The sequence below is a fragment of the Falco cherrug genome, chromosome 15, assembly GCF_023634085.1.
Source record: "Falco cherrug isolate bFalChe1 chromosome 15, bFalChe1.pri, whole genome shotgun sequence".
Classification (NCBI taxonomy): domain Eukaryota; kingdom Metazoa; phylum Chordata; class Aves; order Falconiformes; family Falconidae; genus Falco; species Falco cherrug.
Genome location: NC_073711.1, coordinates 24,140,387 through 24,361,955, shown reverse-complemented (window position 1 = coordinate 24,361,955; position 221,569 = coordinate 24,140,387). Strand labels below are relative to the sequence as shown.

The 221,569-nt window shown below is 45.7% G+C and overlaps 6 protein-coding genes and 4 long non-coding RNA genes across 23 annotated transcripts; 8 read left to right on the top strand and 2 right to left on the bottom strand.

Moving 5' to 3' along the window:
- Positions 1 to 2,761: 2,761 nt before the first annotated feature.
- On the top strand, positions 2,762 to 4,765 carry LOC129737421 (uncharacterized). 2 transcript variants are annotated; one of them, XR_008735257.1, is made up of 4 exons: positions 2,762 to 3,409; positions 3,514 to 3,689; positions 3,933 to 4,085; positions 4,596 to 4,765. It is a non-coding gene; the product is annotated as an uncharacterized LOC129737421 (long non-coding RNA). The 2 variants fall into 2 exon arrangements; XR_008735256.1 differs by lacking the exon at positions 4,596 to 4,765 and having other exon boundaries at positions 3,933 to 4,530.
- Positions 4,766 to 5,241: 476 nt separating this feature from the next.
- On the top strand, positions 5,242 to 8,278 carry LOC129737420 (uncharacterized). Its single transcript, XR_008735255.1, has 4 exons — positions 5,242 to 5,306; positions 6,220 to 7,201; positions 7,445 to 7,597; positions 8,109 to 8,278. It is a non-coding gene; the product is annotated as an uncharacterized LOC129737420 (long non-coding RNA).
- A 2,609-nt stretch (positions 8,279 to 10,887) lies between these two features.
- LOC129737437 (uncharacterized) lies at positions 10,888 to 18,431 on the top strand. The gene is made up of 9 exons (XR_008735292.1): positions 10,888 to 11,111; positions 11,617 to 11,809; positions 13,204 to 13,905; positions 14,010 to 14,185; positions 14,429 to 14,581; positions 15,087 to 15,279; positions 16,674 to 17,375; positions 17,480 to 17,655; positions 17,899 to 18,431. It is a non-coding gene; the product is annotated as an uncharacterized LOC129737437 (long non-coding RNA).
- Positions 18,432 to 23,179: 4,748 nt separating this feature from the next.
- Positions 23,180 to 41,852, top strand: LOC106631299 (uncharacterized). The gene is made up of 6 exons (XR_008735291.1): positions 23,180 to 24,328; positions 24,442 to 24,610; positions 24,724 to 25,099; positions 28,848 to 28,920; positions 39,424 to 39,535; positions 40,451 to 41,852. It is a non-coding gene; the product is annotated as an uncharacterized LOC106631299 (long non-coding RNA).
- On the bottom strand, positions 33,622 to 48,812 carry ZC4H2 (zinc finger C4H2-type containing). Of its 3 annotated transcripts, none has more exons than XM_005440972.4 (5): positions 47,530 to 48,812; positions 41,846 to 42,017; positions 40,419 to 40,591; positions 39,136 to 39,298; positions 33,622 to 37,988 (listed from the first exon to the last, which is right to left on the bottom strand). In XM_005440972.4, the coding sequence occupies exons 1-5, from the start codon at positions 47,580 to 47,582 to the stop codon at positions 37,875 to 37,877; spliced, it is 675 nt and encodes a 224-aa protein (XP_005441029.1). In that variant the 5' UTR covers positions 47,583 to 48,812; the 3' UTR covers positions 33,622 to 37,874. The 3 variants fall into 3 exon arrangements, with proteins under 3 accessions (XP_005441029.1, XP_027663611.1, XP_055583704.1); XM_027807810.2 differs by lacking the exon at positions 47,530 to 48,812 and adding an exon at positions 47,403 to 47,523; XM_055727729.1 differs by lacking the exon at positions 47,530 to 48,812 and adding an exon at positions 45,083 to 45,746.
- A 5,853-nt stretch (positions 48,813 to 54,665) lies between these two features.
- ZC3H12B (zinc finger CCCH-type containing 12B) lies at positions 54,666 to 89,106 on the top strand. Of its 5 annotated transcripts, none has more exons than XM_055727727.1 (7): positions 54,668 to 55,532; positions 77,222 to 77,993; positions 81,231 to 81,370; positions 82,125 to 82,359; positions 82,452 to 82,558; positions 83,125 to 83,191; positions 83,851 to 84,082. In XM_055727727.1, the coding sequence occupies exons 2-7, from the start codon at positions 77,383 to 77,385 to the stop codon at positions 83,933 to 83,935; spliced, it is 1,245 nt and encodes a 414-aa protein (XP_055583702.1). In that variant the 5' UTR covers positions 54,668 to 55,532; positions 77,222 to 77,382; the 3' UTR covers positions 83,936 to 84,082. The 5 variants fall into 5 exon arrangements, with proteins under 5 accessions (XP_055583699.1, XP_055583702.1, XP_055583703.1 ...); XM_055727728.1 differs by having other exon boundaries at positions 54,669 to 55,532; positions 83,854 to 84,082; XM_055727724.1 differs by having other exon boundaries at positions 54,666 to 55,532; positions 83,125 to 89,106.
- A 3,152-nt stretch (positions 89,107 to 92,258) lies between these two features.
- LAS1L (LAS1 like ribosome biogenesis factor) lies at positions 92,259 to 120,665 on the bottom strand. The gene is made up of 13 exons (XM_055727248.1): positions 120,454 to 120,665; positions 119,720 to 119,845; positions 119,463 to 119,532; positions 118,250 to 118,331; positions 117,095 to 117,286; positions 115,139 to 115,185; positions 111,878 to 111,987; positions 103,142 to 103,227; positions 102,189 to 102,404; positions 100,835 to 100,973; positions 99,862 to 100,244; positions 97,214 to 97,355; positions 92,259 to 92,664 (listed from the first exon to the last, which is right to left on the bottom strand). The coding sequence occupies exons 1-13, from the start codon at positions 120,648 to 120,650 to the stop codon at positions 92,574 to 92,576; spliced, it is 1,881 nt and encodes a 626-aa protein (XP_055583223.1). The 5' UTR covers positions 120,651 to 120,665; the 3' UTR covers positions 92,259 to 92,573.
- Positions 120,666 to 120,746: 81 nt separating this feature from the next.
- LOC102060204 (potassium voltage-gated channel subfamily C member 3-like) lies at positions 120,747 to 128,603 on the top strand. Of its 7 annotated transcripts, none has more exons than XM_027807854.2 (5): positions 120,749 to 120,958; positions 123,712 to 123,758; positions 125,210 to 125,434; positions 125,548 to 126,085; positions 126,690 to 128,603. In XM_027807854.2, exons 4-5 carry the CDS (start codon positions 125,594 to 125,596, stop codon positions 127,491 to 127,493), a joined length of 1,296 nt encoding a protein of 431 aa, XP_027663655.1. In that variant the 5' UTR covers positions 120,749 to 120,958; positions 123,712 to 123,758; positions 125,210 to 125,434; positions 125,548 to 125,593; the 3' UTR covers positions 127,494 to 128,603. The 7 variants fall into 7 exon arrangements, with proteins under 7 accessions (XP_027663661.1, XP_027663660.1, XP_055583225.1 ...); XM_027807853.2 differs by having other exon boundaries at positions 120,749 to 121,302; XM_027807860.2 differs by lacking the exon at positions 125,210 to 125,434 and having other exon boundaries at positions 120,747 to 120,958; positions 125,594 to 126,085.
- A 26,192-nt stretch (positions 128,604 to 154,795) lies between these two features.
- On the top strand, positions 154,796 to 202,435 carry MSN (moesin). The gene is made up of 13 exons (XM_055727394.1): positions 154,796 to 154,923; positions 182,541 to 182,624; positions 191,722 to 191,817; positions 192,328 to 192,602; positions 193,059 to 193,142; positions 193,496 to 193,642; positions 194,003 to 194,099; positions 195,314 to 195,477; positions 195,929 to 196,059; positions 196,733 to 196,893; positions 197,424 to 197,516; positions 197,923 to 198,156; positions 199,195 to 202,435. Exons 1-13 carry the CDS (start codon positions 154,912 to 154,914, stop codon positions 199,357 to 199,359), a joined length of 1,743 nt encoding a protein of 580 aa, XP_055583369.1. The 5' UTR covers positions 154,796 to 154,911; the 3' UTR covers positions 199,360 to 202,435.
- Positions 202,436 to 210,864: 8,429 nt separating this feature from the next.
- LOC102045755 (adrenodoxin, mitochondrial-like) lies at positions 210,865 to 217,639 on the top strand. Its single transcript, XM_005440995.4, has 4 exons — positions 210,865 to 211,100; positions 215,745 to 215,869; positions 216,315 to 216,444; positions 216,700 to 217,639. Exons 1-4 carry the CDS (start codon positions 210,922 to 210,924, stop codon positions 216,818 to 216,820), a joined length of 555 nt encoding a protein of 184 aa, XP_005441052.1. The 5' UTR covers positions 210,865 to 210,921; the 3' UTR covers positions 216,821 to 217,639.
- Positions 217,640 to 221,569: the final 3,930 nt, after the last annotated feature.

The window sequence follows — 221,569 nt, the reverse complement described above, 5'->3', positions numbered from 1 at the left end:
GGCCTCGGCTGTTGCGTGCAGAGAAGCTGTCAGCCTTGTGAGAGAGCACGCCGCCGGCAAGCGCATCGTGGTGCTTCGGTACCGAGCTGAGGCCGCAGGCGTCCGTCTTTTGTTTGCGGAAAGGGATCGCGAGGAAAGGTGCTGGCCTCGGAGGGGGAGAGGTGGCGGGGGGGAACAGGTAGGAGGCAGCTCTTTCAGCCGGTTTTAGGCTTAACTCCCGGGTGCCTGAGCACGGTTCTGGGCTTCGGGGGGTTGGCTTTCGGCTTTTCGCCTTCAGCGCGTCCTCCGTCACCGCTGTCGGCGCGCGCTGAGCTGCGGCTCAGGGGACTGCGGCGATACAGGCCGTGTGCGTGCCAGCCGTCCTCGAGGCTAGAGCTGTATTCTGCTTGTTACCCTGATGAAAGCGTTTCTTTTTTTCTAGGGGGCGTTCCCACAAGGCAGTGGTGTGGAGCCGAAGGGGACTGCGACGGAACGGTGACGGAGCCGTTTGGACCGAGTCTTGAAGATAGATCGCTCGGGTTTTTGTCCGAGGAAACTTCGTCTCGAGACGGTCCTATCGCTCGCTGGCAACGTGGTAGGAAACTGCTTTGTTGATCTTGACGGCGCAGTGTGTTGGGAGTATTAAGATTCCTCGAGAGATCAGAAGCGAGTAGGTTGTTTCTCTAAGGGAAAGGGGAATAGGCCTGTATCGTTAAAGGAAAGACTCAGAGTGGGTTTTGTTTCTCTCAAGTACAAAGCGCCCCATCTCAAGGGATTGCAAAGTCTGAAACGATGGTTCAAAAGCAGACTTGTGCTGTTTGCAAAGCGTCTGTTGCGCTGCTCAAAGACAAAAGACGCTCACCCGAGAAAGTTTTTGGAAACCGATGTCCGATAGGCACGGGGAAAGAGCTGCAGAGGTTTACGTATCGCCTGTCGAATTCTGTTCTCTTTCGTGCCCTTCCATTTTACGATAAAAACTTTCGTGACCCCTTTTCCCGTTCAGGCACTGTTGCTAGTGTTTTTATAAGGGGGGGAAAAAAAGCGTAAGCCTGGTCTCTCGAGTGATTATTTTTTTTTTTTTTTTTTTTTTTTTTCTTTTTCGCTAGACTAGTGGAATCGAGAATGTTCGCTGCCAGAACTTCATCCACCGAGATGGGAAGCCAGGCAACTTCCTAACGGGCCGTGGGCAGAGTTCCCCTCTTGATGCCGTGCCTATATAATAAACTGCGCAGTCCGTTAGCTAGACGGGCTGCAGTACCCAATTTTTTTCGCCAGGCGGCAGTACCGCGCCCCCCCCCCCCGGCGGAGTAAGGGCAGCGCATGCGCAGACGCGGCTTGACGCCGAAGGGGGCGTGGCTTCCGGGCACGTCGCGGGCCGATGACGCAATCCGGCTTCGGCGCATGCGCAGAAGGGGTTTCTGGCAAACTAAGGGCAGCGCATGCGCAGACGCGGCTTGACGCCGAAGGGGGCGGGGCTTCCGGCTTCGTCGCAGCCCGATGACGCAACACGCCTCGGCGCATGCGCAGAAGGGCTTTCTGGCAAACTAAGGGCAGCGCATGCGCAGACGCGGCTTGACGCCGAAGGGGCGGGGCTTCCGGCCTCGGGCGTACGGGCAGATGACGCAATCCCGCTTTGGCGCATGCGCAGAAGCCTTTCTGGCCGACCGAGGGCGGCGCATGCGCAGAAGCGGCTTTGACCCCCCCCCCCCCCCAGGGGCGGGGCTTCCGGCCTCGTGCGTAGGGGCAGATGGCGCATCCGGCCCGGGAAAGGCGGGTTCACTCCCGGCCCGCGCGGCGCGCTGGAGCGGCCGTGGAGGTACGGAGCCTTCGCCGGGAGCCCGGAAGACTTTCGGGCCGGGACGTGCGGCGGCGCGCTCGGGCTGAAGGGCGGCCGGGGGCCGGCGGGCAGCGGCCCGGTCGGGGGGGGGATGTGGCGGCCCGGCGCTCGGCCGCGGCAGGGAGCGCCTGGTGCCGGCGGCGGGCGGGCTGAGGCAGGCGGGCGGCCCGGCCCGGGACCGGCGGGGCTGCCGCCGGTTCTCGTCTCCCCGGCAGGGACGGTGGTCAGCGGGCTCCTCACGGGGCTGCCCTTTTCTGGGTGGGTGGTTTTTTGTTTGTTTGGGTTTTTTTGTTTGTTTTTTTTTTTTTTTTTTCTCTCGGAGCCGCGCCGCTACCTCGGCGAGGAGCGGCGGCGGGGCGGCCCCGGTGCTCGCTCGTGGCGGCGGCGCCCGGGAGAGGGGTCGGCCCGCGCCGCCCCGCCGCCCACCCGCCGCCGCCTGCGGGCTGCCCGGGCAGCCGCCGCAGCCCTGCGCGGGGCTTTGTCTTTCCCCCAGCCGCTGGCCTGAGCCGTGGCAGCCGGCTGGGGCTGCCGGCCCCCGCGGGCCGCAGAGAGGCTGCCTCGGGGCCTGCGGTAACGCTGTCGCGGGGGGGGGGGGTGGTGGGGGGGGGGGGGGGGTGGTGCGTGTGGCTCAGGAGCCTCTTCCCGCCCCTGCGAGCGGGCCAGAGCAAGAAAAGGCAGCCGGCAGCGGAATCCCCAGCCGTCGCCCCCGACTGCTGCTTTCTCCGCAAGCCTTTTAACTGCCGGGGAGGGCTGGGAGGCAGCGGCAGCTCAGGTGTCTGGCTGATCTTGTGTCGTGACAGTCAGCTCCGGGGCCGGAGCAGCCGAGGGGAAGAGGCCTTTTGGTTTGCTTCCCCGCGAAACCGGGGCCTTTTGTTTTCCCTTTGTCCCTAGGTTCGTCCGGAAGCGTCCGTCGACAAGTCAAGGGGAGCGGAACCGAAGGTCGCTCGAGATGTTACTTCGCCACGCGTGCCTCGTGCTTGCGAGTCGGACTGCTGACTACGGAGGGATCCCTTTTGTAGCCGCCGAGGGCCCGCGAGGCTCCGTGTGCCCGCCGCTTCCGAGTGCTGCGCTGCGGCTCGGGCAACGGCCGGGGAGGAATTGTCGGTCCCTCGTGGTAACGCAGCCGGGCCTGCTAGGCGCTTAGAGCAGCGCGTCCGGCCGGGCAGTATTGTTTTCCGAGGCTGTAAAGGAGCCCGAGGTATAAACCCGCTTGACGTTTCCGTACGGCGGTGCGCTTTGTCGGAGAGCTCGGCCCTACTGACGGAGCTGGCACAGGGTTCCCGCGGGACTCCGGCTTTGCCCGTCTCGTGGAAAGGCTCCAGAGCCTGCTTGGGAAGGCGCTTGACAAGGCACGGCTTTGCCGTGATTTTTACGCCGGAATTCCGACGGTAACGCCAATGCCACGTGTTAGCCTTTCTCCAGCAGCTCCTCAAAGCAGAGTGAGCCTTAAGAATCGGATTGCCTTTTAACGAAATTCGAAACAAAGCGGCGGGGTGAAGCGGCTGGAAGCGTCCTGCCAGTCTGCCGTGGGTATCGCTGCCGTGCGTGTTACCTGCCTGTCTGCCGATCGCTCCTGCCTCTTGTTGTGCCCCGGTAATTCCTCTGGGGAAGGCGTTGGGCTCTGACTGCAGCGCACCCCGTCTCCCTCCTGACCCCGGCGAGACGTGATCGGTGTTTGCCTTCCTCCCCTTTCACAGGGCCTCGGCTGTTGCGTGCAGAGAAGCTGTCAGCCTTGTGAGAGAGCACGCCGCCGGCAAGCGCATCGTGGTGCTTCGGTACCGAGCTGAGGCCGCAGGCGTCCGTCTTTTGTTTGCGGAAAGGGATCGCGAGGAAAGGTGCTGGCCTCGGAGGGGGAGAGGTGGCGGGGGAACAGGTAGGAGGCAGCTCTTTCAGCCGGTTTTAGGCTTAACTCCCGGGTGCCTGAGCACGGTTCTGGGCTTCGGGGGGTTGGCTTTCGGCTTTTCGCCTTCAGCGCGTCCTCCGTCACCGCTGTCGGCGCGCGCTGAGCTGCGGCTCAGGGGACTGCGGCGATACAGGCCGTGTGCGTGCCAGCCGTCCTCGAGGCTAGAGCTGTATTCTGCTTGTTACCCTGATGAAAGCGTTTCTTTTTTTCTAGGGGGCGTTCCCACAAGGCAGTGGTGTGGAGCCGAAGGGGACTGCGACGGAACGGTGACGGAGCCGTTTGGACCGAGTCTTGAAGATAGATCGCTCGGGTTTTTGTCCGAGGAAACTTCGTCTCGAGACGGTCCTATCGCTCGCTGGCAACGTGGTAGGAAACTGCTTTGTTGATCTTGACGGCGCAGTGTGTTGGGAGTATTAAGATTCCTCGAGAGATCAGAAGCGAGTAGGTTGTTTCTCTAAGGGAAAGGGGAATAGGCCTGTATCGTTAAAGGAAAGACTCAGAGTGGGTTTTGTTTCTCTCAAGTACAAAGCGCCCCATCTCAAGGGATTGCAAAGTCTGAAACGATGGTTCAAAAGCAGACTTGTGCTGTTTGCAAAGCGTCTGTTGCGCTGCTCAAAGACAAAAGACGCTCACCCGAGAAAGTTTTTGGAAACCGATGTCCGATAGGCACGGGGAAAGAGCTGCAGAGGTTTACGTATCGCCTGTCGAATTCTGTTCTCTTTCGTGCCCTTCCATTTTACGATAAAAACTTTCGTGACCCCTTTTCCCGTTCAGGCACTGTTGCTAGTGTTTTTATAAGGGGGGGAAAAAAAGCGTAAGCCTGGTCTCTCGAGTGATTATTTTTTTTTTTTTTTTTTTTTTTTTCTTTTTCGCTAGACTAGTGGAATCGAGAATGTTCGCTGCCAGAACTTCATCCACCGAGATGGGAAGCCAGGCAACTTCCTAACGGGCCGTGGGCAGAGTTCCCCTCTTGATGCCGTGCCTATATAATAAACTGCGCAGTCCGTTAGCTAGACGGGCTGCAGTACCCAATTTTTTTCGCCAGGCGGCAGTACCGCGCCCCCCCCCCCCCGGCGGAGTAAGGGCAGCGCATGCGCAGACGCGGCTTGACGCCGAAGGGGGCGTGGCTTCCGGGCACGTCGCGGGCCGATGACGCAATCCGGCTTCGGCGCATGCGCAGAAGGGGTTTCTGGCAAACTAAGGGCAGCGCATGCGCAGACGCGGCTTGACGCCGAAGGGGGCGGGGCTTCCGGCTTCGTCGCAGCCCGATGACGCAACACGCCTCGGCGCATGCGCAGAAGGGCTTTCTGGCAAACTAAGGGCAGCGCATGCGCAGACGCGGCTTGACGCCGAAGGGGCGGGGCTTCCGGCCTCGGGCGTACGGGCAGATGACGCAATCCCGCTTTGGCGCATGCGCAGAAGCCTTTCTGGCCGACCGAGGGCGGCGCATGCGCAGAAGCGGCTTTGACCCCCCCCCCCCCCCAGGGGCGGGGCTTCCGGCCTCGTGCGTAGGGGCAGATGGCGCATCCGGCCCGGGAAAGGCGGGTTCACTCCCGGCCCGCGCGGCGCGCTGGAGCGGCCGTGGAGGTACGGAGCCTTCGCCGGGAGCCCGGAAGACTTTCGGGCCGGGACGTGCGGCGGCGCGCTCGGGCTGAAGGGCGGCCGGGGGCCGGCGGGCAGCGGCCCGGTCGGGGGGGGGATGTGGCGGCCCGGCGCTCGGCCGCGGCAGGGAGCGCCTGGTGCCGGCGGCGGGCGGGCTGAGGCAGGCGGGCGGCCCGGCCCGGGACCGGCGGGGCTGCCGCCGGTTCTCGTCTCCCCGGCAGGGACGGTGGTCAGCGGGCTCCTCACGGGGCTGCCCTTTTCTGGGTGGGTGGTTTTTTGTTTGTTTGGGTTTTTTTGTTTGTTTTTTTTTTTTTTTTTTCTCTCGGAGCCGCGCCGCTACCTCGGCGAGGAGCGGCGGCGGGGCGGCCCCGGTGCTCGCTCGTGGCGGCGGCGCCCGGGAGAGGGGTCGGCCCGCGCCGCCCCGCCGCCCACCCGCCGCCGCCTGCGGGCTGCCCGGGCAGCCGCCGCAGCCCTGCGCGGGGCTTTGTCTTTCCCCCAGCCGCTGGCCTGAGCCGTGGCAGCCGGCTGGGGCTGCCGGCCCCCGCGGGCCGCAGAGAGGCTGCCTCGGGGCCTGCGGTAACGCTGTCGCGGGGGGGGGGGTGGTGGGGGGGGGGGGGGGGGGTGGTGCGTGTGGCTCAGGAGCCTCTTCCCGCCCCTGCGAGCGGGCCAGAGCAAGAAAAGGCAGCCGGCAGCGGAATCCCCAGCCGTCGCCCCCGACTGCTGCTTTCTCCGCAAGCCTTTTAACTGCCGGGGAGGGCTGGGAGGCAGCGGCAGCTCAGGTGTCTGGCTGATCTTGTGTCGTGACAGTCAGCTCCGGGGCCGGAGCAGCCGAGGGGAAGAGGCCTTTTGGTTTGCTTCCCCGCGAAACCGGGGCCTTTTGTTTTCCCTTTGTCCCTAGGTTCGTCCGGAAGCGTCCGTCGACAAGTCAAGGGGAGCGGAACCGAAGGTCGCTCGAGATGTTACTTCGCCACGCGTGCCTCGTGCTTGCGAGTCGGACTGCTGACTACGGAGGGATCCCTTTTGTAGCCGCCGAGGGCCCGCGAGGCTCCGTGTGCCCGCCGCTTCCGAGTGCTGCGCTGCGGCTCGGGCAACGGCCGGGGAGGAATTGTCGGTCCCTCGTGGTAACGCAGCCGGGCCTGCTAGGCGCTTAGAGCAGCGCGTCCGGCCGGGCAGTATTGTTTTCCGAGGCTGTAAAGGAGCCCGAGGTATAAACCCGCTTGACGTTTCCGTACGGCGGTGCGCTTTGTCGGAGAGCTGGGCCCTACTGACGGAGCTGGCACAGGGTTCCCGCGGGACTCCGGCTTTGCCCGTCTCGTGGAAAGGCTCCAGAGCCTGCTTGGGAAGCCGCTTGACAAGGCACGGCTTTGCCGTGATTTTTACGCCGGAATTCCGACGGTAACGCCAATGCCACGTGTTAGCCTTTCTCCAGCAGCTCCTCAAAGCAGAGTGAGCCTTAAGAATCGGATTGCCTTTTAACGAAATTCGAAACAAAGCGGCGGGGTGAAGCGGCTGGAAGCGTCCTGCCAGTCTGCCGTGGGTATCGCTGCCGTGCGTGTTACCTGCCTGTCTGCCGATCGCTCCTGCCTCTTGTTGTGGCCCGGTAATTCCTCTGGGGAAGGCGTTGGGCTCTGACCGCAGCGCACCCCGACTCCCTCCTGACCCCGGCGAGACGTGATCGGTGTTTGCCTTCCTCCCCTTTCACAGGGCCTCGGCTGTTGCGTGCAGAGAAGCTGTCAGCCTTGTGAGAGAGCACGCCGCCGGCAAGCGCATCGTGGTGCTTCGGTACCGAGCTGAGGCCGCAGGCGTCCGTCTTTTGTTTGCGGAAAGGGATCGCGAGGAAAGGTGCTGGCCTCGGAGGGGGAGAGGTGGCGGGGGAACAGGTAGGAGGCAGCTCTTTCAGCCGGTTTTAGGCTTAACTCCCGGGTGCCTGAGCACGGTTCTGGGCTTCGGGGGGTTGGCTTTCGGCTTTTCGCCTTCAGCGCGTCCTCCGTCACCGCTGTCGGCGCGCGCTGAGCTGCGGCTCAGGGGACTGCGGCGATACAGGCCGTGTGCGTGCCAGCCGTCCTCGAGGCTAGAGCTGTATTCTGCTTGTTACCCTGATGAAAGCGTTTCTTTTTTTCTAGGGGGCGTTCCCACAAGGCAGTGGTGTGGAGCCGAAGGGGACTGCGACGGAACGGTGACGGAGCCGTTTGGACCGAGTCTTGAAGATAGATCGCTCGGGTTTTTGTCCGAGGAAACTTCGTCTCGAGACGGTCCTATCGCTCGCTGGCAACGTGGTAGGAAACTGCTTTGTTGATCTTGACGGCGCAGTGTGTTGGGAGTATTAAGATTCCTCGAGAGATCAGAAGCGAGTAGGTTGTTTCTCTAAGGGAAAGGGGAATAGGCCTGTATCGTTAAAGGAAAGACTCAGAGTGGGTTTTGTTTCTCTCAAGTACAAAGCGCCCCATCTCAAGGGATTGCAAAGTCTGAAACGATGGTTCAAAAGCAGACTTGTGCTGTTTGCAAAGCGTCTGTTGCGCTGCTCAAAGACAAAAGACGCTCACCCGAGAAAGTTTTTGGAAACCGATGTCCGATAGGCACGGGGAAAGAGCTGCAGAGGTTTACGTATCGCCTGTCGAATTCTGTTCTCTTTCGTGCCCTTCCATTTTACGATAAAAACTTTCGTGACCCCTTTTCCCGTTCAGGCACTGTTGCTAGTGTTTTTATAAGGGGGGGAAAAAAAGCGTAAGCCTGGTCTCTCGAGTGATTATTTTTTTTTTTTTTTTTTTTTTTTTTCTTTTTCGCTAGACTAGTGGAATCGAGAATGTTCGCTGCCAGAACTTCATCCACCGAGATGGGAAGCCAGGCAACTTCCTAACGGGCCGTGGGCAGAGTTCCCCTCTTGATGCCGTGCCTATATAATAAACTGCGCAGTCCGTTAGCTAGACGGGCTGCAGTACCCAATTTTTTTCGCCAGGCGGCAGTACCGCGCCCCCCCCCCCCGGCGGAGTAAGGGCAGCGCATGCGCAGACGCGGCTTGACGCCGAAGGGGGCGTGGCTTCCGGGCACGTCGCGGGCCGATGACGCAATCCGGCTTCGGCGCATGCGCAGAAGGGGTTTCTGGCAAACTAAGGGCAGCGCATGCGCAGACGCGGCTTGACGCCGAAGGGGGCGGGGCTTCCGGCTTCGTCGCAGCCCGATGACGCAACACGCCTCGGCGCATGCGCAGAAGGGCTTTCTGGCAAACTAAGGGCAGCGCATGCGCAGACGCGGCTTGACGCCGAAGGGGCGGGGCTTCCGGCCTCGGGCGTACGGGCAGATGACGCAATCCCGCTTTGGCGCATGCGCAGAAGCCTTTCTGGCCGACCGAGGGCGGCGCATGCGCAGAAGCGGCTTTGACCCCCCCCCCCCCCCAGGGGCGGGGCTTCCGGCCTCGTGCGTAGGGGCAGATGGCGCATCCGGCCCGGGAAAGGCGGGTTCACTCCCGGCCCGCGCGGCGCGCTGGAGCGGCCGTGGAGGTACGGAGCCTTCGCCGGGAGCCCGGAAGACTTTCGGGCCGGGACGTGCGGCGGCGCGCTCGGGCTGAAGGGCGGCCGGGGGCCGGCGGGCAGCGGCCCGGTCGGGGGGGGGATGTGGCGGCCCGGCGCTCGGCCGCGGCAGGGAGCGCCTGGTGCCGGCGGCGGGCGGGCTGAGGCAGGCGGGCGGCCCGGCCCGGGACCGGCGGGGCTGCCGCCGGTTCTCGTCTCCCCGGCAGGGACGGTGGTCAGCGGGCTCCTCACGGGGCTGCCCTTTTCTGGGTGGGTGGTTTTTTGTTTGTTTGGGTTTTTTTGTTTGTTTTTTTTTTTTTTTTTTTCTCTCGGAGCCGCGCCGCTACCTCGGCGAGGAGCGGCGGCGGGGCGGCCCCGGTGCTCGCTCGTGGCGGCGGCGCCCGGGAGAGGGGTCGGCCCGCGCCGCCCCGCCGCCCACCCGCCGCCGCCTGCGGGCTGCCCGGGCAGCCGCCGCAGCCCTGCGCGGGGCTTTGTCTTTCCCCCAGCCGCTGGCCTGAGCCGTGGCAGCCGGCTGGGGCTGCCGGCCCCCGCGGGCCGCAGAGAGGCTGCCTCGGGGCCTGCGGTAACGCTGTCGCGGGGGGGGGGGGTGGTGGGGGGGGGGGGGGGGGTGGTGCGTGTGGCTCAGGAGCCTCTTCCCGCCCCTGCGAGCGGGCCAGAGCAAGAAAAGGCAGCCGGCAGCGGAATCCCCAGCCGTCGCCCCCGACTGCTGCTTTCTCCGCAAGCCTTTTAACTGCCGGGGAGGGCTGGGAGGCAGCGGCAGCTCAGGTGTCTGGCTGATCTTGTGTCGTGACAGTCAGCTCCGGGGCCGGAGCAGCCGAGGGGAAGAGGCCTTTTGGTTTGCTTCCCCGCGAAACCGGGGCCTTTTGTTTTCCCTTTGTCCCTAGGTTCGTCCGGAAGCGTCCGTCGACAAGTCAAGGGGAGCGGAACCGAAGGTCGCTCGAGATGTTACTTCGCCACGCGTGCCTCGTGCTTGCGAGTCGGACTGCTGACTACGGAGGGATCCCTTTTGTAGCCGCCGAGGGCCCGCGAGGCTCCGTGTGCCCGCCGCTTCCGAGTGCTGCGCTGCGGCTCGGGCAACGGCCGGGGAGGAATTGTCGGTCCCTCGTGGTAACGCAGCCGGGCCTGCTAGGCGCTTAGAGCAGCGCGTCCGGCCGGGCAGTATTGTTTTCCGAGGCTGTAAAGGAGCCCGAGGTATAAACCCGCTTGACGTTTCCGTACGGCGGTGCGCTTTGTCGGAGAGCTCGGCCCTACTGACGGAGCTGGCACAGGGTTCCCGCGGGACTCCGGCTTTGCCCGTCTCGTGGAAAGGCTCCAGAGCCTGCTTGGGAAGGCGCTTGACAAGGCACGGCTTTGCCGTGATTTTTACGCCGGAATTCCGACGGTAACGCCAATGCCACGTGTTAGCCTTTCTCCAGCAGCTCCTCAAAGCAGAGTGAGCCTTAAGAATCGGATTGCCTTTTAACGAAATTCGAAACAAAGCGGCGGGGTGAAGCGGCTGGAAGCGTCCTGCCAGTCTGCCGTGGGTATCGCTGCCGTGCGTGTTACCTGCCTGTCTGCCGATCGCTCCTGCCTCTTGTTGTGCCCCGGTAATTCCTCTGGGGAAGGCGTTGGGCTCTGACTGCAGCGCACCCCGTCTCCCTCCTGACCCCGGCGAGACGTGATCGGTGTTTGCCTTCCTCCCCTTTCACAGGGCCTCGGCTGTTGCGTGCAGAGAAGCTGTCAGCCTTGTGAGAGAGCACGCCGCCGGCAAGCGCATCGTGGTGCTTCGGTACCGAGCTGAGGCCGCAGGCGTCCGTCTTTTGTTTGCGGAAAGGGATCGCGAGGAAAGGTGCTGGCCTCGGAGGGGGAGAGGTGGCGGGGGGAACAGGTAGGAGGCAGCTCTTTCAACCGGTTTTAGGCTTAACTCCCGGGTGCCTGAGCACGGTTCTGGGCTTCGGGGGGTTGGCTTTCGGCTTTTCGCCTTCAGCGCGTCCTCCGTCACCGCTGTCGGCGCGCGCTGAGCTGCGGCTCAGGGGACTGCGGCGATACGGGCCGTGTGCGTGCCAGCCGTCCTCAAGGCTAGAGCTGTATTCTGCTTGTTACCCTGATGAAAGCGTTTCTTTTTTTCTAGGGGGCGTTCCCACAAGGCAGTGGTGTGGAGCCGAAGGGGACTGCGACGGAACGGTGACGGAGCCGTTTGGACCGAGTCTTGAAGATAGATCTCTCTGGTTTTTGTCCGAGGAAACTTCGTCTCGAGACGGTCCTATCGCTCGCTGGCAACGTGGTAGGAAACTGCTTTGTTGATCTTGACGGCGCAGTGTGTTGGGAGTATTAAGATTCCTCGAGAGATCAGAAGCGAGTAGGTTGTTTCTCTAAGGGAAAGGGGAATAGGCCTGTATCGTTAAAGGAAAGACTCAGAGTGGGTTTTGTTTCTCTTAAGTACAAAGCGCCCCATCTCAAGGGATTGCAAAGTCTGAAACGATGGTTCAAAAGCAGACTTGTGCTGTTTGCAAAGCGTCTGTTGCACTGCTCAAAGACAAAAGACGCTCACCCGAGAAAGTTTTTGGAAACCGATGTCCGATAGGCACGGGGAAAGAGCTGGAGAGGTTTACGTATCGTCTGTCGAATTCTGTTCTCTTTCGTGCCCTTCCATTTTACAATAAAAACTTTCGTGACCCCTTTTCCCGTTCAGGCACTGTTGCTAGTGTTTTTATAAGGGGGGGAAAAAATGCGTATGCCTGGTCTCTCGAGTGATTATTATTTTTTATTTTTTTTTTCTTTTTCTCTAGACTAGTCGAATCGAGAATGTTCGCTGTAAGAACTTCATCCACCGGGATGGGAAGCCAGGCAACTTCCGAACGGGCCGTGGGCAGAGTTCCCTTCTTGATGCCATGCCTCTAATAAAGTGTGCAGTCTCGTTAGCTAGACGGGCTGCAGTACCCAATTTTTTTCGCCAGGTGGCAGCACGGCCTCCCAGGCGGAGTAAGGGCAGCGCATGCGCAGACGCGGCTTGACGCCGAAGGGGCGGGGCTTCCGGCCCCGTGCGTCTGGGCCGATGACGCAATCCGGCTTTGGCGCATGCGCAGAAGGGCTTTCTGGCCAAGGAAGGTCGGCGCATGCGCAGAAGCGGCTTTGACCCTTAGGGGCGGGGCTTCCGGCCCCGTGCGTCTGGCCGATGACGCAATCCCGCTTTGGCGCATGCGCAGAAGGGCTTTCTGGCCAAGGAAGGTCGGCGCATGCGCAGAAGCGGCTTTGACCCTTAGGGGCGGGGCTACCGGCCCCCTGCGTCTGGGCCGATGACGCAATCCGGGTTTGGCGCATGCGCAGAAGCCTTTCTGGCCGACCGAGGGCGGCGCATGCGCAGAAGCGGCTTTGACCCCCCCCCCTAGGGGCGGGGCTTCCGGCCTCGTGCGTAGGGGCAGATGGCGCATCCGGCCCGGGAAAGGCGGGTTCACTCCCGGCCCGCGCGGCGCGCTGGAGCGGCCGTGGAGGTGCGGAGCCTTCGCCGGGAGCCCGGAAGACTTTCGGGCCGGGACGTGCGGCGGCGCGCTCGGGCTGAAGGGCGGCCGGGGGCCGGCGGGCAGCGGCCCGGTCGGGGGGGATGTGGCGGCCCGGCGCTCGGCCGCGGCAGGGAGCGCCTGGTGCCGGCGGCGGGCGGGCTGAGGCAGGCGGGCGGCCCGGCCCGGGACCGGCGGGGCTGCCGCCGGTTCTCGTCTCCCCGGCAGGGACGGTGGTCAGCGGGCTCCTCACGGGGCTGCCCTTTTTTGGGTGGGTTTTTTTTTGGGTTTTTTTTTTTTTTTTGTCTCTCGGAGCCGCGCCGCTACCTCGGCGAGGAGCGGCGGCAGGCAGGGCGGCCCCGGTGCTCGCTCGTGGCGGCGGCGCCCGGGAGAGGGGTCGGCCCGCGCCGCCCCGCCGCCCACCCGCCGCCGCCTGCGGGCTGCCCGGGCAGCCGCCGCAGCCCTGCGCGGGGCTTTGTCTTTCCCCCAGCCGCTGGCCTGAGCCGTGGCAGGCGGCTGGGGCTGCCGGCCCCCGCGGGCCGCAGAGAGGCTGCCTCGGGGCCTGCGGTAACGCTGTCGCGGGGGGTGTGTGTGTGTGTGTGTTTGTGTGTGTGGCTCAGGAGCCTCTTCCCGCCCCTGCGAGCGGGCCAGAGCAAGAAAAGGCAGCCGGCAGCGGAATCCCCAGCCGTCGCCCCCGACTGCTGCTTTCTCCGCAAGCCTTTTAACTGCCGGGGAGGGCTGGGAGGCAGCGGCAGCCCAGGTGTCTGGCTGATCTTGTGTCGTGACAGTCAGCTCCGGGGCCGGAGCAGCCGAGGGGAAGAGGCCTTTTGGTTTGCTTCCCAGCGAAACGGGGGTCTTTTGTTTTCCCTTTGTCCCTAGGTTCGTCCGGAAGCGTCCGTCGACAAGTCAAGGGGAGCGGAACCGAAGGTCGCTCGAGATGTTACTTCGCCACGCGTGCCTCGTGCTTGCGAGTCGGACTGCTGACTACGGAGGGATCCCTTTTGTAGCCGCCGAGGGCCCGCGAGGCTCCGTGTGCCCGCCGCTGCCGAGTGCTGCGCTGCGGCTCGGGCAACGGCCGGGGAGGAATTGTCGGTCCCTCGTGGTAACGCAGCCGGGCCTGCTAGGCGCTTAGAGCCGCGCGTCCGGCCGGGCAGTATTGTTTTCCGAGGCTGTAAAGGAGCCCGAGGTATAAACCCGCTTTACGTTTCCGTACGGCGGTGCGCTTTGTCGGAGAGCTGGGCCCTACTGACGGAGCTGGCACAGGGTTCCCGCGGGACTCCGGCTTTGCCCGTCTCGTGGAAAGGCTCCAGAGCCTGCTTGGGAAGGCGCTTGACAAGGCACGGCTTTGCCGTGATTTTTACGCCGGAATTCCGACGGTAACGCCAATGCCACGTGTTAGCCTTTCTCCAGCAGCTCCTCAAAGCAGAGTGAGCCTTAAGAATCGGATTGCCTTTTAACGAAATTCGAAACAAAGCGGCGGGGTGAAGCGGCTGGAAGCGTCCTGCCAGTCTGCCGTGGGTATCGCTGCCGTGCGTGTTACCTGCCTGTCTGCCGATCGCTCCTGCCTCTTGTTGTGCCCCGGTAATTCCTCTGGGGAAGGCGTTGGGCTCTGACTGCAGCGCACCCCGTCTCCCTCCTGACCCCGGCGAGACGTGATCGGTGTTTGCCTTCCTCCCCTTTCACAGGGCCTCGGCTGTTGCGTGCAGAGAAGCTGTCAGCCTTGTGAGAGAGCACGCCGCCGGCAAGCGCATCGTGGTGCTTCGGTACCGAGCTGAGGCCGCAGGCGTCCGTCTTTTGTTTGCGGAAAGGGATCGCGAGGAAAGGTGCTGGCCTCGGAGGGGGAGAGGTGGCGGGGGAACAGGTAGGAGGCAGCTCTTTCAACCGGTTTTAGGCTTAACTCCCGGGTGCCTGAGCACGGTTCTGGGCTTCGGGGGGTTGGCTTTCGGCTTTTCGCCTTCAGCGCGTCCTCCGTCACCGCTGTCGGCGCGCGCTGAGCTGCGGCTCAGGGGACTGCGGCGATACGGGCCGTGTGCGTGCCAGCCGTCCTCAAGGCTAGAGCTGTATTCTGCTTGTTACCCTGATGAAAGCGTTTCTTTTTTTCTAGGGGGCGTTCCCACAAGGCAGTGGTGTGGAGCCGAAGGGGACTGCGACGGAACGGTGACGGAGCCGTTTGGACCGAGTCTTGAAGATAGATCTCTCTGGTTTTTGTCCGAGGAAACTTCGTCTCGAGACGGTCCTATCGCTCGCTGGCAACGTGGTAGGAAACTGCTTTGTTGATCTTGACGGCGCAGTGTGTTGGGAGTATTAAGATTCCTCGAGAGATCAGAAGCGAGTAGGTTGTTTCTCTAAGGGAAAGGGGAATAGGCCTGTATCGTTAAAGGAAAGACTCAGAGTGGGTTTTGTTTCTCTTAAGTACAAAGCGCCCCATCTCAAGGGATTGCAAAGTCTGAAACGATGGTTCAAAAGCAGACTTGTGCTGTTTGCAAAGCGTCTGTTGCACTGCTCAAAGACAAAAGACGCTCACCCGAGAAAGTTTTTGGAAACCGATGTCCGATAGGCACGGGGAAAGAGCTGGAGAGGTTTACGTATCGTCTGTCGAATTCTGTTCTCTTTCGTGCCCTTCCATTTTACAATAAAAACTTTCGTGACCCCTTTTCCCGTTCAGGCACTGTTGCTAGTGTTTTTATAAGGGGGGGAAAAAATGCGTATGCCTGGTCTCTCGAGTGATTATTATTTTTTATTTTTTTTTTCTTTTTCTCTAGACTAGTCGAATCGAGAATGTTCGCTGTAAGAACTTCATCCACCGGGATGGGAAGCCAGGCAACTTCCGAACGGGCCGTGGGCAGAGTTCCCTTCTTGATGCCATGCCTCTAATAAAGTGTGCAGTCTCGTTAGCTAGACGGGCTGCAGTACCCAATTTTTTTCGCCAGGTGGCAGCACGGCCTCCCAGGCGGAGTAAGGGCAGCGCATGCGCAGACGCGGCTTGACGCCGAAGGGGCGGGGCTTCCGGCCCCGTGCGTCTGGGCCGATGACGCAATCCGGCTTTGGCGCATGCGCAGAAGGGCTTTCTGGCCAAGGAAGGTCGGCGCATGCGCAGAAGCGGCTTTGACCCTTAGGGGCGGGGCTTCCGGCCCCGTGCGTCTGGCCGATGACGCAATCCCGCTTTGGCGCATGCGCAGAAGGGCTTTCTGGCCAAGGAAGGTCGGCGCATGCGCAGAAGCGGCTTTGACCCTTAGGGGCGGGGCTACCGGCCCCCTGCGTCTGGGCCGATGACGCAATCCCGCTTTGGCGCATGCGCAGAAGCCTTTCTGGCCGACCGAGGGCGGCGCATGCGCAGAAGCGGCTTTGACCCCCCCCCCTAGGGGCGGGGCTTCCGGCCTCGTGCGTAGGGGCAGATGGCGCATCCGGCCCGGGAAAGGCGGGTTCACTCCCGGCCCGCGCGGCGCGCTGGAGCGGCCGTGGAGGTGCGGAGCCTTCGCCGGGAGCCCGGAAGACTTTCGGGCCGGGACGTGCGGCGGCGCGCTCGGGCTGAAGGGCGGCCGGGGGCCGGCGGGCAGCGGCCCGGTCGGGGGGGATGTGGCGGCCCGGCGCTCGGCCGCGGCAGGGAGCGCCTGGTGCCGGCGGCGGGCGGGCTGAGGCAGGCGGGCGGCCCGGCCCGGGACCGGCGGGGCTGCCGCCGGTTCTCGTCTCCCCGGCAGGGACGGTGGTCAGCGGGCTCCTCACGGGGCTGCCCTTTTTTGGGTGGGTTTTTTTTTGGGTTTTTTTTTTTTTTTTGTCTCTCGGAGCCGCGCCGCTACCTCGGCGAGGAGCGGCGGCAGGCAGGGCGGCCCCGGTGCTCGCTCGTGGCGGCGGCGCCCGGGAGAGGGGTCGGCCCGCGCCGCCCCGCCGCCCACCCGCCGCCGCCTGCGGGCTGCCCGGGCAGCCGCCGCAGCCCTGCGCGGGGCTTTGTCTTTCCCCCAGCCGCTGGCCTGAGCCGTGGCAGCCGGCTGGGGCTGCCGGCCCCCGCGGGCCGCAGAGAGGCTGCCTCGGGGCCTGCGGTAACGCTGTCGCGGGGGGTGTGTGTGTGTGTGTGTTTGTGTGTGTGGCTCAGGAGCCTCTTCCCGCCCCTGCGAGCGGGCCAGAGCAAGAAAAGGCAGCCGGCAGCGGAATCCCCAGCCGTCGCCCCCGACTGCTGCTTTCTCCGCAAGCCTTTTAACTGCCGGGGAGGGCTGGGAGGCAGCGGCAGCCCAGGTGTCTGGCTGATCTTGTGTCGTGACAGTCAGCTCCGGGGCCGGAGCAGCCGAGGGGAAGAGGCCTTTTGGTTTGCTTCCCAGCGAAACGGGGGTCTTTTGTTTTCCCTTTGTCCCTAGGTTCGTCCGGAAGCGTCCGTCGACAAGTCAAGGGGAGCGGAACCGAAGGTCGCTCGAGATGTTACTTCGCCACGCGTGCCTCGTGCTTGCGAGTCGGACTGCTGACTACGGAGGGATCCCTTTTGTAGCCGCCGAGGGCCCGCGAGGCTCCGTGTGCCCGCCGCTGCCGAGTGCTGCGCTGCGGCTCGGGCAACGGCCGGGGAGGAATTGTCGGTCCCTCGTGGTAACGCAGCCGGGCCTGCTAGGCGCTTAGAGCCGCGCGTCCGGCCGGGCAGTATTGTTTTCCGAGGCTGTAAAGGAGCCCGAGGTATAAACCCGCTTTACGTTTCCGTACGGCGGTGCGCTTTGTCGGAGAGCTCGGCCGTACTGACGGAGCTGGCACAGGGTTCCCGCGGGACTCCGGCTTTGCCCGTCTCGTGGAAAGGCTCCAGAGCCTGCTTGGGAAGGCGCTTGACAAGGCACGGCTTTGCCGTGATTTTTACGCCGGAATTCCGACGGTAACGCCAATGCCACGTGTTAGCCTTTCTCCAGCAGCTCCTCAAAGCAGAGTGAGCCTTAAGAATCGGATTGCCTTTTAACGAAATTCGAAACAAAGCGGCGGGGTGAAGCGGCTGGAAGCGTCCTGCCAGTCTGCCGTGGGTATCGCTGCCGTGCGTGTTACCTGCCTGTCTGCCGATCGCTCCTGCCTCTTGTTGTGCCCCGGTAATTCCTCTGGGGAAGGCGTTGGGCTCTGACTGCAGCGCACCCCGTCTCCCTCCTGACCCCGGCGAGACGTGATCGGTGTTTGCCTTCCTCCCCTTTCACAGGGCCTCGGCTGTTGCGTGCAGAGAAGCTGTCAGCCTTGTGAGAGAGCACGCCGCCGGCAAGCGCATCGTGGTGCTTCGGTACCGAGCTGAGGCCGCAGGCGTCCGTCTTTTGTTTGCGGAAAGGGATCGCGAGGAAAGGTGCTGGCCTCGGAGGGGGAGAGGTGGCGGGGGAACAGGTAGGAGGCAGCTCTTTCAACCGGTTTTAGGCTTAACTCCCGGGTGCCTGAGCACGGTTCTGGGCTTCGGGGGGTTGGCTTTCGGCTTTTCGCCTTCAGCGCGTCCTCCGTCACCGCTGTCGGCGCGCGCTGAGCTGCGGCTCAGGGGACTGCGGCGATACGGGCCGTGTGCGTGCCAGCCGTCCTCAAGGCTAGAGCTGTATTCTGCTTGTTACCCTGATGAAAGCGTTTCTTTTTTTCTAGGGGGCGTTCCCACAAGGCAGTGGTGTGGAGCCGAAGGGGACTGCGACGGAACGGTGACGGAGCCGTTTGGACCGAGTCTTGAAGATAGATCTCTCTGGTTTTTGTCCGAGGAAACTTCGTCTCGAGACGGTCCTATCGCTCGCTGGCAACGTGGTAGGAAACTGCTTTGTTGATCTTGACGGCGCAGTGTGTTGGGAGTATTAAGATTCCTCGAGAGATCAGAAGCGAGTAGGTTGTTTCTCTAAGGGAAAGGGGAATAGGCCTGTATCGTTAAAGGAAAGACTCAGAGTGGGTTTTGTTTCTCTTAAGTACAAAGCGCCCCATCTCAAGGGATTGCAAAGTCTGAAACGATGGTTCAAAAGCAGACTTGTGCTGTTTGCAAAGCGTCTGTTGCACTGCTCAAAGACAAAAGACGCTCACCCGAGAAAGTTTTTGGAAACCGATGTCCGATAGGCACGGGGAAAGAGCTGGAGAGGTTTACGTATCGTCTGTCGAATTCTGTTCTCTTTCGTGCCCTTCCATTTTACAATAAAAACTTTCGTGACCCCTTTTCCCGTTCAGGCACTGTTGCTAGTGTTTTTATAAGGGGGGGAAAAAATGCGTATGCCTGGTCTCTCGAGTGATTATTATTTTTTTTTTTTTTTTTCTTTTTCTCTAGACTAGTCGAATCGAGAATGTTCGCTGTAAGAACTTCATCCACCGGGATGGGAAGCCAGGCAACTTCCGAACGGGCCGTGGGCAGAGTTCCCTTCTTGATGCCATGCCTCTAATAAAGTGTGCAGTCTCGTTAGCTAGACGGGCTGCAGTACCCAATTTTTTTCGCCAGGTGGCAGCACGGCCTCCCAGGCGGAGTAAGGGCAGCGCATGCGCAGATGCGGCTTGACGCCGAAGGGGCGGGGCTTCCGGCCCCGTGCGTCTGGGCCGATGACGCAATCCGGCTTTGGCGCATGCGCAGAAGGGCTTTCTGGCCAAGGAAGGTCGGCGCATGCGCAGAAGCGGCTTTGACCCTTAGGGGCGGGGCTTCCGGCCCCGTGCGTCTGGGCCGATGACGCAATCCCGCTTTGGCGCATGCGCAGAAGGGCTTTCTGGCCAAGGAAGGTCGGCGCATGCGCAGAAGCGGCTTTGACCCTTAGGGGCGGGGCTACCGGCCCCCTGCGTCTGGGCCGATGACGCAATCCGGGTTTGGCGCATGCGCAGAAGCCTTTCTGGCCGACCGAGGGCGGCGCATGCGCAGAAGCGGCTTTGACCCCCCCCCTAGGGGCGGGGCTTCCGGCCTCGTGCGTAGGGGCAGATGGCGCATCCGGCCCGGGAAAGGCGGGTTCACTCCCGGCCCGCGCGGCGCGCTGGAGCGGCCGTGGAGGTGCGGAGCCTTCGCCGGGAGCCCGGAAGACTTTCGGGCCGGGACGTGCGGCGGCGCGCTCGGGCTGAAGGGCGGCCGGGGGCCGGCGGGCAGCGGCCCGGTCGGGGGGGATGTGGCGGCCCGGCGCTCGGCCGCGGCAGGGAGCGCCTGGTGCCGGCGGCGGGCGGGCTGAGGCAGGCGGGCGGCCCGGCCCGGGACCGGCGGGGCTGCCGCCGGTTCTCGTCTCCCCGGCAGGGACGGTGGTCAGCGGGCTCCTCACGGGGCTGCCCTTTTTTGGGTGGGTTTTTTTTTGGGTTTTTTTTTTTTTTTTGTCTCTCGGAGCCGCGCCGCTACCTCGGCGAGGAGCGGCGGCAGGCAGGGCGGCCCCGGTGCTCGCTCGTGGCGGCGGCGCCCGGGAGAGGGGTCGGCCCGCGCCGCCCCGCCGCCCACCCGCCGCCGCCTGCGGGCTGCCCGGGCAGCCGCCGCAGCCCTGCGCGGGGCTTTGTCTTTCCCCCAGCCGCTGGCCTGAGCCGTGGCAGGCGGCTGGGGCTGCCGGCCCCCGCGGGCCGCAGAGAGGCTGCCTCGGGGCCTGCGGTAACGCTGTCGCGGGGGGTGTGTGTGTGTGTGTGTTTGTGTGTGTGGCTCAGGAGCCTCTTCCCGCCCCTGCGAGCGGGCCAGAGCAAGAAAAGGCAGCCGGCAGCGGAATCCCCAGCCGTCGCCCCCGACTGCTGCTTTCTCCGCAAGCCTTTTAACTGCCGGGGAGGGCTGGGAGGCAGCGGCAGCCCAGGTGTCTGGCTGATCTTGTGTCGTGACAGTCAGCTCCGGGGCCGGAGCAGCCGAGGGGAAGAGGCCTTTTGGTTTGCTTCCCAGCGAAACGGGGGTCTTTTGTTTTCCCTTTGTCCCTAGGTTCGTCCGGAAGCGTCCGTCGACAAGTCAAGGGGAGCGGAACCGAAGGTCGCTCGAGATGTTACTTCGCCACGCGTGCCTCGTGCTTGCGAGTCGGACTGCTGACTACGGAGGGATCCCTTTTGTAGCCGCCGAGGGCCCGCGAGGCTCCGTGTGCCCGCCGCTGCCGAGTGCTGCGCTGCGGCTCGGGCAACGGCCGGGGAGGAATTGTCGGTCCCTCGTGGTAACGCAGCCGGGCCTGCTAGGCGCTTAGAGCCGCGCGTCCGGCCGGGCAGTATTGTTTTCCGAGGCTGTAAAGGAGCCCGAGGTATAAACCCGCTTTACGTTTCCGTACGGCGGTGCGCTTTGTCGGAGAGCTCGGCCGTACTGACGGAGCTGGCACAGGGTTCCCGCGGGACTCCGGCTTTGCCCGTCTCGTGGAAAGGCTCCAGAGCCTGCTTGGGAAGGCGCTTGACAAGGCACGGCTTTGCCGTGATTTTTACGCCGGAATTCCGACGGTAACGCCAATGCCACGTGTTAGCCTTTCTCCAGCAGCTCCTCAAAGCAGAGTGAGCCTTAAGAATCGGATTGCCTTTTAACGAAATTCGAAACAAAGCGGCGGGGTGAAGCGGCTGGAAGCGTCCTGCCAGTCTGCCGTGGGTATCGCTGCCGTGCGTGTTACCTGCCTGTCTGCCGATCGCTCCTGCCTCTTGTTGTGCCCCGGTAATTCCTCTGGGGAAGGCGTTGGGCTCTGACTGCAGCGCACCCCGTCTCCCTCCTGACCCCGGCGAGACGTGATCGGTGTTTGCCTTCCTCCCCTTTCACAGGGCCTCGGCTGTTGCGTGCAGAGAAGCTGTCAGCCTTGTGAGAGAGCACGCCGCCGGCAAGCGCATCGTGGTGCTTCGGTACCGAGCTGAGGCCGCAGGCGTCCGTCTTTTGTTTGCGGAAAGGGATCGCGAGGAAAGGTGCTGGCCTCGGAGGGGGAGAGGTGGCGGGGGAACAGGTAGGAGGCAGCTCTTTCAACCGGTTTTAGGCTTAACTCCCGGGTGCCTGAGCACGGTTCTGGGCTTCGGGGGGTTGGCTTTCGGCTTTTCGCCTTCAGCGCGTCCTCCGTCACCGCTGTCGGCGCGCGCTGAGCTGCGGCTCAGGGGACTGCGGCGATACGGGCCGTGTGCGTGCCAGCCGTCCTCAAGGCTAGAGCTGTATTCTGCTTGTTACCCTGATGAAAGCGTTTCTTTTTTTCTAGGGGGCGTTCCCACAAGGCAGTGGTGTGGAGCCGAAGGGGACTGCGACGGAACGGTGACGGAGCCGTTTGGACCGAGTCTTGAAGATAGATCTCTCTGGTTTTTGTCCGAGGAAACTTCGTCTCGAGACGGTCCTATCGCTCGCTGGCAACGTGGTAGGAAACTGCTTTGTTGATCTTGACGGCGCAGTGTGTTGGGAGTATTAAGATTCCTCGAGAGATCAGAAGCGAGTAGGTTGTTTCTCTAAGGGAAAGGGGAATAGGCCTGTATCGTTAAAGGAAAGACTCAGAGTGGGTTTTGTTTCTCTTAAGTACAAAGCGCCCCATCTCAAGGGATTGCAAAGTCTGAAACGATGGTTCAAAAGCAGACTTGTGCTGTTTGCAAAGCGTCTGTTGCACTGCTCAAAGACAAAAGACGCTCACCCGAGAAAGTTTTTGGAAACCGATGTCCGATAGGCACGGGGAAAGAGCTGGAGAGGTTTACGTATCGTCTGTCGAATTCTGTTCTCTTTCGTGCCCTTCCATTTTACAATAAAAACTTTCGTGACCCCTTTTCCCGTTCAGGCACTGTTGCTAGTGTTTTTATAAGGGGGGGAAAAAATGCGTATGCCTGGTCTCTCGAGTGATTATTATTTTTTATTTTTTTTTTCTTTTTCTCTAGACTAGTCGAATCGAGAATGTTCGCTGTAAGAACTTCATCCACCGGGATGGGAAGCCAGGCAACTTCCGAACGGGCCGTGGGCAGAGTTCCCTTCTTGATGCCATGCCTCTAATAAAGTGTGCAGTCTCGTTAGCTAGACGGGCTGCAGTACCCAATTTTTTTCGCCAGGTGGCAGCACGGCCTCCCAGGCGGAGTAAGGGCAGCGCATGCGCAGACGCGGCTTGACGCCGAAGGGGCGGGGCTTCCGGCCCCGTGCGTCTGGGCCGATGACGCAATCCGGCTTTGGCGCATGCGCAGAAGGGCTTTCTGGCCAAGGAAGGTCGGCGCATGCGCAGAAGCGGCTTTGACCCTTAGGGGCGGGGCTTCCGGCCCCGTGCGTCTGGCCGATGACGCAATCCCGCTTTGGCGCATGCGCAGAAGGGCTTTCTGGCCAAGGAAGGTCGGCGCATGCGCAGAAGCGGCTTTGACCCTTAGGGGCGGGGCTACCGGCCCCCTGCGTCTGGGCCGATGACGCAATCCCGCTTTGGCGCATGCGCAGAAGCCTTTCTGGCCGACCGAGGGCGGCGCATGCGCAGAAGCGGCTTTGACCCCCTAGGGGCGGGGCTTCCGGCCTCGTGCGTAGGGGCAGATGGCGCATCCGGCCCGGGAAAGGTGGGTTCACTCCCGGCCCGCGCGGCGCGCTGGAGCGGCCGTGGAGGTGCGGAGCCTTCGCCGGGAGCCCGGAAGACTTTCGGGCCGGGACGTGCGGCGGCGCGCTCGGGCTGAAGGGCGGCCGGGGGCCGGCGGGCAGCGGCCCGGTCGGGGGGGATGTGGCGGCCCGGCGCTCGGCCGCGGCAGGGAGCGCCTGGTGCCGGCGGCGGGCGGGCTGAGGCAGGCGGGCGGCCCGGCCCGGGACCGGCGGGGCTGCCGCCGGTTCTCGTCTCCCCGGCAGGGACGGTGGTCAGCGGGCTCCTCACGGGGCTGCCCTTTTTTGGGTGGGTTTTTTTTTGGTTTTTTTTTTTTTTTTTGTCTCTCGGAGCCGCGCCGCTACCTCGGCGAGGAGCGGCGGCAGGCAGGGCGGCCCCGGTGCTCGCTCGTGGCGGCGGCGCCCGGGAGAGGGGTCGGCCCGCGCCGCCCCGCCGCCCACCCGCCGCCGCCTGCGGGCTGCCCGGGCAGCCGCCGCAGCCCTGCGCGGGGCTTTGTCTTTCCCCCAGCCGCTGGCCTGAGCCGTGGCAGGCGGCTGGGGCTGCCGGCCCCCGCGGGCCGCAGAGAGGCTGCCTCGGGGCCTGCGGTAACGCTGTCGCGGGGGGTGTGTGTGTGTGTGTGTTTGTGTGTGTGGCTCAGGAGCCTCTTCCCGCCCCTGCGAGCGGGCCAGAGCAAGAAAAGGCAGCCGGCAGCGGAATCCCCAGCCGTCGCCCCCGACTGCTGCTTTCTCCGCAAGCCTTTTAACTGCCGGGGAGGGCTGGGAGGCAGCGGCAGCCCAGGTGTCTGGCTGATCTTGTGTCGTGACAGTCAGCTCCGGGGCCGGAGCAGCCGAGGGGAAGAGGCCTTTTGGTTTGCTTCCCAGCGAAACGGGGGTCTTTTGTTTTCCCTTTGTCCCTAGGTTCGTCCGGAAGCGTCCGTCGACAAGTCAAGGGGAGCGGAACCGAAGGTCGCTCGAGATGTTACTTCGCCACGCGTGCCTCGTGCTTGCGAGTCGGACTGCTGACTACGGAGGGATCCCTTTTGTAGCCGCCGAGGGCCCGCGAGGCTCCGTGTGCCCGCCGCTGCCGAGTGCTGCGCTGCGGCTCGGGCAACGGCCGGGGAGGAATTGTCGGTCCCTCGTGGTAACGCAGCCGGGCCTGCTAGGCGCTTAGAGCCGCGCGTCCGGCCGGGCAGTATTGTTTTCCGAGGCTGTAAAGGAGCCCGAGGTATAAACCTGCTTTACGTTTCCGTACGGCGGTGCGCTTTGTCGGAGAGCTGGGCCCTACTGACGGAGCTGGCACAGGGTTCCCGCGGGACTCCGGCTTTGCCCGTCTCGTGGAAAGGCTCCAGAGCCTGCTTGGGAAGGCGCTTGACAAGGCACGGCTTTGCCGTGATTTTTACGCCGGAATTCCGACGGTAACGCCAATGCCACGTGTTAGCCTTTCTCCAGCAGCTCCTCAAAGCAGAGTGAGCCTTAAGAATCGGATTGCCTTTTAACGAAATTCGAAACAAAGCGGCGGGGTGAAGCGGCTGGAAGCGTCCTGCCAGTCTGCCGTGGGTATCGCTGCCGTGCGTGTTACCTGCCTGTCTGCCGATCGCTCCTGCCTCTTGTTCTGCTGTGGTAATTCCTTTGGGTAATGTGTTGGGCTCTGAATGTAGTGCATCTTGACTTCCTCCCGACCCCCTGAGATGTTATCGGTCTTTGCCTTCCTCATGTTTCACAGGGCGTGGGAAGGCCAGAGAGACTGGAAGCCTCGGCTGTTGTGTGCGGAGAAGCTGTCAGCCTACTAAGAGAGCATGTAGCCAGCAAGTGCATCATGGTGCTTCGATACCAAGCAGGATCCAGACCTCAATATTTTTGTGAAAACAGATCACAAGGAAATGTGCTGATGTTGAAGGGGGAAAGGTGGCAGGGGAAGAGGTAGAGGGCAGCTTTCAACCAATTTTAGGCTTAACTCCTGTGTTCCTGAAAATGGTTCTGGGCTTTGAGGGGTTTGCTTTTGGATTTTTGCCTTAAGCGTGTCTACCTTTCAGGGTAACGCTTTCTTGGAAGTTGGAAACAGTCCTTCTTGGACACCAAACCAGACCCCATACCTGGGAGGGCCATTTAATATGCTGTACCGTGTGTTTTATTCCCTGTTGGTCACTTGACCCTAGCCACGCACGCTCTCCCGGTTTGGCACGTTCTTACCCTGCTGGCTGAAAAATTCTGTCTTTTCACTTCCTCAGCTTGCCACAGGCCATAACAACTGTGTGTTCATAGACAGCTTTGCTTGCTTGCTGCTTTCAAATTTGAGTGTGGATGCCATGGATGTAGCAGGAGAGCAGCAGCTGGACGTAGAGCACAAGCTGTTTAAACAACGCTTGGATAAAGCTGCCAATCATGTGACTCCAGAAGCCGAGAGATACGGTAAGATGCTATTCTGCCTTTCTTGGATGGATGCTCTCGTAGTCTTTCCAACACTGTATGCCTGCTATGAGGTTCATGGGAACAAGGGATGGCTGAATTCAGAGCATTTTAAACACCACAAATTCTTGAAGAGTTCATAGGACACCAGTCTATTACACTCACAGATGCGACCAGCTCCTGTTTGTTATAGTCGGTACTTTTGTGAGGCAAGTCTTTGCCTAGTCCCTCTGAAATTGCAACAAGGACTTATGGCTGCATTTCAGGAGTAAAGCTTCTGAGTGAACAGGCTTTTCCTACTAGAAATCAAGGAGCTGTTCTCGCCAAACTTGACTTTGGTTGCATCTTTAAATCCTGGTAGGCTGACAAATGGGACAAGCTGGTTAGAGGAATGAGCCTCTCTTCAGGGAAGGCTCCACTGTCTTGACCCTTAAGCCTAAACTTGCATCTTACTACATTTATGTTGTGTGTTTTAATGCATACCTCATAAATATATTTCAGTTGATTTATCAGTTAGTTACAAGTTGGAGTAAGGGATCCTTTGCTATACATAAACCTCTCCTGCATTTTTACGTGTTATGCCTTATGACTTACTGTTGTATTTCAATACAAACCAGGAACAATTCTGGTAGTGTTGCAATCTAAGTGTCCTGACTTTTCCTTTCCGAAACGTGAGCTCCTTATTAGTTGTTCTGGGAGATAGTGTAGTTCTGTGTATTGGCATGAACTAAATTTGTTGATTTGTTGTCACTCAGATTTAACTTTTCTATTCTTGAAGCTGAAAGGCTAAACTAAGCCAAGAGCTGAACAGTGGGTAGGTGCAAGAGCTTCTGCTGTTGTCACGGGTGTGGTGATAGCATACTTACTGTTGTGTCATTTAGCAGCCTTTCTGTATTCAGAGGCTGTGGTGTTACGAATGTAATCTCTGGGCACAAACCCCGCTTTTCTGGATCTAATTTTCTGTTAACGCATGTAGGCCTCCTGCCTTACTTGTGTTGCCAGCCTCCACCGGGATTACTCGGTCTGAACTGGTTGTTCTTGCTCTTTATATTATCAATGGAGAGGAAACTTGTAGGGAGCAAACAGTCTCATCTAGAAGAGGCATTTTGACAGCGATCAAGTTGCATTGCATGCAACAAGGAATTTCTTCTGCCATCTGGAAAAAGTACGTGGCTAGTTAGATGATGGTTTTTGTTTGGATCATCTTTGTAGTACAGGAAACAACTGTCCAAATTTTGGTCCTCTGTTAACATGATGATTTTCTTTTTTCCTTTTTTTTTTATTTCTCCTTCTTGTAACTCTTAAGGAATAATGAGCACAAGCTGACCCATTGTCAGCGAACAGAGCTGAAGTAAGTTTTCTTTGGTGCCTGTGTTTAGCTCTTCTAAGAAATCCTGTAGACAGCAGGATGTTGTTTGAGGTTGCAGAGGCCAAGTTAGGTCTTAAAGTTTTTGTGTGCTCTATGGTTTTTTTTCAGCAACACAACTTCTGTGTCACTGGATTCAGAATTCAACAGTCTTAATCTCCACCTTGAAGGGATTTCTGAATGACTTCTCAGTTGGCTTATGGAGGATTTTTTTTTTAGCAAGATGGCATTGTATTCTTTGATCCATTTCTGAAACAGCCTGCACTTTTACCAAAATGCTACAAAGGTGTCCCAAGGTGTTTCTCATGTGCTGCATGTAAGATAAGGCCTTTGCGATATCTAAACTCGATGTTATTCAGCATGTGTGTCGCTCCCTCAGTACTTGCTAGTGTGAATGATGCTTGCCAAGTGGCTATTCCACTGTGCTGGTCTTGGAAAAATTATAGGTGTATTTGTAAGAAACTGCAGATGAAAACTACTAAATCCTGGTATATCTGACTTGGTTTTGTGTGAGGCTAAGTCTGGTGTTACTGCACGAATCATAAAATCATGGAATCTGTGAATCAGCAGACTGCCTACTATTGAGTGAGAAACATTACCCAATGATTGTCTTCTTGCTGCTCATCTCTGAGCCCTGTATCATATATGCACCTTCACCTTTGCATGTCTATGAGCATTTAAAGGAAAACACTGTGGAAATAAATACAGCATAATGCAGGTGATCCATCCAGGTTTCCTGCATCTTGTTAGTCCATGTCTTGCCCATGCCCATGGGTCTGGTCCTGGCGTTGTGTTCAGATCTTGTTTCACAGCCACTAGAAAGTGCTGAACTGTAAGAACAGTTTCAGTGCAGTATGCTTTGCTTCTTGTCCCCAGTGCCACTACACGCACCTGAAAGAAGTGTGATTTCTTGTCTCGTATCCAGAACCCTGGCATACAGGGCTTAGGCTGGCTGGATCAGGCTGTCAGGGCCTGCGTGGTGCTTCCAGGCCACCATGCTGTAGCCAGTGATGCCTGTCAGTGGTGGTGGGGCCAGAGACATGACACATGTCAGCTGGTTGGGCAGGCCATGCACCGTGATTTAGTCTGACCTCTTTACCTCAGCGGTTGAGCAGAGCCGTGGCAGTCCATGTCCTCTACAGCTGTCTGTGTAGATGTTTGAGGAGCCGTGTTTTGGCTTTTGAGCTTCCATTTGGCTTTCAGCTTTACAGGTCACCTGTGGCCCTGGGTGATGGACCTCTTCCTGCCGATTGCTCACGGACTGAGTTTTGTCAAATACCTTCTGTATTTTTGAAGGACCATGTAAATAAAGATCGGTTATATGGTAATAGTAAGGCTCATAGCACCTTTTTTAGTTAAAGAGAAAAGTATACAACAAAGCCATCATCTTTTGAGACCAGCCAGACTTGCAACTGAGAGATTTGCTGTTGTTTTATGATTGTGAAATGTTGTTTTCTAAGCTCTTTGTGCTGATAAAGGGGAGCTTTAATTGTGACCTAACAGTAATACAAATTGTATTGTTACTTTTATATTCATTTAGTTGACTACACCTTTAAGATGCAGCACTTAAACCAGCTTCTAGCTGATATTTTGAAGTTTTCTGAGAAAAGAATCCTGAGGGAAGAAATGCTGAAAGCATATGTTAGGAAGTTTTGTTTGAGGACTTGAGGCAGTGAGGGCAAATGAGTGGCTGCCATACTGAATGATTTGTCTTCCCTCTTTCTATAGGAAATTGTACTGGTAGAGTTAAAGAAACTGGACCCAAGACTGTATTGCTACAGTTTGTGGCAGTTTCAGACAAGATTGGTGTTCTGTGGCATTTTCATGTTTATGTGGAGCTAATAAAATGTAGAACGTACTGGTATGCTTATGACTTGGAAATCACTGTTATGACTTTTAATGTGTGTTGTTCTTCTGGAGAAACAGTTTGTCAAATCCCTGCTGTCTGTTCTAGAATTAAGTGGGCTGGTTGGTTTGGTGACAAAGCTTCCACAAGCTTCGTTGCTTCCCCTCCCCCACCCCAAAGAGTATATTGCAGAGTATAAATTGTTCTCTTTGTTTTACCTTTACGGTGTTCATTGCTACAGAGTACAGCAGGAAGTTCTCAGGTACTTTCTGAGATGGAGGGTGGTGCCAAGTCATCTGTGGTGGAAGAGCAGTGTTCTCTTAAAGATCAATTCTTCCACAGCTTTCTTGCATAGTCACTGAGTGTTTTCTACTAGAAAACCACATTTATAAAACAGGCGAGGTGAATGTCTGCCAGTGGCAGTATAATGTCTGTTAGTGACAAGTACTAAAGTTTGGACAGAAAGTTTAGCTTTAACTGGTCTTGTTAAAGCAGCAACAGGGTTTGCCCTGAGTTATTTTCTTTGCTTATTTTTCTAGGCACAGAGTCAAGCCAGGGGATAAGGATTCTGTCTTCACTAGTCCAAATTTCACATCAGAATCATCCAAACAGGTATGTGTCTTTGCGTTACTGTGAAATACTACTGTGCCTTATTACTGGAATGATGCATACTTTCCAATTCATCAGAAGATATTGCAGCTTCTTGCATCTCTCTGTTACTGTAATCATGGCCTGTTCTCTTTGATCAGCACGTTTTGTGTAAGGACTTACAGCTGCTTCTCATGTCTATGTATTTTATGTTATTATGTCCTTGCAGAAATATTTAGTTGCTTGCTTGTTCACTCTTATCCTTCTCTCCCTTTGCTTTTCTCATCTTTCCCTCTAGGAATTTGTTTTACTTTAACAAGCTCTAATTGTAAGAACTAGCTGAATAAAGCAGTGATTACAAATAAACTCAGTATCTCCTTAGGTGGTGGTAACACTTTGGAGGAGAAACAAGCATCCTGCTGTGGTTGGTAATATTTCTGGCGTAACTCTGGGATAAGCCTCTGTGCAGAGTATTCATTCTAGTTGCGTGCTCTATGGTCCACTCCCTGAATGGTTTTCTCAATGTGTTGGAAGTGTTTCTGGTAAATACTGTAGTTTCCCAAGTTTTTCACCGTATTCTCGCCAGTATGGGATGCCATTGTAGCGGGGAGAGGCAGCCAACTCATGTACAGGCAACTCTGAGCACAGCACAAGTGTGCCTTTGGGGAGGTCCCTCTGCTCTGCAGTTTCTCTGCTGAGGTTAAAGGCCAGGTGTTCAGGTGTCACATGTTCGTTTTCCCATTCTTTTACCAAGGTTATTGGGTGTCCTTCAGTTATTCTCTTTTGGACTGTCCATTTCTCTTGTGTTAAAATGGCATAAGCTTGTAGCCCCACAGGTAATTAAATTCCCTATTTCCTTTGGCACTAGTTAAGAGTAACTACATACCTTTGTGACAGTGTGAGGAAGCCCGTGGCCTCCGCAGACTGGTGTGAAGGCAGTGCTGTGTTCCCCTGCAGAGCAGCAGCAGGTCAGACCCCTTGCTGTGTGCTTCCCCGGAGCTGTGGGAGGTGGCAAGTCCATGCTGGGAAGGCTGGGGGGCAGCTCAGGACCCACAAACTGAGGGCACTCGGGCTGGGGGGTGCAGCTGGGGAGGGCAGGGGGCACTGCCCCACACCCCTGCCAGCCCTGCCCCCTATCCACTGCTAACTTCAGTCCCCCCACCGGCCCCTGCTCCAACCTGCAATGTGGTTACCTGCTGTTAATTATAACAGCCTGGTTTTATTTTTAACAACATTGATTTCTGAAAGGTTTTCTAATGGATATTTTCACAGGACCTCTGTCCCGCCCCCATCCCCACAAAAACTCCTTGGCTTTTCACTATTGGAGAAAAAGGAATTTTCAGCATCTTTTGGTGAGCGAGATGCTGGGTGGATGCATAGATAATGTTTGCTTGTTTCTTTGTTTGGTTTTTCTCTCTTCTTTTCTTCAAAGCCATCTTTCAGAATGCTCTGTCTATATAACTCTCTAAATGTGCCCATTCTGGTATAGCATCACGCTGCAGAATCCTTAAGGGGAACATGAAGGTAAAATTTTAAGCTAAGGAAAAGCCTAAGAAAATCAAAGGGTCAGGAAGAGCCAAAAAGGACACTGAAGGACTATGGAAAATCTCAGCCATTCTGCAAAACACAGCATGGGTTTTAGGCACGTCCTCTGCAAAGGAGAAATCCCTCCAGCTGATGGGATAATAGGCACTATTAATTACCAACTTTATTACAATACCAGAAGTGTTGTAAAAGCAGAAGAAACTATAGATGTCTGGCACTGTGGCCTGGTGGATTATGGAGTAAATGTAAACCTTTAAAAACAAAGCAAACAAAAAAACCCCCAAAAACGACAGAACATGTTAGTTAACCTAAAGCAAACTGTTTAGGCTTCAGTAACAGAACTGCGTAGCTTTGTGTAATGAGAGGTTATTCCATCAATCGCAGTTAAAGCTTTGGAAAAATGCTCAGAAATACGATAGCCTATTTGGTCTCAATGTTCTTTGTTCTGCAGGTTAATCCTCCGAAGGAGGGCACTTGAAGAGGAGCAGCTGGACATAGTAATACAGTAGTAATACATGTCACTCATTTTCTTTGAAGCAAGCATCCAAGTATAGGAGACGTATGAAAAAGGCAATAGGTTTAAACCAGCAGGAACTAGTTAAGTGCTTTCACTCTTCTAGGTAGTTAAGCATTGAAAGAAATGTGAGTTAAGTGTTTCTATATGAAACTTTAAAAGGGAGTACTGAGCAAAAGAACACCAGAAGCTGCTTGGAGCTGTGGCAGAACCAGGTTTGTTCACTGATTCAAACCTTTTATTTTTTACTATTCTCTTACAAATATGAATGAAAGCAAAACAAAAATTGTGACATTTGTCTGAAAACCCCAGACTATTTGGGGATCTCTTTATATAAATTAGTGGGGGAAGATGAAAATCAGGAGGCAGGAGGCAGTAGTTTTCCAGGAAAATGGGTACAGAAGTGTGCAGTTTTTATCCGCTGCTCAGAGCTTCAACACGGATGACTGTACTTGTGTTTGGCTGTATTAAATGAGGTCTGTATCACTAACGAGACTTTGTATTTAATGATGTTTATGTCAAGTGGATTTTGTTTTGAAGCTTAAACCGCTGGAACTTCAGTCTGACTGCTTGATCAGAACAGCAAACTAAGAGAATTGAGATGCTGCAGACCTCTTAGAGAAAACCTATGTAGCAAATCATCTGTTCTAACTACATGCATGTAATATCTGTACTGTGATAGAAGCTTGTGTGCATTGGGAACAGAAAAAAAGCCCTTCTAAAATTCTGTTTCCATTCAGTCAGAAAATGAGTCTTTTAAATAGTTGTCTGTACTATTGTACTAGTTTGACTGTAGCTGAAAAAAGGCTGTATTTCAAGTATTCTACTTCCCTACTTATAGTGAGAGCTACTGTGGTCTACTGGATTCAGTTACTGTTACAGAGTCAGGACAATTTTGTTTCTGTGATGGACATATAAAATTGTGCTAATTAAAGGAGGACAAAGAACAAAGAAGTAGGCAGTGGGACAGAGTAAGCAGAAAAACTCAGGTGCTGCAAGGCACTGAAGATCTTTAGTGGGTCACAGATAAGTAGATATCACTGATCTATTGGGTCTTTACTGGTTTCTGGGAAGAAAGCCAAGTTAGAGTAAGGTTAGTGAGACTAAAGGCTGAAGAGCACAACAGTAGATATTTTTAAGGAGTGGATTTAAGGCGGGGGGCTTCCCCCCCCTCCTCGCAATATATTAGGTGATTTTTAATGCTACACTTAAATAATTGAGTTAGGAAGCTTGGGGCTCTGGGAGATCATTTTACTGCAGAATCTTGCTAAGCTCAGGAAAATATGATAGAAGCTGATGTCAGTTACAGGAATATTTCAGGATTCTTGGCAAGGTATGAGTCAGTGCATTAGCTTTGTGACTAATGTTATAAGTAATGTTACAGCGTGGGTTAGGATTAAGGAACTGGGAAGAGCAGCTGTGGATGAACAGATTAGTGCGGGATGTTTCAAAGTTTGAACAATTCAGATAGGAGTAACTGCACAGAATTCAAAATTATTACTTTTATCTTGCAATAGCTGTCGTGGTACAAAGGAGGATTAGGGCAGTCATTACGTTTTGTGGTTTGAAGACAGTGCCTATGGAAAAATCATGCTGTTTGTACTTAACCAAGCACAAGTTGTGAGGTCTGCGACAGACATTATTGTCTGAATCTAGGCATGCCAATGTAGTTACCTGCAATAGGTTACCTTCTTTGCTGGCACTGTACGTGATATGTGACTTTCTTGACAGCACTGGGTTAGGGAGTGCTTCTGTAAACTCCTCAGTCACCAGTGTTGAGAGAAGTAACTTCCAGCAACCGCTGGTGGAAGATATAATGTCCTAATGGCAAAGCAGGACTCTGGAAGACAGCTATCCCCTACCTTAAATCAGAGAGAGAACTGTGTGTCTCACTGCTTTCAATTTAACTTTAGGGATCGAAACAAAATAGGGTTCCTCAGTGGTCAGGAACTGTGAAGAATATATCTGAGTTTTGGCCTCTTTGCAATCTAGCACCTGACAGAAGGGGTTGGATATAACTCTTTAAACTGAAACTTGTCTGAGTAACACTTGTTCTCACCTAAGAATCTTTTGGTTTGAATTGGTTTAACTTGACTGGGAACTAGTTCAAGCTGAAGCTCTGTGAATTGGTCAAAAACTGAAATAAATGCCCCAGTCAGAGCTTTCAATGGTTGAACTGCAGCACAGGGACATGATTTTCTTGTTACTCTTCTGGGTCTGAGTTTCATAATTGGACACCTGCAAGTGCAAATCAGGCAATTTTATGCACGCAAACTATCCGGTTCCAGTGTTAGTAGCCAGCGGTAGCAGAGGATAGGTTTGTTTCAGAAGTACCTGGTTTGGAGAGTTAGACATGGTTTCTTTGACTCCTACACAGAAATTGCAGAGCTTAGGCACACAGTAGTCTGCATTCCAGAAATGTGACTGAGAAGTTTGGCTAGGTTAAAATGTGCCTTGCTATCTCCTTTTCTTTTCTGTTTTGTAAAGCTCATTAGAGTGGATAGTTATTTCCCCATATATACCCTTATAGAAACTTTGTGGAGATATAATGGAATTGTGGCTAATAACATCCTGTAAAATTAAGAGAGCTGGGTGTTACCTCTCAGGATTTGGCTGCTGCTTAGTAGCATAAGCAAATAACAGATGTGAAAATACTCTGCAGGAAGAAAGCACGACATGAAACAAACATTTATTAAAAAGGACTGTACAGACAAATGAAATGGGTAGCACACTGTTACTCCTACTGGGCACAGGAGTAAAGTATTTAAAACACAGAAGCCAGTGAAAACGCCAGATATTGCTAGAATACCTAAATGCTAAAATGAAAACCTATGTTGGAGGAATTAGAAAACTGTAAAATAAATGAAAGCACTTTTATTTAAAGTGCTCATCTAAGTCTTAATTTCTTGAACAGTCTCCCATTTAGAGTAACACACAAATGGCTATTGTTTCTAAATTAGATTCTGTAACTTGAAGCCACTGGCAGGTTCACTTGGTCAGTGTGCTGTTTAGAAAGCTAAAGTCGAATTCAGGAGGTGCGAGTATTAAATTCTGTCTTACACTTTCTCTATAGTTAATGGGGTCCTTGGCACTAAAGTTTAAACAACTGATCTACCCCAGGTTGGGTACAAAAATTACTACAGCAAAGCCTTTAGACACAGTAGAGGGTTCACATCCTTCTAGTATGAGCTTAAGGTGGGGTGTGGGGCGAGTGATTTTTTTTTTGTTTGTTCGTTTGTTTTGTTTGACTGTTTGGTTGCAGAACAGTGGTGCTATCCTTTGAGGCAAGAAAAAGGCTGGAAACCTTCTGTAACAAAAGAATCTGGTGATGATGTTGTTGCTTGAATACCCGTTGAAAAGGGAATGACAAAGCCAGGGTTAAACCAGATTTTAGTAATACAAGTCTTGTAAACTTTGAGAAGGGTCTCTGTGGCTATTAAGATAATTTAACCCAAATAAGAATTAATTTAAGACAAGTGAAGAAGTATCCTCAAAGAATCCTGCGTACAAAGGAAGAGGCCGTTCTTGTTCCATGGAGCAAAAATGCGGTAGAGTTGTGATAAGAACTGTACTTCAAACAGCTTCCTCCTCTGACTAAAACCCAATAAGTAAGTATTTCACAATTATCCCTCTAGTCTCTTGGGAAAGATGCCTGGGGGAAAAGGGCGTGGGGCTGCTACAAGAAGAGCTCTTCAATTACACTTCCTTAATTAGCCTGTGAGGGAAAAGGGGAGAATACTGGTTCCCTATGAAAGAAGGTGCTTTGCTTGCTCACCACCACCCCCCACCCACCCCCAGGATTCCTTCAATATGTAACACAGATTTTGTCTCCTTGAAATAATTGGAATCATAGAATATCTCAAGTTGGAAGGGACCCATAAGGGCCATCAAGTCCAACTCGCTGCTCCTCACAGGACTACCTAACACTAAGCCATATGACTAAGAGCATAGTCCTGATGCTCTTTGAACTCTGACAGGCTTGGTGCTGTGACTGCTTCCCTGGGAAGCCTGTTCTAGTAACTGACCACCCTCTCATGTGAAAAACCTTTTCCTCGTGTTCAGGCTGAACTTCCCCTGACACAGCTTCATTCCATTCCCTTGTGCCCTGTTGCTGGTCACCAGAGAGAGGAGACCAGCACCTCCCCCTCCGATGTCCCCTGCCCCCAGGAAGGTACGGGCTGCGATAAGGGCACTCCTCAGCCTTCTCCAGGCTGAACAAGCCAAGTGACCTCAGCTGCTCCTCATAAGTCTGGCCCTTGAGATTATTCACCATCTTGGTCACCCTCCTCTGGACACTGTAATAGTTTGATGTCCTTGTTATGTTGAGGCATCCAAAACTGTGCTCAGTGCTTGGGGCTGTGCCAGCACAGTGTAGCATGGGACAGTGACCTCCCTTAGCTAGCTAGTGATGTGTGCGTGATGCACCATCCCAGGACATGGCTGGCCCTTTTGGCTGCCAGGGCACACTGCTGACTCGTATTCAGTTAGACTCATTCTCAGCAGCACATGCTATTCATATGGCAGAACTCTGAAAAGGATGTGAAAACAGATTTGTAAACGCTAGTGTATGATTGATACAAACACAGTATGTCATATTCACATTTTTTCTTTTTTTTTTTTTTTTAAAAAAAAAAACCTTGTTAAACACAAGGGCACAAGAGACTAGTTTAAAAAAGTAAAAATACAAAAACTGCCACACTAAAGTAGTAAACGGTGCATCCTTAAAAACACTTCAGTTTAGAGCTCTAGACATCTCCCAAGAAAGGATCTGGCAAAGTAACAGTGAAGTGAGAGCAGCTATGACTAACCCCATCTATTTCAGAACTGTAAATCGAAGTTTCTACACATCTATCCTCCTATTTGTGCTACTTCATTGCAGACTGTTCTCCATTGTCACTACTGAAATCTACGTACAGTTGTCATTGAAGTATGCTGCTCTCATGCATGCACTTTGGGGGAGTCCATATACTGTCCTTAAACTCTGTGTGCATTTTTCTTTAAACTCAATAGGAGTTGTTCTGAACAGGGCCCGCAGCATGTGCCAGCTCTGACATTTAAAAGTAGAATCCACTATCTGTGCTGGGAAGCATACATAACGATAGACTTTGCGCACTACTGCCGTTTGGAGCGTGGGGTCAGGCTATCCTTTGTTACTGCTATCTCACAGAATCTGAACCCCAGCCATTCAGCTAGCAAGATCTGCTCTTCACCTATTTTCAGGGGCGTGTGATCCATGATCTGTCTCTGCTGCTGACAGATATTTATTTGGCTATGAGACTCTAAGATGGGAGAATTACCAACTGAACTTGGTATACATTATAGGACTATATTCAATAAAATACTCTTAAACTTTTTGGCATAGTTGGGAAATTAATAGCGACATATGTGATTTAGGCAGCAAAACTGGTTAATGTGGCTTTTTACAGTCCCAAGCATTTGGCAGAGTTCTGGCTGGAGACTTGGGGCTTCCCTGCTCTTCCTGTTGAACGAGCAAAGTTCTCAGTATAACCACTCCAGCATAGTAGTAGAGGAAAACCTGGGCTAAAGAGAGAAGAATGTAAGCAGGCAGTCCATGCCTCCTGGAGTTAGCAAAAAGAATATTTAATGCTTGACATCAATTTAGACAACCAAGGCAGTGACAAAACTGGGATTGGACATGAGTAAATTCTAAGCCCCAGCTCTGCAGTTGGGTTGCTGCCCTCTCCATTGGAGGAACTGTTGTTACGCGAGGTGAAGCAAAGGGGAGACGCTGATACAGGGAGTGGTCTAAAATAGCCTTTAGTCGGGGCTCTATTGCCACACATACAAAGCAAGAAAAAAACCTGCGTTGAAATAGAGCTTGCTTGAAAATGACCTATTAAAAGATAGAAAAACAGGATATTTTGGTTGAGGAGCAATGACTCCAAAGCCAGGTGGTTCTGGTGAAATATGTAATTTTAAGTTGACGCTGTTCCTGGCGCGTGTTACTGACCTTCCCTGTGCTTCAGTGGAGGATATGTCTGCCAAGGGAGATTTTGGCTGTAGAAACCAGGAACAGAAGCTTTGCAGAATGGCTGATGTTGCAGTCTGTGTGCATAGAGACTTGGGATATTTCATGCATGTTTCGTAAAGAAGCACAGTGAGCTGGTTGGCCGTAGGGCCTAGGAGGGCCACTAATACAGTTCATTTGAGCCTTGTACTTAAGTCAATTAGTCATCTGACTGCTGAAAATAATACCATGTTAAGATATTAAAGCATCACAAATTACATTATGTTGAGAAATTCATACACAGCCACCAACTTGATTCCCCTTCCAAATTTTAAGTCAAGTTTGAGGGAGTGATACAATCAAACTCCAGTAAATCAAAACTTGCATGTGTCCTTTAATGCACTGATGTCCTGTATAACCAATTTCTTTTTCGCTCTGAATATTTTCTGTATAAAAAGAGCTCTACTGGATACCCAAACCTAAGCGGTCTTGCTAGCTTGGAAAACAAAATTGTCCTTTAGTGAAACAATCAGACAGTCTGCTATTTCAGCACTTCAAATAGTCTCCTGTTATCAGAAGAAAACAGAATAACCTTTTAGTAACATCTGTTTCTCAAAAGAACATAAAAGCATTTGTGGTAGTCACATTTGGCCAATAGGAATAGCCTGGCATTTAGGATACTTGCATAAGAATTGTACTTTGTTTAGGAGTCCAAAATATGGAATGATTGAAATGTTAAACTGTAGCACCAGTAATACTTACTTTCCTAAAACCAAATCCTAAGGACTGGAAGGAAATTAGGACAGGAACATTGTGCTTACACTGCATTAAATAGAAAAAAATGTGTTGGTCATACTTGAGCCTGCACTTCGGTAAAGTCTGGCCACGTTTGCAGTTCTGCTGGAAGAGTACTGGAATAGGTCACGTGTTTGCTTGTCAGTCATCTGGGTTTCATTCATCCTGTTTCCTCTTGGGCTTTTTGGGATTCCGAGATCGGCTCTTTGCTTTGCAGAGTGGACATATAGGTGCATTCCGATGAATTTGTTGGTGACAGGATAAACATGCCTGAAACACAACATTGCAGCCTCGTTACAAACACTTAAGTGGTGGTGTTATATGGCCTATCAAGTATCATGTTCTAAGTCATAGTACAGAAAAAAATAACTTAAGGCTGCCTGCCTTCAGAGGCAAACCAATGCCACATTGTAATCCATCCAGGTCTCTGGAATGTACAGTAACTTTGGGCCAACCGGAAAACTAGAGTATCTCTCTGAATTGAAACTACAGTTCAGTAGACACGCAGTTAAGGCGCGTATTGATAACTTTAGCATTAAATTCTGTTTTGTGATTAATGTTCTGCTTGCTTTAAAGATGTTTACGTGCATAATAGCTCACTGAGTCAGAGAAATTACAGTGAAGGCCAGCCGCCGCGGTATCACAGAATTCAAGCCAGGAGCAGATGATTAGATGGATTCCATGTATTTAATGCAAGACACAGAACTCTGCCCCTTTTGCTCCATACTAAGCCCTCTAAGTTCCATTTGACTGAAGCGTATTATTTTCAGAAAGGCTTTTCAATGGCCTAACTCCAGATGGTAAGTGCCTGACTATGGAGCGTACCTGTCAGTTTGCCTCCTTAGTGAATCTTTCGACCTTGGGTGGGATGAATACCCCCAATGGAATTACCTAGCTCTTTTTACTGACTACAGAAGGAGCTGAGTAAAACTGTCACTTAAATGCCTGTGGTTAGGTTAAATTAACCCCTATGTTAGTCTTGACTTGAAGAGCCCAAGCAGTGCAGAAACAATCACCTTTCCTGGTAATTTGTACCATCAGTTCCCTCATAAAATATGTGCATTGCTTCTAATACGAATCCATTTGGGATTAACTCCCAGCTATTAGTTTTTCTTTTGGCCGGCATTTTTTTTTTTCTCATGTGCTTTCTCCCACATAAAACACCAGAGTAGGAACTGCCTCCCTCTCTGCTGATGGCGACTCATAAAGGAGTCAGATAATAGCGAGCCTTGTCCTTAACCCTTGATGACTGGCGCTACTACTTTAAGTCTGCTGGGGCTGCTTTTGATTTGAACTACCGCAGGAAAAATCAGAATTGGGACACATAATTTTTCCTTTTTGTAATTCTTGATCAACTTTATAAACATAATACATTCCAATGACAACAGAGAAGACCCAGCACATTCTATCTCCTGACCTTCATTGGAGGTGGCTGTTGTCTGAACGTTGCTGTCTGTCTGGTATCTTGTTTCCTAGCCACTTGCAGCTGTTGGGCAGCCGCTGCAGCTGCAGCCAGAGACTCTGGGATGGGAGGCTCCTGTGGTTCTGTCTGCCATTCCGCTTTCTGCTTTTCAAAGTAGCTAGACAAAATAAGAACAAAGCAAAAAAATATAACCATCTTCTGCAATATTCCATTAGTTTGTAAAGGCTATTTTGTGTTAAAGTATAATGATGGATACATTTTTCTATTGTGTTCCTCCACTAGCATCAAATTGCCTACACTTGGACACCACTTGGACTGGTTCGTAAGTGGAATCGGTGCTATCTTCCTCTGCATTTGTACACTTCAGCCAGATTCCAGATTGTCAGCTTCTGAGGTATCTTGGTGTACAACTAGATATACATCTAATAGGACATAAAATAGACAACATATGTGTTTAACAGCTTTAGATGCACCTCTGTCAAACAATTTTTTTTTGTTTTATTCTGTTAAAATGAGTAACTGTTGTATGCAGTAGGTTAATACATTCTTTGTAGTGTCAAGGTGCCTGGAATAGAAGACAGTATTTCTGAAGAAATGCAAAAGCTGTCTTGAAAATTGTGTGTCTGTGAAAATAATGCCAAATGTGCTGGGCATTTGTAAGTTTCTTAAAACATCACTTGCATTTTAAACCGATCTGTTAAACAAAGGACACTGTTCTTTGAATAGTAGCTAATTCTGTCACCCTCCCCCACCTAGGTTATACGTAAAAATGAAACTGATTTATTATCCAAATCTAGTCCACAGCTAGGGTAGACTTCCTTGATGACAGTCACAGGTGTATGGATAAATGCTGCCACGTGCATGTAGCAAAAAGTAAAATTCTGACTAGCAGCAGCACAAACCAACTGAAGGATACTTGTTTTGTACTGTTTCCTAACTGCTTGCTAACAAGCAAAAAACCCCATTATTTTCAGGAAAAAAAAATGTTGCTAGAAAAAACAGCATACAGTATAAAAATCTAGGGAACCAACAATCCTTGAATTTTTGCATGTCATACATAGAGTTTGCAGCTCGGGATAACCTAAATTTAACTTGCAGCAAATTCAGACTGAATGTTATCAAATAATGTGGTCCCACATCCCTTTTTTGTCAACTTCAGTTTTCATGCTTACCTCCTAAGTTCTTTTTTCCACCTACCAACAAAAGTAAAATGACAAAGTAACTCGTAGCATCAAAAGAAAGTATAAAGCCAGATAATGTTTGCTTTGGAGACTTACTCAAGGGACAGTTTCTCTTCCTCCTCGCATAGATCTGGCAGCCTCTGCAATCCCAGAGTCATCCGCAGAGCATCTACGTGTTCCTTCAGGGGTTTGTACTCCTCGTGCAGGCGACGAGTAGATTCCAAGAGCTTATTGAGGTCATTCTCAGACTGCTTGATAGTATTCTCCATCTGAAACAGGAGGATGGGCATGCTTCTAAAGAACTGTTCCTTGAATAGCTCTCTGATTGAGCAAGAGATCACATCAGAAAGAAGAGATTTTTCTTGCTCAAGTTGGAAGAGATTGGAGATAATGCAATAGTAAAGAGTTAAGATACTGGGAGGATGAAAACAGGGCAAAGAAGAAACACCTCAAAGTGACATACAAGATGCATTTTCATTTTAAAGAGGTGCATTCAACCTATATGATCTTCTGAACAACAGAAAAAGCAGGCAGACAGGCTACAGGTAAGTCAGCAAGTGAGGAGCTATGGAAAACTTTCAAGGGAGATTAAAAAAGAAATCAAAGTTAGAATAATTTGCTGTATTTCTAAGATACCTGAACACTGATGGTTAGAAGTTTTAACAAACAAGCTAAGGAAAGGTTCCTGTGTCTCTTACAAGAAAAAGGAGAGGATAAAACAGAGACTGAGGTTATGCAGCTGGGTAGGGAAAGAGATATTTCAAGTGATCAAGAAATGTAGTCTGCACATCCAGTATGTAGCTTGTACTTGCTTACAGTGTGGGAGATATTTTTCTTCTGGCACAAAGCACAGATACTTTCAGAGCCAGAAAGCACAGTACAGTCAGCACTGGAAGTGCCCTAACATTACATAAAAATTGCAGGTTCAAAAATATATTCCCCATTTAGCCCTTCTAATTTGCTGGTCTTCCTTGTCTATAAACTGGTTTTCTCTTACTTGTATTAATTCCCTTCAGGCTGGTGCTTCTTAATCTTTGGTGGTTCCATGTAGTGATGAAGGTCAGCTCTTACTAAGAACTTAACAAATACCATGTACCAAAATCTCTTTCCTTCCAAAAACCTCCAATCAAAAGTCCCGCCTAGCTGCCAAAGTTTCTCTGTTTCCAGGTGCTAAATGAGAAAAGACTTAACGGGAAGGACAGTTTTCTGTCGGACTGCCAGAGCCATGTTACTGTGCCTACTGCTGAAGCTGCAGCCACAGGGGAGCTTGGTTACCTATCCCCTTGGTGCAAATGATTACCATGCCAACATTACAAAAGACCCTGCCCGACACAGACAGGAAAAAAACAATTATCCTGAGGTAAATTTACTTTTCACTCTTTGTAGGATCCTAGGATGGTGGTGTAAAGTCCAGACCATTGAACTAGTGATAGTTCACTGATACACACAATTCCAAAACCTGTGGAATGATTCATAGAGGGCTGCGTCCTAGTCAGGCTGTCTGCAGCTGAACTGTTGCGTACCACGTTAATGTCAGCATGGATCAGTCGCAGCTCCTCCACGTGGGCCATCTTCTCTTGCAGCAGCAGGTCCATTTCCTGTTTGTATTCTTTCAGGTGCCTCTCCTCTGACTCCAGGGCTTCAAATTCTGCTTTCAGTCGTGCCTTGATTTTTTCCATCTGCAAAGTTTTATTCCTGGATCCCAGTAATAATTAAAAATGTAGAAAGACAACAGTAAGTCACTGTAACATATATTTGCATGGTGTCACTTTATATAGGAAAAGATGGAAGAAGGTAATAACTGTAATAGACAGGGAGACTAATCATGTATCTGAGAAAGGATGAGGTGCAATGGGAGAACTGAATTCCAATCCCAGCTCTTCCGCTGAGCTTTTCAGTGCTATGAGAATTCTTGTACTGAATTATGAAATTAAGAGTCCATTGTCAGACTTCAGCAGTTACTGTAGATTCAGAGAATTTGTACTGATAAGAATTGTACTTCATCAGTTAATTCAGATTAAACCCTAGTTACAAAGTAGAGAAATCCAGAAAATCTGGGAAGTTTAGCACAGGATCCTGAGAAATGTAAAATGAATTGGAAGTGATGATAGCGTCATATACACTGACCACAACTACGTGGACAGTAATCTGAACTGTTAAAATACTAACTTCAATGTCAGGTTAAAGAAAATTCCAGAGCAATGACAAACCAGAATAGTAAAAACTCAAATGACGCTAGCCATCAACGTGCTGCTTGCAAGTACCTCTGCATTCTCTTGGTTCTTTGCTAAGATCTAGTACCTGTCATGTATCTGTAGATGTTTCTGCCCATATCCTGCATTCTGATTTTTTTTTCCTATTTGTGCCAATCTCTGTAGCAAAAATGTTTAGATACTCAGTCCTTATCTCTCTCTTCAAAGCCAAAAATCAAGGAGTGTTTTCATCATCAGTTTTAAGCAGCAGAACAAACTACTGCTGTTGTGATTCAACACTTGTCCAAGATGTAGAGCAGAACAAACAAACTGTTCTTGTTCCTAAGATTTAGTTAATGATGAGGTCTTAAGTTATTTTTCCTGTACTGGAAGTTAAAATATGGTCCTACGTAACCAGTGTAGCAGCAACACTTACACGTTTCTAACAAGAGGCTACAATGTCATGTTTCAGCCGTGTAACCAAAGAGTCTCAGGACTCCTCACTTTACCTCATGTGAAGCAAACAAGCAGGTGGCATTGCTTTTTAGTCACCTAACAGCTAGCACACATAGATCCACATTGGTTTCCAAGTGCACTGCTGAATAATGCAGGGGGCTGCCTACAGGCATGATGTCAGAGGGGGCTGCGGCAGAAGAGGTTTGCATTCATGTATAAATACCCTATTCCTATCCCAGTGCAAAGGGGGCTGAGTGGGATTCAAATTCACTGTCAGACAGCAATGCTGACTGCAGAATGCAGTCTGTAGATTATAGGAAGCTGCCTATCAGATCAGCAATGAGATCCCAGAAGAGGGCTCTCACCTGATCCTAGACCTGGGTGTGTGCCTTCCCTTCCCTCTAGGCTGACTAGCTCCCGCTGACACGTCTGACATTTCTAATGGAAGCAGAAGGCACTGAGCCCCCTGGAAGGGGCTGGTCTGTCACCTGCTTCTAGGAAAGGGGGTTCCTAAACCTCCGTGTGGCTTTTGTTCCCTGTGCAAACTGCTTCCGTACCCAGTCCCCAAGGGCTCCTTCTGAAATGGCTCCCACAGCACTGAGGGATGGATAGTTTATCTCAGTGTTATTCTGTATCATACTTGTAAAAGTAGGAGAATATATATATCCTGAGCTTTAACAGAGTTACTGTTTTCTGTCACTCCAACCAAAATTCCCAAAGAAGTTTTAAAGCTAGACTGAGGACTCTTCTTTAACATGTATAGCAGGTGTCTGTATAGATTTTATTCTTGGTTTCATTTGGCTGAGACCCACCCTCTGTCACTGCCCCTCTTGGGGAGGCTCTGATGTTGTACCTCCTCTCAGTCCCCTCATTCCTGTTTCCAAATTGATCTTTGTGAGTTCAGTATCTGCTTATGCACCTAGCTTTGGTAGCCCTTGCCTCAGAGTGTGAGACATCACGGGCACAATGGACTTCCACCATTTGCCGAAGAGCATAGCAGAAAGCAGTCAGTCCCTGGCACAACTAATTACAGTTATCTGCTCTAAGTATTCTAGCTAGTAATGTGACCAGGGTTCCTCCCTCTCTCACTTCAAGAGTTTGTAAAGCTGGAAGAGATAAAATTGGTATCATAAATGACTTCTTCAATATGTATTCAAAAATGGGCTGCCTGGTAGGGATAATATGAATGAAGGAAGTTTAAAACAGAACGACTGAAAAATTGAAGGTCAGAGGGACTGCTGCTTGTTTCCTTAAAACAAAATAAGACAAAATTCTGCCTTGTGTTAGTACTTCAGAAATAATCTTAACAGTAAAAGCTCTTTCCCCTATATAAATAAGTCGTAGGAGATACAGATTACTATTGGTGATGGCAACCCATGACTGTTAAGAACAGAAATACCAGACCAAAGACAGATACAGAAAAAGCCAATGACAAGTAAGGTTACATCAGAGGTCACTGAGAGACATTTACAGGTATTGTGGAAGACACTTTTAAAACCAAATCTGATAAAAATTCATTTGGTAGGTATGATTATTATGTCTGTACTGTAGCTCACCATAAAGTTCACATTGTTTCATACAGTATGTTTATTATAGAAAATACGAATTGTATACCTGTAAGCATACATTTATTTAAAAAATTATGCAGTTATTCCAGTTCTGAAAAGTCTGTGTCTTACAATTAAAGAACAGCTGATGAAATGATAAGTCAACTAGTAACAGTTTTATGAATGAAGTGCAGAAGCAGCCTTTATGTAGATGGAATTCAGGTACATAGCGACAACATGGTAATCTTTGATGTCATTGGAGGTGTTCTGTTGATTACTGTACAATGGCATATATTAGTCTGAATGTAAGTATTGGACTTATATCAGTAAAAGAGATCCTCTCTGCCTTCCTATTTAAACGTAGCAATATCCCACTGAAAAATACCCATCTAACCATCTACTCCTGTTTTCATCATCTCATTGTTCCTATTTGCTTAAAATATATATTTAGTAATGATAGCTCTGATTACTGAAAGTGGAAGTATTTGTCCCCAGTTTCCTGTTTGCTCTCTTGTATTTATGGCATGCCTTCACCTAGACAATGGAATTAGATGGGGTTACTCACTGTTACTAGTCACTGGCTGACATGCTCTGCCAAACTGCTACAACAAATGAGTTGCAGGGCATCGTTTCAGTCCAAATGATAGGATTTCGGTATTAGGAAAGAGGAAGTGCACGCAAATCAGGACTCTTCCTGTCAGCATCAGGCAACTTGCAGTAACATTTTAAAACAGAAACCGTAAGTGTGATTTTTAGGCTGCCTAATGAATTCTGCCCTCACCTTTTCCCTTGTATTTAAGTTCTCACACTTCATTGATGACAGTAGTCACCAAGTGTCTGCCAATAGGGTATTAAGCAGTGAAACTAGTATCTGCCATCAATAAGTTCACACTCATTCTCTTCCATCTCATCCCAGTCAGAACACTGAGGTCCAGTCTTTAGGTATTTGCTTAGTTTTATGCCTGGGGTTACTTCTGTGGAACTACTTAATGCATCTAAATAAGCATGTGCAGATACGTTTGGATTGTGGGCATATATGCACACATGTACTGACAGCAGTATTCCGTTGACTACAAACTACCGGTAGGTATCAATACATATGGATACAGATACAGGTTTTCAGAATCAGATTCCAGAATTCCGTCGAAAATGCGGCCCAGTGGCCTTTAATAAATGATAGAGATCAACTACAGGAAGAGGCAAGTTCTTGGATTTCGATTGTGAGGGCTTTTTGCCTCTCTGCCTGTAGAATAACACATGGAATGCAGGTTAAAATAAAGCCTTGCCAAATTTATCAAAGGTGGGTCTGTAAACATTAGAATTTCTCACGTTTATTTTGAAGGAATTTCTTCAAGAAGAATTCATGCAAGCTCCTTTTAAAAGATTTGGGGATGAAAAAATAGGTTTGTTTGACCAGATTTTGTTAAAGGAAACTCAAAATTGACATCAGTGTTGCAAGCAGAACTGACTTTTTGACTTATTTAAAATATATTCAAGCAACAGTCTTGATACTTCATTGTACACTAAAGCTAGTAACATCGCCCTTACAGTCCCTTATGCGACAAACTAATAGCAGAATGTCTTAATCACAGTTTATGCATCACCCTTGAATGTATTATCAGAAAACCGAATGTACCATAAATTTCGAAATACAGGGTACCTCTCTCTCTGAAAAGATAATTTAATGAGATATTTGAATTAAGTGGTGTAATAATTGAAGCACACAGCGTCGTGGGCCGTGTTTGGATCTAGATGCTAACGCAGCGCTGGCCCGGCAGCCGAGCAGCGCGGCGCCGCCTCCTCGCGGGCCCGGCGGGGTTTGCTGTCGCTCCGTTCGCCTCGGCGGGCCCGCGGGCGACTGCACGCTACTGCCGAGCTCGCCGGTACCCCCCGGTAAGGCCGGCCCCAGCCGCGCCTCCCCCCTGCCCCCCGCCAGCGCCGCCAGCAATGGCCTGTGTTCCCCGCGGCCCCCAGGATCGCCGCCGGCGGCGGTAACGCGTGTCGCTGCGGGAGGCGGGACCCCCGACAGACGGGCAGCGCGGGCTGAGCCCTGCACGTCCGTGCCCGGAGCCAGGCCGGGCGTGCCCCAACCCGAGGCCGATGGAAGGGCCCACTTCCCCCGCCAGTCCCGGTATGGGCATGCGGACATCCCTTGCGGCGGGTCCGGAGGGCGGCAGAAACGCCTCGTGCCGGCGTGGTGGCCGCTCGCCACCCCCCCACACACACCCCCCGCCCGCCCCATAGTTCCCCGTAACTCCCCGCCAATGGCCCCGCTCCCCGCCGCGGGGTCCCCTCGCCCGCCGCGAGCGGGAAGGCGGGCACAGCCGGCCGGGGGGTGGGCCACGCCCCCCAGCACTGAGCTGAGCCTGAGCCCCCCAGCCCGAGCCCCCCGGCATTGACCGCCGGGGTCCGGTCCCCCCGGCAGCTGAGCAGCCCTGCACCCTTCCGGGGGCTGGACCTACGCTCCCTGCCCTGCCGGCCCTGCCCGGATACCCCGGCCCGGCCCGGCCCGGCCCCTCTCCGTGCCGTCCAGGCGCAGGGCCGCCCCCGGCTTTCCGCGCCACCCGCCTCGCCAGCCCTTTCTCCTCCCCAGCCCGTCGCGGCCGCGAGTGGGCCACGATAACGGATCTGTGACAGGGAACATCGGGAAGAAGAACTACTAATTCAAAGGGCCTAAGGAAAAATCCACCCGCGGCTCGACTCCACTCCCCCGGATGCGTGGGGGGGCGGCGTCCTTCCCAGCCGCGCACTCCCCCCGGGTTACGGCTCGGGGCTCACGCCCGGGCAATGCGCGGCCAGCGCCGCCCTTGGCTGCGCATTCCCGCGGCGACTCCCCGCCGCAGATGCTCCTTCTTTGCTCAGGAAAACGCATTTTCAGCGCTTACCGTGCGGCCCAGCGGTGGTTTCCTTCCCCGCAGTAGCACAATAGCTACTTTCAGACGGATGCAACTCCTCCGCTTCCCCGAGGAAAAAGCTGCTTCATGGAACTGATGCGGCACAAAGCAAACGTACCTGATCTCCTTGATGCTCTCGAGTTTGCACATGATTTCTTGCTCATCTGCCATGCTTTTCGCTCCCGATTTAAACCTCTCGTGAAATGTACAAAAGGCCGGGGAAAAAAAAAGAAAAAAACATACAATAGACACAATGTAGTCACCCCCTCCCAGCGCACGGCCTCGGAGCCTGTGCGGTAGGCTCCAGTGGGAGCTGTGGGACTTGGAGTCCAGCTGCCGATGGCTGCCCAGGCAGCGAGCAGCCCAAAGACTACAACACCCACAAGGCAGAGCAGAGCTTTGCTGCCCTTCTTCCTGCAACTGTATTTTAAATCAATTTGTCACAGCTCATTATGTCAAAGGTTGTTGGGAGTGCACAAAGATCGGAAGGCCTCCTGAGGCCTGTGCAATGTTTAGCATTTCCTTAAAATTATAGAATATGCACTAAGAGACCGCTGAGTGAGTTCACGATTTTGATTTAAAACTTTTTTGACACAGGCCTGCTGTAGTCATCATTGCTACAATGCTGGTTTCTACTAGATGATACTAGATGATAGTGATGTGACTGTGTCTGGAGTCCAGAAAAGACACATTTTGTTCTTTAGGGTTTTCTTTTTTTATTTCTGCTACTCTATGTAGCACTGGTAAGTATAGAAAAGAAAGACAAAATGCAAATAAAACTGTTGGATTGAGGAAAGCAACCATTTGTCGTTCTATGGATATTCTAGCCAAGGATATCAGAGCACTTTACAGAGCCTGATGAATAGGCTCTCAACCTTTCCTCAGCCAGGTCATTATTTTCCTTCAGCTACTGTAATGTACTAAACACTGTATTTTAAGTTAGGAAGGTAACAGTTATATCTCAACACTTTAAAAGGTCTCTTTCAGGATCTGTCCTAAGGGATCCACAGGGTAAATTCATGACCTATATGCCCAAGCATTTACCCTGAAGGTTACCAGCTCTGATGGTTGTGCTGGGCTGAAAGTTCAGTGCATCAGAGTGAACGTTAACCTGAAGGTCTAGACAGTCAGTAGGAAAACCAAATTCTGCAAACATACGCCTCTGTCTGTTGCAAATGTACAATCAGTGGTACTTTAGTCTTAGTGGGTATAGCAGACCCCTCATCAGTCAGTAGTGTGAGGCTGATGACAACAGGGCAGTTATTCTGGAAGATATTAGAGGAGTGTTATATGGAAAGCACTGGAAGTACTTAACCTCTACTCTGCACTGATCAGACTTGCTGGTGTCTGGTCTGGGACTCTGGAAAGGAGGTGAAAAATAAAGATGGACAGAATTTAGAGGAGAGCAATGAAAAAGGTAAGATGGCTGAATGCAAGATAGTATTTACATGGTGTGTGGTAGATCTGCTCAAGTTACGGCTTATAGTCACAGAACTGAATGTCTTGAGCCAGTTGCATTTACAGTTGCGGACTAAAGGGCAAGTGGTCTCCCTCATGTATGAATACCTGTGCCTAGAAAACTAGCAAACTAGAGTATGAGGTAATAAGCAGATAGGGTGAGCCACTGGGGTGTTGTGCTCTGGCTCCAGCACCCTAGCAAACAGGACAGTATAGCAGCAGCGCATAATAATAGTAATAGTCTTTCTGTGTGGAAAAGGTGTTGGGAAGAGCCACCATCATAGCAAATAATCCACTAGGTCAGCTGTGAGAGGACTCTAAAAAGTAATCTATCAAATGAGCAATACGGAGAGTTTAGGACAGATTCCAGTAGAATGTCTGGCTACAGAGCACTTCACCAGGAAAGGCCGTCTGGGAGGTGAGGAACCTCCATGTTGCTTTTAAAAACTACTCAGACAAAGGTGTCTCCATACCAACCCAAGTGCTGCAGATCCTTGCCTTGAGGTAGGGGTTTTGACCTGATCGGAGTTGAGTTACCCTTGCCAATGTGGCGCATAGCCTGCCCCTACACTGACCTGCTCCTGCTTCTTTTGTGACCTCTCAAGATGGCCAGGGGGCTGGAGGAGCTGTCACACATGAGCATGGATTTAAGTGTCTGCATTAGCTTCTCAAGGCAGAGAGCCTTGAAAAATGAAAGGCTGTGTCCTGGCATAGGAGGACCGCTCGGCAGGAGTCACTGAGAGTGGAAAAGGGTAGGCAGCCAGGAGGGCTTGTCTGCAGAAGGGATGGGGCCTGAGACGAGTGGCAGCTGGGAGGAAGGCAGGCAGGCACATCTGAAAATATAGCTAATTTGGAATTTTTGTCTATCTGAGGCGTCAGGGGGGTAACACCTACTTATCTGTAAATGCTTCTACTCCTGCTCATTTATTTTAAAGAAACTGAAGCATGTTCTCACTCTGTTCATGATGAATTTATATCAAATATTGTCTGGAACTTTCCCCTTTATTCAGTGTCATGATGAAGAATCACACAACCTTCTCATGTGCACTCAGCTGAGGTAAACTAAAAGTAAAATAAAAATATCACTTACTACCTTTGGAAATGGCATGCAGAAACATCTGAAACAAATGCAGAAAACCTACTGAGAAGCCAGACACAAAAATGCAAGCAGTAAAGAAAAATGCAACATGTTCTGTGTAACGAAAGAGATTTATGCCAGTAGAAGGGAATGAGACAGGCTAACATTGCCTCTGCCTCCTCTTGAGTTCTTGTCAAGAAGGAAGGAAAAGGTTTAAATTCCTGAATTCTGATACAAGGCCAGTCTCCAAAGAACTTCTGCTAGCATGTGCCTTCTCTGCCCTGCCCTGCCCTGCCCTGCCTGTGTAATGGTGTTTAAGCAAACCTTTTGTAGCTGAGGCAGCAAATGTTGATCAGTGGATTTTTTCTTCTTGCTGCACAGATTACATTTAGTGATCAGTGTAATGTAATGCAGATCATGCCTGTCCCAGGCTGTGTGAGAAGCTGAAACTCCCCAGAGATATGGTTTGGCCCTTTTTTTCTGCTTTCACTGATCAATCGAAATGAATGATCCAGGAAAGCAGGTCAATCATAAAAACTCTTCAGTTCTCAAGGATGACATCAGAACCGGTGCACTACATACAGCTTTCTGCTCATTTTTTTTCCCTGATAATAATAGCTTTAGTCATCTTTTTAAATGCTTTTAATTCCTAGTGAAGTAAATGGGAGTTTGGAATGGATGCAGACTACAGTATCAGACCCCCATTTATTTTAAAAATTGGGTGTTTTAGTAGCAAAAATTATTAGTTTTCATCAAGCACAGGTAAGCAGGTGGGGTTTTCTCCCCCCTTTAGTTTAGCTGTGTTCTCCAGCCTGCTCTTTGCTATTCTTTTGTTCTCTGTGGCAGTCTGTTTTCTCTAAGTGCCTTTACTGGTGCTTCTATTCACTGCTGTTGTTCCTTGTGCTGCTTTGGAGCAGGGACCCCATTTTTTATATACCTGTAAAGTAATACAAATTTACATGATGTTATGAAGCCAACCAACATAAATCTCAGAAACTAATGCCATGAATTACTGAAATACTTGGTAACTGAACTCACATAGTCTGGGTAAAATAGCTGGTTCTGAGCTAAAAATTGATCTTGCAAGCTCCTCACATGCCACAGTTCCTAGCATTTCACAGGGAAGATTTGTGCAGTATAATGAACTCAAGATGCTGAGAATCACCCTTAGCATTTCTCGGCCCACGGTTGTTTGTTTGTTGTTTCTTTTTCCAGAGATTGTGAACTGAAGCTGTGGAGGGGCTTGGGTGAGAGTGCTGGAGTTAGAAGAAATAAAAAGCCAGAAAACAAGCTTCAGAGCTGAGCTGCTGTGACTGAGGTTTGTTCTGAGTCTGAGACAGGGAAGCTCCTAACAGCTGGAGTAAGCGGCCATACTTAGGGAAAGTACTATCTGCACTGATTTTTGTATGTCCTGCCTTTTACTCTCTTATTACCTTAACCATAATAAAGATAAATCCCTTGATGGATTGCTTCTGATCAGCCACTGAAGCACCTGGGCTGACTCAGGATGTGAAGCAAGCCACATTCTCTCAAGGATTAATAGCTGATAGTTTGATTACTTCTTGACACTTCATGAGTAAATTGGTATTTGCTTTTCGAGAAATGGTTTTCATGAGAGTAGAGGTGTCAGTCCTGAGACCATGCGAGTTTTAAGTAGTTGGTATCTCTGAACAGTGAGATCTTCCCTGTCATGAATTTAATCACATTAGTGTCTACAGTCTTGAGCTATGGAGCAGGATCCCTTCATAATTAGCACTATAGAAATCCAAGGACAAAACTGGTGGTTCCTGTTCCAAATAATTTACTTAAATATAAGGCAAGAAATAAGAAGAGAGAATGAAGAAAAAATAGATGAGAGCACTGGACATCATGAGGAGCAGTGGCTGAGGTTCATCTAATACCTGAGCAAGTGGCAGCAATGATCAAACATTCCCCCTCCGATAAAAGATTATTAGTGTTGATAATCTATTTGTCACAAATTATAATTAATATCAATAAAGAAAGTTAAAAACTCAGATGACTTGCACAAAGCATCTACTTTCTTTTTCTATCAATTCCACTAGACAATAAATTAGGAAATAAGCTGAAGGTTTTAAGCATTATAAAAATTACTTCAGAGTCTCTTACAAATCTTCCAAGTAACGATTTTGAGGCTTTATCTGTATCATACAAATCCAAGTTTTGCAAATGCACTCTTGCTGGCATTGCAGAAGACATATTCCTGGAACAGATAATGAATAAGCAGCAGCTGTGAATGGGGAGATGTTTTAGTCATTTTCTGCATTAAGGACTTTTTCCTATGTTGTTGTGTTCTTTAATTAAAGAGAAAAACAAGATGAAGGAAATCAGTGATCAGCATCAGCATCGTCTTCGTCACCCCACAGCTTTTGTAAAGAAATCAGAACATATAGGATCTGATCCTGATACAATTTGAGTCAATTGCGAACTCTTGCTGCCTTAAAAAAAATCACAGACTGTAGGACTGAGCCCTAAGTAAGCTGTGTGCTCAAAGGGGGCAGGCTTCTTTGATGGATGATTTAACTAGATGAACTAATTGATTTGAGGGGGTAGGAGACAAGTTGGCTACAGCGGGCCAGTGAATCTTTTTGCTAAGACACTGAGGGAGTGAGAGCAGGTGGGGTGAGGATATGAGAGAAGAAGGAAAGTCCCCTCTAAGAGGAGTGATGAGACTCAGCCAACATTAGCAAGGGTTATCCTGTTTTTCATTTCCGGTTTTACGCACTAGACTAAAAGATCGAGAACAGAAAATGAAAATGCAGAAGTTCAGATTTTTACTTTCCTCTGCTTTGAACGACATAAGGAAAAGCAGACTTCACAAAGTGTTACAAAAGCTTTGGAAGTTCTTAGACAGGAAGTGAGCCTACCCACAAGCATTAGCTATTTTTCTCTCCCTGTTCAAAAAAAGGACAGAAAATACTACATCCGCATGTTTCAAAGCACTTCAAAAGTGGTCACAAAGTTTGATAGTTACACTGTGTTATATATGGATTTAGGAATACTTTTAATGATGTAACATAGATATAGAGATGCTTTTAATGTTAAACATTAAAATAAACAATAGCTGAGGAACAATCCTTATTACCTTTCTTCCTTACCTGCAGGATGGAATCCTCCAGTCCACTCCTGCATTGCTAAAATTCAGATCACTGATGTCTAATTCTGCTATTTATACAATTTGATACGTGGGGTCCAAACAACGATCAGTTTTTCTAAGCACACAGATTAGATTCTTCAGAGAGCTAAGGAACTTAAGGACAAAACTGCCACTGAAAAAACTCCCTCGGCTGACCCTGAAAATTTCAACCTTGTCTCTAATTGATCTTTTCTAAACCAAAAATTAATACACAGATACATTTCAAAACAAGTTGCAGTATTATGAAGAATTAAATTTATGCTAAAACACTGCCCTACTCCATTGAGCACAGGACTGAATTTTGTTGCATGAAAAAAAAAAGCCACTTCCATTTAACAGCCTAACGTCAGTCCACACAGCCTTGTTTCTTACCACAAATCTGGTACGGAACAATTCCAACTGCAAGAATGATTTATCTTTCCCCACCCCGCCCCGATCCCACGTAACCACTCTGGCTAGAACAATCAATTCTACAAGACTGGATGTAATGATGGAAATTTTTCTTTCTTTTCTCAGTATATTCTAGATACAACACATTCATGAATATTCTTTTCTTTTTTTAATTTCTTTACTATTTTCTTTAAAAATAAAATTATAGTAGATACAGAAAAATGACTCAAAAGTATACTGATGTTTAATTCAGACATTTCTTCACTGTTTTTTACAGAAAACTCGACACGTGTTATAAAGAGTGCCATCTGACACATTAGTTTATATAAAAAAAATTACATAGGTAGTAACGTTGTGTATTTTGTCAACTTTCGCATTTTTGTCATCACAGTACCCAAAACATCCATCAATGGGTTAAAGCAGTCAACCTGCATCATCTCTTTCTTGCAGGTGATAAAACTCATTCAGTATTTCATAAAGTTGTCCAGCTGGCAGGGGAAACCTGGAGACACGAGAGCAGGTGGAAGTCGGTAAGGACTGACACTGGGGTACCTCTGCACCACGCAGTGCTGGGCCCTGCACCCAAGGGTGTGGAGGTGCTGGAGCGCATCCAGAGGGCTGGAAGGTATGTCCCATGGGAAACAGCTGAGCACGCTGGGTTTGTCTCGTTTGGAGAGGAGGTGGCTGAGGGATGACCTTGTTGCTCTCAGCAGCTTCCTGAGGAGGACACATGGAGTGGGAGGTGCTGAGCTCTTCTCCCTGGGATCCAGGGTCTGGACACCTGGGAATGGTTCAAAGCTGCACAGGGGGAGGCTTAGTCTGGACATGAGGAAGCATTTCCTTAGAGAGAGGGTGGTCAGACATTGGAACAGAGAGCTGGTCAATGCCGCAAGCCTGGCAGTGTTTAGGAGGCATTTGGACAATGCCCTTAATACTACACTTTGACTTTTGGTCAGCCTGAGGGGGTCAGGCAGCTGGACAGGATGGTCATTTTAGGTCCCTTCCAACTGAAACATTCAATTATAAAAAATATGCGTGCAACATGCTTTATGAAACAAATGGCATTAAAAGAAACACTAACGACCAACGGAGGAGAGCTCCAAACAAAACGTGTGAGCGGGTCGCGCCGTGGCCCCGCGCCCCGGGGCGCCCCAAGCCGTGGGACGGGCTGTACACCCCCGGGAGCTGGAATGGGAACGGGCTCGTTCTGCGCTCCGCGGGGCTTCTGGGCCTTCGGAACGGGCTCGGGCCGCGCTTGCATGGCTCTTCCCCGGGCTGTGCCGGCCCCTCACCTGCGCGGTCCGGGCGCCGGTGCGGGCTGTGGGGGGAGCTGGGGGCTGCGGCGGGCCGGCGACAGCCGCACGGCAGCCCCGAGCTCCGGGCGCGCCCAGTCTTTAGCGGTCAAGTTTAGACAGAGCTCAAAGCACTTGCAAAGCGGGTTTGTTACCCCGGCGGCGCCCCGGAAGGCGGCGCCCCAGGCTCCGGCCGCTCATCCCGTCCCGTTCCAGCCAGGGGCCCAACCGCGCCCGGACTCGGTCCCGCTCCACCCCCCTATCCGCTCCTGCACCGGCACCGCCTCCCCCCCCGCCGCCTGGCCGGCCCCACGGCGGGCACGAGCAGGCGCGGCCGCGCCGCCGCCGGGCGCAGGCCGCGCGTGCGCTGCCTCCGGGAGCGCGCGGGGCGCCGCGAGGAGCCGGGCGCCTGCAGCAGCGGGGGCCGGGCGCAGTTGCTAGGCGACGGCGCCCGGGCAGCGGTGTTGGCCCGGCTGAGGCGCAGGCAGGGATGAGGCGGCGGCAGCGGCCCCCGGGCTCCCGCCGGCGCTGAGCCCCACTCCCGCGCTCTCCCCTACCCCGTCCCGCCCTGGCTGCGCTCCTCCGCGCCCGCCCCCTCCCCTCGGCCAGGCCTGCCCTTCCCCCTCCATGCGGCGGGAGCGGCCGGCGTGGGGCCCGTGCCGCGGCCGCGCCGAGCCCCGCCGCCCCGCGCCTCTCCGCCGCCAGGCCCCGCAGGCAGCCGCGCGCGGTTTCTGCAGCGACGACAGCGGGTGAGGCTCCGGCAGGAGGAAAGGGCCCAGGGGCTGGGGTGGGTGGAGGGGCCGGGGGGCGCCAGCGCAGCGCCCGGGCGGTGACGGAGCCCCCTCCTCCCCGGCGGGGGGAGTCGGGGGAGGGGGGCTGCGCGCGGGGGGAGGCCGGCAGGGCGCCCCCTGCCGGCCTGCCGGGCGGCCTCCAGGCCTGGCAGCGGTGGAGGCGCGGCCTCCCGCCGCTCCGCGGGCCCGGCCTCTGCCGTGATCCGCCGCCGCCGCCGCCTCTCCCGTCCCCGCCGCGGCACCCGTCGCCTCTCCTGTCCCCGCCGCGGCACCCGCCGCCCTGTGTGCATGGGGGGAGGGGCGGCCGCCGGGCCCGGCGCCTCCTCCCGCCAGCGCGGCCGCTGCCCCTGGCGCGCCGCGGCCCGGCCCGCCGCAGGTGCTGCCCGGCGGTGGCGAGGGGCCTGCGCGGGGGGTTGCGGCGCGGCCCTGGCGGCTTTGGGCAGCAGCGCTTGGGGCCCCGGGGTCGCTGTAGCGGGCGGCGGAATGGGCTTGGGCGGGGGGCGCGGCAGCGGGGAGCTGGCCTGGTTGCCTTTAGTAACTGGAGTGCCGGGAGGGGCTGCGAAGGCTCCGCTGCCGGGCTGCCTGAGAGCGCCGCCGGCGCCTGAGCCCGAGGGTGGCAGGAAACTTGCGCTGGGGACAGCAGGGTGCTGAGAGAAAGAGATCACTTTGTAGGGGGTGCCTGGCGATCGCCGCTCGCATCCTTCCATTGTGCTTTGTAGTGCAAATGGGAATCAGCAGCTGGATGCTTACCCCAGTATGCGTGAGGTTTAAGATTCTTTTTCTAATCAGTTCATTTTAATGCGTTATTTTTCGTAGCAGCCTGCTTTTCTAATTGTCATTTAGTAATTTACAAATTACATTTGGCAAGGGCTGTGTATTTCCTTTGCAAGTTAGCAAGCAGAAAAATTGAATCAGAAGCTATGTTGTGTCTTATGGAGTTGATAAATGTGGATCAACATTCATTTGTGTTTATTAAGATATATGTGATGATGCTTACTTTTTTAAAAATCCTGCCATGTGTTTCAGTGATTATCATGTATTGTCATAAATGGGAAGGCAGAACAGAAAGAAAATTACAATACTGATCGTTTGTGAGCTTCTGTTATGCATGCCAGTAGTTCTGAGTGCCTGGGATCGTGCAGCATTCCCGATCCATCTGATTTCTTATGCTTGGTATGTTTGTTTATTGGAATGGACATGTCTGTCAAGCAGTCATCTTTGTATAGAGGGTATCCTTTGTTGATGATATGTATCTTTTGCTTGCCAGGCGTTATAAATGAGCTATGTGGTATGTAGAACTGGAAGGTGTATTTCACAAGTGTAGCTGATGTCACTTGTAAAATTATCTTTGCTTCTTGCTGGAAAAATTGGGTTAGTGGGAATGTCAAGGTCATCCTCAAATTTAGAGCAATTTATCTGCTGTTGGAATATGTCTTCTCTTCTTCACTGTCATGTTTTCCGTATATATCGATCCTGACATTTTCTGGACCTATGACCTCTTTGTCTCCTAAAATGATCTAATGCTTGGCACCTTGTAATAGAAGCAATCTATAAAGCTTGATGAGTCAATTTCTTTGAATGACCTCTTTAAGATGTGTTAAACAAAACAACAAAAAAAGAAAATGTAACTGCACCTAAACTCACTGGTCGGAAAGAATGGAAACAAAAGGTGTTAAAGAGGGTGAATGGATACCAATGACACTTTATATGCAGATGAACTAGTCAGAAAGTTAATTCTTACTCTCAGCTGCTGTGAATGAGGTGAGTTCTGGCTTTCTGTTCTTTGATCTTTCTGGATGCCTTTTCCAATGTGAATTATTCTATTGTAGACATTTACTGGGTGTGACTTGCCTAGCTACTTTACAATTTGCAATGGAAATGTAATTTTGTTAAATACTTATAATTCTACTATAGATCTGTGAATAATAGAAATAAAACAAATTACTTCTGTCACTTGCCCTGTGCTACTATTTATATCAAGAGTAGGAAGCACTGGAGCTTTTGGGAATAAGGAAGGCAGCATGTAAGTTCAGTTTTGGAAGCAGGGCATGGAAAGTTGAAGAAATGTAATTTATAAGCTCAGAACTAAGTTTCCAAGTGTTGTCACACTGTAAATTAATTTGATGTATTGATTGGCCCATCTCATAATGTAAAAATAATATAAATGGATGTAATGCTGCCTAGACCTTACACACATCCACGAGAACACTGTCTTCTTTTGATCATGGAATCTGCCAGACATAAAGGTCCTTGAAGAATGTGTATATGGCTGGACAAATACATATTTTTATATCTATAAACTTACATTTTTTGTAAGTTTGCTGTAAAAAGGCTGGGTTTTTTTCTTGGCATTGTAAATTAAAAGCCTGTAATAATTCTGGTATTTAAAAAATTCTTTACATCTGTTAATGTGTGGGTTTTTTATTTCCTGTGAATTGTCCCTTTTTGTTGACAAGCTATATTTGATATGATATATTCATGGTAACACAGATAATTCATCTGGAAGTAAGAATACCATGACCACCGTTACAGATCTAGGCTTTCTGATGCCATGATATGTAGTATTGCATTTGAAATATTTCAGATTTAGGAAATGTTTTGGGAAGTGCAGAGCTAAGCAGTACAGCATTTCCTAAGGTGTACTTTTATTGTTCTGAGGTGAACGATTTGTTAATGAGACTGGCCATAATGAGAAAAACTCTTCATTAGCTGGCAGTTTTGCTTCAAATATATACATTCTTTCTACATATATACAAAAAGTACTTAAGCTAAGTGTCTTTGAGTTTAAAGGTAGCTATTGTATTTAATTTTCTTACATGAATTGTTTTTGACTTTGCTTGCTAGCAAAGCGGGTTAAATCACTCTGTCAAAATAAAACCTAGGCTTTACATGGCCTGTTATGGACCTCTTCCAGAATTTCCTTAGAATCTCATGGTACAGTATAACTAAAGCCTTTTACAAATCCTAGCGTAGGCCAAAGCACTTGTTGGTTACGTAGCTGAAATAGTAGAGTTCCTTTTCCACATTCAGTCCATCTGGAAAGAGTCCCCTCATCAAATAATCTATTCTGATTATCTGATTTAACTTCTATTTCAGTTGTCTGGAGAGGAATGCTGCAACAGGGACAGAGTATCAACTGTAGGATAAAGCCAAAAGTTTAGACTAATTATTTTTAGTAGGAAAGAAATTTAACATACATGCTCCTTTAATGAGCCCACAGACACCTCAGCTGAATCGCATAAAGTCAAAACTAAGTCTGAGGATTTAGAACTAAAACCCATGTGCAGTTGTCCCCTCTGACCCACCCTGCCGCCGCCTTTTTTTTTTTTTTTAAGATCAGACACTACTTTCAGACTCTGCCAAGTGTTTTCCCTTTTCCGATTTCTAGGTTGTCCTGATTTAAAAAATTAATAAACCCCCACCCCTAAAACAAAATAACCCAACACACCAAAAAAAATCTCCCTCTCTCAGACCTAGTCCTATATATAGATCTCCCTTTAGAAAGGGAGAGGTGAAGTTGCTGGAGCGTAGGGATTTGCTATTTTCATTTTTGAAAGCAAAGCAGTAGGTCTTTTTTCTCATCTTCTTGAAGATGACTTTCCAGCTTCTTCATCTTGGAGATGAGCAGTGTTGTCATGGTAAGAATGAGGGAATCTTAGAATAAAAGAAAAATTAGTTTGGATCAGACTTCAGGAGGTCATCTAGTCCAACACCTTGCTTAAATCAGACCTAATTAGCGATGGATTGGCTTTGTTTTTGCAAAAGCAAGGTAACAGGTGTGAAATACCAAGGTCACAAGATGCCTTTAAAGCTTTTTTTGCAGCTTTCCATAAAGGTACTGTTTCATGCCTACTGAGTGAGGTGTCTCTCTCTGCTTCTGGCATTTTTTTAGTAACTTCTAATGTGGTGGTTCTGGTTAATCAGAAGGCATATGTGCTAAGAGCTGAGTACATCCTGCCTCTTGTTGGATGGCATAGCATGTAAGGGTCCACCCGGTGCACTGAGACATTTAGAAACAGAATACCCTTTGTTTTTCAGGTTTCTGAAAATTGCTTCTGCATGAGATTTTTGGTTAAAGGAACGTTTGGTTTAGTCTGTCAAAGTAGTGTTCTAAATACTCAATTACAAAATTAGAATTAGTGTAAGTTAAGATGATAAGATGCATCACATCCTTGATGTGTCTTTGACTTAGCTGCAATCACATTTTTTTTCCTTCCCAGAGCATTAATGAGTCATGTAGATCTGCAGAGTAGGTAGTACCAAACAGCCTTCTATCAGAACGTGGATTAGGAGAATGAGTGTATTGCTTTGGGTTTAGATCTGAACACATAATCTCACTTTATAAGGAAGTGCTAATAAGTCATCTTTTAAGGGATTACACTCCTGCTCCAGTTTTATGTAATGCTGTTAGCTGAAGTGTAAATGTTGCCTTGCAGGGACAGCAGACTTTTTTGAGTAGCATTAATGCTACCTGTAGCTGCTTAAGTTATTAGAAAGAGAAAGCTGGTGGAAAGAGATACTATATTATTGTTAGAACAGCTTTTTTCCAATGTGTGTTTACTGTCTACTTTTTTTTTTTTTCTGTCTTAGGAAGTATAGTCGAGTACCTAAGGCAATAGAAATATTCCATTTCCTTCCCTTCAGAAGTCTGGCCTGTACTTTATACTTGTCTGTGCTTGGTACTACCTGCTCTTTCTAGGTCAAGAAATCTGTTAACTCCATACGCAAATCAGGTATCTTAGGAAACTGCTAAAATGCCGGTTCCTCTATTTATAATTCGAATTCTGTCCATCCTGTCCCTTTGAATTCGTACTTACGAGTGTGATAAAATAAATGAAGTTTGAGCTCAGATGTTTAAATTCTATACTACCTTTGTGTTTCTCTTCAGTTCACACTTGATTTGTTGACTCTCACAAGCAAATATAAGTCCTCTATTTATGTGACATGCCTGCAACATGCTAGACAGCTTGCTTTTATGTATAGTCTAATACTGGTATCAGTGATCATTTGAAGTAATTACTGAAATAAATTTGAAGTACGTCAAACACTGAGGTGGTACTGTGTTTTCTTAGTACAATTTATCAGTTTAACAAAGCTCCACAGTATGCTAAGAAGGAGGCAAAAATGGATACCTTCTTACCAGGTTTTCTATTCTATTGTATTGTTTCTGTTGTATATTTGAGTTAAATCCTGTAGACATCACCAAAGCAAATGACTTCCTTGCAAATTCAGACTTGGTAAAGGCTGTAGATTTGGGCCTAGGGGTTCACTGCATAGTTGCTCAGCAAAATGTGTTGTTAAATGTTTAATGTTGCAAATCTACCGTGACCTTAGTGTTCAGTAGGTTTTATTTTGGATTTTCAGAAGTGGCTGTGGTTTCTCAAACTTCTAGCTAATGGAAATGTTTTCTCTTGTTTTCATGTGTTTCTTTTCCTGGCATTGTCTGAAATAGTCTCCAGGTTAATTTCTGAATCCTTTGTGAAAGGTTAGCCGTGGAAAAGTGCCACAGGTGTTTAGTCATACTCTTTAAACTTCTCAGACAATCCTGCAGGGCAGATCACTAGTGTTTGTACGGTGCTACAGTTTGAACAGAGTTAGAAAAATTAAGTTGTGGGCACCTTCTCTGAGGTCTTGTTTCTGACACAGCAAAGTGCTACACTTTTCTGTTTAGTGTCTTGCTTGTTAGGGAGAGGTTGAGCATAATAGCACAGTAACTTGGTACCATTTCTGCTGAGCAAGGAAGTTTTCATCAGGGTCAGCCAAAAAAAGATCTGTAACTTTGTAGCCTGCTGAACTCATGGCAGATATGGGGAGTTTATTGTCTTGGGATTTTTAAAGTCTTGATCACTAGAATTGTTGGAGTATTTAGGATAATTTTGCTCATATAAAAAGACCATAAGAAGGCAGAGTTGTGCTCATGAAGCTTCACAGTCTGGGAAGTAAGTGGTGGCATTTGGATGTATTTCAGCTGAATGTCTTGTCATTGCTGAATGACGTTGTTGTTGCTCTGTGATACCTTGTTCAGTAGTCCAGCCAAACACCAGTTGGTTGCATTCAGCAACATTGAAATGGAAAGTGAGAAACTGAGGTCCTTAGGGAGGTAGTTGCATGTGTAAGATGCTTGTATAGGATGTTTTTGTCTACTATGATGGTTCTTTCTTGACTTCCTGTTGCAGGGTGTTGTTCTCCTTTGCACAGGTGCAATTTTATTTTTTTTTTAGATGCCCTATAAACTTGATCTGTGTTTAAAACCAAACATTTCTCCCCTAACTACCCCCTCAAAAAAAAACCCAACCCACCAAATCACTTTTCCAGCTGGCATGCATGACCCCAGTCAACCTCTTCATACTGTAGGGAGAGTCATGGACAAGTACGTCCCTAGCTTAGACATTTTGGTTAAGAGCCTGTTGCAGGATTGCATGAATCTAGGTTTTCATACCCATGGATACTCTCATCAGATTTGAAAATTAACTGATCTGCTTGCACAGTGGCTTACCTTACATCATTGGCGGTGACCCTGAATTTCCGTGGTTCTCGTATAGCATTAATTATTTGTTTTAAACTGAGCCAACTGTAGTAAAAGCAGGGACAGTGGGCTAGAAGTTGGTAAGGAAGAACAGCTGTGTAATGTAAGTTTTTGCAGCATTTGGGAAGGAAGATCTCTATTCCACTTCTCAAAATTGGTCTGTGAAATGTATCAAGTGATACATTGACAGATTCAGAACTTTTGTGTGTGTGTGTATATATATATATATGCATATCTGTCTATGTTTGTGTGTGTGTGTGTATGGTGGGGTTTTTTCCATCACTGTTCCGTGTAGAGAGGACGTGTAGGCACAAAAAGATACAGAAGGTCAGAAAGGTAAAGCTTAGTCGTATTTCTAAAGTCATTGCTAGTTCTATATAATCTGCATGTGGATTCCTCAAATTCAGTCCTCTCTGCACAGCTGAACCCCTTCTGCTGTTAGAACTCAACATTTGTTTAGAAAGAATATCCCCTTCAGGGCTGGGTGGTGATGATGATTGCATCTTCCTCTGCTCTTTGCCTTTGTAACAGAAGTGTGCTAAGTTACATTCCTTATTGTTCTACTCCGAAGGCCGTTAAGGGAAGGAGAGACACATGCAGAAACACAAATAGCAGATTTGCTTTTCTTTTAAAATACAACATCTGAATTGACTCGGAAAGGAGGCAGCTTTTAAATAAAAATCATTATTAACCATAGCCACCAGGCTACTTTTCAATTACACTTTCAATATTCATTTTAAGGACAAGGTGTTCCCTGCTGGTGTTACCTGCTAGTACTTTACTTTAGACTTAATGTATATCAGTGTTTTATTTCAGAGAAGTCATGAGCAGAAAAAAATTAAATGTTTTTCTTGATGTTGTTCTAAGTTTGGCTTGATATACAATTAGGCCTTTGATTTGTGTAAATGTAAAGTTTCTCTGTTCATCAAAATGACAGCGTTGAAACTTCTCATTAATGTGTTGAGACTGACGTTGCATGGTAAGTAGAAAAAATCCATTAAGCTGAATCAAAATGCTGTCATTTATATGGCTCTAATTATCAAGGGACTAAAAACTCTGATCTGCCATTCTAATGCTTCTGTTAAAAATGCTATTTGACTTAGTGCATACTCTGGGAATACTGGTTATACATGTCTCTAAATGGATAAATTAGCTGCAGATCTGTGCTCAGGCCTTTGTTGTAGACCATCTCTTCTAGTATGGAGAAACAAGTTGGTTTAATTTATTAGAATAAAAAGTACAAAAAATATTTGAACATATGTTCATTTTAAATGTCTTAAATAAGAGTATTCCTTTTAAATAAGGAAGACTCCTCACTCCTCGGTGAGCGAAGTACTGTAAGTGATGTTAATGCCAGGTATCTGCACCAAAAGCCAGCTGCTTTTGTCTTGGTTGAAGCCTGACATACTTGTTTTCCTTCACTGAGCGACTAGTATGTATCTTGGATTTTTTATGGAAGCTACGTCACACTATATATGCTATACATCTGTTAATGATGTTTATATGAGTGTTGTTTGCTAAATATAAAAGCTCTTAGAACAGTCTTAATAAAACTCTGTAAGATACAATTTTAAAAGGAATAAAAGGACAGAATTCTTTGTTCCAGATCCTGCTAGGTAAATTCAGAGTGCTTGTTCACATGATCTTGTTTACATTGCTGAGAGATGCATTTGAAACTGACTACTAATTATGAATATTGTATTTTTGCAAAAGTATCACATTTTGGGGTCACTTTAATTTCAAAATGGTCGACTTAAATAGCAAAAATTTCTACAAAGCCTATTTTATCCTGTTTTCCTACAGTCTTGCAACACTTGACACAGTAATTGAAAATTAAATATGCTAAGCTACCATATATGTTACATGTTGAAAATAATTCATTCTAAGTTTCAAACAATTAATTGGTGAAAGTGATTAATTCCTGTTGAATTACAACATATGTATTATTATGGTATGCATGTGTAAATGGTAATGTATTCCTCTTATCTCTGTTTAAAATAATGATAAATATGGAAATCTACTGGTTCAAGGTACAAAAATACACGGGCAAAACACTACAAATCACCAACCCTTTTTATTTTTATTAAGGACAAAGCGTAATTGCATGTAATGTCATGCAGCGCAACTCTTCCATTTTTTAAATCCATTCTGAAATACCCAAACATTAATTTTAGAGTATTTTCTGCTTTTCTTCAGCTGTGAATGTGTCCCAGCAGATATGTACCACCTAAGTGTATAATTGGGATGAGAAAAAGCTACCGTTTTTATTTGTGACTCATATACTTGGTCAGCTGCTTTCTCAGTAGATAAAATAGTTCAGTATCTCAGAAAATATTCACAGCAACAGGCAGTAATGTGTAATATCTCTCCTGCTCCTGAAATCAGATTCCAACAAGAAGGTTGTGTCCTCAGTGCCACGACACCACCAATGTTGAGTTGTGTCACTTTTTTCATGAGCACTGTAGAAACGTGTTTTTCAAAATTAAGGGCTAATCCAGAGTTCAGTGCCATCTGTACATCTTGAGCTGCTCTTTGTCTATGTTTCCTGACAATAATTACTGCCTAATAAATACTGTTCTGTCACATTCTTGAAGACTTGTGCAATGCATTTCGGGTTGTTTGTTTTGGGGGTTTTTTTGTTCCACAGGCCCAAATTTTAATGTCCTTAAAATGACAATTAGTCATGTCTTGGGGAAGTTTTTAAAGATCACAAAAACATGCTCCGAGAACGTGTCTTTAGAGTAACCACTAGTCTGTGCTGCAGCACACGGCGGCGTTGGGAACCTCTTGGATGCAGTGTCTCTGAACACCGAATTGTTTTTGAAAAGATTTTTCTTTGTCTCTACTCATATTGTTTCCATGGATTTAGGCTCTTTAATTTACCATAATCGGTGTGTGTGTGACCAGGAAGTTGTCAGCTTTTGTGTTAATAGGCTTTTACACTGCACTGTAAACACGAGGCCTAATTGTAGGAGGTGTATAGTACACGAGCCCTACCTGTTTGTTTATTTGTGAAGATGGTAGAATGGGTTTCATTCATTCATGCGTTGTAGAACGAGTAACCTGGGATTGTGCTAGGTTTACGCAGTTTGTGTTTCAAGTCCATGTTGTTATGATTTTGTTGCTCTTTGTGCCTGAGCTAGCTACGTGAAAATTAGTTTGGGTGTATGTCTTTGTGTATTTCAGTCAGCTTCTGATGATGTAGAAATAGCCATAGCAATCAAGGACTTGGCTATTGTTTAGGATAGCCTTCTTCCAGAAAGATGCCTCTTCGGATATGCCTGTCTTACTGAGAAAATTCTATACAGAGGAGCATGCTAATTATAGTTTGGTAAATGAAGAGTAAAGAGAGATTGTACAAACAATTCTCCCGCTGCTTAAAATAAATACTATAGGGTCATTGTTATATGTATTTGTTATCCAGGTGAGAGAGACATTTGAAAAAATACTTGGGTTGGGTTTTGTTTTGTGTTAGTATCTGCAATTACAGAAAACAAGTAAAACTGCTTTTAAAGGTGATGCAAAGTTGATGAAAGGAGTTAATAAAATCTTTTTCATTTAAAGGTTGTTCCTCATAATAGACGTGTGCATCTTATAATTGCCCCTTTGAAAGAGCATGGCTCAGAGCACACTGAGATGGTGGAAAGATAGTGTCATAACAGACCAAAAGAAATTGTTCAATCTGTTCATTCACCCTGTCTTCTGATTCTTTGGTCCTGATGAAATGAACAGGCTTTGAATAGAGTATTTCTAGCACCAGCTCTTTGATAGTCATTGTCATTTGTATAGTAATTGATAAGTAATTCCCAAGTGTTTTTCACAAATACTACAGCACTTTATTACTGAGCAGACAATGTCCTTCTGCTTAATACCAGCAAAATTAAATAAGATACTTTCAGTTTGATCCTTTATTAACAAGATACTTATAATCTTGCCTCACTCTCTCCTCTGAATCACATCATCAATTCTACTAGTCAGTCGTGACTGTCCTGTAAGAGGTGTTTAGTAAGAAAACTTGGTTGCTTAGCAGTGAACATAATGAGAATTAAAAATTTAAAGCTGCAGTGTACATATTCCTGAGTAGTTATATCTTCAAATCAGAAATTCGTAATAGCTTTCTTTTCTTTCTTTAGGCATGTGTTCGTATTAATCTGTCTTAGAATGTAACTCATACGAAAGAGACACCAACATTTCAGTGATACAGTGTTACTGTTTGAGATCTGTGAGATGAGCTTTTATTCTGTCTGAGAAAATTTGGAGGCACACTGACTCATTTCTCAATTTTGTAGATATCAGCAGAATCAGCCATTACTCAAATTATTTATTGTTTTCATGTTTGTTCTGATTTTGCTTCTAAATGTTGCATTTTTTAAAAAAAATTACTCCTGTGTGATAATGCCTTAAGCTTCTATACTAACTAAAGCACATAGTATAAGCAATAACACACACAAAAAAAGTGGAAAAGTTCTGTAAGGGTAGTTCTATAAACTGATTATTAATGCTTTTTTCCAGTAGCTGTTTTCTGTGCATGTAAGGGCAAAGTGAACATAAAGGCAATGAAGTAACAGAATTCTCAATGGATCACCTATTGCCTCCAGAAATAGAGCAATCAACTAAGATAACCCTGTCCAAAGACTTTGCTTGAAAGCTGTCATTTTATTCTACATGATGCATGAATTGCTTGTGCTAGATTAAATGTCATCCATACTTCACTCTTGTGCTAATCCGTCAAAAACTACCTTGATGAAGATATGTGTTTGCAGGCTAACTTTATAAGCAGAGTTGAGATTATCACTTTGTCTCTTCACTTTATCCTTCTCCTTCCATCCTTCTTCCTTCTGTAAAGGGTCCCAGAGTCTCATCACCGTTTCCTTTCAGTCTTTATTCTATACCATGTTATTGGGGAGTTAATTCAAATGGCTTGAACTGTTTATTTGTTTCACACAGTTCTACATCTATAGATCTTCTCTCCTCTTACTGAAACTTCTGGATTGAATAGAATTTTACATTCCCCCTAAATGTTCAGCTTCTAATTTAAACTGAAAATGGCTGAAATGCTGCTTTTATTTCTCCTGGATATGTGGGCCCGAAATCTAGGAGTCCTTTTAGACTTGGCTACCTTCTTAGACACGTGCAGCCAGACTGGTTCTGAGATTTCTCACTGTTTTATGACCAGAGAGATGGCTGAGACTGAGCCTTTTGTTTCTGTGAATCCACCAAAACATTTACACAGGCTCTCACTTTATTTTGAGATCCTTTTCAAAGCTGCTTATTTGGCTGTGTATGTGTATGTTTTGTACACATGCATATTAAACGCATATCTTCTTTCCCCCTGCCCCTTTAAAACCTCTCCATAAACTCCCTTCATGTGCCCACAAAGTACTACTACCTTGCGAGGGTGTCTGGACAAACAGTGAACTGAAGCAATACGAAAATGTTTCATGTAGTCTTTCTGATATTCCAGGTTTTGCTTGTTTAGTTCATCCATAGCCTGTCATCTTAATTCTAGATCCTGTTTTCTTATGGGCAGGGACTATATAGTTAGAATAGAACAGGAGCTGATTGAGGTCCCTAGATACACAGCTGTACTACCACTGCCAGGTAATGTAAACCAGAAAGAAAAGAAATCCTTCATTTTTGCCAGTACTCTGCAAGATGACGTGTTTGAATTTCTGAGAAGTGCAGTGTGAAAAATCAAAGCGACAAACTATACTATTGCAGCTTTGAGGTTTTTTAGTCTAAACGCCAGTGAGTTAATTTCATACATATGTTGTTGCTGACTGGAAGTTCTTTAAGATGCGTAGCACTGATTGTGGTTGTTTTTACATTTATCAAAGAAATGATGAACTTTGTCACTGGAAATGAGAAACAGGAGGAAGATTAATAACGAAGAGCTGTTCTCATGTGAATGTGGAAAATGTGAACTACCAAGTGATCTTTTCTTAAAAAGAAAAAAAAAAGTTTTATAATTTTGCCCATACTTTCTTGTAGACTGTACATATACAAATTATGCATATTACGTACAGGCTATCACTTTATGGTTCAGGTATTACCTTTACTCCTTATCTTTTGTAGAAAAATTCAGCAGTGACTTGGCCAATTCAAAAAATTAATTATGTGGGACCTGATTCCATTGTTAGAAAAAAAGTTGAATATATATGGCTTCAGCTGTTTCCTTTGTAAAACATGGACGTTTTGAAGGTGTAAGTGCACCACGTGTCTGCTTTATACAGTTAGTAGTAACAAAGATAGGCTTACAACTCACAGTAACAAAAGTACATTAATTCAGATATTAAGTTCTTTGCATTGTTTTTTATTTTTGTACTTTACTGAATCCTTTTTTAAAAGAATTTGAAGACAAAATTACAATTTTTGGACAAAACATATTTAAGTTGAGATAAATATATGTAATATTCAAGTAATATTTAGCTGACTACCATCTACATTGCACTTCTTAAGTGTATTAAGAGTTTATTACTAGATCTACCTTTTGCTGTTTGAACCTTTTCTAACCTTTTGTTTATTATGATGCTAGACTGTCATTTCATTGTCCCCTCAGTCACATTTCATTCAGCTGCATGGAAAACATTCTAACAGAAATGCTTGTAACAGATTACTTAGGCCAAGTAGCAAAAATGTGGATATTTCTATGCACGTAATAGTAAAAAATCCGTCTTGCCTGAAATGTTTGAAATAAACTGTTACAGTTGTGGTAAAAAGCTTGTCTCCACAACCACAAAGGAGCATGGGGTCACAATGGCGGGCAAGGGAACCCCAGTGACACAGTCAGAGACTTGGTGGCCCAGCACAGGCTTCTCTGGGCACTGTCATCAGAGAGCCATCAGCCCTATGCTCTGGAGGTGACACCCATCACAATGAGTCTACTAATGACAGAGGCTGTCTGGACCGTCTTAGTCTAAAGGGGGTAAGGGACACAGTTGGCGGATGCAAAGAGAGAACATTTTGTGATTGCATATGACTTGGCCAGTCTTGGGGAGGAGCCAAAGGCATTGTAGGGGCCAAGGGAGAGAATGGAGGTTTTGGGATGACTTGTGAAGGAACCACCATGGGAAAATAGAGGGATAAAGGAATGAAAGGGACGGGTTGCCTCTAAAGGGGTTGTTGATCAATATGCTTGTCTGGCCATGTTGTGAGCCTGGTCAGCACACCCTGTCCTGTCCTCACATTAAACTCCATTTCTAGCTTTTTTTGTGGGAGAAGGGCTCTCCAGGGACCTGTGTGTCTGTGGTGCAAGCGAGTGGAGTATATGCATGTTGATGCACGATTACTAGCAAATATCAAGCTGAACTAACTGGCAAGATGTTTAAGTGGCTAGGAAGCCATGTATATGTGTATATCTCTGGGGTGAGGCAGCTGGAAGGGCTGTCTACCAGAGGGACCAGCAGGTTCAGAACGACTGCAGGAGGGACTGTGAGGTCTGGGGGCTGACCGAGAGTGCTGGTTTTGGTGATGGTGTCTGTGGCAGATGTAACAGGAGACTGAGAGAGACAGAGGTGCCACCAGCATTGCTGATGGGCTCAGCCTTGGCCAGCGATGAGTCTTCTTGGAGCCAGCTGAAACTGGCTTTGTCCAACATGGGGGTGGCCCCTGGCCTCTTCTCACAGAAGCCACCTACCTGTGCAGCCCCCATGCTACCCAGATCTTGCCACATAAATCTGATCTATATGTATATATGTATCTCCCACTAACGGACTTTCATCTTTATCAGCCAGAGAAGGAACGAGATGAGGCCCTTGGTATTGCTTGTGTTTGTGCGAGCGCTGAGTGTTTGTGTCTGTACATCTGCGTGTCTGGCCACGTGTGTGTGCTGTATGTGTGCCTGTGTGTGTAACCTGGGATTACATGCTCAGCCTTACTAATGGCTCAGACTGGGGGTGTGCAACTGCTCAGGGTTTCCTGATCAGAAGCCATGGTTGGTTGTTACAGTATACGTATTTGACCAGTGATACTTAAGAATCTGTAAGCAGCATGGGAAGCAGGAAATAATGCTAGGAAACGTGAATGTGTTTTGAAAATCTTTATTAGGTTAGGCTTCAGTTGCAAAGATTAAAACAGTGAAGCAAGGATCTCATTTTAGTTGAAGAGGTAGTGAGGGGAAAGCAGAACAAGCTACTTAGAAAAAGCATAACAGAAAAATGCAGAACTTGCTCAAAAGTATATTGGGAATTTTAAGAGCAGTATAAAACAGAGGACTTAGACTTTACTTCCGATCAAGATAAAATCTTAATCTTGTCTCTGCTTAACACCATTTCACCTTTCCTGTGAGAAGGTGTAAAGAGCAGTGTCCACAACTCTTCCCTGGGTCCTTCCTGTTTGTGAAGCAGCAAGACAGAATCTGGTCAGTATCTCACTCATTGTTTACTTCCTGCCAGCATCAATCTTCTTTTAAAAGAACTTCCTAAGTTCCTACTTACAGTTATTAATTCAGCAACTTCTTTAGTTTTACTGTTCAAAGGAAACAGTTGTACAGTTGAGATAGATGGTGAATTCAAGTCACTGAGCTTAAATGCCTTGAATGTACAGAAAACTCACCTCCTCTATATGCCTACATCATAGACTGTATTTGAAGGAGAACCACGTGGTCCACTGAGAAGGGGTATCATACTGAATGCGTGCCACACTGTAGGTGGAGAGGTAATCATAGCAAGTAGAGTTAAGTAAGAGGTACTTAACTGGAAGTCAGAAATAAACTGAGACCAAGTATGGTTTGAGACATAGAATGGTACAGAGCACTCAGCTTTCCAAGGACAGGGCATCAGAGTCTTTTTCTGAATGGTGATACTGATTACGTCTGGATTGCTGGCCTTGACAAAGGTGGCTTGTTAGATCAAAATACTGACTGACGGAAAAGAGATACTGTCTATACTGTAGTGATCCTGGGCTCCAGAACAGGATTGTGAATTTATTTGAAAAAAACACAGCTGCCATTTGAGGACAAGTAGTAATCAGTTTCTGTAGCTATGCCTTTTCTCACTGTTGAGAGCTGGCTTGCTCAGGGAGAAGGGTCTGTGAACACACATAATAAATCCGTAGTGATAACCTTGGGGCTATAGGTAGTTCCAGGGGTTGCAGTAGGGTATGGATTGAACTGTTCAGGGCTCTGAAGAAATGGGGGAGGGACCTTAGCTGAAGGATGGTATTACAAGTCTGATTTCTAATCTGGAAGGTATCAAGAAGGGTGCCGTGTTAAAGTAGTGGTAGTTTCTGCTGCTGTTTTCTCTCTCAGTTTTTCATTCCGCTACGGTTGCCAGCTTAGGAGCAACACAACCCTTCTTCCTTCCTAGGTGCCCTCTCTCAATGGTCAGTGGGAAAACTTGGTACTGTGTGTAGTATTTTTGTTGTTATTTTTCTGGGTTTTTTTTTTCTATTTGGTTGGTTTGGTTTTGGGTTTTTTTGTTGTTGTTGTTTTTTGTTTTGTTTTTTGATGCTCCTGAACCCAACAATGAGGTGACCTTCATTGTTTGAGAATCCTAACCTTGTGGTTTTGGGAACAAATCCTACAATGTTTCAAGTACAATGTTCCAGTTAAGTTGCACAGGTGGAGCAACTGGCTAAGGGTGGAGAGGCCTCGGTGCAAGCTGGCTTGTTTCCTCCAAGCACTTTGTACAAAAGTGTACGGGGTTGTAGACATGGGCTCTGGAGACTGCCTGCTTCGTTTTCTGTCAACATGGCAGTTGATGCTGAAATAGTTTATCTAAACTATTTGGCAAAAGTTACCTATTCAGAAATCGGTTTTGTGTGCTGGCTATTTAAAGAAAATGGGGGGGAAACTCCTTGTTCTTCCAGAAGTTCCAATGTCTACATATTGTATCATTTCTTGTGGAAGATCTGTGATACGTCTTGGTAGAAATGACTACAGATGGTACAAACAGACCTTTTGACTTCCGGTGCTTCCCTCACAAGATTCTAGATGGATATGAAGAGATTTTTATAAAACACTGTGATTTAGTTGTTAAATAGTTTGAAACTAGAGATTTATTTCTTTTTTAGTAGATTTTTAATTCTCATCTCAAATATTTCAAAGATAACGGTGATCATTACGTCACAGACCAGGTATTTTCCCCTGCTATGCCAGCGAGGGGTGAGACAGCTAAAATTTCCCTAGTTAGTGGCTTTCAACCAAAGGCTGACATGAATGAAAAAAAAAGGCAAGAAACTCTGATGAGTCATAGAAGTGGGTGTTTCCACAGAGTAAGCTTTCATAATAGATCCACCAATCTATCACTCGCCACCAAAGAATAGTAAACCACAGCACAGGACTAGCAGGGAGTGATCCTAGATAGGCAGTACTGCTTTCTAACACTGATTGTGTCTGAGCCACTTTCTTCCTAAGCACAACAGAAGTGAGTACGCCACCAGCAGTGATATAAATTATTCTGAGAATGAAATTTGTTTATATTTTAAATTTTGAATTCAGGATTATTTAGATCTGACTATGATCAAACTATCTTATTGCTAAATAAGATCTTTCAGGGAACGACACATGAAATGTATGAAAAATTGCTTATGTGATGTTAAATAACAGAAAACTAGAGATATTTATGTGGAATTGGGACAATGCAACAAAATGGTGAAATCAGTTTATATACAGGTAAGATATATTCTTTTCCAGCTAAGAAAGAGGGGGAGAAAATTAAGAGCAAAACTTGCATAGTTGTAATTTATAAAACCCAAAACCAATAACAACAACAAACCCCTGAAAACTAACTCAAAAAACCCCCAAAAAAGGATAAAAAAATCTAAATGTGGAAGTAATAGTGGCGGTGTTACCCAGATTATTTTATTACTGTAAAAAAAATGGCCTCTTTGACTGAGTCCAGTTGATTTAATTTCCACTTGGAAAGGGACATATTTTGCTTGTAGTTTAAATTGATAATTAAGTGTTTATAAGAGAATATAAATTTGGTCCTCTAAAAATGGTTTTAAATGAATTACTTCTGGAAAATCATTTGTCGAGGAGAAGTTAACAGTAAACAGCCTCCTTTCTCTTCATCATATTTTCAGGGATATTTCCAGTTTTACGAACCTTTGGCTCATCATTTTTATGAGATTTCCAATAGGAAAGGGATTAGGATTATTTACTAGAGGTAGAAAAAAAGGCATGGTAAGTTTAATATTACACTTAAAGAAATGATGACAACTTGGGAGAAAGAATGGAGATCTATAAACTTGGACTAACAGAATCATGCTGTTCTTTGTCCACTGCCGAAGCAGTGCAGTGTCATAAATTTGAACAAATGAGCCTTACCACAGGCGTTGTAAAGTGTTCCTTAGTTGCAGTATTTTGTAATCTGAGGGTGCAGTGTGTTGATAACCTGTTTTTTGAATCTTCTGTTATAATAACTTTTTATATACTTTGTTTTAGTTTTGGCAAGGTACAGGGTTATACGTGAGACCTAACGAAATCCGTTCCAGATTAAGCTGATTAATACATCTATGTTGGCAAGTGCTTCAGTTGTAAATATACTGCTATTAGTGCTATGCGAGAGAAAATAACCTCAAATGGAATTAGAGAGTACTGTAATGTACCGGTTATGTAATGATGTCTAAGTATTTAGAGGGGTATTCTTTGAATGCCTAATACTAAAGAACAGCAAGTGTCTAAACCTAACCTGATCCAAGTTGAAAGTAAACCTAACTACTCAAATTTGGAATTTCCATGCAAGTGCAATGAATCTGTTTTTATTCCCTGTTGTCTAAAGGACTTAAAATATAGTTGTTCTTTATTAAAAAAATAGTGTTGCTTTTGTCAAAACTTGACCTTTTAGGGTTTTTTTTAGATATAAGTGATTAGTGTTTTCTTTAATTAGCTTGATTTCCTAAGGAAACTAGGCTTTTGAGCAGCCCTCTCTGCTTGTGTGTGTGTGTTTGTGTATGCATGTATGTACATCACAAAAAGAGCATGAACAAGTGAGAATTATTACATTTGCCACTATTTGGACTAATTTTGAGACCATTAATGGTTATCAGTCAAGCTAGCCACCTTTGCTACATGCTTTTCTTGCTTACTTAAGAATCACCCAGTTGTAGCTGAAAATCTTACTGTTCGTATTCATCAAAAGAAATCCTCACTCATTGTTCTTCACATGATATGAGAACTAGGACTATGTTTTAGAATATTCAGGTTTTTTCTCTAAACCTTTTTTTTCCCCGCTGTACAGTTAATGATGGGAGTAAATCCCTCTTAGCCCCTTTAAGAGGTTACAAGTGAATTGAACAGAATAGGAAAGATCTTTATCCCCAGAGCACACAAAGAAATAAAATTTCAGTGTAAAATATTTACCTGAAATTTCTCATTTGTAAACATACATATTTTTATAATGCCTGCCTTTAGGAAGTAGGCACTTTCCAGTGTCACTGGAAACGTGGGTTGATGTTCGTTGTATTCTGGATATATATCTACCATCTCCAACAGTATGCAAAGTTACCACAACCAAGTGAGATGTATAACTAAAGAGCATAAATTTGAGTGCAGTCTTGTAAAATGTTTCTCTTTGGCCTGTTTAAGGTGATTATATATTACTGTGTAAATGTTTTGCAGATCAATAATCTTTGTTTCACTTTGAGACAATTTCAGGGGGTTTTGTTCTTAGGTCAGTAGGGACCTGTCTTAGAGATCCCTTGACATTTTTATGATTTTGATTTATCAGATTTTATCACTCTTCTACACCTGTTCTCTGAAATACTCCCATAGGCAACAGACACCCACCATTTAATGTAGGGAAATAATCAAGGAAGAAAGCTTTCTGAGATGAGTGGTATATCAGGGGCTATGATTTTCAGCATCTTATTACCTAAAAATGAAAGGATATGAAAACTCAGAATGAATAAGCTTTGACTTGTATGCACACTGCTGATTCTTCTAATTTTTCTTTGTGGCTTACAATGCTTTGTAAAATGTCCGTGCTGTTTTTCAGGAAAAAAAACCCAAACAATTTTTCATTTTAAAGATGCTTTTAGTATTTAAGATTTTGGTTTTATGTTTATTATATTTGTTTTACATCACTAAATCAATATAATATATTCATGCATGTCTGCATTTCTGTTGTTCTCTTTATTTCAGTATCTATTGAACTTCATTCTAGGGAGAAAATTAAAGCTGTAGTTTTAGGAAGAAAATCAAATAAATAATAAAATGAACAATGTCAGAGATGCTCTTCTTGCTACCCTAGACAAAACTCGCCCCCCCACCCCCCCCCGCCAGATTCCAATACTTATGTTTAGTCCCTAGGTCTGGCATTAATGTACATCAAGGAAGTTACACTGCTGTGCATTAAGGGAGTATTTCTCCTATTATTTGCTGTTTTGATAGACCACAGTAATTAAATAAGAGCCACTGTGGTCTCTTGGGGAAATAGGAAAGAGATTTTTAAAAAGCTTTTGAATATAAATGTATTTGATAACGTCCTGTATATAAATAATGCATGTACTTAGTTGAGTGCTTATACTCTTTTGAGGAAAGTTTTGTGTTCTTCTAATGCTTGCTCATAGCCTTAAGGAATGTAAGAAATGTGAAATGAGACGAAAAAAGTGCATGAAAGATATAAATTTATTCTTAGTTATACTAGTGACTAACAGCCCCCCAAAACCCCATAAGTTATACTTCAAATTTTTTATTATTTTTTTTTTACTTCGTTTTGGGTGCATGAGGAGCTTAATAAGAATGGACGTCTTTGATCAGTCTGTTCCAATGCCAAACTCATGCCTATTTTGTGTCACAAAAATCCTAATAGGAATCCTGGGAAAGAGCTTTTCATGCATGCACAGCTTGTATTACAGCATTTGACAGCACACAAAGGTAACTGGCTATACTGTTAAAAGCAAAGATATATTGGGAAACTGGTGTCACTACTAGTCTTTCTTCTGTGACTGCTGTTTAAATCCATGATCATGCTTCTCACGCCTCTTTGGACTACATCTTTGCTGACAGAAGTCTCTGCAGTAGATGTAGCTTTAAAACTGTGCTCTTTCAGAAGTTTGGTACCTTTTCATTTTTCTGTTTTGGTCTTTCTTCTCTTTGTCTGTAGCTACATCTAAAAGAGGTGACCTTAAGAAAAATGATATCTATTGAAATGAGAAAGTGGAGTTAAAATAAATGGTTTCATCAAGACTATTACATCATTGTTTTTCACTACTCACACTGCATCTTGCATTCTCAAGTCTGCTGTTTTGCAGAGGAGAGGGAAGTGGGACTTGCAGCTTTCTGAAAGTAGGCCTCTAGTTAATTACTTTGCTAATCAATTTTCTCCAGTTACCTGTATTTATATCTAGGTCTTAGTTTACCATTTTATCTAAAACGTGCACTGCTGTAGGTGCAGTTCCTTTTAAAAACTGTTTTTCAAAGGCTCTGTGATGTGTGTTCAGCCCTTTACAAGTCACTTGAATCTTTTCATTTGTCACACCTCTCATTAGAATTCCTTGAACAATTTTGCTTCTGGTATAAGACTAGAAAGTCTATCCTGACTTTCTGATAAAACGTAGTAATATCCATCCTTGATTTTGGAATTTTCAGTTTAGTAGGTACAGTAAACAGGGCACAAGATGATTGTTGTGTAGAACCTTTGTGTGTTTTGTTACTGACCTTTACATGTCTAGCAGCCAGCTTGCAGTAAACTTACCATGTCAGTTCTGATAGTAAACCCTTACTAAAAGAGGCTGAAATGGTTTGTGTTAAATTTTATGCACACTGGAACTCCACACAGTTGTTCCTGATGTAGACAGGCTGTTCCTGCAGTAGAAGGCTGTACAGAGAGGTTTCTAGTGAAAGTGTTGGGTCACCCTTTTCTGTTTTATTATCTTTAAATATTCCTGAGACACTCCATAAATTCCAGCTATAAGTTTATTGTGTGGGAAGTATACTTTTTTTTTTTTTTTTTGTATGTAGAGTAACTGAGGGAGGGAAAGAGAGAGGGTAATTTGTGATTAAAGAGACAACATAATTATATGCTTCATTGTGATCAACTTTTACACAGAAATGTGAATGACTAGAGACCTCTACTGATTTGTAAACAAAATCATTTTAGTTGAGTATTTAGCAGAATTTGTCAAAAGCTAATTTTTTAAAATTATTTCTTCTTCTTTCTTTTTTTTTTTCTTTTAGGGACTTCATGTTGGTGGCGTTTATGCCAGAACATAGTAAGCAAGGCAAATTAACTCCAGCCTTGTGTAAACTTTTAATTGGCCAACACAATGCAATTGAGTATGAGTTCCAGGTGGCTTTGGAAATGAAGAACTAAGCTCTCTGGCTGGAAGCTGAACGTGATGACGGCCTGGTCTATGATAGGGAAGCTGAAAATGGAGAAGAGGCACTCCAGAGAAGACAGAAATGTGGAACAAGATGCTGGGGAATGCAGTGCTGAATCAGAGGAATGGACGAGCTCAGAAAGCGAACCTGAGCAACCATACTTCAGAAGCAGCTGCAGCAATACTCAGTGGAGAGAAAAGGAGGTTTCCACTAAACCACATCGGCCGCTCTGTCGGTCTCCTTGTTTGGATCGCCCAAGTTTTTCACAGAGCAGTATCACACAAGACTTGAAGCTAGATGAATGCAAAACAAATTTGGACAAGGAATACCAAGCTAAAATGGATTTTGCTTTAAAGCTTGGGTATGCAGGAGATCAGATCCAGGCGGTACTGAATAAACTGGGAGCAGATGCGCTTATCAACGATGTTCTCGCAGAGCTTGTGAGACTTGGCAACAAAAGTGAATCAGAGGGACAAAGCAGTGCCAGCAGTGCCACTAGTACTCTCGTGCCAAGAGGTCCTTGTACAAAGGAAATAGCAAGCCCTGAATTGTCACTTGAAGATGAAGTTGTGGATAACAGTGATAACTTGAGACCAATTGTCATTGATGGAAGCAATGTGGCTATGAGGTAGATCTCCCTGTCACTATTTTTGCAAAGAATAAATCACTAAAATATTTATGAGAAAAATCAATATTGATAGCTGTGTTGCTGATTGACTGGATACAAAGCAAAAATGAATTCTACATAAAATATAAAAATAAATGCAGTTTATTGTATTACAATATAATAAAGGAAAGTAGCATGCAATGTGATAAAAGGAAACAGTACTAGCTATTGTGCACAATATGATAAAAGAACAATAGGAGCAAAGGATTAGATCATTGCTGCAAAGCGTTACAGAGACTAAGAAAAGGAGACATCACCAGTTCACACCTTAACATCACCCAGGCCCACCCTTTAGTTGGGAGCCCTGTTGCAGCTGGTGCCAGGAGTCCCTTGATAACTGGGGAAATTCCTATGTGGTGCATCCACCTGTAGGTGAGGCTTCTGGCTCAGTCCTGGAGCTTGCCCACCTTTATACTCAGTGAAGAACAAAAATAGGTTACACACCCAGTGTATGTAAAATTTAAGTTTAGGCTAAGTGCAGGTGTGCACTATCTCATGATCTGTAAGGTTCACACACGCCAGGGACGTTGGCCAGACTGCCTGGGTGTGGTGGAGCTGCCACTACATCATGACACAACTGCACACAGTATTTATTGTCTGGATGGTCCTGCCCTACCTTGCTTGTTCAGGGGGCTCAGGACAAACATCACCCGCTCATTACAGTTGTCCTTGAGCTCCCTGTCTAAGTTAAACAATTCCTAATTTAAGACAAAAACTTTGTAATAAACATTAATCAGTTTAATAAATTTTCACTACAATGGCAAAGTAATTTTAGTCATGTAGTATATTTACGCTGATAATACATCTTTTTTAATGGACTCTTTAGTCCAGGCTTTTATTTATGCCTATAGCCCTTTATATGTCATTCATATTCCAATTCCCCTCCCCACCTTTTGAAACCAAGTTCTTCCCTCAAACCTTTTGTTTTAGCGATCTAGCTGTAGTGTGCTTTTGTGTGGATGGGTTTGGTTTAATTTGTTGAAGTCTTGGAACAATGTTGAAAATTATTTTTCTTTAATGTCCAGAGGCAGCCAGATAGGCGAGGAAAACTTGGTTCTTTCCAAAATGACATGCAGTGGACTTCAGGGTGTTTGATCTCCTGCGGATCAAGCCTGCTCAGAATTTAGCTGTGTCAGTAGAGGGATACGAACGAGCTAAACTTGCTGACTCACACCGCTATGGTGCTTGTAATTTCAGATGTATGTACACGTGTGCTTGGTTGCTTGCATCAACGCTAACTCAAGGTATCTCCCCATGCTGCTTTCAAGCATGTTTGTAGAGCACACAATTCAGCTAGCCAATGATTTATCATCAAGAAAGTATGATTTTTCTATGAGGGAGTTCTTTAATCAGCCTGTTTAGTGATTGGTGATAACGAGATTTCTTCAGGTATTGTTTGCACAATAGATTTCCTTTTAGTACCAGCTTTCTGCTCTAAGAGAATCTGTCATAAGATTTATGCCCCATCCCTGGAAGTGTTCAAGGCTAGGTTGGATGGAGCTTTGAGCAACTTGCTCTAGTGGCAGGGGGTTGAAACTAGATGATCTTTAAGGTCCATTACAACCCAAACCATTCTGTGATTCTATTAATTTTTTTTCAATGTATTAAGAAAATTCAGACTTTTATAGGTGTGTGGAGCACTCTTGAGTTTTCAAATGCACAGACCCTTCCAAATTCTATAAGAATATTTCATATATAAGAATTTTCACTGCCGTATCGCAACATAACCACATTGCACCAATCCATTTACAGATGTTTCTGTAAAGCAACAACACCAATATTTGATTTAACTTTTTTCTTTCCTTTTTTTCCCTGCTTGTTGAATTTGCAGTCTCTGTACTACTTGAGTTCCTCCTGAGCATAATGTGGCAGGAACTGGAGAAAAGAGTGTGTGTACTCTTACTATTGTGTAGCTTAGAACTGGTGCTGTGTTTAGAATTTTGAAATATAGAATCATAGAGTATCTCAGGTTGGAAGGGGCCCATAAGGGTCATCAAGTCCAACTCTTAACAAAAGGCGTATGCATCTGAAAATTTAAAAGGATATTAAATTCTCTAAAATTTAAAATGTATAAAAATCTAAAGAAAAATGCTTTAGCAATATGTGGCTTCTGTATTAATTATGTAAGTTGCAAGGATTTGGACTATGCTGGTGATCCTTAGTTATGCAGATGTGCAGATGGTATTAGATCTGTGTGCCTTTGGTCTGTTTCAGTTTTACTTTATGTAACATTTTGAGCACAGGAAGAGCATGCATTTTGCTGTGGTCCAGTAATCTGTGATGATGTTTTATAATAATAATAATAACAACATTGAAGTAAAATTTTGAACAATCATCCATAGAATAATGCTAAAGACTATTTTAATAAGATGCAAATATCTTAATTATGCAGCGTCTGCTCTACAAACTGAGAATATCTGGAAAGTACAAGCGTTACAGACTTCTCATGCTTAAAAAATACTGCAATTATTGATGATGCAAATAGAGACTGAATAAGATTCATAATTAAGGTTTACCTTTTTTCCTTTGCAGAAACTTCTTGGGCCATTGGAAAAATTAAACCCCTTTATATGAATTGTGTGCTGTTTCAGAGACTCCTATGTTTCAGAAAAGAAATTTTTGCTGGAGGCAGGGCTTAAACAACTCTGAGTTACTTCTTTCCCTTCAAAAGCCCTAATTAAAAATGCAGAACATTTAATATTAGGGAAACATAATTTCTTAATCTAGATGTTTAAAAGCACCTATCACCCATGACAGCCAGCATTGTTAATTCATTCCTTTTTTGTTACTGATAACTTATTATAGTACTATTTCAGGTAAGCTCAATTTGTTGGGGAAAGTGGTATTTTTCAGTAGCTGAGCTAATAAAATGAAAAAGTGGAAAAATTTCAGATGCATTTGTTTTTGCTTTTGGAATAGTGGCATTTCATTGTTTTCTAGAGATTCAAGTAGCAGTGTTGCTGTAATCTGACAGCTGAATAGCTCTGGACAATTGTTGTTGTCCAGTTACGTAGGCTGGTCTAGTAAAGAGGTTTACTGTCTTTACAGACTTTGTTTCCCTTATATCCTTAGACCATGGCAGCTTTAGAAGAAATAAAAAAAAAACCCCATCCCAAACCACCGCAGCAATAAAACCCAAAACCAAATGTAACTTTTCTCCTTGCTGTTTCTAAAACTTTTTGTTTTCATGTTCTTCAGCCATGGGAATAAAGAAGGATTTTCCTGTCGAGGAATTCAACTAGCTGTTGATTGGTTTCTGGAAAAAGGACATAAAGATATCACTGTGTTTGTACCAGCATGGAGAAAAGAACAGTCTCGACCTGATGCACCAATTACAGGTAACAGATCAAGATTTTCTTTGACTCCTTGGTCAAAAAGAGGGGGGAAGAGAAAACAAAAGTATTGCATTAAGACACAAGCATGTAATCATTCTGATGGGTGCCACATACTGGGCTGTGCATGTGATGTTGCATGATGATGTTACACTCTGTTCATTTGAAAACAGAGCAATTTCACTGGTGAGGAAATCAGCATTTAAGTGTCTGCACCTATAAATGATGCTGGTTTTTTGTAACATCATTGGATCATTTCAATGCTTTTGAGAAATAGTCATAATTTTCCCATTAGCAAACATTGCTAAGCATATAAGAACTGATTCTTAGTTGCCGGGTGAGTATGAAATAGGTAGAATCAGGCCAGGGACTCATTTAGTAGGATTATCTTGAACACTGAAGAGGCAGCATGTGTTTTTACTCATAGAAAGTACTATACGTTTTACTCTGGGCTAACAAGAAAGTTACTGTAATATAGTAACAACTGAGTTCTTGATGTTTTCAAGAAGACCAAGTAAAGGTTCATGGAGCAGAGTGGTTATGAAGCTTAAATATTGGATATTTACCCACTGCTTTGAAAGCTCGGAAATAAAATGGCACTCTGCAACTATGTATTTTTTAATGATAATGGGGGCTGTATATGAACATAATTACAAAATACTGTGTCAAAAAAGAGGGCAAGAAGTTTCATATTTCAAAGGCTGCATTTCTTTCTTTTAAAACTTTTTTAAAAAACTGCTCAAATAAAATTATTTTACAGATCAAGAAATCTTACGTAAATTGGAGAAAGAAAAAATTCTTGTTTTCACTCCATCTCGAAGAGTTCAGGGAAGAAGAGTAGTTTGCTATGATGATCGATTCATAGTAAAACTTGCTTTTGACTCAGATGGCATCATTGTATCAAATGACAACTACCGGGACCTTCAAAATGAAAAACCAGAATGGAAGAAGTTCATTGAGGAGCGGCTGCTAATGTATTCTTTTGTGAATGACAAGTATGATGTTTTCTTAAAAAAAAGTAAGGGAATTTGCTAATTCAGAATCCTCAGTAAAAACTGAAATTCACATTTCATTCTCTTCCCCTTAGATTTATGCCTCCTGATGATCCTTTAGGACGCCATGGGCCGAGCCTTGAAAATTTCTTAAGGAAAAGGCCAGTTATTCCTGAACATAAGAAACAACCGTGTCCTTATGGTAAGTGCCTAAGTCAGATTGATTTGTTGTATTCAAAGGTAGGTGAAGCAAGCAATTAATTAACGTCTTGTCATTACTTGGGGGGGAGGGGGGAGGGGAAAGGCCATTTTTTGTGTTGCCATCCAAGCACTATACCCATTTCTATACTCTTCGTATTAATAAAATATTAATAAAACCAATGTAGCAGAAAATTAAGGGTTACCAGATTATCTTGTGGATAATAACAGCTTTTTGCTATTTTCTTCTGGTTTGTATTCAAGGAAGAAGATTCATAACTATCCAAACAGTGTTAGAGCTGTTTTGTTTTTATAGCATTGAGTATGTTGTCAGTATTGAAATCGTGAGCCAGTAGGAAGAAAAGTGATATGTCTGGCCCCTGATGCAGTGATATATGTGGATACTGGTAGCAGAGTCTGCGACTGCCTGTATATATATCATTATTCTTTAGGGGGTTAATATAGAAATATTATTATTAAGAAGTGGTAAACGATATAAAGAAAAAAGATAGCAACTGGTGCTATTGATTAGTTTTTCGTTTATTTAACCTGAAAACACTTTTCTTCCAGGTAAAAAGTGCACCTATGGGCACAAATGTAAATATTACCACCCAGAACGGGCAAACCAGCCTCAAAGGTCAGTAGCGGATGAGCTTCGAATAAGTGCCAAATTATCTGCTGTGAAAACTATGAGTGAGGGAGCCTTGGCCAAATGTGGCACAGGGCCATCCAGCTCCAAAGGAGAAATCAGTTCTGAAGTGAAACGCATTGCCCCAAAACGTCAGTCAGATCCAAGCATTAGATCAGTAGCTGTGGAGCCTGAGGAAAAGTTATCAGTAGCCCGGAAGTCCGAGGCCAGCTCTGTCCCGTCTCTGGTTTCTGCATTAAGTGTACCAACGCTCCCTCCACCAAAAAGCCATGCAGCTGGTGCATTAAATACTCGTTCTGCAAGCAGTCCGGTGCCAGGTTCCTCACAGTTCATGCATCAGAAATCCTCACTGGAACATATGTCCAGTGTGCAATATCCTCCTATACTAGTCACCAATAGCCATGGCACCTCAGTTAGCTATACTGACCAGTATCCCAAATATGAATCATTGGGGGACCATGGCTATTATTCCTTACTCAGTGATTTCTCCAACTTGAGCATAAGTAGTATCCGTAACACAGATTATTATGGGGCTGATATGGACCAGGGGATGTATTCTAGAAACTCAAGCCCCTGTCCTGACAGTTGCTTAAGCCATACAAGTAATGATTCTTATTCCTCTTACAATGACTTGTATCTGGGTGTAGCAGATGCCAGTCCAGAAGACAATGTGAAGCTCCACAGACTGCCATCGCAAAATCGTCTTCAGCCTTTTTCCCATGGTTACCATGAAGCCTTAAATAGAGTTCAGAGTTATGGAACTGAAGAGCCTAAGCAATCCCTTCGCAAACAGTCAGTTTCCCACTTAGGCCTACATGCCCAGCATCCGGTTGTTGGAGCACGGTCCAGTTGTCCAGGAGAATACCCTGTGCCTCAAAATGTTCATCCATCAACTGCACAACCAAGCCGTGCCTTGGTCATGACAAGAATGGACAGCATTTCTGACTCACGGCTTTATGAAAGTAACCCTACAAGGCAGCGAAGACCACCTCTCTGTCGAGAGCAGCATGCTAGTTGGGATCCGTTACCATGTGCATCAGACTCTTACACTTACCACTCATATCCACTGAGTAACAACCTCATGCAGCCGTGTTACGAACCTGTAATGGTAAGAAGCATGCCTGAGAAGATGGAGCAACTCTGGAGGAATCCCTGGATTGGGATATGTGGTGAGCCACGGGAACCTCATATCATCCCAGAACACCAGTATCAAACGTACAAGAACCTCTGCAATATTTTCCCTCCAAGCATTGTCCTTTCTGTGATGGAAAAGAATCCCCACATGACAGATGCACAACAGCTGGCAGCTATGATTGTTGCCAAATTAAGAACAGGGCGTTAACTCATTACAGCCTCTTTTGGATAAATGAAATTATACAGCATATAGGACCTGGAGGAAAACTTAAATGAAGAAGGAAGGGGCCAATCTATTCTAAATATTTTCTACTAAGATAGTATCAAATTCTGTACACAGTAGCAATCATATATATGCTGAAGCACTATATAAGAGTTGATTGTATTGTAAATTTTAAGATTTTAAATATAGGGATTTTTAATAGTATTTTATAGGAAATGCATACCTTGCTGCATGGATAGCTCATCAAGAACTACAATGTCACGTTCGGTGTCTCAAAGCTGTTACTACAAAATTATTGTTAGCAATTATATTGCATGTATTAGTGTACACTTTCAATTTGCTTATAAATACCTAATCGGCCTTTAAAAGTATGCTCTACACACACCCAGATGACTTTCAGGGTTTCAGCTTTGTTATTTGACACTCCCTACTGGCATACTAAATATTGAAGAAAAAGTAAACTTGACAAAAATTAAAATACTCAATTTGTAAAAGGAAAAACTGATTTCAGCTTTTGAATGTCGATATTGTTGTTGGAATTCAAAACTGTTCCCCAAGAGCTTGAGTATCTTATTACCTTGTCCAGTATGTTGGCTCAATCCAACAGAAGCCAAATACTTTATTAAATTAGGACCAAAACATTAAGGAGTGCGAAGGCATGAGCGCCATTCAATAAACTAAAAGAAGTTTAACTGTAGCTTCTCTCTTCAGAATCGCCTCTCAACTGTGCAGTAAGCAGCTGCTGACCCAGATGACTAGACAAGCTGAGAGTAAATTGTCAGCTTTATGTAAATTGGATTACTCAACCTGAAGCAGCAGAAACTGGATGTTAACATGGAAGTTCATCAGTAACTACAGCCCTTCCTCTGGGGGCAAGGATGGTGCTGGAGTGAGCCTAACATTCATGGTGGCTGTACAAGATCAGCTTAAGAAGGGGGTGGAGGGGCAAGGCTGCTTCTTGAAAAGAGATGCTCTAGTTCGGGTTTGTGGCAAAGCTGGCCTGGTTTTTTGCTCTTCAGCTCCACGCAAAGGTGTGCATTTGCCTCATGAAGGCTTTTAGAGTTCCTGTTTCAACAGGTGAGACAATTTTATGTGGCATTGTTTGTGCAACTGGTATCTTGCTCAGGGTGGGGAACCTTTGTAGCTAAATGTCTCCAAAAGAGACATTTATTGTTTTTTAAGCTGCACTGACTGGACGCCCTTTTTTGAATCCATTGTATATTTCGACATTTCGAACCATTACTAACTCGATACATCTCGAGCTAGGACTTGTTGACTTCTACTGTAGTTTTTTTCATGAAAGTTGAGAAGGCCTGGTTTATGGCCTTTTGTTTCTTCATGAGAAGGTGTGACACTGCCTAAATGTTTCTTACTGTGAAACACACGGAACGTGAGGCTGCAGTCAGGGTTGTTTCTGGTGTTTTGATAATGGCTTGCATGCTGCTTTCTAGATATCTGTTTGTCTGAGGAACAAAGTTATACCATTTCTTCCACTTGTGTTACTGTAATGGTTGATTTGATTCAAAATATCTTGTGGGCTCTTTATCACATGCAAAGTATGTTCCTGTCATACCATCCCCCCCACCCCCCACCCCCTGCCAAACCCCCAAACCAACAACAAATTACAATTACAGGTGCAACTGCTGTTAATTTACTGATATTTGATAACTGTATAATTTCACACAGGATAAATACTCTTGTGTAGGTAGAGGTAACATATATAATGACCATGTCATTATGTATTTAAAATGAGTTAACTTGAAGGTGATTCTGCATTTATACTTGGCATTGAAAAAAACCAAGTTTTAATTAGTTGGTTATTGCCTCTGTTAATAGGAAAAAAATAAAGTCTTCAAACATTTATAATAGTTGGGGAAAACAGATTTGACTCTTGACAGTTTTCAGAAATGTTTCTTACTAACCAGCATTTTATATTTTTAATTTGCAATTAATTCTTATTCTCTTCTCTTGCATGGTATAAGCAGCTGAGAGCAATGCCTCAAATAACCAGAAATGACCTTTTGTTTGTTGATACAAATTGTATCTCTTTTTCTTGATTGTATAAAAACTGTGTATAAAAAAAAAAAATCTCTAGATTAACTTCAGTATTACATTTTCACCACAATATTTGTGACACCATGTGTCACAGGGAAGTAGCCCATGAGTAATTATGGATCTTTTTTATTTAAAATGGGCACTTGTAGTTTATAGACAAACAAGAACAACTTTTCAGAACCAGTTTATTATGTGCACAGATACTGTGTGTACGCCTCAAAGCATTACATAGTTACCTTTAGTCTATTTATTAAGCAGATACATTCTTGCACTAAACATTATGTGAAAATGTTGCTGTTAACTCATCTGCATGTGTTTAAAATGTACCAATATAATTGCTATAGTCCCTGCTTTATTCTTAATGAATTAATTTATAAATTATTTAGGTATAAAATGAAGTTTATTGTGCACTCATGTTTTCCATCTTGCATGGAATTAAATATTTGTATGTAGAAAAGTGTTTGTTCCCTTTTCCCCCCAATTATGATAAGCTATTTTAAGAGAGGTTTAGTAGGTGGTTTTGATGTTTTCTAAAGTGGAGAACTGAGCAGAAATTTCTGTGTGGAGTATTGGCTGGATTATGGAGATACTCATTTTTGTAGGATTTGTCTAGTCATTTTAATTTTCACTAACTTTTGTCTTCCTGATAATTCCTTTTTAAACAATGGGAGTGCTGTGCCAATACAAACCCAACATACTTATTTCCCTAAGGCACTTTGAAGGCAAATTGTCTTTTTTTGCAGAAGCTGTTAGCATCCACCATGCACAGAGTGACAGAATGGGCAGCGTAGCCTTGTGGAAATAATCTGCAAATTTTGTGCTCGTTTAGTCCTCCTTAGAGGTAATGAAACTTTTGTATGTGATGTAGTCTTTCCTAATCAGCTACTTCGAGTGATAATTCAGTCATCTACATCTGTTTTCAGATATGTTTACAAGCCAATTCAAAACACTGACACGTTCACTAATCTTCAGCGCATAAGCTTAGATTTCTTCTTACATGGAAGAGTTGATCTTATTAACACCTGATCATAACTGTCTATATTGTAAATATAAGACTTTGTATAAATGCTCTTTTTGAGAGCATGGTATTTAAATGTTTTTAAAACTGTAAGAGAACAGTTCTAGAAACTATATTTTAATAAAATCCATGAAATTGCAATTCTAGATGAGAAAAGAAAAAAAAAAGCGGGGAGGTAAAATCCTGGCTTACTGCAATCAGCAAGAGTTAGGCAGTAGACTTTAGTGCTTTACTGTGGCCGGAGTGTTCTCCAGGAGTTCCGATTTACTGATCTTTCATCTTTAGCTATATCACTTTCATGTAATTTGTCACTTGAGTGTATAACTTTTAAATTCATGAATCAAAAATCAAATGCTTTATGGGATGTCAGTCTAAGTTATTTAATTTTTTTTGGTAAGAATTACATGTCAGTAATATATTAAATTGTACAAATAGATAGCTTCACTACTGTTAGTCCTGTTGTTGTCGTGTTGAGCTGCAGTAGTTGGCTTTATTCATTTGTAGAATTAAACATTACTGTTTAATTGTTGTAATATTTTATAAATCTCTTTGGGTTTTTTTGGTTGACCCAAATATAATGTAAGTCTTAATGACAAAATGAGTGAAAATGGATGTTAAACCTGTATGTGGTATTCGTAAATCTCTGTAGTAATGTGTGCACTGTTGTAGATGCGGCTGCATGTAATTCATTCACTAGCATGAGTCTGTTTAGCTTTTGTAAAAATGCTGTAACTGTAAACTTGAAAATAGAAGGTGTGGGTATGTTGCTTAGAACAAGGAGAAGGATCCTCATAACAAAACCAAAATATCTGTGTAGGTGAGCTCCCCTCTACGTACTTTTAATGGCCAGTTTGCCTCAAGTTGTGAATTTTGGCTTTTTGAAATTCTTAATGATGAAGTCAGAACACACAAAGAATCTGTCCAGATAATTCAGTTAAAAAATACTTGGTGACATGCCTATAACTGTGACATATGTCAGATCACAGGCAGGAACATTTCAAGGGACATATTTTTACTATAAAAATGCTATGCTAAAGAGAAGGAACATGCGCCATTTCTGTGAGACTTTGCTCCAAAGAGCTGAAATATTATTCACCATCTGTCACTATTATGTCTATGGAGAGCATTCAGCTTTACTGCTCCTCTTGTACCCAGAGCAGAGCTTGTCTGTGTGACAGAGCCCTTACTACCTGTATTTCTTGCAATATTTCAACTTAAATTATTCTCATGCCAGTGTTTGATTAGCCTTGGAAGAGCCATTATACAGTATCTTGTGATTTTGGTCTGTGGTATTTAAAGTTTGTAAACGTATTAAAAGAACTGAGAGAAGAATCTAAAAGAAATATAGGCTATTACCTATAGACCCCCCACCCTGCTGTGTGAAAGGTTTGCACAATTATTTAATAATATGAAAAGTTATACTTTATATATATAAAAATTTTTGCTTATTTAATAAAACTGAAAGCCATTGGATTATTTGTTTCTAGCTTTTTATTTTGTAACCCTCTTTAGGTGAAAGCCCCAAAAAACTGCTTTGTCCAAAACAACTGTTGTAGTCTGTCCAAATTTTTTGTCAGTATTTTTAGCTGATGTACTGAAAAATACCTAGATTCTGAAATCACACATAATGCCCAGATTTTCCACCTGTGCTTAAATCTGTGAAGGAACAGGACAAGAGTTTTGCTTTTCTTTTAAAAAGCAGAGGGAAAAGTACTATTTAGGGCCCGCTGTCTCCTCAGAATTACATGCTTTGTCACTCTCTGTATTACACAGATTTGCTTCTGCTATTTAAACAATCACTTCCCCTGTGATGGGGGAGGCGATATAATGTCATTTATTACCATTGCTTTGACTCAAACTGCTTTAACTTGGGGGGGGGAGGGGGGTGGGAGGGGGGGGTGGGTGTGTAAAGCTAACAAAAGGAAAGAAAATGATACACAAAGATCTTCTCTATCTGTATTTAACTTCTCGCTGTGTTTGCTCTCACAATGGCCAGGAACCAGGTGATTTGGAAGACAGCACAAAACCAATAAAACACCTGTATTACAAAGTTGCATTTTCCTAATCCCAGGCCTTTTGTGCTTAATTTACATCCTCAAGTTTACCATTCCTGAAAACAAGTACTAGATTGTGTAGGGTATTCTTACTGTTCCAGTTGTCTCCCCAAGACTTTAAGGCCTGGGAAGAGCTGAAGTCCTTGTCTGAGTGGGTGCCTTTGGGAATGAGAAAACAGACTTAAAGACTCGATTAGCCAGGATTATCCTAATAATTATCCTAATAAGGTTCCAAGACTCTGTCCAATCACATTGAAAAGAAATTCAAAAAGTTGTAAAGGTCAAAGGGGGTCCTGGGCCACAAAAGCAGTGCACGCGGGCCTTAACTTCCTCAGCAATTCCCATTTGTGTGATTTATTCCATATAGTCGCAGCTTCTGTCTGTAAACCTTTCTATAGCTTCCCTTTGGAGATGCTTTTTCAATCAGCAGCAATCTGTCTGCAGAGATTAATTTACAGGGAGAAAAGACTCTCAAAAAGTTCTGCCCAAGGCAAAGGGAAAAGTAATTTTGGCACACATCAACATTGCCTTCCCTATCCCCACCCTGAATATGCTTCTAGCAAAGAAAGTAATTAGCATGTTGAACCCAAATTTTACAAAGTAAACTACCAAAGAGTGAAAAAAATTGTATGTAGTGCAGTGTTTTGCCAGCATCATCTTTTCCTTTTTGAACTGTTGTGTTTGTGTCGACAGACCTCAGCAGTGGCCAATACGGTAACTTTACTTGATTTTTAAGTTATTTGAACTGGCTGGCTTTAAATGTTACGGTTATCTATGCATTTATTATGTATTATTCATAGTAATGTTGCCATTTCCCAGATATTTGGGAAAGCAGCTACAAAATTGTTCCTCCTGTGAGTTAATCAGATCAAACAAACACCAAGTTTCATAATCTTCAACAAGGCAATACATAATTGTCTGGGATTTACACTTCTGTTGTAGTAGAAGCCCCGACTTCACTTTTTAAAAATCAAACCAGTTATGTTTCTTTTCTCTAGCCATTCCCAACTTCCCCCTCCCTGCCCTGCCTTGTTTCAAGCCTGCTCCCCCCTGCCCCCACCAGTAACACTTTGTTTAAAATTCATGCCATTACTATGGCTTCTCCTTAAGTCTTGGTATTCTTTTTTTAAAGCACCTAGCAGTTTTGTGCTTTTCTACAAGTCATCCACAGCACTGGATTTAACTATTTTATTTAACTGCAATTAGATCAAAGGCCAGTATTTTTATCCTGTAATTCACTAGGTGGGGTGACAGCAGATACACAGGGCAGTAACTACAGCTGACAAAGAAACGATAGTAGCATATTATTTTACCAAGTAACCCTTGACCAAGGAGAAGGTTACATACAGCATGGCATTTGCTAGCCTCACGCTTTCCTTTTTGAAGTTAGGCTTGTTTGCATTGATAGACCTCAGAAGTACCAAACAGTAATTTAAGTAATTTCATACTCTACCAAATACAGTAATAAAAAAACAAATCCCCTTCACTCAAAGTTTCCTAAATAAGCTTGAGGAACTCTAGGGCAAAAGGAGAAATTTCTAAAGATACAAGAAAAGGGGAAGGGCTTACATGAAAAAAATCCCTCCTAACAGAAAGAGAAGTTTGTTTTCTTTTGCATTAGTACTGCTTGTTTTTAGAGAAGGAAATATACAAAGTATCTTCCATTTTAAACACTTTTTGGCTATCTGGTAAAGGGTAACTTCAGTAGAACAGGATGACAAAAAATTAGAACAAAGAAATAATACTCAGATTATGGACCTCTAGCTAAGTCTTTACTTGAGAGCCAGCCCAAAGCATCCATGAAGTTGCTGTTCTGAACTTGTAATTCAATCCTATCCAATGTACAGGTAAAGCTCTAAGTCCCATTTTGTGTCTCTTTCTACAGAACATTAGCACCTAATGTCAGCAGTAACTCTAAAGAACCAAAACCATCCCATTTCACATGCCACATGACATGTTCCTGTTGCAAATTATTAGACTGACTCAGAAGGAGGCTCTGTCTTACCCTCTCACAGATGCACTCCAACAAGTTCTTACTGAGGAGTCCTGCAATAAATGTATGCTTAAACCCCTGATTTTTGACAGGTAATTGCAGAAGCCTCCAAGTTCCAAGAACCTTTGAGACAGGTAAAGAAAAATTAATTTAGGCAAAACCAGCTGGCAGTCCTTTTCCTCAACAACTTTCCAACAAGGCACTCAAGTCCATTTCTGCAGTATTCACACTAGCTCTCAGCAATGACCACCGTATTAGTTAACAGCCTCAGCAAAATCATGAATAGAAACAACATCAAGCAGAAAACTTTAAATAAAAAGAGGCAGCAGTGGTCTCAAGATTATAATTTGAAAAAAATGGTGAAAAAATTTTTTTTCAAAGATATTTATGCACTCGTGTGAAATCCTAGTTAGATGAAAACTGTAGCACAGTATTATCCTGGCAAAATCACGCAAACTCATACAGGACAGTATTAGCGTCAACTGAAATAGGAAGGGCTCAGTGGTCTGGCTAACAGGGGCCAGAGGGCAGTTTCCAGAATACCTGAGTGAAAAGGAAAAACAGATCCAGAAAGGAGGTTTGCCTTCAGTCGTCTGTATTTATTAACAACGGAAGAAATTACAGAACACTGAGGGATTCCAAAGTACTCAACTGGATTTGGTAAACGTCAGCTAGAGCTAAACGTTCAGATGATGGTTAAGCAAGACAATGGTTACTACACATGGAACTTAAAACACACCATCTCTATAAAGTATTGGGTTTATGTGGTAAAAATCAGTAAATCTTTACCAAAAAAAATATATCCTGGAGCAGCTATTTCCTCATTACCATTACCAGTTCTTCCATGCCACTTCTCTTGTGCAAAACTGAACGTTGCAGAGCACTCTGCTGTCTTAGAAAAGCTGAAGGCCACTTTTTATTTTATGGAAGTCATTCTGGGTCCATAACAATCCCCCTGTTGCAGGAATATTCAATTCTGCAGAGCTGTAAGAGGAAGAGAAATAAAGCACATAAGCAGAGAGCTGATTCAGAAGCTTACATCACCAAAGTAACTTTGATAGCACTTTAAACTTGTTAGCAAGTTTTGTTTCCAAAACAAAATGCCATTTCTCATTCTTGGCTCTGAATGTTTAGCTGCTGGAAGGAACGTCCTTAGTTACTTCAAGAAAGGCAACAGCCCCCGAGGTGCCGAAGGTACCAAAGCACAAAGGTTACCAGTAACTAACAATGGTGAAGGAGATGTGACTTCAGAAATAACCAAGGACCAATTTCCAGCTGAAGCTTCATCTGTCCTTTGCAGCCAGCCACACAAGCTGGTCAGGTGAAATGCTAACACAGCCAGTGGTGGACATGGAAACACTCTGTCAGGAGTTACAAATGTTACTTCATCTATACCTTCTGCACATGGAAACCAGCGGCTCCTACAGCTTCAGGAAGGCAGCACAGGAACTAGTGCATTAACAGAGACTTCAAAGGAAGCTGTTGTTTGGTGACATCCCCAGCATGCCAAGTACTTTCTAATTTTAGAAGGTAGCTCACTCAAACAGGCGTAAAATCCCTTTTCATTGCGGAAGTTGCCCAGTTAGGGCTGAGCCCCAGGAGATCCCCCAAACTACAACCCGTTTACTTGGTATGCTGCGTTAGGGAGCCATGGAACAAGTAGGATTTTATATACTGTACCCAGAATAAGGCACTGTCAAAACACAAGGCTCAAAGAACAGTTGGAGAACATACATAAACCTGTCCCTACCCGAAGTTTTACTGCTTGAAGGAACTTGAATCACTACCGTGTTGTTAAGTAGATCATTTTCACTTGTTTTATGAGAATGGTGAAGGTGAAAGCTACATTTTATCAATAAAACAAATCTTTAAAGGATCCACTTGAAACCTGGTATCTGACGTGAAGAAGAAAAAGGGAAAATCTGGTTGTCTTGTGCACTTTTTTCACCTTCTCTATTCCTTATGCCCAAGGAAAGCTCATGTACTCCTAGCTACAATCTAGCATCCTCCAAGACAGGAATATATTTCATGCCTACTCACTGTCTTTACCCTTCAGCATGTATTAACCATCCCTTTCATCTACTTGCTTATGCATCTCATCCTTAGGACAACAAAACCCAGTCATCATCCATGACCATTTAGTGATGAATCCCATTTTGAAATATCAGTGTAAGCACTTGATGCAATCACTACAGCAATTTCATGTCAGTGACTCCACCCTCAGAAAACTCTCCAAGTGGTCATTATTTGCCAAATCTGCTCCTGTTGTCAGGTAAAACTGACACTGGGAGTAAACAAAAAGCACATATGCTTATCACAAAAACCAAACCACCTGCCTGAGGATGACAGCAGCTATTCAAAGCTTCAGAGGTTGCCCCAGCAACGCTAAACAGAAACTTTGTCAATACACACAGCATAGATCAGAAAACCCACCGAAGAACAATCTTTTGGGACTAGGGAGGAAGGAAGGGCAAGCTTTTCCAAAGTATCCAAGCATCACAGAAATTTATGTCTCACACTAAAACAAAGCCAAAAAAACATATGAAGACAGAAAATAATTCCTCCAAACAAGACTGAAATGTTTGGAAAATGTTATTTATACAACTTCAAACTATACACTGAAAAACTAACCAGTTTTTCTAGTTTCTAGAGGAATTCCTTTGTAGAGCACAACTCGGAATCATTAGGTATGAATCATTAGAAACCACTCCAAGAAATATACTGGGATTGTAGAACACCTGAAGCCTACAACACACAAGTCAAAATGGGCACATGCTACAGCTGATTTCAAGTCGCAGCTTATGAACAAGCCAGAACAGTGAATCACACTACTCCGTATGTACTTAATTACAGCCTCCATAATGATGATATCAGCTACCACGCACAGAAAAACCAACCAAGCCAATAAGGATTACATTAAGAAAGCCCCACCCATCTCTTGCCAAAGCCTGCTGACTAGGTGCCAATTGGTATTGATTACTGCAGCCAATTAGAATTCTGCTGCAGCTCCTTATTCTTATCAATGAACCCACCTACCCAAACATCAAGTCAAATGGCTTTAAAGTCTCTGAGATCAAGCATTCTATCGCTTGTGACTACAGCGAGAGAGCTGGGGCTCTCCAGACTAGAAGTAGATATGCAAATTTCAGGAATTTGCCTTATTCCCAACATGGAACGTGTTGCAAGAAACATGATTCATAGCTGGCTGATACCAAAGGTCTCTTCTGCTGAATCAAAAGGGGTTTTTTGCTTCCAGTATATATTTACTCTTCTTTTGGGGATGATAAAACTACCAGAAGACAGAGTTACCTGCTCTCTTCACAGTTTGAGGGGAAACTCACACAGTGCTCAAAAGCACAGGTCTTGTCAGTGACTGACACCATTCAAGAGAACTCCAAAAGGATTTAACCTCTTGCAGAAGTGCTGGAACCAAGGACTTTATCAAGTAATTGGACTGTCAGAAAGAGGAGCAGTAGGAAAGGACAGTTTCTTTTTCATTACCTAGCTATCTCTGAGATGCTAATTTTACATTTCAATTGGATGAATCAGGCAGAAACAATACCTTCTCAGCAGGCCTGAACTGGCAAGAGCAGACTAGTCCCAGGGAAGATGACGAAGAGGGTGGAGAATGGGAACCTTGGTCTTTGGAAGGTTTGGAACTGGAAGCTAATCTGAAGACAACTCTGAGAATATTAAAAGAGAGGAGTATGTGCAAGAGCTCTTCCCAACATAACACCTCAGGCTGCATGACTGTCACTGTTATTCACATTTTTTTTTAGAAGCTACTAGATTGGGCCCATCAACTACAGGTAAAGAATCACTGATTAAGAGAGTTATCCTATCAAGTGTTTAAGCAAGTAACTGCCATTCATTCATATTCTGAAGTGTTCCTTGGATTAAAATACATATAAGCCCATCTCCCATTGTGTATGTGATTAAACTGATTTGATAGCTTACAGCATTCAGGTTCCTTTGCCTTCAAAGGGTGAAATAATGACCCCATTAAAATGCCTTCAGTACGATGGTTTAAATGGGTAAGCTTCATCTAGTAATGGAGGTGAACTGACTAAAGCTTTATAGAATGCTACCATTAGTTCCATGACAACCTGTGTTTCTTTACTGAGGTCAGACCTGCAGCTTAAATTACTAGCTGCAGCTCTGAAAAGGTCACTGGGCAATGCCAAAATGCTGTGGCTCAGGATCAAAGCCCCAGTTAACAGAAACTTGAGTTTTCAAACCTGCTGAGGCTGTGCTAATAACTTGAAACTGCTAAACAGCAGTATCTCACAATCCTTGTGCTGGTTTCTTTTAGAAAGAGCAGGAGTGAAGATGGTAAGGTTATAAACTCGCTTCACCAAAGGACACCACGGAAATCACATTTTTTATTGCCAATTATGCCACTGCATTTAACTTTCAGGCAGTGCAAAAGACCCACGGAGTGCAAAACAGAAGCACCTTCCCAGAAGGAAAGAACAGCAGCAATTACAAGCAGCAACTCCCAGACCGGATGACAGGAAAAGATGGAGACAAATGCAGAAAGCCAAGTGTTGAATATATTCTTTTAACTTCAAAGGATGACTGTTAGGGCTTCATGAAGTATCTTCCAATGATACTGGTGAGCTGTCACAGCAATACAGGTAGCAGTAACTTCTGTGCCCATCAACAATGCAAGCACACGGTCAGATTAACGCAATACAAACAAGCAGGAAGCTTCCCGTTGCAGCCGGGCAGGGTGAAGAGAGTTTGCCTCATGCTGGGTTACCCACAGGATGGAAAACTGGGACTGCAGTGACACAGACCTTGCTCAGGAAGTGTACTGTAGTCTCCCCTTTCAAGCATACAGAACAGAGACACATCTGATGTGAAACTCGCAGCATATTCACCGCCCCAGTTACAAACAGCCAATTCCCTCCTCAGGTGTTACAAAAGCAATCTACAGCCAACCACCTCCTGGGGCTACCTTCTCTCCTCATCTTCAGGCTTTCCCACTAATGCACCTCAAAGTGTCTCAGCAAACCACTGTGCATTTTAGAACGACGACTCCTTAGCCAGTCTGGGAAAACTGACAATGGGGAGGCTAAATGACTTCCAAGGCTTCTAGTCCTGAATGTTTTAATTGCAAGGCCACAGTTCTTCCCATCGAAGTTATTCACCCCAGCGTATCACCAGGCAGTCTGCACCAGCTCTCAGTAGCTTGTTTTAAAAATTTGGCACTTCCAGACTAGTAACTCTAAAGCATCAGCAGACTGCATCTTACCAAACAGCATCAGGCAACACTGAAAGTTGTTGGCCCAGTCTGAAAAGCAGACTGTTATGCTGTTAACACCACCACTGCAGAGGTCCTTCCGAACACACATTACTTGAAAAATCCATGAGAAGTGCAGTTAGTAGAGATTGTAGTAGATACATAGATCAAACAGAAGTAAAAAGGAAATATTATCCTTAATTTTTCACAACATACAGTACAAGGCACAGAGAGAGAGAAATGCATTTCATGGTTCAGGGGCAAAGTCCTGCCCACACCATTACTCACTTTGTACTGGGAGGCTTCCACTCATCTCTCACTGGCTGATCAAGCAGGGACATCATGGAATAATTATCCAACATGAGACCATCAGGGTCATCTGTCTGACCTGGGAGTTTGCCAAGAGGAAAGTCTTTCCACTGTACTTCATCTGGGTAAAAACAGTACATAAAGAAGTCTGAGCTCCCCAGAGAGATTTTCAAAAATACAAGATCCCCTTGAGTCCACAAACACTGTCTCACACAACTCAGCCATTCAGCAAGAGTGAACAATTTCAGTATTCTGCAAAAATAAGCTTGAGTTCTAACTAATTTTATTTCTAACTTTACTATCTCTTCCAAAGAAAGTCACTGTAGTATTTGAGACAACAGGGACACATCTAGAGTCATGTAACATCATACAGCCTACACAGCACAGCTCGTCCAAGCTGCTGTGAGACAATGCCCATTAAAAGAAACCTCACAGTATTCTGGAGCAGCCCTTCAATATTTACCTTCCTCTTCCAAGCATACTTTGGTTTGAAAACGTACACATTGACTTACATACAATAATTTAAAAAACAATTACTCTGCATACTTCTGTAAATGGAAAGAGGTATTTGTACACATAGGAAGATACAAAACAGCACCTTTGCATCCAGTAGCTCATTTCTGCAGTGAGACGAAGCATCAGCTTCTTAACGACTCGCTGACAATAGCAGCTGCACAGCAACAGTGCAACAGTGACTAAAGAAGAACTGAAGCTACAAAAGTAGAAGGGTGCTTCTCTTCTAAAGAGCTTCTAAGAAAGCTAAGAAAGCCTTATTAATCCATAAAGCAATTCTGGACCCACAAGTGGGCTGGGATGAGATGGCAAAGAAAAAGAATATCACAAAGTCTTGGAAATTCTGTTATTTGTTTTTATGAGCACCTATTGCTGTTTCCACTCCATGACTTCATATCCGTTAAATTTGGCTTCCAATGGGGGCCAGAAACGGCACAATGGGAAATCATCACAACCGATAACGTCAGTAAGCCCATTCCTTTATGGCGTGGTGCTAAAAATTCAACGACAGTTAAAAGACAGTTCCCAACTAAAAAGATACTAATTGTTATGTGTCATTGTTTTGACAAAAAGATTTCTTAAACCTATGTGCTCTCTTGATACCAGAACACATTTCTGGAATGCTTACAAGCAGCTCAGCAAAGACCAGCAGACAGAAGCCTTCAGAAGATAAGGCACCCCACTCCACAGAGCATGCAATAATTACAAAAGCTATTTGAGATCCCTGCTAAAATCACCTACAACTTGGCCATTTCCTTCTCTTTGCCTGAAACCGATTTGTTTTGCGTACCTGATATCTGCTCAAAAACCCAAGCATTGCCCTAAAGAACTGGCAGATTTATTTGTTTACTGTTCTTGGGCATTTAATAGAACAAAAAATCTTGACATAGGATAGTGCTTTCTAAGTGTTATAATTTTACAATTAAGAAAGGGGCAAATATAGCATTTGGTAACATCCAACACAGCTATAAGGCCAATTACCATTGTAAATATTTAACAGGCTAAGAATACTCTTTGGGGAACAACATAGTAAGTAGTTGATACACCACATGTTACCATGGGTTTGTACATACCTCCTGGCTATAGTTTCAAATTGTTTCAGGATGGTAACCACACAAATGTTATTCAAACAGAAATTAAGTTTACCCACAAACAACTACAAGAACAGAATCTTCACAGAAATCAGGTGCTTCAGGACACAACGCGTGTTCTTTCGGTGAAAGCTTTGCTTGACCAGAACCGAAGTCACTGAACTGTTCTCAAAACATCCAGCTCTAACAAGCTGTCCACATCTGCATAACTAAGCCAAGCTGCTTAGGCAGATCTCTTTTGGTTTTGGTGTTTGTTTGTTTTGGGGTTTTTTTTTGGGGGGACAGCTGTTTGACTTGAGTAGGGTACAAGACTTCATTGTCTTCTAATCGCTGCTTTTCTTTGTCATCCTTTAAATACCATTTTGCCTCCAACTCCTCTCCACCAACTTCCTCCTCCTGTCTTCAGTCCCTCCATACATCACTTATCCAAAAATCTTGTTAGCTACAGAACCCTCCACCCCAATGAGAAAGTATGGCTACCATAATAAAGCTAAAAAAACACTGGATATGCTGTTTATTCCCTCTAAACACTTGCCTTGCTCCTTTTTTTTGCTTGCCAGCATGTCGTAACAGCAGTTTTCCTGGAGCATGGAAATTACAAGCCTATGAGTGGTGCTTTCCAGCATAGCCAAACTGTGCTTTCAAATATCCCCATGTGTGACAAACAGAAGTCCAAGAAACATGCATGTTTTCTTTGCCATTCACAGCTGGGATATATGTGCCCCATCAATGGGATACACTGAAATTCTAAACAGTTTGCAAAAGCCTGATAAAAAATTTAATGAGGCAGTAACAACATGCTCCTGGAAAAAGCACTCATAGTATTTAAAGAGTTTAAGAGAAATGACCCCTGCACATAAACAGAAGATTGGAGAGAAAACCCCCGAGTTTTCAGTGATTTGGCAGTCAGGTGATTTTGAAGCATGCTTCAATTCTGGTCAGGCCCAGAGAGCTGAGATGCCTTTGCATTTCAATTAACACTTGCCAGTGACAAAGACTAAGTCTTGCAAAGTCATTTTTTACCTGCAGTGATCTGCCAGGCCGACCCTTGCAGTGCTGCCCTTTTCTCAGCAATAGCCGCCAGGTTACCAGAGCGAGCAAGTCCTTCCAAAGGATTTGTTTCAGTTACCATCTCTTCTTCCTCCTCCTCCTCCACCTCCTCTACACCATCATCTCTCTCCAGCACATCATCTTGTTTCTCTACAGTCTGTGCTTGATTTTTAACCTGATTTTCTTGCCTGGCCCTCCACTGTAAGCTCTCTATAGTATAAATTGGCTGTTCACTGCAGTCTGAAGAGATGCCTGGACTGGACAAAGGGCCACCTCCTTCTGTGTAAACTGAAGCGAGATAGAGAAGGTTCTTCCGCGAAGAACGTGGCAAGCGAGGTCTCATGATTGTGAGAATCCTAGAAAGCAAAAGGTCAGCGTAAAAGTCTTAGAAGCAAAAAAGACTCCAGATGAAAGTTTATCAAGCTGAGCAGCCTTTAAGTGTGAGTTTCCTCCAGGACAGCTCATTCATATATCTCCTCTTAACAGGTAAAATCTGATTCTTCCCTGGTGAGTGGATGCTGAAATATTCCTTCTTTGTGATTAAGGACTTGGGATACTTCTAATGGAATTCCTGCTTTGCTGTTCTCATGTGAACAAGTTACCACCTGTGCTAAATTCGTATAGCCTGTATAAGCAGTCACATCTCTGCTACCAAGTCACTTTTTTTCTGATCAGGTTGCTTCTATTCAAGCTTTTACCTCCCCCGATAATCTCCGCTTTCATTTTGAGGGCACAATCCTCTTAAATTCTCCTCCTTCTTCTCTTGGTAAAATCAGTGGGGAGACGAGCAGCAACAAGTAGGGCTTCCTACGTACCTGCCACAATTTCTACTAGATGCAAAGGAAGGGAACACACCTATAACTCAGCATATCACAAGAGAGCCGGCCAAAGCTATTACAAGAGCACTATTTGCTGTCCCTTTTCTAGGTCACCGGATCAAACTTACAGCTGAAGAAGGTGTGGGGTGGCCCAGCAGGGAGCTTCCAAGCAACTATCAGTCAGTCTTATCCACTGCAAAGGAACTTTATGGAGGAACAGCTCCTTCACGGACACCTGTTTGTTACAGTGTTGTTGTCTCTTCTTCCCTTCAAAGAAGACAATGAAAACAACAAGGTGCTCAAAACTCGTTACAAACACGCCCTTTATCCCCTTGCTTTTTTTACCAGAACACTCATTCTCAGACAAGCTGACATCCCAATCCCAGTCCATGACCAGATGTACTGACCAAATACATCAAGGTGCTACAAGGGACTTGCCAATGCACTGACAGCTAGGTTATGTGTGCATATAACACAGATGTGAGCACAGCAAGATGTAGATGTTCCCAAGCTGGTTCTCTGCATGCCATGCCAGACAGAAAAGCCACAAAATGTATTTGTACAGTATTGTCCCAAATATTGTCCCAGTATGCTGCTTCTGGGACCTGAGATCATTCCAGATAGCACTGCAATGAATAGACTTAACAGCTGGGAACTACCACCACTTAGGAATCTTGGTACATAATAGATATGCTCAGTGCTGACTGCAAGCGTCAAACATTAACCCACGACTGCCACAGATACTGGCAAAATCTTGGTGCACACTGAGCCAGACCAGCAGAAGACAGAAGAGGCGGCACAATTAGCCAGCCAGAAACCTCCCCAGGGTTACACTATATTGCACTATAAAAGTCCTGTTATCAGAACTCCCGTGACACTCTTTGAATAATTAAATCTCTTCCCTGCCCTGTCTCTGGAGTGAGACATTCTGTCTGCCTGTTTAAACAGTTCTAAGGAGTTAAGAACAGAAAACAAAATACTATTTATTACTTTTGTGTAAGCCTAGAAGGCATGAAAATCCTGTGATAGGATTAAAAAAAGACAGCAAGACTATGTAAGTATCTTGTAAAGGCAGGCTTCTGTTAAGTGAGGAGAGAACTGGGAACAGGGACAGAACAGGTTGCATACAACATCATCTATTTGTTGTCTGCTACTGTTATTTCCTACAAGTACTAATATCTGGAAAAAAGAGCACTTAAGGGCCCAAACTTTCATGGGGGAGATTGGCTATTCCTATCTTGAGGAGGCTGCAGCATAGCTGCTAATAACAATTTCAACATGCTAAGAAATGCATGACATACATAAGCTGCTGGTTGAAAAGTGTAAGAAATGCAACAATAAAAGCTCTACACACACATGCCAAAATGTAGCAATTAGGTTATTGCAGTTTCCATCTAAAGGTCACACCACTCCCCCAGTTTTCACAGTAGTACAGAACAGACCCTTACACTACTTACACACAGAAATTCCATGCATACTCACCAGCGTTTACTTTGGCAATGCCAGTCAGCATCTCAGAAATCCAGTTGATCAAGAACTGAGGCCGGAGTTCTGAAGAGTCAGAACATTCCTTCAGTTCCACAAACATTTTCTCTATTAGGATCTGTGTAAAACTTCGGGAAAGGAGGCCTGTCAGCAATGGCTGCCAAAAGCAGTAAAAGGTCTGAGGAATTTTGAACTGCCATAACTCTTTATTTGCTGCAGTAAAAAGAAAAAACCAGAGAAGCCAAAATTCACTGGTTTGTAATTTTTTGTGAACCACTGGTGTGACACTTGTTTGAAACTGAAGTAGTTTGTTCTGAGGTATTTCCTGGGATCCTCACTGAACCTGGAACTATTATTTTCTTATGCTAGGGAAGTAAAACAAGCAGCAAATTGATAATTAACAGCTCACTGAAAGCAAAAAATACAATGCCTGATCTAATCACACGGTGAACCATAGGAAAAGCTGTTGAGGTCCCAGGGAAACTGACAAATTCTTAATTTTCAGTGCCCCTAGGTACCCAATTCTCTTGCAGAAAATCTGTGCAACTCCAGGCATACAGGCAGCAGCATGGAACTAAGATGCAACTGGTGCTCAAAAATAACCATTTAGATTTGCTCCAAATCTTCAGTGTAGAAAAGAAACTAGTGGGAGTTCACAAAATCAGTAGCTATTGCAGACATGAGCAGAGATGCAAGCTTTGAAAGATGTTTTGGCCAGCCAGCATTCAGTGCTGAAGAGCTATCTTTCCATGATAAGAGATTTATGCAAAAGCAACAGCTATATATGGCCATAAAGGGGTCTGGAGAACAAGTCAGAAGATGTTTAAGGACCCAGACATATGAAAAATATGCAGAGAATTACAGATTTCAATATAATGAGAACAAAAGAACAGACCTGGACATAACACTAGCTATGCACTTTTTACTTATGTGGTGCCCAAAACACTAACCTTCATACTTGATATTTAACATCTTCAGACAATCCATCTTTGGGATGAGAAAGCCATCACTGAGAAGAGCTTCAGCCACTGCCTCCCTAGAGCAATCACAGAGTCTGATTAATGCCACTTAGTCCTTTACATATTAAACCCCCACTTCTACCAGTTCTGAAACAAGTTTGAGAGCCAAATGCCTGGAACTACGAGGAGGTGATCCAGCTTGTTGTAAAGCACTAAAATCATGTGCCAGTTTGGGGCTGGATATATCCCACTAGACTTGGAGGGAATGTGCAAATTGCAACAGAAGCAGAACCCTGAAGGAAACATTTCTGCTCGAGTTGCAGAGGCAAATATTTCGGTATTTCAAAAGCACAGGAACATTTGTCATAAACATTTCACAAGCACAGAACATTCATCATACTGAAATACCTATGGTTTGCAATATGATCCAAGTCTTCTGCCAGTTGGCCAGCCAAGATTTGAGGATCTCTGGCTCACAGAGCCAGGTTCAGGGGAAAAGCCAACCCTGCTGACCTGCTGGCAAGGCACACTTAAGGCGCAGTTCACACAGCTGTTCGGCAGGTAGGCTGTGGCAGGGTCACAAATGCTCTTCCCTACAGCACCTACAGTTCTTGCTTGGATGTCTTCTGCCCTTATAGCTATCCTGCGAACTTCGGTTAGTCTGACAGCACTGAACGGTCAAGCTAAAGTACCACTTCATCTCCTGTTAGGCTGGCTTAAGTCAAGTGGAAGACTGAGGGGACCCACATAGGCTCAACTGACACTTGAAAGTAAAATACAGCAAAAGGGACCGAAGTAAAATTCCCATAACTACCCCAATATCCAGCCATGGGATACTCTTTGAGTTCTTCTGTTTGTGCTTCTATCCATAAGCTTGTCTATCTGTGCAAAGATACAGCACTAAAATAAACACTTCTCAGAATAAAACCCAAGGTGGCCATCTTTGAACACCGAATAAATTCCAAAGAAATAACTGCTTTTGCTATCAGACCTGTTGGATTTGGAACGGTAGTACCCATGTCAAACACAGCATAGTTTGGTATAGAATGAATCAAAAAATTCACCTTCTCCAGTAGGGGTGACTTCCAAATCTAAACATCCAACCGTGACATAGATCCAATACAGGATTTTTATAAATACGAACAGCAGCTGAAGATCTCGGAGTGCAGAAACAACACACACAAACACTAGACCACTTTGTCATAAGCAGATGATGTGGTGGGAAATCAGAAGGGCAGTGGTAGAATGTAATTTGTTTCTAAAATACAAGCCCACTTTCAATTCCCCTCTTCTCTGGAAACTGCTCCAGCCTAACTACCATGAGTCCTACATGCAATGACTGATCATCACCAACTATTAAGGACAGCTCCATGCAGACGGCAGCTTCAGTTGAGAACTTTTCAAGCAGAAAAACATCTGACTAAAAAAGGTCCACTGGGTCAATTCTCTGAAGCAGACAACAGAGGATCCTTTGCAGTTAGCTCATTCTGCTTTAGGTCTGTAGGAATCTTCTGCCCCCTGCATAACCCAAATTACAGGGTATGTTGGCAGGGGAAATGAAAGGCTTTACTCAGAATTACATTGGCATTCTAAATTACAAATGTACTTTCATAGGTCACTTGACATATTCAAGGGAACTCAAACTCTCATACCTCTGAGTGCACAATCCAAGTTGCCAAACCTAATGAAGTCACAGCCTTGCCAATGCATTCTGCGCCTTCCTCCCCTTCATGTGCTCTATTTTCCATGAGTGAATAATAAAAAAATTATTTTAAATTAAGCACCTTCAGAAATACACAGGAGACTGCAGGAACAACCCTGTCTTCAGCTGAGAAGGACAGTACCATTAGTCGGTCCTTCAGAAAATTCCAGTCTCACAGAGGCCACTGAGGAAGCACTAGCGATACATGACAGACTCCATATGAATGAGAGAGGAAACAGTTGCACCATTTCAGGAGAGATATGAAGCAAAGCAGAAGTGATTACCACAATGGCATTCAAAAACAACTTCTAGGAATCTCTGTGTTCACTAACATAAACATAAAAGCACAACTTAATGTGTAAAGCTTGCAGAGTTTGTTTTTTAAGTAAAAAACTTACTTGATTATAAATTGCTGCCTTAGTAGCATACTATTATTCGTCTTCTCAAACAAATGTCATGGTGGAGAACAGACTGATAGCAAGGGCTAGAGAAAGTAGAGCTTTTATTGAGTTTCTGAAGAAGAGAATCTATGACCATTCACACAAGAACGTTTAATGGAGAATTCCCTCTAAAGATAGATAAATCTGCACTTAAAAGAAACCCCATGCCATGTCACTGTATTTATGTTGCTATTTAAAAACCAATGGAAACCAGAGTGTGATAGGGTCTCATTTTCAATACCGTTAACATGCTATTATTGATAAACAGAAGTAGAATATACATGGATGAATCCTTTCTGGGAACTGTCTTTAATCATTTTGGGCTCTCAAATAAAGTGCATAGGTGGTTCTAAAAAGCTGGATAAAAGCACAGCCTTCCATTAACTGTGAATACAACAACTTGTGTTATTTAAAAAATGCATCTGGATGCTGGAATAAAAATAGCATGAGATGAAGTAGGCGCTCAAGGATGAAATATGGGACCAAGTGCCTAATCCTAGAGTTTGCTCTACCATTCAGAGGCTTCCAACCCACCTCTGTCTCCCCTCTACAGGAAGAATTTGCTTTTGATTTGCCTGACTGTTCATCACGCTCAGCCAGCTAAACTTGGTTCTTAGTGGGATTTAGCATTTGTCCATAAGGCCACTTGTTTGATGTCAGCTCATGTAGCATTTATTCAGATGCAGTGTGGCCTTTGTCCTGTTATTCTCTGAAATGAGCAACACAGTATAAGTGTTCCAACAGAGGAGAGCTTCAGTAGAAAATGCAGATTAATTGGAATCATTTTCTCTCAAGCAAAACCGTATTATTCAAGCAACTTTCCAATGTTAAACAACATACAGACTCTAATAGGATTCTTCATTAAGCCACCTGCCATACTGCAATACAAATAACTGTACGATACTAAGATTCTCCCTTAAGGATCCAGACAGGAGAACAGGTCAAGTTGGGTTTTGAGACAAGGACCTGGCTGCATGAAGCACACTCCAAAACTTCCTGAATAAGACATCATGGTTCTGTCAGCAGGCTGCCAAGGAGATGGCAAGAGGCAAGTGGTTAGCGAGATCTTCTTGCTTCTCCCTTCACCCCCAGCTCAACTTTGACACAGTCAGGTGTTTTTAAAAGCGTAGCGAAGGCAGCAATCTCACTGCAGTGCTAGTTCCAGCCTTTGCTGTTCTGGAAGAAAAGGACCTGGTGGTGCTAGCTGATGGCCAGCTGAACATGAGCCAGTGGTGTGCCCAGCTGGCCAAGGAGGCCAACAGCATCCTGGCTTGTATCAGAAACAGTGTGGCCATCATGACAAGGGCAGTGACTGTCCCCCTATACTTGGTGCTGGTGAGGACACACCTCAAATGCTGGGTTCAGTTTTGGGCTCCTCGCTACAGGACAGACATTGAAGGGCTGAAGTGTGTCCAGGGATGGGCACCGAGCTGGGGAAGGGGCTGGAGCACAAGTCCTATGGGGAGCAGTTGCGGGGGTTTAGCCTGGAGAAAAGGGGCTCAGGGTGGACCTGACTGCTCTCTGCAGCTGCCTGAAGGGGCTGTAGGCAGGTGGGGTTGGTCTCCTCTCCCAGATAACAAGTGACAGGACAAGAGGAAACGGCCCCAAGTTGTGCCAGGGGAGGGCTAGACTGGATATGAGGAAAAATTTCTTCACAGAAAGAATGGTCAAGCACTGGAACAAGCTGCCCAGGGAGGTGGTGGAATCACTGTCCCTGGAGGTGTTTTAAAGAACACATCGATGTGATGCTTAGGGACATGGTTTAGTGATGAACTTGGCAGTGCTGGGTTAACAGTTGGGCTTGATGATCTCAAAGGTCTTTTCCAACCAAAATGATTCTGTGATTCTATGGTTCTGGCTGCAGGGGAAAAAAACCAACTGTGTGCCTGTAGGTTGATTAGTCTGCTTGAAATAGCTGGTCTGCAGAAAGGACACTCCAGCAAGATTCAAGATGTGAATTTTGATAAGGTCTTAAATTGATTTTTCAAGTAAATAATTTTCACCCTGCATGATTAAAACAGAGAAAGTAGGCATAAAGAAGGCTTAAATAAGGGGAAGCATGGCAGCATCTGGCTTACATTGCTTGAACCAAAAACGGAGTTTGAGAATCAATAAAGTAGCTCTTTGATATAAAAACAGTCAGTGGAAAATGAGTACATCTCAACACCCTGCTAAAACCTGGTCCCAATGATTGCTCCAGTGACTGTGGAACTGAGCCTATACTGTCACTGTGGTGAAACATTTCCATTACATCACTATTATTTCAGGTACTTCACAGAGAGCATTGCAGAAGTGCCACAAAACCCATGCAGAGCTACCACGTGATGCATGACTGCATCTTACACAGGGGCTTGGAAACTAACACCACCCTCACAGTGGTACCCAGCACTAGAGCCACGCTCAGCACTTGGTTTCCAGTTGTCCTAGCAAGAATGAAGGCGGCAAAGGTTAAGGGTCATCTATTCAGCTTTGAAGAAAGGCGTCAGTGAAGTAAGTCCCTTGACCCACTTCTCTATCTCCTAATACAGAAGTGAGAAACTCACCAGGAGAAATAATAAGCTGGGTGACCAGACTTCCACATTCTCCTGCAACACAATGCCCCCTCCCTGCTTTGGCTTTGCCAGCTCCCAGGAATAAACACGTGTGTGAACACAGTCAATCCACTATGCAAAAATCAAGGCAAATGCTTTATTAAAGCAGCTGGCCTATTTGACATCTACTGCTGACAAGAGCAGAAAAATACAGAAAAGTACCAAAACTAGGTGTTTGTAACCAGTATGTTATGCAGTTCCTAGGGCTTTCTGGAGCTAATACCGCTTAAAGAAGCAAAAGGAGTCAGAGAGAGCTTGTAAAGTAAAAGGAATAAGGGTTGGAAACTCACTGCCGAAGCTGTTCTGATCCAGTAACATGTATGTTCCCTTTCCACAAGTTTGGCTCAAAGTCTGGAATTGTGGAACCAGTATTTACTGGAAATAATACCCACACATATATACCAAGAAAAACATTCTTGCCGAAACTTCTCTCTGAACACAGGCAGTTAAAGGCAACTGCAAAATCTCTCTGCAGTAGCGTCACCACCAAAGGGTTTGGCTCTTTGCAAGTTTTGCAACCTGTGAGCTGTGAAACAGCACCCCCCCACCCCCCCCCCCCCCCCCCCCCCCACCCCCCCCACCCCCCCCCCCCCCCCCGTTCTTGGCTGCTGGAAGTGGGAGATTTCCCCACATATCAGAGTAGTTATTTTAATGAAGTTGCCTCATCATTAGGAGTCGATCAGGAAACCATAAAACAGCTAACAGAAACAAAACCCACAAGACAGAAAAGAATACATCTTTATAGCCACAAAACCCAGCTTCCTCCCGTCTGTTTTCTTTGCCTTATTTGAAGCCGGTGCTTAAGGGAAACATCAAAAAAGCCTTATTCAATGTAGCACAATGCAGGGAAGACCAAGTTCTTATGAAAACATTACTGCCAGATTTGACTACTTAAGAAATGACAGATACCCTAGAGATACTATACCATCAGACTTTTTTGTTGGAACAAAGGATCCAGTGATGCTGTTTTTCACAGATTCTTGTCTCGCCTTTGAAGTTTCTTTAGGTTACACCTAGCATCTGAGTTTCATACCCTTATCTATATTATTGGGCTGGAATTCCAAACAAAGCTCTCAGAAAGCTGGAAATGAGATCAGGCTCCTGAGGTGTGCCACCTAGTTCTAGGACTTTCCCAGATAGACATCAATCTTTTTAAACTGCTTTAACTTTGGAAGCAGCATCTCCTAAGCACGCTGGTGCCCTGTAATCCATGCTATCACATACTCTTGGAGAAGGCAGGATGTAAAACCAATTCTATTCTACTGCCAGTTTACCTTCTAAGCAAAGCAGTGAAATTCCCAACACGTTGTGCAGGAATTGTTTCATTTATAATCTACAGCTATCCTAAAATATTTCCACAAGTGGGTCTTTTTGAAAGACAGGAAAAGCCTAACCCTTCCATTTGACTGACCAACACATAAGCAAGCACACAAGCCTACGCATTGCAGTTACAACAGTGAAGCACCCTAACTGCTCATCCACAATAACAGCTTTCCAGAACAGAAGATTCACACACGGGCACTTTTGGACTAAGAGAAACTGTTTAACAGAACATGAAAACAACACAGACTCCTTCCAAGCAGGAGGTGGTGTTGGGGGCGGGATGGTTACTTTTCAAGTCTTCTCTACATCTGCCAGACCAGTTTCCCGTAAAAACAGTAATGCAAAAAAAGCTGTCACATTCTGACGACAGCACCCTGTACAAAACAGCTTTCCACCAAACCAGATTCAAGCAGCTTAAAGCTGCACTTAAATTCAATTCTGTTAAACTGTTTCAGAGGTGTCAGGCTGACTGCAGGAAAGCAAACTCCTGCTTATTTGCCCACTGATCACACACTACAAGCAGGCCTACGCAGGCTCCTTCCACTATGTTGTCCTTAGAATATCTGCTATTTGCTCAGGAGCACCCTTCAGAAGCAAGGGGAAAAAAAACGTAACCAAGCTTGTCAGCAGAAAAGCTAGTTATGGCAAGCTGTGATAACTGTTGATAACCATTGATGCTGCGAGCAAGCACCACTTCAAGCCAGACTGCTACCAGTATCCTGGGGTTGGGAAGTGCTCTGGAGACAATCAGTCCTCTGCAAAGCAGAAAACTGGCTATTGACATTAGGGGGTCTGGGGGTTTGTTTGTTAGTTTTAAGGTTACTAATTCCAGAGAGAGACTAGAGATTCCCCATTTTACTGCACACTCCTGGGACAGCAATGGGTCCATATTAGGATTCTATGTTAGAAAACTCATCACATGCTGTGGTCTTTTCACTGAACAGAACTCCAAAGAGACTTCCCTTCCCCACACACCTGCTCTCCAGCCGGAACACAGACAAGCACAGTAGCAAAGGTTTAATTGACAGCCCTGCCTCAGAATCCATCCCACTCACTTGCTGTCTGTTCTAACAGTTTAGGCACTGCCGAAACTGTGAATTCAGCCTAAAGAGCTCCTCTGAGAATTGCCCATGACATAAATATATAGTGTGAAGCGCTTAAGATAGGAACTTGAGACTGTTTAAAGGGAAAAACATTAGCATGGTTTTGTTGTGCTAGTAGTAAAGAACAAGCATTGCTGAGCCCTGGGAACTGGCTGGGTATTCCAAGTGTTGCATCCTCAAATACACCATCAGTTCCAAGGCTTTCAAAAATGAAGCTGCCCCAACTCCTCTCTTCACCCTCCAGCACGTGGTATTTCACAGCTTGACGAGGACCACAACTTTGAAACACTGGTGCCTCAAAGGCCACAAATACAGTCACTAGCATCTAAATTCTGAATATTCTGTCAGAAGACCTAGTTTGATTGATGAAGTAGATTATTTGTTCTTTTGGAAATGTGCACAAGTCGGGTTGAATGTACTTTATGCAGCTTTATGTATGGGACAAATAGCAAGAGCTGACACAACAGGCAGTCCGTATAAAGGTGATGACAGACAACTGCTAGAACATGATTTAACACACTTTCATGGAACATCATAAAAATGTTTTGCAGAATCACTGCACAGCAAGTGAACCAAAAGCACAGTATTTTCAAAAACAACTTGTTTTGATCATGTACTTATAGGACAGTACTGTTATGAAAAGCAACTTTTGCACAAACGTAAACTAATAGGAGAGCATGCGAACAAGGTGTGGCTAACAGGATGCTCAGTGAGAATCAGAATCACAGGTAGGTGTAATGGCTTGCCTTTGGTACACAGGTACCTTCCAAGCATCTAGCAACAGGCAGTTTAAGTGATATAGAAGTCCCATGTTTAGTAAGTTATGCTTCTCATCGCTGAATATTCATGCCTTCTTGCTCATTACTCCATGCTCAGTAACCAATGGGCAACACCAATAAGGTGCAAGTCTCTTCCTCAGGGTTTTCTTTGGCACAGGATCTGATAACCTCTTAATCAGCAGCTTGTATGGCATATATATTTATACTCAAAACATAGAATCATCTAAGTTGGAGAAGATCTTTAAGATCATTGAGTCCAACCATTAACCCAACACTGCCGAGCCTACCATGTACATCCGGAGTTACAGCTCATCCCTGTAACATGCTACTCTCTCCCCTCTACAGAGTTACACTGATCGCATTTCTCAGTGGGACAAGATCTTAATGCAAATTTATACAGTAATGATAAAGTCTCAACTGGGTTCTAGAGACCCTGCAGTAACAGAAAGATAGAAAGTACGGAAAAAGCCAAGTACTGCTCTGCAATTATGAAGAATTCTAAAGGCTACTGTGAAACCAAAGTCTACACAAGGTTGCTAGGAGAGCTTTTGAAGACACTGAAGATCCTGACATGCCTTGGGGTCAGCACAGCTAAGTCAGGGACAACACCCTGGAGACCATCTGGCACAGGAAACATTACTCATTAACACAGATCAACAACTCAGTCCTCAAAGATGTTGAGGAAATCAACCAGGTGCTCTCTCAATGATCAGCTGAACGACACAGTGAAAAGGCAGTGCAATAGCTCCATACGGTACCTTTCACCTCAGTTCCTTATCAGAGACACACCTGTTCTCTTGCATCAGGTCTTTGATCTGAGCCAAAATCCAGTCCACTTCTGAAGAGGAATCAGACCACAGCTCTCGAGATTTTGAAACAGACTGCACTGTCTGCATAACCTGAGTGAAGGAAAAATCCAAACATTAACAGAAAATATTCCTCAATGGTGAACAGAAAGGCATTGCTACTAAGAGAAGATGCACATGGCCATATGCACTTCATTATCAGCGCTTCAAAAAACTCACAAAAGTTTCCCTTCCTAGGAGTATATTAAAAATTAACATAAGCCACATCATACTTGGAAAAGGCCTCAATTAAAAAGGCAGCAGCACCAAGAAGTCAGTCCTGGCATCCTCATTCTGGTTCTAAACCTTGCTCTCCCTGACTTCAGCACAAACCAGGACAGACTCATTTTGAATCATTAACTCAACATCTGGGGTGGGAGTGAGGTTGCCTACTCAGGACAAGGTTTTGCCAGTCATATTATACATACAGTAGATCAAAATGTCGAATCAACGCAGTCATCTAGCAACCTGTAACCAGCTGAGAGCATCTGATGAGTAGGAGCAATACACGAGACTACTAGGCTGTACCAAGAATGGAAAAGAGAATACTGAAAGTTAAGAGTTTTCTTGGTTTGACATACACCTTATCTGAGCCTGTACAGCAAGCTAAGACCTGCCTTCTACGTATGCTCCTTGAGCTACCCAAGTAGCAATTTACCATCACCACTTCCTATAAAACATTGGTATGAAGCATGTTACATCACTGACAAGTATCTGGCAGATTCTTTTTGGAAGATAGTAACTACTGAGAGAAAAGAAAGAATTATTTTTCCTGCCAGGTAGGAATGTAATGTAAAATGAGACTGGAACACCAAGGTGTCATTTTCAGGACTCTGATTAGCTCTCTTAACCTATATATGCAAAGCTACCACTGCAAAAGATACTTTAGATGAAAAATCAAGTGTAAAGACATGACTTAAAGTGACTAAGTACCTCTACCCTATGCACATGAACAATTAGACAACAAAGTACACAGCCCCTATGACAGAGCTTATTTTGGCCTAGTTTACAACTTCAGAGATTTATATAAACTTCTAACTATAATAAGTAGTTAACAAAATAGCCAGAGAAGTATCTGGATCAGAGACTGTACAGTTATACTGTTATAATGGTGACTTAGGTATAGGTGATTCTCCTACTTCATGAAAAAGATTAGAGACAGACTATACATTTACGCAGGGAGACTAGCAAAGACACGTACTACTCTTTCTATGCCAAACCAGGGAAAGCATTTGAATATCAGCCTAAAAAAAGCTTCAAGTAGTATTTATTTGATATTTGGAACATTCAGTTGCTGTCATGGTTAAGAAATTATTTGCATGCACCAAACCATCTGCCCTTAAAGGGTGCAAGAACAAACCCACGTCATTTTTTTCAATCCATTTCTAAGTTTCAGAGATTTTATCAGCTATAATCAGTTTTAGATTACAGGTCTACTGTTCTACAGAACAGAGTTTCAGAGGCCAACAAAGGGCCAATATGCTTGCACCCCTTCAAATTACTGGCAACAGTAATTAATGCATAAAATTAGTATTATGTTTTTCATTAAAGACAAACTCAGTAAGAATTGGCAGGTATCAGCCACAAGGAAAAACATTCCTTGCGCTGACCAATCTTGGCAAGGCCTCTGCTCACTCTTACGCAGTGTACCTTAAAGTGGCAAAAATGATACATTAAAAGAAGCTATATCCACAACACAGGTATATACAGAGCATTCATTTTTCACAGTTCAGCTGTACTTTGTCAGTTGACAGACTTGGAAATGCACCACTTGAAATCAGTCAACAAGAAAGGCAGCTTTACAGAGTGAACGGAGAAATTTCAAAAGCACAGTATGCAGAATTCAATTAAATTGAGGCATGTAATATAGATTACTCTTCAGCATGTATTTACACCGTTTTGACGGGGTAAGAACAGCTTCACATGTGCTTTGAAACAAAGGCTTTGAAATTACTCTTTAGCAACTGCCTGCCTACTCCCTTCCCCATTAAACCCTGGCCAGTTTAAATTTTGAAGTTGCATTTTCCTACTTGGTTTGAAATACTTCCCTCTGTTCTGTTAATATGTTAAGAGTTCACTCACCACACATAATCAACTTGTCTCCTTTATGATGCAACACAAAAAGTACAAAATAAGCCAGTACCAGCTACAGAAAGGGAAGGACAAACAAAGGAGAATCATGTTATATACTCCAAAACCAAGACAATGAAGGAAGTGGGATGTTCATTTTCAATAAAATTCTTGACCCTAGTTCTCATTGCTGATTAAGTCTGCACTTCACTGGAACATTAGCACACTTTCTCCTTTAGGCCCTAGTGATATTAATTGAAACAAAAGTGAGAACAGCTCCCCAGTAACAACAGTATGTTGGTGAGGTCATATCCAAAGACATTCTACAAGGTTTGTAACCCAGCTCTCAACACATTTTAAGAACCATCCCATTATTAAGAAGGGGAAACTGATCAGGGAAAGATTTCTGGGGCAAATTATTCACAAATCTTAACTGCAGCACCTTAGCCACTGGTCCCCTGCAAAAGTATATGATGGATGATAGAACACAGAAGCTAATGACTTCTGAATGACAGGTCTCAATTTCCAGACATGCTAGGATGAAAACAAACCAAGCACTATCCACATCCACAAGGAAGACTTGGGATCTCCAACAAGTACGTATCTCATTTATAAACATGAACAAAGTGTTCTCATCCATCACAGCTCAAACTGCTTGTTCTCTGCAGTGAAGCTTCTCTTTGGCAGCCATGACTGACAACAGCAGGAGAGGTATCTGAAGAAGGAATTAAAAAAAACTCTCTCCACACATGCAGCAGTCATGGGTCTACTGTGGGCTATGCACTAGATGGCAGCTCTACTTTAGGCCAGAGTACATAAACTGGCAAGCGTTAGCAGCCTGTGGCCACTGGCGTACTGTCACCCCTACAGCACCGATACAAATACCACTTCTGTATCACTGACACTTCTGGAGAGATTATAATTGTGGGAGGGTGCTACAGGGGAAAAAAAATAAATCCCTGCTGTTACATGAAACAAACTCCTGGCACAGCAACTTAGTCGTGCTAGCATTCAGGTATTTCAAATGATGCCTGGCCAAGAGCATTAGTTCTTCAGTTTGGGCAAGAATGAAGACTTACCACCCCAAGCAGGAAATGAGAAGAACCAGAAGTGCTGGTGATCAGACCGTACTTACCCTAAACTGCTCATTCTTGTAGGATATCAGCACATCTCTGACTTTTTCTAGAAATAAACATAAATATATAGTTTAAGCAGGGAATGGATCAACTATGTAAAGGAATTTTGCATCTGGGCAAGCTGCTTAGTTCTGCTGAGTATACACTCAAGGAAGACTGCAGTCAAATGAAATCATAAATTCCAATTCAGGCAACACTGTGGAAGACTCCTACAGCTCCCAGACTTTTCCAGTAACATAAAATTTATGAAGTGGGGTTGAACCATGAGTTCAGTATTTTATCACAGCCAAGCTGGATAAATCCAGACAGCTCCAAAAAACCCCCTAAATAGATCAGATTAGGAAGAAATTGTTCCCACAGACAGTTCATGTTCTGCTGCATATTTGCAATCCTCATACTTGCATTTCAAATCTATTTCAACAGCACTGAGGCTACTCACATCCTTACTGGACTTCATTAAAGTTGAATTGACCATCCACATGAGATGTCCTTTCTCTCATCTGTGGACCACTTCTACTGTACCTGAAATAGCACCATCTTTCAAAATACTTCACCATTCAGGTGTGATTGTCACCTGCTATCAGAATGCCCACCACCCAGTATCAGCTAGATTAAACTTCACAGGCATTTGAACTGTAGCACTGATACATCATTGCCATTCCATCACTCTAGACGTATAAATCACAGAATCTACTGTATCGAATCTACTGTTCTCTCTTTTGGTAGCTGGGGGCGGGGTGTTGTTCTTTTTTCTTTTTTTTTTTAATTTTTGTGTGAGGGGCTAACCAGGGAGAAGGAGGAATAGCACATGCTTGGATCTCATCCAACATGAAGTCAGACAGGAGCCCCCACATACACTCTGACAAGAAGTGATAAGTGCTGCTGTGTTCCAAACGTCAGTACTGCCTCTATGTTTGGATTGTTCTGATAAATTATGTATTAAAATCAAAGTGCACAACAAATTAGCTAACGCTTCTGGACTGCAGCTACTGTATCTATGTATGCGTCTGTTACAAAGGAATCTAGAAGACTTGCAACAAATTCATAGATCCTAAAGCCAGAAAGATCATTATAGTCACCCAGTGTAACCTTCCAGGGAGCAGTAAGGGTCACTTCAGCATTTCTGCTGAAACACTCTCTGGACCTTGGATTGGGCTGCTCTAATCTGCTGGGTGAGTTACTCCCCATAAGCATGCCATGTTTTGTCTGAAAAAGTTATGACTAACTCATTTTACTGTTGGAGGTACTGTTTGATACCTCAAACTCACAGACCAGCCACCTAATCTGAACTCCTGCTTCCTCCAGTAAGTCATTCAAACCACAAATCGACTTTGAGTAAAGTTCTTTATTTTGGGTTCAAAAACTCCCGGTGATGGAAAAGCAACCACCAACACAGTTTACCAAAGTTTTCCCATTGTTTTGCACTTTGTATCTTAGATTATGCCCATGTTGAGTTACCTGTGATTACTTTTTATTTTACATACTATTGGCAGCTAGTAATTTTTCTGTCCACATGTGAAGTATTTTGAAACTGGCTGAACTGCCCTTATCCTGTTCTTGCTCAAGTTATGAATCTGCAGAGTTTTGAGGGCTATAAAAGGACCACAGCATTCTTTGCCAGTAATGGCCTCAATACCAAAACTGTGGCTGTCAAGACACTACAACTAATTTTTACAACACTTGGTCCTAAACCATCCCAGTATAACTGTTGCTACTGATTAGTATACTGCATATTCAACAGAAGTAAAAGATTTTACGATACAAATTCAGTCAGCTAATACCAAAAAAGTCAGACACCCCAAGAATCCACTCAGGTCCAAAGAGGAATCCCAAAACCTGAGCTGAAGATATATCTTTATGCATTGTCAGGGCTAGAAGATGACACTTTTAAAGTGTTCTCTCTAGCATGGGACATACCTAATCCCTGTATGTGCCATTATTCTAGGGACACCTACCATGGAATTCCTTGTGTTTCTGACAGGCCTCATGCTGTGGGGTTTGAATCTCCCATGCGTCATTGTCTAACTCTGCACTTGCTTCCACCCCTTGCTGCTCCTCGTCCTCGTCCTCACTTTCTTCACACAAGTTATTGCCTAGCTGACGGCTCCAATATGTCTTTCGCAGCCAGTCCAGCACAACATCACAACCTAAGGGAGAGCAGAAAACATTATCATCTCAGTGACATTTTGTTATTGAAAAAAAGTAATATAGGTGGCACATTGCTAAGTTGCATTCTGAAAAGAAATGCTGTTAACAAGTTAGGAACCTTGAAATCACATACAAGTCCGTTAATGAAAAAACAACGGAAACCCACACCCCAGTATCACAGGACTGGTAATACCCACCCACTGTCTTTTTGGCCACAGAAAGGACTGGACACTGCTATAGCACTGCACCTTGCTCAAGCCACACCAAATTTAAGCAGAAACTAAGTCCCAGCAGTGGTCCCTTAATGAGAAAATGAGTCAATTCTTTCATATCACCACAATCAACACAGTGTCTGTAACAATAACATAATTTTTTGTTCAGAGACTACATTCTATAGAATGAAAAGAAAACCCCTTTTCTCCCATCACTATTTCACTACCCAATTCAACCTAAGGGTCCTGCCGAAGGTTATTTAACTGGTTCCTCAGTGCTTAACCCAAAATTCCCAGGAATCCCTTCAGATGCCACGGGCTGGTCATTCACTCAGGCTTGCAGTACCTACTGCATTTCTCCCTGAATGGGATTTTTAAAGGTCTCAGGTATCTCAGAGCCACCAGGAGCAGCACTTACCTCTTTCCCTGAGAAGACCTTCCTGTGCCGTAAAGAAGCAAGAGGGCCGAATATTGTTTCCATTATTTTTTTCAGGGGAGGGAGAAAGTCTGTAAACACCTACCCTGTGATGCATCACAATTTGGAGCCACTGGACACAGTTCAGCTATCCACAGCGAGCAGTGGCAAACCCTCCCGATATCTCACACCACAGCTCTTCCTGCCCACTGCCTGCCCTGTAGTGTCCCAAAATGGAGAGAGGGGTGCTCGCTCAGGGCCTGTGGCACTGGCACTGCCACCCCAAGCCCACCTCAGGCTAGGCCCTCATAATGGCACCTGCCAGCAGCACTCACCCTTGCGGCACAGGGCCAGCCGTGGCAACTTTCCGTGGGTCAGCTCATGACGGAGATCCACAACCCAGATGGGGATATCCACCTGGAAGAACAGGTACAGGTGTTACACCACATCTCCTGCTGCATCATGCCACAACTCTATGCAGCCCTGCAAGGCTGCAGAGAACCTCTACCTGAGTGGGAACAGCCTCTTCCAGGCCACTCCCGCACCCCAGTCCTCCCCCCCCCAAGGGTGGGCTGAGATCTCCTCCTCTCTGATCTCACTTCTCTGGTGGCCTAGTATCCGTACAAACTTGGGATTTTACAATTTACGGTCTTCAATGTTACTTGCAAAACAGATGCCTTTTTAGACAAGATACTGAAAAGCAGTTAGATTAAACTGACAAATCATATGATAAATAATACTCAAAGCACACATACTCGAAGTTGCATGCAGTTTTCTGCCACTTTCCTACAGACAGCTAACTTTAACTACGCAAGACCTCTATTTTTAAGCTTGATCAGTTTTAAAAGGTGAGAAGCAGCACCACCTTTCTTAGAAACACAGAAAAAAAAAATCAATTCATCAGTCTCCCACTGGGGCCCCAGACAAGGCTGCATATACAGGTGAGTCTCAAATACTGTCTCTTCTTTCCTTTCAAAACCTGCTCTTCAGACCCAGATACAATGTTCAGTGCAGCTCGCAATAAAAGGACTCAAGTTGATCCTGCTACTACAACTACACCTTGAACCTCCCCTCCTCCACACAGAAGTGGGCAAACGTACCTCAAGCAAGAGATACAAGATGAAAATGCCTGCAAATGTGATCAAGTGCTTTTTATGTATAACCTTGCTTGTCAGAGACTAGAATTTAAAAACCACAGATTAAGCTTTTTTCCCCCCCATACCTCAGTAGCTTAGAAGCAAAAATGCGCGGTGTATGTCAAGTAAGACTATCTACATGTAAATCAAGACTTCTGATCACACACGATTCAGAACACTTTAATGATCATCACCCTTTATTACTCTTAATCTGACTTCAAAGAAGAAAGTTTTAGGCATAGTTACATCAAGCCTCTTTAAAACTCTGCAGCTGGAAAGAACCGGCATTTATAGCCATTGTTTTGGTTACAAAAGAGTGATCCCAACTCCCTCTGCCCAGTGTTGCTAACAGACAACGCACATGCTCTCTGTATAGAAATAAGTTATCAAGTAACTATTATTAAGTATTTACCTCTTTAGCTAATTGTCTCAGAGGAATGCTGACCATTTTCTGTTTCCTTTCTGTGATCAAGTTGACAAACCTGCATGCAGGTTACAGAAAAGATAAATGACTATCAAGAGCTGCTGAGCAACTTGGGACCCCAGAGACAAATTCCCCACACGCTGTACAAGACTGGTCCCAGAGATGCAAAGTGAAATCAGACAGCTGAATAACGCCATCTGTCTGGGTCTCTCTGTCTCACAGCACACAGGCCTTCAGAGCCCTACCTTACAAGAGCCAGCCCGTATGAGAGGATGAGCTCATGAGACTTCAATCTGCCAGATGAATCCAGGACCTTGCAACGAATCAGTTCAGCAGTGCAATCCACTGCAAGAGGCATTTTGGGACCATACCTAGAGATAAAGGACAAAAAAGGGAGCAGTCTCGCAAGAATACACTCCCCCTGCAAAAAGAGTAACTTTCTGGCTACTTTTTCTGCTCTGTGGTACATAACAGCCTGAAAAATGGTATGTAGAAAGATGGCGTCAAAGGCTCTTACCAGAGTTTTATTTGGAACAGTGATTACACAGCGGCTCCTTAGCACATGTTAAACGAATACTTACCGACATGGCAAGCACATACACAATACAAGATGCCATACCTAGACTCGTCTTGTGTGCTGCTGCAGCAGTGGCAACACAGAGTAAAGTGATTTGGGGGCCCTGGATATGCTCACTGCAGCACCCTGCCTTCAAAAACCACCCTGCGAAGCTGTGGCCACACAGGGCTTCTGCCTGCCCCACTACCCTCGGTCCTGCCTGCTTCGGGCCTGAGCTGCGCGCCCCAAATCTGCTGCGCCAAGGCGCCAGCCAGAGGGAGCCCGGCCCCGGCCGTCTGCTCGCACAGCACCCAGGGGGCTGCGGCTGCGTCCCGGGCGCCCAGCGGGCCCAAGCCACGGAGCGCCGGGAGCAGCGTGGGGCAGAGAGGCGGCGGCCCCCCGCCCGCGGTGCGCGGCCCGTACCGACTCTTCCAGGCCGAGACCCGGTCCAACGCTTCCTGCTGCAGCCGGCTGTCTCCGCAGTACAGCCCCACCATCACCTGGTCCCACTCCGCCCTGCCCCTCCACGCCACCACCGTGCGCAACGGCTTGAGCCGCTTGCGGGCCGGGGACGAGCCCGGCCGCCCGCGGCGGCAGGCCAGCCCTGCGCGGCCCGCCATGCCGCCGCGGCTACGCCCGCTCGCACCCAGCTTCCGCTTCCGCTCCTCGATTCCGCTCCCCCTCCCCGCGCCGCGATCGCTTCCGGGGCGGAGGGAGGGGTGGGGAGGGCGGCATTTGGCGACGGGGCCCGCAGGGGGCTTGGGCCCCGCGGGAACGCTAGGCTCGTCGGAGCGATGTAGGACTCGCTCCCAAGTGTAGGGGGGCCTCCTGCAGCGGCTCCCTGCAGGGCCTGCGGCCCGTGGGCTGCTGAGGCCGGCGCCGAACGGGCGCGTTCTTCCCCTGCGTGGCTGTGGGGAGCGGAGGGACGGTGAGGGGTGTCGGGCTGGCCTCAGGGGAGCGGTGTGAGGAGGGGCGGCCGGAGGATTTCGGGGCAGGCAGCGCTGCGCCCGGTGGGACGTGGAACACGGTCCCGGTGGCAGCGGACAGCGCCGGGCTTCGCGCTGTGTCTGCCGGAGCTGACTGGGGTGGGGGCCGCCGCGGCCTGAAGGGAGGCGGCAGCTGGCCCGGCTAAAGCAGCGCGGAGCTTTCAGTGTCCCCGAGCTTCCAGCCTGGCTGCACGTACCCGCGCTTGCAGGAGACTTTACCTGCCCTTTTGTACAGTTGCATCATTTTACAGGTTTTTGCAGCAGGCTGAATCGAGGACTGATCCAGGTGATAAACCGCTTATCTTTTGAAGTGGTTTTTTTATACATTTTTTTCACTATCTGTTTGCATAATCCCAGGAATACACTTGTGTTAGACATCAGCAGAGGTAGAACTGAAATATGGGATGGGAAAAAAGCACTGGAGGTGGAAGTCCACAGAAGCTGCTTGCACCGGTTTTGCTAGTAGCCAAGCCTGTCGGTTCTGGTGCTATCTCCAGCACTGAAAGAGTAGCTTCTTTCCCCAAGGATAGCTCACGCTTTTTTGTTCAGTATGTCCAATGTTCTGAAGCAAGATTTTGTTTGCAAAACTGTTAATAATCCTCACCAGTTTTTTTATGAGTGTTCTCTAAAGAAATGCTTACACTGGGAAGTTTAAACTCCTACTAGTGTATTCTAGCACAAATGCAGTTAATGAAGCACACACACGCACACACCCCCCAATGTAGACTAACGTGAGTATGCCCAAGTACATATGCATGTGTACCTGAGTATGCGCAAACAGGAGAAAATTACAGAACTTCTGCCCTGTACAGAACATTTATTAAATACCAAATACTATGGGAAAGAAACACCGAATGAGGTCTGTTAAAATACTATCTTCGAAAAATGCCTCAGTTTATTACAGCTCCAATCTCCTCCCCACTCCCCCCCCCCCCCCCCCCCCCCCCCGAAAAGTCCACTTTGTTCTTTGGTGTGAATAAATGTAGGCCAAATCGAAACAAGAGTTTCGTTACTCAAAAGAAGTGTGAGGTTGAGGGAACAGATTTGACATTCCTTGCCAAACTCCTGCAGTGCCTCATGCTGTGAAAGTGAATTCTCAGAAGATATGAGGCAGGGAGAAAACTTGGAATAGAGCCCTGTTCTCTGGAAATTGAGTTGCACTTTTCATCTGCTTAAAAAATGTTCTGAAAGGACAAGCTGTTTAATGCAATCAAAAGGTCTTATTCAGAGCATAGGAACACCATGTGTCATTTTGCTTGCCAGATTATTTCTGGGTTTCAGAAATCAACTGCAGTGCAAAGGTTGTAAAAGACAAATACTGCAGTGCTGTGGAACAGATAGGATACATCAAGCTTGATCAGATCACCTGCTTCCAGAACCTCAGAGACATCAGAAATTAAAAGTATTTTTCATTTGTACTCTCTGAGGGAGAAAGATGTGAACCATTTGATGTCTGTTCCGGAGATGGAAAGGCGCAAGGACTGAAACAGCAGAGATTTCACATGCTTCTTGTCCTTTTCGAGTCTGGGTGTAAGGGGAATTATGCTTGCGCTGTTGCTCTGCTTGTGATGTCTGGCTACGAGGTTGCTCAGTACAGAATCAGGAGGTGATAGGCAAAGATGGCCCATTGCCCAGAATGTCCCGCACAAGATTGGCAGTGATTTGCCAGGATTGTCTGTGGTGTCCCTGTAATACTTGGGAATCTGGATGGTTAGGGTGAGTGGGGTTACTTGCACCTGCAGGTTAAGTGCCAATGAGGAGCGAAGAAACAGACTGTTAGCTAGGTAAAAGGTCTAAATGGAAAACCTATTCTTTGAAAGAAAAGAAATTTCAGTGTGTCAGGGTAATGTAGGCAGTGGATTAAAATGGAAAATCCAGCAAGTGAACTGTGATGATACTTCCTCTAAAGAAACGTGAATCTGCTTTTTATTTGTCTAACTGAAAAGGGAGCCCCCAGAGCCTTCCTGAACAGTCTTGCTCTTGCTGGGAATAAGGAAATTCCTTTTCCTGCTTTCTTTCCAGAGAGTTTGAAGTAAGCAGAGGTGATACCTAGGAACAGCCTCGGAACATCAGCTGAAAGGGAATTTCACAGGCAGCATTCCCTTCTTGACTGGGATTAGCATCTATGTGCCAACCTTCTTCCTGGAGTAATCAATGACAAAAAAAGCATTTAAAATCAGTGGGTGCAAAGGGTTAAGTTTTGGGTCATTCAGAAATTAAGAAAAAGTCCTTTAAACTGAAAAGGGAGAGAGCATGACAAGAAGATGGGAGGTCACGTGGGTTTTTTTGTTTGTTTGCTCCTGTTTTTTATATATTATTTTCTAACTCAAACTTGAATAAGGCACAGCCAAGAAAGAATGATGCTTTGTCTGCCTTTCTGTGGCTTGATAGTTTAATCTGTAATTGGTCCCAAGACATTTGAGCTCCACTCATTTCCCAAACACCATGTCCCTTTGAGCTTGTTAGCAGAGCAGCGGGTGGCGGAGTAGCCAAAACGTTGTTGCCTTCTTGTTTGACTGTTATCCCCTGGAGTAGGGAGAGGGACTGCTGATAGGGCAGAGAACAAGGCAGAGGGGCCTCTGCGTCTTTTCAGTGCTGTTTGCTGGTTTTGTTTTCTGGCATCTCTGAGGCTTAAGCTTTGGAGACCAGCCATCGAACATCCTGTTTTCACTGAATTTTCCCCTGTTCTTCCCAGTCTCTTCTCCTTTCTTCTGGTTGCAGAGTTGCTGCAATAGCACCAAGGTAAGAATATGAAACGACACTTCTCGGCTCATTTCTCACATGGTGATTGTTATCTTTGAGTAAGAGGTATCTGGTGTTCTAAGCAGATAAAGGCAAGTTTAGCTGGGATCTCAAAAATCAGCGTGCTCTTCAGAGAGCTTGGCAAAAGAGGCCAGTAATGTAACTCCAGATTTACTAAGTGCTGAATTAATCTAACCTGCTTAGAATTGTGCTGTGTGGATTCCAGTGCAGCAAGTACTGAGCAATGCCTGCACACTTTAAGTCCTTATGCTCAATCCTGCTCTCTTTGGTCAGTGGAAGTTTTAGGGCGAAGCTGCATCAAGCCTCACTTATGCTGGGATTGGCAAGAACAGCAGACAGGCAGTAATTCTCTTGTGCCACGGTTGTGTGACCAAGCTGCAGCTTCCAGCCTCTCCTGATAAAGCTGAATGGGGTGCTCTATGTAGTTCTTTACTTCTGGGAGTCTCCTCTTGTGCAGGGCTTGTTTCCCTGCTGGTCCTGGATAGCAAGGTTTGTTGCAGAAGTGTGACCTGTGGCCCATGCTCAGAACTTTCTGCAAAAAAGAGCGGAGGGACAGCTGGAGTTTCTGTGTGCATGGTCCTGGCACACTGAGCAGCCATCCCTGGGTAAGAGAGTCCAAACAGGAAAAGTAGACAGTCTTGCTCTGTTACAAGAAGAGAAAAGCCAGAACTAGAAATGCAGGGCATAAGAGACAGTTGGATGGAAATGTGTAGGAAAGGAGGAGGGGAAACAGAAGGATACAGACAGAAGTGGATATGTGGGTGAAAGACAGCCCTAGTCACTGTCTCAAGAATATCCTACCCCTATTCTGCACCTCTCCTGTGTGCTCCTGAGGCTACAGAGATCATTGGTTTCCCTCCTTAGAATGAGGTTCATAAAGCAGGGCTCCAGTTTCTCCCAGGTATGTTGGATTTTGAGGAGCAAGCCAGAGGATGTATTACAGGAAATAAGCAACTGAGCATGCCAGAGACCTTGGCAGCAGGTTCTGGTGCTATTCTGAGATGTCAGCCAGCCCTAAAGGAAATGCAGGAATGTTCTATGTTTCTATCTAGCCCAGGAATCCTGCCTATGGATTCCAGGTAAGGAGCAGCTTCCTGCAGAGGGAAAGGTGCTTTGGCTCAGTGGGACTCTGTACAGGGAAGACTCAAGGAAAAAGCATAATTCAGACAGCCTAAATGTTCCCACCAGGCAGCAGGGTCTCTCGTGAAACTTGTTATGCTAGGCTAGACATGGGAGATTATGTTCAAAAACTTGCTTGGAGGATAAGCTGTTGATGACCTCTTTGGCACTTGAAGGTCTCTGCAAGAAACTGTGGAGAAAGAAATTGGGGGTGGAGATGAAAGAAATAGACAAGGGGAGGGATAGTGGAAGAAATGTCTTGGGAATGAGAACTTTACCTCAAATGAGTTTATTGCAATGATTATCTACAGTGTATGAACAAATGTGGTGGAACAGATGCTGAACTGTGTTCACTGTCTCCATGGGGAGAAGCTGAGAGGGATCGCAGTGCAAACCAGATGTTTGTCATTTTGTTTGATGCATCTCCTGAAAAGTGCTGAGACAATATGGCCGTGGAGCAGAGTCTAGGAACAGGTGCTGGACATGATGGGGAATGGCAGAAGTGCCTTCCTGCTTACAGGAAATGCAGGTTTCAGGTATAAAATGTGCTTTAAAAGCACTGGAATGAGGTACCCTGGAAAACCTTCCTGCTCTGAAACTTGCTTTGCTTTACTTCCTTTAATTTGTGTTCTTCTCTTTTTTACTGAAGATAAACAAGAGCCTATGAGAACTTGCACCTCCCTTCTCCCTCACAGATGGAAGGCTCCAAGGAAAAAATCATCCTGAATATTGGGGGAGTGAGATATGAGACATACAGCAGCACCCTCCAGACCTTCCCAGGAACCAAGCTGTGCAGCCTAACAGAGCCCCATGCCCCAAGCATCTACGACTATGATCCCGCCACCAAAGAGTTCTTTTTTGATAGGAGTGCTGAAATCTTCAGCTACGTGTTGAACTATTATAGGACCAAACATTTCCACTGTCCCATTGATATCTGTAGGTCAGTCTTAGAAGAAGAGCTGGCTTTCTGGGAAATAAATGAGACACAGCTAGCATCCTGCTGCTGGTTGAAGCTGAATAACAAAGAGGTGCAGCCAGAGGAATTTAACATTTGGGATGAAAATGAACAGACTGATGACCAGTGCCTCATAGTCCAGACAGAAAGAAGGGATTTCAGCTGGCGAACCAGGTGGCAGCCAAAGATTTGGTCTGTTTTTGAAAAACCCTTTTCCTCTTTCAGTGCTAAGGTAATACTATGTGTGGAGATGGACATAGCCTGTGTCCTTTGGGATTACTGGAATGAATCCATGAAAAATGATAATGGGTTCATAGCTTTGATAAGTACACTTTGAATCCCAGATTAAAAAAGAAATTTAAATGCTGTCTTCTCATTAACAAATATCTCCTCCTTCTCTCCTGCTCTTGTTCTATGTACAAAATGCATGCTCTGTGCCTCTTTAAAATGTCAGGTGTGCAGAGCAACAAACAAGTTAGAGACAGCAGAGGACGTTTTCTGTGCTGCTGGTATTTCTGGAGCCAACATTTGGTGCCAAAGTGGCTCTCAGTGTGAGTCTGTCTGTGTTACTCCAGCTGTCAGACATTTCCCCTTCCTTACAAACTCCAATATGGGAGTTCAGGTGTTGTTTATTTTATTCCAATCTTCTCTATTATTTTGCAAACCTGGAAGGAGAAAATGCACCCCATGTAAACAAAATGATGGTGATTTGAGAAAATTAGTCTGGGACTGTACCGTGCCCGTGGAGGTGATCCTGGGCTTGTTTTGGGGCAATGAGGTTATGTGATACATGTTTGTTGAACTAATTGCATTTGTGCCCTTTCCTCCCTCTGCAGTGCTTGGCTTTTGTTTCCCTGCTGTTCATCGTTGGAATTGTCATCATATTCTGTGAGGAGACCAAGGCACAATTTGAGTTTTTTACTGCTAACTTCACCTCTGTTGGCTATTCTGAGGTCTCCCACAATGACCGTGAACCCTATTACCACCAGCCTGCCTACTTGCTTCATCTGGAGCTTTTCTGTGTCCTCTGGTTTACTTTTGAGTTCTCTGTGCGATTTTGTTTCTGCCCAGACAAGAAATTGTTCTTCCAAAATCCCCTGAACATGGTTGACTTCCTCTCTCTCTTCCCGGTTTATATTGAACTCTTTGTGGCTGGGCAGATTCAGAGAATGCCAAGCCTGGGGCTTTGGTTGGGCTTTGTTCGCGTTGTCTATCTCCTCAAGCTCCTGAAGATATCCAAGCTGATAGAAACGCCATTGATCCTCAGGGTTCTGTGCTACACCCTCAAGTCTATCCTCAGAGAGATATTTATCCTGCTGATGCTTCTGGCCTTTGAGACCCTCTTCTTTGGCTCTCTCTTTTTCTATGGGGAGTTGCTGGGTAGCCACCCCTCCTACACAGGGGAGCTGCACTTCACTGACATTCTTGTTTGCTTCTGGTGGGCTTTGATCACGCTCACTACAGTGGGCTACGGAGATATTATCCCTCTCACCACAGCTGGCCAAGTGACAGCAGCCTTAGCCGCGGTGTTCGGCATGTTAACTATTATCATCCCAATACCCATTTTCCTGGTGAAATTTAAAAGCTATTATGACATTGCTATCTTCAAACAGAAGCTGAAAAGGAGCAAGAAACTTTAACACTTCAGAACCTGCGTTCCCCTTTGCTTTTAGCAATAAACCTTCCCTTTTGTGGGAAGGGAGTGCAAGTAGTTCTTACTGCATTTACTTGCTGCCTTAGCACATTTCAAACCATTGGTGAGGCCTCAGGTTGCAGTACTTGATCAGACCTGTCAAATCCCATGGGTCTTTCTCACATTGTACTTCATTCCATGCTCTTTTACATGCCACAGTTTCTCTCTCTCATCTAGCTCTTCGGAGACAGGCTGTGATGCTGCATTATAGCCTGAATGTGCACCACATAGCTCAGTTCCATGACCTGGGGCCGCAGCATATTCCCTCAGCTGGCATACAACCCATGATGCTAGCTATGCATTCCATCACCTGACAGACCATAATAACACTTTGCATGCTGGGAAAGAAGATTTGTGCACGGTCCTGCTCTGACAGTGGCGAGGAAGCATGGGTGGTTTGTTTTTGTTTTTTTTTTAACAGTGTTCTGTTTCCTCATTTTACCTTAACAAGCCAGTGCATCTGATTTGCCTGCCCTCACACAGATGTAAGGAAGGCAGCAGGCTGAACTGGGTATCTGCAGTCCTGAGAGCCAGCACTGTTTGATAACCTGCTTTGCAGGCTCACAGGAATTGCTGTGGCATTCGGGTAGCAGCAAGGAAGCCCTCTGACGGCAAACCCTTTTTGGTTCCGCTGAAGTTAATGGCAATTTTTCCTTGACCTCAGGGAGATCAGCATTGCATTGGACACTTCCAGTGGATCAACATATTTCAACAGTTCTGGATTTTTCTGTAATGAAGTCACTGAGCTGTTAGCTAAAATACCTGTGTGGGTTTTGCTGTTCAAAAGGAAGAACATAATCTACAGTACTCAATATAATTTTAATGTCATTTACTTCCTTAAGGCAGAGATATAAACTAGGAGTATTTATCTCTTAACTGGGTAGTCTTAATTGTTACCTATGTTGAATTTTGAAATAACAAGTATTGTTGAGGTATGAAAAAAACCCATATCCCATTTTTTACATAGCAAGACGATGTGCTAAAATTATTTTGTTTACTAAGTAAAAAAGTTCTGTATACAATAACATTTATGTATTTAAATTTCATTAAGCCTGCATTTTAATTGTGATTTTGATTAAGTTTTGCCTGTCACTATAATTTTGCTGTTCAGGATAGCATTTTAAGGCTGCTTTAGTTTTATTGGAACAACAGGTAGTTTTACTCTATTCTAGTACAATTACAATGAATTAGTTTCTGTAAAGAGAGAGAGAGAAAAGCACTGCAGACATTTCAGGCACAAAGCACACAAGAGGTTGAAGACACCCTGGCAGTGTAAGGAAGGTGTGGGTGTTCTCCTGCACCCACTTTTGCTATCCACAGAGTGGAGGAGTGCGCAGGATAAAGCCATGCGTGCTGGTGCATAGTGATTTGTCTTAATTAGATCAAAGTAGTGATATGTTTTCTGTGGATCTGTATAGTCTTCTTGGAAATTCTTGGAAAGTAATTGCAGCAGTTTAACAGAGATTTATCAGGCCTGTTCTCAAGTTTTCGGCAGTCTGGGAAAGGGTCCATGATATAATCATAGGCCATGACCCCATTTAAGAATCCAAGCCAAATCCACTGGAACAGTTACATCTTACTGGCTGTGAAGTTAGGAGGTGGTTCAGAATGCTGCAATGGTTATTTTTGTGTTCAGCCAGCTCTGCTGGTGTACATCCTTTTTTTCAGCAGATGCTTCACAGGAGACAGATTTTCTGCAGTTGAGGAGAACAACTTCGCTGCTGCCCCCAGAAGAGGATGCTCTCTAAGGGCGTGTGGCAGCCCTGTTTCTGCACAGGAAGTATGATGTGAACATCAGAACAGGGTGTTGCACTGCTCTCTGTAACATGGCTCCATTCAGATCCAAATGTACATTCCTGTCACATCTGTTAGTGTCCACTCCCGTTTGTCATAAAACCAGCAGTTACAGCAGCAACATTAAGTTGACATTGATATGATGGAGGAACAGTAGTTCCTCTGGATCAAAGGATCTAACCCTGCTGAGAACTCAGCACTGGATTTATCAGAGGAAGAATACATACTCCAAGCTCAAAAAACCTGCATGGAGTTTGTGGCAACCAGAATTGGTTAGATCAATAGCTGTTGTTCAGTGAAAGAGCGGTATATGGAAAATCATCATCTGTGAAGTGTTGCCAGGCTCTAGCTGAATTTAAATTCCTTAAACATAGTAAAGTAGATGTTACGGTGTCCTTGGGGATTTTCTGAGAGTCAAATTGCTATATATATATTAGGAAAACAATGACTTAAAAAATACACTTAACTTAGAGAACAGTGCAATGAATGATATATTTCACTCCAGAGAATAATCATCCAGCTGAGTTTCAAAGTGCCAAAGACAGAAATCTATTATCCTGGCTACATGCCGGAATTGCCTCTGAGGTTTGTCCAGTCACCAGAAGATACTGTGGAAAAATAGCTTTCTGTATAGTAATAACATACAAATCATAAAACTATCTCTGCACTAGGGTTAGGGATTTGAAAGCTTGGAGAACTGATGTCTTGGGGCTGAAAATAAAATCAGTGGTATTCAAAAACCCATTTAAGTTCTAGCTGTCATTTGTTAAAAAAACCAGAAGGTAACTGTTGAAATGGAAGGATGTAGGTGACAGAAGGACCTACACGAGACTCTGAAGTACCTGTGACTTCCCTAATCCTTAGGGTGTGTTTCACATACGCCTCAAAGCAAAGAGAAGGTGCCCCAAGACAGAGGTGTTGCCAAGATAGATGCTCCTGTCATTTGCCCAGCCCACTGCCACAAGGCCAGCTGGATCACTTCAACGCGATCAGAAAGTGGTTTCTTACGTTACTGTTTTCAAAGTTCAGCACCTCCTATTGTCTGCTTTCATCCCAAACTAGACACATGTCCAAGCTGTGGCATTCATGAGCATATGTACAGATGCAGGACTAATTCCATTCCAGCAGTGAGGAGTGGCTGCACTACCCTCGTTTTGCTGTCATCTGTGTGATGTTAAAACTAGGGCACCTGCTCTTGAATCGAGGCTCCTTTGGGCCTTCAGGCATCCTCAGTCTGGGACCCTGGGGGTATCCAGATCTATGTGGTCAGTGAATCAAGGATCCAGCTTACTCTCAAGACCATTTTGTGGTTTGTGCATGAAAAGCCACCTCACCCCATGCCCTAGAGTGGCATAAACAGGGACAGCCTGAGAAGTCACATGATCCTGGCCAAGTTCTTCTGCTTGTGTAGAGCAGGCAGGCAGGGCACATTTCTTCCATGTTACTAATTGCTAACAGCACACAGCTAAGCACACTGCAGGCAATTTCACCACGTGCTGTATAGCCCGTGTGAGACTGGTGCATGATGCACATTACTGCGGTGACGGAACCCTGACCAGTAGCCAGTGCCCACACAGCTGGTTCCTTACTCTCCTCAGTGGGATGGGGAGAGAAAATAAGATGGAGAAGCTTATTGGTAGAGATAAAGACAGGGAGATCACTTACCTATTACTGTTACTGGCAAAACAGATTCAACCTGGGGAAAGTAAATTACTGCCAATTAAAATAGATTCAGATAGTGAGAAATAAAACCCAAAATTAAGCCAATAAATCAATAAAGGTGGAAGGATTTTGATGAGCCTTTATAATGCCTCATTACATCTTTCTTACTTTTTGGACATTACATCTGTATTAACACCTTATTATTGTGTTTGCATGTTAAAGACATATAGGTGTTTTCTCTTGCTTTGCCCTTTATTGCAATCAAGTATTGCATCACCAACACTTTCCTGTGGCATATGAAGGCACAGACTCCATGTGAGATCCTTCATTACATACATAAGTGCTGGTTATATACAGTCACTTATCAACCCAAGTTCTGACCCTGGAATGTGCCTATGTGCAGCAAAGCACCTTTGCAGCCAGTTCACACCCCACCAAGCTGCTTGCCCAGCCCCGCCCCGCCCAGCCCCGCCCCCTTAACAGATCTCTTCTTCCCCCATACTTAAACTGTGGGAGGCTTTGGGCACGTTCCTTATTGCAGGCAGGTGTGCACAGTAACTGATTTGCAGATGAGCTCAGAGAGCCAGATTTAGTGTTAGTGATTTCCTCGCTACATTTTAAGACACAATCACTCTGCAACCTGGCACCCAGACAATGCACAAAGCCCTTTCTTTATCTCCACATCCGGGGCTCGGGAGCAAGCAGGAAAAGCCTGCACAGATTTCAGAAAGAGCCCTTACGCTTTCCCCTCCCCATTTTTTCTGGGCTTAACGCCACCCCTTCACTCCTGACTCTTCTGCCTATTACACCACCCACCCAGCTGACAGCCTAGCTGCCCTGCTGGGGCCTGCCCGGGCCAGCTGTGCCTAGCCCAGGGTGCCCTGGTCCCCTGCAGCCACCTGCACCCAGCGCTGCTGGCATGATGCGCATCCTGTCCCAAGAGCACCGGGCTGCAGTGTGGCACTGGAGCCCCGCTGTGCTGCGGCAGCCCGGTGAGACAGGGGGAAAAGGTCATGCTCCCAGGTGAAGGTAAGCACAGGGATGAAACAATCCCTAATGCACAAGCTCATCTGCCACCAGCTCACCTCAGCAAACTTTGCCTCCGGTGATGAGTCCTGGAGCTAGAAACCAGGGTGGGGGTGTGTTGCCAGTACAGGCTGTTCCTGTCAGCCCAACTGCTGTGCCATTGCTGTTTTCATAGCTCGACCATGGACACACGGCCCTTGGAGAGGGCATGGTAGGCTCTTTGTGAAAAAAGGGGAGAGGATATGAGCTTTGGCAACAGACTATGAAAAAGCCTGCAGCAGATTTCAGCACTGAGAAGGCTGGGATTCATGGCAGAAAGCCAGAGAAATGGCTGGCATTTTACATCAGTGCATTGCCCTGACCCAAAAACCTTCAGCTTCCTGGTCACCAGAGTACGGGGCGTTGCAAGGCGTTCTTTGCTATGGCATCACCTACCCTGTGGGATTCAGGTAAGAGTCTTTCATGTACAGCGAAAGTGGAATTTGTGAGGATTCCCACCCCAGAGGGGTCTCAGCAGTTGGTAATGTGCTTTTATTTTGAATCAGAATAAAAAGTCAAAAATGGCTATCAGGGAGGCAGAAGCCAAGCACAAAACCACAACAGCCAGAGCAGGGTCTTTGTCAGCCAGGACCCAGCTACATAGTACCAAGTGAGGTCAGCACCTTGCAAGTCCGTGGTGATAAGAAGTGAGTCTGCAAATCAGGACCATGTCCAGTGACAGTTACCAGGACCACGCAGTCCGGTGATCACCAGGTAGATCCAGAGTGAAACAGACTCTTTGAGAATACCGAACTGCCTCATTTTGATTCAGTAAAACCACTTGATTGCAATAAAGGCAAAACAAGAGAAAATGTCTGTATGTTTAACATGCAAACACAATAATAAGGTATTAATACAGATGTCCAAAATAAGGAAGTGTCGTGAGGCATTTCTAGCTCATCAAAATCCTTCTACCTTTATCGATCAGAAAGGAAAAAAAAACCCCACTTTTCACAGAACCATAGAATATCTCCAGTGGGAAGGGACCCACAAGCATCATTGAGTGCAACTCCCTGCTCCTCAGAGGACTTCCTTAAACTAAGTCATATGACAAAGAGCACTTTTGACTTCTTTCATGAAAATATCAGCAGAAAGAACACAGTCCTGCAAAACAGCTTAGGATTTCTCAGCAGAAAATTTCCTTGCACATGCTGACCATTGCTGCTGACTTGTGCTGACCTCTGAATCAGGACCGAAGAGATACAGCTTCCCCTCCTTTCATGTTCCCAGTGCTCCCCAGTGTGGAAGGATGAGGAGTTGCTTGTCACTGGGAAATGCCGGCACTGCTTCACACAGTACAAAAGTGATGGGGAAAAGGGGCCTGTTCCTGGCAATGCGGCTTTGCCAAAGCATGTGAGAGTTCCTTCCCCTCTCTAGACCATGCTTCTCTCCCTCTTGTGGAGCCTCTTACCTGCAGATTTCCCAAGCAAAAGGAGCACCACAAGGAGTTGTGCTTTAGTGGGTAGCAAGGGGGAAACATAGCTGCCTGCTGGCTTTACCCGCCATAAGAGCAGCTTGTGGGACAGTTCCCTGATGGCTCCAGCACAGACCAACAAAGGCTTATCCGTGCCTGTGGCCAGCTCCTTTGGCCCTGCGTAGGAGTTGGAAACTGCAGCCCTGATCAGCTTTCAATCTCTTTTGCAGTGCTTGGATGCGAGCAGGGAGTCAGGTCTCAGGCCACAGGTGATCTAGGAGCCGATAAGAGCAACGGCATGGAGATGGATTGTACTGGACTCCCAGACATGATTTTTAGGTAGGTGGTTTTCTTAACCAGCCATGCTGTGCACTTTGTGCTTAGAAGCCACTGTCTCCCTAGGTTGCCGTATTCACCTGCAAGGCTTGTTTTCTTACCGTATTCCAAAACTTTCTTCTTTCACATAAAAATTAAATGTTTAACACAAATTTTCTCACAATGGGTTAAGGACCAAGCTGTTTCTGATGCCCTGCATGATAAATAAATTCATGGCCATGAGGGCTCTGCTAGACCCCCACACCCTTTGCCACTTCCACATGAGCTTGGTTTCCAAGCTAGGTTTCTGAAGAAGTGTGTTTTGTGGCTGCTCCCCATCCCAGCCAAGCAGTTTCAGACTAGTGTAGTCCACTCATCAGGAGCAGCAGAGAGAGGAAGAATAAAACCTTCTGCAGCAAGACAAAATGAGCCATCCAGGTTATCCGTTTTCTTGCTTGAATGAGATTTTGAGGCATAACTGCACAAAGCGATGTTCTTTGCTGCCACTGCAAGTGGGAGCCTGACCAAAGTAGCCAAGTGTGCTGTGTCCCACACCCTTTTCTTGCATTGATTTGCAGCCGGCTTCATGCTCCATCTCCCTACTCCTTTTGCCACAGAGTGGCAGCAAATTAACAGGTGCAGTTTGATCTTGTGTCTTCTGACACAGTTGCAGAGCTTGTGAGGTGAGCAGGACTCAAACTGAGGTAGAGGACTGCTCACAGTGGCCATTGGTCACTGCTAGATGATACTAACTCCTACTTGCTTCCCAGCTGGTGATAGCCTGGAAGCAGTTAAAAATTCAGTACTCCAGTCCTTCTCTTCTGAGTCTGTTCTATTAATATTGTCTGCACTCGATGCACTGAATTTCCAGTGATTTTAGCCATGCTAACTCCATAGAGTCTCCAAATACTCCAAAGCATGTGCTTGCTGCTGTGCTCCTTGGGCTTGTGGCAGCTCTGTGCTCCCTGTGCTTTGGACCTTGTGTGGTTATTGGACCCAACCTGCCCAAGGCTGGGATGAACAAGCCGTAAGCCCCATGCAAGAAATCTCTTTGTTAAGTGTTTCATTACGGGAACGGCCAAACCCTGTCCACTGCTTCTCTCTTCCCCTACTACAGAGGCGGATACTGGTCGTAGAAGGGACAGGCTGTCAGGCTTACTGCACCCATGTGTCCTGGTTTCAGCTGGGATATTGTTAGTTTTCTTCTCAGTAGATGATGCAGTGCTGTGTTTTAGCTCTGGTGTGAGAACAGTGTTGAATAACACACTGGCGTTTTGGTTGTTGCTGGGTAATGTTTATACTAAGTCAAGGTCTTTTCAGTTTCTCAAGGCCCTGCCAGCGAGCAGGCCAGGGAGTACAAGAAATTGAGAGGGGACCCAGCCAGGACAGCTGACCTGAACTGGTGAGGGAGGTATTCCATACCATGGGATGTCATGCTCAGTATATAAACCAGAGTGGTTTGCTGGGGGCGCCAATTGTTGTTCGGGGACTGGCTGGGCATTGCTCAGCAGGGGGTGAGGCTTGTTGTACTGTCCATCACTTGTTTTCTTTCCTCCTTTCCCTTTGGATTTCATTCCTCTCTCCTCTCCCTCCTTTTCACTAAAATGTTATTGTTATTATTATTGTTATTGTACTTTTGGTTTTATTTTATTTCAATTATTAAATTGTTTTATCGCAACCCATGAGTTTTACATTTCTTTCCAGATCTCCTCCCCATTTCTCTGGGTGAGGGAGGAGTGAGTGAGTGGCTGCATGGTACTTGGTTACCAGTTGGGGTTAAACCGTGACACCATGAGATGGATGAGAGGGGCCACTGATGCAGCTCAGGACACTTTACAGAGAGGAACACGCCATGTTCTCAGGTACCCTGAATGCTGCCAGCACCGGTAGCATGGTGAGAGCTTGTTTGCCAGTGAGGGCAGTGACTTTCCTGGGCCCTTGGGATGTGGAAACTTTAGGGTCTGGTGCAGCACACTCCCACAGTCATTCAGCCTGCATCTGCACAGGGCATCTGTGCAGCTGGTCTGTGGGCAGAATGACTCAGGAGCAGAGGGAAATTCAATTGCGGATGGTGAAGTCAGAGCCTGGTGAAGCCCCAGGCTCTGACTCACAGAAAGCAAAATGCATTGGACGTGTGTGGGAAGTGAATGAAAGTGCCCAAATCTGGATGTTTCTCAGGATGCAAGAAAAGTACCTTCAAGAGATACCCTGACTCTCAGATGGCCATACTATTAAACTTTTGCTCACTGAAGTGCAAGTAGTGCTCTTTCCAGGTATTTCTGCCTTTGTTTCTGTGCAGTTGTAGCACTGTTCTCCTGGACATATTTTGATTTGATGTCGTTGTGCTTGTCTGAAATGCTTTTAATTCAGATCCCACAAAGTTTGCAAAGAAGTGGTGGAAAATCCTTGGTGACTGAACGATGGGAGAGTGTGTGTGTGTGTGTGTATGTGTGCGAGTGTGTATGGGGGCCTCTCCACTCACTGTGGCCAGGCAGCTTGTAACCACTCTGATGCTACCACATGTTGAACAAACCTGTTTTCAGCCTAAAGGTTGTGCCTGGAAAAACAACTGCTTGTGGTAAGGCTAAATTCTTCCTACCTAACACTTTGAGTATCCTTCTTTCAGCCTAGTCCTACCTTCAGAAGGAGCATTGGAGAAAAACTGGTGAGGAGTGGACTCTCTCTCACAATTCCCCACCAAAGGCATTAATTGCAGCCACCCTGTCTCCTGGCTGCCAAACTGCAGAAGTCATTCTCCAGTGAGGCCACATTTGTGACTATTTAAGAAGGAGGCATGGATCATCTAGTGAGGTCGACTTTAATCTACTGCTTGCTTGGGTTTCTCTGAAACAAATCTCCATCCCACCGTTTATTAGGGAGCGAAATATGAAGCGAATACCCTTCCTTCATTCCAGCCTCACACAAAGCTGACCCTCTGTGCCCTCTGTGTTAGCAGTGTTAAGAATCATATACGTATCTATTCACATGGTTCCTGGCAGCCAGCGTGGTTTGATAGTGTAGATCAGGTTGTAGTTTTAGGCTATGGATTTTTGTCTGTTAAAAACCTTGTGACAGAGTGCACAGTTCTCTCTTTCACATTGCTGCCTCAGAGGTATATTTAATAATAGTAATTAGAGTGCGCAGGACTCTCCATCCTTAAAGGGCTTCCTAAAGATGAGCTAATTAGTCCACACAACTTACCAGTGGGTAAACCCCTACAATTTTTCTTTGAGATTATTAAAGAGTGGAAAGCCTATGCCCATCATTCAGCAACACATTTGACATTGTGCTTGATTTTAAGCATGTCTGGGAGTGAAGTACCTGTTTAAGTGGGCTTAAGAGCCCAGCTACCTGTTTGGGGGAAAAGCTTCCAATTGATTCTGGACTAGGATAGACCCATGCTGGAGGATAACGAATGTGTGAGCATAGCTGGGATGGTCTTTCCCTCACAGCCCTGATTAGCTGCCTCAGGTAATAACATCCTTGGTAATAACATTGAGGACATAGTACCAGCGGCTTTAACGCAGTTTGTGTCAGCTTGTCACTGACTACTGGGAAGTATTTAAGTAACTTAAATAGGTGAACTCACATCTTCGTGGTTCCTGTTCCTTCCGCTAACTGCTGCAACTTGCACTTTACACTTGCAGCACAGATGCAAGGTATAAGTGTCTCTGTATTTTCTGCTAAAATTTTTTCCTGCCTTTCCGCTCTTGAACTTTATGAAGTGGAGATCCGCAGTTTCTACATGCGCTGAACAGAGCCATTGTGCTCTGAGAAAGGCTTCCTGCATCTAGGAGTTTTGCAGAGTGACTGTCTCAGGCTTTTTGCTTGCCATTTAGGAGATTTCTTGGCATGATTCAAAGCTGTCAGTGTGGCTGGTGTTGCATGAATGGAGAGAAATAGGCAATAGAAATAAAATCATTTTTTTTGCTCCTGTCTCCCTTCCTACCCTATTCATGTCTAGACTTAGCAGGATAAGATAAGAAAGGAGCAGGGAGATGCAGCAGAAAAGTTGCACAGTTGCATCAGCCAAGCCTCCATTTACCTCCATCTGCTGGGACAAGCGTGACCTCATTCTCTGCCTTGGTTTCTATCACTTCTGCCTGAGACTTCGTTGACAACTTAGAGTTTCAAGAAGGATAAACAAATATACCACTTTGTTATCCAGCATTTTTTCAGCTCCAAAGAAGTATCATTTGGGCTGAGGATGATTCATGGCCCAGGTCAAGATGGTGAACCCTCTGACTGGACAGGGGAAGGCAGGTGGATGTCTCCTGTATTGGAGTCATGTGTTCCTCAGTCAGAATGCAATGTCTTTCCTATCTGCAAGAGAAAGCAAATGTCCCACTGAGTGAGCTTACCAGGGCCTGTTTCTGGGAGGCACTCAGTTACGCCCTACCAGAGGGTTGCAGGGAGAGGATGCTCGTATGGTTTCAGGAGATGCCCTTTCCACTATTTTGCGGCTGTAGTCAGAGGACCTCATGGCCAACACACACTGAAAAAACATACACAGAAAATAAGGATTTTAGAGCAGAAAGCCCACTCCTTGCAAATCTATCACAGTTGCCAAAGGTGTCAGAAAAGACCTTTCTCCACAAGGATGGCTAAACACACACCAGGATCTTTATATGGTTGCAAGCCATGAAATTCCTGTGTCATGGAAAACCAAGGGTCAGGAGAGCTCAAGGAACAGAGACAGGGCTCCTGTGGGTCTCTACCATTTCCTTGCAGCAGGATAAGTTTGCATACAGTCTAGCAAGGTACAGGTTAGAAATCAGCCTGATTGTATACCCTGCTGCTCCAGTCTTTGTTTCTGTATGTTATACACCAGGGACCTTTTTACCTGTAAAAAGTCCAATTGTCTCCTGAACAGGGAGAAATTATGTGGTCTCAGTGATATCCTGTTATCACATTAATTGCATACTGTGCTAAGAAAAAAATAATCTTTAAAAGTGAATTGCCCTTTCAGTTTCATTGGATACCTTGTCTTGTGACAGAGTGTAAATAAGAGACCCTGGCTTACCTTGAAGTATGCTTCTTTTACACACCTTCATTTACAGAAAACTCCTCTAATATTTGCCATCTTTCTCATCTCAGACTTTCTTCCACATTGCAGTAAATGACCTGTGTCTTCAGGCATCCTCCTTCAGCTCCAGCAATACTGATGTCTGCTCTAGAGTTAGCCACCTCAGCCCAGAGTTAGCTGCTCCTTAGCGTCCCCCAGGTCTGAACTGCTCGTGTGAGCTCTGCTGGCCCTGCACAGCAGCAATGAGTTGGGAGGATAAAGTCCTGCTGTATTCTCCAGGAAACATGAACTGCCCCAGAGCGAAATAGTCCAGCAGTGCTCCTGTTTTTCCTCATTGGAGTCCCTTGTCTTCTGGATACTTCCTTACATCTTCCTCCTTCTTCCTTCCATGTTAGCAAGCTGGAAAAGATAGAACATCTAACATACATGCTGTGCATCCCTTATCCAAGCAGTGCCTGAAGCCCAGCCTGACCCCAGCACTCTGACTGAAAGCTCATGTTGGCCTCAAACTGTGGCACAGACTTAGGTAAAGTTCACTTGCACCCTTCCTCTGCCCCAAGCCCTGAAAGTGTGGCTTCCTCCTCCTAGGAGGCCCTCAGCTGACGCCATATATTTTCAGATGTGCCTGTGTGGCAGGGAAATTCAGAAGGAAAACTGTGCCAGGGAGATGTCTCCTGTGACTCATCTGTGCTAGGGAGGGGAGGGTTTTGCTTTCATGCCTGCAGCTCGGAGAGGCCCATCCTCTAGTACTGCAGCACGCCAAGTCTCTGACTCGCGTCTGGGCCGCTGTGCTAATCCTGTGCCGTGCCAGCGATACAAGGGGAATCATCCTTTGAGAATATGACTTTCTGTCTCCTGCCCCCACTTTCCTTTTGCCTCCTTCAGTGTAGTCACCTTGTAGTATTTTAATTGGAGGAAGCAGACATATCAAGGAAGTCAATGGCAGGGGTGAGGTGGGTGGGTGGGGCGAAGAGGAAGAGGAGGAAAATCACATCACAACCCAGTCTGCCAGTGTAAACATTTGATGATTTCCTGTTATTGTAGCCTAAAATGTACCATGACATCATTTGCAGGCCTCCCAGAATCACCCAGAAGGAGGAAAAGCCAGCATTCCCAGCCCGCCCCCAGTGTGAATCCAGGGGATTCAGACCCTATAAGGCAGTGAAGCTCTACAAACAGCAAAGACAGAGTTTCGAAAGCTTTTTTGTTCTTGGCAACGTGGAAATTTCACAAACAGGAAAAACTGCTTTTACTTTTCCTAAAGGGGAACTGTTTATGCCTCATGAAATATTGATGCATTGAACCGTGGTAACTTTAGAAGCAGAGCGGAAATATAAGAAAACCTCAGAGCTGAGGACAAGCACAGGGGAGCCCCTCACCAAAATCATGTCAGGTCATCATTCCCAGCCATCCACTCTTTTATAGTACCGACTTTTATTCCAAATCACGCTACAAATGAAGTAGTTAAGTCTTAGATGTGGATTATAAAAGCTATGGATTATATAAAACAGTCCAATATGGAAATAATTTGATAGTTTTTGAAAGGTGAAGCTAGCCCTCAGTATTGCAGAGATTGCCAGTGCGATATTCTTCCTCCTTTCCTGAGCATTAAATCAATAGAGGCATTTACCCGGAAAGCAAAGAGCCAAGCTCTTCTGAGCCTGGATACACAAAATGTCCTGGAATTTGACCCAATGGGCCAGGTCTGTGTCTCATTTACAGTCAGATCTGAATCACTGCACGCAGTCTGCACTGCCGTAAGGAAGAACAGAATTGGGTTTGCAGAGATGGGCTCTCATAGCTTTTCTGAGGGGGATAATAACTAGGCTGGTTCCACACCACACCCTTCTGCTATGATCTCCTTGGACAGCCTCTCAGATAGACCACAGTGGGACATCTGCAAAATTTGTTTCTTCTTAACCAAGGTAACAAACTTTATAAATATAGTGCTGTATTCATAATCATTTGGACTCACACCCTCCCTTGCCAACTGCTTGCCAAACATCAGTAATTATAGTGTAACTTTTTGTTCTTGAAACGGGAGAGATTAGCGTTTTCACATTATATGTAAGAAAACTGAGCCACTGAGATTAAATGAACGACTAGTTTACAGAATAGAATGTATTCTCTTAATGTGGGCTTAAGCCAATCCTATACTTCCAAATAATATCAGAAAATTAGATTTGTCTTACCATAAAGTAGACTAGGAAAGTCTGAAGGAGTCAGCCTAGAGACGAATGATACAAACAAGCCTAGTATATAAAGCACGCTTGGGACTGACATTAAAAAGAAACACAATGGTCTTGCAATTTACTGGACAAAAAATAACGATGTATAAGTTTTGCTGTTACCACTCTTACTTGGACTTACTGGAATACAAAAGTGGATTGCTCCCCATGAGCTATTTTTGGATAGGAGAACCAAGCCATTCAATTCTTCACCAGGCTGAGCTCTTTTCAAAGCTGTGTATACAAGATGACCACCACTCATTAAGTAGTTCGCTCTTCATTCCCAACACTCCAGCGTGCAGCACTGGGAACAGAAGTGAACTCAAATTTGGGCACAGCTATGTCAGGACCCTGCATCCAGTGAAACCATGGGCTAGGTTCTGATGACAGCATCAGGAGCCTGTGTGTTTATGCCCATCTCTGCTGTAAGCAAGGCACCGGGAAAGCAAATTGCTCAGATACCACTGCGAAATTGTGGTGGTCAAGGCCTTGAATTAACCTCTGTTATTCCCAACCTCGTCAGAGTGCTGAGGTTATCAGGTGGGCTTGGCAATGGTGCAGAGGAGAGGAGTTCCTTCCTTTAAGCACTGGACTTGCTGGATCCAGCATGCAGTTGTTCCGTCTCTGGGGTTTTTGCTGAGGCTTATGAAATGTGGTCCCGCTAAAAGACGGGGGAGGCAGCAGTGGGGCTGAGTACCTGGCAGTCAATGGGAGATTGCAGTTCTGTTGGCCAGGGTAACTGCGGAGTTTTGTGTGGTGTGAATGTTCATCAAAGAATCTGGCCTATGCGCTTCTAGGATACTGGTCCTTGTTTGTGCAGGCAAAAGTTTGGGTGACATGCAGAGCTGCTCTCGTTGCATTCCTGCAGCGCAGGAGTGACCTGCCAGCATGAGACTGCTCTTTGCTTTGCACTTGTATGCTGCAGGCTGCTTCAGCTCTCTGCAGGGCAGTTAGTGTGATATGATTTTTGACATAGCTAGCCTTTGGTGCTAAATATTTCCCATTTGGGTTTTATGGCATGATGCGATGCCATCTTTCCTGGTTATGATGAAGATAAAAATGGCAGAGTACTGTGATGTAGTATGATTTGGGCTTATAAGAATACTTCATCCCTTATGACAAATAGGAAGTGGTGTAGAGAGAGGATTAGTAAAGATGACAAAGCAGAAATGATAGCAGTTTAGGTTATGACGAGTTTGGGAGAGCAGCAAAATGTGCTTGATTCCCACTGATTTGTACATGATTATCTCTGCTTATAGCCAGGGTCAATCACCCTGGGAAGTTTGACTCCATCTATTATGGAAAGCCATGCAAAAGCAAAGTGGAGGAGAATCTGGAAGAGCAGTCATTCACCAGGGCAGGAAATAGAGGATTAAGACTCTTAAGTATCAGACCAGAAACACATTGGCCTGGTGATACAACAGACCAGCCCAGAGGCGGCTCTTTCTTCTGGTTCAAATTTGTTAAAAAAAACATCGCTGAACTTGTTTGTCCCAGGAAGATGGATCAAACATCACCTGTCCTTGCCCCTGTAGATTTATGCCAGATCAAATCTCATCTCTGCTGAAGTGTGCTAGCATTAAAGCCTGAGGTCAGCAAAACTCAAAATGACCTAGCTAATCAGGCAGAAATGTCCTTGCCTGCTCCAGATGAAGTTTACTGTCAGCGATATGGATCCGTGTGGATCCAGTTCACAGAAACAGTCTATGTGAAAGGAAATCTTCTAAAAAGAAATACATACTTTATTTATATTTTGTTGGTCTACTTTGAATATTGTAAAACAGAAACTGCAAGAAAATGCAACTGGAGGGAAAGTGACACACTTTACACGCATGGTGTGGCAAACCTAAAGGTACTAGGTAGTATTTAACATCCCTTTTTTTCCTGAAGGTTTCAGGCTCCTGGTGAAAGACATTGCCCCAGTGCTGCAGATGTTGTTACTGAGACATGGAAAGGACAGATGGCTTCTTCAGATTGGGGCAGAGTTTGGATCAATACCCAGAGAAATGCTCAGCACCTGGAATGTACAACCATTCAGGGAGGACCATGTAGCTAAGAATGAAGAAAAGGAATGTGACTCTGAAAATGATGACTAAAAATCCATTTGACTGTGTGTCACACAAACCAGAGGACTTAGAAGATTGTGTTTAAGAAGCTAGCCAAGACTACTCAGGTTGAACTTCTTCAGGCAACGTCTTCAGTGCTAATTTTTCCTTATTAAAGGCTGCAATAGGGAACTACAAAACATTCCCAAGCTGTTTCATCATCTATCTGCTAACTTAGAAGGAGAAAAAAAATTGCAAAGGAGCATCCTGCCTAAGCCTGTTCTATAATTTTATACCTCTTTATTGTATATACACTAAAAGAGTCCACTAAGCTGGGTTCTTGAGTCTCTGTTTTTCACATTTGTTAGCAGGAACTAGATAACCTTCTCTGTATTTTGTTCTTAGTGAATGCCATTGGATGGTATCAGAGACAGTGAAAAAAAGGGTCCCTTGATACCTGTGTAGGAGGAGAGCCTTTGGATGCTGCCTGTGCAGGGTGGCTGTACACATCAGCAGCTTTCTCTGGGTGAGAACATTCATCTAACTGGGACTAGCCCCTGGGCACCCAGATCTGGGCATGTGAATGCAAGTGGGTAACCAGATTCCAGCGCCAAGCTAACCATAAGATCAATATGCCTGACCAAGGCCCTTTTCAGGAGAGAATGGAAAAAGATTCAGGGAATTTGAATGTATATTCTATCCTACACATGGCCTTTTAGGCACCCTGAAGTCAATAGGCAAGATTCACATGACAAGTGGACAGATACAAACTTAATGTCAGTGCCCAAGAAATGGACCTTGTGAAGTCACCTGAGAGACACCCAGGGAACATGTCGGCTCTTTGAGCTTTGTAGTTTATTGGTGTATTTGTGTTTTGTGCAGAGGTCTGGGGCGGGCACTGAACAGGTATGGCAGGGTGTGGTTGTAGGACTAATGGAGTAGGTTAGTCCATGCAGGTTTGGAGAGGGGTGGGAAGGGGGTGTCTGCTCCATTTTAATGTTAACAGGCCAGGATATGTGGTGTATCATGTGGTACAAGAAGGTCTGTGTGCTCCCTCCGACATGCACCATTTCAATTAATTCAAAATCACCTGCATCTTCATGCAGAAGAGGAAAAAGCCTGAGGAAAAAAGTTTTCTGTGGTTGGTTGTGGTGGATGAAGCAGTTTCCTTAATTCCATTCTGTTTGAAGTAGGTGTCAGCAGCCTGCACATCTGCAAGTCAGATGTCTGCACCCACGGGAGAGATAGGCCAGGTCATCCAAGACCAAGGGATGTTTTGGGAGATCAGCTGCTTGGCAACCCAGAAAAGTAGGTGGTCACTGGTTTTTGACATGTTTTATATGTATGTAAAGAACAGGTCTTCTGGCCAGAAGTCGAAGGTCCCAAAGGTCAGGCTTCAAGCCTCCGCCCAAGGACTCCAGTTTGTACACGTTGCATTATTTTGACATCTCCTTGTCCTGTTGCACAATATTGATACCAGCCATCAGGCCTAGGTAGACGGAGCATCATCTGTGCAGAAACGAACACCATGTTGCCATCTCTATTCTGAAATACAAAGAGCTACTCGACACTTGTCAGCCAACCCCCATGAATCAGTATCTGTTTTCTTCTTGTTCTCTTGTTTCTTTTTATTTGTCCAGAGAAACAGGGCTTTACATTCCTGGGTTATTTACCGACAGCAGCAGTGCTGGGGCAAAGGGAGTGGATCAGCTTCCTGCATCCAAAAGCTTGGGAAAAGATCTAGTGTATGAAACCTCTTCTTGTGATTACTGCAAGTCCTCAGCAGTGTTTCCAACAGTACTTTTAACACCTTCCCACCATAAGATCCCCACATGCTCAGAGGGTTCCCCAGGGACCAGTGATTTGACTAGTAAGATATAAACTAGTCCTGAACAAGGCAGATTCCCTGTCGATCCCCCAGAATACTCATAATACCAAATGAATCCTGGGAAGCTGAGTAATGCCATAATCTTTTTTCATCTTCTGCCCTCAGAGTGCATTGCAACTGTTAATCAAGACCACCAACATCCCAGTAATTAAGCATTAACTGGGGAAACTGAGTCAAGACAGAACTTGCGGTAGTTCTTCTTGAGGTAAATAAGACACTCTTTCAAAGCAATTTGAAATATATACAATAGAGAGGTATAAATTTCAAAGCTCCATTTTCTCAAAAAGAAGGCATCAGCCCAGGGGATGGGTTAATGAAATACAGTGTGGTGCAGTGATGTATTTCACCATTTTTGTGTGTTGTAGTGGGGCAATACAGTGTTTATGTTCTGCTCCAACAAAGTTCAAGTTTCCTAGGCAGGCTATGCAGGCGGTGTCTGACCCTGTGCTGGTTATTGTGTGAGTGGATCCAGTTGTATGTTTGTGCTGCTGAAAATATTTACTGAATTGGCATTGCCTGAAGTCTTTACTATATTGACATTGTAAATATGAACATGAGGACATCACGATGACTGATAAGAATGGGTTTGCTTCTATGCTATGCAGAATTATGCTGTCCTGTCCTACCTTACACCATCCTATTCCTATGCTTCTTGCACTTCTGAAAGCATTCAGCTCCTACAAGTCAATGCGTCAAGTAATAGGAGTAACAGAAAAGAGAAAGGGACGGACTCTCAGGAAGTACGTGTTCCTGTCTTTAAGACAAAGTTAACTATCCAACCTCATCCTTTCTGACAGGGCTGACCAAGCAGCAGGAAATGAAACATGAAGGTCAGCCAGCACGAGGGAAGTCCTGGAGCTCCACGGCAAGGTGAGCTCAGTTTCTAACACTGCCCTCCACCACCTTTGAGGGTAGTGACAGGACCTGCACGCCACCTCCAGGACAGGGGCATGCCCCAGTTTCAGGAGCTGGAAACCTCTCTGGAGCAAATCGGCTGTGTTCACACCTTGCACTGAGGCCTTTGCCTTCAGGGAAGCGCAAGGTGTCCCTCCTCCTGCCACGTAGTTTCCTCCACTAAACCAAACGGTGTGTCCGGAGATACACCAACAGCTTGACAGTGCACACATGCGTGTGTGTGAAAGAGAGACCGACCGACTCTGAGGTCAAACTTTGAGCACTCTAGCACTCCTCACTGACCAGCCTACCTTTGACTGTAGAATGGACCTTCTCATTATGCTTCACTTTTCTTTCCTTGAACTGAAAATATTCAAACCTAAATTCCTTTATAGCCTTCCTGCACCTCAGAGCCTTCTGCAAGGTGTAGATCCTATGCAGAACTGGCTCTATTACCTGTGTGCCAAGCAATGCGTGCATGTGTGATGTTCTGCAGCCCACCAATAGTCATAACCACCAAACGGGGGTTAGATAATGCTGGATGACATTTTGAAGCCCCTCATAAACCTACTTTCTCTATTCCCATGACTGCAAGAGGAAACAAGAAATCTGCTTCCTGCAGGTATGGCAAGGGAAGGTTATTTACTTCTGTAATATACAGCTCTTCTGTGCATCAAAGCAGGTAAATTTATGAGTGTCTTCTGGGAACACCAGCAACCCTCTGGTGTTCTTACCTCTGAAGTGCTGTGGGGCAGCCCGCTGTGCACCCACTTGTACTGCCAGCAGTTTCCATCGCAGAATAATCTATGACAAACACAACCATGTGGGTGAACGCCAGTAAACAAAGAAAGATCTAATGGGCTGGGGGTTCTGCTCACCTTACTATTGATGTTTTTTTTCTAACTACAGCCAAGTACAAGGGAAAAAAATGGTTCTTGTATGGTTCAGCTCTGCAGTTTGAACCTTGCCAGTGTAAATCCCCTGAGGAAACAGGCAGGATGGGTGTGACTTGAGGGAAACCCTATAATTACAGCTGCATTAGGATTTTGCTGTGGCCAAAAGCAAATAAGGCTTAGGAAAGTTTCTTAGCTCTTCATGTACCAACTCAAGCAGAAGATGGAAATTTGTCACAGTGGAGGAGGCTCAACCCAACAGGCTTCTATTGTTCACTGTTCAACTCCTAGAGAACACAATGGAAAACTTCCCATTAACGATATGGAGAGTTGAAGATAAATTGTCCACTTTCCTGCTCTTATTATCAGAAATAAAAACCTTAAACACTCACCTGATGAGCTTCCATTACCAGATCAGAATCTCAGCTTCAGTTTTGAAAAACAGCTTTTTGTCTTCGTAATACTGATACACATCTCATACTAAGGTGAAAAAGCCAGCTAGCAAATGACACGATGATTAAAAAAGCCAAACCTCATGATTTATGAAATGTATTACAGTTTACTGGAGGCTGGCTTGCAGTTTTAGAGTACTAAATACAGCCAACACCGTGGACCAGTGTTCAGGGAGAATAGCTAATATAGCATAAAGCTCAAAACTAGATCTTCCAAAGGAGTGGTAGTTTAATCGCTTTCAGAGATAGGGAGCCAAATTTCTCTTATTGTAACTACGGAGCTGTATCAATAGAGGGTCTGGCATCCATCAGGTTAAAGTGAAGCAATATTGCCAACTTTCATTGTTTAATCTTGAGGTTTTAATATCCTCAGCATTTTTCATGAACCTGAGCTCCTGGAATTGGATGTGTGTGGGTATCTTATATTCTCATCTTCTCTTTTCTTTTTTAAAGTGAATTTTCTAATAAAAATAACCATGAGAACATTTTCATTAATCATGAAAATAGTGGTTTGGATGCAGCTATGAGGCAAAGAAGCTCAAAATGCTTCGCTAGTTCTCGGTGCTTTTCAAAACATATAGGTCTGTTCCCTGGCCTTGGAGGTCCTGTAATAAAGCAACAGGATGAGAAAGAAGGGAATACAAGCAAGAAGCAGATTCAGCTTCTCCCAGGGAAGCAAGTGTCTGCTGACTGACTCAGTTTAGGTGTTCATCTCCTTCCTGGCACCTGGCAGCAAGACAGTGTCTGGTAGCTCTCCTCAGAGCTCTGCGAGAGGCAGGCTACTTCTCCTTGCAGAGGGACAGAGACTCCTGTGCTCTTGAGGAGCCGTCCTTTTTCTTCAATGATTATTTTTAGCTGTACACTGGCCTTTCGCTGCTGAGAGGGACTTCGGTATCTGGATGGCTGTGTGCTTTCTAACAGAGAATTAACCCAGAGAGCTTTTGTGTTTCCAAAGCACTGTACAAACATCAGTAAACTAACCCTCTCTGCCCCAGGACTGCTGAGGCTGGAGACTTCTGATGGGAAAGGGGGAAGGTTCCTGGGCTCAGTGATCTTCACAAAATATGTGTTTGGGTTTGAAAAACTAGTTTTGACATTGGGAGCTTTTTTCACTGTCATTTTAACTCAAGCAATTTTCTTTTCTTAAAAACAAAGAGACAGAAATGGCTAAGTGAGAGAAAAAATGGTAAGACAAAGAAGAAAAAGTTATGGCTGAGTTTTAAAAGTAGAAGTTGTGTTTCCTATGGAGACAGAAAAATTCTCACACAATTGAACAGGCATAGCTGGAACTGAGTGACTGCTTCTCTGTGCCTGAACAGCTAAGAACGCAGTCTGTATGTTTATATCTACAGATCTACCAATCCATCTATCTGTTATCTTAAATCTATCTACCCACCTAGCCATTCCTCTTTCTTTTATAACCCACTCACTCTGCCAGTACAAATACCCTAAATGCCTTAATTTTCTGCTTTTTAGGATCAGACGTGCCACGTGTTTAGTAAAAAACTAAGATAAATAAATGATGCCATCCATCATGCCTGTGTCTAGCTGGGCGGGGTGGTGTGTGCTGTGTGCTGCACCATTGTGTTTTGCTGCATGGAAAAGAACTGGATGCAGAGCGTGTGGGAGCTGGAGTTGCCCGGGAGTGCATGTGTCTCACAGTCACACAAGCCTGACTGCAGATCACACTGCGTAGTGTTAACAGGGTGGGAGGGAATTCCCTTCACTTGTGAGTGAATCAGCTAGGTGGGAGAGGTAGCATGAACATTCCCAGATTAGGCTTCTGCTCTAGGCATCTCCTGCACAATAACGTTCTGTATTTTTTTGAGTCTCCTTCATGTTCTAGCCCAGAGACAGCTGCAATACTTACCTAGACAGTGTTGTCATGGGTCAGGGCTTGGTGTTCACCTGGAAAAAAACTGCCATCTGAGCAGGAGTCAAGAGTAATGTCTTTGGTATATAATGTTCCTGCACTGGAATAAAAATGGCTGGCAACTGCCTGTATATTTTTAAAGTTTCCAAAAATAGATCTAAGTCTCAGGCAAAATGAATGGAACCAAGACTTAGATGGAAAGAACTGGTAAAGGGCCATTCGTCTGAAATGGTTAGTGCTGAGATCATCTTCCACGTTATACACCACTACCTAGAAATACAGGCCAGTTTTCTCTTCCCTCTTTATGGTTGTCTGAGCCCTGTGTTCCAGTGCACTGATTCACTTGACCAAGTTTGAGTATAGTGGGGAGAACTGACTTAACGTTAGTGGTCAGATGGAGAGCTCCCCTTCCTGCTCCGGTTCTGCCCTGTCGGAGCTGGAATGTCTGGAGCACTGAGTCAGTCTTGGAGCCTTGGAGAAGCAGAGGGAGGTTAGATTATAAGCAGCTGCTCTCTGTGTGAGGGAGAGAAGGTTTTTGAATCACAATGGCAGGTGAGAGAGGTCAGGGAGAGATGGGTGGGAGTTAGGGGCAGGCAAAACCCCTGGGAAGGTGCACACTTATATTCCAGGAGGAATGTGATGTCAGTTAGTGGAGCCTGAGCCCGTGGGTGAGCCTATGGCCTTTTGCAGCAGGGAGAGGGAGAATTTAGGAGCCAACTTCAGAACGGCAGTTTAGTGCTTAGTGTATCCATGGGCTAGCCTGGCTCCCAGCAATGGCTCAGCTGGCTTGAGGCTGAAGGTGCTATTCTGGCTGCATTTGGGACTGTCTTCCATGGGGGTTACGGTCCTTACATAGGTGCCAGTAAATCTGCATGTCTCCTTGCTCCCTAACTCAGTTCTGCCACCTGATCCAGGTTAAAATCCATCTTGCTAAAAATATTTGAACAGGTTCAATAGACACACAAGCAAACCTGGGTCATTTTGATACATAACTGTGTCTACATTAATGAGTTGTGTGGTCCAGTAGGAGCAGATCTGGACAACCAAAGAGCTGATGTTGAATATTTAACATTCACCCTAAATGTGTTTCAGAGGGAGCTTATTTTGGGCTTGCTCTGTTCTGGTCCAATTAACTGGATGCTTGCCGATAGCTGGAGCACCTGGCAGCGCATCTTCTGGTTTATTTTCACCCAAAAAGAATTCAGTTCACCAGGTATGCGACTGCACTGTGATGGGAAACAAAATGCAGTAAATATGAAATTAACTTCAAAACCAAACTCCTGATCAGAACTAAAAAGCTAATGTAGATGTGGCTTGCTTACATAGATTGGTGGCTGAGGAGCTGGTAATCTCCAGGGGAGTCAGAGGTAGTGGCGATGGGTATGTGTGAAAGCTTCTTACTCCAGCCCAGTTAAAGCCTGAACACCACATCTGTCTGCAGCTGGAAACACTGCAGCCCAAAGCACCCACCCCATCAGGGGCAGGGCTGCGGGGGGGTGAGCACGCAGCTGCTTCCAGAGAGATAACTGTTAGTTATGGTAGGTGATTCTGGGAGGAATAACTCTGTTCCCTCTCCCACAGTGGCCTTGCTATGCTGTTTATGAGCACAAAGGGGAGACAGATTGAGACTGGGAATGTTGAAGTGATGGGACATCTGTGCGGGCCTCCGTGCGCGTGCGAGAGGGCGGTGAGCGGTGTTATGCAGGCATAAAGCAAGGTCTCAGAGCAGATTGTGCATGCCTGTGCACTGCTGCCCCAAGGCACTAAATGTTCTGGACCTAAAGAAAAAAGAGGGCAGATAAACGGGGTCACACATGCATTGGCTCCATCAGCTTCTGCCCATCCCAGCAGCTGAGTGGGAATGGGATTATTCTCAGCCTTTTCAAATCCTGCCTCCCTAGACGTGGACTGCTCTCCCTTTGCTTTGCCCCTCCCATCCTCCCAGCTTGAGAATCACAGCAAAAGATTACCCTGATGCTCAAGGCATAGAGGCGTTAAAGAAGCAAGGGTGTTTGTAAATAGGGATTGTGTTTGTTTGGGAGAGAAAATGCTTTTCACCTCTAAACACAATCAAACACTGAAATGATACAAGATCATCGTTGAAGGCATCATACTGTCAGCTGGTAGGCATTAAAGTCTGAGCAGCAGGAAACCGTAAGAGCAAGAGAAAGAAGCTTACCTGCTATTCAGAGAATACCTCGTAACCATGCTGGTTAATTTTAAATAGAGGACAACCCAGGACTACTGTGTGATGAAGGCATAGTTCTCATACTATGGTAACAATTTCATTTTGTGCCCCCCTTTGCTATGTGAATGAAACTAAATTTATTTCAGCTCTCTGAAATACACTTTCCAGTATTGGAACACCTTTGCTTTGAGGGTTTTTTTTGTGTTTGCTTGTTTATTTTAATTACATTGCAGCAAGCTGGATGGAACAAGGCCTCTGTCTTCTGTCAAAGCAATGCAAAGGGCAGTTCAAGTTACCCAGCATTAGTGCAAAACAGCTATATGCTGACAAAATGGCCCCTTGTTTAAGTGCTCATGCTAAATAATTCTAGTATTTCAGACCAAATAATTTACATGGTTTTTTCTGTTTAAAAGAAGGTACTACTACAAAAGGTTTGAGGTAAATGAAACCAAGACAATAAATCCTCAGTGAAATACCAGACCTCCTCCCAGGAGAATGCTTAATGTCATCCTGGCCTAATCTAATTCCAAAATACTTTAATGTTACTTGAGCTCTGAGCAGTCTGGAAATAACAGCATTTTTGAGGTCCTGAGTAACGTTACTCCTCTCTACAGACTCCTGCAGGGAAGATCTTTAGTCAGCTGACACTTTTACACCTTGGAATCTCATCCTGCAGTCCGAGAGGAGAGATAACCCCTGCCTGTGGCTCTCAAGGAATCCACAGATGTGCTTGTTTTCACACAAGCCCAGGCAGGGGGGGCTCCGCAAACCGCAAACCGGCTGCTTGATAGCACCAGTCCTCCTCAGCAGCTGGCAAAGGAGAGGTCCGTGGGGGAGGCGAGATCTTGGTGCAGCACCTCTGCAGCAGGAATTCCTCGGGACACTGTAGCTGGAGCAATGTGCCTTTCAAATGCTGCAGATGTCTTGTCCTCTCCTGCAATGGGGATGGGGAAGAGGAAAGGAAGAAACAGGAGAGTAAGTAAAGCATAGAGACTAGTGCGCCTGTTGCGGGGAACCCTTGTCATTCAAAGTGGCATGGATGGTGTATGTTGTTTGGCTACTGCTACAAGTGATAGAGAGGAAGGACAAGAGAAGTGGCTGGTGTGAGAAAGAAGTGGCTGTCATGCTGTAGAAGTCACCTTGCTTTGTCTCACCCCTTCAGACTGTTTGGAGACTGTTTGACATACAGTTTGTGACTTCCTGTACACACAGGCAATGCCTGGCACACTATGAGTGGGAATGCAGTTGCTTTGGATCTGATTGTTTCACTGGCATGGGGCTTTGTTTGCATCACGGCTCCTGTCATTAGAACTATGAAGAAAACATTAGGTCCCTGGATGCTAAACTACGGCTCCATGTATTTGGCAAGGGAATAGCTAGACTTTTATCATCTGAAGTTTTATCATCTTCGTGATAAAGAATGATTAAATCCTCCAAACAGTTACCTCAGTCTTATCAAGAAATGTTGGAATAAAAGTCCCAACAGAAGCAGAATTGAGCTCTCCCCATCAACATCAGTTTCTGTAGGAAACAAGTGGAATCCTTTCACGGAGCAGTCTTGTTTGACTGAGTCTAAGACAGTCTCTATGTAAAAACAAGTCAGAAAATGAAGACAAGTTTTTAGAACAGGCATTTAGGGACCCTGTGACTTTTTGTGTAGAAAAGTTACACCAATTTACACCAATCCAACTATACTGATGCTTTTTCCTATGTAGACACAGCACAGAGATTCTAGTTTAGGTGAAACCTGCATATTCGGATGAAGCAAACAAAGCTCATGGACCCCATTTCCATCTCCTACCAGGTGGGTACAGGAATAGTTTTATTATTCTCTTTAGAATTAGTCCTAGTTTATTCTGTGGTGAGGCAAGGCCGCGTCCCTTACAAACTTATTTTTTCTTTTTTGTAGGGTGAGAACTATTCTGGATTTTCTCTTTCTCACATAATGCTGCATGGTGAGGAAACCTTACATTGAAAAAGAAAATCAACACATTTCAGAAGCCTCTCGTTTAAAAATTCTTTGTGTTATATTACATATACATTTATAACAATATTATTCCTTGGGGGAAAAATTCCTTTCTGCAGACCCCAAGGATTTAATTATGGGTATTTAAAAGGCACTTTGAGATCTTTTGAATGAACTGCGATTTTTAAAGATGTACAAAGTGTTATTATGAATCTGATGTAATTCCCCAACAGACCTCAGTTTAATGTTAATCCCAGCAGAATTCTGTAATAAGATTAAAGAAGAGTTTACTCAGCAGGAGTCTGTACTAGTAGAGTTTGGCTTGCTCTCTTCCTATTTTACATCTGAATTTATGTGTTCTCATATTAAAACAATCTTCATTTACTCAACATGCTGGGAAAAAAAGTAGGAATGAAGTACAGCTAGTCTGCGTGGTCTTTCTGTCAATTGAGATGGCTTAAAGATTGAAAATGTTTAGCACCTTTGGCAAGAAGACACAAATTCAAGAGAATCAGGAAGGTAGGTTTCCACTGTCCTTAAAAAATAAGACGTTGAACTTGTTGAGAACGTTTCATCTCCTTCTTCTGGACACAAGTTGTTAACTTTAAAATGAATGACTTTTTTGTTTTTTTTCTGGGAGAAAATAGGACTTGGGTCGCTGTTTGACAGTTATGTTCAAAGTCCCAAATGAGATGAGGCGGCTTCCTGAAATCCCTACGGACATGCTGGACCTTGATTCCCGGTCAGTGGTTCCAAGGCACTGATGGCGCTGGCAGCTCTGGCACGTGCCTGAGCGATTCGCACCCGTGACTGTGGACCGTGACCCCCGCGGCGGGGTCGCCCCCCGGACACAACAGGGGCTCTGAGGCAGGTGGTGAGGCGCGGCGGTTTGCCCGCCAGGCTCCGGGAGCCGCATCCCCTCATGTTTTTGCAGCACCTGGAGTTGGATGTTGCTCTGCAGCAGAACGCAGGGCTACGAGAACCACAGAACCTCACTGCCCCCTGAATGTGCTGAGGACCGAGGGGCCTCCGACTGCGCCCCCCCAGCCGCGCCCCGAGCGCGCCCGGCTGTGGCCGACCGGGGGGCGAAAGGATCCACCGCCCCTTGGTGCTCTGGCCTGCAGGCAGCGCAGCCGCCCCCAGAAGAGCGTTATTATTTTCAATAACGCTTTTAGCAAGGCCTAGCAGTCCCAGGAGCACCTGACAGGCAAATAAACGTCGGCGCTCACGGCTGTCCCAGCACCCAGCTCTGGGGCGCTGGAAGCCCCCCGGCTTTCGCCCCGGCGGGGCTCTGCTGCCGGTTTGCCGGGCGCCGCTGCGTCGCGGACGGCCGCAAACGCTTCGCCCCCCGCCGCGGCGAGGCCTCCGCCGGCTCGGCGGCGACGCCCGCCCAGTCCCGCAGGCCGGCGCTGGAGGCTGGGCCGGGCGGTGCAGGGGGCCGGGCCGGTGTCTCCGCGTGCAGCCCCGCAGGCCGGCGGGCCAGCAGGGCGGCCCGGGCCGGGCCGGGTCGGGAGGCGGGGCCGGGCGGGGCTTGCGGCAGGGCGGGCGGGCGGGCGAGCCGGGAAAGGCGCGGCGCGGAGTCCCGTTAGAAGTAGTGCGGAGCCCGCGGAGAGCACCACCGGCGTCGGAGGAGCGACCTGCCGTGCCCAGTCCGCCGGGAAGATGCCGAAAACGGTGGGTGTGGGGGGCTCGGCTGCGTTGGCGGCTCTCGGCGGCGGCCGAGCGGGGCCGGCGCCCGGGGCTGGTGTGGCGGCGGCCGGGCCTGGCGGCGGGAGAGGACGGTGGCGGCCTCGGGCGGGCCCCTCCCGCCTGCGGCCCGCCCGGCGGCGAGGCGCGGGAGGCGCCGGCGGCTCGGCCCGGCGGCAGAGAGGAGAGGGGGAAGGAGGGCAGCGGTCGGGCGGGGAGCGGAGCCGCCAGCCCCTCCATCTTGTGCTTCCCCTCCCCGGCCGCTCCCCGCCCGCCGCCCGAGGGGCCGGGCCGGGGCCCGCCTGGGCTGTGTAACGGCGTGGCGGGCAGCGCCCTGCGGGGCCGGGCCGGGGCCCGCCTGGGCTGTGTAACGGCGTGGCGGGCAGCGCCCTGCGGGGCCGGGCCGGGGCCCGCCTGGGCTGTGTAACGGCGTGGCGGGCAGCGCCCTGCGGGGCCGGGCCGGGGCCCGCCTGGGCTGTGTAACGGCGTGGCGGGCAGCGCCCTGCGGGGCCGGGGCCGTGCGGCCGCCTCGGAGCGCGGGAGCTCCGCGGGGCCCGGAGGGCGGTGAGTGAAGGCCATGGCTGCCGCCTCTGTGCTGCGCCCGGGAGAAGATCGGGCTTTCACAACTCGTAATTAGTCAGCTTGAGTTGCTAGGGAGCCTTGTCCCAGCTTGACTCAAGGTATTTCTTGGCTGGAGAGATCTTGGTGCTTCAGAGAAGTCTGGTCAAGCCCGTACTTGACTCTCCCTTCTCGCAGCAGGAGATCGGTGACTAATGAGGAGCATGGGGTTTTTCCATTTAATTTCTCCTCAAAGAATTGGTCCTAGCCTGTCATTGATAAAACAGGAAGGAGCAGGCTGGAAGGCTCTGGATGTTACCTCACTGGGAGTGATCTGGAACGCCTGAGAATATCTAATGTTTAAGCTAAGAGTCTGTGGTTTATGTAAAGGGGAGAAAAAGAAAAAAACACCGGAAACAAAACCCCACCCCTATGCCAGTGGAAGTCGAAATGGAATCCACCCCGGTTATATTTTTTTTAACAGCTAGTTTAATTTTATTACTTTGAAATAGATACTAAACGCCTGTCTGACTGACTTCTGCCTTTCCTGCTGTCTTAAACGCCAGCTCTCTGCGACAGTAGCTGGATTATTTTTTTAAACATCAACATCTAAATTATATCAGCCTTAAGCCAAGGAAAAGGTAAGATGCCATTTTCTGAAACTTTAGAAAGGCCTTTCTTCAAATATCAGCACTGATGTAAATCTTCACTCCCTAAAAATAAATACAAATACAGGCAACAAGTTCAGCAAGAATAACAGAAGTAGCTCAGGTTGTGGGACTTCCATGTAACGTGCAGTTGAGGCCTTTTAGCTAGAGAGTTTGGTGTTGTGAGGAGCAGCTCCTTTTAGTGTGTATCAGCCCAGAAGTCCGGCATATCATGCTTGTGAGGCAGAACTTCCGCTAACAGCCTGAGCCCGATTGCTGGGACTCTGCGCTTGCTACAAGGTGCTGGTGGCAGCCTTTCCATCTGCAGACACACCCTGGGCTGGGTTTGCCTTCTCAGCCTGCTGCTTTCTGGATCTGACAGAGCAGTTCTGCTTTCAGAACCTTTTAAAACATCTCTAATGCAAGTGGTTTGCTGTGGTGCTGTGTGTTGCACACCACAGGCACTGCGGAACACGCTTCAGTTGTGTGCACGCATGCTGAGGTGCAGAGCTGCAGGCCTCCTGCTATATCAGCCTTTGGTTTCCTGCCCCATCTGCCCTAGTTGTGGACCCAACTGAAATAATATTTTAAACATTATTTCTCAAGCTGTGGTTTGCAGGAACAGGATATGCTGGCATAACTGTGAAATCAGTTCTTCATGTGAAAGAAACATGACTGCTGGTGTGTTAGCTTAAGATTTGTTAATAGCTACTTAATTAACAAAACAGTAAACTGCAAGTGAGACTCCTCCGTCAAGGTCAAATGTAGGTGGAACTTGAGCAGTTAGATGTAGCTATATGTGGGCTTCATCACAAAAATAAATCCATTGTGAAGAAGACAGATGGAGGAAGTGTTCCAGGGAACAGTTCTGGCTGGGCAGGAAAAACATTTGTGTCTAAAGTGTTTGGTAGCTCTTATCATTCATCTTGCCAAGCTTACAGAACACGCTGCTGCGTGGCTTGTGCAGCAAAACCTGTTGAGTTCTGAGTCCCTACTCCTCACTAAGCTAGGCTAAACGTTAACACATCTAGATAGAGATTGCCATTTTGCTGCATGAGATTTGCTACAAGTGGCAGTATGCTTTGGTGCGCTATTAATAGGAATCCAAGATTCACTCTGGTAACCTTTGAACCAGTGGCACATGATTTGCTATTGTGAAGCATACCGACTGTGTTTGGGGGGTTTGGTTGCTGGAGGCCTTGCAGACTACCTAGGAAGTCCATCAGAGATCAGCCTACTGATCCCACCATGCTCTCAGCAGGAAAGCTTCACTGTTTTGTCTGGAGTGATCTTACAGGTATGCAGCCACTTCTGGTTTATAGGGTTTTTTTGTTCTGAAAAGTTTGCAAGATCTAAACAGTTAAAGCACACACCAAAGAGGGCATATAATTCTCCCCACGCTTTGTATTGCGGAGGGGTGGAAACAGTGGTGTGCTAAGATGCCTCTTGGAAGCCATCGTCAAGCTCTGAAAAGTCTCTCCTCCAGCTGTGAGAAGTCTGTTCGTTGGGTGTGAGTAGGTTCTGATCTCATGCTTACTGACTAGAGTCCTGGTCTCACTGATTCATTTCAGCCTGTACAGAGTTGGAAGTCATGCTCGGTTCCAGATCTTGATGGAAGTGAATGAGCTGTCATGTTGATGGCTAGTCCAAACCCAACTTGAACTTCAGTATTACAAAAACCATCTTAATGGGAGGAGTGGGAGGGAAAGTGACCTTTTTTTGTACCGGTCATGCCCATTTCATGGGCTGATGCTTTACTGTGGTTTCAGCTGTTAGGAAAAAGCAGCACTTCTCTTATCGGGATTCATTAACTATTTTGCCTATGAATGAATGTACTTACTTTGTGGCTATATGAATGGATAGGCTGCTGGACTTGAAACGTGAGCAGCTGTCATGTATGAGGTGTGCATTCAGCTGTCCTATCACTAGGACTTGAGCATTCCTATGTAATGTAGTCTCTAGTTAGTCATTGTAGAGAAATGGGTTTAATGAGAGCTGATCTCACGAACACAGAAACCTTCAAACTAAGGTATAATGAAATTTGGACTCCTCTTATTGTATTAGCAGAACTAAGTGTTTCTGTTCAGAACATAAATCTCCAGGTTTCTAGGACAAAGTTACTGCAGAGAAAATCAGCTTGGACAAGCATGAAATCTTCAGCACAAAAGAACAGTAAGATTCATAGGTCTCAGTTCTATGATGCCAGTTAGGAATTTTTTGAACAAGTCTTCTGCTGTTGCCTTTTCCCTTAATACTTCTAAAACTTGGTGTAGCAATAGCCATCAGGGCCCTCAGGGACCCTGTCTGTAGCTTAAACTGATGGTCCTGATTCCCAGTTGGGCTCCAGAGGTCCTTGAAGCATATCTCACTCTGTTCTTTGGAACTGAGTAGGTTGGGTTAGGAGAAAGGTAAGTGAGAGACTGAGGTAGGTATCAGTCTTCTGATTGATTTCTGTATGTGTAGCTACTTGCTACCAAATGCTGCAATAAGATGGCACCTATGAGCAGAGTGCTACACTTGTTTGGGTGATTTTATTTAGTTATTTTTGTGTGTGTGTGTAATTTGCCAAGAAGTCTTGAAAGCTGAGGGGGAAGGGTGTACAGTGACAGAAACCATGACTTGTGATGGATGGACACTTTTCTTTTGATGCTCAGGGTTTGGATCCTGCTGTGCCATGAGCATTCCGTATGCCTTCTGTCTTACCTGAGGACCAATCCTTTGGTGTTTTATCTCCCCCTCTGCCTTACTCAGTACAACTTGGGAAGCTTGGCAGTGCTGATCAAAGTTAAGACAGACTTTGTTGTGACACTGGTGCTAGCTTCTTAGCATTAGAAGAAAGGTACAATGAATTGAGCTTGCCTATCAGATACATGGAGTTGCTGTAAAAAGGTGTGTTTGGGAACTCACAAAGACATTGCTTTATATAGAAATCTGTGTTGCCGCTGTTGGTGAATTTCAGATGACTTTGTACTTCAGAAGCAACATCAGCTAAAACATGCTGAGTGTACAGTGGAACCAGGTAAACTACTGGACCGGTATACAATGAACTATCTGAATTATATGTAGCTTTACACCTACCATGGGATTTTACAAAACAGAAAAGGCCTTTACTCCCAGGCTTGTATTGTGTTCATCAGCTTGGTGCCTAGATCCTGCAAGAATAGTAAGGTCTTACCCCTTGTGCTGATAAAGCAGTTAAGCCTGATAGTGAGCAGAAGCTTCTGTTTGGTACGTACTTCTGGGCCCTCTCTGTTAAAGTTAGATGAGGAGTTTAAAGAACACCATTGATAAACTAGCATTAACTTTGTTTTTATATATTGATAAAATCTTGCTTCCCCTTGTTACGGCAAGCCTTGGGCCTAACTGGTAGCATTGCGCAGAAAACATCAGTTACAGCGGCTTCAGACTGTAGTGAGCAGGAACTGTTCTGAGTCCCTGGTCTGAATTGTTCATCATGATCCAGTTCTTAAAACTTTAATGTGACAGTGTTAGGCATAAGAGTGCCTACCAGAGATTCTAGAGAATTAGCTGAGTCCTTTCTCTTGCTTTTGACCTCTTGATTTGTTGCTTGAGGCAGGTGAGCAAGAAGTAGGTTGGTGGGGTGCACAGAATAAAAGGAGGCCAGGGAAAGCTTTAGGTCTGCTGCTTCTGCTGTAAGAATCCTGTAAGGAAAAGAGTGCCTAGTGTCAGGGGTTGGTTGTCACTCACTTCTTGCAGATACCCTGTCCCCTTAGCACTTACAGGTGGTACCTTCTTTGGACCTGTGAGGGGTTGCCGTGCTTTCCTTGGGGTGATCTGCCTCGTCTGATTAATCGCCCCTGAAGGTTAATTACAGTTGCTGTTCTCGTGAGGGTAGTTCATAAGATTTCTTAATATGGACTCCTTTTTTTGACAGGAAATGGCATCACTGCCTCTAGAGGAAACTTGTTTCAGTTTTTTTATGTATAATGTCTGGTCTGAAGCGCAATCCTCCTGCGCAGAGCTCGCTGCGCTCCCAAGGTAGCAACGTGAAAGCCAGCTGGAGAACCGAAACGGCACTATTCAAGCACCTTCTGCTTTTGCTTCTCGGGAAGCTGGGCGTGCAGGGGGAACAGGGCCCTGGCTGAGCGGCTGGGCTCTGCTTGGCCTTGCTGATCAACTGAGGCTTTCACAGAAAACCCCTCTGGAAGAGGTAGCTCTGGCCCTGCGCCAGTTTATAAGGGAAACTGACTAAAAGCTTCCTCTGGCGACGTCATCTCCTGGACTCTTTCCTGGCTTGCTGCAGCTCAGCCTTATTTGGCTGATTTTTTTTTTATTTTTTTTTTTCCTTCTTCACCCCCAGCGCCCGCCCGCACCCCCCCCCACCCCCCCCCCCCCCCCCCACCCCCCCCCCCGCCTTCTGTGCAGGGAGAGGGCCTCTCTGAATTTGCACAATAAAGCTGTTATCTGTGCTTAATCGCTGTTCCTAGGACTACAGTGGGCTCTGCCTGAGAAAGTGATTCAAAATCTCAACACTTAACTCCTCGGGTGTGTCGGTCGTCGTCGTCGTCCCCGTATTTCCCCGCCCGCCCCCCCCCCCCCCCCCCCCCCCCCCCCCCGGTGACTTGTTTGTCTGTCGAATGATTATCCTAGAAATCAGCATCGCCCTGCGAGAAGTCTCTGCTGTTGCAGACACACTATTGGAAAAGAGGAAATCTCTCCCTGCCCAGGAATAATCCAGGGCAATTAACTGATGTAAATTAGGAGCACTAGTAAGCAGCCAGTTAATTGCTTGCTTTTCCCTAGGGGTGTTTGGGAACAGCAGGGATTTGCATGGTGCAGCCAATCATACTGCATCAAAGGAGTTTGTTTTTCTCCCATCTGAAACTTCTAAAGCAGGCTGAAGTCTCTAGATTCGAGGAAGGCTACTCTTCTGGGCAAACCTCTCTGTAACGCTTCTGTGGTTGTTTCTAGGTGGAGCTTTCAAGTGTTTTGGAACCTGCAGGCATAAAACCCACCCTTCTAACTCCAGTAGCTAGTGTTGACTCTTGATGTAAAGTTTAAAAGATTGTGCAGCAAATACTTGGCAGGGATGTAGGAAGAGACAGTCACTGACAGGCTTGGTGGTTATAAAACCACAGGATCAGCTGTAACTGGAGGTTTAAAACCTGAAATTGCAGAGGTTTGGGCCTTATATTGACAAGAGACAATTGTGGCTACAGCCACTGTGAATACAGAGGTGTAGGTGATCTAGTGCTGCTTCCTTCCTGTGCAGCTGTGAAAGGAGCTCTTCACTTGTATGAATGTGTGATCCTGTGATGGAGCACTGGGGCAGTCATAAATGGCTGGCCCTTGTATAGCAGCTTGTTGAACTTAATATTAAATGGGGAGAAAACACTATTTTAAGAGATTTTTAATGGTATGATGCCTGCAAAATGCTTTTTCCTAGCTGTTACAACATCTCTGAAGCTGTAGTTGTTCTGAGGAACCTATTAAAAAATACGAAGTTCGGGTGAGGGAATGATGTTTGGTTCTTATCCCATTCCCAGGCGAAGAAAGAGGAGCATTTGGCCACGCTAGGTTTCCCTTGGCCATTGCTGGTTGATGAATAGCTACAGACAAAAGCACAGGGGTGCCCCTAATGGAGGAATGAATGAAAAAGCTCTGAATCTGATCTGCTCCCTAGAGAAACGTGCAATTTGGCAAGAATGAGATGACTGACTAGGAGGGGGAAGAGACAAACTCCTCTCTCTGCCAGCAGTGATTCTGTGTAGAGGAAAACGAAATCTCAGGAGAGATCAGAAAGGGTAACTGAAGTAGTGAATAAGAATGGCGTGGTATGTGTGGGTGCAGGCAGATCTATGCTCTCTTGCAAGTTTCTAGTTCTGTTGGTCAGCTTGTTTCTTAGAGGAAGGCTCCTCAGGAGAGCAGACTTCACTGTACTGGAGGGTGAATACTGTAAAGTCTTGTGGGTTTTTTTGTTTTGTTTTTCTTTAGGGGACAGCAGGTTAAGTCAATGTTAGAGAATCTTGTGTGCAGCATATTGAAGAACTGCTATTCTGCAGTTTTATGCCTTTAGATGCTTTAAAAAGAAAATACCTGGAAAACAAAACTGATAATTTCCTGTAGCCAGGAGCCATTCTTGTCCATCTGTATATCACTGATTTGTCCTCTTCTCTGTAATAAGCCCTTCTGACTTAAAACCTTTTTTCCCCTCTGGATTGGGAGACCTGGTTATGGTGGGAAAGTGACTAAGTACAGGAAAAAAATTGCCATTGCAGTCTGATCAATCACATAGTCACAGCATTTAATGTATTTGGTTTTATGCAACACAGGCTAGTAAGGCATGAAGTTCTAGGCTAAATCTTTACTTGCCATAGCTTTTAAACTGTACTGAACTTTATTAATTCTGTGTTTGGTTACAGAGCAAAAAATTAGCTGCCAGACAAGTTATTAGAGTGCCAAGGCTTTTTCAACATCCCCTGAGGTGTGGCTTTTTGTTCATAATGTCTCTAAGAATACTAAGGTATAACTTTTTTCACCCTTTAAATATGCTATTCTGGAAGAGTGAATTAAAAAGTCTGTTTCCTTAAAAAACAACATTTTTATTCAGGCTGGCTGCTGGATGAACAGGAGTGTTCTGGTTGCATGTTTTTGTCTCTACTAAAATCCAGAACTTTATATCATCCTAAAATGATTGTAATCCCCAGGACTTGCAGAATGGCAGCAAATGGTTCTGAAAGCACTCTGTAAGGAAGTAAGGCAGTTCCACTGCTGACAAATTCTAGCAATATCAAGTTGCCCAATAAAAAAGTGATGATACAAAACCCACACCGTACTTGGTGGTCCAATACATCCTCTTACGTGAAAACAATCCTGTTAGTATGACATCTCACTGGCATCCTTGGAATTCTAGTTAGAAATGATAAAGAAGGAGCGATTTGTACATGTACAATAAAAGAAAGGCTTTACTTACTGATAAATTAAGCAGACACTTTGTGAATGTTTGACCTGTTAATATGTAAGTTAGCAAGAGGCATTTGGCATAGAAGTCTTTGTACAGACCTATTTAGAAATGCTTTCTTCCTCCATGTGTGGAAGAGGTGGTTCTTGCAGTTGTTGACCAATGGTGTATCTGTGAGGAAAACTGAGTAAGAACTGGTGCTCCAGATACATTTTTTTTTTTTTTTCTTTCTCCTTTTTTTTTTTTTTTTTTAGTGTTAGAAAAGTAATGCTGATAATTGGTCAAGAAAGGGTCAGGAGATAAAATTTTTTCATTTTTGTAATAGTAAGTATGCTTAACATTTGTTTCAGTTGTATGGAGATGGTAGACATTGAATTTAAACTAAAAGAAAACTTCCACTCTTGTCCTTCCTTTCCCCTTATTTTAAACAAGAATTTTCATCTGCTAACATGTTGGATATTGAAGGCATGGATATAGTTTCAGATATGCTCATTTACTTTCATGGTGAGTTTCTTCTTGCTTTCATATTTTATCTTGAATATACAGTTTCAAGATTGTTAGAGTAGCTTTCTAAAGGTGGAAACTGGAAAGTTAAAGGTTCCCAGTGAACTTGGTTTCTGTAGCTTCCTTCAAAGGAGATGAAGTTTTTCTGTGTTAGGTTGGGTAAGAGCTTTTAACTTGTGAGGGATTTCGTCCTGTAATGAAACTATTTTTCTGTTCAGTGTGCCTGCAATATACAAAATGGTTTTTTACCTTTTTGTTGGGCTCTAAAAGAAATAGATAGGACTGTCCATCACAAAAATAAAAAGAATGTTTCAATTGGAAGGGACCTAAAATGACCATCCTGTCCAGCTGCCTGACCCCCTCAGGCTGACCAAAAGTCAAAGTGTAGTATTAAGGGCATTGTCCAAATGCCTCCTAAACACTGCCAGGCTTGCGGCATTGACCAGCTCTCTGGGAAGCCTGTTCCAATGTCTGACCACCCTCTCTCTAAGGAAATGCTTCCTCATGTCCAGACTAAGCCTCCCCCTGTGCAGCTTTGAACCATTCCCAGGTGTCCAGACCCTGGATCCCAGGGAGAAGAGCTCAGCACCTCCCACTCCATGTGTCCTCCTCAGGAAGCTGCGGAGAGCAACAAGGTCATCCCTCAGCCACCTCCTCTCCAAACGAGACAAACCCAGCGTGCTCAGCTGTTTCCCATGGGACATACCTTCCAGCCCTCTGGATGCGCTCCAGCACCTCCACATACTTAAATGGTGGGGCCCAGCATCGTGTGCAGTGCTGAAGATGAGGCTGCCCAATGCTGAGTGCTTAGGGACAGTCCGCTTTCTTGACTGGCTTGCTCTGCAGTGTCTGATGCCCCACAGGGTGCAGTTTGCACTCCTAGTGCTAGGGCTTGCTGCTGGCCCCTTATGAGCTGCTGCTGACCAGCACCCCCATGTCCCTTTTTGTAGGGCTGATCTCTGGCTGCTCCTCTCCCATTTTAGACTTGTGCCCCATGCTCCTCCATCCCAGGTGCAGAATCTGGCATTTGTTCTTGTTAAATTTCATGCCATTGATGACTGCCCAATGCTCTAATCTACCTAGGTCCCTCTGCAAGGCCTTCTGGCCCTTGAAAGACCCAGTAGCATCTTCTGGTTTGATATCATCAGCAAACTTGCTAATGGTGCATTCAACTCCAGCAGCCAGATCATTGATAAGAATATTGAACAGCACTGGCTCTAGGATTGAGCTCTGAGGAGCACCACTGGTGACCAGCTGCCAGCCAGGTGTAGCCCCATTCACTGAAGCCCTTTAAGCCGTGCTTTCCAGCCATTTCTTCACCCAGTGCACTGTAAACCTCTGCTCATCGCACAGTTGGACAGCTGGTCCAGAAGGATGCTGTGAGGGACAGTGTCAAAAGCCTTGCCAAAATCCAAAAAACCCTGCATCCACTACCTTCCCTTTGTCCTTTAGGTGGTTGATGTTATCATAGAAGGATATAAAATTAGTTAGGACTTTCCCTTTGTGAACTCATGTTGACTGTGCCTGATGATTGCCTTGTCCTTTAAATGCCTTTCAATAGCACCCAACTAATTAGTTGGTATCTGACCACTAAACCAGATCTTCTAGTAACTATATGCCAGGAAAGCAAAATTACCTGGAAAGCTAGATGGGGTGAAAGAAACTTGCTTGTATTGTAGCTTATGATGCAGCTGAGATAATAGAATACTCTGTGTCTAAGTAATAACAGCGTGCAACATCATGACGCAGGTTGGCTTGGTGTGTGGTTTGTGTGTGTGTGTTTTTGTTGGGGACAACGGGTATACCAACCCCCAAGTTGTCCTTTCAGGATGACACTAGGTTATGTTACTCATGATATTCATGTATTCCACTAAGTTTTGTTTGACAGCATTCATTAATGGAGACACTGCGCAGCGTGTCTAAGAAAGCTGTTGCCTTTCCAGTTTACTGTTTGTATCTACTATATGTTACATACCAAATGTTAAGATAACGCCATGCTCGGAGATGAGGTCAAAAGCTTGAACATCAATAACTATTTTGCCAACATCTGGTTATTTCATTTGCCCCTACATATATCTTTATATGTAGGAAACTTAAAATCACTTTTTCAAAAGTGGACTAGTTCATTTGTTTTATTGGGGTAGATAATAAGAACTCTAGCAGAGATGTATTGAATCCAGTGTCTGGCTGTATTCAGCACTCTGTGGCTACAGTTAATCCTCAGTGAAGAATCAGAACTCAAGCTGAGAAACCATTTTATTTCTGAAAATGTGCTGTGTGAACAACTGGATTTTTTGTTGCAATATCTGTATTTTTCACCAAGGAGCACTTAATGTGTGAATTTGTTTGCATTGGTGAAATACAGGAAGCGAAGAGCAGTAAAATGATTATATTCTAGGCAATATTCACAATCTCCTAGAGAACCAGAAGCTGCTGTATGAATGAACTGTGACAAGACTGCTCATTTTGTGAGCAGCCTCAAAAACTGTAAGGTTATTAGTAGCTTGAATAATGGGGTCAGAAAAGGCTAGTATTACTTAGAATACAGGAGAGCTCTGAATCTGTGGTTGGGAAGGTATTAGGCTTTGAGAACGTTCTTACTCAGCACCATAAAACACTTTATCACTAAACCAGGAAAACACTTGGAATAAGCTATGTGTCTCAGTCCTCCAGCCTGCAGCTCTGTTGTGCTGCCTTTGTTACAGAAGCTGGACTGTAACTTACTGTTTCCTGGAATACTGAGATAACAAGCTTTCCTTGCTGCTAGAAGGTTAGTCCTTTGCTCCAAAAGCAAGGATCCTCTGTTACCTGAACCTGGTGTTAAAAAAATAAAATAAAAAAAAAATCAAAAAGTGTTTACTACCAACTTGATGTAATTTTTTTTTTTTTAAAGCACTAAATTGCACCTCATACTGATGGTATTCTGACCCAGCTGTGACAAACTGGGAAGCGGTAAGGTCTAGCAGTATGCTCCCAAAGACTCAGAATTTTTTTGCTTTCCTTTTAATGACTTGCTACTGTAACTGCTTCAGGTTACGTGAAATTTGTAGACATTGGTGTCTTCAGTGCTGATGGGCACAATGTATACCTAGAGTGTTGTGTTGACAGCCATAAATGTGGAAGCTAGTTCAAGCTCAAAAACCTTCGTTGTCTTTGTTTTTGTTTTTGTTTTTTTTTTTTCCTTGCTCTCTGGTTTGTTACTAACATCTCAAGTTGAAGGTTGACTGCAGTCTGCAATGTAACATATTATGCTCAGTTTGAATATCCCTCTGTACACCCAACAGATTAGGGTAGAGAACTTTTTTGCATGAGGATATGTCAGCATTTTCAGCTGTAAGAGCATATCACTCTAGTGTCTGTCTTGAATCTCTCTATCAAAAGATAGAGCAAGTAGAAGGACTAACTTCAAAGTCACTGCAAGATCAGAGCAATCAACTGGAGATGTCCTGAACAATACTTGCTTCGGCATCATGCACAGGAAATGTGATGCTATCTTAGTTTTGTTCTGACAAATGCTAAATCAACTAGAAATCTGACAAACTGTTGCCCTGCTCCTTTGCTGTTTCAGTTCTGACAAATTTAATACATCAGCTTTGTAGCTTGCTCTGTACTTGATTCACCTCTGTGCACCAATTACCTCTCTTCTGCCACTAATCACCAAGTGCTTAGTCAGAGGAGGTGACCAGCCGCATCTCTTTCATGCTGCAATAAAAGCTGGTTGGTGGGTGTCCTGTTCTTTTTATGCAGAACCCCTCAAATTAGTATAATGTATTTCAAATTTAAGATTCGCTGCATCATGGCTTGCTTCTCAGTAAGCTGGTTCCCTCAGTTTGGAGGAGGGGTGCATGTTATGTGGCTTCCTTTGTGTCTTGGGACTGTGCTGCATTACTTTGTCCTTTCAGGTTTTTCCTCATCTCTTTGCAAATGGTATGGTCTCAGAAATGTTTGTCATAGAGGACTTCCCAGTGAAATGCTTTTACAGTCTTCTAATGACAGGTGTGATTTGGCGGCGTTCGGAAGGATTTGAAAATCATTTGGATCTGAGGGGATTCAGACAGTCTGGTAAACAAAGTGATTTCATTGGTCTGCCATTCCCTTAGAGAAAGGTGGGTTATTAGATTCATTGATGTGGACTTACCCATTTTCATGACAAGCCTGAGCAAGAGTAGTTAGCTGCTCTTACTGCTCCTAGTCTTCTGGGGATGTGCTGCAGGGGGTGAGGTATCTGTGTGCAGGAACATACAAGGAGCCCCAAGTTTTGATCAAAGTTGAATTAATGCATGCAAATCCTATGCTGCTGTTCCTTAGCATATGGAAAAAACCTGAAAACATACCCAAAAGCAACCCTATGCAGCAGATATGAGTAAGAGCTAAGCTCTCAAGCTGACTTATGAATGCTCTTTGCAAAAGATTGCTTTGCAGACTCCCTACCTCCGGTTACTGTAGTAAGTTTTATTGTTTGTTTTGTAAGTTATATTTGCATGTATGTTGCCTTACACAGGAGATATACTCATCATCTGGCTATCTCTTTTCCTACTATATGGTTGTGTTTCTTGGTTTTGACCTCCAGCTTCAGGAAGAGCACTAATAGAACTGCTTATCTGTATGTTTGGCTGCATAAAGGTAGTCTGTAACATCTGTTTGTGGAGGAGATTTAAAGGATCTAAATATCGAAACTGAAATCATGTAAGGAAACTGCTCCTGCCTGCTTGACAGAAGTCAGTTTCTGTCATGAGCGTTATAAATGTTTATGTTAATGCAAGGTAGCTCCACAACAGTCTCTGCAGTCTTGCAGAACTACTGAAAAAGTGAAGCTGAGAGAGAAGAACCCAGGAAGTAATCTGGTCCAACCCCATGCTCAGAGCGAGGTCATTTCAAAGTTAGAACGTTTTCTAAGTTAGATTGGATTGTTCAGGGTCTTGTTTTTGTACAGTGGAACAAAAGTTCTTGACAAAGACAACTTGGAAAGTACTGGAACTTGTGAAGTGTTGCATAGGTGCCTGGAAGTTCTTAACCTTGTCTTCTAGGGTGCAGAGGCATGGAGAAAATAAAAGAGCTAGTTAAGTATGGTGATTAAAAACTATCAAAAGCAAACCCTGTTTTAAGGAACACCTAACAGAAACCCATTCACCTGTGAGTGCAGCTATCTGTTGTGTTTGCTGGTACAGTTGATCTATGCAGGGTGTCTCTAGTTATGTACAGGCAATATTATAAAAACACCTTCCTACATGAAGCTAGCATAGACCAGAAGATGTTAAGCCGCAAGGGTCCTGCAGCAGTATGTTAGTGATGCTTTTGATGGCTGCTGCTTAGCAATGCTTATAGCACTGATTCAGAACATGCAGCCCTGTAGCAAAGTGGGAATAGGCTGTCTCTGTAGCAGCCACTGGAACTCGTAAGGCTTTATTCTGTTCTTTAAATTCTTACCGTCTCTAAAACACTAGAGACAGCTACAGCGTTTCATTTGGGTCCAACAGATATCAAATAATGTTCAGGTAGCTGTAACTTCTTGTTTTAACAGACTTTGTGATAGCACTCTGAAAGATTACAGAAGAAATACTCTGGAGTGGAAGGGTAATTAAATGGGTTTTTATTAAAAAAAAAAGGTCTGTTTTTTACTTTTTCCCCTCAGTTTAACCAGGCTTTCTTTGAAAGGCTACATGATACACAGTGTTACTTTTGCATCTGAAATGGTCTAAGTGATACCTTCTGTTGTAGCAGTTTTTTGACTGCTTGGTCTCATGGTGTCTGCCTGATCTATAGAATGCCCACTATCATCTTCTCTAAATTCCCTGTGTTGTAAGGGTAGTATGTGATGGACTTGTATTTAAAAGGAAGATATGATGATAGATCTTATTTGACCATTGGGATATCTGGACATTTAACAATGTCTTCATGCATGTATCTCTGTCTGGAGTGAAGTTTATATGAAGTTTATGTCAACTGAAGTTTATCAGGCATTCTTTTCCAATAGCCTCCTTTCAAACAATGTATTTCAAGAGGTGTATGAGTGTGAACTTGAGAGTGTGCATTTAATTGCAGCCTTTAATGAACTAGATAAACTTGGTTGCATGTTCGAGGGCTTTGATGGTTTGCTGTCACTGTAAAGTTTTGGTCCCATCTGTGTGTTTCTGCCTTGCACTGCCTTTGACAGTCCAACTCTATGGTGCATCAGTTCTGTTCTGCTAGCTTGGTCAGATTTATCCCTCACCAAGCCACATGTGCACATGCCGTTAACACAGTTTTCTGCCAAAGGGTTGGGCATTGGAGTTGCTGCAGAGGATAAAGCAGGAGTGCCTGGGAGCGAAGAGCAAGAAATGGTTCAATAGCCTGGCCCATCTTGTCCCATTGTACCCAAAAAGCCATCTTACCCTTCCCTGTTCCTGTCATCTGCGCCAGTAGCAGTACTCTGGTGTAAATGTAGTGAATGGGACCAATGAGATGGTTCTGCTGGGGAAAAAATAACAGATGAGTTATTCTCAGCCTGATTCATTCTTTGGTCCTGCTTGCAGCATAGTCATGGAGTGCTAATGGGAACCGAAGAAGGCCATTTGGGACAGTGCAGGCCACGTGGGATGGTGTGCCTTGGTGGTTGGACCGCACTCTGTGTGGGCTGATAATGCTCTCGGCAGCTCCCCACATCTCTGCATCCCTTTGGGAGCCCCTTGAGACACAGGGTTCTGTGTGTTCTGGTGTGGTAGCTACGCTCTATATTAGGAAAGCTCAAGTGCTTGAACTAGATGGAGCTTAAAATAACAAAAGGTACTTAAGCAATGACAGGCTGGTCTTTTATGAACTCTGTACAGTTCCAACAGAACTATTTAAAACCTAAAATAGGTTGGTGGTGAGGGAAGCAAGTGTGGGTGGGGAGACTGAGTATTAACTGAGCTGTTTCAGGGAAATCCTGTGTCTTAGGGAAGCATGACCTAAATGGATAGGAGAAGGCAGCCAGCCTAAATGAGACCCTGTACCAAAAGGAAGTTGCAGGATTTGTCTAGCACACTGGAAATGATAAAACTGCAAAGCAAGGATGATGAAACAGCTTTACCTCACACTTCACTATGCCTGCAGTTAAATCTGGAGGGATGGCTCATAGTCTGGGCAGTCAGATCCCACAGTAAGGCTGTGTTCTAGCTCCTAGAAGTCTGGCTATTGTTCAGTTATTCAGTGAGGGCTGTGCGCTGGCCAAGAACTCGATGTGCCACACCCAGGCAGTGCCTGGGATGTCTGAAACAGGCAGCCCTGTGTTCAGCCACCCCTCTCATTACCAGTGAGCTGAAATGCTAGGTGTCTCTCAGTTGAGGAACAGAGAAACAAGTCAAACCAATAAGCACGCTTCTGACTTGCTCATTCAAACGTGAGAATCCTTTGGAAGGAACAGCTCAGTCACAGCAGTTATCTTCATGTTGTCTGTGGAAAGTCTCTTGAATGGTAAACATAGTGTCTGAGCATAGCTGCTTTTTTTAAAATTTGCCCTCAATTCTCAGTCACCTCTAAACCAATTCTTAACTGCAGGTGAATTTAGAGACCTTTACATGGGGAATGAGTAATTAGTCTATTGGCTCACGAACCTCAAGTACTTACTGTACACGTGATGCCTCTGTGCAGTTCGCACTTGTCCTGTTAGCATCCTGTCTGGATCTTGTTCTTGTTTTGAGCCCCTTCCAGCAAAATAGCTGCTTGTAACTTTGGCAGACATCCACTGGATGCTGGGTTTGGAAAGCTTATTGGCTGTCTGGAAATGGGTCTTGGCTACCAGGCTTGTCTGCTTAACCCCTTGAACTGGGTCTTTGCAGCTGTTAAATGGTACCGGGGAATCCCCTGCCTTTGGAGTGAAGCTCGGGAGGGAAAAACTGGGCTAAATCAAGTTTAGGGGTGGGGGGAAAAGCTGCTGTCCAAGAGTCTTTTCTGAAAATCTGAAATGCTTCCAGTGGTGGTGGGGAGTGCTGGAACAGTTTTGCTGGTTAAATAGCTGCAGTAGCGGGCAGGGTCATTAACGCTAGTGTGTGGTGTGCAGCTGAAGGGGTGGGGGGCACAGCGTACTTGTTTCTAAGCTGTGGACAGGATTGCCTAGGAGGAGCACACAATAGCTGTGAGGAATGCCACCCTTACCACTGCTGGCATTTCAGAAATGCCCACTGCCTTTAAGTTGAAGAGCTTTAGCTGGGGATGTGGTTAAGCTCAGACATGTGAAGTACAACTGCCAACCCTACTATTAGTGTGCAGAGGACGTAATAGGCATATACTGTTTCTCCAGAGAATAGCACTTTCTAACAGGCATAAAACAAAGGAGTATTTACAAAAAAACACACAAAGCTATCTGGAGTGTGGAAGCTGAATGATGGCAACTGCATTGCTAGATTTTTATTTGAGCTTTACCTCCTGATCCAGATGATGGGGAAAAGGCGTCAGGGTTTTCCCCCATGATTCTTCTTCAGTCTCCTGTTTTTTGCCTACAAAGGATGTTCTCTCTGGTACAAAAATAGTTATTCTAAGGGCCTCTTCAAACTAGTTCTAAAGAAATAGCAAACAGCAACGTTAATGGCTTGGAACAGCTAAAGGAAAGCAAAGGGAGGTGCGTGAGGAATCTATTTATGAGAAAGGAAATGGCAAAAATAGAGGAATTAATCCATTGCACGAGGTTGTAAGTTGTGTAATAAGAGGCATACAAGTGTCTGGATGTGACTGTAAATGTGGGGGACTCACCCACAGCTTCTTTTACTGGCTTAGTACACTCATCTTGCAACTCCTTTTGTCAAACTCTTTGCCCTGTGGACAGCGTGGCAAGCTGCTAGCAGCTATGGTGTTGAAACACCACTGGTAGGATATGACAACTTGCTGTCTGCTCGCTTGAAAAGGAAGGAATTCTATTCAAGTAGCTTTAACTTGGAAACATGTCATTAATGATTTTAGAAGCCATGCTGTGCAGGGGTAGGGGAATTCCCTGTCTTTCTTTTTTTGTTGTTACTGTTTTGAGTGAATAACTTTATAGTAATACTCTTATAAAGTAGAACTTTTATTCCTGTAAAAGTTGCCTGCCCAAATCAAATCACTACTGAAATTGGGTAAATGATTCCTCCAGAGTTCTAAAATGCTGAGTTCTCCAGCCTATTAAGAAACATTGGCATAGCCCTGGCTTTGTGTGTCTCTGTGTTCTTGTATTACTAGCATGTGCTCTCTAGTACTAATTGAAGATGACAGCTCTGGACCTTTGAAACATTGATTATGAGAAAACTGAAAAGTTGGGGCAGGGTGGGTGAATGAAGGGCTCTAAAGTAAGGCAGTTGCAAATGTCAGTCCCTTTGCATAAGGAATAGGCTTTTTTTTTTTTTCTTTTAAGCCCTTTAATGAGCTCTGAATGTGGTTTGAAGGAGACCTCATTCTTTACAGAGAGTGTCCTTGGAGGTAATAAATCTGATTCTCCACCGCCTGAGGGGAAAAAAAGAAGCCCTAGTTCATGTAAGGATGCCTGAAGTAGACTCCCTGTCTAGATATGAGTAATTGATCTCTGGCCTGATGGACATGTCCTGCAAGGAAGATAAGATCCCCTTAGACCCCTCTGAATACTAGGTGTTGATCAGCTGCAAAGGGGGGCTTCAATGGAAGGTAGTTGTGGCTTCTCACACCTAGTCTTGAGAACCAGAAAACCAACACAACGATGCTGTGTTGCCCTGCTCTGCAGGCATTACCTTTTCAATGGCAGCAAGTGTCTTCAAGGAAACTGATTATTTTTTTCTTGTAGGAACTTTCCTGTTTACCACTGACTATATGGAAGAAATTTATTTTTTTATCACTGGGAGATGAGCAGTCAAAATTTATCTCGAAATAGTTTCTTTTGTTAACAGCCAAACAAATACATATCTGGGGCTCTGATACTACCGTATGACAGGGTTTATGTTAGGATAAATCACTTGGTTTCCTTTTTTGAAGCTGACTGCTTTAGCATTAGGTTTTGTTCCAGATTTTTAGAGCAACCTCAGTCAGTCTCTTCTCCTTACCCTTTCCAAGAGTAGGGATTGGTTCTTTCAGCCACTGGATGCAATGCCTGGTAGAAACCCTGTCAGAAAACTTGTATAGAAAATGCTGTTGGGAATGGACACAGAACCAACTTACTTTGAACTCTTTTGTTAGATAAAGCAGAAATTCTCTGCTTTTCCAAGCTCTGCATGGGACTGAGGTACTTCTAGCACTTGGTGACTAATGTGGAAGTTTTTAGAGCGGCTGACCTGCAGGGTAGCTTTTTAATGGCCAGTGTGCTGTAACCAGCTTCCCCCTTGCCCTGTGTGAATACATCAGTGCTATAAAGGTGAATTTTGCTGGAAGTTACAGGCAGAGTGCTTTCTGCATTGGCAGCACCCCCTCGGTGCCTCTGCCGAAGCAAGACATGTGTCAGATGTGCATGTATGTCACAGGGCATGTCTGGCTTCCTGCAGCCCGGGCTCTCCTTCCTCCACCCTTTCTCAGCTCACTTTCTGCAAGCAGGCTCTTCAAAGCTGTGAACTTTCTCAGTCTTGCCTGCTGTTGCTGTGGCTTGCTTCCTGTGGCAGCTTTTTCCTCTTGCTGTCCTCAACGTCTTGGTTTGCGAAGCTATGTGAAAGCTGTGGCTTGCTCACTGCATTGCCTTGCTGGGGACTGAGAGCAAGTGGTGGAGGTTGCTGGGGGACAGCTGTAATGTGACTTTATTAAGGTGTGGCTCCACAGCAGTTTCTGCATCTTAACTGGCTTGCTCCTGTGTTGCTTCACAGGGAAGGAATAAGACCATGTGAGTGCAAATCTAGTTAGATTTAGCCTGACTGGTGCTTTGCTGGCCGGGCTGGGCGCTCGTGCATTAACAGCCTGGGAGCTGGGCACAGCTCAGCACCTCTGCAGTGTCGGAGGACACCAGAGCCGGCAGAACTGTCTGTCTGCCTGGGATGTCGGCTAGTGGTGCCGTCTCCCAGCTTTTCTTTAGTTTATCATTTGGCCAGCTTGCTTGTATATGATAATCATGCTGCAATTAATGTGATTTGCTCTTTTAACCATTTTGAGTTCAAATACTGACCCAAGTATGAGATTTTATTGAGGATGCTCAGGCCTATCTGTCATTTGATTTTTAATGAAGGCAGTTTGTTGGTGTTTTGTGTTTTTTTTAAATGAACTGATTAATATAGGTGGTTTGCTTGGGATAGAGCAGTATATTGCGTGTGTGGCCACAGGGCTCTGCACGTTAATCCAGTGGCTGTGGACTCTGCTTGAAGACTAGGATCGCATTGGTGAACTATCTCTAGATCAGTCAGCAGCAATACGCACTTCCCAGTGGAATCTGGAGGATGCTGCCAGTTCTTCATGTTTTGGTCTAGAGCCCAGTGATGTGTGTTTCATAGCATGCTGGGTGTACGATCTCCTCCATCCTTCTGCAGGGGTGGTGGGGGTAAGGGAACAGGCCAGAAAAAAAATTGTTACTGGGGCTTCTTTCTGTGTTTCCAGGCTACCGTTCTTGATGTCTCTGCCAAGCTGAACTCAAAAAGTGGTTGAGCCCATTAATTGAGATTGCACTACCCAGTCTCTTGTTTCTATTGTCATTGGCAGCCCACAGAGAAGCCCGCCCTTCCTCTGTAGGTGGCTTTTAATTTAGTTTTATTATAGATACAAACTGGAATTTCCCTCAGTAGATGACACTGAGCTGTGGAATTCAGCATAACAATGGATGAAATTTGACGGAAGCTTCATGTAAACCTGTCATTTCTGGCAGAGTCTGACTGCTACAGTTGGCATTTTTTTTTGCTTTAATGACAGCCATGTGTCTTGTTCATGTAAAGTCATCTGAAGCTTATAGTATTGAGCTGGTTTTAAATGGTGGTTGGGTGCATATTGTAACAACACAAGAAATGCAGTAAGCTGCAACATCCCTAGGCATCTTGGTACCTTCAGATATTTGTTCCACGATCTATAGCTGACCATCCTGTGTAATGTCTCAACATAGAGCAGGTACAGACAGCTGGGGTTTGTTTATGACTAGCATATGGCTGAAAGGTACAGTCAAGTCCATATCTATCTGATTTTGTCGGAAATGACATTAAAAATAGCCCCAACTGAATAACTGACAACTACTTCTGCAAAATGAGCTTAGATGCTGTGCTGCCAAATGTTCAGAAAGAACAGGGGATGGGTGGGGAAAGTGTATTTTTGGGTGGGGTTTTTTCCCTTTTTTTTCCCCCCCTTCTTTTTACAACAATCATGGGGGTGTCGTCTTTATCTGGTAAAATGTTTTCAGCTAATGACCTTTGCTTGTGTCCATTTTTAATCTTACTATAAGATGACTAAAAGATGTATCATCAGCTCTTTGTCTTCAGGCTTTGCACTAAAATCATTAGGGATTCTTTAAAAGGTGAATTCCTGCTACAGGCTGTAGTTAGGTACCAAAACAAAGCCAAGACACAGTCAGTGACTGTAAGGGTGATGTTACAATGTGTACGCTATAGCACAAGTTGTACTTGGGGCTCACTGGTACAGAGTGGATCAAAGGAGGGCAGGCATCTTCATCCACTATATTACGGTGACTTTATCCAAATTATCATCATGGGGTGGAATGGGATGCCTCTTTAGCTGTATTGCCCCTCCTGTGGCTCCCCTGAAATGAGTTATGTCCCCAGCTGAGCCGGGAGGAGGGTGGTGGAGAGGGCTGGCATGCTCCTGGGAGCCCTTGGGAGGGTTAAGGCTGTCTCCAGGGCTGCAGTGCTGGGGCTGGTACCTGGGGTGTGCCTGCTGCTGTTCCATTCCCTGATGAGCTTAGGGGTATGAAAAGGCTCTCTAAGACTGCTGGAAGGGGGCTTGGTTTAATTAAGTGTAATCCCTTTAGAAATTGCAAGCACTTTCACATGACCCGATTCCATCCTCACCCTGACACAGAGGACCCAGGGCTGTTACAGCAGAGCGCTGGCACTCGGGAAGAAGCCAGATGTCTGTGAGTATTGGTGGTGCTGCAGGTGGGGGGCATTACCTCTGACACTCTTCTGAGGCCAAGCAGAGCACAATGCCCTGTCTCGCTCTGTAGGTTGGCATGTGATTCCTGTCCTTGTAGCAGGCCTGCGTTGGCTGCTGGTGTGGTGGGAAGTGCAGCCCTGGGGAGCATTTGTCCCACAGAAAACACTTCCGTGTTTTAAGGGACAGGAGAGCAATTCTCACTGTAACAACTATACTGTTGCTAGTTTTGCTGAAAGCCAAAACTGGGAAGGCTTTTAGATTATTAGAGTGCCTTATGTGGTGTTGAGTTCAGAGTTTGTGCAGCTCCAGCTGGATTTGATGTGCTTCTCTGGTCAGAGCTGTTGAAACTGATGCATGCTGTTGGTCTAGTATCTTTACCTGCAGCAACTGCTGCTGGGTGAACTGGTGCCCTATAGCATAGAGGGGTCTATAAATGATGGCCTGGAATTTCTTTTTGACTGGATTACTTATGTTCCATAACAGTCAAGTATAACTCTTCCCTATGCCATTTTCTCCCAGAAAATAGTCTACTTTATGGCTTGAAGCTGGGAAACATGAGTATCTGAAGCTTGAAGCCCTCAGACCAGCAGGGTATAAACAGCTTCCTTTCATTTAGGAAATCCAGGGAGGAAAGAAGCTTTAGCTCAGGGTCAGGGTTTTGCAGAGGTTGATGCTCTGTTGTGCTGACTCTACCTATTATTCTGACATGAATTTCCTAGTACCCTGTTCCTGTCTCAGCTTACGACAAACAGAACTGTCTGTTCTACCTCTTGCACCACTCGGTGCGCTGGGACATTAGTACAAATAATACATCCATTCCTTGGTGTGGCGGTATCAGTCTTTCCTGTTTGTCGTGCCATATGCAGCTACAGATTTTTGTCTTGGGAAGTAGTTAAAGCAGGTTATTAGTAGGGCTCGCTCAGAGACCTGGAAGGTAACTGATAGCCACTGCTGCTAGTAAAACTTGCTGGGAATCTCAGTTGGGCAGAAAGTGAGACTTGAAGGTATATGGGCAATGTTAAAACACCTGAAAAGATGGTGCAAATAGGTGCCTGGTACCACTGTCTATTAAGTGTGTTTCCTGTAGCCTGCTAAACACCATGGGAGGAGGGTGGTGGTGTCCTGTAGCTTGTGAAAGCTCTTAGTTGTCAAAAGGAGCTTTCTTGGCTGCAGCAGCTCTGTGGCTGTAACAGTGTCTCTTCCATGCAAGGGGTTCTGCCTGTGACAGGAGTCCTGCCCTGGCCACTGTGCTGTCCTTGGCAGCAGGAAGCTCTTTAGTATGCTTTGGTAGTGGCAATCTTTAGCTGTGCTTAGACTGGTAGAACAATGGTAATTCCTCAAATAGAGAAGAGGAAGAGTTGCTAGGTTTCTAGCTCTTTCCTGTAGCTATTATGAAATGAATCGGTTAAATGTGGGCTTTTTTTCTTGAGTGTTTTTTAGCTTGGTGAGTGTAAATTTGCCTGTTGAAATATGATACTCGAATTTTCTTGTAATGTGCAGGATGGCCACCTCAGGAAGCTTTTCATATAATGTTGCTAGCTCTTTGTATGTAAAATACTATATTAAATGATGATGGAAAACCAAAAGAAGGCTATTTTGAGGCCACATACTAGGATAAAACCTCTGGTTTAAGATCTGAGCAGAATGCAGAGAGTTGCAGACACTTGGGTGCAGCAGTGAGTGCATTGTAAATGCTGTGATGAAAAAACTCAATGAGTTGCTTTAAATAGAATTTGAGTGTAATTTACTGTGTTAAGATAGGGGTTTTTGGGTAAATTTGTTGATGATGAAATCCAGTAAGTCTTCTAACAACATCTCCTGAGTGTTGAAATTTTAAGACAAAAGTTTACTAACAAATTTTGGAAAAGGGGTGTATACCTGGTGTGAATGCTGCCATTGTGAACCTTGTGATCTGATCATTAGTGGGCAATGTCTCCTCGCTGTATTTACTCCTCCTCCTTACATTTCAGCAGTGTGCACCTTGCCTGCCTGGGCTGACAGAGCTAGATTTGTATATGCCTAGCAGATGAAGTTGCTTATCTTATTGAGGAACATTTTATTCTGTTTGCAACCCAAATGGTAAGCATGCTGATGGTTATGCCAGCCCTCAAACCTGGAAAAATCTCATTAGATGGTTTAGAAATATGCCATACTAAAGCTTAATGCAAGTGAATCTTGAGTATTTTCTTAGAATAAGTGTTAATGCTAAACACTTGTGCTTTGGCAGGGTAATTCTCAAGGGACAAGGCAAACAAGAGTCTGAATCATGCTGAAACTGGATCATGTTGGCTTTCTTTCAGTATAGCACTTTTGTTGTGTAACCCTTGTGTAAAGTGGTTTTAGTAAAAGTGAGACCTCAAATGAGGAGGATGAAAGTGAACATGCAGTGCCTGGTACTTGCTTGTCGGACATGATGGTGGTCTGTAGGTCTCTTCGTAGCTTGGCTGAGCTGCAGGCAGAGCACATGAAGATGGGTGGGACTGACTTGCTGTTAGTGAGGTGGCCCCTGGGTATCTTTCAGAATGAAGTTCCCTTGGTGCTTGCTTTTTTAGCCTTTTTACGTGCTAGAACAGATTTGTATTTCTGTGCCAGTACGCAGGCTCTTGAAATGAAACAAAGCACTTGTTAAAGCTGCATCTGCTCTGCAGTATTTGTTAGGTCTCTTATCTGCTAACTGGGAATGGAGAGCCATGCCTCCCACCACCTGAAATGGTAGAAACCTCACTTTGTTTTTCCAGTTCACAACAACTGGCTCAGGAGAAAAGCCTCACCACCTGGCTTGGTAGCATATAGGAAAAAAATCCATTGTACGTTGCTTGCACACCAGTGAGGCTTAACAAAGCTCAGTTTTACAGCAAACTAACTTATCCACCAAGTATTAAATTACTGCAAAACTAGCAGTTAAAATGTCATCGGTGCAGCCTGGGACGTGCTCGGCCCCCCGCCCGTTAACAGCAGTGTGCTGTTGACTGTATTACTGCTCCGATGGGATGGGGGAAGCTGGCATTGCCTGGGTGTGGCTGGCCAAAGCATAGGCCTGTTTCCTGCAGTGTCTCAGCTCTTGCTGTCTTTTAAAATAGAACAGACTGTAGTTGCAAGTGTGGACGCCATTTGAGGCTGCTGCTCATCTTGAGCACAGGGAGCTTCTGCAAAGGGGAAAAGGTGTGTGTCTTCCTGTTGAATGTGCTGATGGAAGGATGATAACTGGCTGCATAGCTTGAGTGCATTTGAGTGATGGTGAAAGAATTTTGCTGGTTCCAGCGTGGGAACTTATTTTAGTGTGTTAACAAAGATGTGAGTCTTACAGATAAGTATTCTGCATGAATTATGAGGATAATTACTGAAGCAGCTTTGTTTCAAATTTTAAGGTCTATTTTGCTCTGAATAGCTTAAAAGCTATTTGGTCACAGGTTCAAAGAGCTGCCACAACTGTTTCAGTTCTGTTTTCTGGTGCTTCCTCTGTGCTCAGATAGTTCAGCGTTCAATTGCTCATGCTGATGATACCTGATAAGAGTAGCTACAGTGTTTTATCCTTAAACAGTAGAAGCAAACCCACTATTTTTCTTTCGTGATAGCTGGTACATTAGTGTTTTAGGTGAACAGGAAATACTTTACAACAAGGAAAAAGCAACCTGTTGCTTAATGCTCGTTTAATGTAACCCCTCTTATACTTAAATGTGGCTTACAGACATCTTTGCTCTCACTGGTAGGTGTGCTGAGCAAGTCAGGCTTAGAAGCCAGCGCTCTTTCTGATAGAAGAGACTGCTTCCAAGTATTAAGTAGCAAGGCTGTTTTGGGGAGTGTTCAGTCCTTGTGGCAAGCAACTGGATTCCTGGTTCACCAAAGCACTGTGAAATTAGCCAATTGTCAACAACCTAGGATCTGAGGAAAATAATTTTGGGAAGGCATAGCAAGATAACTTTACAGTACTTCATGTCATTGAAAGTAGCTAATTTTAAACAAAGGGTGATTGCTTATGAGATTAGGTCATCTGCTCTTTCCTTGCTGCTTCCTTGGGATGGTTTTTTCCTCAGTACGAATTCATGATGTCAGAGGGTTTCAAAACCAACTTATTCCTGGTCTGCTTGTTCATGATAACCTTTGCTTCAATGATGTCTAAATAGCATTGCTTATGCATGCAGCAGTTAGAACTGCAGCTCTTCTTGATTTCAGCTTTGCTGTGCTAAACCTACCTTTAAGCTGTTATAGATATGCTTGAATTTTTAGCTGAACTTGAAACAAGGAAACCTTTAGGTTCATCACAAGGGGATATAAAGTACAAAATAGTGGTGTGCCTAGGCTCAAGTAGGCTTGTTGGGAAACTTGAAAATGTATTTGTAGGTAGTGGTCTCTTTTGGCACTTGACTTGGTCTTAAATAGCAGAATGCTTCTTGCCTATGGGGGAAAAAAAATCCTGGCTGTAGCTCTACAGCAGTCTGCTGCTGCTTTCTTAGTAAACAAGGTGTGAAATCTGTCCATGTAGTCAGTAGGCATACAGGGATCAGAAGTGGCTGTGATCGTATCAGTATTGGGTGGTTCCTTGAATATTTCTCTGCTTACTCTGTCTAGCTTTTTTGGTTGACTTATAGTCTAAATGCAAGTTTCGAGTTATTCTTGCTAAAACTGTTCTCAGCATAATTTCCCCCACCTTCACCTCTGGAAGGCTGGTGTGGTGTTCTGAGAGGTTTGATGCAGGGTAAATGGCTGTTGACAGGAAGGAGAACTGTGAAGGCAAGGTCAGTGTGCTAGGTCTGTACAACTTCAAGTTTTGAATCTTTGTGATGGAAAAGCATTAAAACAGTTTGATCTAAAATATCTGCAGCTTGTGTTCATAAATCGTGAGATATACCTACCTTTTTCAGTTGATAGGTATGCAAATAGAAATGAATTCTCAGACAGCTTGGTGTACTTGCAGGCCTTGCTTTGCCTGGTCAGAAGTTACATCATCTGTGTTCATGCAGGAGTATTCCTATCTACCCCGAAGAATCTATATGATGTTTTCCCGTGGATGATCAGGAGTTGTGCATGGAATAAGCTGTTTTACACTAATCTTTGAGGTGAAGTGCCTCTGCTGTTTAACTAGCTTCATGAGAGCTATTGCTGAGAGATGTACAGATGTCCTGCTTCTGTGGGATGAAATTGGGAACTCCCTTGCTGCTTTCATTTCACGTGTGAAAACGTGATGCTGAGGCTTTCCTGTCAAGACAGAGTGCATTATATAATGCTCCTTTTGAAAGACCATTGATGATCTTACTTCTCATGTCTAAGGCTGACATTGTCATGAAATCTTGACTGTGGTATTAAATTACACCTGAACCTATTTCTGCAATGTTTAAAGATCTTTTACCTTCCTGAAAGAATAGGAAAGCAGTAGGCAACTATATAGAGATACTTCTATGGGTTTGTGAAGCACCTGCACATGCTAGTGCATATATTAGTTCAGCATGCATACTTTTGGCCTTAGCACGCAAGATCATCCTTGTGTCCTGTCTGCTTCGTACCCAAAGCCCTGAGAGCTTATCGGGGATTGTGAGCTATTTTTCTGCAGATACCCATGGAGAGTGGAACAGTATTGTTAGTATTGACCAGTCTTCTGTAGCACGCAGAGTTGTTAATGCTTCCAGGGACTTTCTTGACATTGATCCTTCAAATGGAAGGATTGGATGTCTGGGTGTGTGGCTTGAAACATCTGTGCTCTTGTGAAAGACACCAGAGTGTTCTATACTAGAAAGTAAGCTTTATAAGCTGTAAATGGCTCTTGTGTCCATACATAGATGGGAATATTAGTAGAAACAGAGTGGATATACTCTTACGCTGTGGAACAGGAATGTTGTATCATACAGGGGGAACTGGGAACACTGTGCTGGCAAGGCAGATGACTTTGTAACTGCTGACAGTTAAATTCCTGGAGGCTTGGCGGCTGGTCCCTGGCTGTAGGCAGATGTTGGTTTTCATTATTGGTCAGTGTCACATAGAGAATGTGTTGTAACGATGTGTTTTCTGTCTTTCAGATCAGCGTGCGTGTTACCACCATGGATGCTGAGCTGGAGTTTGCCATCCAGCCCAACACTACAGGGAAGCAACTGTTTGATCAGGTAAGTGATAGAGGTGCAGAAGATCTAAAGTTGATAAAGATGTTGTGATTCTATTGAGGCGAAAGAAAACAGTTTGAGGTTAAGTGACAAGTGTGTATAATAACTTCAAGACAACTCAGTATAATAAGAAATTGTACATTTTTTCAAAACTACTACACTTTTTTAATCTCCAAGAATGCTTTCATAGCTATTCTTACCTCCAATGAACTGAATTGTCGTTATAGCTCATAATAATAATAATAATTGGATGTCTTCAGTCATAATTCATAAGATAAGTCTTATGAAGGAGCCAGTAAGCTCTCTCTGGTTGGCTTACTTGTGAGCATAATGTAATTTATTTCAAAGAGTACTTGGTCTCTAAAACAGGAGAGGCTTAGCTGGGCTTCAGATGTTGCCACAGCCCTTAAGTGCAGGTGAAGTGATGTTCTACAGTTGCTTCAGGCCCTGGTGGAAATCTTAAGAGAAGCTATGTACTGGAAAGGGCTGTTTTCGTCTGGGTGTTTTAGCCTTCCTCTTCAGCATCCACTGGCTAGGCAAATTTCCTCCTGCTTTGGCCCAGACAGAAGCAGGGATGTATGTGCAGCCCAAGGCTGGAGCAGCTGCAGACAGACATTGTCAGTTACAGCAGCTGAAACTTCGACAGGCTCCACTATGTTTCTCTGCTGTAGTCCTGAAGGCCATGGATTTGCTCCTTGAAGGAAAATCTGAACAGTAAATTCACAGCTTAAAATGAGTATTGGATTAATGACAAGATGAAGGAACTGCCAGCCAGATAGCAAAGTGTTCTGGGGCTAGTTGTACATAGTACCTATCTTAATTAAGAGAGAAACTTACGGGCTGACTCACCCGTGGAAGTCAGCTATCTCATTTGGGGCCACTAAACCGAATTTAAATTTTTTCTTAGATGTTTAACCACAGACTACTACTTTCTCTTACATTTGGCTGGATGATTCAACACTAGATGTTATATTGCTCTTTGCAGCCCAGCCCTGTGAGATGGAGGGAGTGAGATCTTAGGCTTTACTGAAAGAGCATCCTTTCATAATGGGAAAAGCAGAAAGGTTTTCAGGAAAGTTCTGAGCTGTAGTGTAGTTTCAGTTGTCTCTGTGTTACTACGTAGTAGCTCCTATGTATTTTAGCCCTTTGTGGTCTCTGCCAGGCTTTGGTTGATAGAAATGTGAGCTGGATTCTGTCCAGAATCCATCTGTGCAATGTGGAACTCCACCAGAGTTAGCTCATGGGAGCATATGCCAGTGAAGCTGAGGTGACATGCCCTCAAGTTCATCAAGAAGTGAATCGTGGGTTGTGTTTTTTCTGGAGGGGGTGTTCTTCATGTGGATGCTATCCATGATTATTTTTCAATACCTGGTTTCTGACATTATCCAAGCAAATCACCCAAGTGCTAAGAAGTGATACTACTGAAGTCAGTAGTGTTTCTAATCTGCACATTGCTTTTTCAGTCAGCTCTAGAGCATCTGCACCTTTTGCTTCAAACTGACATTGTGGTGGCAGACTGGGGCTTCAGCAGCTTGTCTCTGAGAAGCATCTGATTGTGTTTCTACTATGGGAACTCTTCATGTCTTAATAATTGATTTCACTCCTTTGTGTCCTGTTCTTGAACAGCTGCATGTTCTCCTCATTGCAGTGTATTTCACACAGCATCTGTCTGAACAGAAGTTCTGTTTTTTCCATAGTAAACTCTTTGGGAAGGGAGGAAACAAATGCTGTTGCAGAGCTTTAAGTTGCTAATGTAAGTAAGACAGTATGTACTTCAGCTAAATTGGATTGTAGGTAGAGCTGGAAGAGCAGAAAGTGTCTGAAGCTAGCTGTTAAACATTTGCTACTTATAAGAGGTCTGGTGGACACAATCTTTTTATACTGTCTATATATCATGCTCACTGGAATAAGAATTAAACTTTTCTACTGCCTAACACACAAGATTTCCTTGTGGAGGTATTGATGTTGGTTCCTGATAAGGCTGATACCGAAATGAATAGTCTAGAGCCTTGTTAGTGACGGATGTCCAGGCTTTGACTAAATGATGAGTAAAAGACCTATCACAGTATGGTAGAAAGAGTAACCCTCTGCCAGGGTTTGAATGTTGTGAGCAGTAGGGTAGGGAATTGGCAGTAGATGTGGGGATTTCAAAAGTCTCCCAGCTCTAGCATGAATAAGGAGTTTTGAAGGCTACTCATATGTGAGTGGTTGAGTCGTCTGATCCCAGCTGCTGTTGCTGCCCTGCAATCTAATCATTGGCCCTTTGCAATTAAGGAAACTAATTGCAAAGGAGGTAGCTATTCGGCTTCTGCCACAATGGGAGACATTTCATCTTGGTCTCTGAATGCAGATACACAGCAGACTGTCCTTTTTTTTTTTTTTTTTTTAAATAGAAAATTCAAGGCTCTTTTCTGTTGCAAAAAAAGACCTTATAGTCAGACTTGCACATAAAGGAAAGCAAGTACTTCTTGTATGTGGACATGCTCAAACAGATTATTGATCTTTGCATTAAGAACTAACTGAATACCAAATCAAAACATGAGAGCCTCTAGTGAGCTGACAGTACATACTAAACTTGTTCCCTTTAGTACGGGGATGGGGCTTCAAATATATCGTCAGTTGGCATATATCCAGTATGATTCAAATGGCTGATCTGTTTGTGTGGATTAGTTTCTGTAAAGGGATAGTCCAGAGCTGTTCTCCCTACCGATACTGCTAATGGGGAGTAAGCAGTGACTGCTGTTTGATAATCTGTTCACTCCATGTCACTTTCTGTCCTGAGGTGGTCTTGGGTTAGATGATGCTGTGTGTAAGAACAAAGTTGTGGCTGTTCGTTTGCTAGCTTCCTTAAACTATGTTGTGCTGCTGGAATTACTAATCTAGTGGTTTCTGCATGGTGCTGGTTCTGAAACAGGAGCTGCTTTCATCAATGCTTTTTTGAGGGAAGGGATACTTCCTCTACAAAGCAAAGTTAAGGTTTTGCTGTTGCAGCACATGGACCTTCTGGTGTGAAACCTGACTTTTTGACTCTTTCACAGAAAAATTTTAAGAGATCCTGCATGTTTTTGCCCTAGAGTACCCTTTCATTTTGAGCTGTCACTTCCGAGTTAAGCAAAAAGGAAGCTGCTAAGCATTGCCAAGGTTTCTAGCTGCACAGCTACCTTGGTGCATGCCACTGGCTTTGGTCAGTAACATTTAGGCAATATCTCTTTTCACCTGTTGTGTATAAAGGTAGCTAAATACATTCATTATGCCACACATAATTCTGACACCTACTCTGAATAGGATTCAGAAGACTTTAGGAAAGCTTGTGTCTAGGTAGTAGCTTCATGAGGAGGATCAATTTGAGTCTGAGTTCCACAGCAGGTAAGTAAGCTTGAGATAGAAGTGTTCCTGTCTCCTCTCCTGCTCGGTAAATTCCAAAGTGAATTTTTGTAGTGATAGAGCAATGCAGATGCCTCACAGCTTTGGAAGTTGTCAAGTAGCTGGCTGTAGAAATATCATTGAGTTGATATATGGTGCAGTAACATAATGATTTTATATTACAGAGCTTCCGGTAACACCCTGTCCCCTAGGCTTGTAATAATACAGCTTTAAGTTAAATAGCTTAAGCTTGTGTGCATGGACAAAAGCTGGATTAATTGAGATAGGAGGAGTGTACTGTCTGTCTGCTGCAGCTTTGCTTATGTACCTCTTAGCATCATCTGCTGAACTCCAGCACTTATCAACTCACTAGGAAAACCAGTAACTCTTCTTTTAATTTATCACTAGCAGCTGAGGAGTGGGAGCAGAGCTTGAGGATGGACTGTGCCTGTCAGGGTTGCTGCTTATCCTGCAGGCCTGATTATTTCACAGGTACCTAGAAATACTGCTTTCTTGGGGATGCAGGGCACAGACACTGCAATGATAGCTGCTTGTTTTCTTTTTTTGACCCATGTCTGTATCAGACTGAGGTGCAGTTGGGTGGGAGACTAGTGTGTAAACTGCAGCATTTCTTTGCTTTATAGGTCTCCTACACTTGAAAGATTAACTGTTTCTCTGGTAAAAATGCTTAGCTACTTATTGCTGGTGACAGCTTTGAAGTTGTGTCCGTCCAATCTTTTTTCCTCTCAAACTTTTTTTTTTGGGGGGGTAAATTGATTCTAACTTGAATCAGTGAGATTTTGGCCTGTTGGGGTGTGAGAGGTCTAGCCTATTCCTTGGACAGGGAGAGGGGTAACTAACTTGCTTGCCAAAGTGCCCCATAGCTGGCTAGCAGGCTTGCACAGAAATGCCCTGTTTTAGTGGATGCTGCGTCTTCCATGCTCCTCAGGCAGCTTGCTTACAGGCTAGGCACAAAATCCTCAACTGCTTTGACTTCTGTGGTATGAAAACATACTCCCTTCTTCCATGCACATGCTGTATGCAGCAGCTTCTCAAATGCTTTCTTTCTGATCACTTCTGACCCTGGATCCTGCCTGGTGCCTTGTTGTTTCGTTTCCCTTCAGAGCCTCTTATTTTCGCTAGCCTCTGGTGGAGGACTCTTAGCTGTCTGCTATCCTAGGTCTGTTGGGTGGTGAATGCAGCTGATGGGTGGCAATCTCCACCCATTTGATAGGCCTTACAGCAGGATCCCTTTAACAATGAGTTGTGGTTACTAAACTGTTCAGTCAGCACTTCCTTCCCCAACCTAAAATGAACTCTCCTTCTCCAACTTTAGAACAGATTTGCTTCTCAGTGATGTGCTTAGTGCTTTCAGAGCCTATAGCTGATCATGCAAACTTCAGTTCTTCTGATGCTAACTTTTGCACATTGCAAAGTCCAGGAGATGGTGGCTTCAGCATGCCACTCCAGAAAAAGCCTTTAGGGTAACCAGGAGCTCCCAGTCTCTGTCCAGTTAAAAGCAGTGAAGCCAAGTCACAGGTTAAAGAGAAATGTGAGGTTAGAAAAACTGTACCATCTGTCACTTTGGACTTTGAAAGCATGTGGTTAACCTTCCTAGGAGGCTTTTCCTCAGTTTTGTGAGCTTTTGGAGTCAAAACTGAGCTGGTGATAGAAAAGCCCACTTGGCTATAGGTTAAAATTGTAATAATAAGCATCTCTCTGCTCACTCTAAACCTAGTCACTGATGCTGTATTTTATGTTCAGCATCGAGACTAATATGTAGTAGAGTGTGGGGTTATTTTTTTTCCTTACAAATTCTTAAGGATCTTACAGATTTCATTAAGCACTAGGATTCCTAAGATTCTGAGTTCATGTGCCCTGCCCTAGCTTGCTTATCTGATGCAGTGATTTTAATGATTCTGTAGAGTACCAGTTTACGCTAAAGCTTACAGTGCAGGTGGGTGAAAATTGCTCTTGACTCTTGAGTAACTGCAGCTGAGTTGAGCTGTGTTTGGAGTAAAAGCAGATGGTCTCTCATGGCCTGTATGTTAAGCTTTGTGAGGGGCGAGACTGTAGAGAAGCCTTTAGGACCTCAGTAAAGCCCTCCCTAGTAGTGTTTAAATGCATAGGAAACTGGTCTGGAGCACTTGATCCAGTAGATGAAAGCACTGAACAGAAAACTCAGTGTCATTTTAATGGGGGAAAGCAGCAAGTCTCAGGACAGTGACTGGTTCTTCCAGCAAACCCCAGAACTCATTTGTGTAATGAAAGCTTGTGGTTGTGTGGTATGGAAATGTCTCAAATTTCACAAGAACATGTGGAAACTTACTGGCTTTTATAAAAGCAGTAGCCAACCCAAAATGGACTGTTTGTTACTAAGGGGTTCAGTGGCAAACTGTAATAAGCTTAAAAACTCAAAAGAACATCCTGTCATTTAGCACTCTGGCATTTTAGCCCTTGGAAAGGGAAAGTTAGAAATATATCTATCTGCCACATGGAAGGGGAACAGTTGAATATGGCTGTAGATGGAGCCCATCTTGGGTGTTGCGTTAGGGTACTTGGAAGACAATGTTTTAAGTACGTTTTGACTATGGCTTACGGAACTGCAGGTGTGGCACCAGTTCAGAGCTCCTCCAGCAATGAAGCTTGCTAGCAGGTTTCTCTCAGAAGTACTTGACATGCCGGTCACAAAGGGAGAGAGGCCTGCTTCATCTTTAACTAGCACAGCAGGTGAGATTCAAGACAGATTTGTGCTGTGGTATAGCCTGGGTTGCTTTGGCCTTTGGCCCAGAAACTTGGTCCAAGTGGAATGTAGTCTTCTCTGCTGGCATGCTTTGGTCTTGCCCACGTGTAGATGGTGCTTTTGGGCAGGACCCATGCTTGTTTGCCATTGTGGTAGTGTATTTCCTGGGCTGAGAATGAGGGCAACCTTCAGTCATCGTCTTGATGCTAAAATCTACATTTAAGAGGCTGCTTATGGCCCCTTCAGCTGTGGGACAGCATTCAATGGCAAGAACATAGTTCAGAGAGAGATGGGTGAGAGCTGAGGGGAAGGACAGGAGGAGTTATGCAGACCTGGAAAATGTGGAGTAAGGAGAAGTGAGAGAAAAGATTACTTGGAAGGCGTTGTGTTTCTTTGAACTTAAGTAAAAAAAAAATAATAATAATAATACTGTGTGCTTAGACTGTCTGAAGAAGGGGCATTTCTGGTGACTCTCACTGCACCTTTTCCCCTGCGGCAGTATTGCTCACAAAGTGGAATTTTAGGCTAGTGGCCCTTGATGGCGAGCTTTGTCATGGCTGGTCAAGGTACTGTGGGGCAGCTGGATATTAGGGCTGCCTGTAATCTGTTGCCAGTTGTAGGCTAAGCCTTGTACTGGAGGCTAAACAAGACCCAGGGACTGACAGAATGTTCTCCCTGGCATGAAGAAAAGATGTCACTCTCCAGCTAAGAGTGTAAAGTTTAGGTATTGAAGTGCAGTGGTCTGTGTGAAACAGTGCTCTCTATTGTCCTGTGCTGTGTGTCAGCCCTTCTTCATCCTCAGCTGCTGCCAGTTACTGTCTGCTTTTTGGAACATCTCGCAGTTCTTCAGGGCTCTGAATGCTGTACACGCCCAAACATAATCGAGCTGCTAGCTGCCAGCCAGACTCCTTGCAGCTGTAGAAAGCTGTTTCTTCATGCTTTTTCCCTTGCTAAACGGAACTAAATAACCTGCTAGAGCTGAGGTAGGGAGGAGGGCTGTGTCGTGTGCCCCCCTCCCTGATACAGTAGCAGCGTGGGGGTGTGATGATGTGCTGTACTGGCTCCCCCGCTCCTCTGTCCAGTTTGTTGTTGTCACTGCTATTGCAGTGCAGACTTCTGTTGTGGAATAAAAGTCCTTTTGTGCAGGGCCTCGGTTGATTCCTTTCAGTTCCTTGCAGGCAGTCCAGCTTGTTGAATTCCCAGGCATAAGCTGCTGACAAATGGAAGTGAGGCAAGCAGCTACATGCAACGGAGGGGGAGCTTACATCCCATTCAGATATTAATGGTGCTCAGAACAGAGCTTTCCTTAGGCTTTGGGACAGCCTTTCTTCCTCTCCTTGTACCACACGCTTTCAAAGCATACAGCAAACTCTTGATTCTTCTCTGAAATTCTCCTTAGCTGTGTGCATCCTGCTATGTGATGTGCACAAGCAAGGGTTTATCTGCCTCAGGTCCCACTGTGTTTGCAGGGGCTTTAGGCCAGCTCTCCAGCTCGTACTCAAACAGGGACAGGCTGAATAATTTCATGGACTCTAGTGGAATAGTGTTTGTAGGCTGTATGACCTTGCGTAGGTTTTGTCTCTGTATGTTCTGCTAATAGCATGCCTCTGCTGAAAGCTGCCTTTGCTTTCTGGGCCTGAAAGGAACTGACACTGGTGTTGTAAGGCCAGAAGAAATGTCTGATCTGAGCGCTAAAGAATCTCACTAGTAATGTGTTTGTGGGAACCTGTGTCCTTAGTGTTGCATCTTGCCAAAGCTAGAGACCACATCAGAAGGGAGCAGAGTGCATCCTTAGGATTTAACAAGGAAGTAACTTCAAAGGAAGTGTTTAGGGAGAAATCGTAAAAGGTGGGACAAGGCAGTACAAAATTATGTCAGCTTACCTGGCAGGGGGGCAGGGTGTTCAGGCAGCTGGCTCTCCCAGGGCAAGGCTTGTTCCCTGCTCTCCAGTTGTTGAGTCCCTCTGAAGGAGGGAAGCTGTGAGCCAGCCCCAGGGGTGGCTGGGGTGTAAAAGCAGCTTAGTGTCACGCTTTAAGTACGGTGTTGACCTAAAGACAAATGTCTTCACTCTTTTCCTCCCTTGTCTAGTAATGGAGATGACACGTAGGTGCCTTGTTTGCTGGTGTGAGAACAGCTCCCGGGGGTTCAGGAGAGGTGTGGGGGAGCTTAGCTTCTAGACTTGCAGCACCCTGTGGCACGGCCGCCTGCTAATGAACAGGCGTTATTGAGAAACTTCCCTCTCCTTCTTACCAACAGTGGCATTGTACTGCTGTAGTCTTCCCCCCCCCCCTCCCCCAGAGGCTCTTGTCTCTTGTTACAGTATGTCTGTAAAGCTGCCTTAACTCTTATTTACATAGCACCCATGGTGTGCTAGGGACGTGACTACGGAGAGAGTTTAGTAGTGGTGTAGGTAATATCTGTGGTGGCTTTGTCCTGGCACAAGGAATAGCATATTGACTTACCCACTGCAGCACCCCTTAATGGTGCTGCTCATTAAAGAGCTGTGTGAAAGGCTATCCACAGGTATCACTACAGTAGAATACAAATCTTAAAATAGCACAACCTAGTAGGACACAACCTGGCAGGGTGATTCATGGCTTTCCCAGGAGTAGTACATTTGCATGATAAGTGAGGGGTGTACCTCAAAATGGAGCTGTGATGTTGATTGCTGGCAGCTATTACACCTGTCTGAGCTGTTGCATTGTGGTTTGGCTATATGTGTTGGCTTATAAGTAGCTGAAGAAAATGGTGTCCCAGCTGTTGTTTATAAATAGCAGCAACCCTTAAATAGAAGAGGGGGAGGGAAGAATACACTAGAACTCCCACTTAACACCTCTCGGATGCCCTATCATCTTTATTTGTGCACTGGGGAGGCAGGAGGCTGGGGTGCTGGTCGTCTTTGTGTTCATCTGAACTTACCCCCATAACACGTTCCTAGCCGCTAGTGAGATCAGCCCATCTGGCTGGGGCTTTTGCTAATCATCTTTCTTTCAGGTCGTCAAGACTATTGGTCTAAGAGAGGTCTGGTTTTTTGGACTTCAGTATCAGGACACCAAGGGCTTCTCAACATGGCTGAAATTGAACAAAAAGGTATGTTTGCTCCATGCTTTCACTTGTCCTGGGTTCCCTCCTCTTGGAGAGCAAGGGCAAATTCAACCTCCTTACTTCCTTCAGGGATCTGTTCTTGCCTTTCTGCACACCTGATGTTCTACAAAATTAGCAAGTTGGTGTAGCCTTCCTTCAGTATACAGACCCCCTCCCCAAGGTGCAAAGAATCATGACCTGGTCCTCCTATATCTAGTTCTGTTTGTTTTCCAGGCAGTTCTGTTATCCTTCCTGGTAACATGCTAATGTGGTGCTCATGTGAGCATCTTGGTTGCAAAGAAACATGGAAAGTAACTCACCTAGTGCTGATCATAACTAGTGGCTTGTCATAAGTCCTGTGGAGAGAGGCGATGAGGTATTTAGCAGTTAAGGAATTGAAAGTCCTTGCTTTTCTGTCCACTCACTTCTACATTGCAAATGAGAAATTTTTTTTTTCTAATGTATGCTTGTCTTCACTTGGTACATTGACTATAAAATCTGCTAACTCTGTTCCAGGTAACAGCACAGGATGTACGCAAAGAAAGCCCCCTGCTTTTCAAATTCCGTGCCAAGTTCTACCCAGAGGATGTGGCAGAAGAGCTGATTCAGGACATCACACAGCGCCTTTTCTTCCTCCAAGTGAAGGAGGCAATTCTGAACGATGACATTTATTGCCCTCCTGAAACAGCTGTCCTCCTGGCTTCTTATGCTGTCCAGTCAAAATATGGAGACTTCAGCAAAGAGGTGCACAAGTCTGGCTACCTTGCTAGTGACAAACTGCTCCCACAGAGGTAAGTGAACCAGGGTGGTCTTAGACCTTCTTTGCCTTAAAGGGTTTGGGACTTGGTTGTTGTTTTGGTTTTTTTTTTTAGGGGAGGTGGTGTGTCTTGTTTGGAATTTTCAGAATAAAATATAACCTCGTATTTCTCTGAGGGTTGTGGTTAGTATTCACTTGATTAAAAGTGTTAATCTTAAGCATCTTGTTGCTACTGAAGAAACTAATCAGAAGTAGTGAGAGAAGCTCCAAAACAAGAAATGTAATGCTACAAGGAGAAGCACAGCTGAATGCACCTTGTCATTTTTCAGAAGTCTGAATACTGATTGGTGTGTGTCTGGCAAGTCTTAAAATAAAACTGTATTTCCTGGAATATTTCTGTGGGATGCCAGTGGAGTATTTAATGAAGCATTATTTGAGAGTGATGTTAAATGCAGTGGCTGATCTCAAACATCCCGTGTACTCCTCTTAGAGTTCTGGAGCAGCACAAGCTTAACAAGGACCAATGGGAGGAGAGGATCCAGGTGTGGCATGAGGAACATCGAGGAATGATTAGGTAACTGATGCAATGTGAAACTGCTGTATTTGAAGAAGTGTGATATATGAGTGTGTAATGTATGAACGCATGCAAAAATCTGTGGCTTGCTTTGTGATGAGTTAAGCATTCTTCAGGTTATTTTGCTCAGAGTAGCTACGTTCACATGCCTCAGCCCTTGGTAATCCACTTCAGATGGGTGTTCTTTAGTAAAACAAAACTGAGTCTGAAGGGTTTGATATTGTCCACTTGGGTGATGCCTGGAACCTTTACCAACTTGTTGCTGCCCTGCCCGTGTAGGAAGACAGCAACTTCTTGCTGCAATGGCTTATAGACTCAAAAAGGAGTATCTGCTTTCTTTTTGCATGCTGCAGAGAAGATGCTGTTTTGGAGTACCTGAAAATTGCACAGGATCTGGAAATGTATGGGGTGAACTACTTCAGCATTAAGAACAAGAAGGGCTCTGAACTCTGGCTAGGCGTAGATGCTCTTGGACTCAACATTTATGAGCAGAATGACAGGTAATAAACCGCCTCTCCTTGTCATTGCCTTCAGCTCCTTTCCAGTATAAAGGCATTCTTATCAAGACAGTTGTGTCCCTAGTCTCCCTGCCACAGGTGCATTCTCCGGTTCTGTTCTTCATTTAAAAAAAAAAAAAACAAAACCAAACAAAAAAAAAAAAAAAAACCAAAAACGGGATTGAAAAACTACTTATGTTCATAATTAATTTCCATGACTGATTTTTGTTTGCTGATTCCAGGTAATACAAGAGTACTGAAGTACAAGGGCAGATTTGGTAGAATTTTGAACTTTATATTGTAAGTCAAGAATTTGGAATTACTTGGGGCTCTTTTATTTCCTTTTGCTTTCAATTTCTGCAGGCTAACACCAAAAATTGGATTCCCTTGGAGCGAGATCAGAAATATCTCATTCAATGACAAGAAGTTTGTTATCAAACCTATTGACAAGAAAGCACCAGTAAGAAATTAAACTTTTGGCTTCTTAGCTGAATGTTTTGGGGTTTTTTTGCACACTATCTTTTAATTAATAAAGTTAATGCTGACTGGAGGAGTGCTGTGCTACGTGATCTGTTCAGGGCAGTATGCACAGAATGGGTCTAATGGCAGTAAGGTGACAGCTGGGTTTTGTTTCTGGCTAGGAGGGTAGAAATTTATTGAGTATAACTTTAAACTGTTCAAAGTCAGTGGCAGGGAGAAGCTGTTTGCTTAGGGCAGGGGTCCTCAAACTATGGCCCGCGGGCCAGATATGGCCCCCCAGGATCCTCAATCCGGCCCCCAGTATTTACAGAACACCCCCCACTGGGGGTTGGGGGGGGGGGGAAACCAAGCAGCCACAGATGACTGCCTGCCACTTCATCCGTGCGCCGGCCCCCTGGTTAAAAAGTTTGAGGACCCCTGGCTTAGGGTTTCTGATTCTCCTAAGACTGTTCAGATTCTCTGATAATACAGTTAGAGAACTGAGGAACCTGTGTTAGCTGTGAGTGCTTCCTTTGCAGGCTTTTTGTAGTTTTTCACCTTCCTTGAAGCTGAAGCTTCAGCTTATTTTGTAGGGTATGCTGGGAGGGTTGGGTTTTTTTCTTGCAAACTTATAATTTTTGTAACTGGTTTCATCTTCAAGGCTTATTAATTTCCTGTGTCAGCTGATACCTTCTGGTCATTCTTGTTACGTTGCTGCTTGGAAGAATTCCCCTGCTGCTGTTGCTCCTTTTTGACAGATCAAAGTTACTTATCTACTGGACATAATGTTTAACACCCTTTCCGGCATAAAATATTATGCTTGATGTGGTTGGCCAGGCTACTGCATTAAGTAACAAAGTGGGAGGAGAGATGGGAAAAGTCATAGTCTTGGTGTGCCAAGTAAACCAGCCCCTGATGGTGTTTGTAACAAAACAGTGAAGCTGAGTTGCTGTGTACTCTGTATGCTAGGGATGCTTTACAGTGAAACACAGCACACTGTAACAAGTTGGGCACTTCTGCCCTGTTGGTATCTTTCAGGTTGAAATTCATTCCTGAAAGATCGGTGTCTTAACTACTACCACCAGTGAACTAAACACCATTAAGAAAAGTTGACCAGCAATTCTAGAAAACTTAGGGTCTTAGAGCATATTTCATACAGAGGGGGATTCTTATGCTGAAAGAACAGGTGTAATTCTGCCTTTTTCTTGTCCCAAGGACTTTGTATTCTATGCCCCTCGGTTACGGATTAACAAACGAATCTTGGCACTCTGCATGGGGAACCATGAGCTCTACATGCGCAGACGTAAACCAGATACCATTGAGGTGCAGCAGATGAAAGCACAGGCTCGGGAAGAGAAGCATCAGAAACAGATGGAGAGGTTGGTAGGGTTCTGAGTAACCTGGATTCGGTCGTTCACCGCACCATAGCGCTGTGTTCTAGATAAATTGCTGGCAGCACCTTAATCTCCTTGATGCAAAAATAGACCAGATTGCTTTCTGCTTCAGTAGATCTAATGGGATGATGGAAACTGCACTTACCATAAATGTGATGCGCCATTACTTTCTTAAAGATTTGTCTATTTGATGGGACTAATATGGATCTTGATACAAGGAGATTTCTCTTACAACGTTGCTATTATGAACTTGCCATTGAGATGAATGCCAGCAGAGTTTTTTTCTTTTTGCACTTCTGTAAAGGGGCTTGTCTGGAGTGAAATTCATCACCTGAGTGCTGTAGTGCATGTCTTGTGTGCTCATGGCTTTACTAGGAAGCACTCCAATCCAAGTAGCTGTTAATTTGAAATTGCATTATGATTTCTCCCTCATCAGAGCCCTGCTGGAGAATGAGAAGAAGAAGAGGGAGCTGGCAGAAAAGGAGAAGGAGAAGATTGAACGTGAAAAGGAGGAGCTAATGGAAAGACTCAAACAAATTGAGGAGCAAACCAAGAAAGCTCAGCAAGGTAATACAACATGTTCCTTTATTTCCTTAGATGCATTGAGCGAGAAGGGTTCAAGCAGTAAAGTTATGAGCATCTCTGAGCTGTTTGGCTCTCCAGTGTGGTGTGCTAAATGGTGTTAAGGCCCTGGTTTAATCTTCTGAAGCTGAATGTAAGCCTTCCACATGCAGCTGGTGGAAGACCACTTGCATTAAAGAGATGGGTGACAGCCAAGATGCCTCTCTGGGAGCAAGAGTACCTTGCAGTTGTTCACATGCTGGCTAGAAGCTTTATCCCAGTACATCTGTAGAGGAAGGAGTCAAAAGTGTAGCAGGGGTTACACCAGCCACTACTCTGAGGTGAATGCTATCTAATTGCTTGGCCAGCGTTACAGTGTGGTGTTGCCCAAGCAAAATGCTGTATCCTTCTTTGCCTTTAAGGATGTTATTTTGGGATGGGTACTTCCCCACAAATTGAACAGGCAAATAAATAATCTGTTGGCTTGGAATAGGCCTGGCTCTCAGTCTTCCAGCTCAGTTACAATGTGAAAGAGAGGAAAGGGGACATCTGCTTGCGTCTTTACTTACTTTACTTGTCCCTCTGAAGGAAAACTGATCCAGAGCATAGGTGTAAGGGCACATTCCTCTTCTACTGCCATTCTTAATCTCTCTTCAAATGCACTCCCCTGTTCTTTCAGAACTGGAAGAGCAGACCCGCAGAGCTATGGAGCTGGAACAGGAGCGAAAACGAGCTCAGGAGGAAGCAGAGAAACTGGCTAAAGAACGTAGAGAAGCAGAAGAGGCAAAGGAGGCCCTATTGAAGGCATCCCATGATCAGCAAAAGACGCAGGAACAGCTGGTAAGTGGATGAGTTGAAAATCAGATAGGGAAAAGAGTAACAGGGTAGGCACTTAAGTTCTTGAAGCTATGAATATGATGAGGAAGCATAGTTTCGTTCTTTTTTTTAGCCTAAACCAGATGAACTTACACCTAAATACAAGTGTATTTGTACAGTGGCTCTGGACTGTTGTGTGTTTTGCCTTTTTTTTTTTTGTATGTGATGCTGAGAACATAGTGTAGATGTCACTGATCATTTTCCCTCGTTTGGATTCACAGAATTGAGTTCTGTAGCTCTGTTTAGAGAAGAAGGGAAAACCCCTAAAAACCCTTAGAAACCAAACAAACAAAACAAAAAAAACCCAAAACCCAAAACTTCTTTGGCTTTCTTTTTGCTTGCATCATAGATGTGATTCGGACTGAAGTTTACAGGAAGGCACTCTCCTTAACAAAAAGATAGTTAGAGATACTGGTTTTATTCAGGATGTAGACTAAATGCTTCATTTAATAGATACTTTGGGTTTGTTCTCATTAAAAGCCTTTCTTTTGCAGGCTGCTGAGATGGCAGAACTCACAGCTAGGATCACGCAGCTGGAGCTTGCCAGGCAGAAGAAAGAGAGTGAGGCCCAGGAATGGCAGCAGAAGGTGAAGCAGAATCTGAGCAGAGATCTTTGTGTGGAATTACTTTTCATTCTGTGTTGTGACCTAAACTACTGCAGTACATGCCACACTAAGCTGAGTGTCTGCAAGCTTGAGGGCGTTGTAAATACCCAGCTTTGCTTTTCTTAGTGGAGTGAGTGCCTTATTCTAACTCTATGTAGAAATATTTTGACTAATTAGGCCTATGGCCGATTTTCCATGAATTATAACCATACTTCAAATCTCTGAACTGTTTGCAGAAAGTTTTCCAGATAATTGTGGTGGAGTAGCTTTGGAATGTACCACTTCAGGTACAAGGTTTTCTGCAATAAGCACAGAGTAGTACTTCTGTGAGAAGTCTCACACATTCAGGATTATATTGACTGACTTATTGTGGCATGCCTTGCTGCAGGCACAGATGGTGCAGGAGGACTTAGAAAAGACCAAAGAGGAGTTGAAGACTGCCATGAGCACCCCTCATGTCACTGAGCCCATGCACTCTGAGAATGAGCATGACGATGAGCAGGATGAGAATGCAGCGGAAGCCAGCGCTGAGCTGCGATCGGAGGCCACCATCAAGGACCGCAGTGAGGAGCAGCGCACCACTGAAGCAGAGAAGAACGAACGGGTCCAGAAACACTTGAAGGTAAGAAGTTGGCATCAGAGAGAGTGTGTGCCTGCATGCTACTTCTAGTCTTCTCACTGTTAATTGCAGCTAGGAGGTATTACTAGTGTTTAAAAAACCAAACTAAAAACAACAAAACAGCTGGGGGAAGGGGTGATCACGATCTTGTCAGGTAGCTGCTTAACCATTGAGCAGAGGCAGATCTTGTCTCTTGGCACCTGACCTCCATTTCACTGGAAGTAGTGAAGTATTTTCAAGCAGTGCCAAAAGGCAGCATCTGTCAGATGTCAGACATAGCGTGCTCGTGTGAGTCTTGCCAGCTGTCTAACAGCTGTTCATAGCCCTGGCTGCTGTGAATCTGAGAACCTGGTCCAGTTCCTGTCAAGCAGCTGTCGGTAGCTGCTGTGTCTGACCGGGTTGCATTACAAAACCTTGAGAGCAGCCCGCTAGGGCTTGGCATGGAGGCAGCGGTGCTGTACCACCTTCTGATAAAGAACTCCAGTGTTCTGACGTTGAGTCTTTCCAAGCATTTTGTTACTCTGCCTGCTAGCTGCCTGACTTGCATCAAGCTTTGCTTGTTCTGCGTTCTGCTGTGGTGGTTATGCACAGGCAGAGAGACAGAGGTGCGCTTTACCTTCTGCAGCAAGTTTTTTTTTTTGTGGTAAAACACTAGTAATTACTCAAATTAGCAAGATGCTCCTGTTGTCTTTAGGGATTCATGCACCTGACTCTTCTTCTGAAGTATACGGGAGAGAGTCTTTCTTCCTGTGCATAGATAAACAGGGTGACAGACTGCCTGATGTTTTCTGTCATCAAACATTAGGGAAAAATACTAAGTATTTCCACAGAATCACATAATTGCTTAGTGTGGAAGGGACGACTTAAGATCATCTAGTCCCACTTACTCAAGGAGGTTGCCCAGAATTATAAGCATTTGGGCTTATCTGTTTCTTGTCTCCATAGATACTGAATCTTTAGGAGGATCAGCAAGGAACCTCGTCCAGCTTTGAGTCTTTGGCACATGCTAACCCATTGTTATCTGTTTCTCCTTCTCCAAAGGCTCTTTCCTCAGAGCTGGCAAATGCTCGGGATGAAACCAAGAAGACGGCCAATGATATGATCCATGCTGAGAATATGCGTCTAGGCCGAGACAAGTACAAGACCCTCCGTCAGATTCGGCAGGGCAACACCAAGCAGCGCATTGATGAGTTTGAGTCCATGTAAACTCTCCCCTGCACCTGCTGGCCTGCACTCTCTTCTCCCCTCTTTTCCATCCTCTCCTGTCATTCACTCGTAATTGTGCTATGCTGGAACCACTACAGAAGAGTGACCAAGGTCTTACTTATCAAGTTTTGGGCAAATGCTGGAGTTAAGCAACAGAAGAATGAGTAGTATTTACATCTTCCTGGGGTGGCTTGGGAAAGCAAATGTGTATCGGGGCAAATCTGAAATTGCTTGGCTTTGGGAAAAGTCTCACTGCGTTTAGTTTTGTATTGCTTACTGAAGTGGCTGTGTGCCGTCCTCTCCTGTTGGGTGGGGAGGCCAGCAGATGCTTTTGCTGAATTTTGTACAGTAAAGTGTTAAGTTTGACACCGTGCCTTCTTACTAACTTGCACAAGCTTCAGTATTAAACTTAGTAGCCAGGGTCTAAATTTCTGAGTTAATACAGGGTCTGAATCATGTAGTTGAGAAAGGGAGGCTGGAGCTTAGAAAGAAGGGTTGGACGTAGGATGTGGGCTTCCTTTCTAAAAGACCAAAGCTTTTGTCCTTCAAACATAAGCAGACCAAACATTCTGTGGCATTCCTGCTGGTGTTACCTTTTGTTATTTAATGATGGAACTTTGAATCACCTAATCATGAGGAGGCCTTTGGAATATTTCCAATGATGTAGTGTGGTTTGGACCTCCACTTCCATGTTTTCCAGAAGTTTGGTCTCTGGTAAATGGCTTTGTTTGTTGTCATTTGTCTGACTTCAGTGTAACCAGTGAGGCAGAGATAGCTGAAGAATGCTGCCTTCCTTTTTGGGTTTGCTAATGGAAACCTGAAGAGGTAGGTAGAAACATAGAAGACTAAAAATTCTTTTAGCTGTGTTTTCCCTTGCTGAACCAGTACATTTCTAGTCATGTGAATAGAATTTCAGGTTTTTCCATAAGAGGCCTTTTTAGCACATAGTCATTGGTGCCTTATGACTGTATAGACCTTCTGTAGCTCAGATGTCTTTAGTTTAAACTAGATGCAATCATAAAAAGTGATCAGCAGCTGGGGACCAAAAACTACTTTTATATCAGAGTCGTGTACAAGACTGCATCTGTCTTCCTGGCTTCAAGCAGCATTTGAGGGGAGAGGATCCTGAGATACTTGTCCAATTGCTGCCTTAATCCTCACTAGCATTCTGCCAGATCCCTGGCTCAAGTGCTTTTCCTTCCCCAGAAGGATGCTTTGCCCCTTTGTAGCTTTGGGAACAGACAGCTCTGTCTCTTAGAAATGGGACATAGTGGTTGTGAGACTGGTCCTGAGAGCCTTTTGTACCAGTTGTCGTAATACCCATCACCTGTCTTCCAAGCTATCCATGCTGTAGCTACCCAGAATCCTTCCTGCCATTTCTGGGGAGGAAACAGCGGCGTATGCTCAGGGTTGAATTGGGTTTTGCCTTGATCCTTCACAGAAGGAAATGTTAACCTTCAGAAGAGGCTTCTTAAAAATGGATTCCACTGACATTGTGAGTCCTCCTTGACTTTGCCCTCCGTGAATTAGCCTGTCCTACAGGAAGTCATCATGCTAGCCAGTGATTTATTTTCTTGCGCAGGGCATGATCCTAAATCTTGTGACTTTCTCAGGTTTGTGGATTCCCCCTTTGTATAGTATCACTGCTACTGGTGATAGAAGAAAAATATCTGAATGCTAGAGTATTTTCAGCTCCCTGCTCTATAGGAAAGGTAAAGGGGGGACTGTGCCAAAAAGAATTGTTTGTGATAGTGTTAATAAACTGCAGTATTTCCCCAAGAATTCATTAGGCTGCTGGAATCAACCTTACCAGTGCTGTATTATTTCTGTTGTGGTTTATAGCAACAAAAGTCTGTGGACATCCATACAAATACCAACCAACCTCTGTTAGGGAACATACCTTGGCATGTTGCTGTTTAACATCCAGGTAAGTCCTGCGGGAGCCCCCTTCTCTCCCCTGGACACTGCATGCTTTTGCAGGGAACACGACATGGTAAGTTTTGGTTGGCCAAAACCACACACCTCAGTACTTTCAAAGTCACAAATGGAAGATTGCAGTTAAACTTGTAGGAATTGATTTGCCTGTTTCTATACTGAAGTGTTATTGGCACTGGCTGTACATGAGTCTCATTACTGGGGAAACAGAGTAACTGGGAAAAAGGTTTTTACACTTCTGTTTTGGTGCTTTAAAGCTGGCTCTCAGCACTCGTGCTCTGTCCATGGCAATTATTGATGCTTTTGCAGGGAGAAAAGCCTTTATTACATTTTAAAGATTTCCTAACAAGCTGGTATATGGTGCCTGGAATATGTGTTCAAATAATAAACCAGTAAACCTTTTCTGCTTTGATGGGTCACACAACACTGCTGAGCTCATGTATTATGATGCTGGTATGACTTCTGTTTATAGGGGTTTTTTTAATTGTTCTAATTCCAAATGGTCCAATATAGGAATAGAACAGCTTGTGCCAGTGAGTCCACCTAACTCTTTGTAGTTGTTTCAGCCCTACCTTCTTCTTAACCAGTATTATATTCCAGTGCTATCTAATGATATTTGATTTCAATATTTCTAGCTATGCACAATTAGAAAATACTAGTCATGGGGTGGAGGATATTTTTATGGTCCTCCTTCCTTTGAAAGTGTATACTGTATGTAAAGAAATTATATTTTGCAAGAAAACTAATGTAAGAAGCTTTCAGTATTACGGTGAGATTTGTAGACACTTTTTTTTTATTTGTTAGATACAGTGAATTGTTCTTCCTCTCCATGTTCCAGTTTAATTGGATAACTACTCCTCTTGGGGGTGGGGGGAGGGAAGTACTTTGTCAAACGTTTGCCTGGCTTGTTTTTTCTTGTTTTATTTTTTGTTGCTGTAAATTATGTTGAGGATTTTTGACCAGTCTTTTTACTGGATTATAATAAAACATCAATTCCTTAAGGTTGTGGAGTAATTCATGGATCCATGTGCTTATCTGCAGAGAGAACTTTAATAATAAGGCAGTTTTTTTCCTGTTTAGAGGAGTTTTAAAATCCATACCCTGTTCTTCCTGAAGTGCCAATAAAGTTCACAGAAGTTCAGCAGATGGTGTCTGGCTGGTTACTTAAGGTTTACTGTGAGTCTGCTGCTGTGTCTCCAGTCTAAACAGGTCTGCGCTGTGGTTCCCAAGAGGTCTGCCTTGTGGTGCGCTCACAAATCGGGGATCTTGCTTGCATCCTGAAAAGTAGCTGCTGGAATAACATCCCTTTCCCCCTCCCCAGACCGCCAGGCTGTCTGACTGGAGCCAGTACTGGAATTCACATTTCTTTGTGGAGACAATGCGTATAAATTTGTGTCATGGTTAACCTGCAAAAGGACGGGTCAAATGAAGGAGGAGGAGCTGCTGTTGGAACTTGCTGCCGGCGAGCACTGGCTGTGCCATGCCCAGGCATGTGTGACCAGGTTAGCGTGCAGAGGGTGGCTGGGCCTCAGTGCTGCTGCTTGTCCCCAGTGTCCTGCTGGGTCTGTCCTGCCCTGACCTTGTACCAGGGGTTTCAGCCCAGTTTGTTGTTCATCTACCTTGCTGTGGCTATCTGTCTCTGCCTGTGTTTCCTGAGGTCTCGGGACTGGGTCCAGTGATGGAAGGTAGCAAGCATGACTACTGGCCACCTTTCTGCTAACTGTGTGCTCTTTCTTTGTAGCTGCTTTCTGTGTGGTTGTGAAGAGGGGCATTGCAGAATGTCTGCCTTTTGCTGCATTGCAGAATAAGACAGAGATTTAGTTCATCAGAACATGTTAGTGCATAGAGATCTGGTGCTAGGGGAGAAACCTGAACTTGTCTATCCAGAAAATGTGAAGTGAGGAGCAGTGGTGACCTGCAATCCACACTGGGCCTGGCATGGATCCAGTTTCCATAGGTGAGTCTCATTTCTTCCAGGATTCCAAAAGCCTGAACACCACTGGAGGAACTGCATGTCTGCTTCAATGCTACTGCAGCCTTCAGGTGAAGGTTGCGCTGGCCTGGGAGGGTGCCTCCCGCCAGTGGGGTTCTTGCTGCTGTTGTTGCCCTGGCTCCTTGATGGACACCACCTTTCAGCTTGTGCTTCTGTTCTGGGAGTCCTCTGAGCTACTCTTCTGCACAAGTGGCCTAGCTTTCTTGGCATTCCCTTACCTGTATCTGTGGAGACTTTAGAGGCTGAGTAATTCTCCAGTTAGGTATATTTATATTCAGTTTGCCTTTGGAGAAATATGCAAAGCCCTAATGGCTGAAGGCTGCTTTTGTGCAGGACCATGTAGTGTAAAAAAAAGAAACAAAACCCAAACCAAAACCTGGAAACACTTGATTCTTCTAATCTGTTAGAAAGCATTTTGTAGTTTAGAGTCAGAGACTTGTATTCAATGTCTAGTTTGTGTGGACGTTTTCTGTAGATAGCTTCTGCTGGATTTGCTGTTCTGTCTGGGATGCAGATCAGATCCAGTTTAGGCTATACCTACAAGTGTTGGGGGTCCAGATGCCTTTGTCTGGGACATACTGGTGTATAAAAGGCTCTCAGAAGAGCTGGGGACCAGAAACACTGTCTTTTTGCAGGTTTTGGAATGTGGCTTTATTAGTGGGCTGCACTGCTTCAGAACTCTAAAGAAAAGCCAAAGTAACTGTAGAGTCAGGTTTTCATTGAGATAAATCTGTTCAGTGAACTGAGGCATTTGGCCTGGAATACTTTGTTCTCCTGCTCAGTGTCAGTGCAACTGTAGAAATAAGACTGTGATTGATTTTTTTCTTGTGTTCACTTTCTAAGGGAAGGAATTGCAAGTGGTTGGTCTCCATCAAAACAAATGAGAATTTGGAGACAACTCCTGTAAGGACTTCTCTAGGTAGATGACAAGCATATCGCTTGCTTGCTCAGGCTAACGCATTTAGAGGGAAGCACAGGCATTTTAAGTTACCTGCTGTGAGATAGTGAACAGATAAGCAGGCTCAGGAGCCTTCTGGCTACTTCCTTTTTTGTGTGTGATAAACCATTATAAAATGTGAACACCCCCTGATGCCACACTTATCAGTTCAGGTTAACTTGTGTAGGATACTGTTAGTGACTATGGCAACTTAGTAAGGGAGCTAGACTGGATTTTACTCTCTGCTTATCAGGGTAGGACTCTGCCTTTTGAGAGCACTATCCTCTTGAAATCTGTTTTGGGTTGTGGAACCAGTAGGTAAGTCTGAGATACTAAACAAGATTTGTTCCCCCTTTTGCCATGTTAGCTGGTCCTAGAAGTGGCTACTCCCATCTCCCATGCCTTCAGACTTGGTTCATCATGCTACAGTAGCTCTCCTTTAAGTAGATGCCTCTAATAGCAGTTTTCCAACATCTTGCAAAGCATGATAATGTGATATGCAGGGTAAGGCATGATAACTGTAGACAGCTGTATGGCAGCTGCTTGAACACCTACGAAGGCAGATTATCTCCCAGTGACAAAGAGGGAATAACTGAGGTATGGCTAGTTTCTCCTGTACGGTCAATGTTGAGTGCCAGCCTCAGTTATACATACCTCAGTCTTGGGCACACAGCTTAATTATCTTACACCAGTGTATAATCAGAGCATGTGACAACTGGCAGAGAACAGTGTAATTCATCTGTGACTGATGTTAACCCATAACTGCTGCATACCCTTATGCAAGATGACTCCATGTGTGAGATTAATGTCTCCCTTGCAGAAAAAATTAACTTATCTGTAAGAAAAAGGATTTGGGCCTCAATGTATCAAATGTGGGGCTGAGGCTGGCTTTTGTCTGTCAGGTCTGTAGGTCTAATTTTGCATGCAGTATGTGGACAAGGGTGCAGGTCCTTATGACTGAACAATGCCTAAATGAACATCTAGTGCCAAATGATGGGTCTCTGAAAGTTACTAGTAATTTTAAGATGGATTTTCTCAGGATAGATGGCAGGATGAAGTGGGTATAGGGAAAAGCAGAGGAAAGAATGAGGAGGAGATCTTAAGGAAAGAATAGAGTGAGACCCCAGAAAGGAATATTGGGAGCTCCTGGAAGGGACTGTACCTCCAACTTCTGTTGAGAATGCACTTGCTCTGAGCAGGTGTTAATACTATCGATCTAGCTCTGCTCACCAGAGCTCCATGGAAAATTACAAGCACCCATGATTGCTATTTCTTCTGGCTGTGCATAATCTTTTAAAGAAATACAAGCTAAGGCTGATCTTCAATCATCAAGATTGAAGGGTCAAGGGGATGTGAAATATACTGCTCTTGAGCTGTGAGGTCACAATGAAGGCTGTCTATACTCCACATGCAGCAGTAGTACCCTCCCATCCATCTCTGAAGCATCCTTGACTGACTGAAGGAGAGGCATCTGCAAGTGAAGGTCTTGGCTGGGGCACTCTTAACTTCTCAGCAGTCTTCACCCAGCCAGGCAGCAGCTGCATTGCCAGAGGTGGCTGCTGTCAAGAAGCCCTGTCATGAATTTGTTTGTGTGTTGTGCTGTTAGCCCATCTCTGATTGCGTTACTGCCCACTTGCTTCCAGCCGTGAAAATTTGCCCCTTGCTCCTTTTGTTTGTAGTGATTCTCAAAAGGTTGCTGAATGTCTAGAAAAGGGTTGGAGTGGGCAAACTGGTTGCCGTCTGAGAGACGTGGAAACTGAGGTATGTTTACAATCAACCCCCTCAAGCCTCCAGCCTCCTCGAGGCAGTATCTGGGACTTGAGCATGCTTGATTTAAGCACTTTGCAGGTTTGTGTTCAGTGTGTTGGGGCAGTGCTCTGTATCTGGTGTCCTGTGGGCTTAGGCGAAGCAGAACAAACACAAGTTGTCCTATCTGATTTTATTAGCAGCTTGCTCTAGGACAGCAAAGGTGGTTGGTGAGTTTTTGTACGGACAGCAGGGAAGGGATTTTTAGTTTTGCTCAGTGGCTTTTGTTCTGTCTATGTAAGCAGCCTGTACCTGCTTCCTTACAGGAGTATGTGTGGTGGTGCGCTCAGCAGGAGGTGAGGGGTAGGCTGTTCTTGCTGTTCAAGTTCAGAACAAAGGCTGTGTTCTGGATGCCTTCGTTATCGCTGGCTCTGTGTGCCTGCTGCTCTGACCACAGTCCCTGAGACTTCACCCATGGGAACAGCATGGGCTTGCCTCTTGCTATGTCTAGGCAGCAACTGAGCTCTGGTGAGAGCACTTCTCTCACGTGTGTGTTTTATCCATCATTCACGCTCCTCAGGGACCAACCAAAAAATCCTTTCCTCCATTTCTTTGAGAGGTAAAACAAGGCACAGAGGACAATGTGCTTCTCCCAAGGCAGAAGTCATGGCTGGACCTGGTGGTCCATTTAGCAGGACTCTGCTCATACTTCCAGCTCTGCACCTTTGCGTGCCCAGGCTGCCTGCCTTCCCATGAACTGGAGGGGAGCATGGGCCAGTCCTGCTCCCTCCAGAAAATAAAGGAGCAATGATTTCTGTACCGGGGCACAGTGCTGGCCTTCAGCTTTGTCGTGACTTGTTGAGCTACTTGCTCAGTTCCTCCCTCCCCTCTGGACACTTTTCCCATGGGGGTTCCACTATTGAGCACCTGGGATTTTGTCAAATACCAATGTGATAAAATGCTCCAGTATTGGAGCAAACAGGTGCTAATTTTCTTGCCTGGATAACACCTGTGATCTTTCTCTGTGTGTTGCAGCTTGCTTGTGGGCAGGGGCCAAGTGGCTTCTAACTTGGGTGTCATTTCTGTCTCCCCTCTCCTGCTCTTGCAGCTGCTCTGCTGCAGGACAGGCTGCCTCTCCTGACTCCTCCTGCTCCTTGTGGTGGTGGTTCTGCTCTTTCGCAGAGGAAGTTCTTCCTCCCTTAATTTACCAAACTTATCAAATCTTGATTCAAATGGTAGTGGAGTTACCCTCACAACACCAGAGCTGCAGCAGCATTAAAATTATATTAATGCATATATTAATAACGCACAATGATTTTAATCTGCTTTCAGAGAGGCAGCAGATGAATACAGTAAATTTAAATCTTCCATCCAGAGTATCTTGGAAGCCACAAAGTTTAGAGAGGAGCTCTTGTGGTCAGAGCTGTTTGCACAGGTTGTCTTCTGCCCAAAGGAACTGATGCAAGTCTGCCGTGTGCTGACTATGCCTGCAGGAGTACCGAGACCCTAACGGTGTCAGAGGAGCTGGGTCTGGTATCTCAGGACTCCGAGTGTGCTTCTGGCTGTGAAGGACTGCAGTGGCACTGTATAACTCCTGGCTGGATCAGCGCGGTGCTGATTTCAATCAAGTTTACTTGGCATCTCATAGCTGTTTTGTACATTTGCATGGGATTCCCTAGGCTGGGGGCAAATTGTGTCCTTTGTGTGGTGCAGAAGGAATTGGACAGTGTATCTCAAGCTAGAAAACCTTTTCCTTCCCAGCATGTGCTAACACATTGCTGCATGTGTAGGCAGAGCTGCGGCACTGGCAGCAGCGTGACCTGCTGGTGAGAGGTGGGGGTGGGGGTGTGTGTGCCTGTGTGCACACTGGTAGACCCTTGGCTTCTGACAAACTTCTGTGAAACAGAGCTAAAGATCCACTTCAGCTGTGTCTGTCCTCCCTATGAAGCATGTGCTGACCTCCAAAGCAACATTTTGAGTTGTGGTGTTTTGGTTTTTTTTTTAATTTCAAAGCAAGAATATTTTTTCTTACGGATGAGGTTTTTTTTTGGTTGGCTTGTGTTTTGTGGGAGGGTTGGTTAGTTGCAAAGCTTTTGGGTTTTGTATCCTGGGGTAAATAAACATAGGCTTACTCTGGGAAGGCTGTGTTTACTTCTAGGCTTGCTGCTAGATAGACTAGGGGAGAGGAGGGAAAAGGAGATCTTATTCCTGCCCTCTTCCCCCTGTTCAGAAGACCTTAGAACAGGCTGTCCAGACTCAGCATGGGGCGTGATTCTCTCCCACCCTAGCAGGGTTGCTCCTGCTTTCACCAGAGGACAGCTGTTCCCCCTCACTTCTTGTCACATCCCTGCGGGGCCCAGTTCCCCTCTCTGTGCTGGCCCCTCTCCCCCCGGGCGGCATTGACCTGCCCTTCACTGTGCCCCAAGCTCTGGCAAGGGGAGAGGTCTGTGCCAGGCAAACACGCAGATGTGTCCTTGCTATGAAAAGTGCTGCGCAGATAGCTAGCATGTGTCTCAGTTCAAGGTTTGCTGGAGAGATAAGATGCTTTGTGGTTTGTTTGGATGTGCTGTGGCCCCTTGCACCTCGCGTGGCAAGCCTTGCCTTCTCTCTATGGAAATGACTGAGAGGCAGAACTGGGCTGCCGGCTGCTCCTCCAGTGCCTGAAAAGTGAAGACAGGACTGGGCAGTCTCTCAGCTGCAGTGGCTGCACAGAGGGATTTTAAATCCAGAGGTGGGCTGCAGCCCAAGAATTTGGGTTTGAAGGCTGAAGTATTCAGGACAGCTTGCAGAAGAGTGCAAGCCACTTGGAAAAGCTGACCTGGGAGTGAGGGGCCACAGAGCAGGGATGCTGTCTGGAGCTGTGTTCGGCTTGAATCGCTCACCTCGCTGCTGGTTCTCCTCTGTGACACGACGGTGGGGAGGGAAGGCTTTGAAGGGAATTCTGCACATGGCTTGAAATGAATTTTTAAATTAACTGGGGTCAAGAAGTGGGACTACAGGGAAGTCCTAGTGATCCTGAGCGTGGCGGAGCAGTCTTGGCATGCAGTCACGCCTGCCACGTGGCACCCTTGCTTCGGCACTGCACCCCTGCCTTACTGCTCCCCGGGATGTGCCACGGGCGCCCTTGGCAGGTGGCAGCTCCCTCGCTGGCTTGGGGGCAGTGCTTGCTCTGGATTGAAATCCTGGTGATGCTCAGTGGTTTGTCCTGTGTCCCTGTGCTCATAGAGCTGTTGCCTGAACAAAACCTGAGGGGCAAATCCTGCAGCAGAAAAAAATGGATTTGTGGGACGAGCAGGGGCTGGCACAAGGGTGCTACAAGGCTGTGACTGCCGGTTGCCAAGCCCATCGCCTACTGAGCCGGGAGATGTCACCCACATTCAGCAAAAGAAGCAAGGAGACTGGTCAGTGATGCCCTGCAAATATGACTCCAGGTTCTCTTAGATTGCATCTCCTTCTAGCAGAGCACCGTGTGTTCCTCTGGTGTGTGTCCTGTCATGGGAGCAGCAATGCCCAGCCTGCGCTTGGCCAACAGGAGTGAGGCAGAATGAAACACTCCTCTGTGCTTCTCTGCCAGGTGCAAGGTGAAGAGAGGGAAGTAGAGAGGTGATTTTAGAAACTGGAGTTCCCCCTAAGAAAAAAAAAAAAACCAACACTTTTTTTTTTTCCTTTCTTTTATTCCTTTATGCCTTGCCCATGAGTTTCTCTCCACTGAAGCTATCTTGGTGGTGTGCTTGAATGCTTGGACACTTGCCTTTAAAACTTCGTTGGACTGAAGAACAGGATTCCCCTCCCTGCTTATGGAAAATACTTGAGCTCCTTAATGTCTTCAATGCTTTTCTCGGAGAGCTTAAGCATTCCCTTCCAACCTGAAAGCTTTGGGTGGAAAATTTTCATTTAAGGGTGAACAGTCAAACCTTTCCAGTTATCTTCAAAATTATGAATCATGCGCGTGTGTTTTTGGAGGTAACTTTTTCCAGCCAGTTCTCATAAAAAACTTGATTAAAGCAAACATCTTACCAAATGGTGAACTGCTAATTTAGTATTAGGGACAAATCAGGCTCCTGAGATGAGAGCTGTTCTCAAAATCCACAAAAACCAGGCGCTGAAACTGTCTCTGCTGTTGTGTTTTGGTCCTTAGGGGCAAATTGATTTACCCTGGAGAAGAATCACTAAACTAGTGTCAGTGTTTCTGGGAATAAGAATGTTTTCTTCTACAGAAGTCTCACTAGCATGGAGTACCAGTTGGTATGAAATGAATTTGTACTTATCTGTGCCTTTATAGCACTTTTCAGCAGAGAATTTAGCAAATGAGCAAAGTGTGGCTGCTTCTTACCACCATCCTGCAAAGTTAAGTGAATATTCACATTTTAGAGCTGGGACACTGGAGTACTGGGGAAGGCAACAATGTAGCTGGACAACATCCACCTCAAGAGCAGAATCTGTATGTCTTGCTCTCATCCAGTTGCTCTAAGAGCCATGGCATGCCCCTGTCTCCCTGAGCAAGAGGCTGTCAGTGCTTCTGCCAGCCTGCTCTTCCAGCCCTCAGCCTGCAGCCCCTTGTGTGGTTAGAGATCACTGTGGGTGCTGCTCCTGAAGCTGGATTTAGGTCTGGGTCTTAAAAGGGAAGTCTGTAAGGCAAAACAAAGTGAATGTTGCTTGGGGACCGGTATATAGAGGTGGTACTGGTGCTACCATGCTTCACCCAGTTCCCATGCCATGATGGGTTGGGCTGTGGCAAGATCCAAGCGGTCCCTCTGTCCGTCCTTTCCTCCTCCTCCTCCTCCTCCTTCCCCTCCCTCTTCCCTCCCTCCGCCCCCAGGGAGGCCGTCCTAGCTTTTTCTTTTTTAATTCTTTATCTTTTCCACCCTCTCAGCTGTACTCATAACTCTTAATCTAGCTGGCCTTGCAACAAACAGCAGCCCAAGAGACACAGAGCAGGAACCGAAGCAGCATGATAGCTCAAGGCATCTCTGGGCTCATGCGACCCTTGAGAAGTAGACTGAACGTGAGCAAAATCCGCTTGATTTATCTCTGTGGGATGACTGAGCAGCATCGCACACCCACCAGGCAGGGGTCAGAGAGACGCTTCAGCTCCACGAACAAGCTCCGGGATGCTCCTGGGGAATTGAGGCGAGTAAAATGCTGAGCCATACCTTGCTGCACCTGGAAAGGCCTTTTCAGGAGGGGCACACACTTGCTGCTGCCTCGCTCCACAGAAGGGAGGAGAGGCCAGTGCAAAGCGTGACCACCTGCCCCTCTGCGAGAGGTGGTGGGTGAGGAAGTGTAGGCTCAGTAGATGCTGACAGCAGGAAGGAGGTGGAGGGAGCTGGTCTGAGAGGTGCTGCTCCCTGCTTCTAGAGCTGTGGAGCCCACAGATAGCAGCCTGGAGCTAGAGCATGAGGATGATGATGTGGCACAGGAGTCCATTGACCACCAGGACCCAGTCACTGGCCTTTGAGGAACGGGGATGGTGGGCAAGGTGTGTTGGGCAGCTGGGCCATGAGCCTGCTGTATTCCTGCTGTGGGGAAGCTGGGGTGACCTTGGGGTTGCTCTGGAAATTGCAGATTCTCTTGGGTTTCTTGTCCCTGCTGAGCTGCAGCTCCAGGGAGCAAAATGCTCTCTTCAGGTTGTGGGAAGGCACACTGCAAGCTCTTGCTCCTCGCTGGTGAGCTGCCCTGGCTGGGGAGATGGAGGAGAGGGCTCAGGCTCTGGGGTGCTGGTGGTCGGTGCGAGGGGCCGTGGGGAGCCTGCAGCACGGCTGTCTTGCCAGCTCTGGAGGCTGGTGCCTTGCGCGGGCTTTGCTGGGGCTGCTTGCTCAGGGCAGGATGTGCAGCTCGGTGTGGTGGCCGAGTTTGTCAGTTGAACTCTGTGGCGGAAGCAGGTCAGAAGCTTGTGTTTAGAAATGCCTCTAAACGCGTTTGGTCCCTGCCAGGGTGGAGGACTCCCGGAAGGGCAGGCTTTTGCCTCTTTAGGGCCCTGGCTGACAGTCCTTTGGGAGGCAGCCCTGAAGGGCAAAGTGCTCCTGGAAGGCTGGGCAACCTTCGAGAAAATAGTGAAGGCACAGGAATGGGCTGGTCCTTGTGTGCCAGAAGGATGGGGCTGACCAGAGACTGCCTGGCACAGGGTACTCATCCCTATTTCTACAGCAGGAGCTGCTGCAGACTCCCTGCCAGTCTTTCCTCTGTTCCTTAGGGATAATTCAGAAGGAGATTACGTTTCTCTGAGCAAAATAAAGGGCATTTGTAGATCTGCTAGACCAGTATGATCTGGGTCAGACTGTAATCTGCTAGACACTGAGAAAAAGACCCAAGCAACATCACAGAAAATATAATAAACCATTTTGCTATCTGACCTTAGAGAAAAGTTACGCTGATAACCTTGCTTAATGGGAGTTATGAAGACTCCTTACCAATGGGTTTTCTTTCAGATTGGTTTGTTGCTTATGAAGGTATCTCTGGCAGTACTTTAGGCATCTTGCTGTTCCATATGACATTGGAGAGTATCTCTTGGAGAGAAACACCAACAGGGAGAAAAATAACCTTCTTGAAACCCCTTCACTAGTTCCTTGTATCACAGAAAGTTTGAGATTTGTTTCTTTTTAAGGTGGATTATCAGTTGGCATGTGCTGAACTTGCACTGTCGAGTTTGTGACATCCTGATGTGATCTTTCCAGAGATCTGATTGTGTGTCCTGTACCAGAACTGCCATTGTAGAATAGTTCAGCCTAAATTAGGCAAAATTTAGTCTAACCAGTTCTGAGTCGTTCTTAAAATCCTGGCTCAAAATTATTTTCTTAACAAAATGTGAAAAGAATTTCTTCACATTTTCAAAAGTGCCAACGCACAAATCCAAAAGTAAAGAGAAAAGCTGCAGTCTTCCTTTCCAGGCTCTCCTGAAGCCTTAGGTACCCAAAGCAGGTGGCCTCCAGAGGAGACTCGAGCCTGGGACTGATCTGGGGGACAACTAGGCCAGTACATGAGTGGGTTTGGGGGAGATGACTGGACTGAACAGTGAAAAAAGCTAGTAATTGGGCTGTGTTTATGCCCCCAGCAGAGGCACTTGTACTAAGAACACAGACAAACAGCTTTATTTTCCTCTACAAGCAGCAATGAGAGAGAAGCTGCTTGCGGGTGCTGTGTCATGGTCTGGAATGCTTGGCATCATCCCTGCTCTCTCAAAGGGTGAACTGCTGCACCCAGGCTTGTTCTACTTCATGCAGGGGGTCTGGGCAATGGCACCTGTGCTTCTTACATCTAACTGGATACTCCATGTGCCACCCTGGCTGCAGCTCGGCTGTCTCGGGGTCACTTAACTCACAGCAATGTTCAAAGCAGGGCTGTGTCCAGGGGCAACTGCAGGGACTGTGTACCCCTGGCATTTGTGGGACACCGGTGTGGACATCCTCCTGGGACTGATGTCAGCTGAAGCTCTAGGTGCCTCAAAGGTAACGCAAATGAAGTTTCTGTCGATCAGTGTGTGTGCAGCTTTGGGGGTTGCTGGCTCCAGCACTGTGCTTGCAGGCAGGCAGCTTGTATTACCCTGTGGAAGAACGCATTGAGTTGCAGCACTAAGTGAAGTCCTATGGCTTTACCATTTCTATTGTGAAACAAATTATTTCACTCATAACAAAACCAAACCAAACCAAAAAACCCCCACAGTGTTCCCAGGAAACCTTCCTCTTTTGACATTAAAATGAAATAAATAGGTCTAATCCATCAAAACATCAGGATGGTTGTTTTGTTTTGGCATTTGAGAACTAGTCTTTAAATTGCTCATTTACACAGAAACATCTCTGGTGTCTCTGTGAAGGAGGCTGAAATGTCAAAGATGTTCTTTGGCTGTTGCTTTGTGAAATAGGGTGGTCCTGCTTGCCGGCGCACGACTGGGGAAACTCTTCCCTCTGCAGCACGGTCTCGGTGCTGGCTTCGCAGCTGTTCTCATAACCAGGGACCTGTTGTAGATGAATGACCCAGGCATTGTTTTCTGCTGGAGCTTTCTGAAAAACAGGAAGCAGGGCTCCTGAGATGAAGGCACAGCGGCCCCTGTGCTCTGCTCTGGCTAGCTGAATCGGGATGTAAATAGAAACTGAAAGGCAGAGAAAGCAAAAAATAATGTATCATCTCTTTTCTCTGCTTCCAAAATCTGATGGAATATGAGGATTGGTTTTCCAAAGAGATAGTTGTTTGGAATTTTCTGCACCTGAATTTTTGATGATGAAGACCATGTGACAACATTTTAAGAACCAGCATCCTTAATCACTTAAAGACATACTGCAGTGACTTGTCAGCAGGTAGGTGGGGTTAGATAGTGATTGTGACATATGTGAAGCAGAACGAACAAGACCTGCAAACTTGGAGGAGACTGTTTCTCCCCCCATTTTCCATTACATTTTTATAGGAATTCTTTCCTGTCTCATATTCAGCTGGATATTCTTTTACTGGAAGAAGCTGGATGCTGCTTCACTCAGTCTTGTGTAAATGGGAAAAACAAGGGGACTTTAAGCGTGGCCAGTTCTCACTGCAAAATTTAGACTCTCTTCAAGGCTGTGGTTGGTTCTTCCTACACCAGAAGCGACAGCAGTGAGGCCATGGGGCAGCACGGGCACTGCTAGTGCTCAGTGTTTATCAGGGCCGTGGGAGACAGAGGTGGGTCTCTGTAGAGCCACAGAGGAGCGGGGTGTGTGGTCAGCTTGATGGAAGAGAAAAGGGTGGACCCAGCTCCTGCCACCGGACAGTGTAATGTCCTGGGCTTGGAGATGATGGGCACTGGGGCAGTGCCACACAGAATGGTACTGGGCAAATACTCACTGCCTCCAGGGCACTGCCCTGCTTCAGCACAGGAGGTGGGACCTTTGGGCAGGTGGGACCTCCTGCTTCTGAGTGACCATTTGGACATGTACACCAAGAAAAAACACACGGCTCATCTGCTTCCCCTGGCAAAGATAACAGATGGTTTCAGAAAGTACTGTTGTGGTGAGAAATCCCTGATGTGGCTGTTCAGGGTGGCAGCCTTCTCCGTGCTGATGGGGAGAGCCTTGTCTGGAGGAGATGAAGTGGATGCTGTTTCCCTCTTACCTGTCAATGGGGTTTCCACAAGTCAGCACTAATTGATGCTGATGGCCTTGTTCTTAACTCTCTACCAGATTAAATCTTGCAGGCTGTCAAAATGACCAGCAATCCCTCCTGAGGAGGGATCACAGCAGCTGTGGAGGGGTGACTTGGCACGGTTGCTCTGTAAGCTGGGGCTGAGCATGTCCCATCACAAGGCTCCCTGTGACCGAGTGGGCGCTGCGTGGAAGAGCAAGCAGCAGAAAAGGAGCAGTCATCAAGTAATCCCCTTGGGAAGGAGAAACGAGATGTGAATGACAACAGCCCTTATTGCATGATTAGTATCTGATTGTGAGCACTTTTCTTGTTATTACCTTGCTCCATCCAGACTAACACCCAGGCCCAGGACTTGCAAATGCTCCCTCTGCCAGCCAGCACCAGCAGAGGCAACAGGTGCAGGGCACCTGCACTTGTTCGTGAGCAGTTAAATGTTTATTCTGAGGGACATTTGATAAAGTAGAAAATATTTTGGGTCAACTCAGATTTGCCTGCCACTGAGGATTGATAATCTGAATCTTTTCTGACATGCGTGGTGTAATCCTTCTAGGAAGTGTTTGTGGGCACATTTGCCCCCAAGTGCCATGTCTGTAGCGCTCAGCCAAAAGACCTCAGCAGTGGATGTGCAGGGAAGGGTGGGCTCCTGATTTTTGCAAACCTGTCTTGCAGCTCTGCGGACCAGGTGATGGTGCATTTTATAAATCGTGATGGAGAACGACTTACGGCCACAGCCAAAGAAGGGGAGAGTTTGCTGGAAGTCGTAGTCAATCAAAACTTGGCCATCGATGGATTTGGTAGGTGTTGGACAAAGGTATGTGTTCTTAGGATTTATGTGTCTGTGCTGTGACCAGTGGGTACCTGGGAATAGTGCAGCTGGATGTGGGCCACTGTGTTCTGGTGAGTCCATGAAGCAAGCTTCTCCCCACTGACAGCTGCTCGCTGGGCTGGCTTACCACGCTGAGCTGGCAGCGTGACTTCCACGCTCTCACTGCTGGGATTCCAGCAGCCTGCGTAAATGCGTTTGGCTGGTTAGAGTTGGCTTACAAATTTGAAAATGGATTGTGATCCTTCCAGAGAAGAGGCAGGCTGAAATCTGCATCCACCTATTGTGTTCTCCAGCATCTCTTTTGACGTGCTGCAGGTCTGTTAAAGGACCTTTTCTTGCACTGTTCCTGAAGATGCTCTCTCTCACCCCCTTGTTTTTTCTGATTTGCTGTCACTCCCTCATTTCTCCACCAGGTGCATGTGAAGGGACACTAGCCTGCTCTACCTGTCACCTCATCTTTGAGAAGGACACCTTCCAAAAGCTGGATGCCGCCTCAGATGAAGAGCTGGACATGCTGGACTTGGCGTATGGACTCACAGAGACGTAAGCCTCCCCACTGACTGCAGCAGATTATCAGGTCCCTGAGGCAGGCTCTCAGCACATGGCACCTGTTTCCAAGGGGACAGGACATATTCTGTGTTATGGTTGTGCCTCTAGAGCTGCTTTTTCTTGGGGGACAGGCAACCTCTAACAGGAGGTTTAGTGAAATCCCAGCCTGGGCCAGACATCCCAATGTGGGTAGGGGTTTCTTCTTTCACTGTGGGAACAGATGATCCTCACGTAATGTTTTTTCCTCAGATCTCGCCTTGGCTGCCAGGTGTGCATTAAGAAGTCGATGGATGGTCTGACAGTGAGGGTCCCCATGGATGTAGCAGACATCAGGAGGCAGCAGGAGGTTGGAAAGCGAAGCAAACAGTAGCTGGGAACAGCTCCTGCACAGCTGTGTTCTCATTCGAGGTGTGGCATGGTACTTTGCTTTTGATTAGCACTATTGCTTTTTGTGCCTGGCTTGCAGTAGACTGTAGAGGTCTGATTTGGTGTAAATGCCTGTTCAGAAAACGTCTTATTTAAACAAAGCTTAATGCTAGAGTCTTTGGTATGTGTTTTAAGTTAAGTGCTTAAGTGCTGTGCTGAATACAACTGGACTAAAGCTTACACTGGCTTTACATTTCCCTGGGTGGGTGACAGTAAACATCTGTGCTGTATGTTACTCATCCTCTCCTTTGAAATTTAAGGAATTCTGCTATTCTAAGTAGCTGTCTGGATTTTTGAAAGGCTTGCGCCTTTAACTGTAGAGCAGACTTCTCCCAGTTTGGGAAGCTTAAGACAAGGGAGCTGTTCCAAATACAAGATGGTGTGCTGACTGGCTTGGTGATGTAGGCTTGACTGTAGCAAGAATGTCGTGATGATCATTTGAATGCTGACATTTCCTATGAGAGGGAAACGCTTCCTATGATTTTGAGTGTCATGTTACTGAATTGTTATCTGTTATGACCTGCTACTTTCTCCAAATATTAAATTTTCCCACTGCTATACTACCACATACATAAAATAAAATTCTAATAATCAGGCTTTCAGACCTATGAGATACACTTTTCTGGTAACAAGAGCCTGGCTGGAACAGAATGCGTTAGATGGAAATTTAGGTATAATATCCTGTTGTCCCAGTTTACTTGACTGGATTTTTCCGCTCGTGTTTGAGTGAATATGTCAAACTTGCCATCTAAATGCTGTAGAGAGCCCATGAGCTGTAACAGTTTTCCAAGCAGAATTCTGCACAGAAACATTTCCTGTGGATTTAGTTAAAACCTAGGCTATACTTAGCAACCAATTTAAACCAACAAGTTACTGTTCTTATGCAGGGTATCAACCCCATAAAAGACGTACACATTTTAAAAATGCTTATCTTATGCTAAAGCATTCACAGTTTTATCTGGTGTAAATTGCAGAGTTTTGTTTGGGGGGGCGTACATGATGACTGCTCCGCGTGGGAGACCAGGAGCTGCCCTGTGCCTGTCGCAGCCTCTTCCAGCTGGCTCTGACACCAGTGAAAACCCCCCTTTGCACAGCAAAATTTCAGTTGGTCAGAGGGGCACGTGTCACTTGTGCTCAGATATACTTAAGAAAGAATGATGGCTGCTAGGAGTGGGGGACACAAGGGACATGCACTAGAGGAGGCACAGGAGCGGTGTGGGAGGCAGGGGAAGAGGATAGTGTTGGTGACCCAGCCATGGAAGGAGGTGCTCTGTCCCAGGGGAGGCACACCTCTGGAGGGTCTGCCACCCATCAACAATCCACACTAGGGCAGGGGCACCCCTGGGGGACTTGAGGCCCCAGGAGGACCAGTGCTTGATCAGAGGTAGCAATTAAGAAATGAGAAGCACTGGAAATAAATAAGTAAGAAGCCAGGACTAGCAGAAGGAAATGTTATGCACATATCTTGACCTCCTGTGCCACCTCTTCCCTCATGGGAGGGAGTGGGAGGGACTGGGGAAAAGAAGGGGCGTTGAGACGACGAACCGGGTTGGGGGAGAGTTGGGTTTGACTAAGGCTGAGCTTGTGGAAGGGTGAGGAAAAGTGTGTCCATGTTCAACTGCTTGTCATCTCCTCCTCTGCCCAATACCTGAATCAGTAATTAAAAGTTTATGCTAACTGGCAATAAATTAAACTAAGTAAAATTCCAGAAGTTGAGGTGTTTCAGCCTGTGATGATAGTACCCAATTGGATGGGTGAAAACCAAACTTTGTTATGGAGAGAGAGAGAGGTGTAACATCTTTGATTAGATCAAATGCTGTAGCTGGAGGGAGAGGAGGGCAAACACTTTCAGACAGGCAAGTCCTTCTTTAAATTTGATCAGGACCTCTGTGAGTGTGTGAAACGATTTTGTTTGGGACCTCGCTGTGGCTCTGCTGCCTCCTGGAGTTAGTTTTCCCCCATTTACCCACTGGGTTCGACCTGCGTTTGTGTTGGGTTTGCAAGCCAGGACCCAACCTGGCAAAGCCGAGCAGAAGGTGAGGGTTACCTCCCAGCATGGAGGCTGCCGGTGGCCCTGGGCCAGCGCAGGTCTTGGGAACATGAGGTGACACTCGTGGGGCAGCCCCCGCACCTTCCACTCAGCAGCAAGCACAGTGGGGCAGCTGCAGCTTCTTCGTGTTCCCATCCCTCCTGCCTGCTGACCTTCTGGCTGCTGGCTGGCTCTGCCTCGGGGCACCAGGAGCTGCTGCCCATGTTCGGTGGCCCCGGTGCTACTGCTGTGCCTGCCCTTAAGGCAGCAGCAATGCTGGCCCGAGCCGTGCCCCTCTCAGCGTGGGCCCAAGTCCACATGGAGCTCTTGGGCATGGGTGAAGTGACACCCTGTACATCCCCGCTATAGGGTTTGGCTTCCTCTCTGGTCCATCGCGCAAAAATTGGTACAAAATTTTATCCAGGCAAACCAACCAAACTCTGCTGGGGGAGTTTTCCAGGGTGGGCCAGAGCCACCTGCTGCAGGAGGTGAATGCAGCAGGGTGGATTTTTTTGCAGGGTCCCAGCGCTGTTTTGGGACCGTGGATGTGGTGACATACTTGGGCTGCAAAGGCTCTAGATTGGTGTTTCACGTAAGCGAGTGCACAGCCAAACCTCCTCAGGGCAGCCCTTCGCTTTGGAATAGCTCAGAAAATGCCTCCAGGCTGCGTGCCCCTCTCTCCCAAACCTCTTCTTCTCCAGCTTGCCCTAGGTTTGCTGTAATAAAGCAAAGAATAAAAGGGATTAAATGAAAGCTGTAAAGGTACCACCACCAGTACCGCTTTGTGTCCCTCCCTGCTCCTGCCGCTGCTGCTACCCCTTGGCTGAGCAGGGAGGACCCTGAGCCCTGCAGCCCTCTCGCGCCCAGGGCCAGGGACCGCAGGTCACTGCTGGCAGATGGCAGCTTTGTACCCCCGGGCACGATGCCGTGTCCTGGTGGGGTGGCACAGGAGGGGATTCCTCTTCAGACCGCGGGTGTCTTTGGAAGAAAATTTTTCTAGGGCACGGTGTTTGCTTTGATGTGCAGGTAGCCACAATTGCCCGCACAGGTCTTTGGCAAGGCTACCTGTCCTTTGGGGGTGCTGTGGCAGAGGGCTCTGCACAAAGGAGCTACCTGCAAAGGGAGGGGGAGAACTGGCCTGCCTGATGCTGGGATGTCAGAAAAGGGCCGAGAGGGCTGAAATAAACTGCAGCTGCCCCAGGTGTTTCCATCACATTTCTGCCAGCCTGCAGGGTAAGGGAACGAATCATGCTGAGCAGGAATGAGAAGAGGCTGAAGTGCATGAGTCATTGTCTTTCCAAGGCACGTGGGCTGGACCTGTCTGGCCTTGATCTATCCTGGGAGCAGGTCATGAAGGCTCCTGGCTTCTTGCGTGGCCACTGCACAGCACGTCTTCCCAGCTGGCTGCTGGCAGTGCAGCGCTGGGGGGCTCTCAGCGTGCTTCAGGCCAGCCTAGGCTAAATCTCTCCATTTGACCTGAAAAAGGGCAGAGAGAGGAGGGAAACCTGTTTGTGCCCAAGGGCTGTACATTAGGGGAAAACATGGTCTTTCTGAGGCAGAAAGCCAACTGTGTATTTGGTATTTCTTGTTATGAGCAAGCCAGGCACTGTGGAACTCTTTCAAGACTGCTTGGTGACTTCCAAACACCTCTGCATGCCGCAGGGAGGGGCGCACCCCACTTGGGAGTTTTGAGAAAGGAGTTTTGGTAGCAGTTGGAGATAATATGTGACAGGAAAATGACATCAAGCAGCACCCTAAGGCATTGCCAATCACGCTCCCAGCCGGTGTAAACCGCTGTCGGAGGTGATGCCTGGAAGGATGGGGTACTGTCCTGTTGAGGAACGTGGCCTGTATTTGATGGTTTTGTAATTGTCTTCCTCAGACTTTCCAGGAGCACTGGTCCAGAGACTCCCCCACATGACAGGAGGTGAATGAAACATGTTTAGGAGGAAGGCAAAGCCAGACTGGTTGCACCTCCCATCTTTGCAGGAGGGCAGAGCATTCCTCTTTGTCCTTATCGTGACTTGTCCGCTGCTGTGCAGCTGTCTGTGGTGCGCTGCCCGCGCAGGGGGGTACTGGCAGCATGCCTGCAGGCTGCTGGGGGAACTGGCAGCCCCCATGGCACAGAGACCCGCTGCTGGATGCCTCCTGCAGTGACTGACAGGAAGGCTGGGTGCTCTCACAAGAATCAAGTCAGAATTTGTATTTTGGGCAATTTATAGCTGTGGCCTTGAAGTTTCCGGGGGTTAACAGCAGCAGTTTAGCATTGCTGCTCTGCCATGAGACTTTTTTGTCTCTATGGGGCCTTATGTCTGCATCGGGACAGTGGGCAGGGTTTGGAGATGGGGCTGAGTGTTAAGGCACTTACCTGTTCCTCAGCTACAGTGTGAGCGTGTGGGACAGTGGCACAGCTCACAGGTTTCCTGGTCTGCTACTCCTAGGAAATCTAAGACTAATTTGCTACGTGTATTTTGATGGCCTGGAAGGAAGTGGAACGCTTGTGCTAACTTAGTGAATGTAGGGTTGGATACCAAAATGTGGGGAGCATCTTGGTCTCCAGCAGGCTGGACTCTCGGAATTGCATTATTGCCAGGGCTGATGGAAAAGGAGTGCTGCAGATCTGCACGCCCAGGCCTAGAGGTAGCAGGTAAGCAAGGTTGGTAG

Bases quoted from the DNA above. Each gene is read 5' to 3' on its own strand.
- ZC4H2 (XM_005440972.4), bottom strand. From the start codon at position 47,582: ATGGCAGATGAGCAAGAAATCATGTGCAAACTCGAGAGCATCAAGGAG. The intron at 40,592-41,845 runs GTACGCAACAGT...CTCCTGTTTCAG, and splicing joins TCCATGCTGACATTAACGTG to ATGGAGAATACTATCAAGCA. The intron at 37,989-39,135 runs GTCAGGAGATAG...GTTGTGTTTCAG, and splicing joins AACAGCCACCTCCAATGAAG to GCATGTTTATCCTGTCACCA.
- ZC3H12B (XM_055727724.1), top strand. From the start codon at position 77,383: ATGACGGCCTGGTCTATGATAGGGAAGCTGAAAATGGAGAAGAGGCAC. The intron at 81,371-82,124 runs GTAACAGATCAA...ATTATTTTACAG, and splicing joins ACCTGATGCACCAATTACAG to ATCAAGAAATCTTACGTAAA. The intron at 82,360-82,451 runs GTATGATGTTTT...TCTTCCCCTTAG, and splicing joins TATTCTTTTGTGAATGACAA to ATTTATGCCTCCTGATGATC.
- LAS1L (XM_055727248.1), bottom strand. From the start codon at position 120,650: ATGGCGGGCCGCGCAGGGCTGGCCTGCCGCCGCGGGCGGCCGGGCTCG. The intron at 115,186-117,094 runs GTAGGTGTCCCT...GTTTATTTCTAG, and splicing joins GAAACACAAGGAATTCCATG to AAAAAGTCAGAGATGTGCTG. The intron at 111,988-115,138 runs GTAAGTACGGTC...TCCTTCACTCAG, and splicing joins ACAAGAATGAGCAGTTTAGG to GTTATGCAGACAGTGCAGTC.
- LOC102060204 (XM_027807860.2), top strand. From the start codon at position 125,594: ATGGAAGGCTCCAAGGAAAAAATCATCCTGAATATTGGGGGAGTGAGA. The intron at 126,086-126,689 runs GTAATACTATGT...CTCCCTCTGCAG, and splicing joins TTTCCTCTTTCAGTGCTAAG to TGCTTGGCTTTTGTTTCCCT.
- MSN (XM_055727394.1), top strand. The intron at 194,100-195,313 runs GTAAGAAATTAA...TCTTGTCCCAAG, and splicing joins CTATTGACAAGAAAGCACCA to GACTTTGTATTCTATGCCCC. The intron at 196,894-197,423 runs GTAAGTGGATGA...TTTCTTTTGCAG, and splicing joins AAAAGACGCAGGAACAGCTG to GCTGCTGAGATGGCAGAACT.
- LOC102045755 (XM_005440995.4), top strand. From the start codon at position 210,922: ATGATAGCTCAAGGCATCTCTGGGCTCATGCGACCCTTGAGAAGTAGA. The intron at 211,101-215,744 runs GCGAGTAAAATG...CCTGTCTTGCAG, and splicing joins GATGCTCCTGGGGAATTGAG to CTCTGCGGACCAGGTGATGG. The intron at 216,445-216,699 runs GTAAGCCTCCCC...TTTTTTCCTCAG, and splicing joins GCGTATGGACTCACAGAGAC to ATCTCGCCTTGGCTGCCAGG.